Source organism: Astatotilapia calliptera, chromosome 7 (genome assembly GCF_964374335.1).
Source record: "Astatotilapia calliptera chromosome 7, fAstCal68.1, whole genome shotgun sequence".
Lineage (NCBI taxonomy): Eukaryota > Metazoa > Chordata > Actinopteri > Cichliformes > Cichlidae > Astatotilapia > Astatotilapia calliptera.
The window spans coordinates 16,118,595-16,406,952 of record NC_137428.1 but is presented as its reverse complement, the minus strand read 5'-3'; the positions used below and the strand labels follow the sequence as shown (position 1 = coordinate 16,406,952).

Below are 288,358 nucleotides of genomic sequence, written 5' to 3'. Positions count from 1 at the left end.
CAGCAATGAATAAAAGCATGTTTTAATTTACATATTTAAAGTGGATAGTAATAAAAACTAGTTTTCCCCAGATTTGTTAGAACACTAGACACATCAAAAGGCAAGAGGATCATATCTGGTAACCATTAGTACTGGAACAGAAAAGGTTACTAAAGTGAATTGGATCTGCTATCACTTTATAAAGAATTATATACCAGTGCTGTTCTGGAAGTGGTCAGTCGTGGCAAGCCCACAAAGTCATAAAGAATGCAATGGTGAGGCAGAGGCTTTGCATTTGTAATAAAACACAGGGATGCATGGTACATCTCTATGAATCAAGACACCATAAAACTGAGGAGGTGGTGTACATATACAGCATATCACCATAATCAATCACAGGCTGACGGTTAGAAAAAAAAGGCCACACAGGCCTCGTTCTTTTATACACAGGTATTATGATAAGTGTAGCTGTTTCTAAGCTGTTGGGCATGTGAAAAGCTTTTTATGCCACTGAAAAATGAAAAATTCCTTCCAAGGATTTTCACAAACTCAGGAAAATGGAAGTCTTGTCTTATAACTTAAAAAAGCCTCTTTTTTTTTTCCCAGACCGTGCATGGTATTTTTGTATGTGTGCTTCTGTTAGGCCATTTTTTCTGTATGGTTAAAATTATAACGTTACCTATTACTTTGCTCTGCTTTTGACAGCCCCTGACCTTGTTTTATTGTTTTTTCATGTGGACCGAGATATTTCTCAAAAAAGAAAGTAGATAATCACTTTGTTGCGATCTTTAATAGCTGTTTTCTGTAGTGTGACTGACTGGTAACAGTCCATACTCACAGTCATCATTTACTGGATAGAAAATCCACTCTGTCTTATTGGAGGCAGACTAATAAAGTTATAAGAGGAGAAAAAAGAGGCCGTACCAACCTTTAAAATGCACCAATGAGGAAGAGAGCTTGTATAGCCTGCCAAAAAGTACATTTTTGTAATATCCTCTTCCACTGTACAAGAGTACTAAAACTTAATTTTTGTGTGCAAATAACTGGCATCTTAACAAAAAAGTACTGATGTATCTGATGGATCATAGGATTCTGTTACTTCAAACAGTTCTACTCTGTAAACCTGAAATCTGTGTGTAACAGCTGTTGTGTTAGAAGAAGAACACAGTACGCTTATTTATTTCATTCAGTGATAATGAAGTCACAACTGTTGTGCCATGTGGCTAGATGTGCATGTTATTGTTACTTAAAAGGAACATGTATTGGCTTTGCTGCACTGTGACAGGACATTACTGAGTTTAACTGTAAAATCCTGGTCGTATCTGGCCTTGTCAAGTGGCCTGATCTTTTTGATATGTTAAAATCAAGCAAACATATATCAAACCCACAAACAAACATGCTTTACACCCTATAAAATGACTAATGAATTATGCTATATTATAGCTGTAGCATGAGGTTTATGCTTCTAATTACAACAAAAAAACAGACACTCTCTTTAACACACTACACTTTATTAAATGAGATACCTGTGTACAATTTACAAATACAAACCATTTTGTAACATGTTGGCATATGGACCTAAGAGTGTAAACTGAAAGTGAAAAATAATCTCTGGGTGTTCATGTTCCTTAAGAGTGGAGAAAATGTTTCATTTAATTAAAGCCTTGACTGTACCCAGCAATGACATGACAGAGGTCTTGATGTTAGTCATTCTTAGATCTAAAAATAATAGTTTAAACAAAATACAGCTGCATTTTAAAAAATCAGTGAATGAGAACTTGCATTCCCAATTGATTCTAGAGTTTTTATATAATGTGCTCACTGTGTGATGAGAAAGGGTAAATGTCACTTATTTTGAATCCAGGTTTTAAGAACATTAACATTATATATTATCATAATGTTAATATGATTATTATTAACATCAGAAAGACTCTAATAAGATGAATCATCATCCGTCTTCTGGATTTTTATACCCCTGCATTGTCTTAGTTGTTGAACCCTGGGTTTGAGCATGAATGGTTAATGCATGCTATGCTGTGATGGTGGTCCATAGGTACTAGCGGAGCTTTGCAGATCAATACTTTCATGATGTAGCTATGTGCTTTCACCAGGGGGGAACCACACAACCACACAATCACTCCTTCAGTTTAGCCCCTACCGTGGAGAAGACAGAAGTCATAACATACATCCTGGATTATCCATCATATCTGTACTCTGTGTTAGCCCTATAATGGATGGGTCAAGAGTTTTACTGCCTCTTGCCCACTGTCACCTGGAATAGGCTTTACCCTGGCTGGATACACATTTAAGAAAATAAATAGATGGATGGATGATGTCTGTTTCTTAATTCCAGATACTTGGTAAAGTATCTTTGTTTCAGACTTATTGTAAATTTAGATGGCATGTCTATTTCATGAATACCAACAACATATGCAAAGCTCTGAAATAATTATTGTATTTGTATTAATTGTATTAATATGGTTATACTTTTTAGTATTAAATTCAGTTAGTACAATAGCTAGTAACTGTTCAGCCTACCCTGGAATCTGGAACAATATACCCCTGACAAAATACAAGTTGAGCCACAAGCCAAATTTTATTGGGACTCCATGTCACACTACAAAAGTGACAGAGTTCCAGGGAAAAGAAACTGCAGCAAAAAAGGGTGTGTAAAAACGCTTGATTTGAAGGTTTCTTCCACCTTAGATGGAAATAAACAAGGGACTTTTCAAGTATTGCTTCATGTCAGACTGCCTTTTGCTTCTGGTTTTTATTTTTTTCCAGTGAGCTGATACATTTGCTTTGTCACACACAGCATGAAGGAAATAGTTTTGTGCTTCAAGCAGAAATGAAAGACCTATGTGCAGTCAAATGAATAAGAAAAACAATGGCTATAATTTTGCGAGAAACAATATATGTGACAAGATGACACTGGGGTAAATACTGTCATGGACACTGATCAAAGGCTTAAATTTTAACAACAACAAAAAAATGTGGTTAGTTATGGTGATACATAAAAGGCCAAGGGCAGAGCAAAATTTCCACAGCGACATAACTATAGAACGAAATTCACACGGGCATCTTTATTGGTTATGCTATTAGAAACTTTGAACTTTCTTTCTCTTCCCTCTGCTCCTCTTGCACTTCTCTTTGTAGATAGTATTCAATTATTAGCTGGCATATCAGCTCACCCACCACTACACCCAAGAAAAGGTCACACATGGGCACGAAGAAACTGGATGGATGGCATTCTAATATATTACACACATTAAGCTTTAACATATATGTTTAAAGCAGCACTTTGCCGATTTGACTCAACATTTATGTCTGTGCATAATACTGTATCTACTTATAGCAGACAGAGTTTCTGAAATGTGATTGGCTTATTAGATACATTAGATTACATTAGATTAAATCTTTTTCACGCACACACAAATTCTTTTTACACATACAAATCCTGATTTACAAGTACAAAATATTTATGACCACATTTTGAGCCCATATAAATAATTCAAGTAGAGCTCGAGTAAGTTGTTTGATGGGGTGTTTCCTTCACGTGGCATGATAGCATAACATGGTCTTCACTTGACGACAGTCAGGTTCATAGTATACTGAATGTGGACAGTTGATGTGGTGGAGATTACGTTACGTTCATTTGGATCACTGATTCATTTCTTTGAGCATCACCTAAATGCTATAGCTTTATTTAGTTACACTGGTGATGATTTGTGTTAATAGATTTATATAATAGAAAAAGTAAGCATAGCTTTAAAGTAAATGATAAAAGGTACAAAACATAATATTCATGTACAAAATAACAAAATTATATGATTATATTTCAGGTTTCTGGGGCAGTGCCACCCCTTGCTCCTCCTCTGGGTACATCCCTGCTCAGAGACAATAAAATGGAGGAGAATGAAAATAGAGAAGTGGATCTGTGTTCATTAAAAAAAAATGAATTTCTTGAAGTTTCCTTATCTGTCTATCTTTTATGGCTTGTACCTTTCTTGCACTTCCTTTACACCAACCACCTGCAGGTTTGTTTTGATGTTCAGACCCTGCTTGCTCTGACTTCATTTGGTTTACTTGCGGCACTGCCTTGTTTCTTTCAATTACCCTTTGTTGGTACTACATAAGACCCCGAAGGGTGTAATCTGACTAATAATGTTAGTCACCATTCTGAACAGTGTTAGGAGATTAATGAGGTTCCTTCTCTCTAATTCTAAATATTGCATATTTAGCGTGCAAATATGAAAGCTTATAGAGCAGTGTCTGACACCAAATCATGGGACTCCACCTATTTAATAACAGGCCTGAAAGGGCATATGTGTTTCTGTTTAAATCAAGGATTTTTTACCCTTTGAAAAGGGGGGAAAAAAAAAAAACAACAACCATGGGGCTCCCACACAAACGCAAAGCAAGAGATGAAGCATAGCTGAATATGTTTCCAAACCAACCTCATTCTAAGCCAAAGACTAGAAAATATGGTGAAGCATATCTTCCCTTTGGTTTCACCTGCACAAGTGCCAAGGTAGGTCTCCCCTGCAGAATTGGTTTTCCCTTTGTCGGGAGCAGCGCTGGGCTGTTCAAATCATGGACAAACAGCATTACACATTCTTGATTTTTAGTTCACAAACACTTGTTGTAATGACTAACTACTGACATTTTGGAGATGTTAGCTCTTTATACAGTAAAGTTACAGCGGGATACAAATTATATCAGGCTGATCCTGCCACGATTTGTTCCCCCTGTCTAAATCACGGACAAACAGTATCCCACAGTTGTTTATGTTTTTAAACCCATTTTGCACAGAGAGGCTTTTTTTTTTTTTAAATGTATTGACAGCAATGTTGAATATTATTACACAGGAAAAAAAACAACTACACGTAAAATAATTACACTGTGACGCCTCTGCCTTTCTAAATGGAGGGACAGTAACTGCGTGTGTATATGTAAGCGTGTAAAACCTGAAGATAGAGACAAAATACTGTTAATCTGACTATCTGCCATTCTGCAATTCCTCTCATGTGAGCAATAACGTGGCGCACAGCTGACGTGAAAAAGGGCACATACCTTTGAGTTGCAAGACGAACTCTGTATTCCTCGTCCACACGTAAACGCAAAAAATGAGTTTTAAAAAATCTCAGTTTTCGGTGATTCGAAACGCCGTTTACGTGTGTACAAAACAGCTGCGTTTTCAAAAATACCTGTGTAGGTGCGGACGTAGCGTAAAAGAGTTAGTAGTTTATTTTCTTACTACCTGCAGATTACTTGTATTTGCTTAATTGTTTACTAAATGTTTGAGGTGTGAAATAAACCGCAATTGAGCAAAATATGGGTGTGTGTGGTTGGAGGATGTGTTAGTGCGTGCGTGTGTGTGTGTGTGTGTGTGTGTGTGTGTGTGTGTGTGTGTGTGTGTGTGTGTGTGTGTGTGTGTGCGCGCGCGAAGGGGGGGGGGGGGGCGAACATTTTTCTGTAAAACAAAGGGGGGCCCAGCGAAAATAGTTTGGGAACCACTGCTGTAGGGTATGCTTAGGAGAACTTGAAAGTTAAAGGTTACTTCCCAAAACAAAAGAGCTTGGAATTTCTGTTTTCTTTTACAATCTCCTCTTGGTTATAGCAGCAGTCAGCTGTTATTGCACACACTTAAGCATTTATACATATCTTATCTGCTTAAGCACAGTCAATAACAACATGATTAAAAGGTAAAACGACAGCACATGTTAACACATACATAACTTGGCAGTCATGTTCCTGGGTGGCTCTGTCAGTCGGCCTGACAGTCCAGTACTGAAATACTTTAACAACCACAGGAAAGAATATAACACATCTCTGACACGTAATAACTTTGCTAATGCCTTAATTCCAGGCAAAAATTAAACTTGTCACATATTTATAACAGCAGAAAAAATAAAGACATTCCTAGCAACGTGGCTGTAAGATGTAAGATAGGATGTTTGCTAACATGGTTGTAGATTTGGTTTGTCCCTCTATGGTCTAAAATCTGGTTCTTTGGATTTTTTTCTCAGACTAACTAAAAGGCTATCCACTACTATAAAAGTATGAACAGGAGCCAGAGCCTAGCACAGGACAAGAGGCGGGTTACACCCTGGACAGGTTGTCTTTGGATAAAGACATTCACACATTCCAAACCGTTTGTTTTTTTATGCTGGCGCTTGTTTTGTTATGTTATCATTCTATGACTGATAGTGTTCCATTGCGTGTTTTCCGAGCCAGATGCACTTTAACCGCATTGGCAATGTTTGGAATCAGCAAATGCCCAAAGAAAAACTTTTAAATACCACCAGAAAGCCCAGAAAGATAGTGCTCAGCAGTGTTGGTCAAGTTACTTGAAAAAAGTAATCAGATTACAGTAACACGTCACAAATAACGCGTTACTGCCCATCTCTGGTGCTCAGACCACTTTAAAATTACAAGAAGCTCTGGCTCCTTAGACATAGTAAATGGCCTGTATTTATATAGCGCTTTACTAGTCCCTAAGGACCCCAAAGCGCTTTACATATCCAGTCATCCACCCATTCACACACACATTCACACACTGGTGATGGCAAGCTACATTGTAACCACAGCCACCCTGGGGCGCACTGACAGAGGCGAGGCTGCCGGACACTGGCGCCACCGGGCCCTCTGACCACCACCAGTAGGCAACAGGTGAAGTGTCTTGCCCAAGGACACAACGACCGAGACTGTCCGAGCCGGGGCTCGAACCGGCAACCTTCCGATTACAAGGCAAACTCCTAACTCTTGAGCCACGATCGCCTACACTAGATAATATTGTACTATCTACTGTAAACTAAAAGAAATCAAAGTCTTAAACCTATTTTGGGTTTATCTAAGTTTTTTCTTCTCCCAGAACCTGAATTGTTGTGTTAGGTAATCATCTGGGTCCCTAAGTATTATATAGTATTATATAGTATATGTCCTGTAAGTATTTAGAGTTCATGTATTACCATTATGCTTAAAGCAATATCATATTTCTTCTTCTTTTTCAATTACCAAATACATGCCAAATACAATTACACAAGAGTCAAGAAGAAGAAAAAAAAGAGCCCTAAGGCTACGTTCACACTGCAGGCGAAAGCGCATCAAATCCGATTTTTTTGACCCTATGCGACCCATATCCGATCATGGTATGACAGTGTGAACGGCACAAATCCGATATTTTCAAATCCGATCTGGGTCACTTTCGTATGTGGTACTGAATCCGATACATATCCGATGTTTTAGAAAGCGACTGCTGTTTGAACGGTCAGATCGCATTAAATCCGTCTTTTACGTCACTGACACAAGACAGACGCCAATTATCAGTGCCAGAGAAGCGCCAGAGAAGACATCGCGAACGCTTCTCTGGCCATCCCGTGTAGATATCAGTGAAACTGTTGGGAGGACAATGTTGGAGAAACGTGAACATTTTATTTGTACTGTATAATCTGCAGATTCTGACAGAAATCTGCAACTATCCTTTGAAGCACCGCTCCTCTCTAAAACAGCAATAAGGATCATTATTAGGTTATTTACATTATTATGTAAATAACAAAATAACTTAAAGCAAAAATTGGGAAATGTAAAGTCCGAACTCTTTATATTAAGGGCCATCTATCAAACAATACTGTTTGCTCTGGGTCTAAACAGAGCGCGTTGTGTGTGAAGTCTTCTTTTGCGCATGCGGGCCGCTTTGAGCGTTCACACTAGAGCGCGTTTGCTGTCGCATTTTATTTGTAGCGTGAACGAGCAGACAAAAAAATCGGATTTGATCAAAAAATCGGAATTGAGCATTAAGACCTGCAGTGTGAACATAGCCTAAGTTACTCAAAGGCTCTTTTCTTTTAAACTCAGTCATTGTGAACTACAGTGCTGGGTCCTGATTACTACCTTAAGATGATGCAAAATAAAGGAATTTGGTATACAGCATCTATACAGGTATCTGCAATCAGATCAGGCTATTCACTTCAAGAACTGCACCCTTGCAGTTTAAAGCACAGCATTCCTTTTACAAGCGAGACTAAAGTGTACTGAGCGTTCAGTACTTGCAGTTTCAGTAGTCCTTTTAGGATGAAGGGTCTCTGTGACACAAATTAAATAGACTACTTGCACTAGGGCATGTGACGTATTTCCGTTTCCAAATAGTACCGCTTGTGCGTTTCCGGTACGTTTGCTTATCTATCGGTAGCTATGCTAATGTCGCTTCAGAATGAGTATAAAAAGGAAAGTATTTAAAACAGAACATTTTCAAAAACAGGAGAAGAAATACTCCGAGCATTGCTGTGTCCCACTTTGTTCAGCTTCAGCCAAATTTAATGGCATACTAAGTTTTCATGCCTTTCCGACCCATTCCGACTTGAGAAGACAATGGCCGGTAAACATACGCCGGGATCATTTCACGATCACCTCTCACACCAGGGTCTGCTGCAGACACTTTGCCAGTGATCAACTCATAGAGCCAACAACCCTCGATGGTCGAAGGAGGCTTATTAAAGGTGCTGTACCAACACTTTTTGAGTGGAATGGCTATAAAGTAGTGTTTGGGAGAGAACGGAGCGACGCCCTGAACTAGTTCCTCCTGACGATCAAGAAGAGCAAAGTCTTACAAGAGAGCATGACTACTGCTCAGTCCCTAAGCCGTCTGCATTGGACATATCTGCATCAGCTGCAGAAGACCTGTCCAAAGACGTGGAGACTCTGAGGAAGGAAATACAGGAGTTACGTGTCCAGCGAGAATTTGGGTTACAGCGTTTTGCTGGCTCCGACACTGACATCCGATTCTATACCAGGTACACCTAAGTTCTATTCAAGCTAACTGTTTAAAATATACCAAGGTCACCATCAGTTAAATTTCGAAAGTTTTTCCAGTCTTAATGAAAACAAAATAGATATTTACTTTTCATCTCTAATCTGTATGCTGGTTCGGTTAGTGACAAGGAACTATTCAAACAATCAGGCATTGCTGAGAAGTTGACTGAAGACATGGCAGTGATGGTAGATAAGGGCTTCCTAATCACTGATTGTTGTAAATGCAAAGTGTACTGCCCACCTTTTCTATCTAAGCAGAAGCAGATGCCAGCATACCAGGTTAAGGAGACGCAGGCCATAGCCAGACTCAGGGTACATGTGGAGCGAGTCATTAGGAGGATCAAACAGAACAAACTTTTTGATAGCATCATTACCATGTCACATGTTTATAATATCAACCAACTGTTTGCAGTGGCATGTATGCTGTCAAATTACCAGAACACAGCATTAGTTAAAAAATGGGTTAAGTGAGACAAGATGGATTTTTCCCAAGACACCAGTGCCAGTAACTTATGGAAAATGACCTGCAGCTGAGGCCACTACAGTTGCATTTCTTCCTTCTCGCTGACAATACTTGATTACAGAACTGGTACTTGAGTGCTGATAGTTGAGTTTCAGTTATTGATAATTCAAATTCATTGCAAATGTTTAATGTTAATAATACTGTTTAATTATATTACTATATTACTATTCAGATTCAACAAAACTGTTTATCAAAATTATAAAGTAAATCACTAAATCGTTTTAAAATCATAAGTGACATTGAGCTTTTGGAACATCAAAAATACCATTTGTCATTTTCTACAGTTCAGTTGTGTTATTGTCTAAATGTATATCAGTATGCTAGGCATGGAGTTTTAAATACTTACCATGTAAATAAGTTCTGCACAAATTCAATGTTTTAATGTGTGTTTTTAAAAATTAAATTGATGCCATTGCTTAAATAACAGTTTATTGATGTCACATAAAGGTAACATGTAACAACAAAAGAATTCATGAAATATATTGAAAATAAAACATCAGTTATTTTGTTCCAGCCAGCCTGAAGGATCTGTTTTTCTTTTTGCTATGTTTTCACTGTTCATTTTTTCAAACAAAGGTATCTTGGCATATATATGTAAAAAAAGAAATAGTCTGCCTTTTCTCTGATTGCATTGTGCACATCTGTATCCATGTATATTCTTTGCACTAGGTAGTCCTCTTGTGCCCACACAACAAAGTCACACCACTGCATCCCACTGATGAGCAGTTGTCCTTGCACTTGCCAGTAATATGCGTGGCTCTTTTTTAGTTTAGGGGTACCACATTCCATCTGCACATATTTGCAGTCAATAAAGTTTTGTACATTGGGACATTTGAATTCGACGAAGCCAAACTGGGGGTATTCATTGGGGTCAAAAACAACACCATCAGGAGATGCAGCAAGCAATGGGGTGAATGACCAGACCACAGGGTGAGTAGTTAACATTCATTAGCCTACTATACTCTGCTGCTATTGCAGGCTCCATCTCAGTTCCTCTCCTCGTGTCTGCTGTCTGCCTTGTTCCCTTCAATATACGCTCTGCTAGTGACTCGGCCGAGCTCTGGCCTCTGACGTGACACACCTCCCGAAACCTAGAGGCAGTCACTCTGGGCCTGCGGAGCTGATGCCACTCAGACGAAGAGCTTTGCTCACGTGTAGCTTCCTCTATTTTGTGAGCCATTTCCAGAGTTACAGACAAGCTTTTCAGATGCAGAAGCTCTTCTTCTGAGCACACAAACACACAATCTGATGGCAAGATGTCATACCCCTCCAGAGGCAAGTGCGGTGTTGGTGGTGCATCGCGGTGTAGTGTGATGTACCGGGTTGTCAAAACCGGCTGCTGATATGACAGAACACTGCCCTCCTGCACCAGCCCAAAGGCACTTTCCACAAGGGGCTTGTCAGGTCTCATGTTCATTGTGGTCACAAGTGGCCTGTCCTCAATATTAAATTTTGCATATGCCTCTGAACAAGCAGGGATCTGGTAACGGACCCACCATGCCTCTGTAGAAGCCACTCCTAAAGAAAACATCAATGACAATAATGTAAGGAAGAAGGTTGTTATACTGAACAACAACTAAACTAAAAACTAAAAGGTGTAAAACAGTGGTGCATAAGTTAGAGACTGGGATGTATATGTACATGACTGAGTTAGCCGTCTTCAGAAAGTGTAATGTTGTATGTAAATTAATACCTATTCTGACACATGTATGTATGAAAAAAATAGCAACATACATTTGTAACACGTGAAACCAAATTTTACAAATGTAATTACCGTACTCCAGTCTGGGCCATCCTATTTGGTACCGGCTTAGTGAAGATCATGGAGTTGATGGGTCCTGGCTTCACACCCTAACAGAAGACACATTTACTATGGATGGTGTTGCTGTTCATATGTAAACATGGACTAATTCAAAAACTTTAACCTCATTTAAATTACCACTGTCCGTGGCTTGTGCCATTGCTGTTCAGATTCCGTGCAGCTATGCACAGGGGGGACAACCGGCACTCTGAGTTGTGAGTAGTGTGCTGTTTGGAAGAGCAGTGCCACTGTGTGATTGCACATAACAGCGCCTGCCACACAGGAGCACTGGCTATGTGTCAGTATCACCGGCGATGAATCCAGAAGCTTAATCTAAGAAGAAAGAACGAAAATTAAAAATGTAACATCTTCATGGAAGAGCCGAACAGGAACATAGTTCAGTGTTATGGTTACGCACCCTCCTGAATGCTTAGTGTTTCCTTCTCTCCCTATTAAAACAACTTAACCATGCTTGATAACTGTAATAACTTAGATTGTGTATATTTGCAGTATTAACTTGTTGTCAAATGTTTCTGATCACCCAAACACACGTTGATTTAACTATCTGACTAGTCAAATTAGGAGTGATAAAGCAGGGAGACAAGGAAAACATTCAAGTTGATGGGCCTTTAGGAATGAACTTAACTAATGCTTAAATGAACTGAACCCCACTGAACGGGGATTAACAACTTTACACAGCTTCCTGCCTACACTTAGTCTGTGTGGTGCCTCACTCTTCCTCATTGACCTGTAGCACAGGGCTCTCACACCGACCTCCCCTGACAACCTGTCTTTATTGGACACTGAATAAAGATACAAGTACCATTAGCATTATTTCTGTATTACTCATTTCAGCATGTCTTAAACATATATATTTTACACTTAGCAAGAGTAGAATTAGGTAGTTAACTACCTCCATAGTTAGCCAACTACCTAACGCCATTATAACAGTGTCTAACTACAAAAGTGACATTAGTTAAGAAAACCTCAACTATAGTTTAGGACGACATAAAACACCGTTTAAGAAAACATGTAATGTAGAGAACTGACATCAAATGAAGGACATAGCGGAGTAACGTAGTGTTTGCATTTGACGTTAGCTAGCGTTTCTTTGTCGGTTAATTTACGTTTTCTTACCTTCGTAGTTGTGTATATATGATGCAGCATATAACTTAAATCCTTTATCTAATTTGCTGGCGGGGGTAGTCGTCACTCTGCAAATCCGATGAACATCGGTGATGTTCAATTTTGGGAGCTCTTGTAGGCAGCGAGTGTAGAACGTCGCCATGGTTTAACCGCACCGGAAGCACTGGGGCAGGACTACATAGAACGCGGAAGTGTTAGTGCAAGTAGTCCATTGGAGGGTTTAAAAAAAGATTTAGAAAAGCAACTTTTTTTTTCTACCTTGGAGGGGGTAAGAACTTCTGTGATGGCGCGCTTATGTGGGTGCATTCACACCTTAATCGTATGAGGGTTGGCGATATCTAATTATAAGAGCTTTGTTTTCACAGCTCCAATGTGTATTAGAGTAGGACAGCCTCGTTATAAAGGCACTGAAGAAGTGAGCATGAGTGAACTGTGGGAGCCTTTGTAATGTGGCTTCTTTTGACAGAAGATACTGGGATTGAGAGCTGATTTGCTCACTATCCTTTCAATTACAGACCACATAGTTTCGAGTTAAGGGGTAAGTGTCCTCTCCTTCTGTGCGCATCTCTTTTAAACTTTCCATTCTTCCGTCCACTGCTTTCTGTGGGGCTTCCAGTGCTGCCTCTAATTATCATTCATCTCACAAACACATCATTGTAGTAAATACTGCACTTCAGATAACTGCCAGTTTACCTTTTGCTGATATTTAGTGCCTGTCAAGCCATCAATAATAATGACTGCCTGTTATGCTGATGGAAGTTAAAAGAAGGCTTAGTCTTGTGGAAATATTCATTGAATGACCGGTATTTCATGACAAGGATGCAAATTAAATCTGTCTTGAATAAGCGAGATTTTTATTAACGATAATAAAGTTTTCCTTCTTTTCCTATAACTTCTTCTCGTTTCTTGTGAATATATAAATATACAACAGCTGCAAAATCAACAATGTTACTTTACATATCTTTTCTTCTAACCATTTTAAACACTTAATCGGAAGCTTAAGAAACATTTTTTCACCTTACAGACCACCAGGGGAAAATTAGCCAGTGACAGCTGCAACACCAAAAAACAAACATAACATATGTTGCTTGGGACAATACAATACTGTAGGTGTCCTTATCCTTATGCAGAGTGAAACTTTTAAAGCTCCAGTACAATGACCTTTTTTCCTACTAATTAGGTGAAAAAGTAAAGACTAATCTAATAATGAGTCTGAACGCAGTGAAGTTATCAAACTTGTTCTGAAAAATCCTTAGTCATAAACTGAAGCAGCTGATATAAAGAAAAAAAAATTCCTGCATCCAGTTCCATGATTGTTGCACTAGGTAGCCTCTTAAGAAATGCACCAGGAGGCTTGGAAAACTTTTGGGTAATGGATCAGTTTCTATTACTGGAAATACCGGTTTTTGATTTGGTCACAGACTGTCTGAATAAGTTCAGATGCGTAGTTGAAGCCAGTTGCCAGTTGCAAGGGAAGCAACTGATTGGGGAAACAGACAAGAGTCAAATAGGGCTCAAAAACTTTAAACTATACGAGTGGTCTTTTTGTAGAGATGTTTAGAGAGAACCGAGTTCCCCTGAAGCGAACCTTATGACAACAATTAAAGCCACTGAATGAAAACGAAGAGGAGTTATCGTTGTGGGAGTGATAGTAGAACAAAGAAAAGATGATTAAATATAACACTTAATAGTTAAATGCTGAAAATAGTGCCTTAAGTATTGAAGAGATACACTTGAATAACTAGTGTGTCCAGGTCGGCTAGCCATAGCTGGGAGTCCGAATCAAGACACCAGTTGATTTGTTAGTCGCTAGCAGGCTAAAAGAAGTCAGCTAGGTCTAACTAGGTATTGTTACCAAAGTAAAGATGGTCTCTGAAGTTTCTGGAGTAATGTTTTAGCTATTGTTTTATAGCACATGAATAGGGAAGGGATTTCAGGGAAATCAGCTAACAGAACACTATGGGTTTGTTTTTTTTCAAGTTGACTAATGAAAGCTGTTTCCAAACAAGCTAACTAAATGCTAACACAATGGTGAAAGTAGTAAGGGAGGCACAACAGGCTATAGAATCACCAATGCTTAGTTCAGTGGTTCCCAAACTTTTTTTTGCTGGGGCCCCCTTTGTTTTACATGAAAAATGCTGCACCCCCCCCCCCCCCCCCCCCCACACACACACACACACAAAACCAAAGGGAAGATATGCTTCACCATATTTTCTAGTCTTTGGCTTAGAATGAGTTTGGTTTGGAAACATATTCAGCTATGCTTCATCTCCTGCTTTGCGTTTGTGTGGGCGCCCAGTGCCAGCAGTGTACAAGCGTTTTGTTTTTTTCCTTTTCATACCGCGCCCCCCCTGCCACACTTTGGGAAGATCTGGCTTAGTTATACCTTTGCTTAATGGCAAACCCCTTGGAAGTATCTGAGTGAGAACTGGTTGGGCTAGTTGTGCAGTTTTATTAACTGTCAGATGTCTCAAATAAAAATGCAGTAAAGGAAACCTACAGCTTTAAGCTCTAACAAGCACAAAGAAGACTAAAAGGAAATTAAATTCACTTTAATATCATGTTTATACAGAAAGCATGTTAAAACTCTGTGTATCAAGTTGATCAATCAATGTTAAGTATGCTATGTCAGCTCTTTAAGAGGGTTTGGGTTGTTTTGGATTGTAAACAGATTTGTTCGGCTTGAAATACAATACTCAACTGAGACTTGACTACTTAAAAATAAGGAATGTGCCACGGGTGCAACATCTGTGTAACAGAGGAAGTGCCTTAATCTAATTTTTAGCTACAACCAGAAGATGCAGTGAAGTAATAATAATAATAAAAAAAAGCAGTCCTGAAATTAAGTTATTTTTCTAGACAGCCAGTCGTAGAAAGACTTCAAAAAGAATATTAAAGCTCCACGGAGGCTTGACCTTGAGTCAGCTGTCTAGCTGAGCCTTCCATTTCGTCTCATCCAGGGTGTGTCTCTCTGACCTCAGAGGCCATGTATGGGTGGGCTTTGTGTGGGACTATTGATGCTGACAACAATCTGACTCCACCTGCAGAGCAACCCCACAAAGAAGGCCAACACTGCCCACCAAGGAGGCCTGATTGCAAGCAGAGTGAAAGGTCTCGTGGAATTAAAAGACCCGTCACAGCCAGAGAGCAGAATAATAAATGGCCTGGCGTTTCACCGAAGGTGCTGTTTCCTGATATTTTCACTGTCAGTGGGTTGCAGTGAGAAAGGGAGTAAAACATGTTTTTGGCTTCCAAGTGTACTGAAATAGATATCAGTGGGACTTCCCTGTATCATTAGTAGAGAATGTAGATGTGAAGTAATGAGGGTTTATGTGTTTAATCTAAAAGAGGAAATAGGAAATAACTGTCACTGTAACTGTAAACATAGGCAATAACTGTCAGACGCTGAGGTGTTTCAACCCTAAAGTTCTTATAAATGTTTTTTCTTCACTGGATAGCAATTTAAGAGATCAGTAGTTAGACTTTCTTTACCTTTTACCACTTCCTTCAAAGTTGTCTTTGAACATCAAATCAACCTTACATAACAGACCCAGAAGATATTCAAAAGATGGAATCAGTATATACTAACTATTTTGCCATTAAACAAGCAAACTTCTGTATTGTGTGATAGATCTTTACCACTACCTCAGCATAAACATGTTGAAAAAGGATACTGAATCCCTTAGGCATTACAAAACAAAACAAAACAACGAGTGGTCATGTTTAACTCCAAATCTTGAAGACTAAAAAGCGAATTTTTCAGCTTTTTGTCATTTCACAGGTGTTGTATTAGAATCTATAGTGTGACAAGGCTCCTTGTTGCCAGCACTGAATGTAAAAAAATTAACTGATGCTAATAAGAAGACCCCTGATTGACTACATAAAATGTAACTTTCTCTGATCTGAACCTCTACTCTGAATGAGACAGTGTTAAATAAGCAGCTAATGGCAGTGTTCCCTCCCCAACCTCCACCCTGAGGCCTAATCACTAAGGTTCTCACTGCCTTAATTGAAGTCATATGTGTGCCCAGCTGTAGTGCTTGAATGTATGAGTTCATAAAGTCTCAAAACGGCATGAAAAGGAGGAATACGACAAACCTAGAAACAAAGCTTTGCAATTAGAGCGAAAAAGCTTTTTATTTGTTGATCACTCTCTGTTTGTAGCATTAAAATTTTCAAAGCTTTTTCAAATGTATTTATTTCTTTTTATCAAACTAGCAAAAGCAAGAGAAGCCATGAACATAAGTGAAGCCCATGTGATTTGAATGAAAATTACACGAACAATGTGGGGTGAGCAACCAGATGCTGCTGTTAGTAACAGAAAAACTCTCTACCATCAGTGCTTGGTGTGGTGTACATTTTGTGGAGACTAGAACAATTAATACATTCCATCACTAGTTTAAACATGAATTCTAGCTAAGTCCTTTCAGAAATTCTGCAGATATTTAGAATCACAGCATGTATAATTGTATGCATCTACATCAGAGCCCATGCACTTAACCTTTAGACATGTTGACACCTTCAAATCTTCGCTCACTTAGAGGGAATGTGCCCCAAAGTCTTTGACACACAAGTGTGGAGAACGGGATTGGATCAGTAAAACTTTTTCCTAAAGCACACTCTATAATTTAAATATAAACTATAATATACAGGTAGTGTTTAACTGTACCACTATCCATTATTGGGTACACCTGATCATACTTGTTAATACAAGTATCTAATTGGTTATTGACACGGCACCAACTAAATGCATCAAGGCATGTAGACGTACCTGCTGAAGTTTAACATATCAGAATGGGGAAGAAAAGTGATTTAAGTGACACTTATTGTGGTATAGTTGTTGGTGCCCAACAGGTTGGTCTGAGTTTTTAAGAAACTGCTGATCTACGGGGATTTTCCCACACAACAATCTCTAGAGTTTACAGAGAATTGTGTGGGAAAATCCTGAAATATCCAGTAGAGCAGTTTTCTGGGTAAAAGTTCCTTATTGATGGAAAAGATCTGAGAGAGCCCACAATGCTTCAAGCTGATAAGGAGGCAACAATACCTGAAATAACCACTTGTTACAACAAAGGGATGCAGAAGAGTGTCTCTGAATGCACAACACACCAAACCGCGATAGGCTACAACGGCACAAGGGCTGCAGAAAGCCTACCTGAATGCTCTTGCTTGTTCTTCAGCATGTTCTTCACTTTATAACCAGTTTACTATCTTTTGATGGCTGCTTCCAGCAGGATAACATGCCATGTCACAAAGATTAAACCATCTCCAACTGTTTTGCCTGAAAATGACAATGTGCTTACTTTTTGCAAACACACACCAGATTTCATTCCAATAGAGCACCCTTCAGATGTGGTGGAGCAGGAGATTTGCATCATGAATGCACCGCTGACTGCAGCAACTACATAATGCTGTCATGTGACATGGACAAAAATCTCTGGTTCTAACACCTTGTTGAATCTATGCCATGAGGAATTGAGGCAGCTCTTAAAACAAAGGGGGTCCACTAAGGTACAAGATACGAAGCCTATACAGTCAGTACACTCACTTAAAACAACAGCAAAATATAAGGGTGCAAACACTGTGTGACCTGCAATAATTATGGTTCCTTTCCTGAATTTTGAACATAGCTATCTGCAGTGAGCTACCTGCATGCTCTTCACTAACATTTTCACTTTGTTGTCCATGTACTGGAGCTGGCAGGAGTACATTACTAGACATCTAAGGACTGAGCTGATGTGTTGGGGGTAGAAGACAACAGTTCCTGAAGATCACAAAAATGGCTTAAAGTTACATTTTTCTAATGTTCAGAAAGAGGGGGACTCCTGTAGTTGAAAAAATGGATTCATATTATTGAATGAGCGAGGCTAAACTAGTGACCAGCAGCATCAGGTCCACCCCTCAATCAGATCAGCTTAGGCTTCCTGCTGGCACTCAGTGAATAATGCAGTGGTGGCTACATCCATCTTTTGCATACAGTTTGTGCCCCACTTTAACCTGCCCACAAAGAATACCTAGAAACAAAAATGCCTTTTAAAAAGAGAACTAAGTCTACAGCAAAAAAACCAAACAAAAAACCCAGAAAACAAAACACACACACACAAAGGCAAGAGTGGGGTCCATTTCTGTTGTCTGCTGCATAAACTGAGAACCCCTGGGGATCAGTGGACCTTGTTTCTGCAGTGCAAAAGACATAAATATGATGTCAATAGAATAGAATAGAATAGAATAGAATAGCCTTTATTGTCATTGTACAGAGTACAACGAAATTGGAGTGCCACTCCCTTGGTGCAAGTTTCAATAATAAATATAAATGTAAAATATAAAAAGTACAAAAAAACAATCGCAAGTACTCAAACAATAGTAAGTAAGATATATACAGGATAGCAGCATTAATATAATGACAGTATGAATAGCAGCATAATATAATGACAGTGACGGTATGGGATAGGTTCAATTGTTTTTGTGCTTATTTACTACGGTGATAGCTCTGGGAAAGAAGCTATCCCTGAATCTGTTTGTCCTGGTTTTATGTGACCTGTACCGTCGGCCTGACGGTAATAGTTCAAACAGTTGGTTGCTGGGGTGAGAGTGGTCCTTGATGATATTGCCAGCTCTGCTGAGGTACCGAGAGTTTGCAGTGACCTCCAGGCTGGGCAGAGAGCAGCCAGTGATCTTCTGGGCTGTGTTGATGACCCTCTGCAGTACTTTCCTGTCCGCAGCTGAGCACCCTGCATACCATGTTGTTATGCCGTACGTTAGGATGCTCTCTATGGTGGCTCTGTAAAATGTCACCAGCAGCCTCTCCTCCAGGTTGTTCCTCCTGAGCACTCTCAGAAAGTGGAGACGCTGCTGGGCCTTTTTAACCACCGCTGTAGTATTTGCAGTCCAGGAGAGGTCATCAAATATCTGCACGCCCAGAAACCTCATGGAGTGTACCCTCTCCACACAGCTCCCGTGAATGTAAAGTGGGGCCGGGTCTGCTCTGCCCTTCCTGAAGTCCAAGATAAGTTCTTTAGTTTTCGTGGTGTTCAGTTGGAGGTTGTTAACTGAACACCACTCAGTCAGTCTGTTGACCTCATCTCTGTAGTCCGACTCATCCCCCCTTGAGATGAGTCCAACCACTGTGGTGTCATCCGCGAACTTTATGATGGTGTTTGAGAGATGGGTAGGGGAGCAGTCGGATGTGTAGAGCGTAAACAGGAGGGGACTCAAAACACATCCTTGTGGAGACCCGGTGCTGAGTGTGATGGTGCTGGACCGGTGGGGGCCGAGTCTGACAGACTGTGGTCTATTTGTCAGGAAGTCCTTGATCCAGAGGCAGATGGGGGTGGAGAGTCCCAGGTGAGACAGTTTCTGGACCAGGATCTCCGGGATGATATGATTGAATGCTGAGCTGAAGTCCAGAAAGAGCATTCTCACATAGCTTCCTCGGTGCTCCAGGTGACTCAGCGCAGTGTGGAGCGCTATGGTGATAGCGTCCTCGGTGGAACGATTTGTCCTGTAGGCAAATTGGTGGGGGTCCAGAGTGGGAGGCAGACCGGCCCTGATGTGCTGACAGACCAGTCTCTCAAAGCACTTCATCACTACAGGCGTAAGTGCAACAGGCCTGTAGTCATTTGGGCTGGCCACAGCTGTCTTCTTGGCGATGGGGATGATGGTGGAGGTTTTGAGGCAGGGCGGGACGGTGTTTGATGACAAGGAAAGGTTGAAGATTTTAGTGAAGACTCCGGTCAGTTCGTCAGCACATGCTCTGAGAACCTTTCCATGTATTCCATCGGGATCTTCCGCCTTCCTGGGATTCACTGACCTTAGAACACACCTCACTTGGTGCTCCCTAAGTGTTAGTGTGCCAGTTCTGGGGGCGGGTGGAAGTGGTGTGGCAGCTGAGGGCTTGGTCGTCTCAAAGCGGGCGAAGAAACGGTTTAGATCCTCAGCCAGTGAGGCATCAGTCCTAGATGTTGCCTGGTTATTGCTTCTGTAGTTGGTAATGTGATTGATCCCCTGCCACATTTTTCTGGGGTCGTTGTCAGCAAAGTGATCTTCAATCCTTCTCCTATAGGCAGCCTTAGCTTTCCTGATGCCTCTACTCAGGTCTGCCCTGGCCGCCCTATACGCAGCCCTGTCCCCTGACTTGAAGGCAGTGTTGCGGCTTTTTAGGAGGGATTGCACTTCGCTATTCATCCAGGGTTTTTGATTTGGAAACACCCTGACCCTTTTGTTGACGGTGACATTGTCAACACAGTTCCTGATGTACGAGAGTACAGTGTCCGTGTACTCCTGGAGGTTGTGGCTGGAGAATAAATCCCATACAGTTGTTGAGAAGCAGTCCTGCAGTTGAGAAAGGGCTCCTTCAGGCCAGGTTTTTATTGTCTTTGTCTGGGGCTTTGTTTTTCTCAGCAGGGGGGTGTAGGTGGGGGTGAGGGACATGCAGAGGTGGTCAGATCCAGCCAATCTGACGCAGTTACACACACAGACACAAATAACCTTTATTGAAAATGTTTAACTAATTTAAAGTGCATGTTTAGTCAGTTTAGTGTAAATGGAGAGAACCATGGTCCCAGGTCAGCTGCCATGTTTCATTGATAGTAGTCAATTATCCGGTTGTTCAGTGATGACGCGACGAATCCTACTTCTAGGCCTAAAGTAGTCTGCGTTTAATGTGGCTTTTGTGTTGTTAACATGTTTAATGTTATGTATTTTCTTCTATTTGATCTCAAAAAGCTCCTAAAACAGTCAGTGATCACTGTTGACCTCCCTCGGCTTTTATTACCACTAATCATTTATTTAAGCTCAGTTTTTAAAACCTTAGGATGTAACTACAGCCCAGCCCATGCAGCAGTATATGAACAACTAACCTCGTATTGTGGATGGATTATCTCAGTTGTTCTCCTGGCTGAAGTTTGGTTCTTTTACAGCATCTCGCCATGCAATTACATTTGTTCCTGACCACCGAGAACACTCACGTTAACTTTTATCGAGTGGAAAAAAGTTAGCTTGTTTATATTATGCTAACCAAATTCCTGGGCGTACACCTGGAGAAGGACCTCGGCTGGTCCCTCAACACCAGCTCCCTGCACAAGAAAGCCCAACAGCGTCTCTTCTTTCTGAGAAGACTGAGAAAGGCCCGGCTTCCACCACCGATCCTGACCACCTTCTATAGAGGAACTATTGAGAGCATCCTGAGCGGCTGCATCACTGTCTGGTTTGGGAGCTGTGCCATATCAGACCGCAAGACCCTACAGCGGATAGTGGGAACAGCAGAGAAGATCATCGGGGTCTCTCTACCCTCTATTGAGGACATCTACACCACACGCTGCATTCGCAAAGCCACCAGCATTGTGGCTGATCGGACACACCCCTCTCACACACTCTTTACACTCCTGCCATCTGGAAAAAGGTACCGAAGCATTCGGGCACGCACATCCAGACTGTGCAACAGCTTTTTTCCACAAGCCATCCGTCTCCTCAGCAAAAAGGGACTGACTGATAAACACGCACACACACACATACACTAACATTATCACTCAGCTTAACTCAAATACCTCAAAACATTGAGACTGGACTGACTAACCAACACAAAGCGCAAACACACTGACCTACACCACCAAACCATCGCACACACCAACCTGTAAATGCTCTTTTGCACAATATTATTACTAGATATATTATATATTATTATTTTTTTTGCACTAACTTGTCTTGTAGCACCTTGGTTCCTGGAGGAACGTTGTTTCGCCTCACTGTGTATTTTTAAACTGTATATGGTTGAAGTGACAATAAAGTTGAACTTGAACTTGAACTTGAACTTGAACATAGCTGTGTCGCTAGCGGTCACGTAGCACATCATTATATACCAGCTAGCCAAACTTCAGTAACCCTACAAACGTCACTGCTGTTTAGTTTTCTGTCTTCATTTATGCTGGAAGTGATAACAGAGCTGTACGTTTTAATTTGTTTCCAAAACCACGCAGTCAGGACATGCTATATTGTATTTAGATAGGAGCTAGCGAGCTAACTCCCTGCTAACTTCTAACTCCGTTAAATGTCATAAATTCCGTTTTCATGGATGCCTGGATGTTAAACTCAATTGTTACACCTGGTAGTGCAGAAGGCTGATCATTTTATTAAAGATTAAAGACTTTAGACAGTTTTTCAACTCTCAGTAATGCCATAGTGATCGTTTGATATATGGACCTGCAGCGGAGTTTAGGTCCAGACACGGCTAGTGACGTCAGACTGAACAACCGGATTACCTTTAACATTTAAATACTGGCCACCAAATACTGGATTACTTTTTAATCAAGTCAGTGTGATAGGGTGCCCAATGGAGAATGAGAAAATAAAATTGTAAATTATTCTAGCACATTTGCTTTTTACTCCCCTCCTCCAAAAAAATAATAGCAACACACATGTGGAAAATTATAAAGCTATTGTAGAGTTTAATTTGCATTATATTATCATTTTTTATAGTCCCTTGTACGCTTCCACAGAGTTTACATGAAAAGTCAACATTTAATTACCGAATTTCTAGTTTCCTAAATACTGCAACAGTACACATTCTGATTAAAACCCCTCAATTGAAAATGAGCAGATGATAATCTGCCTTCAGTTTGAATTGAGATAGGCGCTTTATACTGAGTTTAATTAAATTGCAGGGGTGATGGAAAAGAACTTGTTTCGCAATACTAAAGCTCGTGCTGAATGTAACAGATCCTTACCGGTTTCTGGAAAAAAAATCATGTTGCCTTCTCATCTAGCAATTAATGTGTCTGAGCATCAGCTTTAAGGGTGTCCTAAAGATCTTTCTCTTAGTACAAGAAATAAACCATAACAATCCCACGCACAGTTTTTTAGACCATCTCCTCCTCAAAGTTTTGGACTGTGCTCACTTTTATTCAGCTAGTGTCACCCAAAATGTCAAAATAAAGTCAGGTAACATAACATTTCTTATGTTATGTAAGAAACGGTGGTTGCTTCTCAAGATACCTTGCCCTAGTTGCAAATAATCTCCAACTATAATTAAAACGTAAGTCCATCTATACATAATTGCCAACATTTATCAAGGAAAGCAGTGCATCCTGAGGGATATAAGATGTGAGAGGCTATTTCCTAAATGGCTCTTTTTTCACTAGCCCGTTACAAGTCATACTCACAGCTGTTAACGGCACTGAGACTTTAGGGGACGTGTATAAATAAACACATGAATCAGTCTCTAACATAAGCAGGAAATAATCAGTCACCATGTATACACAAAAGGTGTTTACGCTAAGGTATGTTTTAACCTTGCTTTAACATTCAGGCGTAATAAGTGGGTGCGTTTGCATTTGTGCATCCCTGCTCAAGGAGGCTAATGCAAGCATTATCTCAGGTTGCACAGTAATTAAGACATTTAGATCAGTTGCTTGGTTCAGCATATTAGTGCAATGGAAATGGCCAGAGGAGAGAACTTTGAAGGTTTATCTTGGAGGTTAGTTAAAATCCCACTGACTTGCTGTTTTTGCACAAAGCAGAAAGCACTCCAAAGATAACCCCAATTAGCATTTTTATTTACTGATCTACTTAGCCAACATTTATTTATCCTGACAACAATTTAACGGAAAAAAAAAATCATAAAGCTGCTTCATTTATTTTTCCTTTTTGTAGTTATTATGTTGTAGAATTACTTTGCTGAAAACGAGAAAAAGCTACAGCATCAAACATAAAATTATATCCTCACAACACTAAATACTTGCATTGTCATTCATTATAAGAAAGACGATTGGTTGAATAAAAACCCATGCGTAATAAGTAAATTCAAACCTTGTCTTGTTTTCATAGCAGAGCACCCTTCGTTGTTGAAATCAGATTTACTACCAGATCAAGACACTTTCACAGAGACACACATGCAGTCGTCCATAAGGACATGCAAGTAGCAACATGTCCCAGCCAGCAGGCCACCACTTTTATTAAAACGCTGGGTTTGTTTAGCTGATGCCTCATGCGTGCATGATAAATTGATTTTTAAAATAAAAATCACAGTGATGCTCACTCAGGCTACCTCGGGGAGGCTTCTGTCATGCTGATTAGAGTTGTTTGTCTCTATGATATTGACATACCACCACCAAAACTGTGAAGGCAGGGTTAATCCTGCATTTTCACTTTAAAAATTAAACACACAAGCTGATGATTTATGTTTCATAGGCCTGAGCTTGTTTCATAATCCATCTTGTTTTGTGTTCTGGGTACAGAATACAGAGGTCATATATCGTTTTTGGTTAAACATCATGTTATGTCCTGCAGGGGAATCCTGCATCTTTATGTGGAGCAGTTATGAGAGACAAACGTAAGAGACAAAGATGAATAGGTGTAATTTTCACAGCTATGATTATACCTGGTATCCTCCATCACTTCCTCTGAATAAAATGGCTCTCCATTATCACAGATCACATGAAACTGGCGGCTAATGGTAGAAACTGCTCCATGTGATTGGGCACAGGAGAGTGGCGCTGCATTAGCATAACATCAATGTCAAGCTTAAAACCCTGGATTGAGCTAATCAGTATTCCCACTGTCACATTAGTGTGGTACTCAGAATCCAAAATATACAAGTGTTGTAATATCGCCATTCAACCATGTCTACATTACATTTCCCACAGTCTTCCTCTAATGGTGTTAAAGAACCTATGAAAATGCACTGTCCACAAGGTAAATGACAAACAAGCATTGGCTGTGTAAGTTGTGTGCTCTAACAAGTATGCCCTTTCTCATTGCTATTTTGAGTAGGATGATGATAATGTATTTTACAGTATGGCATCTTAAAAGCTGCAGGTAGGTACTGTTGGTGTAACGGCACATTTGTAGGCGGCTGAACATTCATACAGTTTTTACTTTTAAACTAATCGTTAGGGAACTCATTTTGTTACTTTATATGTTTTATTTTTTATTTTTTTAAAAAGCCTTGGTAAACCAACAAAGAGAGACTTCTGTGAACTCTTTTTAATTTATACAAGATTAAGCAAAATTCTCTAACTACTCTGATTTACTTTTCTTTATATTTTGCTTTCATGCAGTTAGACGTTCTTGTATATTTTAAAGCTGTTTTGAGCAATAGTTCTCTGGGCTTTCTGAAGGTTTTTCAAAGTTTATCAGGTACAAGCCTCATCCTTGTATCTGACCTTTTTAAAGCGTAAAAAGGCATGCATACACATAAGAGACAACTTAGCAAAGAACCAATTTTATCTTCAGGTACTTTGCTGCTAGCAGCCTGTTACAAGAACACATCATTTGTTCCCATTTCTTTAGTCGAATCTATAAAAAATGCCAAAGATAAGACAGTTTGACAGGCAAAAACTAGTATTTATACACTAACAGGGTAATTCTCAAAGAGCTAAAAACTTGGCGTGCTGTGTATCCTTAAACTTTCAAGTGAACAAAAGAAGAAGTGGCAGGTCTAACAAACCATCTACAGCAGGTGAACAGTATAGGAACATCATGTATTTTGGAAATAGGAAAGAAATCCAAAAAAGACCTGGCACAGGACCTGAGAAGATGCATCTAAAGCTTCAGTTGATCCATTGACTGTTCACTGAAGCCTCATCAGAAATGCTTTCAGTGGAAGGGTGGCTGTCAAGCAGCCAGTCTTAAGAAAGGGAAACAATGAGAAAAGGCTAAGGTTTGCCACATTACACAAGAAACTGAATCAAAATCAGTGCCAACAGTTTTGATCCAAAGATGACATTTTTTGATCAAATCATTGTCAGTAGGCAGTGCCATCTGGGAAGTCATAATGATTTCTGATTGGCAGAGGCTTCACATTTCAGCATGTTAATGATCCCAAACAATACATTAAAAATGTACTGGGATAGAAAAGCACACAATGGTACATAATCAGTCGTGGATTGGCCTCCCCAGAGCCCAGACCTCAATATTATTGAAGCAGACAGAGAATTCAAACAAGAGCTTTGACTATCCTTCAAGAAAACTGGAGAACTCTTTCTAAAGACTACATGAGGAAATTACAAGAACGTTTTTATAAGATTTCTGACTGTGTTTAAGAATATAGAATAAAGGGGAATTTTAACAACATTTTCAAGGCTGGTTATAACTATAATCTTTTTTCTTATATACTCTAGTTACATTTATTTTTGCAATGTTTCAGTAAATGTTCGCACCTTTTCCCCACCTCTCTAGCAAAGTCCAAACAAATGAGGGTTGGCTCTTATCAAACATAGACGTACTTTTTCTTATACTGTGACTTGTTAAACCTTTGAAGACACATGGTTTTAAATTGATGTGAGAAAAAAAATGTGAGGGAAGAACATCAGCAACTAGACAAATAGCAGCTCTGTATGTTTGCTATATGAGATGGCTTCGGTGCCATTTTGTGATTAACGTTTTTTCCACCTCCCTTGACTTTTTTTTATTTAAAAGTTGAATAAATAAGCAGCACTTTCACACATTTCTCATAATTATTTCTGCGAGTTGAATGTATGAATGCATTTCATGAAATTTAAGAGCTAAGCGCAATGGCATGAGTTAAAAAAAAAGAAAGCTAGATGAATGTGGAAGAATGTGAGAGTCTGCATGCATGTGGGTGTAGAATTACATGGTTGAAAACACTGAAAATAATGGAAACTACATTTTCTGTCTCCTCCTTTGATGGAACTATGTGTTCAGCTATCTGGTCTTTTTGTGAGCCCTATCTTTAAAGCTATTCCCTCTAGTCAACATCATACCACTGCAAGGCTGCACATTTCTGATAAAAATACTAATTATGATGTTATTTTTCTGCAAAACTGTCAACATCTGTAGTGAATTACATTATCTTGTTCCGAGTGTCCCAGCATATTGATTTGTTGTCATGAAAGCATCTAAAGTTTCCTTTAACCTGCCCTGAATGATATATTGGGCCTATCAATCACTACATTTGGTGGTGTCACTAAGAAACTTTCTTTAGTGACACTGAAAGGGTTATGGGATTAAGTTATTTAATTTCTAACTAACATAATCAGATAACATACAAATGAATGAATTGCCTAAAAATTGTATTTTGTGTTATGACCAGCAGGACTGAGAATAAATCTAATTGCAAGATTTAACCAGTGCATCCCTGCCAGCAGTGAACAAGCAGTTTAGCTTTATTTTTGTTTTTTATTTTATGATTTTTGCGCGCTGCCAAAATCACCCCCCTGCTGAGCAGCTGGGATTGGTACATTTTCTGACAGATACCCTGGATTGGATACACACACACACACACACACACACACACACACACACACACACACACGCACACACACACGTCAAGAAGATGGAACATATGCATCTGTAAGTCACAGCATGTCATAGATAATAAAATCTGCAATCTTGGAAATAATAATAAAAAATCCTGAGCTCCCTGTCAGTCTGTAAACATATTTAAACAAAACTTTAGAAATGTTACTCTTCTTCAGTTCATTACATTTTGTGTGGATTCATTTATGCACAGCTCTCTTAAGGTCCCACCACTACACCATTTTAGCTTTGGACTTTATGCCATTGCAGCACCTTGATTTTTATCTTTTCAGCCTTTCTATTGTAGATTCGCTGCCAGGTTTATCTTGTCACATGACCCGATTTCATCTGAGGTTCTGATTTTCCCAGGTCCTGTGGCTGCAAAACAAGCCCACATCGTCACCCGTCCACCACTGTGCCTGACAGTCGATATTGTGTGTTCAGGTTTTTGCCAAATGTGGTGCTGTGCATTATGGCAAACATCTCCACTTTGGTCTCGTCTCATCATCTTTTTAATATGTAAATTAAAAGGAGTATGTTTACTTTTATGGTAAAACAGCCAATCAATTTGACTCTTTAGTAGCATTTTAACAGTTTGCTCTACAAATCATACTAGTGGTCATATTATTAAATACCTGTATGCCTGTATGTCACTCTTGCAGTCATACAGACACCTGTGTAAAAGCAAACAGCAGCCTGAATACGATGACATTTGCAGGTAGCAAAACACTCTGGGACAGTACATTGAGCAGCAAAATGACATTCACAGCCACTTAGCTGCCTAAAACAATCAAAAGTCTTGTTTGACTGGTACTGTATCGCAGCTTTCCCTTCTGGCTGGGAATGCTTACTGCTTAGGGTTGTTTAAGCTGTCTAGAAGCTACTGTGTCTAGTAATAGTTGGCCACTTTCAAGGCTCAACATTATCCTCGTGCTTAGCCAAATGTCTCACCATATTGTTTTGCTGCTTGGCAGGCATCTTGAATTAGCCACAGAATTTCCTCTAGTCTGCCTTGAAGCTATATATTAGGAAAGTCATTTACTCCATGGGAGATTTTGCATTGGCTGATGAGCAGAGTGCTGTGTGATACTTCACATGGACATTTTCATTGCCTGGAATACATAACAACGCAACAGTATATCCATATTGTGCAATTTGATATGTGTCGGTATCAAAATTATTTCACACATTTCTAGAATCTGACTATTTAAGTCCAGAGAGATAGTGTGCCATTATCAACTGACTACTGAGAATATTCATTTGTTTTCATTTTAACCATATGCTGCTGTTTTTGCTATTAGTCTTTATGTCAATCTGAGCTAATCAATTCTGTTTTCCCCAACGTTTTCACAGATGTTAGAAAATAATATTAATCTTCTCTGTTTTAATGGTGCTTCAAATCAACAGCAAAGTTTCTCTTTGATTTGCTGGTAGGAATGTATATTTTAAACATATTCATATTCATAATGTGCCATTGCAGAGAGAATCTAAACTCATAATGTATACTTTTCAGGCTACTTTCCTTTCCTGGAGACAAAGAAACACGATCATTTAACTGATTTTTCTACCACTCCTCAAATGTTAATCCTTACCTGCACGCTGTAGTATGGTCCATTATTTTTTGATAACTGCACAGCTTGTTATCCTTTAAATTGTAAAAGCTTCCTCGCTGTAAACTACATGTGTGCCCACCGCATACAGTTCTATTTCCTTTTATTTTTATTCATGTGGAGCATTCTCCCAGCACTTTTTCATAGGAGAAAAGTTCTGGAGGTAAAATAAATGTGCGATTCTCTTTGAACATCTGGTCGACTGACTGTCAGTCGGTGACACGGGGCCTGAGAATGACCTCATTCTGAACTGCACCCAACTAATTTTATTAAGCTAATTTTCAGATCTCTGTCTGCCTTCTAATGATGAAACATGGTTTGAATATGTCCCTGCACTAACTGAAGTCGATTAGAGGTTTGATGCTTTCTAACCTGTGGAGTTGACTGTGAGGCAGAAAGACTGAGCTCTGGATAAATGCTCCACTGCAGAGCAAAGCAAGTGTCTGACAGCCAGTGTTTAATCTGTCCATGTCAATCCGTCACTGTCAGCCATCACTGTCGCATGCGCGCGCTGAGGGGAGGATAATAGAAAACAATAGCACAGAAACAAAAATGTGTTGGAAGCAGCACGGCACAAATTTAGCTCAGATCAGAACTGCAGCACTCTGTAACGCATTTCTTGGAAAAAAATAAAAAATAATTGTGCCCACGTACTATTGGCCTTTGCAAATGATCCTCTTTTTCACTTCTTAAAATTAATTAAAACTGTTATATTATATTTCTTACTTTTTCTAAGAAGTATAACAGTTTTAATTGCATTTTTTAAAATAACTAAGCTGTAAAACTGCTTTTCAAGATGTCTAAAAGGGTCATGTCAAGAGGTTTTTTTGTTTTTCAATTAATAAAACTCTTCATTAATGAGTGGATCTAGAGATGGGAGAAGTTGATAGCTTGGGAGAAATGATTATCTAAAGCATAATTTAAAGATTTAGCAAGGTGTGCATACCATTGATGGCGGAATCGGTTTAAAAAATCAGAAACAGTCCATTACAAATATAGTATGACTATGAGATAAAACAACTTCTTGGTGTTGCCTTTAATTAATTTTGGGCACCACTGCTACAGTACGTTCACAATGATTTCCATTTAAATTTAAAAAGGAAAATAAAAAGAGAAATGTCCAAACAAATGCATTTAAATTTGTGACTGTATCAGTGGCGGCTGGCCCATAGGGGGCGCTCGGGCTCCGCCCCCCCAAATGTGGAGGAGTAAAAATATATATTTTTAAAAAATTCATCAATGATAGTTTTACTATGTGTGTGCCCATATACAGCCAGGCGTATTTTAACATTTTCACCAGCTGACTCATTAAAGTTCAACCAACAAACGGTGTTTTTCTTCTTCTGGGGCGCTCGTCAAAGCGCCCTTGATATGCAGCGAAATAGCCTATCATTAAATGGTTGCCAGGGGAAAATAATAAATATTTGACCTATCAGCGTCGCTGAATTAAATGGTTTGGGGGCGCTTAAAATTGCGCCCCTGCAGAAAACGCGCGAAGATTTGCTGTTCTAGAATTTTACCTCAGTCAGTAGCCTAAGTGAGCTATAAGGTCAGAGAGAGACGATGGCAGCGGTATTGTTAACGGTTGAGGCACAGCCTCCCCCAAATTCGGTTAGATCGCTTCTAACCTACCCTTTTGCCAGAAGGACAATGGCAGAAAAACTGCAAGTTAAAGAGTTGGGACCTGACAAGCCCGAAATTCAACTAACCCAGGCAACGAAGGAGAAGTCAAAAGCATACAACAGGACTTTTTGTCGGAGTTGGTTCCAGCGCAAGTCGTGGCTGACAGGCTGTGGAACAGCTAATGCACTTTTTTGTTTCCCGTGCATACTGTTCAAAAGTGACAAGTGTGATTTGACGTGGACACAATCTGGACAAACCGACTTAAAGCACCTCTCCGAACGAATCAAGAAACATGAAAGCTCACGAGTTCATATGGACAACAGTGTAAAGCTAGCTGTGCTAGGGAAAACTAGCATAGCGGCGCAGCTAGATGATGGACATCGGATTGCTTTAAGAAGGCACAACAAAGAGGTAGATAAAAACCGTCATATTTTATCTAAAATCATCGATTGTATTAAGTTTTGTGGTGCTTTTGAGCTAGCAATGCGGGGACGCATTTAGCCCACCCCCCCAATCAGTTTACAGTTGTTGTTTTCAATAGTTATTTTTCATTCATTCAAAAAAAAAAAAAAAATCTGTTCATGTTCATTTTTACAAATCTATACAAATGGCCAGAATATGGTTGTTCATTTTTACAAATCTATACAAATGGCCAGAATATGGTTGTTCATTTTAAATTTAAATTAAAATTGTGTTGTTTGATGTACTCATTAAATGGGTCATTTTAGTCGATATCATAAAAATTGCCCCCCCTGAGATTTTTTTCAGGAGCCGCCACTGGACTGTATCCACAGTATGACAGCTCTCAGCACACTGACAAAAAATTCCTTAATTCCTATGGTTCTAGGTGGCCTGTATTTTAACGTAGAGAAAAGCTATAAATAGCCTTTCGTACCAAAAGAAAGCATTTGAAATGAAGAGACTGACCCAAAGTCATTGTCTGTGCATTGAAAACTATTCAAGGTGGCCTCATTATGTGGAGTACTGAAGCTATTAATGAAAGCAAACAGAGCAAATGAAAAACTCTATTTTGTTAAACTGACCTCAGTGAATATGAGGACACATTATAAGCTTTTATAATGTGAGAAATCACATTATAAGGTCCAACGGGGTAGAGCACTCAGCTCTCACACACTTTGAGATTCGATTTTTTTTATTTTTTGCACTGAACCGAGAAGGTGAAGATAGTTGTGTCTTCAGCTATAGCACAGAAACATTCTGTGTCTGTCCGTTAGTCGAACCTCAGATACAGGAGGAACAATGTGGTTCTCGTCCTGGTCGTGAAACACTGGATCAGCTCTTTATCCTCTCAAGGATACTTGAGGGTGCATGGGAGTTTGCCTAACCAGTCTACATGTATTTTGTGGACTTGGAGAAGGCATTCGACCGTGTCCCTCGGGGTGTCCTGTGGGGGGTGCTCTGGGAGTATGGGGTGAATGGCCCATACGAACCATTCAGTCCTTATACAACCATTGCAAGAGCTTTGTCTGCATAGCCAGCAATGAGTCGGACTCATTCCTGGTGGGTGATGGGCTCCGCCAGGGCTGCCCTTTGTCACCGATTCTGTTCGTAATTTTTATGGACAGGATTTCTAGGCGCAGTCAGTGGCAGAAGGCTTTCACCTGGGTGGTCTCAGAATCTCATCTCTGCTTTTCACGGATGATGTGTTTCTGTTGGCTTCATCGGGTGATGGCTTCCAGCTCGCTTTGGAATGGTTTGCAGCCAAGCGTGAAGCAGTGGGAATGAGAATCAGCACCTCCAAATCTGAGGCCATGGTTCTCAGCCGGAAAAGGGTGTAGTGCCCACTCCGGTTCAGGGACGAGTTCCTGCCTCAAGTAGATCGCAGTGATTCTGCGATCTATGTCCCTACCCTCACCTATGGTCACGAGCTGTGGGTAGGGGCCGAAAGAACAAGATCGTGGATACAAGCTGCGGAACTGGGCTTCTTCCGAAGGGTGGCTGGCCTCTCCCTTAGGGTGAGAAGTTCGGCTATTCAGGAGGGGCTGAGAGTAGAGCCGCTGCTGCTCCTTCACATTGAAAGGAGCCAGTTGAGGTGGTTTGGGCATCTGACAAGGATGCCTCCTGGGCGCCTCCTGGGTGAGGCGTTTCTGGTATGTCCCACCGGGAGGAGGCCCCGGGGCAGACCCAGGACACGTTGGGGAGATTATATCTCTTGACTGGCCTGGGAACGCCTGGGTGTTCCCCCAGACAAGCTAGAGGAGGTGGCTGGGGAGGGGGAGGTCTGGGCTTCTCTGCTTGGGCTGCTGCCCCCGTGACCCAGCCCTGGATGACCGGAAGAAGATGGATGGATGGATGAATTGTCTTGAGCAAAATTTATACCTCCAATTCCAACTAATGATTAGAAACCCATATTTTATTCACAATAGAACATAAAAATATATTAAATGTTTAAACCTATAAAAAAAAAGAGGTAATTCTAAATTTCATGACTGCAATATGACTCAAAATAAAGAAAAAAAGGGACAAGGCCATGTTTACCATTGTGTAGCATCTGTTCTAGTATGTAATTTAGCATTGTCTTGTTAAAATATGCTAGGCCTCCCCTGAATAACATTGATTGGATTCAACCTGTTTACCTTTCAGCAATGACAGCATCTTTCCAGATGTGCAAGCTGCCAATGCAATAGGCAGTAATGCATCCCCATACCATCAGACATGCTGTTTTTTTAAGTGATCACTGATAACATGTTGGATGGTTCTTCTCTTTAGCTCAGAGGATCCATATGTTCAAAAAATAATTTCAAATTTTTGTTCCTTTGGCCAAAAAATAAGTCAGCCTATTTTAAATGATCTTGGCTCAGAGAAGAAAGTAGTCTTTCTGGATTTTGTCCACATGTGGTTTCTCTGCATGAAAGTTTAAACCTGCATGTGTGAATAGCACAGCAAACTGTATTCACAGATAGTTTCCATGACAAAATAATGCAGCCCTGCTTGAGTGCTCAAAGATCACAGGTATATTGATTTGCAGCCTAGTGCTTTGTACACAGAGATTTCCCCAGAATCTTTTGATTTCTTTTTAATACGTAATCATGTTGCTGATGTGTTGCCAGGTAACTCGATTACAACATTTCCAAAATGCTCCTCTGGCTGTATCTTTGTTGCGTCAAGTATGTTTCCAGCCTTTTTGTTTCCCCATCAAATTTACAACAGGATTTGGGCGACTAAAGGACAGGTGGTTTCTCAGGTGATGGCTAACTGCAATAGTGGTGTCCAGAGAGGCTCTGTTTAGAGGGGAAGAGGTAGTGGAATGCAGTTCCTCAGTGTGAAGCTTCGAGATCTTACCTGTCAAAACTGAATATTGAACCTTGAGAAGTGTAGTTGGCAGGCAAGCAGGAGTTTGGAAAAGAAGAGTGTGCTTCAGTGGAGAGTGGGCAGGCAGGTGAGCTTCAGGTAAGTCCATGTTTGCAAAGAGAATCACAAAACCTGAATGCTGCTGCTGTACTAGTCAAGCTTTGGGGCTTAGACTCCACATGAGATAGCAGGTAGGTTTATCAGATTGTGAGGCAAGAAATCCAGGAAGGAAACTAGGAAGCAGACAGGACACAAGGGTCAGTAAGTAAAACTTGCAAACGTCAAATAATCACAGCCATTTTGCCACCACAGTGAAGACAACAGTCCAATCCGTGACAGCTGTCCTTGAAGACACACAGCACTGATGAATAAACGAGTTACACATGTGCGAGACCAAACCTGGAATAAGGGCAGCTCCACTCACTCCACTCCACTTTGTGGAGGCCCTGATAATCCACTCACCTACCCATCTGAGAGAAAACAGAGAAAAAGAGAAACTAAGAGCGAGAAAGAATTCCCAGCCTGCCTCAGATCCTGATATTATTATATCTACAAATCATTGCTTTCGATTTTTATTTATTATTTTACACAGAATCAAAAATGTTTCAGAATTGCATATTTATGTAATAATACAATGTGACCAGGAGAAATACCATGTTTATATGGACTATGGGACTGAGAATAGCCATAGAGTTCCAAATGTCCTCGAGAACTACAACTACTCATCAGTTATCTTATGAATTCAATAGAGTTCATATCAGTACTGGATAGCGAATACTCCTGAAAGAGATGCTGAACAAGCTATGATGAACTGCAATTGACACTGTGACCCTGCCACACTGTTCAGCCAGCCTCAGAGTCTCTGTCTGTCTCTGTTTAGACATTCTAAAGTATAGATATGTTATGTAGTGAAGGAAGACATGCAGAGGGGCAGTGTGAGGACAGATTATATAACAGATTATAAATCATATGATAGCTTAGGGTTTTTGTGCTCCACAGGGACAGTTTATAGTCATGCAGTGAAAGCCAGCTCAAATATGATTAGTCAATAAAACTCAGCTAACAGTGCCACTGGACATTTTTATGTCCTGTGTTTCGACCCTGCGTTTTCAGTTTGACATTTTAGTTTTGTTTATTTATTTTAGTTCTGTTGTGTTTGCTTCCTGTTTAGCTTGTTCTTTGTTCTGCTCATTTTGAGTTCTGCATTTTAGCATATTACTCATGTTTTCTTTACCATGATTTTATTCTCAGTTTTAGTTCTGTCTCCTTTTATAATTCATAATTATTGTTATTGTTTACAATTAATTCCCAGACTCCTGTGTTCTGTGTTGTTAATTCTCACTTTCTGTGTTAGGCGTTTCCTCGTTTTGTCACTTCCTGTTTTATTTTGGTAGTTTTCATCTTTTGTTACTTGTTCCCAGTTTTGCTTCCCCTGTCTTTTCTTTGATCTGTTTTAGCTTTATCTTGTACCATCTCCTTTAATAACTCTGTGTTTTTAAACCCTCAGTTTGCATTAGTTCTTTGTTGTTTCAGAAGTCTGCATCTTGGTCCAGATTTTCCTATAATATGACATTTTCAGGTCATGGTGGTGACTGATAGGAGTTGGGTAGTGGAATTACTTAAAGACTCAAAGGAAGAAAAGTCTGAGCCTGACAGAACATTGTCCTCGTAATATAAACCTTGAATAATAAATTACCAAATAAGAAGCACAATGGCAGTAAATGCTAGACACTGGGCATATGCCACTATACTAAAAATCTGCAGGTTAAATTAAATTAAAGAATCTGTAGTATAAAGATGAAACAACTTCCCTCTAAAGCTGCCTCACTATTATGTCTGCTTCAGGGGCGTGAACCTAACTCCTCAACTAAGATGTGCCTCGGAGGCTTTGTAGACAAATGCCAGAACCTCCTCAGCTACTCCTGCTACTCTACTCTGAGCCCCTCCCAAATGACTGAGTTCCTCAACTTACCTCTATCACTTGGGTGAGCTTCCTCACCAAAAAAGCTTCCTCAAAAAAAAAAAACCTTCAGAAAAAGCTCATGAAATGCGTTTGTATCCCAAGTTACTTGAACTCCCCCACTTGAAGAATCCCACTCATTTCTGGTTAGAAACAACAGCTTCAAACTGGATGCTAACTTTTCTGATTAAAATTCATCTGCAAAGTGCTAAAAGAAGAGCAAGCTACAGGACACGAATCAATGACGCCAGTAGGACCACATCACAATTCAATACTGTGGTAATCCATGTTATTTGTCTACTGTGCATGATCATGTTTTTATTTTCTATTTTCCCCAACTGTATTTGTCTCATAATGGTGAACACTTCCTGCCTACTGCTTGTGTTATTCGTGCAGTTAATCACACAGCTTTAGCTGCACTCACTTTACCATATATCAGTTTAAACACAGGTGTAACTAATAAAACTAACAGTAGCTCTGTTCACCCTCTAAGTGTCCCTGTATATTTTAACTGTGATTCAGCTTCCAAATGAGTTCTGTTCACTCAATGGGCGCTTCACTATGTACACCTGTTCAGCTGCTCATTGACACAAATATAGAGTCAAATGAATGCATTTAGGGTTATATACATGTTCAAGATGACTGCTGAAGTTCAAGCCAAGCATCTAAATGAGGATAAAAATGTGATTTCAGTGACTTTGAACAGGTAGGCTGGTTTGAATATCATCATCAGTTCAATGTATTCAAATGGCCTACACACTCACCAGGTTTCAGTGAAACACAGCACCTTTCAGATGTGACGGAACTGGAGATTTGCATCATGGATCTGTAGCTGGCAAGAAAGCAAAGCACATGTCCAAGAAAGTACTAGCAAGGTGCATTTACTAAAGTGGAAATGCAAGTCATATTTTTAATTCTGAATTACTTAAAGTACAGATTGGAATAAATAAGTTCAGAGAATTGATTTGTGTTGCATTTTCTAGAGCCCACCTGACACACATTTGTCTTCTGAGCTTCTCAGTGTATGTTCAAGCGCTGGAAAGAGTAATCTTCCTTTTTGCCAGTGTGTTATTTGTCCTCTCTCGTGGAATTCACTGTTTAATATTAGCTTAGCAGGCTGTAGGCAAGACAATGATGCTTGCATCATTGCATCATTTGAAGAAGTTTTTAGTTTTCTTAACTAAAAATCTCTTCAAAGACTGTTTGCCCTATACCACCCTGCTGTGTTGGGCATAAGCTATGTGAATTCATGAGCCGGTCACACTCTTTGCTTATGAACTGACAAAAGAAAATACATTCACTTTCTATCAAAGGTTCCAGAAGTAATTGTTTCCCACCCCAAAATTCAATATCACTTATTGACTGCTTTTGTGAGATACGCTTGGTGTGTCTGTGTGTTGCACATGCATCTTGATCAGCATCATGGCACGGCTTCAAAAATGTACAACTACATTAAATTATTTAGAAAGTGTTTCTCATTTCTAGCATATTGTACATCTTCATTTAAACATCAGTGGCATGTCTTACAGAAAATAAAGTAAAACCGGGACACATCACAGATTAGTGCTTTTTCTCATTTCTCTACTCTCACAAAATAATGATGCAATCGTAAGTCTGTCATCCTTTTGCTTATGCAAGTCTCAGTTTACTGTTATGGAGGCCTCAGTTATCAAAGTCTGTCACAAATCGTGCTGTTGTTTACAATAAAAATGTCACACAAAACATCCGGACAGTTAAAGTTATGGAAGATTGACAAATAATTCACACAAAAATAGAAAAAACAAAGAAAACAACATAAAATCGTACATATATTTTATTACTGGCATTTTTGGCGTCTGACTAAAATATTGCACCAATAGACTAAGAATGATACATGTGCGATCATGGGTAAAAGGATTAGCATGAGAAATGTTTGTACAAAACAGCTTTGCGTGTATAATTGTCAGCTAAACAAAAAGCCCAAACAGCAGATGTTCCATTCCCGAGATGGAAAGCCTCATGGCAATGATAATGAAGGTAAACCTCATTAAAAACAAAAATACAAAAACGGATACACAAAGATGGTCAAAAAAGAATCTATTCTGGATGCGTTAGCGTCTTCTAGTTGTTGAGGAGGGGTTATAGATGGAGTTGAGTGCTTGCAAAATTACCATAACAAGCAGCGGTCCATCAGGAGTTCTGTTTTTGCAACCTGTCAAGAGCAAGATTTTCAGACAGTAACCATGATCAACAGTCACCACAGTCGTGTACATAGCTGCTGCAGTGTTGATGTTTGAAGACTTTGATGAAAGTCAGTGTGCCTGGTTGAGTTACATTCCTAGCATCATGTGGTATCAGAGTGCTGCACATCATTAGTGCCTTACACACACGTATGCTCGTGACGGAAAACTTTAAGTAGTGCACTGAGTGAAAAAAATCAGAAACTCGCAATGTTAGATTGCATCTTTCTTTTTTTTTTTTTATTCTATCTGTCCCAACCTAAAGTACAACATTCCTATCCTACGCTATTATTTCATTTTAAATATTCCATGTAGTATATGAGACCAGGAGAGTTAGAAGACATGCACCTGTCAATGCAGTGAAGAGAGGGAAAGTCACAAGTTCATATAGTGCCTGGCATAGCTGGACTGGCCTTTTGCCCAGTGGGCCGATGGTGATTTTTCGTTTTTATGGGCCGATGGTTTTTTTTTTGTTTGTTTGTTTTTGTAACGGCATAAACAATGAGAGGTGGTGGATTGGTCAGATGCTGGTCGATGTGTAAAAATAACTCAGTGGTTTGGTGGTGGCTATGGCGGAGCTTCCACAGAGGCAACAGGTGGATGAGGGAAGGGGAGCCAGGAGGAGGAGAGACCCGAGGCGGCCGCCGGTCCGAGTGTCAGGTGAACTGAACTTCCGGTAAGAAGTTATGACCTGCAGTCTATCCGGGTCAGATAGAAACCAAGTTTAGGTGGAGTTTATCTTCGTTGTGCTGACTTTTTACAGTCAGTTACAATAACTCGTACAGTTTCTATACAGCTGGGTGGGTGCTATGATGTTACTGATAGTGAACCTTATTTTATTCATAAGGTTAGTTAGTAGAGTTGCCAACCATCCCGTAAAAAACGGAATCGTCTAGCATTCAGAGAAAATATTACGCGTTTTGTTTGAGACGAAAAGGAACACAGTTTGTCCCGGACTTCAGCTAGAATAGAAAAAGACACAAAGCTGGAGTTATTCTGTGTTTACGCCGCACAGCTGCTGCTTCTTCTCTAATTTTCTCCCCATGCCTCTCCTGTTGCTACTTCAATCATGAAACTGATCAATGATCAGCTGATCAACTTTTCTCTCTTGTTTGTTTATCGCCCACTTTGCGCCAGAAAGAGGAAACCAGCAGATGTCGCGCTAAACAACAGCAGCACGTTTAAGCTTGATCAGCTGTTGTTAGAATTTATTTAATATCAATTTCTAGTATCAGCTGATGTTTGCTGGAGCCACAGCTGTAAAAGCTGCTGGTCCTGATATCGGTTTGGTTATCTGGTGAGAGGGAAACATGAAGATGAAACCAGGAGATGTCCTTACTGAATCATCAGAGCTGAACAGGTGATGGAGAAACAGGTTTACCTTTTAGGTTACATGAATGAGTTGAAGGGAAGTTATGAACTGTTTCTGAGAGACAAATAACACCAGGATCCTTTTCTAAGCAGCTGACAGCTTGTAACTGTGCAGGGGTGAATCTAGCAAAGTCTTGCCAGGGGGCCAGGTAGGGCATTAACAGGGAAAGGGGGGCACAAAGAAATACTTTTCTTTCTTATTCTAATTTAAAATGTCTCGCTGTTATTAAATAATTATCTGAATCTTACAACCAAAGTTTTTATCTGATGTAAAATGTATAGAAATCATACATATACCAACAAGACAGCGTGCATCACTGTCACAACAGCCTTTGTTTTCATTCAAAGGCTTTATGGCTTTAATACCTGGGGGGCCGGTCTCTAGTCAAAATGCCTGAGCCGATTTTTTGTCCCAGTCCAGCCCTGGTGCCTGGGTATGTTTAGTTCAGTTCCTTTGTCTGAGACCAGGCTGCCATTTATGTACTTTGTTTGAAATGATTTGGCCTCTGTTTAGATGACTTAAGTTTATATCCTTTGAGTAATGTCTATAGAGAGCTAGTTTTGGCTGTGCTGTGTATACAGTGTGTGGTTTGTCTTACTTTCTAACTGATCTTGATATATGGTTTTAAAGCTGTTTGTTAAACCAGCATCTGAGTAGTTCATGATTGTGTGAAAACAATAATCTCACTGGAGCCACTTACAGTAGGATCTGTATCTGTTTGTCCAATTTAGAGTGGCATTGGCTAGTGCCACCTGCTATACTCTGATGCGGGATGGGTGCACCGAGACACAGAACCTCACAGACATAGGGGTGGCAGGGCACCTACTCATTAGAAGGTTGGTGGTTCAATCCCTGTCTGCTCCAGTCTTCAAGTCAATTATCCTTGGGCAGGATACTAACCCCAAGTTGCTCTCCAACTCATCTCTGTATGCGAATATTAAATATGGTTACATTTAGATAATAAGGATGCCACTGTGGGAGAAATTTTACAGAAATACATCTGAACCCAGAACCTTGTTGAAATTTAACAATGCCTTCCACTGCAGCGGCCTAATCTCAGACTTTCTAATAAATATCGCCACCTAGTGGTGGAGTTTTATTTTGTGGTAATTTAGCAAAACTGCATTACACTTATTTGCTTTAAAATAACAGTAAGTACAGCTGCAATAAATGGTACAGAGGGACAATCAGGTCTCCTTCACCGTGCTGATTGTTAAAGGAAGCTAAACATTTCTATTTAAGGTTCTATATATGTACTTGCTAGCTGCCAGCTGGCAGTTAGTTTTGCAATATATAAAAGCCAAGGACATGAAAGCACTGACAATTCAGACTAAATATGCGTGCATATCATTATTTCCTGCTGACAGAACATACCAGTGTATGTAAACCCTTTATGGATCAAACTTGGCATAATGAAAATTCCCTGGTTATCTAACCTATCCTCCGCCCCCCCAGTGCCAGAGTTACTCAGAGTCAAGCTGTGCGCAACACAACACAAGTTCTTCTTTAATAGAAGCCACACATTTGTGGACAGACTCCTTTTTAAATGCCTTAAAGACAAGGAATGAGCAATTTTCTTACAGTCTGCTTTAGTCCTTGCCAGGCAGGTTTCCACCTCAACACTCTAAGCTAAATAAATCTCAAGCACATCAGTGCTCGATCAAGGTTACGCTGGAGAACCAAAGACTTCTGTTACAACATTTGGAATATGAGTCAAATGGGAAGACTTAAGCTTAAGTGAAATCTGCAGCATTTGTGACAGTGATGAAAACGCAAAAAGACGTTTGCTCTGAGGCAAAAGCTTAAAGTGCCACTGGCAGAATAAAAGGATGCAATTCTCCCTTGCCTTACGTAAGCACTCATGGAACACAATTCTCATCGTAGTTCTCTACAGTAGCCTTCTGAAGCCACTCTTATTCTGCATGGCTTGATTTATGTGCACATCAGCCATCAAATTAATCTCAACCTTTTGAATTTAAAATCTGCTTCAAATTGAAGTGAAGGGTTCAAGAAGCCCAATATTAAATAATTCTGACCATTTACACCTCATTCAGTATCATTCAGTAAGTAGCTCAGCGAAACCAACCTGATGAGTGGGGTGGGGGGCTGCAGGAAAGTGGGGAAGAAAGAACAGAATGTGTGAAATGAACAGTAATTAATGCTGAACAAGGAAGGCTAGAAGAAAAGGCCAGCACACGCTTCTCCCATTCAGTCTGCCACTAATGGGAATATGATTGCATTCTGTCTTTTTTCTCCTCATGAGGGTTCTTTGTCTAATTCAATCAATACTTCAGGGCATTCAATGCACTCTGAGTGGATGCTCTGAATGAGGTGAATCAAAGCAAACCAATTCAGACAGCAAATGCAGCCAGTTTGACCTATGGTCCAATTTAGTGAAAAGGCAGAAAATGCTGCAATGCTTTGTTCTAAAGAGCCATGCCAAATGGTTCATACGACAACAAAATTTCCAGGAAAAAAAAGAATCTATATCAGAAAAGAGGAAGCACTCAGAGAATGCAAACCTACCCCAAAGCAGCTAACTCTCTGGGCAGTATTTACTTTAAAGGGAATAATATTGTATTTTGTATATAAAAATTATATACAAAGGTAATGGATAATAGGTATTGATTTGTAAATAACTGGACAGAAATAACTTGAGCTTATTATATCTTAAACTGCATTGTATTTCTAACTAACTAGGCAGCTCATTCCCTTTCTCTAGGCAATACATCATACATTTTGGGGTCAACTGGAAAGAAAGGCAGATGTGAAATATAAAAGTGAAATCAGAGATCAGGTGTGACATGATATTTGGATGGAAACTATAATGTGCTAGTTTGAATCCCCATATGCCAGTATCATTCCCTAAATGTTAATAATAATAGACATTTTATGAACATTTGACCTTATATGACTTTGAAAAAAAGGTCAGAGGTCCAAACTAACATGATATGTCACTCCCTATATGCTTATATGTTGTCAGTACAAATAATGGAAGTGAGAAACATAGTTTTAAATAACTCTCCATGCATTATTATCACTTTGACCTTCAGATCAATCTATTGACCTTGATGAGAAGTCAGGGGTCAAATGTGTACACTGTACTTTCTATATGCTGACAGCACACTTGTAACAATTGTAGTTTATAAGGCTTTTTGTCAGTTTTCTCCCATCAAATCACTGAAGACCATAAAGACATTGGTGGATGTAAGCCAAATTTTAATGGATTGTTAAGTAACGACACCTTACACCCCTGCAAAGTTTTATCGGAATTAATTCAAAACTTTTCCAGCTATCTCCTTTACAGACAGAATGACACACATGCATTGAAGTGCTACCAAAAACAAAACGTCCTTCCGGAGATTACAGGCGGTAAAAAGAAAAATAACCCGCTGCCAAGAACAGCAGAAACTTTGAGATTTAGATCAGAAACTCACACTTACTTACTTATTACAACGAAATGAAAAGCTGACTTTCATGTGTGATGGAAGAGAATGCCCCATGTCCTTCACTGAGAAGGCTGAGGATTAAGGTCCACTAAGGGTCAGCTGCTACAATGTTTTCTAGCAACCTTTTGAACCCTCCCCAACTCCAATTAATTTCCCAAGTCATGTAACACAAATAGTTGACAGGGATGAATGACAGCTGCCCAAAGGTTCAAACTAAGACCATCTAAAAGATCACATCTTTAATATGATCTTTAATGGTATATATTCTAAAACAGCAAATCTAATATTCATGTAGTTATTATGAATGAAATATAAATCCAAAGCCTCTCCACATCCTGAAATAAACAATCTAACAAGCATAGGATAACTGGGCTACACAAAAATGAGCAGAAACGGGTCGGATTTTGTAAGATGCAGATGCAATAAAGGATTCATTTATAGACATGTAGTGATATCTGGCACTAGTGTATCCCCCACCACCCTGTTGCAGATTCATGGTTTGAAGCTCAGTATCATTCCAAGCAAGGACTCATTACCTCTGACCAGGGGCTTCCGAGTCACTAAAGGCCTAACGTCATTTAGCATGATCGTGCACCTAAAGTAGACCTGGCAATTATAATAACAGAGCAAAATGCCAGCAACTCTCAGTTGTTGCTGTGAAAGGGGCGTTTGATTTATTTTCCGTGTTGGTAATCATTCCTGTGTGTTTTGACCTCAACCTCAATCAGTGCACATGGGGCAAAACATCCACAGTCGTGCACATCACTCAGCTGTTCTCCAGCTCTCCTCCCCCCACTTAAACCATAAAATTGCTTCTGTTTCCTCTCCCCTGCTTTTCCTCTTTCACTGCCCCACATATTTTATCAAAGTCAAGTGATTTCTCTGGTGCAACTTTTCCAGAGAGGCACAATGCTCTGCAAAAAGGCACAAGGCAGAAAACTACTTTAAATTGAAGGGGTGTTTCTTTCTCTAATTTTTTTCTGTTTGTTTTATGTTTTTTTTAAGGAAATAATGGATTGTGGTGCGCCATGGTGGTTAGCACGGTCACATCACAGTAAGAAGGTCCGGGGTTTGACTCTAAGCCAGGGATCTTTCTGTGTGGAATTTGAACGATCTCTCTGTAAACTCTGGCTTCCTCCAAAAGACATGGATGGGGTTAGGTTAACTGGTGATTCTTAAGCTGTATACACAATGGTAGTGATTCATTTGTTACACGTTGCTTTGAAGCTGAACAGCTGGTCACTGGATGTTCCTGGTTGCCACTCGAATGTATTTCCTATCAGGTCACATGTCAGTCATCAGTATTCTACAATTACCTTCTTCTTCTATTGTTTTGCTCATAACTGCTTGAAGTAATCAAATATTATTTACTTTTTATGGTCTAGGATTGCCATATTGCTGCACAACATGACAGTCAGAATGTGATCCACTGCACTTAGGTAAATAGCATGTTTGTACGAATGACTGTAATAGACTTACATATTAGAAAAAAAACCTTTTATGAGTCATGTTGATGCTTTTATGGCTAACTGCTGCTGCAGCTGTATCAGAATCAGAATCAGAATCAGAATCGTGTTTATTGGCCAAGTATATGTGCAGACACATACAGGGAATTTGGTTCCGGTAGATGGTGGCTCTCAAGCACAGCAATGTAAATCTCACACACACAAGTGTCTATATATACACACATTACACATACATACACAAAGCTATGTAAACCAACTATAAATAACGAATCTAAACTTATATACATAAAATACAGAAATGAATGAGGTGGAATGAATACTACAAAATGTACATAAGGTGCAGTTGCAGTCTGGCAGTGGGAGCAGTGTGACAGGTCAACTGTTAAGAAGGGAGATGGCGAGGGGAAAGAAACTGTTCCTGTTTCGGGTGGTCCTGGTCTGCAGGCTTCTGTACCGTCTGCCAGAGGGCAGCAGATCAAAAAGTCTGTGTGCAGGGTGTGAGGGGTCTGTGATGATTTTCCCTGCCCGTTTCCTGGTTCTTGAGAGAACCATTAGGACTCGTCAGACTAACACAGCATCCACCCAAAGACTTTGAAGTAGAAAATGCCATTTATTGGGTTTCCATAGGCAAAATGCAAAGGTGCCAAAAAAAGGAAGCCCCGCATTTGTCTTTGATCTCTGCTGTGCCACAGTTTTCAGTAATTAATTAAAATGAATACCCAAATGATGAGAAAGTTCATTCTTTTGTATATTCACATTCTTCTGATGGAATAACTGGTTTGGTTTAGTTTGTAGTTCAGTTTTCTCCTTTCCTTCAACTTCTTATATAGCTTGTGTGTATGTTTGAAAGGTCTATAAAGTAACAAAGTCCATTCTAAAGCAAGTTATACTCTCTTACAGAAAACACTGCAGCTGAACTGACTTAAACACATTGTGTGTAGTCTAGGCTTTTCTTCCATTACTTATGTCACTGTGTGAAATATTTGCATAATGCCTGCCTTGCAGCTAGTTTGGAATGCCCTCAAACAAGGAATGAGCAACTTTCTCTGTTTTTGTTTTGTTTTTAATTTCTTGGCTGAGGCACACTGTGAACTTTAAGGCCCAGTTCCAATATAACCCCAGCATCCTCTTCATATACACTCCCACTCTGATTGCAGCTTAACGTCAAGGGTTAAGTGCAGCTTCAAATCAGTGACCCTTAAGTGGGAGTGGGTTATAAAACCATTCAAAGTCAAGTCTGCATCAGTGCAGACTTACTAAACACACTCACCAAAGACAGTACTAGCAGTGTAACTCTAACTTGTTGTGAACTAATCAGATTACTGTCTTTGTTTCACAAATAATGTAACTCTTATATTTAAAGGTTAGCTTGTTGCTTTCTCTAATAAGCGAGTCATTACTGGCAAATATTTCCCTGTTCCTATTGTTCTGACTAAACAAGCAAAACATTAATAATAGTAATAAAGAGTCGGCATACAGCTGCTTACTACTTGAATACTCAGTTCAGTTGTATCAGTCAGGTCAGCTAGCAGAATTTCAAAGAGCACGTTATTGAAGATTTCACATGACTCTGTGTCAGACTGATAAGTGTTGAAGCTGTTATGGTGCTCTGAGTTCCACTTCATATTTCACAGAAGCAAGCTAAGCACACCTCCACAACCCTAGTCGTAAGGCTAACTGAAGAAGAGAATGACACCACTGCTACTCCTGTGAAAATCTAATGGTTAGTGTTTTGCTAAAGCTGTCACTTGGAGGGAAATAAACAATGTTGTTGCAGCTCACAGAGTGAAAAAGGTCCATATTAACACACTATAACACTATAACAATGATGCACTATCACTGCATTAAGAGACAGGTGTAGAACAGGCTCCACACACTGTGGAAAATCCCCAATAAACCTATCAAAACCTAAATTTATAAATGGATCTTTTGTTTTGCTTTTTTGCATTGCAAAAGTCGCTTTTCTTCATAAGTAATGCTAATCCCTTACTTGATTATGCGTCAATGGCAGAAAAGTTAGAATATAAACAATTACCTTTAAAGTAGACATGAACCCTTACATATATAAAGGCAGTTAGCCAAACAACAATCTGCTTAAGAGAAAGACAGTGAAAGGATAAACAGATAGTACAACCTTTGTTTCTCACAGAAAAATCATTGCTGCAGCCAGGTGCAGTACAAAACGGATCCCCAAAACTGTTCCAGTGAGTTAATGGTTTTGTCACTAGTTAGCTAACATAATCTAATCTAATTAGCCAAAATCAACCAACCAAACACATGATGTCACATTCTGTTCTGGCAGAAAAGGGCACTGAACATGTTCTATAAACTTAAACTTTAAACACTTGTTTCTTACATCCAGCCTTACAGACAGTTTTAAATCTATGAGCGTTCATAAGAGCAGGGCTCCACAGTTTACATTAGTCTTTAGTGGAGTGTATCATGTCCACTTTAAACGTTACACAGATGTTGCAACTGATTTGAGTCTGACATGGACAACACTCTACACACTTCAAACAATGAGTTACAATTTTTTTTTTTACAAGGGCTGCTTACAAAAAATTCATACAATATATTGGTTAAACAAAGCTCCAAACAGAAACCCTTCTGATAAATAATAAATGCAGGAGCATTACTGATTAATTTTTTCAGTGCACTTTAGAAGATTAGATCATGGGCTGGGATTGCCAAATGAGATGCCATGTGAGAGCTGACAGAATTCCACAGAATTCCAGAGGATACCACTCAACTGAACACCAAGACGAATGTAAAAGCTGTTCAGAGTCGATACCACCTGAAGGAGAATTGTTGTGACAAAGGTGCCGGAAACGGACTACTCCTGGGGGGAAAGCTCAGCATCTGGCAAGGAACGAGGTTAAATGGAAGGCACTTTTTGTGGTCATATGTCTCACTATGGGATGAAGAGGATATAAGCATGAAGAGAAAGGTGAAAGGTGTTCCAGAGTTTGCCACTGTATTTTTAGCCTCTCCCTAAGTTAAGTGACTCTTGTGCAGATGCAAACTTTACTTGGGGTCACTCTCGTCATGGTGTGGGAGGATTTAGGGACCAGATTGGAATTTGGCCTCGTCTTACCCATGAGTAAAGTAGGCCAAATGTTCTGTTGGCTGGAAAGGTGAGTCTTCATGCACTCCCAGAATTTAAGGAACTGAAGACCCAGCAGATAACACTATTTAGGCTACAATGGCAATGTTTCCCCATAAAAACAGACAAAGTGTATAGCATATCATTAGCTATGATTATACACCCACAGGCAATTACAAAATTATAATGGTGAGGTACAATTAGAAATTGCATAAAGTTTAACAAAAGAGTGGGTGTGGTCTGTGTTTTCCGGTGCATTCCATGACAGTAAAAACACAATTCCATGAATAGGCTGTATTGCACAATCCAATAGCTGCACTTGTCTTTTTTTTTTTTTCATGTTCAGATTGTGGTCCAAACTTTCACAGGTGAGCTAAGTGCTGTTGGCTTTTCTATACTCATAGAATTGGACCAGCAGATATTTAACCCAAGTTACCTAATTTTTTACCCATAGACATTATAAATGATGGAAATAACCACATAGGTTGGTGAGACCCTGTTATAAAACTAGATGCGACAACGAAGGGGTGAATTTGACTCAGAGAGTGCATGATCATTGGCCAACAACTTATGAATCACAAATGAGCAAATCCTGTGTGGATCAAGATTTACAAAACAGATTTGCTTTTTAGTTAATATAGTGCAAAATGAGTAACCAAGATCATAAAGTCATCCAGAAAAGCATTTATGGAGGTCAGGGTTGAACCTTTCCCATATACCTCTACAGGACAAGGCGTCTTGCTATCAGAGGGATCATACCCCAGTGGCCTTTAAAAAAAAAAAACTATACAGGTTTAAAGTATTTCCAGATTGGCTTCATTTTTCAGAAGCTACATCGATCTTGAAGAAATCCATCCTTCATACACATTAGAAATCCCATCACCAGCTGTGAGAGGTAACCAAGAACACCAGGAAAGGTATAATTTTTAAGTTATATTACAGTAAAGTGTTAACGCTGGCAATAAAAAACATTTATACACGAAAAGAGTTGTGTAATATTTCTGTTATTATGATTCCTTCAGCCACATATGTGTTTGCAGATGCACAGACACACATAAACATATATAGATATGCATACTCCAGTACTGAATCAGATAAGAGGACTCTTCAACTACAGCAAAGAACAACAGGTATGCCTGTTCAGCTCTTGTCAGGAAGGATGTGCACCTTATGGGTGGTAAAACCAGAAACGCATGCAGGTCACACACAGGCACGCATGCACTCGCACACTGACACACACACAGGAAAAACCTGTCTGTGAATAAGAGCCTCTATTGAAATTCCTGGCCATAGTCTAGGCTCTAAATAAGCACAGAGGTGTGAGGAGAAAATCACCATCTCCATTTAAAGGGAGCAAAAACTTCACACTTCCAAACGTCATTATGCTTATCCAAGCCCTTATCGCAGCTCAGGAATTACTCAGTCCGGCTGCAGTCAGATCACAGGAGGCCGCCAGATATAACCTTCCAAGAAAGGAATAAAATAAAATAAAAAAATACGCTGAAATAAAATGCCCACAGCTACTTTACAACCACCCTATCAGTGCTAAGCTCCCGCTTTCACTCAGCCATGCCGAGGGTGTTTTGCGCTGATAAATTTACCTAGTGTACATCTGAGTGCTGCAGAGGGAAAGAGTTCGTTGCCAGCCCGAGAGATCGGGAGACCCTACACGGGACTAACACACCACAACTGCCAATACTACCCCTATCTGCCACGGGCTGCACGATGGTGACATTAATCATTAAGTGCAATGAATGTGAAAAAATACATACAGGGGGACAATGAAGGCAATCGCAAGAAGGACATTCAGAGCGGCAATTTTAACTGATCGCAAAATATGCAAACATGAGCTCTGTCTTGATTAGGGAAGTAGCTTAGTTCACTTCTTCTGGTGCAAATACTATCATTAATATCATAGTAAAAGAGTAATTTGAAGAAAAGCAACCTGTAAAGACAGTAACACAGGTTGATTCTATTTGCAGTCTACATCGTCTGTGAGGTAGGAGGTGTGAGGTGCAGAATACTAATATAGAAAAATGCTTTTAAGCTTCAGGGGTCATAACCTGAGACATTTTAGCCAAGTCTCCAATCAATTCCAATTTTTTCACCACAGCATCTTGTGTCATATTTGCAAGCACAAAATGGGAGCAAATTGTTGTATCTGAGTAGGGACAAAGAGGATGTTCCAGGTCATCCCAGACACATTTGCATCCCATCAGTTGTGGAGCTAAGCATTCTGGGTATTATCCATAATTCTATTTTCTCAGTGGTGAGCATTTCAGGAGCAGTTCAGTGCTGTAGTACTTCATATAATGTGTAAAGAACAATATCATTCGATTTTTTTTATTTAAATTTGAGCCCCATGCAATATTTTAAATGCACTTTTGACTTCAAGATACTTTATATCATATTTTAAAAACCTACTGAGCAGAATTACACTGTGACGTTATCTTTTCCACTTGAACTCGTTGTTCATGGCTCCACAAAAGCCAGAAATACTGCAAGGGATACACAGAAAATCAAATGCATTACACGTACATTTTCACAGGTGAAATCATTCGCAGGCCGAATTCTTGTTCATAAATTTCTACACAAACATCAGCGATAAAATGCACAAAAACACCTTTTCATTCGTACACACAGGCCTCCACAAACAAACCCTCACTGCAACAGCACAGCATTGTGCGGATTAAGGGTCCTCGGTGGTTGTTTGCCTTTTTAATGGTGTCCTAATTATCATTTAACCCTAATTAACCTGCATGGATAGGAGCCGGGCCTGATTAATCCCGCACATTGTTGGCCCGCTGTGGGGCGGAAATCAGCTTCCTCATTCACTCTTTAATCAGCTTTCTTCCGAAGCATTGCATAAAATGATGTGTGTTCAGTACATGCGCACACCCACACACAAAAAACCTTTTCAGCATCATCATTGTTGTTGTAAACATGACTCCACAAGGACAGGCAGGGTGTTCCAAGGCTTTAAAGTTTCCTTAAAAAGTTTTGCTAGTTTTGTCATTAAAAAAAAAAAAATCCTCCTCATTTACCCATAACCATTTTTCAAATATAATGCTTTTCGATGTCATGTGAAAATTCATGTTGTTTCTACTGCTACCTCAAAGTCTCCCTTTCGAGTTTTAGATTTCAATTTGATGCTTTCATGAACTGCTGGTTTTAATTTTTGGAGTTTAAGGCATCAGTGATTCTCACTCTGCAGAGCTGTTTATGAGAAAAGGGAAATAAATAAACAATTCCAGTCGGACCACCCGAGTAACACCTGTGTTGCTGCAAGACACAGAATTCCCTAAAAGTCAGCCAGGTTGGCCAGAATGAAGAGCGACTTAATACCTAATAGACATTTTTAATTTTGGTGTCATGAACTTTCTTGAAAAGCTGTTAACATATTTGCATTGTTCTTATATTACACTAAAGAATAAAGTCTTAAAATGATCTTTGTTGGCTACAGGGTAAATGACACTTTTATATGTTTATACTGGTTTTGAATGAGCAGTCTGACTTTTTTCTTTTGTTTTCTTTTTTTTTTTTTTTTTAGAAAAATGTGTATTCTTCCAGTAAATCTAGAGGTACAGTGAACGTGATACAACCAACAGCATAGCATCAATACTGCAAATAGGGGCAAAGCAAAAACTTCAGCTGTAGCATCTAGCAACTGTACAGTTTATGGGGCTGTGTGTGTCACCGTTTGCATAGCTTTTCTGATACACAGACAACATGACTATGGGAATTAAACCATAGCTGGGACTGCAGAGATGCACGCGCTGCAACACTTGCTAAAAGAAAAAGAAAAAACCGTATGCAGAACCCTAACCATCATTGTAATAGACAAATCCAGTCAGGTAGGAGGCAAAAACCCAAAAATAGACAAGATGTCATCAAAAAGGGAACCAAGGGGGCGGGGGACACATGTAAGAATTCAAACAAAATACCAGCAACACTGTGGGAACACAAGGGACTAGTGGAAAAGCTGGATAACACAGTACAAAGACAATCTGGGAAGTGATGGAGAGAAACAGGGGAGTATATTCTGGGGAGAGTGATTAGGCCATTGGGAACAGGTGGTGCAGAAAGTTGTCGAGAAACCAACAAAGGGACAAAGGGAGGCAGTTAAACTAACGACAATGTACAGAGGCTGGCGATGGGTACTGTGAAGTAGGTTTAACAAAGTGTCCAAGAAATCATTTTCTTACCCGTTTACACAACATCAGCAACCCTGCGAAGCTGTCACAGAAGGTTTGGTTATTAACTTGATACGCCAGCCTTGGGTTTCCAAATTTAGCTATGAGCACATACACATGAGAGAGGTGGTGCTGGCAGCATTTAAACAAAGAAGTCACAAGTCGATCACAAACAGGGACAGGTTACAAGCTGCAGAGCAACATATTTTAGAGAGGAAGGGCAAACTATCATTTTTTATTTATTTTTTTTAAATGCAAAAAGATTAAAAACAAGCTGTTGAGTCAAAGCAGCAGTGTGTGAGTGTGTGATAGGAAAAGTGCTCTACAGAGTGGAAGGTCTATCCTAATGTTAAGAGCTCTAGCAGTACTTATAACAGTAAAACTGCTTTGAATGTGGTCACTGCCACAAGACAAAAAGACTTTCAAAGGATCTATACTTTTCATGGATGCTTGTCAGGGAAAGAAAAAGACTTCGCTGAATGGACTGATAACATGCAAAGTAGGCGAGATGCCCTTTCTATCTCCCCACAGAGATGAGAGCCCTTCCAAGAATGGTAACACTATTTTACAGAGAACTGATTTGTTTAAGACAAGACTGTAGGCAGTGGGTTCCTACATGCTGATCTTCTCTATCAACCCCAACCAGTTCCAGAGCAGCTTAGGTATGCAGCAATGCAATAAGTTAGCAATTAGAAGTGTATCACCTTTGTAAAACTGAAAACATTGCTAGACCTGAAGGTTTTTCATCAAGCACCGAATGCTGATTTGTGGTACAATTACAAACATTAAAACTTTAAATGACTTGAAGCTAAGCTTAGCCCCAATCCAGAGCCATAATGTTTGTGTGCAGTCATCAGCACACTGGCAGACAGCCAGTTGTTTCAAAACTTGTTTTAAGCAGAAAAGGTAACTACAGCAGAGTGTTTAGAAATATCCAAGATTTAAAAAAAAAAAATAGATGATAAGAAATATGGTTCTTAATATGGTATATCATGTATATCATGAGCAGCATTAGGAACGCTAAAGAACCAACATAAACACAAGTACTGGTAGATTCCCATATTTCTGAAAAATGTGGGCTAGCAAAGCTCTACATACTGCTAACCATAGCAGGACCATACTCTGTTTCACTCCTTGTCGTTAAACCTATTTTCAAAAATAGTGAATATTGCCTTAACATTTTGGTGTTTACTTAACTTTTGCACTGACAGGATAACTTTCTCAACATGCACAATTTTTATTTGCCCTCAAGACATCTATCTATACGTATCCCACTGTTCTGATGATAATGCTTGAAAACTGCAGCATGCTGGAGTAAGATGGAAAAATAATTTGAGTCGGTGGTTTCACTCTTTTACTGTTTTACTGCATAACAACACACTACTTAAATTGTATGCAATACTTTTGCATTATTTCAGTGAAACCATGTCTTCACATCAAATGGCTATCATTTCCAGAAAGGCAACAGGTGATATTTCATGGAAAAACTGAAATTCATTAGAAAGCAATTACTTTCCAGTCACAGCCTGACATTATCAAGCTGCTACATACTATACCTCTGAAGGCAATATTCCAGCAATGACTCTGTATCTTTTCCCTTTTACGCTTTTTTTCTTTGTCTTATCTATCTTTCATTTGTTCAACCATTTGTACCCAAATGCATCAGCCATGAGACATTGTGGTCCAATGTCTCATGGCTGATAAGCTAAACCTGGCCAGCATTACTTATTTTCTGTGTAACAGTTCCTGTTTTCCATCCATCCTTCAGTTTCCCACTGATTAGCTGGGTCTGTCTCGTGGTAGCAGCATGCTAGGACCACACATCCTTCTCCCCAGCTATGCCATCCAGCTTCTTTAGGCTCAGTAAGGATACGTATTCCTTTCAGTTTTTTGTTTCTGCCTGACGTCGCTTCTCTATGAAGCCTGTCTGAAAAACTTTTAAAAGAGAAGGCAACAGGACCTTCGTAAGCAACTCCTCGGGCCAAAATGGAAAAAGAACAAAAAATCCTTAAAGATACAGAAATATATATACTTTTAAAATAAAGGGATTTTATAAGGTGGCATTTTATTTTATTCTTTTTCTTTTTACCATTCATTATTACTATAACAAACAGATAATGTACTGGCAGAAAGTTATCGAGACATTTTGTGTCTTTTCTACTGATTCAATTTTTCCTTTGCTTTTCTTTTTAACAGAGCACAGATGATATGATCATATGATGATCTTTTAACATTAATGAATTATATTTTAAAACATAAAGATGTATACTGATTCACTATCTTAAAAAGTGGTAGAATGTGACAATATGCTTTTTTAATATTTAAAAAAATGCATAAAGTTATGGTAAAATAAATGATTTAACCTTCTTCTGTGCTCCTCCCTGTCTGTGCCTTGCTCACCTGTCTCTGTCGCCTCGTCTTGCTGTCACAATACTTCTAGAACCTAAATTAGACATATTAACATATTAGCCCCTTCCAACACATCAACACAAAGAGCTGATGGTTGACTAGCTCCCTACTATATCTCACACCCTGTTCACTTCGTTTTGTCATCTGTTTTTAATATTGTAACTTACTCTTGTATAGTACATAGAAAAATAATTGAAAGTATTAATTAATACACATGATGAAATGCACTCACGATGACAAACTGTGAAAAAAGTCATTCGTAAGGTGTTTTACAACCCCCAACTTTATAGCTAACAGGTGGATTTTCCTGTTTTGGTGGAGCTAGCAAACACACCACTTACTCCTTATCTATCTATCTATCTATCTATCTATCTATCTATCTATCTATCTATCTATCTATCTATCTATCTATCTATCTATCTATCTATCTATCTAGAGATAGATAGATATGACAAAAAATTATGGAGATAGTGTTGCTTGTCCTGCTTACTTGTTGACAATTAAAACTAAACCATGCTGTTCTAATAGGAAGAGCTGATGCTGTGAAATCACTTTACTGCTCATTAAATTGAGTCTCGGCTCAGCTGTATCGTGGACACCCTACGGGATGTTTGTAAGAAAGAAAAATCAACCACTGGTCAGTGAAATCGAAATGTAGCAAGGTCTGCTACATTTCAGCAGGAGTGTGTTTTATAGCTTTATAAAAATGGAAAGGAGTTATTGTTAGCTTAGCCAGATTATGTGTGTTACTCATTATTCCTCACTTTTTTAGAATTATAAGAATTGCCCTTTGTCCATTCCTCAGACTACATTGGGAAAACACTTTAAGGGGGTCAGTAAGTTTAAATTGTACTAAACATTTGGCTCATCAAAGAGTAATTTGCAATAAACTCACAAGTCAACTAGATTTAATAAAGGTGAGGGATTTAGACTGAGCAAAACTAAAACATATTTAATTTATATTTCTGGATTAAGAATTCCCGAGTTGAATGTACAATTTCCCGTCTGTAGTCAGTGATGGAGTTTATGTAAGTCAACAATAAAATATGTCACAAGTCAATATTTATTTAGGATTATTTAAAACATTTTCTGAATGGGACCCCAGTTAAATCAGTCGAACCATCAGTCGAACCATCGATCCATACGAGACATAAAATTGCTGCTACAGTATATCCTTCTCCAAAAACTCTTTCCTTGCTTGCCTTCTTTTTTCTTCCATTCCTTCTTTTCATTCTTGCTCTGTCTCTCTCAGCAGGCAATTTTACCCATTCACTTTTTTTCTCCTCCTCATGACTCAAGTCACGAGTCATTAGAAAAGCCTGACCTTCTGGGAAAGGTCTTGGGTGAGCAGTGATAAAGTGGGGTTGGCCCATTGAAGAAAGCTATGCTGTAGCACTAAAATAGGTGCAGCTATAGTCCAAAGAGCAGACTAATGGTCCTTAACCTCCATGTGTCATTAGCCTGGAATAAAGACTGGAGGGAGGAATACAGACTAGAGGAAAGTAAAAAGTCATACCCCCCTTTCTCTACCCTGTCTGACATGGATACGTGGATGACGTGAACATTAAATGTCCTTTATGTGCCTCTGTATAGACATTTTGCAATAACTGACAAAGTATTCGTTTAGTTATGCACTACTCAAAAAACAATAAGGGGAGAAAATCTTTATTGATATGCACTGTGTCATTTGCTGAGAACAAAAGGACAAAAACAATGGTTAAGTTTTGAGGCCTGGATTCAAAAGTCATACCAAAAATTCAAAGGAAATTGAAATTACAGGCTGGTCTAGCTTATGTCATAGTGTGGTTCACTGATGTCTTGATGCATCCAGGTAAGGAAATGCTACAACGTTAATCTGAATGTCATGACCATTTAGAAAGAACCATTCACAGAGAGCAGGGGAAAGGCTTCAATCACATTAGCGATCATGATAATTTGCATACTGCAACTGTACTGTTCATAAGGCCAAGGAAACCAGCAGTCAGCTGAGACTGAAGAAGTCACTTGGTTTAGTGATAAAACAACACTCAGTAAAATATATGTCTCCAACATGCTTATATGAACTCTTGACAATGTCTGCTGATGAGAGACAAGATGTGTCCTGCAGGATCTCCTCACAGAGACATCAGATGTTCTCAGAGTCAGGTCTGGGGCGAGTGAGGGTCAGTCAGTGACATGAATACCTTTGCTATGCAGGAACTTCCAACACACTATCTTGCACCAGCGGGAATCCAAAGTGTTGCAAAGGTTCTTCAGTTATTTGAAACAGAATCAGAATACTTTAATAATCGTTAAGGTAATTATGTAATTACGCCAGGTGAATAAGCATTGGCTACAATCAGCTGATTTGATTTTGCTTTTTTAGAGGGAAAATACAAACTTTTTATTTTTTATTGAAACAAAAGGACAAGAGTGCAATGGTGAAATGTGTAACTCCTGCTAAGGAGTTACACATTAAGTTTTATATTGCTAATGGGTAATTATGTGACAGTGCAATTCAGGTCATTTTATGGAGTAACACAAAAGTAATGTAATGAGTAATGTACAGCAATTAACTAACATACTTTTAAGAAAGGTATCGTGTATTGTGCCCCTCCTCTATGACCCTGATGAGCGCTCCTTCCATATTGGCTCATCTTCTAGTATCTGTTCCGCATTCTTGAGACTGTTCTGAGACACAAGGTGAACCTTTTTTACAATATCACATAGTGATGTGCCAAACTGGATTGGATTTCCTGTGCAAGCAGAATGGGAGTAATTACTGTTTCATGCTTTCAGCAGTGACAAGGACATTAACAAAAAGAAAAACTAGACAGTAGTCAAAACAAATAACGTGAAAGTAATGTTCTGTGGCTACCACGCCCAAAACAATTACCTTTTTGGAGATATTTCTTTTGTGGCTTTCCAGTGCACCTGTTGCCACTTTCATTTGCCACAAAAGCTGGTGGAATTTATTCCCCCCTTGCTAAACATATTGATACCCCTGAAGTTTAAAATACTTGGAGTTATACTGTGATCGTCAAATGTTACCTGAACCTTTTTTGAGCACTCCATATTGAATGCTTATGATCACATTCTTATGGTTCAACGAGATTGTGCTGGGTTTTGCTTACTTTTCGCCTTTTATATTTTTTTAATTTCTGTCATCACTCTCAGGTGTAGTTGCTGGGCTGGCTTGGCATTCCCCGCTCCACCCATGTTTGGTATGAAGCAATCAGGTGATATGTGTCAGGGCAGGGTTGTGCCACAGTTCTTTGCCAGATCGTCATTGTCACTAAGGTAACCTCTGCGGTTTTTGCTTAATCTCGGAGTCATTCGTCTGTTTGCTCAATTTCTGTCCTCCTCACTGTGCAGTCTGCATGGAGCCTTACCTCGAAACTTGTTCTTGAAACTTGTTTGTTCAGGTCGCTACTTACTTCTGGTCTGCGTATACCACCACCACTGCTCCATTGAGTTCGAATACTGCAAAAGAAGGAACTCACCTGCTTGCAACCTGCCTGCCTGCACTTTACTTGTGTTGCCTTGAAACTTCTGTTCCCCCCTGCACCCACCCCACCCTAGTAATGCTCCTGAGATCTCATTCGCTTATGCAAAAAGCAAGACAATGAATATCCAAAAGACTCTGTGCCAACTTCAAACCACCAATCAGCGTCAACACTCACTCTCTTCTCCAACAGCGCTCTCTTGCGCTCCCCTGAAATGTAGCCAGATATTAACTCCTTGAACAGAAATGTTGTCATAGTTTTTAACAGGGTTTTGATATCCTAAAATATTTTGTTTTGAACTGCAATTAGTTATTTTCATGACATTGTTTTTACTAACATGTGTCCTAATACACACACACACACACACACACACACACACACACACACACACACACACACACACACACACACAGAGTCCAGGAGAGGAAGGGTAAGGAGAGTAGAGAGAGCAAAACACACTTAAATATAGTCAAGTGCACATAAATAACATGAACTTCAGGCCATATTGCGACTGTAAAACATAATTTTCATTAGATGAGGGACTTTTAAAACATAGAAACTTGGTTTTAAACTCTAACTATTTATTTATAAGATCGATCAGCTATTTAGCACTAAATAAATAGCATCATCTTTGAAAAGATTTTATGATATGGAGAGTTTAACGCTAACAGTTTTATCAAGACTCCGGCTGCATTTTTATCAGATCTTTTGTGAAGGCAATTGAGAAAAATACGTTTTCCGCACCGAGTAAAACTGAAAATATATACACTGTCACTGGTGAGAAAAATGCTTATTATGGACACATTGTATGCATAAATCATGAATTTACATTTTTTGACTTGAGTGTTTTTAAGGCTGAGATAAACACATTTATCTTGACTAAAGCCACCAGTTTTGACATTATTTCAAAAAATTTTTTACTGTGGCAATGCCTTTGCTGATATAGTGATAAGTGCTATATATCTCCCCCACCCTGCTGCCCCAATCTTCTAAAGCAACAGCACAGGCAGTCTGTTTAGCATATCATGACCAATCGATTCATGGGTGTGTTAAGGAGTTGAAGTCGAAGTTAAAACAAGCAGACCGGAGTTGTGTATGTATGGTTGAGGTCTGCTCCTGTTATACTATTGACTGTATGAAGGTCAGCTATATCTTGCAGGTACATAATTTGTAAATATACTGCTTATGGTGGGAGAAAGTTTTTCCTGCTGCGGGCCAACACATGCTTATTCTAAGGTTGATTATTGAATAGCTGTCCATCACTTCGTTACTGTAGTAGACAGATATCCTGCTCAGAGAATTGGCACAGGCAGGAAACAGATGGTGCCATTTTTTATTAATGACTAACATCAACATCACGCAGTGTACACATCAAAACAAGATGCACATATCACATATTACACCAGTGACTTAATATATGCAGCGAAGCCTCTGAGCATAAACTATACATACATCATCTTGTGAAATGCATCAGGCTAGGACCACCACTCTGATGTTTGCAGTTTCTTGTGTGAAATAGCTGTACTACTAAGAATGCAGCAATTAACCCAGAAAGGTTTGTCCATGTATGTTTAAATTGCTGGGATATGTACTCACGTAAAACATGCATGCATGCAATGCCATCATCCACATTGTCTTTCACTTGGCACATAGCATCACATATTAGAGAAATAACAGCTCAAGGCAAGTAGTTTAGGTGAGTCTCTATTAACAAGTATGGTCAACAGTAGTCGGCTCTATAAGGGTTTTGCATTGTTCAGATCAGCAAAAATCCCCAGAGATGCTGTAAATTGTGAATCTATTCAATATGAAGTATCATACTGCTATGCTGCTATTTGTGTCTACAATAAGATAAAGGCTAATCACAATGATTGGATATTCTATTTTCTTTTGAATTTCCTCTCTTCCACAGAAGTGCATACGAGTTCAGCTACTGACCACAGTAATAAAATCAAATAATAAAACATTACGTCAATAATATCTTAATAATATTTTATTGTAACTTTCTTTCAAATATTACATTTTCAGTAAAACAATATGAATCCCTGCTTATTTTTGTTATCCTCTTCTTATACACTCAAGACTTATAAAGTCAGTAAGAAAAAAAAAATACTGACAGGTGAATTGGATCTCTCATTAAAATGCAATGTGTAGCCTTGGCATTGTTGCAGACCAAGCAACAATGTGCCTCACACACTACAAAAACTGTTCAGGAACAGCTTGAAGGATACAACAAAGAGCCCAAGGTGTTGACCAGCCACAAACCATTTGCAACTCCCAGATCCCAAAGGATACACTCCTCATGTTCTGAAGCCCTACACAGCAGGGCGCCACAATATGTGATGTATAAGTAATACTGAGAAACAGAAAGACAGAATCCTTTGTGTGAAGTTTTTCCGCAGTAACAACTTGTATCAAGTGGGCAAAAATATGATAACTGGTAAATTTTACAGCTGCCATGTAATATGCAGTGACAGCTAGTAAAATTCCCTGTAGAAAAAAATCGAATTTAACCCTTTACAGAGCTTACTCCAAGAACAACTACTGTTCATTTTTGATCCTATTTGCCAGGAGTTTTTGAATATAGTGTAAAGATTGCTAACGTCCACACCCACACATGAATAACTAAAAAGATGAGCATCAAAACCGTCTTTCTTTGCATGAAGCTAAGCTGCTAGTTATTGTTAATACAAAGTTACCATTAGCATATTTAGGACCCAGTTAGGAAAAAACTCAAATTAGTTGAAAGTAAATTACAAATTGCTGCATATCATAACATAATAATGTAATGCTTTAAATATAAATAAAATAAAACAGACATTCCCAAAGTCACGACTGCTGTTGCCCACTTAAAAACGGGAACATTTCATGAGGCCAAATCTCAAGTGTTCATTCTAATCAAAATACAACAGAAAGTGTATTTTCTTAAAATTCTTATTCAAAAATCATAAACCACACAAATTAATGGCTGTAAACTGCTTATGCTACCCATTCATATGCAAAGTGTTAAAGCATATATATCAGTCAATTTAGGTCAGAGTCATGAATAATATCACAAACTAACTACCTTCGATTACCAGTTTTAATTGAATCTTTATAAAAATAAATAAAGTTATATAAATATGTCTCTTAACATACTTGTAAATAATTTCAAAGCTAGTTTCTCTTATCACTGCACTGCACTGTAAGTATCCTTTTTGGCCCACCAGGGGGGCCAGTAAAGCAAAGACTACAGCTTAGCTACAAAATGTTATAGGTCAAGCCCTGAACATTTTGGTTCTCATATATAGTCTTGCACATAAAATGTCAAGCTATAGGTACCCTATATGACACTAGGACCAAATTCCAACATATTATACTGGAGATTTAAGAATGAGTTAGAAATGCAAGAAAAAATAAACCCTTGAATCTGAAAACTGCAGCATGTGTCATGTTGTGGGAAGCATTTTGCTGCCTTGATTTGTCATGCAAAATCAATGCAATGTTTGTTCATTATAAATGAAAACAGGAAACATTTCTCCCCAGAGTAGGGAGTAATCTCTTTCAAAATGACAGCACAGTATGTATGATGTGACTCATATGTACATTTTTACGGTCAATAAAATTTTAAATGAACACCCATGTCAGATTTTGGAAAGATTTGTTAGGCAGTGCTATCCAACCACCAAGGGAGGGAATATCTGTTAATCAATGCTGAGGTGCAGTAAAGTTGTAGTGATGGGATTTCCGGCTCTGTTTTGGAGAACCGGCTCTTTTGGCTCCGAACCGGCTCTTCAGGTTGTTTTGTTGCTTTAATTAATCTATTATTCACAACAATATAAAATTATGCACAAAAGGAAAAAAGTGGCTTTATTTATATATGTTTATATATAAATATATGCGGTGGCCCCTAGAGACAAAACACATACAAACGCCAAAACACATTTCTAGCATGAACTGAACTTCCAAAACAGAGCTACTAGATCACTTAAATTGCGCAATTGAAAGCATGAAAGCATATGTGTATTGTTTGTGTATTTATACACAAACATTCATATATATTCAAATAATTTAAAAAAAAAAGTTCATTTACCTGTTACTGTTATTTACGTTGGTACTTGCTGGCTTGTGTAGCCACTAGGTAACAAAAGCTCAACACTGCGCCTAGCATCCTGGAGCACTTCTGTTGTGTTTTGTACGTGCTTCGGAGTTTGTACGTGTTTTGGAGTTTGTACGTGCTTTGTCTGTAGGGGCCACTGTAAATATACTTTTATTTATTCACTCTACATAAAATGTAATAAATAAATCATATAATACAAAAACCAACTATTTACATTTCAACTTTTAACTATTTACATTTTCAGCTTTTTCCTTTTACAAATTTAAAGTGAAACAACACAAAACACTGCAAACCACAACAGAATTGTGGGGGGTGGGGGGGGGGGGGGGGCAGCAAAGACTGGGCACAGACTGGGCACAGTGAGAGGTGCATTTGGTCTTTTGAGGTAACAATCCAGCCATGAGTAAGGCCACAAGCCAGTGCTCTGGCTAAATGTGGAGAGTTGAGTATGGAATACCATCTGGCATAAACTCTTTGCCAAATCAAACATGCTCATGAAGATCATCAAGAATAAGATTTCAGATGAGAATAAAAATGGATTGGTTGGCTATACCAGTCTGGCTGTCCAGATTAACAATGACACCTACTGTCATTGTTAATCTGGCCATTATTAACCTGTTCCCCAACTGATCCACAATGGAAACTGTGCTACTGCTGGCCTAAGACAAGGGAAGAGAAGAAGTGGAAGGGATGTTTGGGAGCAGTGAAAGAGAACAAAAGGCAGGAGTGCAGAGGTGAGAGTAGGGACTTTAAATGTAGCGACTAATAATGTGAGAGACGTCACTCATATGACGGAGAGCCGGAAAGAAGATGTATTGTGCGTGTGAGAGATCAAGTTAAAAAGAAGTAAGGCCAGGGGGTGGATACAAGACTGTTTGATCCCAGTGTAGAGAAGAAGCCAAATGGAATAGTGGTAAACTTGAAGAAACAACATGTCAGTAGTGTTGTAGAGGTGAAAAGGGAGTGTGAGATAGAATCATGAGTTGACGCTGGAAAAACGGGGGTGTGATGTTAAATGCTGTCAGTGCATATGCCCCAAAAGAGATGACAGTTAGAAGACAAAGAAGAATTCTAGAGTAAGTTTGATTAAGTAGTAGAAAGTATCCCTAAGGGGTAAGGAGTGGTGCTTGGAAAGGACTTCAAGGATGATGTAGGTAAAGGGAACAGAGGTGATAAGGAGGCGCTTGGTATGGTGGTAAGGAGAGGGACACAGAAAGGGAGGTGATAGTGGATCTTGCAGAAAGAATTGAAATGACTTTAGTGAATACATACTTCAATAACTGAGGAACATAGGGTCACAGGCTGAAAGAGATAGGAGACTACAAGGTAGGGGAAAATAGAGCTAGTAAGCATCAGATTGTAGTGTGTCAGATGACTTTGGAAATAAAGAAGGATTAAATGATGGAAGCTGAAGATGGAAGAACATTATGCAGTATTCATGAGGAGTTGAGACTGACTCTAGGTGGTAGGGAGTGGTCACCAGATGATTGTGAAAGTACAGCTGAAGTTGTGAGGAAGAGAAGAAGATATTTGATGTATCCTCTGGACAGAGGAAAGAAGACAATGAGATCTGAGGGTGCAAAAAGGAGTCACAGGAAAGTAGTCAAAGGAAGAGGTTAGCAAAGAAAAAGTGAGATAGCTAGGGGAGCTTAAGAAAGTAGACAGGAGTATTGGGAGGCTTGGTGTATAGTGAGATTTAAAACTCAAAGGAGAATGTTTACAGTGATTTGTATGTGAGGCTGGGCAATAAAGAAGTAGAAATGAACTTCTATACTATCGATGGGCTAGACAGAGAGATCACGCTAGAAAGGATGTGCAGCAGATTAAGGAGAGTCTGTTTAGAAGATGAATGGGTTGTTCAAGACATGCACACTACTGGTAATCTATCCAAGAACAACTGAAACTCTGTATTTACGCAAATACTAATTGCCTGCCCATTATTACTTACTCACATTACTTAACATGCCATATGTTTACATTCCAGATGAGATCAAAGCCACAAGAGGCAAGATTTCAGTTATTGTCATTAGTTCAAGTTGACCAACATGGCAGACAGGAAAGGTCAAGGGAGAACTAAAGTTACAGTAAGCTTATCCAGTCTGGCCTGAAGTCGTTTGAGTATAGTAAAAATGATTCATATTTTACTGACTGAAAGGTGTTCACAATAACCTTTCCCTCAAGACTCGTCCTGTTAATATAATCTATTACATTAAAAAGGAAGCAAACATGGGTTAGTGGCAAGACTAATAACAGACCCTATACCGTTCTCAGGGTATCAACAGTCTTCATAAGAAAACGAAAAAAGAACATATGTGGTCTTAATGAAAATTGCACATCAAAGACAGGAAGTAGATTAATTAGAGCAAACATCAAAGGCTGGATCTTACAGGAAAGCTTCATATGATCACATGGGTGATTCATGGTGGTTCTTAGCACATATCATATATCAACGACAATGTTGTTTTTTTTCTACAGACACCCCTTTCACCACCGATCACGAAAGCCTTACTGTTTGTCACAGCAGAAAACCAGTATGTCCTATTCGCTACTGCCTGGATTTGATGGAATTTCAAAAATGCCAGCAGCAGCTTTCTGTTTACATTACAGGGTGACATATACAGGCCAATATATAGCTTTGATGAACAGAAGTGCTTTCTTGCATCAAAGATCAATCAGATGAAATTCAATTTTCCTTATATTGCTTTGGTTGCCGCAAAATGTTATGTAAGCTAGCAAAACTATAACCGTGTGTGGCCTCACTAGGTGTCAGCTCAGCAGCAATTTGCTTTTTTTTTCTTTCTTTCTTTACTTCAGAATGCGGAGGGATAAAACTGAAGTGATGAAGGAGATGCATGCAAGACTACACAGCTTTAAGTCAAGCTTTGGTTTCAATAAAAAATGCATATATATGTTCCTCCCTGCTGTTTTGAAATAATATATGCACTCCCTTGTGCTGCGGTCATTTATTATACTGTAGCTTCCACAGTGCTTATGAACAATTTCATTAATGTATCCAATATTCCGCTAGCAGTCATCAATATAAAAAGGCTGAATTAATCTTACTGTGTCTCTCACATTGACTGATTGCCTTGTCGTCTATACACTAAGTGAATTAATTATGTAGTCTCATGTCAGCTTATGAGCACCTGAGATGAGAAAAGGAATGAGGAAAGCTGATGAAAAGATGTGTAGTACAGTTCATTAGAGACAAATCATCCAATGATTCAGACTTTATGATTAATATGCATGCTGATGAACATAGCAATATTAAAGAATGTAAAATTCAATTTCAGGACCTCTGGTGTGTGCTGCTTGAATACCAATGACGATCAAACATTTAGTTAGCAGGATCAGGCTAGTGCAGGTTTTCAGCATATGTGTACACGTATCCCTTCGCTCTTTGAAATTCATGACGGTGTTAAAGCTCCTGGATTTAATTAAACCAATTCAGGCGCAGTGGCAAACTGCATTGGTTAATGCAGTGCTGTGGAACAAGCAAAGGCAAACTGGGAGGTCACAACAGCAGGGACTGCATTGCTACGAAAACAATAATAAAAACATTGTTGGAGCAGTGGCGAAATGACAAGATATTTTGTGCGTATATCTGTCTCTCCCAGTGAAACATTCAATTGTCTGTCACACTAACCATACACAGTTGATAAGGCGACTAATTACTAAAGCTAGCACCAAGCAGGAATGTAACTATTTTGATAACGCAGTCAACAAATTAAGCAATTTACTGGATTACTGTTAGATTAGCTTACAAAAAATCTTTAAAACTGAAAAGAAGTAAGTCAGAAGAATTTGACTTCAAGCACGATTTCTTAAAAATTGGAAGCATTTTCCCCCCTGGTGAACAAGCTTCATGCTGCACCAGGTCAGGCTGCTTAGAGCTATGTGCAGTGGTATGACTGGTTGATGAGTAGCGGTGCAAATTCACATAAGGGAACCAATCCAACAACATTAATACCAGCACTACGGTATTATTAGTTGCAGAGAGACAATTTTCTTCTTTTATTTTTACTTTTTAGATTTCTTTTTGGGACATTGCACTGCACAACACAGGGCAGAATCAAACCCAGGCCCCCGTGGTAGCCTTTTGGCACATGGGTCACCTGCTCAACCTGGTGAGCTATAACAGTTGTCCTCTTTTATAAAGCGAATAAATCAATGCAAGATGTCAGGAGGGGTCATGCTGATGATTTTATCCTTTGGAAGATTTGCTGTTGGTGTCCTTTTTTTGATTCCTTAAATTTTAACACACAGATTTGTCTCATTTTCAAACTTCATTCATTCTTCATTCTTCAAGTTTCGTACAGTGGCCCTGAGAGGTCAAACAAACTGAAACTTGACAAATAGAAAATTGCTGCAAAAGCACACAAAACACAACAGAAGTTGAGTAAAGTAAAAGTTCAACATACAAAATCACTAATGTGACGGGAGAGCTGCGTAAATGACAGGAACCGAAAGATGCAAAGGATTGCACTTAAGAGCTGTGCAGGATTCGCTTGTGTCGTGTTTTTAGAAAAAGATGCAAGGTAACGTGTGCTGTAATCACATGAATCATATAATACTGTAGATACATGTTTGATTTAGTTGTTGTGATGTTTTTCTATTTGCTGCTCTTTTCTGACGTTGCAGTGTGTTTGACCACTCAGGGCCACTGTAATTTGGGGCCTAAAAACCACTGGTTTGGATTAAGGAAAAGATTGTGCTGTCAATAGCTCAAGCTGACTAGAAATCCACCCACACTTATTATTGGGATTGCAGTTATACTTTTAGAAAGCTAACTGCTACCCAGAAACTAAAGCCAGGTAATGGTCTCAGTTCATCCAGAAATGTGTCTCCTCCATGAAATTCTATGGCATTAGCCATCAGCAGCCAATCATGCCATTTCTTGCTGTTCATGTTCATCGGAGCCTCTAAGCACTGTAGCAGTCAAGTGCTGTAGCTTATATAAGCCACTGCACAGTAGCGTACTGATGCAATTTGCTATAATTGCCAATGACATGATCTGACACAAAGTATAGCTCCAAACCATCTCAACAGATGTTTCACTAGTGCACCTTTTGGTCGTTTGAGCAAAGCATTCCTCACTTACCACTGAGACCTGCCAAGTTTATCTGATGACAGAAAGTAATGGCAGGGCGAACAGGGAGTCATTAGAGAAGGTAAAGGCAGTGCACTGTGGAGTGTTTTTGGGGTTAAATAAAAATGTCTAAAACTTGTAACAATCCCCAAAGGCTTTAAGCCTAACGTGCACTTGCTGCATGAAAGTCTGAGTAAAGTACAGTTTTTTTTACCCTCAGGTTGCCACTTGACTTTTAAAAAGTTGTCCTCATTTATGAACACGCAGGAAAGAAGATTCTCTTTCACTCGCTCCCACTATCTTGAGTGGAAAAATTCAACTCACCCACATATCTTACCTTGGGAAGCAGGCAATCTTCCATGTGTCTACAATTATCTTTCAAGCCTGTGGCATTCCTGTCTGCATACCATTATGATTCAATTTTGAATAGGCTCTAGCTTGTTTACTGTTCTCATTATGTACTTATTTAGGCTATAGCTTATGTGATTTTGAAGTATTTTACTTCTTTATTCATTTAAACTCTGTCTAATGTCTACAAGATTACACATATATTATAATAAGTCTAGAGTTTTGTGTACATCTGAGATCACTGAGTTGCAGCTGGGTGTTTTTTTACACACATAATTTTACTCTTATTGAGATATGTAATCCACAGTCCTGCTTTTTAAAAAAATAATCTGCCACAGAGAAGGCGTTCGTTTTTAATTTTAAACATACAAGCTTTTCATGTGCATTTTTTGTGGCCTATAAAGCTATTGGGTCAATTAAAAGCATGACATACAAAAATAAAAGCTGTAAGATTATGTTTTTATTAGATGCCAAATCCTTCGAATACATTAAAATAACTGCTTCAAAATCATTTTGATAGTACACTGACTCTTACATTCCCATTCCAGCTTCTGCTCTGGCAGTATATAAGCTGGGTGAGCGGGTACAATCTCCTGGGAAAGGTGCATTGCCAAGGACGCTGAGAGTGGAGCTTGGCAAGATACAAGGCCAAGCAGCAGGGGACTGGCTGAATGACCTCTGAATGCATAGAGTCAAGAGGGAGCAATATGCAAGGAAGCAGGAAAGAACAAGCCAGCATACTATTACAGTGGCATGCAAACGATTGTACACTTGGGGCAAAATTTCTGAGAATAGCTGAGAGAGTAAAAGATGAGGAGTAATCTTAAAGGGGACATATTTCTTTTGAAATATATTTTAAACAATCTTACTTGGGCATTTGCACACTTTATAGCCTCATAATAACAGAAAAGCAGAGGTTTGGGCATCCTACATCCCCTTTTTCAAGTACAATTTGTGAATGCTCTTTAAAGCCTCTGAGAAAATTCAGTTGTCTTTTAAGGGATTTTCACCAATTCTCTCTGCAAAAAGCTTTTTTGCTCCTGTGAGATTCTCCGGCTGTCCTGCATGCACTGTTCTTTTGAAGAGCATCCACAGATTTTCAGTTTAGGTCAGGGGACTGTAAGGGCCAACTCAAACATTTCCACTTGTGCCTCTTATGGTAGTACACTGTGGAACTAATGTGTTTTTTCATCAAAAATGAACGTGTTTGCTTTCAGAATTTGCCGTAATTTAATTGACTCTATTTTTCTCTCTAACACTGAAATACTCTGTATGCCACTGAAATACAAACACAAAGTATACGGCAAGTGATCCACCCCCGTGCTTGACAGTTGGAGAGGGTCTTACTTTTCATCCCTCTAAACATGGCTTTGCACATTGCGGGTAAAGTTTCACTGCATAAGGACCAGTACTCTGCTAATTCTCCCTCCGCCTTTTAAATGTACCATTCTAGTAATCCCAGTGTTGTCTTTAAAAGTTTTGATGATCTTAAATTAACCTCCACTGTTTCTGTGAAGTGCCACTGATGGTCTACATTCATAAAATAGTCTGCTTCTATTTCATGGACATCAGGTGCTTTCATTTTCAGAGTGATGGGTATCCTCATAAAAGAGGATGGCTGTCTCATGGCTGTTGGTTGTTAGGACAAGCTTTGAGAAATCAGTGGATTTATACATTGTCTACTTTTATACTAACACAAGTCTTTACTTTTAACACAAGTGTTGAGTAACATTTGCAGTAATGTAAAAGTACTTCTACTTCAATTACATGAAGTTTGGGATCTCTGTTTTTGCCAAAAGGCTTGTTGTGAAAGGTTGCTACATTCTTCAAAACTATGCAATTGGTGCCTGAATGACTTAGTGCGCATGGCTTGAACTCACTAAACCGGTTTGACGCTGCAGGTTTTAAAACTAGTTCTTTTTAATATAGCCACCCATTAATATAGATTGGCTGACAGCATAAGTATTAGATGCTATTTCATGCATTAATTTATGCACTTACTGTAGGTATTACAATTTTGCAGCATTATTGTTTTTTAAACTATATACATGTAGTAATGTGGCCCTCACTGGACCTGGTAGCAGCACTGGTTTCCAGTGTCATGTATTGATTTAAAGCGAGCACCAATTCAATTTTTCCATTACAGCTGGTGCCCAACAAAGACTGATGAAAGTTAGATCTGCTGAGGCAACAGGGAGCGGTCTCTGTGCTGACTGATCATTATCTTTTGTCCTTAGCCTGAGCTTCAGCTCTGTGGGTCACTTACTGTACAGCTCCTACTAGCAGCTGGCTTATCATACATCTTGGACTCAGCTACTTTTCTAATAGCATTACAAGCAAGCAGCGATAATGTCATATGTTGCTGCAGCACTGCAAGCGATGACGAAATGGTGTTGTTACCTGAATTGATAAATCGACATATTTTGGATTTAAATGATAGAAAAAGTGGAAGTTTTAATTTGAGATTGAGTGCTTACAGTAGCTGGTAAAGCAGATGCTCCACTGCTCACAGGACAGCTGGTTCCTTTCCTAGCTCCTTCATAAAGTACATCAGGAGAGAAAGTTTACCACTTAACCCCATCAGTTAAGTGTTAAGTAACATGGAGACCAATGCAGCATTTGATGCAGCCAACTTTATAGAGCCCACGGGACATGTGGAAGAACCTTAGCAGAAAATTTGCTATCTTAATTTGTTTAATATAATACTAAAGTGTAAGTATTTCTTAATTAGCCTGAGGAGGCGCCACACATCACTGATACTACTGAGCCATTTAAGCCTTTTAATCTGCAGTGTATAGTGCTGGACAGAGAAAGGCTTTTTTGAAGAAATTTATTTTGTTTTATTTGATTTTATTTTTGGTTAGCAATAGAATTTCTAAGCTGATCACATTTATGTTCCAGTAGGCAGATCAAGCATACAGTAATAGACTAACCTTTGCAAATTATGCCATCTCCACAGCCAGGTGGCATGTTTCCATTTTGTGACATTAAATGAGATGCTGTAAAATGCTTAAAAAAATAAAATAAAATAAAATAAAAATACACTATTTACATTTTGCACTGCTTTTTCATAGATTCCAGTTCTCATTTAAATAACATGTATGTATTTTCCCAGTGTGCTGAACTAAAGTTCAAAAATGCCACGATCATTAGCACTTGTGAAACAACAAGCCTGAGTATATGTGGTATATTTGGTGGCTTTTCCTTCTTACATTTGTTGATTTCATTGTGCTTCATTGTGTTTCTAAGTTATCTTCCCTTCTGTGTCATCATGTTTAGTGTCAGTCTTAACGTTAGTTACTTCCCTCTGATTACTTTCTGTTTTACTCCCTAGTTAGTTTTCTAAAACTTCCTGCTTTCTCTCCTTTGTGATTGTCTGCCTTGCCTACTTGTTTTCACGTCGATCTTATTTCCACCTGTACCTAATCCCCAATCACCCCTGTGTGTTTTGAAATATCCCTGGGTTTCCCCTAGTTATAAATTTATTCTCACGTTATTCTTTGTGCATATATTTTTACTTCATATTCTGTTTTACTTTCCCTATTCACATTTTGTGTACCTTTGATTCTTTTTGCTTGCATGGGCATTGATGGCTCACCTTTTGATCATTAAATATGCCTCTCAGTCCTGCCTGTGAGTCCTCTCTCCAACATTCATGTAATTTAGAAATTACTCAAAATTTGCAAAATCTAGCTCTGGTTAGTCTATTTGGTGATGGGAAAGTGCTGCATGCAGTCTAAACTCTAATTTCATTTCATTTCATTTCAATTAATGCAGTCTCAATTCAGTTGCCATACAATGGCTCATACTTGCAAAGTAAAAAAAAAACCTGAAGCATAATATTAATTCAGATCCTTTAGTTGGTCCTTGGTTGAAGCACCTTGGCAGCAATCCCAGATTTGCCTGTCCTTGCCTTGACAGGATGAGGTTTGCACACATGAACAACTACTTATCTTCTGTTAAATTAGATGAGGACAATCATTGAAAAGCCATTTCAGGGTCTCTCCAGAGATGTTTGCTTCCAGTAAGGGCCCTGGATGGGCCACTCATGGACACTCTCAGAGTTGTTTCTTTGCCATTGTCTAGGCTATATTCTTAGAAAATTACTGTTTCTCAAAGTATAAGTCTCCTCTAGGTCCGTTTAATTTTCCCAGCCAATTGCAAACCTATTTTCATGGGTTATATGAGTTTCATGGGAGGAGATTCCATACTGTATGAGTGTTGATTTCTGCAGCGATGTTCTAGTGAAAGTGTCTTGTGTCTCCACATAGGATCTTTGGTTCTTAAGCTGGGCAGACACTGTGCGATTTTTTCAGTCGCGCGATTCAGCTCCTGCTCAAACTGTACGATTGACTCGCAGGGGTTAGAAGTTCATAGGGTCTCACACTATACGACCCGATGCTCTGATGCGACCCGAGTGCTCACACTGTGCATCCATAAAATGAAGGTTATAACAGAAATTCTGTCGCTCGCTCTCCCTCTCTGTCTTTCACTCACACAGACACACCACCATCATCAACTTTGCTAAATTGCTAATGAAAAACATTGACCAGGCAGCTGTGATTGAGCAGCAATGTAGATCCAACTATTTTTGCGGTTGTTGTGGTCGTGATAATTTTGTGAGGCCACATCGAAAAGGCTCGGATGAGCTTGCCATAGTTCTACAAGTTGTACCTCCATCGCTTGTGTCCAGATCACTGCGCAGTCTTTTTCGCTGACATTTGTGTTTGCGCGTGCGCAGTGTGAGAAACTGCGGTGACACCCTCATGACGGTCGCGAGGATTTCAAACCGGTTTGAAATCCTCACGACCAAGCGATTGATGATCGGGAGCTGGTTGTGAGGTGTCAATCGCTTCTCGTTACCCCACGTATACTACACGATGCACGATGAAGGCCAAAATCGGGCCGATCACCAAATCGGTCACACGACTAAAAAATCGTCTCAAAATGGGCCAAAAATCGCACAGTGTTTGCCCAGCTTTAGTTACATCTTTTAACAAGATCCCTGATGATCAGATAGGCAGGTAGCTGTTAAGAGTCCGGATTTGTTTTGTATTTTTAAACTCCTTCTTCTGTCTTAGTGTTCCTGGGATCCTTTAGTGCAGCAGAAGATTTCTATGTAGTTTTCAAAGTTAGTCACTGCAGAGCATCTTGTGGAAAAACCCTAAACTTGCTTTATTTCAATGGCCTGCAGGGGGGAAATGTTCAGTTGAAAAAAGTAAGTCCGGCTTTATAATTCAATTCAATTCAATATTATTTATATAGCGCCAAATCACAACAACAGTTGCCTCAAGGCGCTTTATATTGTGAGGTATACTCGACAATAATACAAGTCTTTATAAAAGCCTGTGTGAAGATCCAACTTCTAACTTCAGTAATGGCTTCAGTGTATGGAGTGTGTGGTCTCTAATGCTAACCTCACCCAAATCCAATGCTAAATGTGAGGCTTCAAAATACTAATACCAAAGGTTGTTGTGGCTATGCAAGCCTTTTTGTACAGCCTGCACTTCAACTTCATTGCTGGGTTTAGCCTTATATCCACTCTCAGGTGTCAGATTTCATATAAATAAGTAACAGCTTTACCAAATGTTCCTGGATTTTATTCTTAAAGTGGTCATTGCATACACAAATCAGTGTTCAAAAAAGATATCTGACTTCCAATGCAGAGGTTGGGACCTATAAAAACCAAACTTGGTGGGAAAACGTGTGGACCTAAATTGAAACCCTAAGAAATGTGCATGAACCTTTTGGAGACAAATGAAATCGCAAAAGAAAATGGTGAGGTAGTGAACTGAATCAAGACTCGCTGAGGAATCTACATAAAACAGTCCCTCAACTCATCTATTAAATTTCACTTTATATTATTTTGTTTTATTTAAAGATTATTTTTATCAAGATTTCAACCAGCGGTGGTATTTGGGCATCTGCTAGTACCCAAAAACTACTCTTAGAGTGTCTTTCAATTGTAAAACATCACAAATCTCATCGCTGTCTCATCATCCCATTTCACACTCTCAGCAGGCTACATTGGTAGCTTCTATTCAGTTTTTGTTAGTGAAATAGCAGCAGTGAATACTAGTGTGCTGTCAGGCAAAACAAAATTACATTTTGGTTTTGCTTTGTCATTATGTGGGATTCAGTGCTGATTGACATGGAGAAAACACATTTAAACCATTAAACCATACAAGGCTTTAATGTCACAAAGTGTGGGCAGAAAAGCCTACGACTCCATGGCAAGTAGATTCACACCCTGTACAGACTCAGTATACTAGAGTTACATGTCAGTCCAAGTTAAATCCTTGGTACTTCTTCTGATACTTCACTACAGTGCATAGATTAAAGTCAGTGACAGGTGATAGCTGCTGATTATTTTCTCATGCAGGGCTACAGACAGGAAATACAATGATGGATTTTCAGGGCTGGTGTGTAGTAAGCAATCAAAACACTCCTATACTGCAGCGACAAAGGGAAAGCGCTCATGCTTAAAGTGTAAACCCAGTGCATTTGCTGACACACAAACACACTCCCTCTGTCAAGCTTAAATCAAGTCTTCAAGGAGGTTGCAGACCTGAAATAAATAGAATTCACCAGAAGCGCTTTGCTCCAATTCTCATACAAGTCCCTTTTGGTACTTTACCTTTTTAAATACTTCTTAGCTACCCCGTGTAAAGGGTATTGACTTCCATGACTTACTGTAAGTTGTTACTGTGGCTCATAAGGGCAGCACCAACATTAATATTGAGACTTCTGTTGGATCTGTTTATCAGCTTTGTGAATAGAAGTTAACTTAATAATCTGGCATCACCTTTGAATGGAGGAAAACAATAAAACAATCAACTAAGAGTTAGAATCAGCAAAATCCATGGGAAATCTAGACAAGTTCATAGTTCAATAAGTTTCATAAAATACCCTAGACTGTTGATTTGGAACTAATAATTAAGTAACTGCAATCAAAGGTACATCTCAGTAGTCAGTGATGTTGAAGGATTTGAAAGTTCTGGATAGCACAGGTTGGCAGGATTCACACCTAAGCACCAATAATTACACCATGGTATATATATATGATAATTTATTTACAAAACTCATGAGGAAAAATTCAATTCAATTCAATTTTATTTATATAGCACCAAATCACAACAACAGCCTTCTCAAGGCGCTTTATATTGTAAGGTAGACCCTACAATGATACATACAGAGAAAAACCCAACAATCATATGACCCCCTATGAGCAAGCACTTTGGCGACAGTGGGAAGGAAAAACCGGAAGAAACCTTCGGCAGAACTAGGCTCAGGGAGAGACGGCACTCTGCTGTGACCGGTTGGTGAGATGGGAGGAAGACAGGATAAATATGCCTGAAAAGTAAAGGCTCTCCCTCCCATTCTACTTTTAAGCACACTAGGAACAACAAGTAAGCCTGCAGTGCGAGAGCAAAGTGCTCTAATAGGGTGATATGATACTACAAGGTCATTAAGATAAGATGGGGCCTGATTATTTAAGACCTTGTATGTGAGGAGCAGGATTTTGAATTCAATTCTGGATTTAGCAGGATGCCGATGAAGGGAAGCCAACACAGGGGAAATATGCTCTCTCTTTCTAGTCCCTGTCTCTTGCTGCAGCATTTTGGATTAGCTGAAGGCTTTTCAGAGAGTTTTAAGGACATCCTGATAATAATGAATTACAGTAGTCCAGCCTAGAAGTAATAAATGCATGAACTAGAAAAATACACAAAGATCCAATTAAGACTATTTAGCTAACAAAGAGAAGACTATATGTGTGAAGGAGACGGAGTGTCTGCCATAGGAATGTGTGTGCCTCTTTGTTCTTCTACATGTAGTTGGCTGGAAACAAAGAACTTTAAATTTCCTTACAATGTCCAGTGATGTTTAAGTAAAGTAAAAGTAAGTAAAAGGTATGATCTAACAACACTTCAAGTCAATTTTCCAGTTGTTGATCAGAGTAGAATGGTTTAGTCCAAACAGGGAAGTTTGGTGGTCAAATTCATTTGCTGTCTTTTGACTTCCACACAAAGGGAAAAGTGTGGTTTCCTCAGTCCTATGTTAACCAAGTTAGCATTCTGTGCTAAACATCTCACAGCTAACATGATGATGTTAGCTGCCATTGCTAACGTAATCCTTTAACTTGGTTCAAGTAAGAGGAACATAAGGTGGCTGTGGCTCAGGTGGTAGAGGTCTATGAATTGGAAGGTCAGTGGCTCAATCGCCTGACTCCTCCTGTCCATGTGAATGTTAGATTAAAAGTGGTTAGCTGCTGTATAGATAACTATCAATGTGTGATTGGGGGAATGAAGCTTAGTAGAACGTAGAAAACATTTTGGATGCTCAAATGGAGTAGGTCCCTTTTTTTGGTTAGTGGTGGGTACCAGCTAACCAGGAAATCTTCCACAGAATGTCACATCACTATAGTTAGAAGGTTTCTTTTGTACGTACTGTATGTTTTTATGAAGTTGGATCAGTCTGATGGTCCGTTCAATTTGAGGCCAGAAATCAGGATTTACAAATTCCAAGTTTACAATATTCAACTGGAATGCCAGATCAACTCGAAAGTCAGAGCATCCCCACCAACTGACTGAACAATCCAACATGTAAACACTGCACTGTCAGTACTGTGTATTTGTGATTCACTAGATAACCCATATGCAGCGCACTGACCAAGCTCTCTCTATGATTATGCTGCAGCAGTAGTTTTAAGCTAAAAACACCCAAAACAAAACAAGCCTTGTGCTGTAGTGCTCTACTTTTGTTGTACACTGCTTAGGTGCAAAAAAAATTATATATACACACCGTCTTAAGCCAATGAGGTGGGGCATTTGTAATGTCACTGGTCCTTGTGTGTTGAAAAAGATGGAAAGAAGGTTTTGGCACTGATCAGAATACCTCCTCTGTGCATTCTTTTGACGTTTACTGAACACAACCAGCTGGGAGAACACCTTGGGGCAGATCCAGAAACAGCTATACATCTGGAAGCTTCTCAGGATCCTCCAGAGAAAAACACACTATTGTGACTAAATGGAAAAGGATGGATGGATGAATGCACTTAGCTGTTGAATAACATTGACACATACCAAAAAAAACTGAATGCTACAGTATATTACAGAAGCTGGTAAATATCCATACACTGAAATGTCTGAATGAGTAAATTCAGCTTGTAAATAGAGTTGTTCACAAACAGTACTGCAAATGACGTGCACTTAATCCAACCTGCCAAAAGTTTCTCACTTCAAGGAAATACTAACAGGATCTGGCAAAAAGTCATGTAGTCTCTGTCAACAAGTCAAAGAAACATAATGATAAGGAGTGATTAGGGATTTGCTTCCACTGCTGTATGAACAGTATGTCAGCATTGTTTTGATCATACCTTTTCTTGTTCTGACTAAGTAGAAAAGTGACTGATAGAGGCACACACTTTGAAAACTACACATGCTGCTTTCTCTCCTTTTTCCATCTGTCTCCCACACACACACAGTGCAATGTTCACTCCGGAGTATATGCAAGCCACAGGAGCAAGCCCCATTTTTAAGGTGGAATGCCAGTCGATGTGAGCAGATCCATCAGTGTTCGTCTCCCACTGAGATACGGAGATGATGGATGGATCTAATGGATTGATTTAAGACTCAGCTCCCCGTACTGGCTCACTGTATAACTGAGTGAATGCGAGAGCAAATAACTTCAGCTGGTGGGGAATGCATTTATACCGTGCACTTCCTCAACAGCTCATCTGGCTCAGTTCATCCATCACTCTGGCTGATTGTCATGTTAGGCTTTCTCAAGGTTATTCTGTATGCATTATTATTTCTTAATAAGGAGGTGGTTTGACACCAGCATTACTAGATCACTTTGTTTATGTTTACTTTAATACCAAAAAGATTATTTTTTACCCTGGGCCTTCTTGGAGTGACTGATTAGGAAGCTATACATTATGTCAGTTGGGATTATATTACAGATTGGATTCTTACATACTGTAATTACCAGTTACCTGACAATAAAATTATATTCAAATTAAGGAGCATATTAAAAAAACATTTATTTATTTTTAGGTAAAACAAATATCTATTAGTCATTAGTTTCATAAATCATACAGCAGATAATCCCATACAGTTTGCTGTAGTAAAAAGTAGCAGTGCTTTGTTCACCAAACTAAAGAATCTATAATATATTCATTTTTGCTAGCATTTTAATACAATTTTGTTTATTCATGTATGAGCACTTCTTCACACTTTGCAGAGAGCGAGTTTAATAATGAATATTTCTGTAGCTGACGTTTCATTTATATGTGTGTTCATGCTGTGAATTATTCCATTTACGATTTTCTGTCTACCTTTGCCTGCCTGGTTTTTATTTCTTTCTATTAAAGGGAAAATGACACATAGAAATCAAAAACAACGTGTCACCTGCATCATTCAGCTGCTAATTTGTGGATCTGGTGGTTTAGACTCTGATAAAGCTTTCATAAATCCAGACAGCCTTGCTTTTGTTCTGCATATTTCCAGTCTGCTGAGAAAATGTGGGATCATTGTCTTTGTATAACCAACTGCAGTCGAAAAAATAAAAGACTTCTGAGACATCTAGAAGACTCAATGAATTAAACATACAGGTGCTCAGCTGGAAGCATGTGGATCAAGCCAAGTGTGTTTATGAGCAGAAATTTATGTTAATTACTCCTTAGACATGTGACAATTTGGCGAGAAAATTAAAGGAGCTTCATTATCACAGTACAGTATGTCAAGTAAAAGATAATAGACGTCTTGGTTTTATTCTCTTTACTCCTTAATTCCTTTTTTTCCTGTTTTTCAACAAGCACACACAGAAGACTACTGTGCTGCTCATCATCACAGAAAGGAAGTGAATCATTATGATTCAGTGTTATTTGCACACAGAGCCACATGTCCCATGGCCATCGAGAGTCAAAGAGATTAACACTGGTTGGGAAAATCTGGAAATGTGCAAACAAACAACTGTGAGCCCTAGATCCACAAGATATGTTGCATCTGGGCCCACTCCCAATGTCCACACGCGTAGCTTCAAGGACTTTGATGAGCATTCCTGCTGAGACACTGTGATGGCTTAATCTTGTCCTTATGTCAAATTGTGAAGTGCACAGCTTGCTGACAGACTTTTTGAGGCACGCTTTGCATGTGCATTTCTGTAGACTTTGCCTGAGGAAATTACCCACATTGGAGAGCAGTGTTAAACAAAGGGTTACAAGCATGCGACCAACAGCATTTACAACTTCTTTTTGTTGTTTTAAACCTACTCAAATAAGCATGGAGGGCGCAACCAGCCCTGAGGTAACAGAAAAAAAGATATTTGCAAGAAATAGAAAAGGCTTTATTAAACACATCTTATCCTTGAACGTATAGACTGAGAGACTCAACTAGCACAAAGCCTGTTTTGATGCCATCAACATTCTTTGCCATTCATAGTCATACCATTTCAGGCCATAGCACAGTAAATGCCCCTTGTAGGTGACGTCTGTTAAGCCTGTGGACGTTTAGTCATTAGGGCTAAAGGTGCCTACAGAGTGACTCATTATAGAAGCAGGAGGACACATCATAAAAAGAAGGCCTCTGCTTACACAACTCAGCTAGATATTTCCTTTTTGATGGAATCTCAAACACACTGACCTCTATGGGACATTGGACCATGATCAAAGGTATCTCCACTATCACAGTCACAACCCGCCATGATAACACTGGTCTATTGCCCGCTGTTATACAGTGTATCTGCCTCTAAGGTGGGTACTGGTTTGGGGCCCTCATACTAGTCTAGATATTTTCCTCAATTCTCATTTGCTTTCGAGCAGACCACAGGACTGCATGTGATTCTAATTTTCTGAAAACGAAACTTTTGTTTCATAAACCTATCAGGGAATTGCTGATCATCATCTGAAGAGTAATTTGTACTTTCAACCAAGAAGGTGTGTTTCATATCCATCCAGGTAGTCGCTATGTTGCAATTACAGCTGTGCAAACCTTAATCACATGCATACAGTTGGAGAATACTTATGCGTTTTTGCTCCTAGATAAAACTACTTACACTCAGTTGAAAAAAAATCAGCTAAAGTAATTAAAGTGGCAAACCTGTTTCAGCTAATTAAGTGTCTTTGAAATGTAATACATTTAAGAGTGCTAAAGCCTAGCTTTTATTCTGCAATTTGTTTTTGGCCTTTCTTTACCCAGCTATGGATGTTGATAATTTGCATTACTATATTGTTGAAAGAAATAGAAATACAATATGAATGATCTCTGTGCAGGCAAGGGTAAGAAAGTCTCTACTGTGGTCTAATACATAAGTGACTCTAAAGGACATGAGCGATTAGATTAAATAGAAAAAATAATAATTTCTAGGCTGTAAAATCAAGACAAAAGAGTTAAAGGCAAAACGAAAAATTTGTGGCTTTAAATTTGCACGTGTTATTGGTGATTTTTATTATACAGGTGAAAAAAAAACCCTGTAGGTTATGTGTAATAACCACCAGTCTTATTACCATTGGCTTTATATTCATATTAATAGTAAAAGCTGCTGCATCACTGTGGCTGTGACATGTGGTTTTAAAAGAGTACAGACCAGACTTGAACATCACTGCTGTGCTGATATATTCTTGTTCAGTCTTAAATTGCCACCTTCATCTCTGCATTACTGAATACTTCTTTGTAAAACCTATCACCCACTGTCATTGTTGGCCAACATAACCATAACTTCAAATCTCAACTTGTGCTCAAAACAAATGGCCCTCCATTTATCTCTCCAGGGATAGTGCGTCTAACAAGGGCAGAGGCTTTTTGTTACTCTCTGGTATTTTCACCCAGATCAGCTTCTCTTGTCATACACTGACACCTGTGTTTTACCGCAGCATGTTTTCAAGCAGCATTTTGCCCTTCTTTTAAGTGAGAACGGCTGACTGATTGAGTAGGACAGATGACTATTCAAGTTTAGGCTAGAGCCAATCCCAATCCTTCCTCTGGTTTTCCACTCAAGGTCGATGGTGGAACAAGGGTAAAGGGTGTCATTCGGCCTCCCAGAGGTACAATTCACAGTGGCAGACAAGCAAAACACCTGAGCTGTCAAGCACCAATTTAAGACCTTGCAATATACTTGCCTTACTTTTTCACAACTTTTCACAACTCAGGAATGATTGTTACAAACTGCCGGTTGGAAAGCCATTTTTTAAATTATGACTCGTTGACATCAACAAAAAATGGCAAAGACAAGAAGTATGCATACTTCAGTGATTCACTCAGTGATTTTGAAGAGTCAGAGGCTCTTTGTGAATAGCACGTTCTTTGTTGTGAGTGCCGATGGTAGAAATGTTAAGTCAACAAGCTACACAGTCACATGTTCATCTGACTTTAAGGGAGTGAAGCATACCATGATGAATATTTTGTTCTTTGATAATTTACTGCCACCATTTATAGGTTTTCCATTTCAAAAACTGAATCTTACATGCTGACACACATATTAAATCATAACCGCACACAATTTATTGTGCTTGTTTTGAAATGAGAGGAAATTTAAAGCTTTGTGGTTAAGAAGGAGAAACAGATAATTGGTCTCAGAGGATGTGATACATAATCTGAACTTTGTTCTGAGTATCATTATGCTGTTTCAACATGTACACTGCCAGTAGCACAGTTGGCAGTTTTCCCAGATTTTTTAAACTACTTTAATAGCACTTCAGCTAACAAAGTTAAACTTAAAACTACCCAAATCTAACAATGTGCATCAAAGTACATCAGTGTTCAAAGTACATCAATGTACAAAGAGCATCATAAAAATATTAAAAAATAGCAGTTTTAGATGCAAGTTTTGCCATATACATGCACATGTGTACTTCCATTATTACATTATTATCTTAAACAAACTAAAGTCGTTTAAAATAGCCTTTCATTGCTGAGATGTATTTGAACTCAGTGAGCACAGGTATATACAAGTATTTAATTAAGGTCCCAACTTTAATACCACTTGAAAGAAAACACATGTATTGCACAATATTAAATATAAATATATAAAGTACTATGTTTCACTTACTGCATTATAGCCTTACATTAACCTGTATTATCACTATCCAGCCACAGGGTGGGACACAAGTGTACTCCTAGCACTATTCCCAAGTCCAGATAAATCGGAAGGGTTTCGCCAGGAAAGACATTCTTCAAAAAGTCTGTGCAAATCACATACGAGGATCATCAAGAATGAGATTTCCATATCAGTTCAGTGGAGCCCCTGGGTTAACAATGACTGGGCCAGTGCTGTTAACCAGCAGGGTGCTGGTGGAAACTATGCTGATGTTGGGTAGAGACAAATGAGTTAACATTCTTGTATGTAGTGAAGGACGACATGCAAAAGAGGACAGGAACAGTGTGAGATGGAGGCAGATGATTCACTGTAGCGACTCCTCAAAGAAATGGTCAAACAGACCTGCATTAATAACCACACATTTTTTAATATTTGTACTTATATGGATAGACTATATTGATATATTTTGTAAGACTGCTCCTAAGGACAGAAAATCATTGATTATAAGATTTGGACATGATTCACGTTCTGGTTTAAACCTCTTCTATTTACTCTTCTCTTGCTTCCTGTGAACCTTGACAGACACTTGACAGAGAGAAAAAAATCTGGCTCTGGAGCCTACCTATATTTCAAGCATGCTGATTGGCTGTAGCTCTAAACCCTGGGGCAATATTGCACCAATCACCAAAGACAGTTTGTCTTCACCTTTGCATGAATGTCAGAAGCTTCAGGGCAAGATTACTGGAGGGGCTTTGCGGGAATTCAGTTAGTCAATTTGATTTCCATAAAACATAAGAAGCAACATATCTCTGCACATCTGACTTGAATAGATTTTTTTTCCCAATCACATCCTAGTGTGAGAAGCATTACTCTGTTGAGAGAACATGGTTTTTCTCTCACAGTGGGCTTGATATACTGTGCACTTTGAATTTTCTGAATGCCGACTTTTAAGGCAAATAGAAATTAAGCTATATTCGTCTTATTTAGAGGTGATCTTACAGTGATACAAACTAAGAGATTATGTACATTTTTCAGGCATCGTAGCTTTTGGAATTTCAACATGTTTGTGGCTGAATTGCATATTCATGACTAATTTCAATCTTTATTAATTCAGAATTTTTTATAGGATATCTGCATCAAAATGATAGGGTGCTTTGATCTATAAGGTAATTTGCACGATTAATGAAAATAGACTTAGCTGTTTTTCATGACTAGTATTCAAATAATTTTTTTCAAAAGTCACATCTAATTCAATAATATATTAATAATAATAATAATAATACAATATGATATAAAATCAAGATTAAATATCCCCAGTTTATTCTGACAAATTCGTCTACAAAACGGTCAAATTACATTTCAGCAGTACTAAATGTGTCAAAATCAGGGTTTGGTTCATGTAAACCAGCGCTACCAGGGTCATTACTTTGTTATGAAATCATATGGGAGTGCGGTGGTCTACATATTGATAAATATTAAATATGATATCCAGCATGTACTTGATTACCCTTGTTGCATTTCTTTCTTTTCTTTCTATTAGACCTACATTCATAAAATCCTAAGCCTCATTCCAGAAGCAGTTTATGGCAATATATTAGCATATATATACTCTATAATGATGTACTGCTTCACTCGACACTCAAATATAGTTGAAAAGCAAGGAAGAGAAAGACCTTGAAATCGACTATATCACTGTGCCCTTCTGTGTCAAGAATCTCTAAGTATCAACAGTAGAAATTGTTGCTTGAGAGCACGGTGCAATCCCAATCTCCACCCTAAGGTCTAATCGCTGAACCCTTACAGACTTAATGGAAGTCACAGCTGTGTGACTTCACAAAAGCCCCAAAATTGTATAACAAAGGGAGGAATGGGAAATAATATTGTCATATCACAATACACATTACTTGGAAACGGCGAATTACCATTAGGAAAAGAAAGAAAGAAAAAAAATAGCTATAGAGACACAACACCAGAATGTTTTAGAGTCGCTGCCAAAACTATCATGTCAGGAGAGAAATAAACATTTGCAAGAATGCTAAGCTAATGGTTAAACTCGCCATAAATAACCACATATTATAAATAACCACGTCAGCAAATAGCCACATACTGTCATGTACAGATGCATTTCTCAACAGTTTTATTCCCTAACCTATTCTTGTGCATACATTATACATTATGGGTCAGTATAGAAGGCTAGTAATTTTATTATGAACAAGTCCCTAAGGATGAGAATGTCTGCAGATATGCAGACCTAGAAATTGAGTGAAAAAAAAAGTTTGGAAAGACCAATTTAAAGCCCTTGTGCCTTTTTATGCCCTTGTGCCCTCAGCCCTGACATGTTTAGCTGGAACACGCCCCTCAAAGTCCATGTCTCAGGAGCCTGGGTCTTTTTGTATAGTTGTGCAATTTCTGAGCACAAACACTGAATAAAGACAATTTCTAGATTTTTTTTTTTAGTACTGTCTTTCCTGGACATAGCAGGCACTTACAGTTGTGCACGTTCTGTAAGTATTTGACATAGGTTTGTAATTTTGCATTTGTACATCACAACAGTGTATCCTAAATTAAGTATTCAAGAAGTGATTGGAGAGAAGCTTTTCAACTTCAATTCAAGGTTTAACAAAAGGAGTGCATTAAGTGTTTTAGTATTATGGCTATTTTTATACATAGTCCCCCATTTTCAATTGACTGAAAATCAGTTTCATGGTTGAGTGAGACCTGTATCCTCATTATTCTGTGAAAAATTAAGCAGATAAAAGATCTGGAATTGATTCCAAGTGGCGAATTTGCATTTGGCAGCTTTTCACTACAATATCTTAAAAAAGAGGGTTAAAGAGATGTTAATGTAACTAAAGGAGGTCACCAAAGACTGAAACACTGAAATAAATCATCACTTTAGATGATTCTTGAAAAGAAACCCTATGCAATGCCCAGATCAACAACACCAGAAAGCCCAGAAAACCGTGGAAGACAGTGAAGTAGATAATTGCTCTTAGGGAGGTGGGGATATCATTGTTAAAATCTACAATCAAATCAATGCCTTTGTGTTTACAACAAGAAGCAAACCTTTATACTAAAAAAACAGGAAGACTAAGACAAACTACTAGAAATGATCTAAAAGAGTCTGCACAATTTCGGAAAAAGTATCTTGAAACTAAGGTCAACTTGTACCAGAATTAAGTGATGACAGCTCATGATATGAACCATAGCATATCAACATATCATCTGTCAGATATGGTGGAGGTAATCTTATGGCATATCCATGTCTTCAGCAGTAAGTATACAGGGCTAAACGCTCTGCTCAGATTCAGCCAAATGCTGCTTTACTGTTTCATACTGCAAAAGGATAGTCACTAAAAGCAAACTGGAAAAGCAACTCAGTAGCTTCTCAAGGCAAAGAAATGGGATATTCTCCAATCTTTAAGTCAGTCACCTGATCTCAAACCAACAGAGCATGTTTTTTATTTACTGAAGACAAAACCGGCAGAGAACCCCAGAATCACTGAAGGAGACTGCACTAAAGGCCTAGTAGACCATCTCAAAGGAGGAAACATAGTACTTGGTGATGTCCATGGGTTCTAGACTTCAGGCAGCCATTGGCTGCAAAGGATTTTCATCCCGTTATTAGCCATGTACAAAAAAAGCTGGGAAATCTTGCAATACTTTTGTTAACCCCATTATGTCATCATTCAAAAACGTAGGCGCCTAACTGTGTCTGGATTTCATACAGTTGCATTTTGCATTTGATAACGCACTGAATTCACAGAAGTTACTGGCAATAAAAATCCAGTTTTAGTCATATTCTCACAAACACCAATTAATTAATTCAGCCCTGTCCTGGACCTAAGATCCAGCCAAAGGCGAATGATTAGCAGGGGGAGGAAGAGACCTTCAGTCATATCCCTCTTTGTCCTTTTGCACAGAGAATCTCCAAGTATCAACAACAAAAAATTGTTGCCTGAGAGTTTGTCCCAGGGGTCTGATTAGCTCCATGGGCCCCTGGTACTGCCACTGGAATGGCTCTCTAAAGTTTGAGCCCACAGCTTGAGGGCAGTGACTCTTTGTTGTCTCTGGTGTGTCCTGCTTCATTTACCACACACAACCACAACCACAAACACAGACACTCATGCACACAGAAGACTCGAGTCTGCTCCTTGTGCACATGAATCCTGCCTCTTAGTAAGTGGCATGTACCTACTTGTTTATGCTTAAAAGGAGAACAAAGGTTTGTACCTCTAAACTCAGTGGAAGAACACAATCTTTGTTTTTATTTAACTCATTTTCTAAACAAGACCTGAATTCCACATATACTGTCTATCCCATAATACCTACAGGACTGATTCCTAAACTACCATCCTACCATTTACAGGAAATAGGTTCAGGGAGACATCAGCATCAAAAAGAGTGTGAAAGTGAAATAACATTGTCATAAACTCATAAGCCAAATGCGTTTTTGTTTTTTTCCTTCTGATTACTGCAAGTCCTCTTGATGTTCAATGCATTGAAGTGAATGTTTTTTGTCTTGCCAAAAAAAAACAAAAAACCAGGCAGCTCTGAGGAGAGTTTATTTTACATACAAATATTTCCACGTTTGTATATAATATTGTGTATGAGAAGGAAGAGCTACACAGTGATGAGGAAAAACGTGCACATATCCATCTTCAGGAAGCTGATTAAGCCCTTGTCAAAGTGTGCTGTTTGCTGTTGAGGAAGAAAAATCCTTGACATCTTAATGACCTTTGTGAAGTTACACTACATCCAATTAAGTATGGCACATGCATACTGTATGAAATCCCAATATATCTAAACAGACCACCAGAAGTCTTCATGATTTAAATTAGAGTTTAAAAAGAAATGTGCGCAACTGTAACTGCAGCAATTGTTACTTCACTTCCTCTATTGCCATGGTGATAATTGCTATAGCCATGAAAGGACCGCTGCAACAATTAACATTAACCAGTCTGGCACATGGCCTGCACAGTGACCTAAATAATAAACATAAAATAGAGTTATTCTCTTTATCACACCAAGTGCCTTATAGCAAATGGGTTTAAATATATATATTCACTTTTGAAAAAGTAACTTTTGTTATGTATTTTCATAATACTGTTGGTATTTTACAAAGTGCAGACCAGCTGCTTCATATATGTATATTTATAGTATGCCAGCCTCTTCAGTTAACAGTAGCTCTCTGTTTGTCCTTGATAGCTTGCCACGCAGCTGGTAGACTATGTTGCATCTTATTGTGAAGGGTTTTGACTAGATGTTCTAGCAGTTTAGCATCATCCAGCACTTCGGTCACATTTAGCTATGGGCAGAGGCAAAAAAAAGTTTGAGTTTTTGTTCTTCCAATGAACAATGTTTGACTTTTGTCTTTGTCTCAACTGTGACGTAGGGGTAGGCAACACACACAAACACACACATACACACACACTCATTTTCACATGTTAGTGAAGACATTAAATTGACATAATACTTCGTAGCCCCTTACCCTGACTTAAACCATTACCCTAAACCTAACCATAAGCTAATTGTAACCCTAACCTGAAAACCACATTTTGAGCCTCAAAAATGGCTTCAGATTTGTGAGGACTGGCATTTGGTCCCTACAAGTATAGTGGCATGCCAATTATTTGGTCCTCACAAAGATGTTTAAACAACACACACACACGGTCCCAAGCGTACATCCTCACTTGATGCCCAAATGATTCTATATGTTGTTTTTGTTATTGTCATTCTCTAAATCCCTGTATAGCTCTGGTTCACCTTTAATTTGTGCTCTCACTTGGTTAACCTAAATATAGATCAGTGCTAATTGCATGACTTGTTTTTGAAAAAAAAAAGAAGTAGAAGGTTGTTACCTGTGTTAAATCCATTGATTCCATATGGTTGTGGTTTACACATTCAGCTAACATGCAAAAGATCCCTTTTTCAGTTCTGGGTGGAGGCTCAAAGCCCTTGGGGGTTGCATCAGGAAGGGCATCCATGGTAAAATCTGCCAAATCAAACATGTGGACCTGCTGTGAATAAGGTGGCAGCTGAAAAGAGCTTTTTTAACTGTGTTACATCCATCCTGCCTCCTCCTTGCCATTAATTTCAAAGCTTTGCTTTTTGGTTGCCAAGGTGATGAGTTTCAAGTGCTGCTGAAACAAAAGTTCCTATTGAAATATATTATCTGCAAACTGGTCATAAAATAATGTGAATTCTTCTCGCAGTAGACGTGAACAAACATATTGCTTTTATCACAACATTTCACATTTCTCTGCAGGCGCTCCTACATGTGCTGCATATGGACTGGGACAAATTTGTTGTCGGTGTTTGTTTGTTTTACTTTTGTCGAGTTGTGCTTAGTTTTGGATAATATATTAAAAAGCCACCTTAGAGAGAAGTGATGCCAGTATCTTGACAGGGATTTGATTCAGCAACCAGCAGCTTACCAGCGAGGTTAAAGCCAGCCTCACCAAGGAACTTTTATTCCATCCAAGCTTTAAATTAGTCTCAAGAATATTGCAAAGAGAAAGATAACCACTTTTAATCATCATGCTTCTGTCATTTACATTTATATAGCATGGGTGTAAAGAGCCTTACTATCTAACCCAAAATGGCAATAGTTTCCTCAAACTTGGGGACCCTTTTTTAATAAAATAACAGTTGACATAGCTGATGTAAATATTTGTCACTAATAAAATAACACAGACATTTCTTTTTTGTCCTGAAGGGTGAGAATAGGGATAGAAATTTGTTTTGATGAGACAGCAAACGCCAAATGCGCAGCAGGTTAATGTGACCACCGTGTCTTTCGAAACACAAAGTGATTACGAAGAAGACATGATAGAAACATTTAACCAATACGTCCTTGCTTCTTTTTGCAGCACTGGCCTTCAGGCAAAAGAAACTTGAAAAATAAAACAAACTACACAAAGTCGCTGAGTGGGAGGATTAACGTTAAGAAAGTTTTGTTCTCTAAGCTGTAGGTGCAAAGAGGGTCGGCTATGCAACACTAATGCAGACTTTAAAAGTTATATTTTTCAAAACTTAATGTGGATAGAACAGAACAGAACTGTTTACCAGACTGATAAAAATAATATAAATTATAATAGTTTTTATTGTTCTCTGCGTTCATATATTCGGACACTCACTGAGCACTTTATTAGCAACATATGTGAAATATAATGTAAAGAACGAAGCTTGTGTTTTTTTTAATATACAAATAAAATAATGTTGTGATTGCTACTTTGGGCTAAACACTTTATGTTGACCACTAAATTTTTATATCTGCCTTTTTGAGACGTGAGATACTTTAATATTTCTTCATTATGTTAAGAAGAAACAAGCATCAGCTAGATTATTTTATTCGTAGTATACTACTTGTTGTTGTTTTTTTTTATTTTTGTGGTTTTTTTTAATAAATAAACATGCTGGCCATGTTAGATCTTCTACATTTTACACTCAGTGGCACATAGGACAGAAAAAGAAGGGTCATTTTAGCCTTGCTGTGCCACAGAAGATGAAACGTACTGAGTTCTGCAGGAAATTTACATCATAGCTTATAAAGTAACTAAAACCTTCGACATGCACCTCCCGAGAAAATTACTTGTCAGGTTAATGCAATGAAAGTTAAAGTGTAGGGTCAAGAGGGGTTACGGTTACGTTAGGACATACAAGTCTAAATCAGGCTTTAGCAATGATATCTTAGGTGTTAGAAACCTTATTAAGCCTAATCTTTCTCTAGTTTCAAGAAGACTAATTATGACGCCGTAATCCTCTAATGCAAATGGCATCTACACACTTTTGCTGTGTGTGACTGTGTTGTCAACTCATTAGTCAAGTCAGGAAAAATCAACATGGTATAATAATAAAGATGAATGATAACCCTGAATTTCTCTTAGCCTAGCTTTCTGAAAAGGCTTCATAGTTTTTAAACTGGCTTCTTGAGCATAATGATGATTTAATTAATCGACACAAACATTAGTCTACAGATTTGGCACTAGGCTGTAATCTATGAGCCTATGAACTGATCCATAGCTTAAAAAGTGGAAAAACCTTAAACTGCAAATTTGTCATAACAAACGTAACGTATCAGTTATTTTGTGAACAAAAAAACATACTTGTAGTGAAAGAAATTCACACATCACTGCCACATATCAAGGGTACTTTGATTATGCAAAAATGTCTTCTTGATTCCTTCACTTGCGTCTCTTCCTTTTTTTTTTTGCATCTCTTCCAATCAATAACATCATGTAGACGTTCAAACTAACAGACCTTTTTTCTATACGCTTATTGTTGGGATTTTTACCATCATTTAACATTTCTTGTGAATTTTCTAATTTATATAAGGATTAATGTTATGTGTCATGATTTTCAAGGTTCAAGGTTCTTTATTTGTCACATGCATAGTTATACAAGTATAAAACACAGTGAAATGTAGCCTGACACGCTCCTCGACATGTGCAAAAATTGGGGGGGGGGGTGTAGAGGAAGAACATTATATATATATATATATATACATATAGTATATACACTGGGTGAATGTGCAGTAGTAGCAGCAAGCAGGTGAATTCTGTACATTAATATGAATAGACATCTGACTATTTTACAGGATAGACAATATAAACATATTTAAAATTAAAGGAATTGAAATGTACATTGTGCCTTGGTTTAGAGTGTCTGGAAGAGAGTCCTGTCTCAGTCAATTATAGATGATGTGAGAGGGCGGGTGTGTGTGTTTAGGGCACGGATGGCTTGGGGATAGAAGCCTTCCGGGCAAGGACAGTCTCTCTGTCCTTGCCCGGAAGATGCGGAACCTTCTACCAGATTGCAGAAGTTGGAACAGTTTGTTGCCTGGATGGGACGGGTCCTTCAGTATCTGCGCTGCTCTAGTCCGGCATCTCCTGGTGTAGGTGTCCTGAAGCGGGGGGAGAGCAATCCTGCAGCAGCGTTCTGCTGTACGGATCACTCTCTGGAGAGCTTTTTAGTCCTTCACACAGCTGTTCCCAAACCACGATGTCATGTTCTGTGTGAGGATGCTCTCCACAGCGCCTGTATAGAAAATCCTGAGGATCTTTGGAGAGACCCTGAACTTCCTCAGTTGTCGTAGGTGATACAGGCGCTGCTTAGCCTTTTTGGTCTGGACCTGAATGTGGGCAGCCCATTCAGGTCCAGACCATAGTGCCCAGGTCTGAGCACTATGTGCTCAGACCTGGGCACTATGTGGCACTTTTCTGGGCACATAGTAAACCACCACATAGTTCTGAAAAAAATGGGAACTAACACTGACTTGACTTAATAAGCTACTGCAGAGGGCTCCTCTCTTCTTGCTCCGGGTCTCCTCAAAGTGTAATTAGGGAACTGGAAAATCCTACATAGCACAGAGGGAACAATTTCCGGGTCGCAGGAGGAGAGAAGACGAGAGGAAGCATCGGTTAGACTAATGAAAAGCACCCAGAGTCTTTCAGTTAGTCGAGTGATTAAAGTGGTAGGTTCAATTTTAAATGCCCTAAAAAATGTTAATGCAGCCTCAGTTATATGGCACTCCAACATGTTTGGAGTAACATACATTTTGGGAATATATTCGCATTGAAGAACATGATTTATCCACCATAAGGTCATCTCAATTCTTTTTTCCATACCATCATGTCCTGTTGAAAATCATACTGTTGTTATGAGGGGAGGCCAGATTTTCTTGGTCATCTTCCTGCAACATATATAGCAGTAATGTATACCTTTTTACACAACTTCACTGAGTGTGTTCATCCCGTGCATCTGCTCACAAAATTAATAACAGCTTCTTTACGCTGCCCAAACAGGGCTTTATGAGCATGCACTTGTTCCTGAGACTGTATCCGGATATAAGGCGATCTGTTACCTGTCTAATCTTCTGATATTGTACATGTCTGCTTCTCTCTCACGAATGAGGGGAAACCATAAGAAAATCCCTTAAAAAAAAAAAACTGAGTTGTTTTGGCTTTACATTAGATTTGCATTATTTAGCATCTATATTTGCAATATGCTGCTGATATATATTGTTCAGTATATGGATAAGTAATTCACCTTAACATGCAACTTGCTTTTTCCACTCAAATGAAATATTCAATAATTCTGTCTTTGATTGAGCAAAATGCTGTATAAACATTTAGCACTAAACGAAAAAGGACAAAATGTATTTAGTGTCACCATTCACCATATGAGTGATTTGTTCAATAAATAATGCTATGCTTTTATCTCGGCTTTTCCATTATAGACCGCAGTGACTGATTTATGAATACTAAGCACTTTTCTGTTGAATTGGATAGAAAAACAGACCAAATACTTTGGTTTTCTCCCTTTGCTTTTGTAACATTATTGAACCTTTTAGCCATCCACGTCCTTATAGCCTCTAAATAACAAAAGGCAGTGGTGAATTGAAAAGTCAAGGCTATTATTTCAGTATTGGCTCACACATTGTACAGCGTGGTTCAAGCAGAGCTGTTGAGCTTCAGGAATGTCGGACATGTACGGTTATGACTGAAGGTTGAAAGCATTTCTCTACAGACACTCCTGCTCAAAGACTGAACAAAGCATCTTCAACCATCTCTTACAGTGGTATACCTCATTCTTATAACCCTAATCTTTGACCTATGACCTTTAAGCAATACATACTAAAATGCTGTATTTTTTTGTCTTTACCCAAATGACTGGAGCAGAACTGGCAGAAATCTTTGGTTTCTATAAGTTGTAAAAACTTGAGATTTTAAATATATTCATGCAGTGTGTGATTTTGCTAAATTGTGTGGTATCACTGTGATGCCATAGGGTGTTGCATTGGGAAAAAAAGAGTATGTTCTACAGCTCTCTCCATACTCTTTCATTTGATATATTACTCATTATGGTTTCTTAAAAAAATTTTCAAGTAAAGCGCTATACAAATGCAGGCCATTTACCATTTTACCATTCAAAATTGACCTTGGACCCACAAGGCCTGACCCAGTATTGTTGTGTAGTTTGAACCAATCCATAAAAAAATTGGGGCAGTATAGTTTTTACTGATTTACACATTTGCCATGGACCTTGACCCTCACCCACTTTTCACCAAAAATAAATCAGCTCGAGCTGTTATTGGTATCAGACAAAATTTTAAAATTATATCTTGAAAACTGTGGATGCTGTGTAACAAACAGACAGACATACTGTCTACCCTCAGGGGGAGGATAATATTTACTTGATTTATAGTAAGCTCTTGTAATTATGTAATAATTACTAATTGTAACAATAATGTTGCATAATTGGGTCATTTTCACATGAACAGAGGCATTTTATATGACTTTACAAGTTAACAATATAAGTAAAGCATATGTCTTATTTTCCTTTTTCTGTCAGAACAAAACTGGAATGTTTTGGTAAAAAATTATGCACTTTATTTTATTTTTGTAACACACTTTGAAGCAGGGTAACAGATTCCTTAATTGCAAAGTGCAAATCAAACAGTGCCAAATTGTAACTAACCCGAGGACAACTGTTTGAATCTGCCCGATTTGTACACTGAATTTTTTTTTTTTTAAGAAAGTTAAAACAGCATCTTTTCATCGTGGAAGACAGTTTGATTATTTATTGAGTTTTTAAATTACTTTGTTATGAGCTATTAACTGTTTTTGATAGTGGGACACGTATCTGTACTACACAGAAACTGTCCATGTCTATAGCTTCTGGATATCTCTTAGTTCGCAATAGACAAACGCTGTCGTTTTAGTGGTCACAAAATGCCACCCAAAATAATATTACCCACAAAGAGCATTGAGCATTCTTTATTTCCTATGAACACTTTAGGGACAATATAGCACAGTTCAAAGCCTGATAGAGCTGTCAAGGGACATCCAGTTATGTTATTATTTTATTGTCAATCACCAACAAGCTTCTCAGGATTTTAGCACTTCTGTCATCTCTCAATGAGTAATTACAACAACATATTATATGGAAGCGTTACAGTGCAGCAAGTCAGTGTGTCATTTTACAACAGCTGTTTTCAAAACTGTAAACCAGACATATCCATTCAGTTAGAGCATTTCTATTGTCTATGTTTTCTTTTTTCTGTTTCTTTTTTTTTTCTTGGGCTTTCTGATTACTCAGTACTCTTAAAGCCACATCAAATATTTAATGCACAGTTTATAGCTCTTTATATTATCAAGTAGTTAACCTTGCTTGACTGGCTGACCTCTGGCTATGACTTGGGGAAATTAGCCACTACATTTAGGTTCAATAGGGTAACAGCCGAGGTCAACCTGTGGTGATTTAAATAAAAACAGATACACAGTTTGAATGAGAGATCCCAGTATTTGCTCCAAATTGAAACTGATATTGCGAAACAGAATATTTCAGACTTTTTTTAAGTGATTAGAAGGCTGCCATCATCTCGTGACATTTCAAATGCAGTGACAATAGACAGGCTCATCACCATATTCTCACAGTATTCTCAGTAAACGCCAGCAGTAGTTTGTGAATGTGGGTTTTTATATAATCCTGTATTTAGACACAAATTTAAGGCAACTTAATAAATGAATATTAACTTTTGATTACTTTATACTTCTACTTCAGTACTTTTCTTATGGATTTATTGCACTTTAGTATACTCTTATGCCATTAAATTCATCTTACATACAACTTCAAGACATACTTCTCAGTTAAATATTCTTTGAAGATGTATCAAATCATTATGGACTGATATCAGTTAAACTACCCAACTGCATATAATGTAGAGTGATGAAAAGTAGCTATGCATATTAGAGAATTGTAATTGAGAAGTTCTGAGGCACTTTACTGTTTTAATTTCATGCTACTTTATACTTCTGCAGAACCATTTCAATGAGAAATTGCCTACATTGTTCTCCACTACATTTATCTGACAGCTATAATGACTTACTTTACAAATTCAAATTTCAAAAACCTTTAATGAGAATATCTATCCAATAGCAAGAATTATTTTCACCTCGGCCAACTATACCATTAAAATCCTATTTAAATGCTAATGTTTCTGTAATTGTATAACACAAAAATAATACAACTCTGACAAAAGCCAATTAGTCGGTACTTCTATATTTATTGTAGAATTTGCTGATGATATGCACTTTCACTTAAGTAGTGTTTAATTCAAGATCCACAGTTGGAGTATTTTCTTAGAGAACAGCACTACTTTTGCTTACAAATGGATCAGAGTATTTCCATTACAACCATATCCCAGCTGAATGGCTACTTACAGTACGGATGAAGGCTTCAGTAATAGTGCAATATCAAAAGCAATGCTTTGCAAGTGTTCTCTGAAAATTAGAGCGGGTATATTATTTACATTACTTAAATATTTCGCGCCCCATTCCACATCTCATTTTGAAAAGTGAGAACTATCGCTCCAATAGAACTTGGGTGGAATGAGAGTAAAGTGAGAAAACGCCCACTTAATTGACACCAATTGTAAGCCATATGGTCATATGTTAACGGCAGTAATTAGAAAATCGTAATTTTCCAGACAATGCCATTGGCAAGAGATGCAACACACCGGTGTCGATTTTAATGACCACACTGTCGTCCAGAACTACAGGTTCGAATGCCTCTGGAAACGTCAGAAACAGGACAGAGGTAATTGGTCATTACATCTGATCAATACAGGCGCGAGCACAAACAACTGTCTGTGTGCACGTGCACACACGCACACGTTTTGTCAAGCCCTAACAGGTCCACCGGGGTTTCAACAAGACCTCGTACTCACTTTTTTTTTAATCTCCCTCTCTCTCTCTCTCTCGCCCTCTCTCGCGCTCTGAAACAGCGAAAGCTGTTGGCTCGCGCGCGCTCAGTCTAATTATTCCACTCTCGCGCAGCTGAGTGGCGAGTGCTGAAAGCTCCGCACCGCTTTCCATCTCTTCCTTCCGCACTGCGATTCCGTTAGGAGACGGTCCTCTTTGGCGGACACGTACTAGCCCACCTGGACAGAGGTTTTCATCAGGACACGGAAACGTGTTAAAAGGAGGCTCGTGCAAACGACAAATGCACGCGACCCGAGGCCGGTGCCCCCAGACCCGACGGGGAGGGAGACAAGCAGAGCAGTGATGGGACAGTTCTCGGGAGGATGCTACCTGAGTTTTTTCATCTTTGTGCTTCTTGGTTCGCAGGCGCCGACCACATTAGCGAGAGGTAAGCTCAACACCGAGACACTTTTTGAAGAGCTCAGTGCTTTTGGGGGCGTCTCAGTCCTCCCGAATAAACTCAATAAAAAGGTGTATGCCCCGACAGACTGTGTTTCTGATGCTGACTCTACTTGTTTAGGATTTTTTTAAAGTAATCTTTTTTCATGTCCAGGTAGTGTTAGCAATTTATGTTTGCTTGACAAACAAACAAACAATAAAGCTTCAGACACCTTTATAAATCACATAAATTCAAATTAAATTAGGACGAGTTTTTTCTTCTTTTTTTGTCGTGCGCAACAGACTGGCTAAGATTTGTTTATAAATGCTGCTTTAATAGGTTTAACGTCAGTTTCTTCTAGTGCAACAAAATGCTTATTACTAATCTAAATTTGCTTCCTTAAGGATATTCTCTCTGGAGTACAGTTAAAATGACTAGGTTCTGGTTGACTTTGATTTCACTCAAGAAATGTTTGAGAGTCTCCTCGTGTTTTTTGTTTATTTTATTTATAAGATAACATAACCTTTATTAGTTCCACGCGTGGGAAATTTGTTATATTTTCAATGTTAAACCCATCTCAGTTAGACAAAGTCAGTATTGTGATGGACCAGTTATAAGTGGTTTAATAGCAATTAATAACAATGTCTTAATTCAATGGCAGTGACTTTTACCTCAAGAACACCGACTCATATCCTTTAGCACGGCATAGTCCTGTCCTGTCACTCATTTTCTTACTGCTCTCATCTTACTTTTCTTCTTCTGAGGCTTCTCAAAAAAGCTTACCATTCATTCATTCTTTCTGTTGCTCATGATGACACTCACTGTGAATGAAAGCAGACTGTAATAAAACTGCTCACACTTTAAATACTGATTATATCGTCTATAATATACAAACGTGCTGTTTAGTGACTAAATTATGCACAAGGTATGGTATAAATGACACATTATTCACATTTCAAGTGGGCTTTCTAGCAATTATATGCTTTTGAATATATTAACATTGGTGCCCATGTGCATCATTGTTGGTTGCTGGGTGATTGTATGGTAATGGAGCAAACTAGTGAAACATGCTTTGAATGTAGTTTTCCACTCCTATGCTTTGTCGTACTGAAATTGAGAGCCAGGACAATGTTTAACATTATTTGTTAAATCATGGCATTTTGTTTAATTATGATTGCTGGTGAGGTGGGGGGGGGGGGGGGGGGGGGTTATGTTTCGCAGTGTGCAAATTGTGATGCTATGTTGATAGCATACTGGTAAAACTAGAGAAGCTGATAGCTTGGTGGCCTTCCTCATTTTTCTTGCTTTACTTTAAACAATAAAATACCTCCCCCCCTTCGCCAAATATGCACGCACATGCATATCTTCTGACAGTAGCTGCTTTTTGTTCGAATGTTGACAGGCTTGCAAAAAAAAAAAAAAAAAAGGCTAAAAGGCTCATTATTTGTGCGCATACAATGTAACTGGGAAAAAGTACTGTACTTCAAAAACCCAATTTGGGGCTTGCTCTAGCCATTTTTATGTCCACTCCTCTGCAACTGGATGATCAGAGGGTTGGGTTTTTTTTTTTAACCTTATGAGGTTGCAAGTAGACTCCTGCAAAAAGCTGTAAACAACAGATGCAGCTTCAGCTCCTTTGAACATTTTGTCAAATCTAGATTACATGTGTTTTTGGTGTTTCCCCTACATAAGACAGGCCCGTCTTTTATGACATTATATCACATGAAAGTAAACATCTGAATTTATCAGTTATGTGTCACTACCAGATTCAGAATGTCTGATCATCAGTAAGCTGGTTACTCATGATGTGACGTGTTCTATTTAGCCAGCAGATTTGAATGTTCATTGACTTAATGATAATACAGAAAACTGTTTTACTTAACTGACAACACTAATGAAACCTGTGGTTATGCACATGTTATATGCTGTCTTTTGTCAGAGAATAGATAATCAGAGAATCTTTTTTGCTTCCGCCAAATCCATCCTGACCTATTGACATCCATTTATCTCATATGGTAGCGTAACAAAGGTGCATTTGCAAGTCAATTAGTTAACTAGCCCCAAGGTTTTTATTTTTGCATCCCAAGTTTTGAAATCAGCTTCAACTTGGAAATTTACATAGCATAAATATTATATTAAGCCAAAGTATCTTAAGGGCAACTTTGCATGTAAGGATCAGGGGGTTTTACCGATCTTTTAAAGAAAAGTAGGTTTAAACTAAGGCAGAAATGTGTTTGAGATAACCTTTCAAGACTGACTGTAAATTGTATTTATAGAACCAGCTACCATGGCTACATTTCCATGTGAAGTGTTACATGATTTTTTCAAAGGCTTGACCTAATATGCTTGGATAGAAAAACAATAATAATGTTAGTGCATGAAAGGAAAATGTGCTTGTCTGCCCTACACATTTTTTAAAGGCTGCATGGACGTATTTTGTAATATATCTTTCGGATTTGAAATGGCTTTCACTTGGGCTTTAAAAATATTTATAACATACAATAATACTGATGTCTGCAGTTAAATACTTTATTCAGACATGAAATTAAGTGCTATGGAAAGGTAGTCTCCACACACACACACACACACACACACACACACACACACACACACACACACACACACACACACACACACACACACACACACACACACACAACTGGTTAAATAATGTAAAAGCAAGATTACTTTGCACATGATAAAATATAAATGGCACGTTACTCACACGTGTTGACACTAAATTTCACTTCCATAGCCACATACATGTAGAGAGTCCCCTATAAGTAAATATTATTTATCAGTTAGATGCCAAGTTAAAACACGGTCATCCAAATGCATTCAATGATGGGATAAATCACTTGTGTTCAACAAGCAATTTTATTCTTAATGTGCCGAGAACACCAAGTGACAACAAAAAAAAGACCTTAACCCAAAAGAGGAACCTTGCAGTCAGTGCCTGCAGGGGGATTCAGCGAGGAAATGCTGCTGATAAAATGTTGAGCAGCACCAGTGAACATTACAGACGTGTTCAGTGTTTCTCCTAGGTTGACTGCTTTGGGGGACAGGTAGGCTGTGGGAGTGATAACCCCCACAAAGCTTCTTTAACCTTATCAAGTCTAATTGAGGAAAACACTTCTGACAGCTAGTAAGGAAGACAAAGGGTGAGCTGAGCAGGGTCGCACAAAGATACTATCAAAAACAATTCCAGCAGTGCCAAACAACACCACTTGAACAAGAGGTTCAGTGGTCAAGTGCCAAGGAAGGCTGGTTCTGTGGCTTGATATCCACCTCCACTGATGATCAGATGGATTTCAGGTGTGGATGATTCAGGCGCTCAGAGAGGGGCGTAGCAGACAGGCGTGAAATATAATAAGAGAGAGATCTCTTTTAAAAAGAGGCCAGAAGAAAGTTAGTGGCCATAACAAGCTTATTCCCCTGTGAATAAGAGCTCTATTGTTGTCTAAGAAGAATTAATATCATATCTGTGCGACATGGCTGCAGTGGGTTGGAGTGGGTTCTTCATTATGATGAACATGGGCACTCTAGATATATATTTCTGTACTCTAGATGCATCGAATATATTTGCGGCTGAAAATTGCTCCCCAACAAAAACAGCATCAATTTGTTAAAGAAAAATCACGTAAATATGACAGATTTACAGAGCACAAAGTGGACAACATACAATAGCATATACATGCATACAAATAGTATAACAATGACACATACTATGGCATATAAAAGCATTAAATAAAGCATAGAAAACCACCTGAACACAGCCAATTAGCAAACCATTGGTATTGCAATTACTTTAGGCTATAGCATAATGCACTTTATGTATAGCTATTAATAATGAAGTAGCCTAGTTTTAAATAACGGGTTCACGATTGTCAAATCTTTATGCATAACATCTGAATTAGTGGTTTTGGAATTTTTTTTACTGTCACACCAGTGGGCGAGTCAAAATTTCAAGGTGTATTTATTGCACATGATGTTCCACCAGTTCCTCCATAATAATCCATAGTCATGACTTTTCAGTCATAGCATTTATTTTTGTCTGTGTTTTTAGCTGTTTTCTTATGCATAGAATAACATCAGCAGGCTAATAAAATATTAAGTTGCACTAGCTAGGTTAATGATTTTAGCTTTTGTATTTAAAACCTGGCTTACAGTACACTGGTGAAAAAGGCCAGTCCTACTTCTGCTTTAGCTTGCTGCCCACTATATTAGCAGTGGTCAACTTCTCCTGACAGGTGATTTACTCAGGTGCAACTGAAGTCATAAGACAGGTAGCTTTAACAGCACTGTCTACTGACAGCCTTTCCCCTCCTTTTTTCTGTGGTCAGTCATGTGGTGTGATGGGTATGTATGATTTTCTATACAAATGAAACTGATCCATTTCCTCCCTTGTTAACCTCTTTGCTGTCAATCAAATTGCTTTAATCTGTAATGCTCTACAAATACACTGGTTTTCTCTGTTACAGAAGTTCTTTAAATTATTATTTTAGGGCACCCATACATACAGTAAAACAGTCTATTCATAGCTTTTTGTGTAGGTGTATAGCTTACAGTTTGCAATAAAAACGTATCCCTGCCTGTCCTTGCCTCACAGCCCATCAGTAGGTACACCGTTTGGCAACAACTAATTTCAGTTTTTCAGAAGAAAAGTTTCTGTTAGTCTTAATTTTGAGTCAAAATTCCCATGTTACTGTAAACGTATTATTTAGGCTAACATTCAAATATTAAGTCAATAGTTGGTAATGGCACCTCTAATTTTTTACTAATACTGCTAGTATTGTGATTTTGGCTTCTCAAAATTAAACGAACATGATTGAAAGATATTGAAAATGCATTTTCTGCCAGTAGAACACAAAGCAATCAAGTGCTCCCTAAAATCATTGCATAATAACCATGTCTACATGTGCCAATCACAGCTGTTCCCTGCACCACTCAGCGAGAACTTTCCTGAGTGCACTTGACCGCACTGATATACTACAGACCATCAAAACAAAAATCAGCTGTCTGTCACTGGGGAAGGCAAAGAGCTTGTCTCTTGAAGCAGATCATCATCAGTTCTTTAGAGAGACTTCAAATTTAGGGAAGTGATGTTCACCAAGAACAACTCATATGCAAAGAATGCTGTAGAGCTGTGTGCACTGTAAACCATCACAACAAACTTATTCAGCTATCTGAAAATACACCACAACTTGCAATATGATGATTGCATGAAAGCAAAGAAGAACAATACAGTGGTTGCTAACATAAATTGTATAACTGAGAATGAGCCTGTAAAGCGGGTGAGTGTATTCATCCAGCTCACAAAGACACACTGAAATCACCACAGGAATCACATTCAATTTGGCTAAATATATTTGTTCAAATAACATACTGGACAAAAGATGTGCTATGCCCTCGCGGATATTTTTTTCCACTGTGGCAAAACCTGTGCTTTATGCAAAAAGCAGGGAAAGTAGAGAGGGATCTCACAGCTGTTGGGACTCTGCAATAAAATGTTGATGTCACCAAAATCAATTATGTATCAGTGACAAATGATTGTGATCTCAGTAATTGTGATAGCCCTTTTGGGCATATTCATGCACCCCTAACCCCTGTGTATTATTTTTAAAATTCAGTCAGTATTTTTATTTCAGGAATATTATTTAGTTTGTCATTTAACATCTGTTTTCAGTGAAGTATTAATTTTATATATTGAAATTGCCGCCAAAAACAGCAACAATAAATAGCAATTACTGCATCTCTGGAAAATAAATATCATTTTATGTAACTTCTACTAAATGTTTTTCTTAAAAAAAGACTACATAAACAATTGTTGATAACACTGATGATGATAAGTATTGTATCAAAGCTGTAAAACACCACTATCTTGATGCCACTATTAGTTCAATCAGTTTGTATTTGCATTTAAAGTCTTTCAATTCTCTTAGTCTCTTAACAAAGCAGAAGAACAGAGAGAGATACCAGCCTAGCTGAGCTTTTGAATTCATATCACTGCATACAGTGAGAGAAGACCATCATTTGCATGGCAGTACTGTCCATAGATTTTTGCTGAAGGGCTGTGAAAAGTGGCTACATCTAGTAACAGAGTCGTTTAGTTGGCAACAGTGATGGGATCTGAAGCGTGATGATGGATTCTGTGGGGGAGAGGGATGTTAGGTGTACAAGCTGGCACAGTCTGCATTGAAAAAAAAGATTGAATTCTAAAAGTGAAAAATGAATATCTACCTAACAAATGAAAACTGGAATAGTTGACAATTGTGTTACAAGCCTATTTTGTCTAGGCTAACATGTAGACAAAATTTAAGTAATCAAAGAACCTGATAATTCCAGAAGGTTCACAAACCTTTTCTTGTAACTGTGTGACAAGGTAAGACATTAAAACAAAAACAAACAGCAGAAAGGCAGGTTTCTGTGAAAGGCATGACCTAAGGATGTGAATGAATTGGACAAGATTCAGCAGCTTCTTTTAAAACATCTCTCAACATCTCAGGTCCAAATGGGCTATATTAGGTAGGGTCGTAAATGTGCATTGGACCGTAAATTGTCAACCCAAAGCAAGACTAATCAGGTTGGTTGGATAACTACAGTGCTGTTATAACCTTTGTGCAACAAAAAGCTTATGCTATATGTATAATATTAGGACCATGTTTGTTGTCTTTCATAAATTCATTGATCAAGCTTCTGTGAGTTGACCATGCAACTCCTTGTGCTACTAAAAATGCATCTGGGCTTGAGCATGGAGTAAGTGAAAAAACTTAAGAGAGAAACAGAGATACAGAGAGGGAGGGGAATTGAAATGGGGAGGTGGATAAAAGGCAATGGAGTCATCTCTGCCATGTTTAATTTATCACAAAAATGACTGCCAGAATCTTGCTCAAGCTCTGGCTTTCACGTAACTGACATTACACATGATATGAATTCACGAGCCCAGCTGGGCTAGTATCCACTGTTGTTTTTATTCTGCTGGAGATCGCATGGTGGTCATATTCCCAGTTTCACTACTGCATTATTTAAGGGGAACCCATTTCTCTCCCCAACCTATCAACCCCATCTTCTGTCATTTATTCTCCACATTCCGAAGGAGCTGAGCTCATGCAGTCAAAGAGCCAAAAGAAATATTCTCTACAGGGAATATAGAAAGCTGCAAAATCAAATATGTGGAAATATTGACCGTGTTTTGGCTGCTTGGACAAAGCCCTAACTGTAAGATAGCTATTCTTTTTTTATGGGATCCTGGGATTTTGAAAACTTTTAGATATAATATTTCCTGCAGATCTTTGATTGGAACAGAGTCCTTTTTGTTGGCTAAAAAAAGCCAAAAATAAATAAATAAATAAAAAACCAATAAAAAAACCACTATATTATAAACTGGTTGCTGGAACATTATATATCTATTCAATTCAAGCATGGTTGTGTAGAGCTCTTCCTTACTACAGTTACTACAGTAGAGTACAAAGACCACTAATTGTCTCAGCAAAGATTTCAATTTATTGTTTGGGATTTTATTTTTAAACACACAAAACATGAACAGATTTCCCTGATATTTATTATGTGTAGTTGTGCATTTACTCATTTAGTTTATGCTCTGCCCTATTTCAGTCATCTGCTAGTTGTGTTTATGGTGCTCCAAATGCAACAGGAAAGTTGCAGAATGCTCTCTGCTGGACAGACTGGACAGATTACAAATGCGGCTACAGAGGGATTGCTTTACAGTTAATGTCAGATGATAATATTTGCTTGGCTATATACTGGTTGAGGTCTACTTAAGTGTCTAGTCGGCTTATGTGAGCTTATATATTTTTATAATCATTATTTATTAAACAGTATTGTTACTTATGTTATCCAGTGACCAGAGAGGTTTAGGAATAAAGAACTGTGGACAAAAACACCAATAGCCACAGAGATCCCGAGAAGAACAAATGAATCCCTATTAATTTTAATCTAGAGTGACACCCCAAATTTTTCTGGAATAGTTGCCATATTTTTTCTTTATACTGTTTTAACATATTAAGGTTTATAAATTTGACAGCATGAAAAGCATTTTTGTATATTTTTATTTACATTTTGTACGGCTTCTCAGTTTTTGTGGTGTAATAGTAAAAAGAGAGGACAGACTAGGGCTGCTCGATTATGGCAAAAATGATAATCACGATTATTTTCACTGAAATTGAGATCACGATTATTTGACGATATTTATTTAACCCTTTAAGACCTACTATAGAACCAAGTCCACCAGAGCTTATATTATTTTTTTACATGCTGTAGTGCCATTTGTGGGAGCATTTCAAGTTGCTATACATCAATACAACTGTTATAGCCCATATTTTAATAATATGTATGCATTAAGTCCATAGTAATTACATAAATTGAAAAAAAGTGCAATAATCTACAAAAAAAATTGAAAATCGCTTTTGTTTTGTTTACATATATTTCTACTTGGAGAAATTTAAGAGGTTTATCCCTCAAAACTTTAAATACAATAAAGTTGCAAAAAATAGTTTCCCACCACAGGAAATTTATTTTGAGTGTCTTCATAGTTTTATTTTGGAGATACAGCAATTTTTATATACTGCAGGAAAAACAAAAAACAATCCTATGATGCAAATTTGCAAAGAAAACAGCATGTGCATCATTTCACTGTGGGAAGTGTTACGAACAGCTGATAGGAACGGCAAAACATGTTTCTGGAATATTATGTTTTTGTTCCTGCAAGCGCTTTTTATGCAATTTTTGCAAAGCTATATGTGGAACGAAACCGTGACCGAGGACAAGCTGATGGCATAAGATGTAAGTACAACTCCTCCGGTTTCATATGCAAAACAAATTATTGCGCTAGCTTACACGGTTCAGGTTCTACAGGGATTTAACAATAGTTACGCAAAACGGAGCGTGCTGCTCTGACCGGCTTTAAAGGGTTAACAATGACTTTAAAAAAATAATATAAAATAGTGTGCAACACCACTGAAGTTTTTTTTTTTAAACTCTCTTTTCAACCAACGGCAGTCACTCTCCAAATAACTTCTGCTTAGCTTTCCGAGCTTCCCTCGGGTCCTCTTAATCAGCGGTCTCCAACCTTTTTTGCGCCACGGACCGGTTTATGCCCGACAATATTTTCACGGACCGGCCTTTAAGGTGTCGCGGATAAATGAGGGAGGGGCTAATAATCGGCTCAGTCATTTTTAATGATCGTTGAAAGCCCAGATCGTAATCGTGATTAAAATTCGATTAATTGAGCAGCCCTAGGACAGACTAAAAAATAGATTTGTAAAAGTCAGCCAAACCACTATTTATCCATTAACCTAGATAAACCCAGTACTGACAGGTACTGATAGGTGTTGAATCCTCAAGCATAGCTTATACAGCTTGTGTTTTCCCATAAACCCACTGCATTATGCCCATATGTAAGTTCTATGTGCTCACAGGTGGGAAGAATAACATGGTGCCAAATATTGCTATTTCACTTCCCTCCTGCAGGTTTGCCCTCAGCCTTGTATCCACAACCTTTTCACTTACTCTTCGATAAAAGCGCGTATTGCTTCCTTGTGTTTTGAAATAATACTGAAAAGGAGGCCTTGGAGATAACTGCCCATCCACAATGCACCATTGAATGTCTCACTGTTTAACTCAAGGGCACTGGCACAAATGTTAGATTCATAGCATACACCATTCACTTCAATGCCAAACACTCTCTCTTAACCTCTCTTTCTCTTTCTCTCCCTTGTAGCTCACAGTTTATACCTATGGGTAGCACTGTTGTTTCCTCTAAAGTGCTTGTGTTTTTGTAAATGCCCAGACCCTTCATCGTTTTCTTGTTGTCCACACCTCCCTTGCAATTCCTTTCGGTGTAATTTAGTTTCAGTTGTTTATAGCTGTGACAAATGTTTTGGTTCTGCTATCATTTCTCAACTCACCTGACTGAAGGAGGAAGGAGCCAGGACTGCAGAGGTAATGTAAGAGAGCAGGGCATGTAAGATGAAAAAAGCAGAGGGAGAGAGAAACACAGACGCGAGGTTTACAGTGCAGAATATCTGAGTATCTCATGTTATCAGTAACTGCCACATCAGTTTGTCAGTAACACCGAGCGCCTATCTCTGCTCTCCATGATAAATTAATTTCAAGCATAATCAGAAGCAAATACATATTTAATGACTGGGTAGTAAAGTACTGGTATAGTGTGTGTTTACAGAATGTCTGCTTGGTATGTGTACATTTTTTTTACATGCAGAAGTCATTATGATTTTAACCATCACATCAGCAGTTTTTGAAAGGCACCCCAGTCTAAAAAGGACCCTCACCATAGTCTATCATATTATGAAGGACATAACTGATTGATGTGAAACATACTGGAAACGTATCCAAAAAAAAGGAAATTGTAGGAATTCCATAGAGATAAACTTGCGGATCACAACCAATTAAGGCTCCTTTGTTCCTCACAAAAGATATCTTGCCCCCCATTATATTAAATGGTTGTGCTTTAGACCAGTATGTTTGTCTTTTTTTGTTGGTGGTGGTTTGTTGGTGGTGGTGTGTGGGGGAGGTTGCGTAATGCACAACTGAACCACAGTTATGCACTTGCGTAGACAAAAATCAAAGTTTGCGAGATGAAAGAGTTCTTAAATGCCATGCTTTTTCCAAATTGATGGCATTCAAGATGAACTATGTTTAAATGTTCTGGATCTTGTTTTTTGTTTTGTCTTTGTCCCTTCTCTTTTATGAACACAGTACTTTTTGAAAAGTTGGTTGACTGTTGCGAGACAGGCTGGTTCATCCACATTTCTTATGTCTAGTATTGCCTTTTTGAATTCATATGCATCCTCAAGGGCCATTTGGTGCTTTTATGAGTGTCACAGAAACAGGATGGGGTTTAAGAGTCCCTCTGAGCATATGAAGCTGACATAATACCTCTCTGAAGTCATGTGTGACTGTATGTTTTAAAACCAACAAAGCTCTGTCATTGATAAAATAAAACGCAAAGCTGGATGACAACTGCCTTTGTGCCTTTATGTTTTTCATTTCTGGAGACAAAAGAGAAGATTATCAAACACTCTTTGACAATTGCTAATCTAAAATGTATGAAACCGAAAATTATAGTGAACTGTGCAAACAGACTGTCTCATCGGTCAAAAAAAACAAACAATGAATAGCAACTACAACTCAAAATCGCAGCTTATTGCTATGATAACCTATAATTGGTAACTTCTGTTCCCAAAATAGTAAGAGATAATTATTTCTTAAGCAAAGTAAGCTTTTAAACAACTCTAACTCTGTTTCCCAAAGCAATAATAACAACATTAATGTAGTAGCGAGACTTAAGAAACATGTGTATGCATGTGTCAGTTGTTTGTAAAAATTTAACATCAAACAAACATAAAACAAAATAAATGAAGCTTCTGATTAATTTGATGGCTCTGGATCCTCAAATAGATGCCTGTGTTTTTGATGGAGAACCCAGAGCTCCTGGAGAACATCTCTCTACAGAAAAAAGCCCTTTCTTGGTTCAAACTTGCCCCTAACATTAGTCACTTGAGACTGTTCCTATACATTTGTTCTTTCCATTTTTTTTATTCATTTTTGAACATATTGTGTTCCATCCATCCATATGTTCAAGACAGATCCACTGCTGCTATCTTATCTTGAATATCGATTTCAATGTGTTGAAGTGCAGTTGGTCTGCAGTTCATCTTTGGACATGCATTGGGTCAGAAGGTTTTATTGGTTCAGACAGGAGGCACGCAAACTGCTATTCAATTCAATTCAATTTTATTTATATAGTGCCAAATCACAACAGCAGTTGCCTCAAGCCACTTTAGATTGTAAGGTAAAGACCCTACAATAATACAGAGAAACCCTAAGCGGAGGATGTAGAGGAGATATTTAAAACCACACTGTGCCTCATTACATCTGCTTTTTATTTAACTGTTTATCTTGGCTTACTGTTTTGTTTTTATTTATTTATAGCAATGAAAAGCAGGTTTATCCACAGCTTCAGTAATTATAAGTTCAGAGTTCACCAAACCTTCTGTGACGTTGATGTCTCTCTCTCTCCTCTTAGACTCTTACAGCTGTGCTAGCTGTGAGATAAGCAACATAATTGATGTTGGCAGTTATCTAGGGCAGAACATTTTGGGTGTATGTTTTTGGATAATATTACAGTAACAGCATTACCGTTTTAAAAAATAACAAAAAAGTAAATAAAGACACAAAACCAGTTTCATTCACAAGCATGATTTGAACCATGTAACCAATAGGTTGAGGTAATTAGTCAAAAAAAGTGATGAATTACATATTACTTGCTAGTTTTCTTAAAAGTAACACTCTACGTTACTTAATTACTCACTGGAAAATGTAATTTTGTTACACAACTGCATCACTCTGTAACTCTGTAAAATGACCTGAAATGTAATGCCACATAATTACTTTTTAACAATATAAGCCTAATAATTTAAAAGCAAAAATAAAATAATAAAAAAGAACCAGTATAAACCTGAGACGACAGGCCCACACACTGATATTTCCCTATCCTAAAAAGGACATGCATAAGATCTTGTTTATGAACACAAAACCAACAACACAAAGCAGTTGAAAATCAGTCCATGGAGACTTCAAAGCGATGTAAGAAGAAATAAATACAGATGAAGCTAGCAATACCATACCATAGCAATCCTGTCCTTGCAATACAAATAAAGGTAATGTCCATCTCCAGTTCGCACCACCATTTTCCTCTTCCATGCAGACATACTGAAATCAGCATATTGTAGCAAAAAGCTCAAGAAGAAAAATGCATTGTTTATCTTTTTTTTTTATTCTATCTGCCTGACGTGCAGGTAGCATAGTATTATCTGCACGTCAGGCAGATAATCTGATGTTATTACTTTTGTAATCTTTGTAACACAAGTAATAACATATTGTAACTGTAATATGATTACTGAGTTTAGTACAGTAATGTGTTGCATTACAATACTACAATACAGAGAAATGTAATGCGAATACAGTATACCTGGAATGGATTATACCCAACAGTGAGCACACACATTATCAGCACTACTCAAGCAAACTTCAGACCAAGTAAGGGGACTCCTCATAGCCTTTTTGTTATGAAAAAAAACTAGCTTTCTTTGCAGTCATTGCAAGATTCATGCTCTGTGCGTTTAAGTTACCACAATGTGCTGTTGAGATGACTGTGACTCTTTATTAAATGTGGCTTAAAAGGGTTACCTTGAAGATCCATGTGACCATCACTAACGTAAAGGTATTTAGGAAATTCATTGATCATTCATAACTGAATAACTAAACATAAAACAGGATAATGCATAACTGCATTTGCTCTTGTGTTTCATAGATATAAAGCAGATGGCATGCAAACATGAGCTGCTAGGTAAAAATGTAAATCTATATCAACCGGTGAGGAACCCAGTGAAAGGAAAAATGGAAGTAAATGCTAATAGTTTAATCAGAATAGTCACACATGTAAAAGGGGAAGCATGTGTAAGGGGAAGCATCAGCCAAACGATATATGACTATACAGGGAGTGCAGAATTATTAGGCAAATGAGTATTTTGTCCACATCATCCTCTTCATGCATGTTGTCTTACTCCAAGCTGTATAGGCTCGAAAGCCTACTACCAATTAAGCATATTAGGTGATGTGCATCTCTGTAATGAGAAGGGGTGTGGTCTAATGACATCAACACCCTATATCAGGTGTGCATAATTATTAGGCAACTTCCTTTCCTTTGGCAAAATGGGTCAAAAGAAGGACTTGACAGGCTCAGAAAAGTCAAAAATAGTGAGATATCTTGCAGAGGGATGCAGCAGTCTCAAAATTGCAAAGCTTCTGTAGCGTGATCATCGAACAATCAAGCGTCTTATTCAAAATAGTCAACAGAGTCGCAAGAAGCGTGTGGAAAAACCAAGGCGCCAAATAACTGCCCATGAACTGAGGAAAGTCAAGCGTGCAGCTGCCAAGATGCCACTTGCCACCAGTTTGGCCATATTTCAGAGCTGCAACATCACGGGAGTGCCCAAAAGCACAAGGTGTGCAATACTCAGAGACATGGCCAAGGTAAGAAAGGCTGAAAGACGACCACCACTGAACAAGACACACAAGCTGATTTTCATGCAGGACAATGCTCCATCACACGCGTCCAAGTACTCCACAGCGTGGCTGGCAAGAAAGGGTATAAAAGAAGAAAAACTAATGACATGGCCTCCTTGTTCACCTGATCTGAACCCCATTGAGAACCTGTGGTCCATCATCAAATGTGAGATTTACAAGGAAGGAAAACAGTACACCTCTCTGAACAGTGTCTGGGAGGCTGTGGTTGCTGCTGCACGCAATGTTGATGGTGAACAGATCAAAACACTGACAGAATCCATGGATGGCAGGCTTTTGAGTGTCCTTGCAAAGAAAGGTGGCTATATTGGTCGCTGATTTGTTTTTGTTTTGTTTTTGAATGTCAGAAATGTATATTTGTGAATGTGGAGATGTTATATTGGTTTCACCGGTAAAAATAAATAATTGAAATGGGTATATATTTGTTTTTTGTTAAGTTGCACATAATTATGCACAGTAATAGTCACCTGCACACACAGATATCCCTCTAAAATAGCTAAAACTAAAAACAAACTAAAAACTACTTCCAAAAACATTTAGCTTTGATATGAGTTTTTTGGGTTCATTGAGAACATGGTTGTTGTTCAATAATAAAATTATTCCTCAAAAATACAACTTATCTAATAATTCTGCACTCACTGTATACGGATCTTGAAATTAGTCCTACTCTTACCATGGACTCTAAAATCATTTAGACTAGCACTGTCTTAGAAGAATAGAATAGAATAGAATAGAATAGAATAGAATAGAATAGAATAGGCCTTTATTGTCATTGTACATGTACAATGAAATTATGGAATAAACACAAAATAATAGTCAGCTGTTCATGACTTCCATGGCAGACACTGTCCGTTCTTGCTCCTTTTTATCCTCATCTGTTCTGAGGTAAAATGGCACTCTTTATGCTCTTTATCCACTTCTCTTTCAACCATCAGCATTCAAAGTAGCACTTGTGTTGGTGTTGTTCTGTGAACAAGAGTCTTGCTCTTATTTTCTTGATAATAATTGTTTTCACAACATACCATGGACAAATAGCATTACAGTAACATAGTCTTCGTAGTGAATTCAAAGCCACATGACCTCCTGCGGTCATATTGAATATGTTATATTTATAATTAATTTAAATGTGAAGCTTGTGCTGTTTGATTATTATTTAAATTGAAAGTCATTAAGAATTTTGAAACAAAATATGAGTTCTTTACATTGGTGAATGACTTGAACCACTTAAATGTTCATTCATACATGAAGGGTGTGTGTTTTCCTCTGCGCCGTCAATGTGGTTGCAAGGTTATGCATGTGTAACTTTGATGAGGTTCCCCTTCAGCCAAGGACTCCCCTTTGTCATTAAGACAGATAACGTCTATTCTGTGCATCGATGTGGTTACATTCGTTTAAAAGCTACTTTTGTTTCAGCTCACAGACAGCAGAATCAATAAATCGTGTTACCAGTTTCTGCTTCATTTCACCTTAGCCGGTTTAGACCAACTTAGCCCCAAAGCTGAAGACAAAACAGAACATATAGTATAAAGCCACAGTGCCTTTATATAGCATTTAGCATAAAGCATCTCAGATTAAATAATTATTATTAATTTAAGACCAAGTCACAGCATTTCCCTGAAGACACCAAGAACATCTTATTGTATGCCTTCACCTATAAAACCCCACATTCCTCCCCAAAGTATTAAAAAATAACCTTATTATCCTACAATTCCTTAGAATAATGGATGCTGTTGTTTCCTGATATTTTCCACAGTATAGCTTGGTGATGGACACACATCATCCTGCGGCACTCACTTCCACATTTAAACTGTTTTGCATCATCTGAGAGGGATAAAGGTCCAACAGAGGTTTGCTTAAATACAGATTTTTCAATAACCTATTGGAAAACATAAAAAAAATATGTCACCACATTTATTGTGTTGTCCACATTAAATGTGGTGATTCAGGTGTTTTGTAAAGTGGCTGCATATTCAATAACGCCTCTTTGTGTTTGTGTATATTACTTTTTGACAACTTTGTTGTCAAAAGTCACATTCGAAATAGATGTGGAACCCTCCGTCTTAGAAGGTGAGATATCTACAGTGTTTCTGCTGAATGACTCTTGGAATTGTCAGCCTGTCATGGTCTTCAGCCTGTGCATACACATGTACTGACAACAGCCATATTCAAAGCACTGAATTGTAGAAGCATTCGAAATTGAAATGTCAGGTTGAAACCGACATGCCGCGAATTAGAATGAGGGAAATGGAAAAGATGAGCTATTGTGCAGTAGCATCTTCTCTTGATATTTTTTCTGTGCATAGTGTTTACTGACTGTAGCCAATACTTAGAGACCACAGTGGATAAAAACTGCATTTTTCAACAGAAAACAGTCGAGCTTGTCCTCTGTGAAGTACTATAATGAGAGTCCAGCAATGGCCACATTCTCCCACTTGTTATCTTGAGATTTGCTAATGTCTAGGTATACTTCTCTTTTCCTGTGTATGTGTGTGTTGTATACTTGTAATCCAAAACAAGGCCTGATAAAATGAAGAGATAAAACCCAATTACCAAGTAAGCAGTCCTGAGTCATCTCCCATTTGTTCCAACCATTGTCTTCTCTACTACTCTTTATCTCGATTTGTATGGTTTACTCAAAGACCAGACCAGCTGATTGTAATCTTAGGTGAAAAGAAACGAGATAAAAAAGAAATTCTGAAAAAACAGAAGTGCGAATGAGCTAATCGATGCCAAGCAGCTTGCACACAGGGAATCTCTTTTTCTTTAGTGTAATCTTCCAGCGTGATTGTGAAGTTTGTGTGCGCCAAGCTTCTGAGGGGACCAATTAAGGAACGACGGAGCAGGAGTCTGAACTGGTGGCTCTCCTAATAGCCTACAGGCTGGAGTGGTCCTGATCCATAGTCAGTCGATAACACGAGCCTCCCTAGTCTCAACCAATGAATGCCAACAATCAGATTCAATACAGCAAAGAAAAATAAAAGCCAGAATGTGAATGTGACAAAACGTCCTTTTCCCCCCCTTTTGGCACCACAAGATGTAAGATGTTTTGCACAGTAAACCCAGGTCATGGCTGAAAATAAATTGAGCCGAAAAGATATTTGAACCCCCAAGCAAGTGTGAGACAAACCACAGAATGATTTTGACCTTTAGAAAAGATCCTACAATCTAAGATCTTTTTAAGCTTTAAGCTCATCATCTGAGTGCAAGTGTATGTGTATTCTTTTAGGTTGGATTTGGTCTGTTTCTTCACTGCCAGCTGAGTACTGTGTTTGTTGTATCCCGTACATAGTGGAGTGATATGCTCCTGACATTCAGCTCTCTCTGCTGACCTACAAGGTATATGATAACCTACAGGAACAGTGGGTTTGTTTTCAAGGCTAATGGAGAACACTCCCAAGACAGAACAGAAGTGGGTGATGTTATAGCCCATCTCAAAGGGATTTTGTTCACTCTTTGCAATTTCACCTAGATGGTATACAGCCCATAATCTAATGTGACTGCTTTAATCTAATCGATAACCATAGCTATCGTTTACCACATTATAGTAACAAAGTATACTTTGAATTACTGCACTAAGTGGGTTCCTTTGTGTTGAGCTGCATGATATGTGCAGACTTGGGTAACCCAATTGCATTGTGATAAATATAATGCATTTAATAATACATTTAAACTCCTTGGACGATCGGGGCAAGCATTTCGCCTGTATACTGGTATAGAGATATCTGAAAAGTTCTCACTACAAATGAAATCATAACCAATATACTGGTACGTCTGGTATATGGCCCAGCACTCAATATAATGTAATATAGTATATTATAGACACACACAGAGAGATATTACTTGGTTGGGCTGCCCAGGTACAGCCACCCATATATACAGCAACTCATCTGTGCAACCATCTGTGATTGATTTGTTAGTGGACAATCCCTTTGCTTTATTGTTTTTCTTGGAAAGTTGACCAGCTAGCTCCAACCATCTTGGTCTTATGTATTCCCTGTTGGCTGACTCAGTAACTCCGGCCTCTGTTGTGGTTTAATTCAGTTGCTTCTCCAAAAAGATCTTGTTCCAAGGTTGGGCATACTCCAAATCAGCTCTTGGACTGCATAATATAATATAATATAATATAATATAATATAATATAATATAATATAATATAATATAATATAATATACACTTAGAAGTGTAAGTTTCATTATGCTGGTGAAAAACCTGCTTTGACATCCTGTCATTTCATATTATTTCCACTCTTCTCTTTTCAACCTGACAGATAAAGGCATTTTTGCATGTCCATTGTTCTTTCTATTGTGTTGTTTCATTAATGCCGCCCATTAACTGCTTCTGGGAAATATCTGAAAGTGGGATGGACAGAAATGCATATTTTACAAGACAGCCTTGTTGTTGGCGTTAAAGCTGTGCAAGTACTGTAATGCCCAGGAATCCTTCTCTTTGTGCTTAATATGCTTTATTCTAATTCTTCATTGAAGTGAGATAAATTGCTAAATGCTGTGAGTAATTGAATATATTTTGTACTCATCCTCACATCTGTATTTGCTATAACCTAATACTGCATGTCCATTGCCATATAAAATTAACATTAATCTAAAATGAATATATTTACATAGGAATAAGGTATTGATTGTATTTTGTGGTTCTTCTAGTGAAGGAAGCCAAGAGACAGGTGAAGTTTGCAGACCTAATGTGGCTATAGGTGCCACTGATTTCAAAAGCATTTGCACCTCATTCCTTCAATTCAAAGGTGAAGTCAGTTTTGCTTGAGAAGATAGCTAAGCAAAATAAGAGTGAAGTGATATTAGTGATATTAAGAGCTGTTCAATTTTTATAACAAATAGTAAGGAAAAGTGTTTCACTGCTTTATTAACTCTTTAAGCATACAGCACACTGGACCATCCTTTATGGCAGATATTTCTGTCCTGCAGTTCATTGTGACACACTATCATACTGTTCATGAAAGCAAATGATGACAAATGAACATAACTGTTAAGTGGTGCAGATAATGTAAATACTAATATTAAGTTTTGAGTTTCATGGGTTAACTTGATATTATGCACTCAGCCTTCAATAATAACCAAGGTAAACCCACAGGTGAACAATGAACATGTCACGGTCCTGGGTCGGTGACCCAGTGCTTTGAGTTTCTTGTGTCTCTGAGTTTTTGTATTATGATCTTAGTTCTCTTTGTTGCCCCAGTTTATTCTATAGTCTAGCGTCTTAGTTTGGCTTTCTTGTATTCTGTTTAGTTTTCTGAGTATTTAGTAGCTGCCCTCTGTGTCTCTTTGTTGTTTGTTTCTGTGTTTCTTAGTTTCTCTGTCTCCACTAGTCAAGTCTGCATCTGTGCTACTTCCTGTTTTACTTTGAAGGTCTGTGTCTCATGTGAGTGTATCGTACTTTGCTTCCTTGTCTCGTCAGTTCTGATTTCCCCCAGCTGTGCTCTTCTTCTGTGCCTCATTCCCCTCGTTTTTTCTCAATCTCTATATAATATGTATGTTAAATTTTATATTTGGGGTGAAATATCAAGTCTTTTCAAGTAAACCGGTTCAAGTCCAATTCAAGTCCCAAGTCATTGGTGTAAAAGTCCAAGTCAAGTCACAAGTCTTAGAACATTTTTTCAAGTCAAGTCTAAAGTCATAAAATTTTTTCTCCAGTGTCAGGCTACGTCCACACGTACCCGGGTATTTTTGAAAACGCAGATTTTTCTATGCGTTTGCGCCTTTTGTCCACACGTAAACTGCGTTTTTGGTCAGTGAAAACTGAGATTTTTAAAAGCTCCTGCCAGGGTGGATATTTTTGAAAACTCAGTTTTTGCGTTTACGTGTGGACGAAAAAACGGAGAAAACGCAGCGTCAAAAGTGTGCGCATTTTTTGACGTCATACTGTGTGCCAGGTTATTGTTTCGGTCAAATGAATTTCTACAATGGCGGACTTACACAAAATACCATACTGTTTATTTTACTCTCTGCAATGCTTACATATACACACACAGTTACTGCCCCTCCACACATAGGACTCAGTTCTACTTCTATGCGCCATCTTTGTTTACTCTTTCCCACCCAGGCTGACTTCTATTTGGCCAACATTTCTACACGGATAGGAATATAGCACCACCTGCTGCTTTGGCATGTTCCTAGCAGCGTTTTCCTTCGTTTTTGACTTTTACGTGTGGACGGGATTTTTAAAAAAAACGAAAACGGAAAATCTCCGTCACAGAAACCTTAAAAAAAGGCAAGAATTACAGTGGCTCAGCTCTTTGCCAGGAAGCAAATATAAGAGTGAACAGCGGGAGCAAGTAGTCTCAGTGTGGCAAAGATTTCATTTCACAAGCTAATACATTAATTTTGTCTTTTAAAAAAAACTAGCTGTGGTTGAAAAGTTATTATTTTCACAGTTTAGAGAACATTGTAGTTTCACCACAGCAGACCCAAGTCAACAACATCCCCTGTCACATTATTAGCTGTATCCAGATCTGTGGCACTTAGATTCTGTGAGCACTGAAGTTCACTCTTCTTTATGAGCACTCACCTCATGACATTTTCCATCGAGGTCAAGGACCAATGAAGAGGAAAAGAAGTAGAGGCCATTCTTTGGACTGAAAAGTTTTGTAATACTTTTTAGTCACATGTTTGCTCCTAGATATGCTTCTACAGCAGGTCTACTTTTAATCTCGAATGTGTGGAAACGTTAATGTTTCAATGGTGATCACTTAGCGCTATGGAGTTGTGGATTAATTTGAGGATTTTTGATAATAAAGTTATTCAAGTTACTCGATGAGTCAACTAACAGTCTTTACCTGGAAAAAGTGATGTTAATATTTAAGCTGTTAGGATTTAGCAATTGCCAAATACTAACTATATTAAAATGGGACATCTAAGTAAGTTGCTATTTTTTTTCTTTTTTGTAGTCTGTCCTGTCAGGCAGCTTTTGCAATTAGAATTATGATCTGAATACACTGTTGTGCCAAACACATTTTGCTTTTCCAAGGTCGGCTCTATAAATTCTCTATAGGCTCCTCTTGTTCAGGGTTTATCTGTTTATTTCTTCATTTCTGTTTGTGTTATTTAAAGTTATTACATTATATGTGTTAAACAGTATAACAATGTATAAGGCAGGACAGGTGGGAGAGAGAAAAAGGGGGGGGGGCATGTAATAAAAGGACAGAGTACAAATAGAAATGCATAATGTATCGCCAACTACTCCACCTGTAAGAAAAACATACAATACCTGGAACACAAAAATTTGAATCTAGCACCACACTAGAGCAGGGCAATATGGCCAAAAATATTTATCACGATATATACCGTATTTTCACGACCATAAGGCGCACTTAAAAGTCTTAGATTTTCTTCACAAAGTACGGTGCGCCCTATAGCGCAGTGCGCCCTGTGTGTTGTAAGGAGGACGTAGTAGAGAACACCATGAGAACGCTAAAGGGTGAAGTGTGGGCGTTGATCGTATATACTGGACAATCGCACATACCTGTATAAAAGGACAGGTTTGTGCGATTATGTGGAACATCGTTGTTTTAAAACAACCCTGAAAATGGCAAAGAGACACGCTTATGAAGCACAGTTTAAACTGAAGGCCATCAGCTATGCGGAGGAACATGGAAATCGAGCAGCGGCGAGAGAATTTAAGATTAACGAATCGATGGTTCGCAAATGGAGGAAGCTAGAAAACAAGCTCCGGCAGGTCAAGAAAACGCAGCTGAGTTTCCGCGGACATAAGGCGAGGTGGCCCGAGTTGGAGGAAAGACTCGAGCGGTGGATCATCGAGCAAAGAACGAGCGGGAGAAGCGTTTCGACGGTCACCATTCGGCTAAAAGCAGTTTCACTAGCTGAAGAGATGAACATTGAACATTTCCAAGGAGGTCCGTCTTGGTGCTTTCGTTTCATGAAACGGTGCCATTTTTCCATCCGGACCAGGACTACGGTAGCGCAGCAACTTCCAGCGGATTATAAGGAAAAGCTGGCCATCTTCCGCTCCTACTGCAGCAAACACATCGGTGACAAACACATCCAGCCCAGCCACATCACAAACATGGACGAGGTCCCGCTCACTTTTGACATCCCGGTGAGTCACACTGTGGAGAAGAAGGGGACCAGCACGGTAGCGATACGCACAACGGGGTATGAAAAGTCTTCTTTTACTGTTGTGCTTGGCTGCCATGCTAATGGACAGAAACTGCCGCCTATGGTGATTTTTAAGCGAAAGACTTTGCCTAAAGAGAAGTTTCCAGCAGGAATCATCATTAAGGCAAATGAAAAGGGCTGGATGGATGAGGAAATGATGAAAGAGTGGCTGAGGGAGGTGTATGTAAGGAGACCAGGTGGTTTTTTCCACGCATCACCATTGCTCTTAATCTGTGACTCTATGCGTGCCCATCTCACAGCCGATGTGAAAAAACTAGTGAAACAAATGAACTGTGAGCTTGCTGTCATTCCGGGAGGCCTGACAAAGGAGCTCCAACCGCTGGGCATCGGTGTGAACTGCCCGTTCAAAGTAAGGCTGCGAACGGCCTGGGAGCGATGGATGACCGGTGGAGACCACAGTTTCACCAAGAGTGGAAGGCAGCGCCGGGCGAGTTACGCCACAATTTGCCAATGGATTGTAGATGCTTGGGCTAACATGTCTGCTGGCACTGTTGTTCGAGCTTTCACAAAAGCCGGCATCATTTCCGAGGAGCCGCACGGCACGGAAAGTGACTCTGACAGTGAAGAAAGTGAACTTGGCATGTTTGATGGAGATTTAGCGCAGCTGTTCAATTCAGACACAGAGGATGAGGACTCCGATGGGTTTGATTGATGATAAAAATGTGAGTACCAAACTATGTTTTGCTCCTGCTTTATTTTTATATACGCACACTTGTATGCTTGTGTGTTGTTGTTGATGACGATTACTGGTAATAAAAATGTGAGTACCAAACTCAGTTTTGCTCCTGCTTTATTTTTAAATATGCACACTTGTATGCTTGTGTGTTGTTGATGATGACACAATAGAAATGTGAGTAAGGTACCGAACTCAGGTTTGCTCCCGCTTTATTTTTAAATACGCATACAGTACTTGTATGCGCCCTATAATCCGGTGCGCCTTATGTGTGTGTTAAATACAGTAATAGCACACATAACTGAGACTGCGCCTTTTAGTACAGTGCGTCTTATGGTCGTGAAAATACGGCATTTGAAAATTTGCGATAACGATATAATTGACGATATAATTGATGCGAGACAAAATACCAGAGGTGTGGACTCGAGTCACATGACTTGGACTCGAGTCAGACTCGAGTCATTAATTTTATGACTTTAGACTTGACTTGAAAAAATGTTCTAAGACTTGTGACTTGACTTGGACTTTTACACCAATGACTTGGGACTTGAATTGGACTTGAACCGGTTTACTTGAAAAGACTTGATATTTTACCCCAAATATAAAATTTAACATGCATATTATATAGAGATTGAAAATGTGACGTCATTCACGGGTAGAACCGCAAAGGATTCTGGGAACTCGTGGCAAGAGGTACTAGCGCACGCAGGCTTTCAATTGAAATCAGTCACACAGCGATAAAAAGAAACACAAAAAATGGCAAGAAGCTGTTGTATTATTAACTGCAATAGCCGGTCGCATGACAGCCACGGGAAGCCGACGGGTAAAGAGATCGGTTGTTATCGGATTACGTCGTTGAAGAGAAATTGTTCGAGCCATGTTTCCGAAGTAACAAAGAGGCAACGGGTGGCCTGGATTGCAGCCATTCAAAGACAAAATATAACGTCCCAGAACCCTCCAGCTCACAGGTTAGTCTGCTCCAAGCATTTACACAAAGGTCAGTCTGCTGTTGTAGTTAATACGTCATTTTCATAACATAATTGATGATATAGGTTACAAGCAAGTCTGGCGCTGAACAGAAATTGTCGCGCTATGCTCCTTTATTTATTGTGCATAAATAGTGAATTGTCCTGACACAATATTGCGTTTCGCTTCTGTTATTATGGTACATTGACAAAAACATATACTTTTATTCACAGGATAAAACAGGTTTTTTGTATCACTAATTGCCCAGTACGATTACAGCATACAGTATTATTGTCACTGCTACATTTCTGTAACGCGTACCAGAAATTATTTCCACTACTAATTAATTACCGTTGAGCTCAAAGGTCCTATTAATAAACGGTTAACGAATGTGTATTTATGAAGACGATTTGTGAGACTGGTAAACTTATGATACGTACGATGGTCTTTACTTTCTACACGGTGCATTTCAAGGGTCTGCACCCGTCCGTCGGTAAACTGTACCTGGGCTTGTTGCAGTGACCTGAAGTTACTAAACTTCATGAGTGTATGCACTCACTCCAAGAACCATATAATTATAAATATGCATATAAATATGCTACAATGAGATAGCTGAATTCATCTAACTAGCAAATGTTGTCCAGGCTACGTTGGTGATGCAGTTTTTTTTTATATGTATGATATTTTTGTCATGCGATTTTAAAGCCGGTCCTACAACCGCATCCAAGAATAACATGCGGCTTATCTCAGAACTGTCGGTGAAAATTATTCTTGGAGCTAGGTTTAATTGAGCTGCATTTTAAAGAGGTGCAATTTCACAATTTGTGTATATTTTCTAAGTTCACTATTTTGTCATGTGTTGAGAAAAACACAGATTTTAAAATTACATGGTCTAATATTTACATTTAGCATAACTGCAACATGCTTTTTTTTTTTTTTAAAGACTCGAAAGGACTTGAAATTCAAAATTTCAGACTTGTGACTTGACTCTGACTTTTACACCAGTGACTTGAGACTCGACTCTGACTTGCCTGACATTACTTGAGACTTGACTTGAGACTTGAGGATAAAGACTTGAGACTTACTTGAGACTTGCAAAACAATGACTTGGTCCCACCTCTGCAAAATACAACTTCAACTTTACTAGCGCACAAAAACCATCCATTTATTTTCACTTAAACAAGCAGCTGTTTTTTTATGTGCATTAAAGCTATATAAAAATTTAACAGTGCAAATGCAACTTCCTTGCTGAAAGTTTAACCAAAAAACATTTCCAGTAGAAATGGGCTGACATATCCTGAGCATAACCATGTATAATATCCACTGAAGTTAAAAAGAGGTGCTTTGCAACATTAAACTGCAGTGTGCCAAATAAAAAAGTCAAATATGTATTTTTCGGACCACAAGGTGCACGGGATTATAAGGCACATGAAGCAAAACAAAGCAGTCAGATAAATCAAGCTTTATTCAACTCATTCTTCTTTCTTCCTCCACTTCTGTACCATTGATTCATTAATGCTGTATTCTGTCACAGCTGCTCTATTCCCATGTTGTTGCAGTATATTAATGACTAACCTTCTATTGTGGATGGATTATCTCAGTTGTTCTCCTGACTGAAGTTTTGTCTGTTTACAGCATCCTGCCATGCGATTGCATTTGTCTCTAACCATCAGGAACCCTCACGTTAACTTCATCAAGTGGAAAAGTGTTAGCGTTCATCCTGTAGCTTCACTGTTTATGTTATGCTAACATAGCTGTGTCGCAAGCAGGGACTGTAATCCGATTACTTTTTTCAAGTAACGAGTAAAGTAAGGGATTACTATTGCAAAAACGGTAATTAGATTACCGTTACTTTCCCGTAGGAACGCTGCGTTACTGCGTTACTAAAACTGTGATTTTTTTTGCGAGAATGTCTCATGACAGTGACATAAGCAAGTGCGACGTTCGTGACAACAGCTGTGTGCAGATCAACAATGGATAATATAACGAGTGCGGGAGAGAGTATGAGCGTGCAGCGTTTAAAGCGTGGAAGTACTGACCTTACTTTAAGTTTGATTCCATAAAAAGTGACAAAAACATTAGCATCCATTGTGCGTGGGAAGAAAACTCCTTTTTTCAGCGAAAAAAACCCCTAAACTTCCAAGCAAGCACCGAGTGCGCTACGAGGTAATGGGAAATTCACAGAGAAACTCACGGATTCTTCAACTGACCGCTGCGGCACACCTGCACCAGGGTAAACCTCCGCCTACCCAACTCCTGCTTTACAGGTGAAAATAGAGCCAAAGGACCGCTAGTCTTTGACTTTATTTATTTTCTGCTGTTATTTACTTGCATCTATTTGAAAGACTGAGTGTAAACACAAAAAATAATTTATTTTATGTTCTGGAATGTGCAGAAAATAGGTTGAAATATTAAACAAATTTCTTCCAGTTAGAGAATGTTGCATATAATTCAATTTTTGCTTGATGCATAAAGTTAAAAGATTAAAACTAATAAAACTAGTTTTAAAAAGGGACTTTTCCATTTGATTACATTTTGTATGATAGCTTATGCAGAAAAAGTAGAATTGGGCTGAAAGATCTATCGCTTTATCACCTATTCAGGTTGTAAATCATGTTTTTAAAAAGTAACTAAGTAACTAAGTAATTAATTACTTTTGAAAACAAGTAATCAGTAAAGTAACGGGATTACTTTTTTGGGGAAGTAATCAATAATTAGTTACTGATTACTTTTTTCAAGTAACTTGCCCAACACTGGTCGCAAGCGATCACGTAGCACATCATTATATACCAGCTAGCCCAACTTCAGTAACCCTACAAACGTCACTGCTGTTTAGTTTTCTGTCTTCATTTATGTTGAAGTGATAGCAGAGCTGTACGTTAAAATTTTGTCAGAAATCTCTCAGTTAGAACATGCTATATCATGCTTAGGTAACTAGCGAAACTAGCGAGCTAACTTCCTGCTAACTCTGTTAAATGTAATAAATTCTGTTTTCATGGATGCCTGGATGTTAAACTTAATTGTCACACCTGGTAAAGCAGCAATGCTGATTGTTTTATTAAAGATGAAAGAATTTAGACAGTTTTTAACTCTCAGTGATGCCGCAGTGTTCGTTTGACTTTGGGACCTGAAGGGGACGGAGTTTTGGACCCAGATTACTCCCATTTTACGAGCACCTTAGTCCAACAAATACGGCAATAACTACGGCCCGCTTGCATGTTCTACTAAAAAAAATGTGCTTTGGTGGGTATCTAACAGATAAATATGTGCGTATGAAAACAAAGTCACTGCACATGCGCGTTTTACCCATATTCTATCGCGATATTTTATTTTCTTATCGTTGCCTAACATTGTACCGGTATTACCGTGAACGGTATAATATGGCCCAGCCCTACACCACACACATTACAGTCTTCTTGTGGTGTGTGTGTGTTTGCGTGAGTATGAGTGTGAGAAAAAGAAAGAGAGAGTGTGTCAAGTGTGTGTCTTTGTCACGAAATGTACTGTAAAAATGAGGGTGGCAAACCGCAATGATGCCCCCAGGAGCCAGAGGCAGACAGAGATGGACCTAGGAGAACCGGACCATTCACAGGCCCCCAAGAGTACTGGAGACCTAAGGCCACACATCTCAGCAATATCTGCACAAACCATCCCAACAGGAGAAGGAAATAGGCCCTAGATGGGGTGCCTACAGTCAAGAGGTGGGAGTCCCAGATGACCAGCGCCAATGGGCAGCCGACCCCACTAGAGGTCAACCACCCTGGTTCGAGCCAAGATCAGGGTCCCAGGACTTCCGACACCCAAGACCCGACACACACACATTCACCATTCGCTCAATCAATCACACAAACCTAGCCAATCAGTAATGACACACAGAGACACGTAAGTTAGAAAGATCCTTTCTAACTCACCATTACAGTGGTCACTTTGCACTTTCAGGCATAAATTATGAACCAGTTCCATTCAAATTCCCTACATGGGTGTTCACCAAAATATGCTTTTCTGACCCACTGCTCCTGTCATACAAGAATGACTAAATTGAAGCAAATAAACATTGTGTTACATATACCTTTTCTACTGGGAGAGCACTGTCATTTTTTTTAAAAAGGCCTGTCATATAGAAATAATAGTATTCGAACAAATCACCGGTGCTTCGATTTTTCTAGTTACCACAGTCTTCTTGGAATAATAATGTTGCAGACACAAATTGTCACCCAAGACCCAAGACAAGACATCTTTGTGTTGGGTCCTTTTACGGTCCTTTATTTTCAGTGCTTTTTCTTTCTACTTAAAATCCTATTGCAGATAATTTAATTTAATTTGTTTGCCTGTTTTTGTTAGAGAGAACAGTTTAAAATACAGTTCTGCTAAAAATGTAGCATTACTTTAAAGCAGATTAATAAGACACCAGCAATGCTGTGTAGTGAATGCTAGCATAAATAAAATGAACTGAAACAATCATCATTATGTTTTCCAGAAAAAAAAACCCTTTGTCATCATCGTCATTTATTCCCTAGACGATAAACTGGCACTTGCGAATTGAAACTTTTTGATATAAAGTCAACATGCCTGCAACTGCCGTCTTTTCCCTGTCTGCCTTCAGATCTCTGCAAGCAGTTGTTGCATAACGCAAGGTGTTCAACATCAAATTTGTCATTTTTCTTCAGACATAGCTAAGGCTGCTGTATTGGTGGGGTTATCCTCCAGCTTTGAACTACAGTACAGTGTAGCTGGTGATTATCAACCCAGATGGGAAATCAGTCTGTTTCTGAACTAACTGACTCTCTCCTCATTGTACTTCCTTAATGGAGGCTTTACTGTTGAATTATGGGAGAACCATTGATATTAAGCAACAAAGGACAGAGCCAAGGCAGTCATTAGACATTCTTCTTCATCACTGACCACACATTGCATTGTTTGTTCCTTGACAGTTTTATTACCTATAAAACTTGATGTCCTTTTTCAAAGATAATTAACAAATTTTGCCAGACTTCAGTATTTTAGTGCCCATATCCACTGAGTGCACTAAGGATTAGTCATTAAATATATTTGGAAAACCTTTGACATTGTTAATATCATGGCACTGAAGATGTAAATGTTGCTCAAGCAACCTCTGGATGACCAGTTTCAATCATAAGGTGATTACATAAGTTGATGGTATTCAACCTGTCTCCAAGTAATTGTGGCCCAGCTCAGACTGACAGGAAGCACTCACAGGACAGTTGGCGAATGTTTGGTGTTAAATTTATAAATGCAGTCAAGCTGCGCTGATGAGAGCAACTCGTGTGGAAAATGTCTCAAATGGTTGCCAGCTGGTTGTATTATAAATATATATTGTTATAAAACCAAGGTTACAACACGCCTTTCTCATTTTACAGTGAAATCTGTGTTCTGCAGAAAGTTTGTCAATATTTGTGAAGGAATTTCTGAATTTCTTTGAGGTTCTGGCAAAAAGAAATTCAGAAATTCCTATAATATTCCTAATTTAAAATAACTATTTAAGTTAGATAGTTAATGTTAAGAATAGAAAAGCATTTGTATGAATGTGTGAATGGTTGAATGAGGTTTCTGGTAAGAAAACGCCTTGAGTGCTCAAATAGAGTAGAAAAGTGCTATATCAGTACCAGTCCATTTAGCAAAGAGACTCAGCTTGAGGTTTCACGGTGAAACTATTAGCCAGTGGGTTAAATCATTGTAGCTATTTTCTCTTTTATTTACAGTCTGTGGTGGAAAGAAGGGCTCATACTGACACAGAAATGTTTTAATGGTAATTTAAAAGGAAACAACACACTGTTAAAGGTCTGCAGTCAGTGGTCTTGGCAGCCAGCATCCAAAGCTAATAGAAACCTGTTACGGATAAGAGGAACAGGTGTGAAGCAGGTGGCTGAATTTGATTTGACTGTCATGGTGGGAAAACAGAATAGGGGCAGTGAGAGGGCAGACATGAAAGTTGTGATCTCCCTGTTTTATTTTCTTCCCCCTCCCCCTCCTCTACAGGTAGCGGAGCATTAACCTTTAGCCAATGCTTCTAAAATGAGGGCTGGGGCGAAGGGAGTCTGGTACCCTAACAGTACGCTACCAATCTCCAAAATCTCTGCTTTTTACCCCTGTGACCCTTCCTTATTCATTCAAAAATGAGGGCTCAGCAAAGGTGGTAAGCTTTGATCAAGTTAGCCCTCTCTCCATATAGCTTACACAAGACAAAAAAAACCTGTGTGAGCACATCAGAGAATGTGTAACCTGAAAGCTGAGTTAAAGAAACGTGATCAGGGGCATCAAATGAAGTCCAGCTGTTTTTATACAGTGTTCTCTGACTGTTTGACTTCTCAAAGTTTAATTTCTTTTAAAATTATGAATTGCTAAGTAAAATAAATGCTTACAGTCTTGTGATAAGTTTTTTCCCTTTGCATTCCAGATGGTTTAATTAAGCAAGACAAACTGTGTTTTCTGAACAGTTTTTTCTGAATCTCAGCTGTAGACTTCTAACTACTGTAGCTTGGGATAGGGAAAGTGTCGTGCCTTTATGATTTTAACCCTGAGGCATCCTTTGTCGTTGTTGAAACTGATATATGTAATAGGCTGTTTTATCTAGCTATGCTTTACAGTTCCATCTCCTTCTATGATTTTACGCCTAAAGGATGCGCTGATCCAGCCTTTTTTTTCTCTAGACACCAATTCCAGCTAATCTCAATAAAAACTTGGGAGGCTTTAAATAGAAACATAACTTATAGTATTAACTATAAGTGGAGTTTTCTACACATTTTAATTTCATTGGAAACTGAGGTTCTGAAAGCAGTCAAATGCATTCCAGTTGCTAAAACCATTTTTCCTCTGATTTAAAGTCATTTACACTTTATCTTTTTGTTCTGTTGGAGATGTGGAACTGGTGCTGTAGAAAAAAGAAAGGTAATTTTGTGTAAATGTATGTTTTTGTCTATTAGGCTTTTAGGCAGTTGTTATTTCAAGTTGTGGAATCACTTCATCTGTGTATCATTAATATTAGGGCTGGACCATATCATACCGTTCATTCATTGTATGTATAATGTTGGGCAACGATAAGAAAATGATATATTGCGATAGAATATGGGTAAAAGGCGCATGTGCAGTGCCTTTGTTTTCATACACACATGGCAGAAAAAGCATGGCGGCGATGGAGAATGAGGAGGGCGAAAGCGGATGGTTAAAAGAAACGGATGAACTAGAATTGGTTTGTAAAAATGCGAAGACTTCAGTGGTGTGGAACTGGTTTGGCTTTCGTCCGTCAGATACACAACAAAGCACTATTTTTGGTAGAGCATGCTAGCGGGCCATCCTTATTACCGTGTTGTTTGGAAAATACGGCACACTTAAAATCAATCCTTTGATTTTTCTGAAAATCAACAGTGCCCCTTATAATCCCGTGTGCCTTATGTATGAATTCTGGTTGTGTTTACTGACCTCGAAACAATTTTATGTCGTACACGGCGCTCGAAAATCTATCAAATGTTTCAGTACAACTTTGATAAGCTACGAACCCGCACAGTTTGATGGATTGTCAGAGCATTACGGCTATCGTAGGCAGGAGCCTCGCGGAGTGATACGTACTGTGCTTCAATATAATATTACAGTACTGTGTGTGTATAACCTCTTTTTAAGTTTTGTGGATATTATACATGGTTATGCTGAGGATATGTCGGCCAATTTCCACTGGAAATGCCCTTTTTTTTCCTACCTGTTTGTCTCTCTACAGATACATAGAATCTCCAAACTATCAGGTTGTAGTGTGCCACTGTACTGTGATACTGGAGTTCAGTTGTATGGTATTTTACTTGCCAAAAGGCGCCATATGCTATTTAATGACAGGTAGCTCTGTTCAGTTTTAGGACTGGTGTCCCATTGCGAGGTAATTGTCACTGTAACCCAGATGAACCACCACAGTATTAAATGTCGCAAAAGTCTGGTTTGGAATAGAAGTGAAAAAACTGGGATTGCAGCTATATCATGGGGAGATAATGATAAGTCAATATTTTTTCTGACATACAAAGAGTGTAATGAAATTATTGCTTAAGCTCATGACCCAACTGCATTTTTTGATACATTTACTTTCTTTGTGGGCCTATTTTTGACACAAATTGAAATCTGATTGCCAGTGAGTATGACAGCTCAGTCTAACCTTTGGAGAAAGGCTAAGAATAAACACTTCAATAAACTGTTTTTGATGGCTGGTAGCTGTTGTTACCTGGACATTCAGACACTGTACTGTTTTGGAAAGGTCACCTGTCCCAAACATATGGATAATTGGGCCTAAAATACCACCTGGCATGTTTTCTTCTCACAAGGCGTCCTGTATTCTTTCAACCTTTACAGACATCCTATTATACCTTGTACCATATGGAAAGGCATTCATGTTCTGTCAATCCACATAAGACATAGTTCAATTCATGTATGTCAAGTTTAGTGGATCATTTCCTAGAAATTCTCAGGGTAAAGTATTTGATGCTAGATTAAAGCCATTTCCGTCATGTCTTTTTATGGACTATAATTGTTGGTGATGAGCAAGATGTGGTTTTGATCCAAGTTTCAGTTAATAACGTGCTTCTTCAGAAGCCAGCAACACTTCATGCCTCCAGCCCACATTTTTTTTTATCAGTGATTAACATAAAAAAAATATCAGATATTTAATTTAAGTAAAAGGTCTTTTATATATATATATATATATATATATATATATATATATATATATATATATATATATATATATATATACATATATATTCTCTATGAAAATCATATTAATTCACATTCATTTAATAATAATAATGGATTGCATTTATATAGCGCTTTTCAGGGCCCTCAAAGCGCTGTACAATTCCACTATTCATTCACACACTGGTGGAGGCAAGCTACAGTTGTAGCCACAGCTGCCCTGGGGCAGACTGACAGAAGCGAGGCTGCCATATCCCGCCATCGGCCCCTCTGGCCATCACCAGTAGGCGGTAGGTGAAGTGTCTTGCCCAAGGACACAACGACCGAGACTATCCGAGCCGGGGCTCAAACCGGCAACCTTCCGGTTACAAGACGAACTGCCAACTCTTTGAGCCACGATCGCCCCGATTTCACTCTCAACCCACAGTAACTCTGTGTCCCATGACTTGAATGTATTGAATGTATGTAGGTTTGAATGTTTTATTGTAGGGCCTACCTTACAATCTAAAGTGCACTTACTTTATATATTTTATATCACTGTTGTTGTGATTTGGCAGTCTATAAATAAAATTGAATTGAATTGCTGCACTATAATTTTACAAAGGCTGTGTTACATGGTTAAGTTACTTTTTTGGGTTATGATGTTACACTTTTACTTAAAAGTTAAAGAAAAAACTACCCAGACTACATTTGTTCTTACATCTAAGTTGTTATGCCATGTCACTGTGATTGCACTGTAATGCTGCTGTTGCTGGCAGCATGTGGAAATAGATTCACACTTTGAATTAGGTAGTCTGTCATCAATGACAGTAGCTCAGTGTTTGAATTGCTTTCTGCAAGCTGCAGTCATCAATAAAACATTCGGTATTGTCTTTTCTATCATGATAGCAAATTTCTTTGAAATATTAAGATAAAATTTTGAGGCAATATTTTCTACACCTACTTCGGATTGCTGCTTAGTTTCAGACAGTTTAACAAAAAATCTTAGCCCTGTATGATGACTGTGAGAGCAGATATTTCTATTATGATAATCACATTGCTTTAGTTGTGACTACAACCCCATCTACTCCATCAAATATTAGGTGTAATTTAATTTTAATGCAGACTATAGAGGTGGCTTGGAAACTGTAAGATGAATAAATTGGTCCACCATAAATTTTTGTGAAAATTTTTTTTTTCAAAACTCACAAGGGTTTAATTTCAGATGACACAGGATACAAAAGAATGTCATCGAGTAGAGAAGAACTTTAAGTTGTAATAGAATAATTATACAATGACTGAATGTGTCTGACAGATGGCATCGCATGCTGTGTTTTGGGGTTTTTTCTGAGTCAGTTCTGAGAAAACTTCCTTTTAGTTCAAAGTCGGGACATTAGTGGGGGCTTCTTCTGTTTGTAAAGTGAATGATTTCCTGTTGTCAAATGAGAAGGCCATCGTATTTGAGTCATAGTGGTCTCTAAACATAGCAACAGATGTGGCCTTGGAATCAGAGATTGAACAGAAGGTTATATTTGTTAAGTTAGTTATGTTTGAACGTTATATACTTCTTCCCTATGTTCAGTGTGTGTGTGTGTGTGTGTGTGTGTGTGTGTGTGTGTGTATTTGATTAATAGTTGATTACAAACTTATGATGTCTTTGATACTTTGTACCAAGCCACAATACAGGACTGTTTGTTACTTGCTCAAAAACAAATTTTTGTAGCCTTGTTCAACCACAAGCACACAACTGTACACTGCAGTGACAATATTGTCCTCCTGGGCAAATACATGTGTGTGACATGATAGCGTCGTGAAGTTAGAAATGAGGAAAATATGTGATGTGTTTGTCTGATTTTCTCTCAGCAGGCAAATTCACAAATTGCAGTTCATTTACTTCTTTGTTGTTGTTGTTTTTTTCCTTTTTTATTATTATTATTGTCTGCTCATCCACATTTACAACAAAGCTTTTGAGTTCTACCACTTTTGATGTTATTCACTTGTGTGGAGGTGGGAAATTGCTATTCACTCAGAAATGCCATCACCAAGGGGAGTTGTCAAGCTCTGATCTGCAGCAAGGGCATACATCGATCTGACCTGTGCATGATGGTCCCCCTGGACTAACCACATGCAACCCCACTTCCCACTGCTAGCTGATGGGTGTGGGAGACCACGAGGTGCCCTCTTCCGCTCATCTTGCCGTTCTTCGGTTTTCCAACTCGTATGCTTTTTGTCTTAGTGTTGCAAGGATGAGTAAGGGCTCTGTCCTGGAGGCATCTTACTCGCAGCCCTCTCTGCTTCTCTGCTTGTTCTTCCTGCCTGCTTCTCTGGAGCTGTTCTTTTTTTAAAAACTCAAGTGTCAAAGTTCTCATCTTTCCTCTATAGGCAGGTTTGCACTTTGTCTTAATTTGGGCAGTGTTGTTTTCATCCTACCCTTTTAGGAAGTGCAGAAAGCAAAGAGCAGCTTTGTAGATTTCTGTGCCCCACACCTACACTACAGAACTACTAATTCTTGTTGTTTGAAGTCTGGTCTGTTGGTTATAGCTGTTAGATGATCTTGTGGATAAAGACTGAGAATGAAGTTTGTACAAAGTTTTCTATCAGCAGACTGGAATTAAAGCGATTAAAGTAGTTGGTCACTGTTCTTAGATAGTAGATGCTCACATTTCATTAATATCCTGGCACTGTCAGTGGTTCTGTGGCATTTAAAACATGCTGATTGAGAGTTTAATTATGTTCTCATCATAAAGTTGGCATAGGAAAAGGCCTGTAAAACAAAGTCTCGGTGAACTTAAGCAATAGAGGACTGTAGTGAGAGAAATCATGGTGAGTAACTGCACTATAGCATCTTGAAATATAGGGAAATAAAAGTCATGCGGTGTAAGAGTCAGAAAATGCTTTGTGGTTTTGCTGCAGCACTGGGTTGCTTTCTGTTCAAGGAGATGTTGTTACAGGTGATTGCTGTTTTGTGTGTGCTATGTGTATGTTATCTGTATTTGTGTGCAGGGGATGTAGGGCTGTCAAGGACTGGTATTGAATAGTTGATAAGTACCGCACAGCTGGCTGAAACTGTCAAAATCCCTACTGTGCTGTTGTCCACACTAAAAGTTGAGTCCTGTCATCCTGCTGGTCCCTTCTGACTACAAATCTGAAGGGGTTTACCCACTCACAATTTAACCATTTAACTTAAATTCTTTTCTAAATCCACTTGTAACATTTTATCTTCGATTCTACCTTTCTTAAGTATATGTTTTAATTATAAGTTTTCTGTCAGCATAAAATAAAGCCACAATTTTTCCTCCTACTTTTGAAGACCGTTACTACTGCTACCTAACCTTTTACAAAGACGATCTTATAATAATCACATCTGTTTCGAGTTTGCTATTTAACCTGTGTGTGAGAGCCAAGTTACACAAGCCTAGAGACCAGCTGGTGACCTCTTGGCAATTACCAGTCGCTAGAGAAAAATTAGCTGGTTGTGACTAGTTTCTATAGCAAAGGCAACTTTGCAATTGATTGCTAAACCCCAGTCAAACACTCACTAACTAACCAGTGAGCTGCAGTGAAACTTGGCAAAAGTGGGATGCAAAACCTAGTGACAAGAGGAATCACAAGGAGGTTTTTGGTTCGGCATCTTTTTTGCAACTGATTTCACCCAGCAACAGCCAGCAGCCTCCGGCAGTTTTTTTTTTTTGCCTAATGACCAGAGGTTGACTCTACTGAAACCACAAATATTGCTTGATATTAACATAAAAAAACCACCGCAAACAATTTTAAGAATCTGCCAAATTTCCATATATATAGATTACCTTTAAATGGAGAATTGGAAGGAGTCAAATCAAAGACATTGTTACGGTTCGGCGTTGGTAGTGTATTGTTTTAGGCGTTTTTGGTTTGGCGTGACTGTTATGTGTTTCCTGTTTTACTTTGAAAGTCTGTGTTATCTTAGTGTGTTCAGTTTACGTTTCCTTGTCTCGTCAGGTCTAATTTGCCCCAGCTGTGTTTCCCTCCTGTGATCCATTCCCTAATTGCTCCTTCTATGTATTTAAGCCCTGTGTTTCTGTATGTCATGGTCGCGATCTTCCCCCCCGTTGTAAATAGTTTGGCGCCTTGTGTTGTGATGTAAATAAATATCATATTTTGCTTTAAAGAAAATAGTGGTCGATACTTTCGTTTTGGGATTATTTTTGTGGAAGCCCGTATTAGTTTTTTTTTATGAGTTCGCCCTCCTTAAGAGCAGTGAGCTTGGGGGCCCTTTTTTCCCTTTTTTTAAATTTTTCCTGAGTTGCACGCCGGTTGCCTAGGCCGGGGTGTAACAACATTCATTTAATGAGTACAAAGAAATCAAATATCATTCATTATTAATTATGATAATTAAGGGATTAATCGATACCAAAGCTGTGGTACATTTAGCCTTAAATGGTACAATTCCAATCCTTATCTCTTAGTGTTGCCACTGTTCTTTGTTGCTTTTACGGTAGATGAATGAGAATATGTTGTAATTACAGTTAATCAGAATAGGGGAAATGCCAAGTCTTAAAATGGAATGAAAATTCAATAACCCCTTTGTGTAACCATTAGTTCTGCTCCAGAAAATCTCTAAGAGTTCATTTAAGTGATTAATTATGACAACAAGAAAATGTTCAGCCTTGGAAAACACTGGCTTGCAGTAATTATTTTGCACAAGCTCAAGAAAAACTCAGTCGGTCAAAAACTCATTTGGTTAAATCTGCTTATCTTTACTAGTTACACAGTTGATGATTGGTTAAAACCTTTTCTTACGTGGCTTCTTATTAAGCCTACATAGAACTTCTTTCATGTTTAAACTCTCACAAAATGCTGATTACAGCAGACGCACTTTATGAGCAGGAAATGTTGCTTTCGTTTCATTTTTCACTAATCTTGTTCATGAGTCTTGAGTGCTCCCAATAAAATGCATGCCAAGGTGAACGAATTTCTCCAGAAATGCTTTGCAAAATGCAAGCAAGAGCATGCCAAGTCCCCTGATCTTCAGCTCATTGAATTTAATATCATTTAACATGTCACAGTGTTTTAGGGTATGCTTTATGTTTTCTTATTGGAATGTGCTTGTATTAAACAGTTTTTTCATGCTTTTAATTACTTTATTCTCAGATGTGTTCCTCTGTGTGTTTTTGTGCATTATACAAAAAATATTCTCTCCACAGTATTTACAACCACAGCTGTCAGAACCATGAAAACTTAACAGTTTATAGTTTAACAGTGCTGCAAGTATTAAAATTTGGCCTTCACTATCAAGGAAATTATCCTCTGTTGTTGCATATCACATTAACCTTCCTTGGCCTTTACCCTTGTTGTTCAACCACCCCTTAAACAGAGAAAACATCATAAACTAGATGGGATAAACTCCTAATGGTTTTTTGTTCTTGCTGTGCCTAAGGGGGTGTCGTGGCCTTTCATCTGCATCACCACAAACTCCACCATCTATGAGTTGGACTCTCATATTTGTCAACTTGAAATGCATATTTTTTAATAAATTCATTCGCCCACATTGGTCATACCTTTGAACCAGTGGAGATCTTATGCTGATACCAGCTGCACTTATGCATGCTGGAAAGTTTTAGAAATAGATTTTTTATTTTTTTTAACTTTAAGTCAACGTGAGTTTAAGTCAAGGACTACTGAAACCTCCTATACTTAGTAACTTTCTTGGATCTGGTGCTAGGCATGCTAGCAGCTGGTAGCGGGTTTAATTAGGCTTTTAAGTAACCTTAGCACGCTAATTTAAAACTAACTTATTGGATAGATTAAACTTTTTAATGTGTGCTGGTGCTAGAACTAAAATCTATAGTAGAGTACAGAGGGGGAAGATGAATGTCTGTCAAAGATGTTGCAATCCTTTCCATAGTTGCTGGAATATTCCAGTTGAGCTGTTTGGCGAATGAGCAAATTGTTAAAGAAACCGCCATTCCTAGTGTGCCAGTGAGGTAGTTATGTGTATTTAAAAGAAAAATAAATAACTAAACTAACTAAAAACTAATGCATGAGGATGAAATTCAGAATACCAACTAAATTGTGTAAAAAAGGTGGGACCAAAGGAAGTGATCCAATCAGAAGTAATCTTCTTGTGGCATAAGGTTGATCTGCCCCCGACAAACAGGATGAGAAAGAAGCTCCCATGTTCCCTGTTTCTCATGAAAACCTGTCAGTGCTTTAGAGGAAGAGAAGAATAGACAAATGGACACATTTCACATTTGATATCAAGGAAAGTATGAGGCTTTGTAAACTTTTACACTGAATCAGCTTTAGATTTAGTCTAAAATATTTAGCCTCAAATCTAAAATTTAGATCCTAACTCACATTAATTTTAAACGGACTCTCTCAAATGCTTTGTTTTTACATTCATTAAATATTATCCTTAAAAAGTCTGCAAACAAAAAGCAAAGAAATCACTGGAATTAAACAGCAATAAATATTATCATATCTTAAATTTGATTTAAAAAAAAAAAACTTGAAAAGCTTGAAGGCAGCAGATCTATGGCAATGAGAGTAATAGCGTTGGTGTTTGGGGTACTGTAAATTCTAATCTCGTAAGTTTAAAATGTGATATTAAGCAATTCTTAGCAATGTGAACCTTGTTGTTGTGTTATTAAAGATGAAACACAGTTCATAATGAACTCACATAGAACTAACAGGCTTAATAAGCAGCCCATTCAACCTGAACCATGAATTGCCCACAATTGCCCAGCACAAAAAAAGTTTAAATCTTTGCTATAAAGCATTGGAGATATATTTCACCACAGTTTTTAGAGAAAGATAAATTTTAAAACAAATGACAGAAAGATAAATATTTCTGCAGACAACAAACATGTCTTTAGTACTTTGTGAGTGGATATTTCTTTCTGGCTTCATATCTAGTGCTAAAGTGCAGCAGATGTGCCACTTTTGTGAAGCTAAAGTGGAATGAAGTTATTGCATTAATGGAGTTTCAGTTATATTTTAAGTTGAAGAAAAATGTTAGATGTCAAAGTGTTTGGAGGTAAAATCAGTTCCGTAGGAATAAGTGCTCAGGTGTTTGAGATTTTTTATACAAACTTCCTTGATAATTGGCGTGTCAGTACAGAAAGAAAAACACATGAAACACACATTTGAGTCTGTTTCTCTACCATCCATCAGTGAGAAGAGGGAAGCAAAGCTTCAAAAGGTAATTACATTTTGATATCAAAGAACAGAAAGCACTTAAAGCTTAAAGCCCCAAAACATCTAGTCCGACCTATTCCTCCTTTTTTTTCAGAGGACGGGGGTGTAATGGTTCTTTTTCATTTCTTGTGCGTGCTTGTCTCTCTGTACGTATTCATGTGTTCACTGCGGGTCAGGAAACAGCACTGTTTATTTGTGTTTGCATATTGTTTGTTGACAGGAGTCTTTACGCTTCACAGAACAAAGGCAATGTTTTCAATTATAGCGAATTTCATTTGGGTGATGCATTGTCATGGCTACCGACTTAGACAGGTGCTGTTAGTTATAAAACGTATGCGTCTCTTTTTGGGTCTGAGATTGCAGCAGTAGGGAGGAAGCGGGGCTTCTTAGAGGGTTTCAATGGCCTCGGGGACAACTGTAGCACTCAGTGTATTTTATTCATTACACATTAGAAAAACCATCAGTAGTGTGTCCTCCAGAGAGTGTTTTGTTCAGGGCTGCTATGGCCTTCACTGTATGTCTAGCACTTCCATCTGAATAGCAAAGTAGTGAGAGTAAATAATCATTGTTAGAGTAATTGTGATTTACCAATTCACAGAAGAAAAATAATCTAAAATGAAAACTAACATTCAGGGCTTGGGATAATGCTAATGATGTTGGGAATGTAGACTGTGCAGTATTGAAGATTGACAGTAATGATAATGATTAAAGGCATTGATGACACCGATGCTAATGGTGATGTTCCACGGGCTATGATGGGGCTGATGGGACAGGTGCTTGAGGTCAGAGGGGCTCATTCACATTTCCAGCCTGACCATATATGTATATAATTATTTACATGTCCATCATTTCAGAGGTAAGACGAAGACTTCAAAATTAGATCATAATTGTGTCCTATATTCGACCACAGGGCCCCAGTGCCCTTCGCTGGTAGGAGCGCAGTTTGAGTGGTGTCAGGGGTAATCAAGCATTCTATTTTCCCACTCTCATCACTTACTGAAAGTGGGACGCCATCTCCCTAACTGGACCTAGCAGACACACTGCAGCCTGTACAATTATCGAGCCATTGCATGAGGTCACTTACGCGATCAGCGGCAGTTGAAGACAGTTCTTATGTAAGGGTCTACATGCAGAATGTAGCAACTGACAAGAGGTTAATGTGAAGCTGTTGCTGGCATGTTAATGTGCATGTTGTGTGCTTAACTAATTATTCATTTTTTAGCATGTTATCGAATCAATAAAGCATGAGAGACAATTTCGATGGTTGCTTTAACTTCTGAACAAAATCAGTAGCTTTGTATGGAATATGAAATGACACATACGGGGTAAAATGGGGTTTCATTCAGTGTTGCGTGTTCAATACCTTACAGACACCGTGTCTGGGTTTGGATAAGGACTCAGAGCTGAATAAGACAGTGAAATTGGTTCATCACAGCACCAGAAGAGCAGAGTCAAGAATTTTCTAGACGTGTCATTTTAGCTTCAGCTGCCCTCTCTCTTTCATTGGGTTCTGTTCTCTTGCTTTCTTTTATTGTCCTCAACAAAGCTTAAAACTGCTCCATAAATTCCTCGAGGTTCTGCATGCCTTTCTTGTTAAAGGGAACAGGCTCAATAATGAAATGAATAAAAGCAGGCTTAATGTATTATGAATGTAGATGTGCAAACGGATTCTTGCTGTAAGGCCTTGTTAAAATGTGAGCATGCTTGCTTACTTATCAGGTGAGCTGATTAGTGTAGCTGTATAATATGCAGTTGTGTGTTGCTTTTTGCATTACTTTTCTTTGCTACATCTTGTGTTGTCCGTGAGCTTGTGCTGTGCGTCAGTCCAAGTTTCCAGGCTTTGTGCTGCATGTTTTCTCTTCATGACACTGTTTTTTTCCCCCTGTGTTCCCTGCCTTGTGATATTATGTTTTCATCCAGCTGCTATACCCTTACAGTATATTGAGTCATCCACGATTCTCCAGAAGCGCAGAAGTGTGTTGTGTGCCAACTGTGCATCGTGACCTTGCTAAGGTGCAAAGAATCTCAACTCAATCAATGCTATTAATTAATCACACATCCTTGTAGTCTGTGATAGAAATTCTGGAGAAAGGTAGTGGGTAAATACAAGCACCCTTGTATACTACTGTACCTGATGGGTAGGCAATAGGCTGAGGTTTTAAGGTGGAAATATATTAATATATTCTTTGGCCCCTCAACCAACCTAGTGCTTAATGTCTGCCGCTGCGCTTTAATCACATTTTTGTCGGTTTGCCATTTTTTTCTGATGAGGAAATATTGAGTGGAGAACCACAAACCCCAGGGTTGTTTCTCAGCAGCTTGCCGATGTGCTTGAACTGTGAAAAGGAGAGAGGGGGAGGAAGGAGAACAGAAGCAGGGGTGATGATGGTGTTGTGGTAAAGGTGGGAGAGGGGGCATAGAGTTCTCTTGCAGGTGGAATTGTTTTCTATCTGCTGAACTGGAAAACATTTCAGAGAAAATATGTGGGAGGTTTTGTAGAGGAGTGCCAAACTGCTGTGGTGAATAGTAAAGCTTGAAAATACAGCTCTTAAATGAAACATACTTTACCTTTTTACTTTTACCGTTTATTGTGATCGCAATGAGGAAAGTGAGCGTACAGTACAGTAGTGACGCTGTTTTCATGACATATTCACATAGTACAGATTTTTTTTCTCTACTTGCAAAAACATTTGAATGAAAAGTAAAAAAGGGTGATTTTGTTGATCCAAGTCTCAAGAAAATCTGTTGCCATGTTTAACTGTGATCATCTAAATGTCCTCCCTTAGGGAAAAACCCTGCGAACTACATGCCTCCTAGGAATTTTTCTTTTCTTTCCATTTACATTGCCAATGTTAGCATTTCTTAACATCAGCTCCAACACTTTAGAGATTGCCTTGATTTGATCATGACAAAGAGGTGGAAAGGCAGGGTAACAGACAGAAAACCTTATTAAGCCATACATAAATGAATGTGGAAAAGGGATTTGCTATGTTTTGTTTAGTGCCGACCATTGAGTGTAACACTGTCATACTATTTTGCTGTTACACCAGACAACTTTTCACATATGGTCATGTGATTCTGTATCACATTGTTTTCTCCATTACATAAACACAGCTAATGTTCACACATATATTTTTTTAACATGCTGGATTGCCAGACTGCAGTAATATATTCCTGTATTTAGATCCATCTCTGTATACGTAGAAGACTGAAATCTTTTTCTTTTTTTTTAATATTTTTATATTTTTTATTGAGCGTCAAGAATGTAATACAAAGATATACATGTAACGAAGTCACAATGCTCCTTTTTATATGTGTACCCCACCCCAAGAACATATTGGACACCAATCCAGAGAGAAAGAAAAAGAAAAAATTAATTAATCAATGAATTTAAATGAGGCACATCAAAATTCACCATATTTAAAGATGTGCACTTAAAAGGCAATAGTTTGCACAAAATTAATCGCCATCACAACAGTAAGGGTATACAGTAGCTGCCAAGCGAGTATCAGATGGGTATGGTTTGAATTTTCTCTAAATGTTTTAGCAATGTATCCCAAACTGCAAAGAATCTCTCCTTCGACCCCTTGACAGTATACTTTATTTTGCCACTTTGGGTGGCTTTTTTGACTTCCAGTGCAATAATATCCTTCTGCGTGCAAGCAGTGTAGTGAAAGCAGTTATGTTTTTGTAGCTTTTCCTTAATGTTCTATGTCCTCTGTCTGTAGCACCAAATATACCCATAACTACATTGGGTTGAAGTTCAACATTGAATGCTTCAGACAGTGTTTTGAAAATTGTTGACCGGTAGGCTTTTAAAGTTGGACATGACCAAAACATATGTGTTAAATCTGCAGAAGAATTTCTACATCTCCCACAGCTTGCATCTATGTTTGGAAATATTTTGGCCAGTCTCGTCTTAGAGTAATGAATGCGGTGAAGAATCTTGAACTGTATGATGTTTAATTTGGCACAAGAAGTGCTGTTGTTTACTGTTAAAAGAGCACTCTCCCAGGTCTCCTCCTCTAAGTCCACCCCCAGCTCATTCTCCCAGTCCGCTCTGATCTTTGCCATTGTTATATTCTTAAAGGAGGCTATACAATTGCTAATTCTTGAGATAAGACCTTTAGGCTTAGATGTGAGTTTCAACAGATCATCAACACCAGCAAATGGTGTTATATTTGGAAAGTTGGGGTTATAATGCTGAAGGAAGTGGCGAACTTGAAAGTATCTGAATAAGCTGGACCGAGGGAGGTCCAATTTTTGTGACAAATCCTGAAAACTTGCCAAGACACCGTCTATGTTCATGTCAGAAAAATTGTGGATGCCTCGTCTCTGCCAAAGAGCAAATTCAGAGTCTAGTCGGGCGGGAGGGACAAGGTGATTATTATGAATAGAGCTCAAACGGAAAAGATTTTTAAACCCAAAGTTCTTTCGAAATTGAGCCCATATTTTAAGAAATATGGAAGGCTGGAGGTGACCAAGGCTCTAAGGGAGGTGGAATGCAAGATGCCACTTCAATTTGGCACCAATCTTCATCTGGGGTGTGGAGCCAATAAATGATTTTTTGAACATTTGAGGCCCAGTAGTAATGGCCAAAATTTGGAAGGGCTAAGCCACCGAGGTTTTTAGGCCTCTGTAACAAATCCAGCCGTATTCTAGGATTTTTCCCATCCCATATAAATGAGACCAAAGCTTTATCAATAGATTTAAAAAATGATTTTGGAAGGTAAAGTGGGATACCTCTCCCCCCCCCCCCCCCCCCCCCCCTCTGCTAACCCCACAGCTGCATGTGACACTATCCACTCTGCCATAGCTTGGCTACAGACTCAGCACCCGAGTGCCTTTATTGTGATCTCGGGTGACTTCAACCATGTATCACTGGACAATACACTACCAACATTCAAACAATATGTGGACTGTCCCACCAGGGGAGAGAAAACTTTAGACTTACTGTATGCTAACGTCAAGGATGCATACAGCTCCTCCTCCCTCCCCCCACTTGGTAGGTCAGATCATAACCTGATTCACCTCACCCCCCGCTATGTGCCAATTGTGAGGAGGGAACCTGTGACCACCAGGACTGTTAGGAGGTGGTCAGAGGAGGCAATAGCGGAACTACAGGGCTGTTTCGAGGTGACCGACTGGGAAACACTCTGTGAGCCTCACGCCGAGGACATCAATGGGCTTACTGAGTGTATCACAGACTACATAACTTTCTGCACCGACTCCATTGTTCCAGCTCAGACTGTTCATTGTTACCCAAATAACAAGCCGTGGGTGACTAAGGACATCAAAGCCCTCCTCAACAAGAAGAAGAGGGCTTTCAGAGGGGGCAACAAAGAGGAGGTGAGGAAGGTCCAGGTGTTACTAAAGGACAAGATCAGAGAGGCTAAGGACAATTACAGGAGGAAGCTGGAGTGGAAACTCCAGCAGAACAGCATGAGAGAGGTGTGGAGGGGCATGAAGACCATCACTGGATTCAGGCCAACCAACAGCAGGGGAGCTGAGGGAGGTGAGAATAGAGCCGACGAGTTGAATCTGTTTTTCAATAGATTCGACACCACAGTGTCTGCTCCCACCCCCACAACCTCACCTGCAGTCAGCCTGGAATCCAGAGCCACACCACTGTGCCAGCCTCTCTCTTCACATGTTGCCTCCTGTGAGATTCCTGACACCCCTCCCCCACCCATCACCTTCACTCAATACCAGGTTGAGATGCAAATGAGGAGACTTCACTCAGGCAAGTCTGCTGGACCAGACGGAGTGAGTCCCCTTGTCCTCAAGGCCTGTGCCCCCCAGCTGTGTGGAGTCTTTCATAAACTGTTTATGCTGAGTCTGAGTCTGCAGAGGGTCCCGGTGATGTGGAAGACATCATGCCTCGTCCCTGTACCAAAGACGCCACGTCCCAGTGGCCCCCAGGATTACAGGCCCGTGGCACTGACCTCCCACATCATGAAGACCCTGGAAAGGCTCATCCTGGACCAGCTGCGACCCATAGTAAGACCACATCTGGATCCCCTTCAGTTCGCTTATCAGCCTCGTCTCGGAACAGAGGACGCCATCATCTACCTGCTCAATCGTGTCTACACCCATCTGGACCAGCCGGCGAGCACTGTGAGGGTCATGTTTTTTGACTTTTCCAGTGCTTTCAACACCATCAGGCCGACCCTCCTGGGTGATAAGTTAGCAGCGATGCAGGTGGATGCTTCTCTGGTGTCCTGGATTGTTGATTACCTGACAGGAAGACCACAATATGTACGTCTCCCACAGTGTGTGTCTGACAAGGTGATTAGCAACACAGGGGCACCACAGGGGACTGTCCTCTCCCCCTTCCTCTTCACCCTCTACACCACAGACTTCAGCCACTGCACAGAGACCTGCCATCTTCAGAAGTTTTCTGATGACTCTGCGGTGGTTGGATGCATCAGCAGGGATGATGAGACAGAGTACCGGGCTGTGGTCGACTCCTTTGTCACGTGGTGTGAGCAGAATCATCTGCAGCTCAACGTGGCAAAGACCAAGGAACTGATCGTGGACTTCAGGAAGACCAGGAAACACTTGACCCCTGTTTCAATCCAGGGGGTCAGTGTTGACATTGTGGAGGACTATAAATACCTTGGAGTACACATTGACAATAAACTGGACTGGGCTAAAAACACCACAGCACTTTACAGGAAGGGCCAGAGTCGTCTCTATTTTTTGAGGCGACTGAGGTCCTTCAACATCTGCCAGAAAATGCTGAGGATTTTCTATGAGTCTGTTGTGGCCAGTGCGATCCTCTATGCTGTTGCATGCTGGGGGAGCAGGCTGAGGGTCGCAGATGCCAACAGACTTAATAAACTGATCCGTAAGGCCAGCAATGTTGTGGGGATGGAGCTGGACTCCCTCAAGGTGGTGTCGGAGAGGCGGATGCTGTCCAAGATAAAGACAATGTTGGATAACACCTCCCACCCACTCCATGACATGTTGGTCAGTCACAGGAGCTCGTTCAGTGAGAGACTGAGATTACCGAAAAGCACCACTGAACGACACAGGAAATCATTCCTGCCTGTGGCCATCTCCCTGTACAACGCATCCACTTAACACACTGTTTGCTGCTACAACTACACATGTTTCTTTTCCAAATATTTATTTATAAGTGACTTATGTATGTATGTATGTATATATATGTATATATTGTACTATTCTTAGTTAGTGTATTGTCTGTCTTGTCTTAATGTTGGTTTAAAATGGAGCACTGTAACAAAAAATAATTTCCCCCAGGGATCAATAAAGTATTCTGATTCTGATTCTGATTCTGATACACTGAAATAGATAAAGAAACTTGGGGAGTACATTCATTTTTATACAATTTACCTTCCTTGCCAACGATAGATGAAGTGGCTTCCATTTGGCTTCCGATTTGACCTTTTCAAGTAGCGGGCAGAAATTTTCTTCATAAAGATTGTGCAAATCTCTTGTTATATTTATGCCTAAATACTTAAAGCCGTTTTTGGCTGTTTTGAAAGGTATAGCACTGCTCTGTATTTGAAGAGCCAGGTCATTAACAGGATAGCATTTGCTTTTACTGAAGTTCAGTTTATACCCAGAGAAGGAGCCAAAGCTGCTTAGGGTGTGGATGATATGGGGGACACTTGAGACGGGATCAGATACATACATTAACAGATCATCTGCATAGAGAGACACTCTATGCTCTTCATCCACCCTATGAATACCTGCAATTGATGGCAAGGTTTTGAGTGTAATAGAGAGGGGCTCCATGGCCAGTGCAAATAACAATGGGCTGATTGGACAGCCCTGACGGGTACCTCTTGTCAACTTAAAATATCATGAACGCTTACCATTAATGATTATAGAAGCTTTGGGTGATGAATATAAAAGTCTTATCCATGAGATAAAATTAGGGCCATAGCCAAATTTCTTTAAACAAGCAAATAGATAGCCCCCATTCCACCCTATCAAATGCTTTCTCTGCATCCAGCGTGATAACCACCTCAGGCACCACGCCGGACACAGGAGGGTGGATAGCACTTAGGAGCCGACGGCCATTCGTAAATGAGTGACGTCCTGGAATAAAACCGGTTTGGTCAGCAGATATTACGTCGTGGATTGTAGTTTCTAGATGTAGGGCAAGAGCCTTAGCCAAGATTTTTACATCACAGTTTAGGAGTGAGATGGGACGGTATGAACCAGGCTCTGTGCTGTCTTTACCTGATTTCAGCAGGAGGAAAGTAGATGCTTCAGTCATTGTCTATGGAAGTGACCCACAAGACAAAGAATCATTAAACACATTAAGTAAGATTGTCGTTAGTTGGTCAGAGAATTTTTTAAAGAACTCAATAGGATCAGGGCCCGGTGCCTTGCCATTTTGCATCTCCCTTAGTGCAGTAGTCACTTCTGCATGCTTGAGAGGAAGTTCAGCTTCATTCCTATGGGCCGCTGTTACAAGAGGAACCTGAAGATCACCAAAGAAATGCTCCATATCAGAGCAGTCATTTGTAATCTCAGATGTATAAAGATTTGAATAAAACACAGTGAAAGTTTCTTTAATTTCTTCGGGGTCAATCGTTAACTCACCATCATCTTTTCGCATTTGTGGGATTTGTTGTGCGGCTGAGCAGCTAATGTGCTAATAAACGTCCGGCTTTGTCGCCATGCTCATATACATAACCTCGTGACTTTAACAGACGTTCAGTTTTTTTGGTTGATAGCAAATTATATTGTATTTGGAGGCCTAGCTTCCTTTTATAAAGCTCAGGAGAGGGAGAGACAGAGCATCTACCATAGAAATGGTTTTAATTAGTTCCTCTTGCCTAATTCGATTAATTTTGTTTTTTCTAAACGAATATGAGATGATTTCTCCCCTGATTACAGCCTTTAGTGTCTCCCATAAGAGAGAAGGTGAAACATTATCTTTCTGGTTAAAAATTAGAAAGTCATCTATTTTGTTTATATCATTTCACAGAAACCCTCCTCTGCCAGGAGAGTCCTGTCTAATTTCCAGGGCGGGCGTTCTGATTGGTAGAGAGGAAAGGCGAGTCTAAAAGTACAGGGCATGATCTGACTCTACAATGGTTAAATATTCACTATTCTTGACTAAGGGGAGAAGATTCTGATCAATGAAGAAATAGTCTATTCTACTATATGAATGATGTACATTAGAGAAAAAAGAAAATGACTTACTTTGTGGAAATAAAAACCGCCAGGGGTCAACACATCCTATTTGGGCCATAAAATGAAATCTTTTTCTTGTGTCATTGAGTACTTACCTTTGAGCTAAAGAAAAAGGAGGTTTCTGAAACTTCAAGGGTCTCTCATTTCTGTAGTGCAAATATAAAAAGAAGGAAGGTCTGCCTCTGAGAATCCGAGAAGAACTTTGGTTCCTGCAATTCACAGTCCATCAGTGTAGAACATGATAGCTAAGTAGCTGGAATTGTGATAGCATCAATAGATATTATGATTAGTCAGATGGTTTCAAGAGAGAAGAAAATGAGACTGATTAAAATAATGTAAACTCCACAAGAATTAAGAAAAGAAAACCTCCAACATTTAATGCCCCAAAAATGAAAACTGAACACTGAAGTTCCAAGTGGCTGTTTGGCACTTCAGTGTTCTCAGGTGAGCTATATAGCACTTCTATTCAAAACCCCACAGTCGCTCTTACACTGAAGAGCAGCTTTGATAATGCAGATAAAATAAAGCTTATAGTAACGTGTGTAAAGTCTTTGGTTTGTTTACTTGTCCTTTTTCTTTTTGTTCTGTCACCATCGCTTTCACCTCACAGTTTTAAATGCTGTCTCTCCTCACCCTGCCCTTCTCTGTTTGTTTTATGTTTTTTTCTCATGTTGGAAGTATTTCTCTTTTATGCTCTGTTTGTCTCTTCAAATGTTTTAATGCGACATATTTGTGGTAATTATAGCACTGTTTGAACAGCAAGAAATAAGGTGCCTTTATTCAAGGAAAGGATGAGATGAAGTTGTGACATTGGGCTGCTGAAACTGTAGATTCTCTTAGCACATGACGGAGTATTTTTTGCTTTGTTTCTGATGTTTTGTAATGAATATAAGTGATGTGTTAGACTGAAATGTTGACATTCCAGAAGTAATTAGCCTCCATCACTGATAGCTCTGACGTGTGACATAATGCAAAGAGAGTATCAAAGAGTAAAGGTCAATAAGTGTTTAACTGACTTGTAATTTTCTCAGTCGCCTTGTACTACCTTGATAAATTGTTTAGGTGGCACCTTAAAAGTCCTGTAATTCTGCCGGGTTTATGTGTAAACAATTACTGCATTCAATTATTGAGTCGGTGTATGTAATAACCTCTGTCGTCAGCCCGCTTGTACCAGCTTGTAATTCTTCAAGCTTTATGTGGTTAATAGAAGAGTATCCACAGTACCGAACGTAAACGGCCTACCAGAAGGCTGCCACGGTAAACTCGTGTTGCTGCCCTTGGACAGAGTCACCTCCAGCAATGCGACTGGTGTGCTGTGCTTCCCTACGTTATTTGTATAAACAGCTATTGATCCTATAGGAGGGACTGGCACAAGTCAGCAACTTCATCAGGAGCTAAAAAGAAATGAAATTACATTTTTGATGGATGCTCCTGTCATAGAGAAAGAAAAACAAATGCCTGCAGCATCATAGGTCCTGCTATCCTTTCCAAGCAAGGACTGTGCAGGTAAACCAAACTATACTGTAAGTTAATGTAAAAGCCCTTAGATCTGTCATAGTTATTATTATTCATGTCTATGACTAGCGTGTCTCTGACACTCTTAGAGGTTGCTAATTTGTTTCTTTTTGGTGGTTGCACCTTCGCATTCCTTTAATGTTGCCTTGTTAACTCTCGACTCAGTGATCGAAATGTAATTCCCCAGAGCAGCGCTGGCTTGAGCAGTAGCTCTTGGAATGAGAGTGCTAATGAGAGCCCAGCAAGCTCTTTCATAATGAAACATCTTTGAGGCCAATTGTCCATCACTAATAATCATATGGTAATAACCACCGCAATAACCTGCACTGGGGAGTTACAGTCGTTTACTCTTTAAAGTGCACTCTCCTCTTCAGTAAGAAAAAAAAGAGCGAGAAAGGCGGTGATAAAAGTTAAAACGGCAGAAAAAGACAGTAATGAAGAGTGCAGGAGTTTTATAAGAAGGAAAATATGTAGGTGGAATGCAATTAGTCAAGAGCTGGGAAGGAAAGTGCAAGAAAGAAAAAAGCAACAGAGCAAGAGGTGACTGTTTCTAACATATGACATACGAAGCATGAATAACTGATCAGTTGCCATCTTACGGACAGCGTTTAGGTGTTAACAAATGCGCCGTTCATCACAATTTTCTTCCTCTGATGCAGGGTATGAGGACTGCATTAGCGCCACCACAGGGACTGGCAAACGGGAGAACATAGTGGAATCTAAATTTATTCCATCCAAAATCACAAGTATGCAAGCAGTAATTTGAGAATCAGAAACGGGCACAGAGACATTTTGAATGCCACTTTAGGTTTGTCCATGCTTTGTTCAAGTTTCTTTCTCTTTTCTTCGTCTTTTTAAGTGTTAGAGATTTGTAGTGCAGGTTTATTAGTATGTTTTCTTGCCTGTCTTTAAACACTCAAGAGCAAATTATGTCTTCAAATACTAATCAAAGCCACAGAGACATTGCATTACTAGAGCCACTCTAAAAGAATGAATATACAGCCACGGAGTGAATATCATTAATTTTTGGAAAATTAAAAATATCAAGGGCAAGGACATCCGAGGCGTTTTATAACTCCATCTCCATGGTTACAAGGACAAGCTGTGTGACTGGTTTTGAACAGAATACACATCACTCTGATATCTGCTATGACATATTTTCCCATTACTTTTCAGCAGGGTAAAATTACACAGGGGAATAAATGGGGAAATTATATAAGCTTTTTATTTTCCACAGTAACTTTTCTGCTGGTCAAAACACAATACAGCTGAAACAGTATAAATGAATACCTTAGAGAAAAGTGGTGGAAGTTGGCACATTAATGGTATAATTGCAGCTCAGTGGAGAAGCCTAACGCTGTGGGTTTCCAGAAAAGCTATTATTTGTGTGATGCCATGGAGTGAGGGAAGGTCTGCAGTGATGGGTCAATAAGAGAAAGAAGAGATGAGCCAAGATAAACAATAATGCCACAGCTCTGTCTGTGCCGGCATCGGTCACACTGGCCTTACATGTGCAGCCCAACACAAATATACACACATACTTGCAGACAAATAAACATACGAATGCTAACCCAGTGGACCGTGAGAGACTGCTGCTGAGGCTAAGCACAGTAAATAGAAATGGCTCAATGCCCAGTGAACCCAAGCCTTACAACGAAACACAAAATGTTACACAACAGGGGCATGCAGGGTTTTTTTCTAAGGAAGGTCGTTCATTTTATTTAGGTTCTGTTAATCTATGATTAATTACCAATTATGTTTGGGCTTCCGTGCTCCCTGTTTCTCATTAAAAGATGAGAAAATGTCAGCACTTAGGAGAAAGAGACATATTGACACATCAAGGAATATAAGACACTTTGTAAACAGTGTTAAGCAACTCTCATCGGGAAAAACACAGCAAACTGATATTTAGTCGATCAAAACCACATGAAAACTAACGTAATTTAACATGGATGTTGAACAACTGAATGATATTTTAGTCAAAAGACTGACTAAATGCTTCATGATGCATTTGGAAGTACTACAGGTAAAAAGGCATATTTACAGTAGAATGACAAAGGGACCTTTAATGACCAGTATGATATTACAGTACATTTCTAACTCATGGAGAAACAATTATCTCTAGGAGATATTTTAAACCTACTGCAGACCAACCCTCAATTAGCAGCTTGTCAAGTTAAATCAAATTGTGATGAACCAAAAGAGTGCTATTTAACTTTTAACCTTGAGTTAAAAATAATGAACGCATTATGTAGGTCCAAACTGAGAAAGATAGTAGAAGTGATTTGTACTTCTGCAGGTTACATTACATACTATCTTACTTCTAAATGTTCCTGCCTCTCAGGAATTACTTCCTAATGTAAATGTTCTTGACCAGAATTATCTAGAAACGATGCTGAAAAGCTACTTTCTACCTGTATTTGTTGTGCCAGCTTTTCTGACCATAGCTGCACTGATCTGCTAAGCGTGTCCATAAAGCTCCATTTTCAACCATTTTCTTTTTTGCTTGTTTTTTATGCCAAACAGAGCTAAAGTCAGATTCTTTTTCTTCTGCCATATATTGAGCCCAGACATATTTTTCCTGGATTGATGGATTCAGTTACTTCTGAAAAAAAGTGAACAATAAGACTTTTGATTGTCGGACATTTTGCTTTGGCCACAAATAACAGGGGAAGTGGTTATAAGAACAAATTACAAAAGCGAAAATAAATGTATTGAAGTGAATGAATTGGATTGATAGAGTGTATTAAGAAAATTGAGGACTATGTCAACACATAATTGGATCCCCTTTTTGTGTGAACACACATTCCCTGAATGCAGACAGAAATGTGGGGTGCATAAATAATGTTGACAAGGTGTATAGCTTGAGTCATTAGCATTCTCATATATCAAAGCTGGATTTTAATAAAATCCTTAATGGAAAACTAAGTGAATCATTTGTTCAGATGTGTTTGTGGCTTTGCTTTTATTTCTAAAGCTGTAACTCTACATCCTCTATTAAAACTGAATTTTGAATAACTGGTAGCAGCCACTACCAAATCGCGTTTTGAAAATGGTCCCACAAACTAACAGTGAATCTTGACCAGCAAAACATTAACCACTGGGTCAGTGAAACTCTTAAACTAGTCATTAAGCGAGGAGTAAACATCACTGTAGCACCTGGAAACAACGCTGCCTGACCTTGAAATATGAGTGTTTTCAGCTCATCATCTCTGGGCAAAGGCATCCACCACATCATTAAAATCCAGTGCTTAGACAAAATCTGATTCAATAGTCACCACTGGTGAGGAGCGAGGGGCCCCCTAGGGTCATTTTCCTCATTTTCCTCTTACTTTCTCACCTGTTGTCCTGGTATGTGACCCTTTTAACACATACACACTGGATAAGCCGTTCAGTTTTCCAATAAATTTCATTCACAGTATGTCTGAAAATGATGTAAATTCAAATGGTTTGTTATGTGAAGGATGCCGGCGTAGTGCCAAATTGGTGGAGAAAAAACGCCTCATGCTACACAGCTTTTTATGTCTTATGCTCATTGTTCTGGATTTACAGCTGGCACATTTACTACAGTTCACTCATTCTCATCAACTCAAATGTTTTTAGAGGAAAACCCTCTGATAAACCCGCTCCATGCCTGACACAAACCATGGATAAGGAAGTTAAAAATGCTTTTTTCCAAGAATTGTTGGACAGACAGATAAACAGAAACAACAAAGATACCACCAGCTAAAAGCGTGAGTGTTGAACAGAAATCCCAATCTCAATTCATTCGAATGTACACTGGTTTGTGTTAAAAATCTAAGGAAATCATTTATTTTGTCAGCATCAGGCAGTTTCACCTTGAAACATGATAATATTTGTTGTAGTCAGTTTGTTTGCTGGCAGCTTTTAGTCTTGAGTTGATGGGATTTTAAAAATGAGAAATTTGTCCGTCCTTGGGGAGTTTACCTGTGTGTGCGTGTTGGCTCAATTTCAGCGCATCTGGGCCGATGAGCTTAAGCCATGGCAAGGCCTCTTTCCTCCATCTATATGTCCGTCCACAGTTCACAAGAATCCCTACTGCTCCTAGAGCATTGGTCAGATTTTATTGAAACGTGCGCGCAATGATCACCTTATAGCTCTTTACCCAGACGGTGCTCAAGGTCAGGGTCACATTTGTTGTTTTACTGGCAATAACTTGTGAATTGTGATGGATTGTGAGCAAGATGAGCTACTACATCACTGGTGTCATTTTTTATGATTGTAAAGGTAAATGCATTTTCAGTTTTACTAAAAAGTAGTGAGGAAAAAGAAAAGGAAACAGTCTTGTCTCTTTTTATAATCAGACCACATTCTTTTAGGCGAAACAACAGAAAAGTCTGGTGATGTAGTTAGCATGATTTCCGTACCAGTGCAGTATAATTTGTAACCTCTGACATATATATTGTAAACACATTTAAGGATAACATTTTGGACAACACAAACAAGAATATTGGCAGCCTCTATACACGTTTGGGATTTAACCCTCTCGAGGCAGGCGTTGCCAGTTTGCAACAGTTAAAAACGAATAACCTGATTTTTACTCAGAAGTACCACTGCAGGACTTGGTTGTGCATTAGCAACAAAAAGTTTAACTTTAGCCTAAGAGGGTTAACCACTTCATTCATTCGTTTACCTGTAAGTTAGAAACTTATTCACTTATTCACATGTTACCAGCTTTTTCGTTGACTTCAATGACTTTGAAGGTTGGAATTTGCTTATCTGTATTTTGTTTAACATTCCATAATTTGCATAGATCCCTATCACACTTGTGCATCTCATTGAAGGATGTTTATTTTGTCCCTTGAATATCATTAAAGTTCCCTGTGCAGTTCTCTAAGACCAGTAAGTCATTTCCATATTAAAGAACATGATGCAGTGAGTATATTTCAAGGTAAAAAATAGACAAGGTTAAAAACACAAGGCAACAAAATGGCCAAATTAACTCCAAGTACATGTACATGGATATTGATGATTTTCCTCTATACATTCAATTATTTTGATTAACTAATGTTTGTTTGGCTAGATTAACAGAATCCAAGATGATAACACAACAAAGAACGATTTGTACTCCTTAAAAATGGTTTAGGGTGAAGCTTACTGCAGTGCATCTAACACTGCAGGCAGAACAGCCAATAATAAACATTAGTAGTGAATAAACTGCTTTTAACTGTTATTCATGGTAAGGCCATCTTAATTACAAACACTAGCTAAATTGGTGAATTAGAGGAATTAGATCCCCTGGGATATGCAGTGTAGTGGCAAATAGCACCAGTTATCAATGCAGGGTTATTTAAAGGCCCTCTGGCATGCTTTTATCACAGATGTCTTTGTAGAAAATCTTCATCTGCAACCGTCTCTGGAAACGTACACTCCCACTTCTGCTACGTTACGTATTTCTGCATGCAAATAAACACACTTCACAATGCAGCAGTTTATTACTTCACTCCTATCTGCAGCCTGGTTTTGTATAACTGAGTTTCTAAGTGTGAAAAACCGCACATACAGCACACACAAACACACGTATACACATCCTTAGTACAAAGGGGTCATAGCCACGTTGGCTGCGCACCCTAAATGAATGTAACAAGCATTTTAGTTGACCAGCTCATTATGACGTGATAATTGGCTCCGGACCATCAGACTGTGAGATGATGGGCTCCAATCTTGTTAGTTTGGTGCATGTGTGCAAGTGTAATATAGAGTGAATTGTAGTGTGCTTCTGTTTACAACAAAGCCTCTGCCTGTTCCCCTGGGTAAACTAACCAGCCTCACAGAACATAACAATAATGGTTCAATTATGTCTTGTAAGTTGTTGTGGTAATATATTTAATGGACATTAAAGGCTTCCCAAAGACTTTCAAATCTTGGTTTCACATCATGATGTCCATCTGATTTCAACTTTGAAAGAAGTCCTTGTTTTTTTAACTTACAGGACGTTATTGTACTTGACCGGAAAATTGCATGCGTATTCAACTGGTTTTCTCTATCCTACTAGATCACTTTACCAGCAGTTATTGATGCCTTCCTCTCGACAATTCTGAGCTAATATCAGTTGTGCCTTGATGAGAAAAACCAGTCTAAGCAAAATGCTTGAGACATATTAAAATATTGATGACACCAATATGGATGTGATAAAGTTTGTTTGATTATCGCATTAATTTTGAGTGGTGCATCCTTAACCTGAACTGATTACACACAAGTGTGCATCAGTCTTTCCTGTAATTATCCCTCTCAGCAATAAATGATGCATTAAATGAATCTTTTTTTTTAACAAAAGTGTCAGTTATCAAAACTTTGTGCAAAATTTTAAAAATAATTTCTTCATTAACACTCAATTAAAGTGCGAATAAACATTTCCATTCACAATGATTTTAGAATAACAAACTACATCTGAGTATAATTATCGGCAGAACATGCCATCTATTTTAAGTCTGCCCCCCATAGCTAATTACACATTTATTTAATTCTGTCTAGCAAAATATCTGAATGAAAAGCATCTTTATGGTCTTCCAGCTGGTGTCGTTTTCTTATTAAACTCTGTTTGTTGAGTTGGACTATTTAATACTGATGGGATGATATTAGTAATTTTACGGGACAAAGGAGAAAAAGATGAACTAAGAATTAAAGTCAGAACAAGATGGAAAAGGAGAGGCACGAGGTTAAAGAGTAGGGGGAAGGAGGTAGTTTCAGAGAAATGAATCAGGGGTCTTGACGGTGACAGGGGCCCTAAGGCTGCGTGACACCTGGCATCTTTCATCTCTAGCCATGTCACGTCTCCCTGCCACAGTCCTCAAGCTAAGGATGCTGCAGCTACGCAATGGTATAGAAATGACAATGTGCAGCAAAGAAAGAAATTAAACAAAACCTCAGCATGGGCTGCATGTGGGGAGAAACTAGAAAGCAGACGTTTTGCCTCAGATCTATCCATATCACTGATGCAAAGACGACCCCCAAATCCATTACAAGCCAATTATATGTGCTGGGCCAGGGCTGGGGCTGGGCACTCACTCGTGAACTGCAGTGCTTAATCCACAAAGAGGAACTAATAGGAAATTTGAAAATAGAATCCACACTTGAGTAACTTTGGAGGGATTTGGTTGGATTAATGAACTGTCAGACTCACTGTCAACATGCTGGGGAGTGCAATCCTTTACCAGCCTTTGCTAGTCCGTTTCTAGTCTCAGTCTTTCTAGTTTCTCTCTGCTCTCTCTAACACAGCAAGTGTTTAAACTGACATGTTCTCTTCCTCATGAGCAGGATGCCAGAAGAAATAAAAATGGCTCTTGTACCACCTGTGCTTAATCTGTCTGTGCTAATGTCTCTGTGCTTTTAACTGTAGATCTCATCTGTTATATCCACACACACACACACAAATAGGGCAGAATACTGTTCCCTCATGAGTGAAGAGCCTAAATGAGTTTCCCCTCCTGGAGCAAAGGCAGCATCTGCTTTAGTCCGAGGGGACACATACTACAATCACCAGAGCTACCAGTCACCACTTAAAGATAGCACAAGAGGAGAGGAAACGAGGGCTGAAACCAAGAGGAAGAGAGGTTAAAGCGACAAAGAGTGGCTCACAAACAGAAGGGAAAAACACTTAAAGGAAAAGAGTGAAGGAGAGCTGTACAATTGAGCCTGTATGAGATCAATGGTAAGGATGCTCAGCGAAAAGCCTGAGACAGGAATACATATTCAATGAAATCCTATCCATGTTGTGGCTGTCCCATTGTTTTCAAGACACTTGACAGGAAAGATAGATACACCATTTGTGGTATCTAGCAGTTCATGTCATTGTAGAAAATTAAAGGATAGATCCATCAGTGCATGATCTGGCCACAAACACAAGCACAATAACAAAGAAAATTGCTTTTTGATGAGCCTGTTTATAACAGATCAAACAGGAAGCACAGCAGCACAGTGAGTCATTTGGTTACCCTGAGGCAAGAATGTCTGAACATGTTGTAGACCTTTGCCTGTGGGACTATTTGTTGAAGCAGACATTTTTAGATACACAAAAAAAGAGTCGTGCCACTAAACTGGATACATAGACAAAAATGGTGAGCGGGAAAGTCCAGAGCATGTCATGTTCAAAGGCACTAATGAAATCCTTGTCTATTTTAATTCTGCTTATTTCAGCTACTGCTTTTGACACCACTATGTCGCCCCCCTGATAATTGAAGTTGGTTGATGTTTTTCGTCACACTCTAAAGGGTCCATACTTGGAATTTTTGAGCAGCAATTGCAATCTATTTGTAGCTGATTATTTTCATATTTTTAATTTGAGTGAATTTAAGTGTCAGAAATCATACTGATGTTACATTTATGTGAGAGCTGGGCTTGTCTGGCAGGTGAACTATATGGCTCCTTGTATTGAGATTTGTTTCAGCACAGAAAGCTGGGACAATAAGTAGCATAGCTGCAAGTGGTTGCAACAAAACAACAGCAGTAGATGAATGTTGCCTGGTTTGTTTTAGTATTGGAGCTGTCCAGCTGACTGAGAAGAACAGAGTGGAACTCGTAGAGAAAACACCTCTTAAAGAAACAGAAAATACATTAGCCGTGATGGTAGTCCTTGCCCTTGGGAGTAAACCACGGTAATTCTGCAGACAAAAGCCCATTCACTTTATAGCTTTCTTGCCAACACTATTCACTGTGATATGTCACATACACCAGATAAAATGAAAGGAACAGCCAATGACAACCACAACAAGCGCAGCATCACTTTACTGCTTGGTATGGTAGTGCTGTTTCGTAACACATTTTTAATATTAGCAGAAAAAATATATTTTTCAGTCAAGCTGTCATTACCACTACCATTTCAGGGTTTTCACTTCATGGCTATTTTTTCTTTAGTCTTAAATGAAAGTAAAACTCTGCCAAATCAAACATGCAGAGCAAACTGCTGTGGTGACCCCTTGTGGCAAGAGAACAGCTAAAAAGTTTCTTCTTCTCCTGGCATCTGTCACTCCTCTCATTTACAGTTTCTCTCTTCTCCAACATTGAAACTCCCACTCAGACTCCGTAGTAACTTTTCCATCCTACTCCTGTTCTTCATCTTCTACCACTTCTGTTTTTCTTCAGGTCAGTTTGGTGCGTGAGTGGGTGTGGAGATAGCACTTTTGCTCTCTACTCAGTGTTGTACTTGATTACCTTGCATCATCTGTCTGTACTATAGGGAATAGGCTTCTATCCAGTTTGACTGGCAGTTTATCTGTAAGTAGAGAAAAGGGCCACGGCAGAAGCAATGAGTTTTGGTGTGTGTGTGTGTGTTGTGTATTTTACACATGTTGGATCACTGCTCTATTAAAGCAATAAGATATTTGTAGTGATAATCTGCCAAGAGAGACAAGACACAAAGCCCACTACTTGCACACTTGGTCCTACATCCTTGTCTTTAATATTGATTTTTCGTAGACATGATACATGTTTTTCCATTTACTTGTCAAATTTTATGTTCACAGACCCAATGCTGATCTAATAAAAGACAGTCTGAGATCCATTCTTGCTATTCGCCACCAGCGAACAGAAATGTATTGGCCTATTCCTGTTGGAACTATAGAGCAGTACGGCAGTCTAAAACACAGCAGCCTTGGGCATTTTGTTTGCATTTGTATGTGCGGGTAGGAGAGATGTTATGGCACTGGAGGTGATGTGTGTGTTTTGTGTGGGTGAGAGCTTGTGACAGCACTGAGTGACTCCTTTTTCACCTGTTAACAAAGACAAGTTGCTAAAGTTTCACATCAAAATAAAGTTAAATATGAAAGAGCACCACCTTTCAAATGCAGCAGACAAATGAAACTGTACTTAAGTCAATAACATAGCCTTTACAAGCCTGCCTCTGTGCCCCGGGGAGCTTTGTATGTGTTGGCACTTACAACCTAAATGTATATACTCTGCCGGGATCACATGAGGAGGAAATGAGGCCGGTGTTGACAATGAGTTGACATTGGAAAAGCTAACAAGCCATTTGTTGTTGGTATTAGTCCAATACACAGTAAAGTCATGGACTGCAAATAAAAGATGGACATGGCTGTCCACTGTGACGTGAATCATTGATTGCAAGAGAATTCCAACCAAATATGTCCCAGAATGCTTTTTCCTTCCACTTACAGGTTTACAATAATCAAGTCAAAGCAACACTCAAGAAAAAAACATTATAATCCAGAAACCCAGCGCTTACAAGTCAAGAGTATTTGTCATCACATTCTCAGCATGAACTTCACATGCAGGCCTGTAAACAGTTCTGGTAGATTTAGAACTTTGACTGCATTATTGGAACTCTTTTGGGTTTATCTTGATGCACATGTTGTCTTTTTGCAAACTGTGAAATAAATAAGCATTTTATTTTTTACTTCTGGTACAGTTTATAAAAAGGATTGTATATAGTTATGACATTTATATCTAGATAAATATGTGTAAAACTATAGACACTAATGTTATCACATTTTATAGTAGTTTATTTCATTACTGTGGACTTACTGTGTTAAGCTGGATTTTTAAACATGACAGTCTTTGAGTTTTACCTGCTTGTGCAACCAGCCTCAAGTGGCCTCTCAAGGAACTGCATTTTTGACGCTAACAATTATATTTCAGCCCGGGAGATTGCTGCTTGGATGAAACGTGTTTGATAAAGTCGTTTCTGTTCTCGTGCAGATGCCTGGCATTTGAACATATTTAAACTCAATATATAAATACAGTTTAACAAGAAAAAGAAATGATGAATTAATAGCTGTCACGAGTGGAATGCGACCCATGTGACTGAATTTTTAACAAAACATTCATTTTCTGTTTGTAAATATGAAAAAATAATAAAATTCATAATAACAATAATTTAAATGAGTAACTAAGAAGCAGTTTGAGAAGTATTCGTCACTTGGATTCAGTCGTATTCAAAGGAGGATGCAGTGTCCCACTCTCACTGAAGATTCCTGACGTTGCTCCAAAAAGAGATAAATATGAAATATGAGAGCTTTCAGTACTGCTTATGCCTGCAAAATAAGTCAATTAGTCACGGCAGGCAGCAGTCAAATGGAGATTCTGCATGATGGTCTTAACGAGGGCCGCATAGGACAAGCGTCCGACAGCTCGTTAAATTAATCCTTTGGGTCTGCTGCAAGTGGAATGAGGCATGTGTCTGTGTGACCTGCTTATGTCCTCCACATTACATTACACAAAAACGTACACACACAGGCACACACTCACACAACAGAGTCTGAGCTCCAAATGGACTGGAGAAAATATTTCTGATCAAAGTTTCTTTCTGGCCCCATGGTTGCTCAGATTACATGAAAAACCCTGCCAGCGGGGAACTCGGGAGTCTCTCGCTCGCTCGCTTACTCACTCTGTCGCTTTTCCTCAGTCAGTTTTTTTCTGTGTTGTTCTATTTTTCCTTTTCTCTGACTCATTACATCTTATAAACATAGCCCCCTGCAACACAAGCGGTCTCAGTATGTGGGATCTAATGACTATGTTATGTGACAGCTTGATTCAGGAAGTCTGGGTTTTCCTGCGTGGTTTATGTATGATTCACAAACTAGACTAGCAAAGTTTGACTTTTTGCACCATGTTTAAGTAAATATGTACGCGTGTGCCTTATACATGTATATGACAGAAACAGATAAACTTGGAGTATTTTCCTTTGTTCATTCCCTCTATGGCCTCTTTATTCCCAGAATTCTCTCTTAACCAAATATTTTCCAGCTCCACACCGCACCTCCATCATATATGAAAGATCTCACCCGATTCCCTTCCCATTCCACTTCATGAATAGCAAATCCACTGATACACTCTGTATTGCAGAATGGACATTCAGCTACCCTGGTCAGCAAATGGCTTTGTCCTATCCATCTCAATCTATTCAGCATTGCAGCCTCTGGTCACCCAACTGAAACATAACCAAAACAGGCTCTGGCTTATGTTTGTCATTCTGTGTATGAGCAGAATGTGAGACTCTTTCTTATCCTTGGGTGCATCAGCTAGCAATTTACTCCCCACTTCTTATTTCCCAACCTCAACAGAGTCCAATAAATTGCCCTGGGGAACTATTCTTGACCTCTTGTGTTTTCTGCTTTTCAAGGTACGTCTGCCTAAATCACTGTCTCACCCTCTCTGACACCTGTGTCTATGCGGCACAATTCAGATACGCCTCATAAAGTTATCACAAAACAGCTTTGATAACCCCCATACAAGCCCACACACACAGACACACAAATATCCACACAATATATACTTCACCATGCAGATAATAATGGTATAGACATTACTGGAGTGATTTAAAGTCAGGAATTGCACTAAAATATGTTATTAGAGAATGTTATTGGCAAATTGTGAAAGGATGCTATAATGCAGAGTAGAGTGAGAGCGAGAATAGCTTCACAGTAAATGTAGAGGATGAAGATGTGAGACAGGCTATTGAGGCTAGCTCGCAACCATCATTTGTTTTTCCCGGGTCCAAAGATTATCTGGTTGAGTGATAGAGGTGGCCTTGATCAGCTCTCTCCCCACGCACAGCCATATATCAGATGTCACACTGCTGCAAAACCATCAACCCTTTACTGGCCTGGGATGCACATATTTACCATGGTAAATGGCACGCCTTCTCAGTAAACACTCCTCTTTTTCACCAACCATCAGCATGCAGGAATTGATGGTGCATCGCTCGCTGTACATTCTCTGTAATTGCTCACTTCCACATATGCAGGGCGAAAAATGATCTGGACTAGTTTCTTGAGTGAAACTTTCTAAAGGCAAAGAAGGCTCTTGGTGCTTCCTCCCCCTTTTCTTTGTGCTTTTGATTATAGCACACACTCATTAGGCTGCCAGCATTTGAATTGTACGAATCTATCAAGTCGATCAGAATTAGCTGCAGGTCCTTTTTGTAAAAAGAAGTACAGGCTTGTCATGATAGAGAGGATGAATGAGTTCACTGAGCAGAGAATGGACCTAGAAAGCTGATTGCAAGGACTGAACGGAGAGGGGGAAATATGTTCACCCATTAATTAATCTAATAGTTTTCATGGGACAAAGACAGCATATCTCTGCTGACTGCATAACGAGAGTCTGGAACAAAGTCATTCACTGCATCTCATTTAAAATTATGTTAGTGTGGGCTAAAGACCAGGAGACGAGGCAGCTCATGAAAAAGAAAGCCTTTACCATACATATTTCTCTTGCTGTTTATTTAATAGAATATTCATTAAATCCTTTACTGCTAAATCCAAAAGAATATATATATATATATATATATATATATATATATATATATATATACACACACATACACACACATGTATATGCTCTTTTGGCTGTAGAAATGAAAGATGTTCTTTTCTCTGAGAAAGATTTTATTCTGCAGGGTTCAAAACATTAATCAGTTATGAGCGTGTCACATTGGAAATCAACAAATTAATTTTTAGCTGTTTTGATTGGTTGATGCAGCAGTGTGAAAGTGGTACCGGGATTTGATTGGAGAATTGAGGTGATATCACAGCTCAGTGGTGCAAAACATTCTGGGAAACAGCCTAGATCTTATTGAATTTTAATTCAATGGATCTATGGTCCGTATGATACAAGGGGAATGGGAGCAGGAGGCCTTCTGGGCATCGTAATTTACCTTACCCATTTTTTCCAGAGATTTCATATGATATCAATTTAATCTTCAACATTTTATTTCACACATAGTGTACACAGCCACACATAGGCGAAGGATTTTATTTAAGGTGTTGTTTTGCTTGTCTATAGACCATTTCTATAACCGTTGTATGAAGTTGAATTGTATGCATTTAACACTAAAATGGAAAGGACGGCACTTCAAATAATGCTCGACAGGCTAAAGGTCTTGAGGGATTTTTGATCATTATAACTTATTCAGCTTTTCTGCACATTCACAAATGCTAGCTTTAGGTAGGCTGTTGGACCAAGGTAATTATCTCACCCACAGATCATGTGGTATTTTATAATATTTATTTACCAACGTTGGTGGTGAGAAGTATTTAATTAATTAATTAATTAAGCAATTAAATGTGTTGACTTTTGCCATCAGAAGTCAGAATTTGTGTTTCAGAATGTATGGTGAAGGCCATTAGTGGTACTGCACTGTATAAGGCATGTGGATTGGTTAAAAAAGAAGTTCATTATACTAACAAGTACTAACAAGAAGGTCACTGAGATTGCAGTCCTCCACCAAGGCTAATGCCCTATCTCGTAGTTTATTTAATGGAACGAGATCCAGATCTGCACTAAATTTACTGGGAACAGCAAACCAGCAAGTGGTGCTGAATACACACCTCTGTCAACTATAATTTATTAATCTAAAAAAGGGGAAGACATTCTAAAATGGGAACAGATTAAAATATGACATGACAAAAATAAGAGAGAAAATTTAACAAACAAAACGAAAAAACACATGAACAAAATAATGACAGCTTTCTGACCTGAATATGGGACCTAGGAGAGAAAACTTGCTCTCTCTCAGTCATTATGTTCCCTGAGCTGCAGCATCGCTTTCATGAACCAGCACACACCTTATCATCCCATGAGAAGACATGAAAGATGTCGTTTAGGGATTAGAGGTAGAGTCATTTTGTCTACTAATAAAATCAGAATCTAGAGTCATTACCTTAGATTTCTGAGCATTTAACTATAAGAAATAATAACAATTTTGAAGTTTGTTTTTAAAGTAAGCAAGTCAGCATTCTGCCATTTACATCAACCACAAGAAATTATTATTAGCTAAATACAATACATTATATTTACATCACGGTGACCAATGTCAGAACTGAAAATACTCCACAGGAGCAGTACACAAGTGGAAAAGTAAAGTCTATTATAAGATTCTTTCACTACAATAATGGACAAACCCATGAGAGAAAATGAAGCTGCTAACAGGTAAATTATTACTTATGCAAAAAGCAATTATAAATATAAGTAGTTGTGTTAAACAGGTTAGCCGAATGCAGTTATTGACACTTTGAAATTTAGGAAATGGGTAAAAGAACACATACAAAAAAGGAGTTTCGGTGTTTGTCTTGGCAAATATTTGCAAATAATCACTAACTTATAAATGTAGACATGTTGACAGAATGTAGCAATCAACCAAAGTCTGCAATGCTGGTTGCCAACTGGTTTTATTCTGATTATATTCATGGTTTGTTCGTAAACATTCATCATGTATTTGAATGTCATGGTAATTTGGGCTTTTTTATTTTTTTACTTGAACTGCTCTTTGGGGTGGCATGATTCCACAACATATATCTTCAATGACTAAAACAAGAATTTGAATTTATTTTATATTTCTTATATTTCAAGTATACATACAGACTCGCATATATCTTATAATCTTATAAAGTGCTGAAGGTTCTACAATATCTTTTAACTCGACGAGGCTGAGGGTTGTTAATTTTTTATTTATCAACGACAACTGTTAAAATTTTCCAGCATAAAAAGGATTTTTTTGACAGAACTAATTAGAATTAGAATTATGCTAAAAGCTTGTTGATGGGTACCAAAAGCCCTTGGATGAGGTGCAACTTGCTAAGGGACTTATTGGAGGGGTTCTGTGTGAGTATTGGATAAAATAGTAAATATATAGTGGGGGGGTTTCCCACTTGAGCACTCAAGTGCTCTATACAACATCACCCATTCAAGTCCATTCATAGACAGCACTTTTTTCTACACCCAAGTGATTTCTATCTAACATTCACACACATTCAAACACATTGGAGAGCAGCTTAGGATACTGCTTTCCAATGCATTAGGATACTGTGGGATGCAGACTGGAGCAACCAGTGTTTGACCCACAACGTTCTGACTTTTGAACCCAATTCTTGTTTTGGAAAGTCATTAAAGATGTGTGATATGCAATTATTCCACAATGTGAAAAGAAAAGTGCAAATAATTCATTAAAAGTCCAAGATTCTGTCCTATATTAACTCTGTAACTATTTATGGAAGAATTTCTGAATTCCTGTGAGGTTCTGGCTGGATTGTGAATGGAAATAGTAAATGGGAATTTCTGTGTATGTAGATGGAAGCAGATTTGCAATAAACAGCAACATTTTCATAGATTTATTACAATTAATCACAATATTATCCCAAACTGAGCAATTGCCAACTTGACTCCATTCAGTTGCAAACAGATAGCAGACTGACTCCAACTTATTGCTGTTTTATCTGGACATATCAAAGTCACTTTGAAGTGAACTGGCTGTGAGTGGTTGCAGACCTTTTTCCTGTGTTTGAAGCAACCATTGTAGCAGCTAGTTTATTGCACATGGGAGAAATAATTTAGGTTGTACTGCAGTCTCCAGCCAATGTTTTCCCTTGTGTAACTGACTGTAACATGAAAGTTTGTTGTTTTGGTGCAGTTTATGGCTTTGAGATTTGCCCCCCTTTTCTTTTTATCAAGAAAAAAAATATTTTCCAGGGCTCAGAGAAAATGTGAAAATGCCCTCAGTTATGTTTCTGCTTACAGGTTGTCTCTTGACCAGATTACCCGAATTACACTAAGTATTCTATGAAATGCACTTAAAACTTGAAAGTATATTGAAAAGATTAATAAGAGCAATATTATTACAAAAATTGTTAAATTATGTTCGATTTCATTTCTGCGGTTGCTTTAATCTAGATTTTCTAAGAAAGTGCCAACAGGGGCAGGTGGCAAACTCTCATTAGTGGTGTGGTTTAAACTTTTGATTTGCATTAAATTCCTTTTAATGTGCTTTGCTTGTAATTATTTTTGCCAAGACATGGCATTCTGACTGAAAACTTAATCACACTGAAACAGATTTGCAGCTTTATAACGCTGATCAGCTTGGTTTCCCACAAGTGTGGGAAACGATCACATTGTACTCAATAGTATGTGCTCAAGAGCAATCAGTCTTTAATGAAAAAGAGAAAACAGCGTGACTTGAAATAATCAGCGAGTGAGTTGCTGGAACTCTGGAGGGCCATTACTCGCAGTGTTCATATTATTTTATTTTTATTTAATTAATAAGAAATGAGTTACAAACTTCATTGAAATTAGATAAAAAGACAGGCAACAGCACACACTGCAGAGCATTTCATAAAAAATGAAGATATTTCCATAGTACACAAAATGCTACCTTTTCCCAAACAAATTATTATATCAAATGAGCTTATCCCATTCTTTCAGCTTGTGATGGTTGAAAAGCTGCTTCAGCCAACCAAACTGTTCTTGCCCACCAAGAAGCCATAAGGAAATCCTGTAGCCCAGCTGAAAACGGTGAAACTAGACAGTTACATTTATCTCGACTCCGATTGTGCCTCTGTCTGTTTAGTGGTAGCTTTATATGGACACCTGACACGGGCGCTCTTACTGCTCTGGACAGTGCTCAGAGGGACTTGGGCCCCAAAGCTTTTCTGAAGAGGAATGACAAACCTAAGGTGGCGAGTTGAAAGTCAATCCATCAGTCTGAATGAATCTCTAGTAGCACAGCTGTGGACAGGGAAGATAAAATAGAAAAAAACATTATTGTAACATTGGATTGAGGGCAGTTCAGGGAGAGCTCCACTTCCAAGCATTTAACTTCGACTAGGCAAGGTTCCTTGGCAACAGGGATTAGTCACAATGCTCTGTTTAGGTGAAGATATGAAATGATGTTTTATGGATAAATTGTCATTGCAAAGGAGAAGATTACAAAACCTTTAACATAAGAAAAAAAATCTTCTGTAAAATCCATTAATACCCGTGAAATTACGGTTTTTAGTGAGTTACTTTGTAGGTTGTTGAATCAGTTTGTGAGAAGTTAACTCTGGGGGACAGAGCCATGGATTCACACCTGTGACAAGTTGTCTTGACAGCAATGACCTTTGAGGAAATGTATTACGGAAGCTGATACCTTATGGACAGGGTTGATTATTAGTCTTTATGTAGATTTTATAATTGTAAGATGTTTCTGAACCCTTAAAGAGTCATAAACCCTCCACTATAGCATGTCTGGCTAAAAAACAAAACCCCCAAAATCTGAGACTGTGCTTCTCATGTTGCCTCTGCAATATTTGCCTTTCTTTGTATTCATTGTTGCAGTCTTTGGTCAACTGTTGAGTGGTGTGCTCTGCCCCATAATGCTCCACTTTGTTCACTACAGCTAAAAGCAACACACTGGAGAAGGAGACAGAGAGAGACAACACTGAGCAAAAACGATTCACTACAAAGCTTTATAAAGACGGATGTGGGGGGCTGCATAATTTAACTGATAATTCTTTTTTAAGTTCATCAACATAAGCACAGTGTAATATTCTTTTATAACATAATTTTATGCATCATTGGTATAAAATATTTATTATTGATGGCTTTAATTTCAGAAGCAAGTAAATGCCATGAAATTAAGAGGAGCTGTGTTGTTGTCTGCGCACTTTTCTCCTATGACCTTGCCATGACTCTTGTGAAAAAAGAAACAACTAAAGGCCACAATAGTTCAACATTTTGTGTGTGTGTGTGTGTCTTGAGGAATATCTTAGCTGTGAGGTGAGATTTACTGTTTAGGTTGTATTTTGTTTGCTCATCCATCGACTTTCTATTCATACTTATCCTTTTAAGGCTTGTGCGGAGTTCGGGTTGGAAACTAAAACCGCATCCACAAGTCAATAGTCAGGAAATACCCTGAACCCTGAGAACAGAGCTGCACTCTGTGCCTTAGAGAGAAAAGTAAAGTCTTTTGTTCACCTATCAGCTGAATCAGTGATCACTAAAAAATGTTTTCCCTTATCTTCTGAAAGGAATTGTAATGAAATGTCTTCAAATCTGAACCTGTTTGAGGTAATATTAATAGTATATGTAATTACATTTTGTTCTCCATCTGTGTATTCCCAGTTATTTATTTTTGCCATTGCGGCATTGAGACCCCTCTGAATATTCTAACACAGCAATCACTTGATAATCTAGACAGGTGTGGGCTGATCCTTTAGTAAACCAGGAGGTAATTACACTATTTGCCGTATCGACAGACTAACCAACAGTGATTTTACTCACACAGTCTTGGAAAAAGAAACAGAGAAAGCCACATTATATCCCAGTCTAACCATGGGAGTCTCCAAGGAGGGGGGTGGATTTCAGCAGAGAAGGAAAGAGTGAACACAGTATAAAGGGAGCTGCTGAAAAGACCAAGAAAGGAAGTTGGAGTGTTGCATAGTGAGCCAGTGGAAAATGGAAGCGTGTGGGAGAAAGAGAGGGAGTGAGTGAGAGGTAATGAATAGCAAATCAGCTCCTTTATAAAACTCCTGCTTTCACTGTTCAATCAGAGTAGCCCGGATTGGCAATTTTCCTCCGGCACAATAGAGCAGGCCCAAGAGGGCCCTGGCCTCAGTTCAGAGAGGGAGAGAGGGAGAGAGGGAGAGACAGAAGTAAGACCTTGCCAGTACCCGGCCCTACCAGCCACACTTCTGTCAAGTTTAGCAAAAACAGCACAGACAACAGGAGGTACTCAGTAGCGACTTGCCCTTTGACTCGTCTTTTCTCATATACATTTCTTATGTTCACTGATGTATGAGGGTCGTGAAAGTGAACCTGTGAAGGTGCGGCAAGCTCCTCTTCCTCGCTACAGTTCATTTGCATAGAGGAACTCCCCGTTTCCTCCTGTGATGCAAAATAGCCTCGGGGGTAGAGAGAAAAGGGGGAAAGATGCGAAGTGACTGACAGTAGTTCACATTGTGCACACTGCTGGGTCAATGCTCCTTTTGCATTTTTTCCACTGCTTGGAGCTTTCTGTTTATGTGCACACACTTTTCCCGTCCTTAATCATTCTGTTGGATGAGACGTGCTTTAGTTCAGGAGCAGCAGCTCACCTTTCATATGAACATTCTGAATGCAGGATTATAAGTTAGTATGTGTTTCATTTGTTTTTCACACCCAAGCAGTAATTCAGTTAAAAGACAGTTCGTCCCCAAACTAGAGTTAGGCATCTTTTTTTTCTGGCCTGCAGTACTATTCATCCATCTAGATTGTTTGGGGTGAATTGTCTGGTTTTGGAGATATTGGCTCTTGTCTCTTTAAATAAAGTGGAACCAGATGGCAATCCTTTTATATTGCTCAAATTGCTACAGAAATTACATTTGGAAAAGTAAGCATTAGTGTCTGTTACCAGAAATTATGGCCCAGTTATTGGGCAGTTTCATTTTACTATTTGCCTTCCCCAGCCAAAAGAAGTGGGCAGCTAGCTAACATTACAGCTGAGCTAATGGGGCGGATGCTATTAGTGTTTACATCCAGTCACAATGTTACTAGTGTGACTGTTGTGATGGATGGAGATAGGTATGAATACATCCATGGCTCTGGAGAATGATATGGTTGGAAGGTGTAGTTTGGCAAAAAGAAAATAGTTCCTTCCTGAAATTGCTCACAACAAGTTTGGTGGATATTTTTTATTTTATTTTATTTTTTTGAGTAACTTGGTTACAATTTCTGGAAGCAGACATTTCTACTGAAATATCTTTTTGGGGGGGCGATTAGACTGCAACTAAGGAGTAGCCATTTAGTTCCATTATATTCAAGAGAAGGCAGACGTCTCTACAGTGGTTATCCAAATAATAATAATAATAATAATAATAATAATAATTGAGACAGATAAATAATGCTGAAGGCCAGAGGAAATTTTCTGAAGTTCTGATGATCCTGAGACATTGGTAGTATATTTCTACACTGAGCAATTTATGGAGTGAAGCAGCTGTCTTAGTTTAAGACAATTGTTATTGTATGACATGCCAACTGAAATTAGAAAAGAACTGCTCATTAAAAGTGAACTGAGCTTGAAAGAAAAAAAGCCACACACAACTAATTTAGTCCAGCATAATAAGACACTTGATCATACCGTTTGAGCATTTACTCTATTAATTTAGCTTTGACTCCTTTAAACTGTGGCGGTTACATAAAAGAGCAGAAAACAAAAACATCCTAATTGCCTCCATAAAGTAATATGAAGTGCTCCACAGCAGGCTAAGCAGTTGAATGGTTTTGCGAAGTCAGCACAAACTGAAATCAACGACAAACGCGTACATTTATACACGCGCAAGCGCTGACTAGCTGACATTATGTACATTCTCTCACCTGCATGAAAATATGGTCGCGCACACTTCATGGCTTACAGCATGCTTTGTATGACAAGCTGGGTGGACGGCATTAGTTGCTACTCGCAGGAGGAATAATTACTCTGGACAGTGGTAGGAGTGAATCCAGATTTACTTGGCAGAGGCATGTGGAAATCTGCTGCCAGTGTACACAACTAATACCTGCCCTGTGTCACTCTAGGCCACCAGGCCCCTGAAACAGCAACATCTCCTCCCCCTGCATTAAGTCCCTTACAGCTGGCAAGCAATGTAGACACAAGGCTTAGCACAGAAATCTAATACTGGCATAGGCACAGCATCGGAAAGGCAGAATTACTAGAAGAGCAAGTTGGAATAAATAAAGGAGTTCAATATTCTGAAGTTTGCAGACAAGACTGTCATTGACTGTCTCTTCTAAGCATTCTCTTCATCGCCTTATAGTAGACCACCACAAAGTGCAACACAGTTTTTCAACACCAAGAAGTTTTATGTCTGTTTTGTTGAATCTATTCATACATTATCTTTTGTCAGCTGGTATGGGTCACTGAAAAAAAAATACAAGTATAGTCACAGTGTGCAGCAAAATGATAGGTGTTACACTGAATGACGTTTCTCACGTTTAAGGTCAGGACTAAAAATCTCCGACTGTTCTGGCTGATCCTCGCCACCCTTTGTCAAAGGATTTGAAGTTTTTTCTGTCTGGATGCAGGTACTGTATGCACGAGAAATAGACTCAAAAACTCATTTGTTCCAGATCTCATTGGTCTTTTGAATAACTTACTATAATTTTAATGTTGCTTTTTTTTTAATTTATTGGCTATTTATTAAATTTTCCTTAATGGGTGTGTGATTTGTGCTGACTATACAACAGATTGCCTCTTGGGGATAATAAAGATATGCTTGATCTTCAATCCTTGATCAGCAGGGGTAACAAAACATAGTAGATACTGTTGTGGTTTAACTGTGAGGTCAATATTTATCAGTTTCTTCATTTTTACGCCTCAGCACCGACGTAACCGGAAAAGTTGTATTTCGTGTTTATTAAATATAGCCAGGTGATTCAAGAATTTTATCTGCTTTAACTTGTTTCAAGGTTTTCTCTTACAAAAAAATTGGCCTGGCTCTGCATGTCGTATTTTATGTTGTACACCATCTAAGGCAAGGCTTTTATTCTATTACTGAACACTCAGAGAAGGAGTGCTTCTGACATCTGTTTTTCCTTGTTGGTTATTTAGCTATGGTTATTTTTTCGGCTCTGAGGTACTGACCTAGGGCCTGAGGAAGCGCTTGTTTTCTAATACAGCTGATACAGACAGGAAAAGATTATTAAAGATAGGTTAGAGAAATTGTTTGCCATCATCAGTGCATTAGTCTCATTTCCCTGAAGTGTTCACATTTTTTTTATTGACTCCAGCATCATGATTTCTGCAGTTGTTTGTCACATAGGGGAATTTCAGAAAGCCAGTGAGGCAGCTGTATTTTTATATCTACCTGTTGCTCCTGACTTTTATATTCTAAATATACTTACCTGTATGTAATGTAGGATTTTGTTGGGCTCATATTTGTAGCAAGTAGCAAAAATCCTATATTAATTCTTTAACTAAATAACTGGTACAAAAAACATCCAGTTGAAATTTTTTAAGAATATTTTTAAAACAAAATACAGGTTTTTTTAAAAAAAGAAAAAAAGCCCTTTTTCTCTGGAGTACCTATGAGTACCTACTTGGATAAACTCACCATGGTTCAACAACGTTCAAAAGCAAATGTGACATTGTGAGACTGCATGCCATTGATTGGCTGGTTGGTGGCATTGTGCGATGAGTCATGAGAGCATCTCCTTCACAAAAATCAAAACTACCATTTTGGAAACCTGGCAACAAAAGACATGGCGACAAAAAACAACGCAGTGGTCCCTGAGTCTGACAAAAAGCTACAGACCGAGCAGCTGGTATATTCTTGCCATCCACCTTTGTTGTAGCATTCATGTCGCATAATAGTTATGTCATGGGATGCTTGGCCACGTTGCTATGACAACGGCCACGTAAATTAGATGGTGGTCAATTGTAATGAAAAAACAGTCAATCTGAGTCGAGTTGTGGTGAGCCATGGCGAGTGCGAGTAGATACTAATGAAAAGGGCTATACAGTTAAGGCAACAGGGACCATCCATTGTGATGATGTTTAATTTTTGTTTAGTCACTTCCTGCTTAGAAAGCAAAGGTTACTGTTTCAGTTCTAGCCAGAGGCACAAATCCACTTTGAGGGTTGCATCAGGCAGGGCATCACCTTGCTTTATTCTTGTCATATTTTTAAATTGCTCTCTTTGGTTTTATTGTTTCAGTTCTTGGTCCTTTATTTTCCTTCTTTTATTTATGCTTTCTGGCCATTTTCTGTTTCCCTTGTCCTGATATCTAAGCCAGTATATATACAGCCGTGCTTCTTCTTGCTTCCTGTCAGCTTGTCTTGTACTCTCAATTAATCAAGCATCCCAGCATTCATAGTGTGTCATGTGTTTTATTTTTATTTTTTTCCTTATGTTGACTTTTGAGCTTCTTGTGTATAATCTTATGGAGTGTGTTTGGATTTTGCTTTTGATTCCTGCCTGCTTTTACATTTATAACTGCCGAATGATTTTGGATTAAATATTTGGATTATTGAACTTTCATTCGGTTGTGCATGTCTCCTGTGTTTGGGTCCTCCACCTGTGGAACCCTCACATCAATTATATGATTGCAAAATTAATTGCAAATAGTAATAATGATATTAAAATGTGGAACTAGGCTTGCACCTTGAGATGACTTGTTGTAATTTGGCACTATGTAAATAAAATTAAATTGAGTTTAATTGAAATGAATTGATGCTGCTTACAGGGAAAATAGTAGTTGGACCCAGTGGTGATCTCAAACCACTTGTCAGGAATGTTAAAAGCCCACCAGAGTCAGCCAACTGATAACTGCTGTTCAGTTTAATCATTATAGGGATCCCAAATAAATGGTGCATATGATGGAAATTATGCTCCCATGAGAGGATGCTGATGGGGAATTTTCAGAGGGTCTATTGTTTATATGCAAACATAACAATTACAGTTGATCAGTTTTTGTGACTGGTATTCTGGATATTGTGTATGTATACTGTCTTAAAACCCCTTATTTAGGTAGACGTGTCGACCAAAAAGCAAAAGGTAAGACAAGAAGTTGTAGATTTCTATTGACGTGAGATGTTTGGAGTAAATCTTTGTATCTGAGGTGACGCTGAGAGGTCAAACACAACTTCCATTGTGTTTTGTGTGCTTTTGCAGCATTTTTCTTTTTGCTAGTGTTTTCTTAAATTGCAGTGTGTTTGACCTCTCAGGACCATCGTATATATCCTTAATAGAAATACATTGTCAGGCTTTATATAATAATTGTTAAGTTAATTGGTAGGGATCTGCATTTTAAACTAAGCACAAATTTATATACTTATATGAGTTGTTTTTTAAATATTGATTAATCATTAGGTTTGATGTCTGTGTTTTCTTGTAATACCAACAGTTAAAAATGCACAGAGTATTTTTGTTACGCCAAGAACAAGTCTAACACTTGAGAACTTAAATTTGCATGATAATCACCTTAAATGATTAAGCTATATATTTTTTTTATTTCACTCCCCTGACAAATCTGCAGCAATAGTTTATATTCGTTTATATGTTATTATATTCGTTGTCACTTGTTTTATGTTTGTAACAATACCCGTTCTAAACATCCTGTAGCATTATTATGTCCTCTGTCTTGTCTTCATCTGTTCATGTTGCATACTTCTTAATTCAAAGTGGTGGGACTTTATTCATTGGTTTCTTTTATGTGCAGAGCATCCTCATTGATTTATTGACCACATGTTTGGCCACATGTAGTTGTCCTCTTTCTGCTATCAGCGGGTCCCATATGGATCCCTTCAGGATGGACACACAGATGGACACAGTGGGGCTCCAGAGCCAGCCTGGCTGACACACCAGCCTCCTGTTTCCTAATGTCCCTCACAGAATGGCAGCACATCACAGAGTCACATCAGGAAGACTTTTGATTTATCCGTTAGCAATGAAATTATTAAAATGCAAATTTTCCTTAGCCTCATATATTTGCTCTGGTTGTATATTTTTCAGATTAATTAGTGCCCAGTGCTAGTTTATTCAGCTAGCATTCATCCATAGAAAGTAGTGCTTTCTATATGATGATGTTACACAACAACCATTTGAAAAGATACACATTACAGTTCAGTATGATTATCATCCACATACATGCACAGCTGTATAAGACACAACACTATAAGAAACGTTCCTCGTACTTCCAGTTATTTAACATACATGTATTCAATAAAATGAGTCCACAACAAGATTTGTTGCCCTCCAGTGAGGTTGGTAAAGGGAATTATCAAGCCCTCGTGATTTTGTATTGCATGGTGGCACTGAAAAATTAAAAAGATAAAAGATTAGAAAAGTAGAAAATATATTAAACTTTCAGCTCTTGTGTGGTGATAATAACCAAGGGGATCCAATTCCATCTCAGACAGACTGTTTGAAGATCAAAGCATTGACTTTATCTCCCAAATAGTTGAAAGCGACCAGAAAGAGGGCAGGGAAGGCCAGTGCTCTCCCTACATTCTTTTCCAGGCCTTATGTACAACATACAGTAGCTTATGCTGTTATGCTGGACAGTAATTATATGATTGATTCAGATGTGAATGTATAGAATATCATTCTCCAGTACAAATTTTAGATTTTGAAGAAGAAAAAAAAACTCTTAAAGAAACAATTTAGCTGAGCCTGGATCTTCTTTGCCTACATAAATGATCTACAGTAGATAATATTCTTTCATTAGTTTAAGAGAAATGTAGCTTTCAAGTAGCTCCAGCTTATATTACAATTAAATCAATTTTTACATGTAATCACAAATCATGTTGTAAGCCATGTCTTCAGGACATACTCGTGAGCAGCAGTAAATTATAAAAGATCCCAAACCTATGAAGTTCTGAATATTAAATTAATTTCTACCTAATCTCCAGAACTCAGAAAATGGTACTTTGGGCTGCTCTATAGTCATCGTTCTAATTCTGGGCTGGTATGATTGAAAGCGTGAGTATGTTATATGTAGATAGAGTATGTAGATATTAATAAACACTATAGCTCAGAATAACAGCTTTAATTACAGTGGCAATATTTGCCGTGAAAACAACAGTTACACACCTTTCTATTTTTAAAGTGTAATGTATTATCAAAATTCTATGTCAGTGCCATATTGAATATAGTAGACTGGTTTGACTGTATGTATGTTCACATTTGTTCATTATGCAGCACACCTTTCCTGTGCTTTAGTAGGAGTCAAATTTATTGTTTGTTTGGGGTGCAAAAGCACCGGAGATTAATTTTGCAAAGGGTCGCGCAACCTTAATCATTTATTTATTTTCATTGCCTGAGGCTCATAATATTCATCAGCATTTTGATGTATAGGTGGATTCATTTACTTCCATTTTAACTGTGGGGAGGCCAGACATTTATGAATATTTTCTGTGCAATTAACATGCCTTACAGTGTCGATGAAACATTTCACTAAATTACAGGGGTGAGATCATGTTTTAATTATCTCCCAGTGTATTCGAACAATGCTGTGAAAAAGTGTGTTCAGAGTTATGGCCATATTCAGTTCATTATTCAAAACATTAAAGTAAACGAGCCCAGAATATTGTATTTGTCCTCCTCTCACTCTGTAAACATCTGGGCTCTGAGGACAACTATCAAATTCACTTTCCAAATCAACAGCTATCTTGATCGCCGGTCTTACTGGTGTGAAGAAGCAATAACTCGATCTAAAAAATTATGACCTCTAGTTAGAGACATTGTCCCTGGTGAATACTATAACAAGGCCAACATTTGGCACTGGAACCGAGCATTTACCCAGTGGGAAGGCGAGCGGGATCAGACCTCTGGATGTCAGGATAATTGGCAAAGGCACCTGGATCATACAGCAGGAATGACAGACTGACATTCATTACCTTTAATAGTATTTCCTCCTTCACTCTGTCACATCTCCCTTTCTCCTTTTCTCACCATCACACACATTCACTCTTTTTTTTCCACTCTGTTTGTGTCTTTGCCCTCGTCAGCCCTCCCACCGTCATCCCGTGGGTCACCATGCAATGCCTCTTTGCCATTGTTATCCTTGGCACCTGAGAGATAAAGTCACTCCTGATGACTGATGACCACAGGTCCATGCAGAAATGAGCAGCAGTTTGTAATGATACAGATACCCTCAAGGCTGTATCTGTACAGCCATGTCAGGTCACAGGCTGGATCAGCAGCAGCGTTATGAAGTACATCGTAAAAGTCCTTGTAAATAAAGCAAGTGTTCTTTCAAGCAGCACTCACAGAGCAGAAGTTGAAAGAGACAAGTTCTTAATATGAATAAATGGGAGTTTCATCAACCTTTAACCTGAACACAGCAGAGGACTACCTAACTGATATTTGAGGGGCTTTTTTATGATTCTGCAGTGACTGGAGCAGATAATGACCAGCTGTGGGCATCACTCTCTCAGCTACTAAGGGACCTCATTGGCACACTAAACAACCTCATTATGACACTTTACAGATGCCATCTTGGCCACTTGTGAGGCTTTTATGTTGGCTTCTCACAATCCCCTGGTCCTGACAGTGCAGCCACGGTTCGGCTTTAGTTGGGGACCTCCGGGCTTCTGGGCCGGGGAGACATGAGGTCGACAGCCAAGCTTAGACAGTAAGCAAGCTGCAGCTCATTGTGCATTAATTATTCTACATCTCTCTTTTAACTTTCCACTCCCTCAGGTTGTTTACAGAGTAAAGTGAGATGTGAAATCCTGCCATAAATTGACTTGAAAATAACAGATTATCCAAAGAATTATGTATATAAAGTACACCCTCACACTTGTAAAAGAATTGCAAAAGCAGTTCCCCTGTCTTGTGAACAAGACGCAGAGTAAACAGTGGTTCTTAGCCAAAGGCACTGCTGCGATCATTTGTACAGCAAGATGTTTAAAGCATTGGTGTACAGTAGGATATTGATTTGACCATTCAAACCATCTTTCTGCAGGGTTTAAGATGTACTGTGTCTAGAGGTTAGTCAAGTGTAAGTGCAACTACATATGTCAAACCACACAGCTCAACTTCTAACACCACTCAGAGGAAGGAAAATCACCCAAAGGGCAAGTTATGCAGTACAAGTGAACTCATCTCTGCTTTGCATGGAACTATATAGACGTACAGGAAGCACCTAAGCATTTAAAAGTATAACAAAAGACTGGGAAAAACACATTCCTGAATGCAGAAGCAAATCAAAGATGAACAGCACTAACAAATGTATTTTAAAAGAAAGATATATACTGGGCTTTTGGGAATGACCGAAAAACTCAATTTAGGGAGTAAAACAATTCTATTATCGACTTATTAGCCTGTATTGTTTACAAAAGTACATACATATATAAAATGCCGAAATTGTACTGAAAAGGAAAGTGATGTAGCCATTGTTTCTTAATATTGCAGTAATGTTTTTCGTAAACTACTTTGCATGAAAACACTGGCAGACGCTCTAATGCAGTTTTGCCAGATGCTGCCTGCATTGTACCATTACTCACAAGGTATCCTTTGGCGGTGGTCCTTGACACACTGGCCACAGCATTGTTGGCCACTGAGAGATAATAGTCCCATTAGAGACTTGCAAACTCTGCGTTAGGAGGTTGTGGTGATTTGTTCAGGTTCATTCTCTGTTCTATTTCACTTTAACTCACTTTTTACCTTGCAAAATAATTAGTAGTTAGGATTAGGGACTAAAACTACTTTAATAGGTTTGGGAAAAGATCACGGAACCCTGCAAACGGAAGACATTACATGCTGGGAGTAACAGGCCCTTTCACAAACCACCTTCAAAGGACATTTTTGTGCATTAGTGTGGCACCCAGCTTTGACAAAACAGCATTATCTGACACCCTGGAGTTGTACCTGCACTGATGGACAAACTATGCTAGGACACCATATTGTAATAACCTCTAGCATCTTTATATTCCCTAAAAGTACCAGTGCATATTGGATAGCACTAATATTGACTACTTTATTTGAAGGTACGGATTTCGCTATCAGGTTTTCTTCAATTTTAAGTCTAATTAGCTGGAGATAAAAGAAAAGTCTTAAGGGAACCTATAGCATCTGCTGTGAAGAGCTATACTAGACATGTAAAGATCTTGTCTTTTAATGCTCTTATATTATAAGCTGAACATATCTTTTCGGTGCTGACATCAAAAAGGTAATTTAAGGCATGAGTCGACCTTTGTTACATGATAGACAGATAGAAAGTTAATGAATGTTAAAGAAACCTGGCATGTGCAGGACTGGATTGTAATAATAATTATTATTAGCTGAACATAAACTGATTTCAGTTGAATTTTCAGACTGGTGATTGCCAAGTGGAGGTGACATTGCTTCTGTAGCTCCAGTATTACCACTTAACTGCATCAGCATTCATTGCCCTCTATGCATTTAGTACTTTCCAGATTCTTAGTTAGATCCTATGTGTTGCAAATTGCCAAAGATAACATATACATGCCCTCCTCCTAATTTGTAGTATTCACAGGGAACACCCTAAAATATTTCCATGGAGATCGGCTAGTAGCACACAGCCTGAGTTTTAGTTCACAGCAGAAATTCCTTTTTCTGTAGATTAGCAAATGATGTTTCTGCTGCTAGTCTTTTTTCTTCTAGTAACAGCCTTAGACTTTTTGCAAATGATAGCTTGTTGAAGTGACAAAGAAGTTTTTAAGGCACAAGCAGCAAAATGTTCAATATTCAAAACATAAACACCAGCATTAAGCGAGGTCAAAGCAAAACTATAATTACTGCCACTTGACAAATAACTAGAACGCACTGCTTCTGTTCTGTGTGTGATTGCTTCTTCTTTACTTTGGGCTATTCAGTTTCAACCTTGGTATTAACGTGATATTGGAAAGCTCCTCTACAATTTAAAGTATTTTCCTGCAACTTCATTAGTCACAGCAGACAGATGCATTAATCCTGGCAGTTAATGAACTGCCTCGTTCTGTTACTCAGACTTGATTACATATAAAAAATGTGCTAGCTTTCAATAGCGCCGATGCTTGCAGATGTTATTCATTTCAGATTTGTTACTTGGTCAGAACACAAAATTCAGATTCAATTTAAAGAGTATAATTTTTCTTTATAATTTTTCCAATAATAAGATCCTTGCTATGTCTGCATTATGCACTGTACCACTAAGATCAGATCAGCATCACACTGCAAAGTAATTATGCAATCACAGTGAAAATACTTGAAGGTTCAGGTTGTAACCTTGCGATCTGCAGAGATATTTTTAGGAGCTGGGACACACACAAAACAATTTTCTCTGACATTTTCAAGCAATCAAACTGTTACTCATCTTCTTGACAAACCATATCGACACATCAGGAATTCACTTTGGTGATACAATTAGAAATTATGCATACATTTGCATAAATGTTTCCATAAAATCCTTTTGTTTTGTGCTTTCCCTCCAGTGAATGATGGCCTATATTCCTCTACTGATTGCAATCTAAACCTACTGCAACAGCAAGAATATTAATGGATAAGCTGTAATTCAGTTAGGTCGTGATTTGTAAGTACTCGATGTGGTTGAACTCTAATAGCGGCGTTAACTGACAAAGTTATTGACAGCATTATTCAAATGTCAATATGTTTTGAAAACTGTATCAGTGTGGCCATTAACCACCTTTCTGTTTCTCTTCCTAATGCTGTCAGACAGTGTTAGGAAGAGAAATCTTTCTGCTATTATCCTTCTTGAATTCACAGTTTGTGTGTGTTAATCTGAGTTTTATGCATTTGTAGCTTCATCTCAGTAGGTATGCAGTGATGTTGATGTTGTACCTTGCTGTTTTTCTGCAACATGCAACCTGTGATGATCAAAAGCTTCATCAAAACAGCTCGCTGTTGCAGATCAGCTGCATCACGCTCAGAATGTGCATTACAGAGTCTACATTGTGAAACTCTAAACCGTTCAGATAATTGGATTCCTCACAGTTTATCTCTAAATACACTATACTGTTCAAAGAAACACTCTTCAGGTAGAACCATTAAACTAAAATTATAGCAATTCTTATGGAGTCAGAAACATACAAGTGGAGCATGACAGCTGTCTTTGATTAGCTTTGACTCTACTGTTACTCGGTGGCCATCCTTATCTATTGTGATACATATTTGCAACTCTCAAAGTCTTCGTGTTTCGGCTGCTGCGATATCTGTCTCCATCTCAGCCTATTCAAGCATCTTCTTCTGTCACACCAATCCTCTGGATGTCCTCCTCCATCACCTCTCCCTGTGGTCTTACACTTTTCGTCCTGTCTGTCAGCTCCATATTTGCCATCTGTTGTTCAGTATCTCCACTATCCCTCCTCTGCACATGTTCTAACCATCACAGCCTTAGCTTTGTCTCGAACACCCTCAACGTGAGCTGTCCCTCTGATGTACTCATTTCTAATTCTGTCTGTGCTGGTCACTACTTCTCATGCACACAAGTATTGTGTCTTACTTCTAATGACTTTCATTCCTCTTCTCTCCAGTGCATACCTCTACCTCTCTAGGTTCTCTTCTACCTGCTCCTTACTCACACTACAGATCGCAGTGTCTTTTGCAAACATCATACCACATGCATACACCTACACAACGTCATCTCTCAACCTGTCCATCAAAAGTACAAACAAGAAGGGGATCAGAGCAGCCCCCCGTTTTAATCACACCCCCACCTTAATTCCTTCTCTGCCATTACTTCGTCATGCAGTACCGCAGTCCCTCTCTTGGCATCCTATCCCATGCTTTTTTTGAAACTCTCAAAATACTTGAATAAATTTTTAGACAGCTTTGATGGCACAATACAATCAAGCTGTGCCACAAACTGCAGTTTTGAAATATCCACTTGGTCCAATAAAATCCTCACAGGGCCCCGTGTTAAATTGGCAAACTGAATTAAGGTTTGTGACTCTATAGCTAATTTCCAACTGCATCAAAATTGCACGGTGTGGGGGTGGGGGTTTAATAACTTAACCATTTAACTTTTACAGAGACTTAAAGTTATGCAAGATTAAGGATTTGGCTGCTTTGAATGAAAACTGGATACAGACACAGGCAGTTACAGCTACTAGCTAACTGCTGGACATCACGCCCATTAATTCCAGTCACTGAACTGTAGCAAACAACTCTGCTCGTGCTATTGTTGGTACTTTTTGAATGTATATTATTATTATTATTTTTTTTATTGTTGTCATCTGGCAAATACTATTGATTGATTGATTGATAATACTTTATTCATCCCGAGGGAAAATGGGTTAAGGCTAACGGCTGTGCCAGCGCCATCTTACCCTTCCGACCATACATACATTACACAAACATCACATGGGGAAGACAGGTCAGAGAGGTATAACAATGGAAAATGCACAACATGAGGAAAGACGAGGAGAAAAAAGAACTCCCCCCAGACTGAGCTCCAACAGGGAGATCAGTCTATGCTATGTCTATACTTTGCTCTGTGTATAATTTCGCTAACATATCATCCAGAAAGTCTGTGCTCTAGTTTTGTTGTGTGAATTGTTATGTGAATAAGGTTAAGGTGGCAACAACTATCATTAATATACAATCTGCAGTTACAAAAGTTCTTTCAACGTTAATGTAACTCTCTATGTTATTTTATTATGTTTGGAAATTTCTGTAAGATTTAGCGCTGCTTACTGATCATGTCACCCTAGTTAATAGTCAGGAATTGGAGGAGGGGGTGGAGCTTTTGTGACAACATTGTCTCAATTAAGCCAGCCAGCCAGCTAAAACATGCTTTGTATATTAAAGATGTGCCATTATGAATAGATTTTGATGGACAAAGCACTGGCACCGTCATTAAAGAAGTCCAGTGACACGCGTGACCTGGGGTGTGGAAAAACAACGAGGCTCCCAGAGGAGAACATCAGGCCAGGGTAACAGTGTCAGAGGAGAATTATGATGAAGGGATACTGATGCACTTGAAGTGTTTTTGTTCTAGAGGCTTGTAATTACAGCCAAGAGAGCCAGGGAATAATTATGTAAGCTCTATCAGTGAATGAGGGGTAGGTGGAGAAAATGAAAATCAGAGATATCATCAACCTCTCAAAGAGGAGGGACGAAAGAAAAGTGGAACATTACTACATTTTCTTCCTGTGTTCAAAATAAAAAAGAAAGAGAGCAAAGACTATTCTTTCTTCTCTCTCTCTCTTCTTGAGCTGTTCTGATATTTTCCTCTCCTTTTGTCTCCTTCTCTGGCATTTTTTTCCCCCCTCGACTCTTTGACTTTTCTATCATTTGCACTCTCCACACTGGTCTGTCCGCCTTTCCCTCCCTCCTTCCTCTCTGAGAGTGTTCCAGACTACTCAGGGCAATTACAATTTAAAATGACAAAATGGAGATCATCATCATGTCACAAGATCAAGTGAAATGAAATGGCCCATGGAAAAAGCCGACGTATGCTAGTGTGCAGCCCTGTGTGTGTGTGTGCGCGCGCTCAAATGTGTGTATGACGCAGTGTACTGTGCTTATTTGCTCTGCTGTACTTCTAACAGTGTATGACATCTGCCCAGTACAGTGCATTTGTATCAGAGTTTCTGAGTGAATCGCCCTCAGATGCAGTCAGAGCTAATGTAGTGGAACAGAAGGAGGGTCGTCCTGGTCTGCTCATTTTCCCATCACCATTACTCCCAACTATTCACTTGCACTCTTGATTGGAGCTGCATTCCTCTCGCGGTGAAGTCAGCATTTTTTGTAAGCCAGTAAAATACATATAAATCCTGCATGCACTGCTCCTTGATAGTCGTGATCCCTAAGCGGGATTTTATTCTGCGTCTCACCACACTTTGACTCTCTTCACAGGCTTTTGAGGAGGGAAGAGAATTGGAGCTAGTCATAAAAACACACACTCCAGTGGGTTCTGTGTATTCTGTGGGTTGCTGAATTAGTTTTTCCTTTCTCTGCTTCCTGTAACAGATGGTCTTATAAACTTTAACACGACTTATGGAGAGAAGAAGATACACTAGAAGGACTTTAAATTCAGTTCTGCTGTTATTCAAAAACACACTTTTACATCCTAATGCTCTTCCAATATTGGGTGTGTGTTTTAAAACATGTTTCCCCCGCTTGGCACTAAATGTGGCATTAAAACCTGAGGCTTGTGCATTGAGCACTCAAACTTCCAGGTTGACCATACTGAGCTATAGCATTTCCTCACACATATTTCTCCAAGCGGGGTAACCTGTATTCAGTGCTACATATCTTTTTCCTCAGCTTTAATTACACTATAGTCAGACAAGTCATAGCAGCAGCCTCCCCCTCCAGTTGCTGTGCTGATCAATAAGTGGCCTGAATCCAAAGCCATTGCTTCGTGTAAGGTATACTAGCAGGAAAGTGGTTAAAAAAAAAAAGCAGAGAAAAAAGCAGAAATATGAGAAAATTATCTCATTGCCTTGCTGCTGTGCACACATGCAAACTATTCAACTGATCATCTTTTCATAAGTGATTTAATTTTATCGTTTCAAAAGCTAATTTAATTCTTTACGCTCATTTTAAACTTCTGGTTAAAGAGGTACATTTTTTTGCTTTTTGTTTGCAGCAAATCAGCACAAAAAGAGTGTTTCCCCCCTTGTTTTCCTCTTGAGCAGTCACAGGGCGTATTGTTTGGTAAATGTACATGCTGTTTGTCTAAATGCAAAGCTCAGGCAGACAGGATGAATACAGCCTTGCTCATCTTTAAAAGTGCCTCTTTTTTCCTTTTCCTTTTTTTTTGTTGTATATCTTTTCAAAAGAAATGTATTTCTGATATTCAGATATAAACAGAGCCACTCTGGGGATGATGCTGAAATGAACACGGTGGCAGAGTGCACCATTACTGTACCAAGTGCTAAGATAGAAAAAGAGGGAGAGAAGCAGGGGGTAAAGTGGGAGAGGGAGGGATATGAAGTGAGGGACACAGTGCTTGGATGGGTAGAGTGGAAGATTTGTGTAGACAGAGAGCAATATGGAAGAAGATGATTGAGAAAGATGGACAGGGAAAGATGAGAGAGAGAATAAGAGGGTGGATGATTTAGAGACAGCAGGAGAGCGCAAGAAAGAAATAGGGCCAAAAAGCAGTGAAAGGAATGGAGACAAGCTAAGGAGCCGGTGACAGGAATAGTATAGAGGAGGTGTCATCGTCAAGGGTGTCCAAGTAAGATGCCATAAAACACTCCCTTATTCTGCGTACTGTCACAGCATACCGGCTGAAACCCACAAATAGAGGTGTGAGACACGCACACCAAGACTCAGACACTAAAGGCGCACTAATGCATTAACATCTCGCTTGGGTTTATTTGCCAACATTTTTTCTTTGGGTTTGTCGCGTATTACAGGGACACTGGTTCCCCTTCATATTTTCTTTTGGAGCAGGAGCGGCAGAAACAGAATAACCATTGAAGAAATTTATGTGAACAGGTGTTTTCTTTCGTGGGTAATTTTTCAGCCAATAAGAAGTGAGCGTATGAAAAAATGTATCTGACTGAAAAGTGTATTCCCCATCAGTTGCAACTTGTTGCCGGCAGTCACTGTCAAATCAGTTGAAGTCCCTTTTATGCTAGCTTAGCAAATCTCTGTGATTTCCTTGTAAATACTGGTTGCTGGGGGGAAATGTGCATCCACAACTGGTTGGCAAGTGTTTGCTTGCAGATGCTAGCATTACATTTTTCACACAGTCAAACTTCTCCCTGTGATTGCTCTGGTCACTAGCAAACATTTGCAAACTACTCAGAAAGTGTTAGTGAAACTGTGAGAGGTGTGATGTGAAACAGGGAACGTTAGCATTTGGTGTTAAAGTCGTGCCTTTTGAAATGTGTATTGCAGCAGCAAAGCTGCTTTTACTCTTTGCGGTTGGTGTCATACTTTCTCAAGTTTCACTGCAGCCTGAGAGTTAATGGTAAGTCTTTGCAAAAAAGTCAGCATCTTCCATGCAAACTATGGCCAAACGTGGCAACAGCTTTGGTGGACTGCACTCTTTGCAAACAGTTTCAGCTGGCAACAGTCAGTAACTAAACCCCATGCGGTCGGGGAATTCACATTTTTGCCTAGACGTGACGGTTTGTGTGCAATTTTATGCACAGTGCAAGTGGTACACAGCAACAATTAAAACAGTACACAGTTATTAAAGAATGTTATTAAAGGTTTAAAAAAAACCCGAAATATACTTAAAACACTTTAAACCTGTCTGTTATTGTGCACAGGTCTGACTGTTGTGTGAGTGTTTTCTTAGTTTTAGAATAGGCAGTTAGTCTCCTGTTTAATCAAACAGGAACATCCCTATTAAATTGTCTCTAGGTACATCTTAGCTTTTCTTTGCTGCTACCTACATAATATAGTAGTCATTTATGCTAAGTGAAGTCATTTAAATCCTCTAATGACATATTTCAAATTTGTGGCAGATGCTGCTTGTGCTCTGTTGCTTTTCCAATATTTTTTCATAAATTAGGGCCACTAATTGGATAATTATGCTGTATTTTCTTTACCGACAATCAAGACTAATATTTTTCACTATCATCTTTTTCAACACTAACTCTTCTTTGAAACCACAGAAGACAATAAGTAAACATAAAAGAATGAGTGAAGTACCCCCAAACACTTTAATGTAATATGCATAATACATACAGAATGGCAGATGCCTGTACTTTCTTATTAGTGAGTCAGTTTCACACTAACTCCTGCCTTTTGGCCAGAAGTTATAATCAAATATACATAACTTCTTTCTTTGTTCAGACTTTTTTCCCTACATAACTAGGGACTCTCTGATCCCTGGAAGACTTAGTGCCTGCCTCCTGTCTTTCTGGCCACTGAAAGATAGGAGGAAGGCAGATACGCTGTGGTTCAGGAGCTGTTACAATTAAAGCTAAACAGTGCTGACTAGATCATGCCTATGTGTCTACAAAACCAGAAATGCTTTAGACAACTCATGCCATGCAAATCGACCTCTTGCAGATTAATTATATCTAAACTGCCACTGCATGTAACAGATGACACCATCTGCACATCAGTACAGTGCAGGCTCAGACACACCTACCATCATTGGTAAGGCTACACTAATGAAGCTATTGCAGAGGAGTGTGAGCAGGTGGTGAACGGGAGCCAAAGAAGGGTCAGTAAGGCAGCTGAAGTGACACTCAGCTCAGAGTTTCTAATTGCTGTATTGGGGGAAACATGGGGATATGACATGTTCCTACTCTGTTTGTTGCAGTATGGTGTGTGTGTGTGTGTGTGTGTGTGTGTGTGTGTGTGTGTGTGTGTGTGTGTGTGTGTGTGTGTGTGTGTGTGTGTGTGTGTGTGTGTGTGCTGCTGTCATTGCCAGATGTTGTTATTTGTTAATAAGAACTGTAGAAAATCTGTTTTGCGGGTAGCATTCACTGAATGTGCTGATGGATATTTTCTTATTATTGTACAGTGACCCACACATAACACTCTTGTGATAAATGACACCTTAGTGCCTCAGTATAAACTGAGATTGGCTGTCATTATAGTGTAATTGGTTGTGAGGGTAATGTCCACACAAGGGGTGAGAGAAATATTTATGCTGATGATGTCGTACTTGGCATGCAGGAGGCAGCACACACTGCAGCCAATTTTTGTGTGTATTTCTGTGTATGCACCTAAATGTTAGTTCGTGTGACACTGCAATGTGACATCAGACAGATGTTGAACTAGGGAGTTAAAGAGTTAAAGACCGGATAATGTCCAGTTTTGGTCTTGCATGCTTCTCTAAAGGGTAAATTGTAAACGTTCAGGGCTGTTGTGCATCTGTGAAAACACAAATAGTTTCCTGAAGTGTCTCCAACATGTGTTTACTGATACTACTGTGAATTTGAAAAGCTGCTACAGGTCTCTAAGACTTTTTCAAATAATTTCAGTACTCTTTTAAACAGTCAGCATTCCTCACTTGCTGATATCAGGATTTCAGGAACAACCCATTAAGCAGCTGTTCAATTGATTCCCATTAGAAAGAAATGGCCAACAGCAAAAACAAGAGCAATTTTCACCAACATTGAAACCTCAGCTTTGGCAATTACTCTGCTACTGCAACAGGGGTGCTGTGTTCACTGACAAGGAAGGTACATGACTCTTAGATCTTTTCAAAGAAGCTGCGATTCATCTTTTGGACATTAATAAACTGAGAATCCTTGTTAGGAGGATGAGACTTGCTGACACTTGTAGGCTTTCAACAGCAGACAGACCAGAGAGAATATAAAAGTACATGTAGGTGAGCTAAGAAACCAATCAGTCATCAAGAGTTCTCTTTTAAACAGTATGGTTAATATTCCCCCAGAAGTGCATGCATCTTTCTCTGCTACATGCTTAAATTTCATGCAAAGTACAAGAGCAGAAAATTAAGCAGGATAGCTGCTTAATTTTAAAAGAACACACACCATGCATGAAAACTCTCTGTTATTGCTACAGAAGTCTCATTCATGTCCCATCAGTAGCTAAACTAATATAATGTTCTCAGCCATAAAACACATCCAACTTTCACAACAATGTGAACAAAAGTTTAAGTGACCGCAGCCTGTGGTCAATCTTTGTTCCAATTTTTGCCCGTTGATGGCCCGTGATGTTTTCTACATCATAAACCAACACAAAGAAAACAGCTTTTAATCACAATGCATCACCTCAGGGACATTTTGCATGCTATGTTAATACATTTTAAGTTGTTTTGTTTTTGTTAATCTCATTTCTTTTCACGCTTTTTACTTTGAAAAAATCAAGGTAAATCAGTTACAGTTACACTGTGTCTGCATAGACACATGCACACACAGACACACACTAGTGTGACACTTGCAACATGACACCTGCTCTCTCCCTAACAAGGTTTCGATCAAACTACTTTAGGAGATATTAAAATTTTCACCAAAAAAAAAGAGCAAAACCAGTTTCGTGCAGTGAAACTAATTTTGATCATCTCACCCCATCTCGTTGGGGTCTTCCTTTCACTGCTGCACATTTTGAACTTCTGAAGATCTGCCATGTGTCCTGTCTGTTTCAACTCCAGAACAATTTAGTCACTAAACTGGCAGTCCAGCAAGCAGAAGGTGGAGTTGGTAAGTGGATTGCTGGAGCCCTAAAGCTGATTTTGCTGATAGATGTTTGGACCTGACCTGAAGGCCTGACCTCTGGGGCAAACTGTAAATTAGATTTTTTTTTTTTTCATCCAGCACAGACTGTGGTGCTGTGTCGCCTGTTTGTCATCTCTCTACCACCATCAGCAAAGGAATCATTTGATATACAGATATTATGAACTCTATGACAGTGAGTGTGCTGCATCTCCTGGGACCAGTTGAAGTTGTGGATGGCGTGACAGCATTAAGGCAGAGAGGAGAATGGAGACAAAAGAGGAGGCCTGTTTGGGATGTGAGTGATAGATGGCATGGCCAGGGAAATGGTCTGGAAGAGAATGCTGCGTCAAGCAGTCAACTGGCCAGGCATCGATTTAATCTTGTGCACTCTCCTGATTTGACCGCGTTACAGAGAGATTGAAAAGCCTAAGTGGATGTGGGCCTCTGTTCACTCACCTGAGCACACAGCACTGATAAGAGCACAATGAAGCTAGAAGCAGGCTGAAACACTGGCCGAAAAACAATGGGGGTAGAACATCACAAGACACAGGGTAAGACAGTTGTTTCAGGCCTGCTAACAAGCAGCTAAATCCACTAGAGGGGCCGCTCTATCGATTTATACCGGGGTTGGAGAAGTCACAAAGCTTATGCAATTGGATCTTGCGTATCCAATGGATTTTGACTCAGATATCTACAGAGATCCCTCTGGCTCTAAAACTATTGATTGGGCTTAAAAGAGGTTATCTAATGAATATTCTAAATGGTGTGCTAACCGTGAAGCATGTGTGTTTTGAATAAGTTTGATGGATTCTAATAAAGCATGAGGACTATCCTGTGGTCTGTTTATGTATAGCAGAGGGAAATTGATATTGATCCCACAACCATCCATGGTTTCTGTGCTACATGGCACTGCTTCTTTGATTTTTGCTGACCCTCTGCAGCCTCCAGTATAGGCGTTCAAATGTCACAAAGTAATCTTTCATTTAAAGAGAAGTTGTTCACGAATAGCATTAAATGTAAATGATCACATTTTGACATTTAGTCTGCTCACATTGCATTGTGGGATCGGTCGATGTTCAGGATTAGTTGTAATCCTGGGTATTTGGTGAACACATTCATTAATGGAGAAATGTGTCAACTGTGGACACTTTTGCTGACTTATGTAGTTTTGGAAAATACTTGAACATGCGCACATGCGTTCTGCCCCAGTCACTCCGCTCAATAAACCAGGCATCGGTTCTTCTTCACCTCTCCTCTCTGCCTGCACATTATGCACTGGTGCACATGCAAGTAGGCGTGCAGACACACACTTGACAAGCTGCATAAGCAGGAACCTCACAGGTCGACACACCGTGGACCTCTCGCATGTTTTTAAGATTAAGTGGCAGCCTCACCTTGACCCCCCGTGACCTCACTGTTGTTATGAATGCCATCGCTGCACTCTGGGATCCCATTAAATGAATTGTCTGGGACAATCAAAACAATATTAATTTTAGTGCTATGGTCATAACAGGCTTCTATTTTCATGTAGATAATGACTGCCACATTTAATCATGATTGCTTATTGATCTGCTCAGTATCCTCAGAGCATTTCTCATCAAACTTGTAAGCAAACAAAACCATTCCTCAGTAGTCAGATAGTGTAGAGTTATATAACTGCAACATTAGATGCATGACCAAAACCAGCATTTCCCGGCATCTATAAGAAATCCCTGTTTGCAAGTTATTTGTTTCTCAATTCTAAATTGGGTGTTGCCTGCGATCAGCAAAGATTTGCATGCTTATATGGCATTATTTAAGCATTGCTTACACATGATTTATAAGGGGAACGGTACACAGTTGCACCTTCAGCAAAACTGCTTGTATTCATATAGCTACAAACACATGAGGGAGCTGACCAGTAGATTCAACCCCAGTTTTTTTCCTGCTGTCCACTGACCAGAATACCAGAGCAACTGGGAGCCTTTTGCCTTTTGTTTTGCCCAAAGGCAACACAGCTGACAGCACAGTATCAAGCCGAAGTGTGTAACACACATGTCACCAAGTTTCCTCCAAGAAATCAAAGAGAAATCCAAAGTGGTTTTTCTTGGAGTGCTTTTTTCTGACACTGACTTTGAGTCAGGTGAAAAATGATTAACAGGCAACAGAAAACTGCTTTGTCACCAGTTTTAGGCAAACAATGACCAAAACTCCAAACTTTAGCCTGTAGCTGCATCCACAATGAGCTGTTCTAAATTGCCAGTAGTTCATACAGGGTGCTCAGAGCTCCGTAGACATTACTGTCATCATCGTCTCAGTTTGAACATGCACAGTAAAAACACTGCAATTAATGAAAGAAAAGAGAAAAATAGAATCGAGGCATCTTTTTTTCATTTTGTTTTTTTGTTTGGTTATCTCGACAACATTGGTAAATAGAGACAGTACCCTTTAAAAGTAATGGGTTAATAACCATTCAATAGTTATTTCTCTACTGCATGCTTTGGCGAGATACTAGGTTGTAACAGATTCCTTAATGAGGCCTTTATGTGTGTGTGATAAAGAAACCAAGATGCAGTGATTTTGACTGAAGGCTAAAAGCTACTAGTTATCAATGTATCAGAACCTTACTGCCTCTGACGGTTGGTTGTTGCAGTGGGTTTATAGTTGCCATAACCTGTTAATTAAAGTCTAAATAAGAGATACCCTTCTGCCTAAGGTAGTGGTAGATGTTATTTTCACAATATTCATCTGGACAGCTGATGGCGCAGCAACCTCCTTATGGCCGCTTTAGAATTTCAGCTGGCTTTACTCAGCATTCCCTTTTGTGAATCTCACACATTGTTATGCTGAGATAGCAAGCCCAGTGTATAGTTCGTGCTCAGCGAGGTAGCCTGCAATACCTGAGACACTGAGCAATGAATGTGCGTTCTTATTTTTTGTTTGTCATGCGTATTTGTATGGTGTGCACAGATAATCAGGTTGCATAAGGTGGAATCTGGGACACTATGTGCAGAGGATATGCCACAAGGTGCTGAGCGTGCCCTGCTCCCTTGCTCACTTGCTCATTTGGTTGGTTATTCGAAGTGAAGCATCATTTGTGTGAAAACAGCAAAGAGATTATGTTGACATACTTTTGCCATGTCCAGCTAAGCTTGACAAATTTGGGTATTCAGCCTTAAAAGATTTCAGTTCTTGTTGGGGTTTTTTCAACTTTTTCTCTGTTTCTTTAAAAATTCATTAGGAGTCTTTGGCATATTACACTGAGGTCCTTATGTTACTTGGAAGCAAAGCAGGAAATAGTCCATTTGGCATGTGTTACACAATGAAGCAGGCCTTTTCAGCTGCTTTGGTTTTCAAAAATGAAATAAATCCTGGTTTATGATATTTTTTGTGCATCTGAATGTGACTTGTCGTATTAAAAAAATCAGTAGATAACATGCCTGACAGCTGTCTGTATACTATATGATTTGAAAACATCCCTTGTTGAATTTCCCTTGTTTATTATTCATGTTACCTTGATCACATGAATGCCATTTACTGAAGAGCTTTTTGGCTGAATCACATATTTGCCATCCACACAGACTGCATTACTGGGGTAGTTAAAAGTAATGTTTGAAGGCCTCCACTGGGACATAAAATGCAGGCCAGAATGGACTCCAATGCAGTGCTTTGAACCACTGGTCTATGCTCACAAAAGAAAATCAGAGAGAAGGTGAGAGAACAACGCTTGGTAAGAGAAGGGTTGCAGGATAACATTACTTCCTTTCTTAAATTTTTAAGGGGCCATCAGAGATCTTTCCTTTTGATATAAGCAAAGACTCTGGCTGACATGGAAAAGCACTGTACAGATGTTTGATTGTTATAAATTTTAAATATGAAGAAATCAGACTACTTTGGGTTTCTTGGGTCAGCTCTCTACTGTTGTCATAGATTCTTTTACCTTTTATTTGTCTATATTGCCATATATTTGGGATTAACACCAAAAGTAAGCAGTTATGGGCTGTGGGTATGACTCAATTCTCCAGCAGGAAAAGTAAAAAGAAGTAAATTTCACTGAATGATCAAGGCTGATAATCAAAATGACAGGAAGACTGTTTTTCCTGAGATACATCTTGAAGTAATATATTACAGTACTAAAGGATCCCATTTTGGTATTGTTTTGACTTAAAAAATTCTACTGTAAGTCTTTTAGTTGCAAACCAGGCACCAGTACCAGTATTTCACTGACAGACTGTAGCTTCAAATGATAAAATCTAACAATAAAATGAAAAAAATACTATTACCAATCCAATAGAAGTGTTTTAATTTAAGATATTGATTATGTGTAACGATTTGTAAGTCCTGTCACATAGTGGAGAGCAATATGGTGCAGTTTGGTGCAGTTTTTCATGTTTCTGTCAGGATGAACTGTAATGATTTATTACTTAATTAATGCTAAATGAAGTCAGAATTTTATGCCCCAAATCTTTAAAACTAATTTAGAGTCCAAAACATTAATTTTTGTTAAGTAGCAACTGACAAATGTAAGCAGGCTGACAAAGTAAATAAATGTTAGGTTATAATCGTCATTACTTTAATACAATGACATTTGAAATGAGCCTATTTAGAACCACACAGAAAGAAGAAGAAAAGCTTTTAAAAAGCTGCGGTCCATTAACCACCTTGTACTTTATGACAGGCTAATCAATGATAATAAGAAATAAGTGCAGCAAATAACTTTTAAAAAAATCTGAGTGTAATTTTTCCAGTCTCAAACATTTAAAATGGAAGAAAACAATTCTTAGCCTTGGCTCACATGTGGCCACATGGCAATAATTTATTGATAAATTTGTTCAATATTGAAGTACCACCACTCTCATTTGTGGTCAGCATTAAAGCTCTCAGGAAGACATGAACAAAAAAATGTGTGAAAAAGAGCACGAGCGGGTCAGTAGCTGGGGTTTGACTTATTTATCGCGCCCTCTTACGAAGTACACTCACAATAGAGTGAGCTGTCAGGTTGCTGGTATGAATGCAGACGAGATTGTATATGCCACACAATGCCTTTAATTATGTCGCCGTCTCTTCCCTGTCAGAAAACACAAAATGGATCAGAGGCCATAAGGGAAAAAGTAAGTAAGCAATTATCTTCTCTTGTCTGCTATTGCTGTCAGTCAGTGGAGGCTTGGATTCTAAACGACACCAATGCAAAAGTGGAACCTGAGCTCTGATAGATGATGTAATAATAGTGCTGCACACAACATTTTAATAAAGACACTCCATATCTCCATTTGTCATTTCTCAAAAGTGACTTGATTTGTCTTGTGAAACTAAGACATCCAAGTCATCAAGTAATCTGGAGGCCTTCATATATTTCCTCCAGAGGTGCAGTTAATTAAATCAGGTGTGCGGCTGTAGAAGAATAGGCATTACAAAAGCTCATGCTATGAGCAAAGGCTTGCTGATCTCCCACACAGTGCAAGTAATTTTCCACACAACAGAGAACAGTTGGTCATCTTGGCTTTGCAGCTTGTTGATTGCAACTCTTCATGTAACACCTCACTTTAGTTTCTCTCCCTTCCTCCTACTGTAGGTAGAAAATGGGAATACTGCATGAGAATTTATTTGCTGAATAAAAATGCATTAGTAGCTTGCTACTGCTGAGCAAGAATTGTATCAAAGCAATTACTCGTTCATCAGCAACTCTTACATCGAATAATCTATTCCATACAATGGAAATAAATGGGATGTATAATTTACCTCTTGTGCTCATTTCCATGTGTATGATTCATAATTTTTAAAAAATTAAATAAAATAAAGATCCATTTTTACCTGATGCTGGCTTCTAAGCTCAGCCCATCAGTTCATCCTCCATCCAGAAAAGGAAAACGAAAGTTCCTGTATCTGGAAGGATCCCCATGTTAAAAGACTTGTCACAGGCTGGGTCTCCGACCCAGCACTCTGAGTTTTCTTTGTATTTTTTGATATGTTATTAGTTTTTGTGTTATTTCCTATTTTGCCTTTAGTTTAGGCAGTTATTGGTTATTGTTCCTGGGTTTTCTATGTTTTGGGGTTTGGTATTTATTCATCACGTATTAGGTCTGTTAAGTTGTGTTGTCATGTTTAGTTTTAGTATTTCCTGTTTTATTCTGACAATGTCATGTGTTCTCTGTTAATTGTATTTAGCTTTTCTCTCCTGGTCCTGTCATTAGGTTTATGGCTGTCAGCTGTTTCCCCATATGTTTCCACTTCCCCTGATCACCTCATGTCTGTATTTAAGCCTTTTGTTTTCTTCATGCCATTGTCGGGTCGTCTGTTTATTCTGCCCTAGTTCTAGCCTGGTTCTGTTTATTTTGACCTCGGTCTTAGTTATGGTTTTCATCTGTTATTCATCATTAGTCTTAGTCATAGTATTTGCTGGTTATTTTCCATCACAGGCATAGTTTAGGTTTTGGTCTCAGTACCGTTTAGTGTTTTGTTTCTTAGTGTTTTGTCAGTTTACTTTGGTTTCCTGGTTTACTCCTGCCGTCATCTAATAAAGGATCACTTTTCTGCTCAAACTTTCAACTACTCGTCATCATCTGCTTTTGGGTCCTGTTTCCACACACATCGGCGCACCCCGCCGTGACAAGACTTCTGATTGGCTGCCTCTCATCTGGTTCCCAAGAGAACAGTGTCCATATGTGTGCGTGATATTAGTTGGACATGATGCCAGTGATTATGTCACAGTTTCTAGGACAGAGGTTTGTTTGTTGTTTGGTGAGCAAATTTAAAGTGAAATACTTGAGTCCAACAAAATATTAAATTAAAATGCTCACATATCAAGACACCATAATGAGTAAATTGGAACTGTCCATCACTGAGACCTGGTCATTAGAAGTTTTAAAAAGTCAAGTCACAACTCTGACTCGATTTTCTAGGATTATCCCTGCACTCTGTGCAGATACAAGTCTGGAGCTTATTTGTTATATTTTTAGTTTACACTTCTCATTTCTTTGGTGGAATAAAAAGCCTTCTAGTGGGATCCTTGATGAAAGGCATATGAGAATGTGTGTGGCATTTATTTGGATAGGTTTGTCCCCCCTTCCTATATTAATCTGTATAAAAGCAAAATCTTATACAGAAATTGTTGATGGGATGGAGATTGGAGACTTTTTCTGTCAGTTTGACATCCAGGTAACCCACTTTTGCTTCAGCCTGTTTACTCTTTGATTATCGGGAGAGCTGAGGGAAGCACTATCTCCCACCTGCCAAAATCAGCCTGGCAAGCTGTCACAATAGCAATGAAGACACATATACCACCTGGGTGTTTGTAGGTGACACACATTCATGCAAAACTGCAACTGTACGCACACATGCACTGCTTTGTTATGTTGAAGTGCACATAGTTTTGTTTTGACAACAAACTATTCCTGTGGTGCTTTAGAAAAACATTATATGTCTGAAGGTATTAAGAAATCATAACAGCAAAAAGCAGGCCACAGTTTCTACACAAATGTACCAAATTTCCTGAAGCTGCTTTGAAATGCCTCCCATCTAGATATTAATATTCTGGCAAACTTTATTAACTTTCATAAATTTAAAAAACAATAATTGTGTGCACAGGTGTGAATTTATTTTAGATTTTCTCTAAACCAAACACACTCAAAAGTGTCATGGGTTTGCAGGAGGAGGACCCAAATGCAGACTCTTAAGGCAGGAGAATAAACTGAAAGTGCATCTTTATTTAAGCTGGTAGAAAAGTCCAAACTCCAAATAACAAGGTCCTTGCAGTGATCTTATAGTTCAGGCAAGGAAGACACAAGCAGCAAAAACAGGATGCTGTGAGAACGACTGGGGGGAATACACAACTATATATACACAAGAGGGGAATTAGAGGAAGTGAACACAGCTACAGGACGTGAACAGAATCTAGGTAACGAGTCAAGCAGGAAATAAAACTAAATACAAAGCACAAGAGGCGAAGGAGTGCCAAAATAAAGTGAGAACATAGACGGGGGAAATAGACATAGACACCATCTAGCTGTTGATTTGAGGTGAATACAAAGAATTTGGAAGCAGTCCTCCATCCTCATAATTCAGTCCACTTTGTGCAGTGTGCTAGGACCACTGGCAGCAAAACAGGTCCAGAGCATGATGCCACCAACACCATGCTTGACATCTTGTACAGTGTTTTGTGTTCGTTAATACTCCTAACATACACTGTAAAAAAATGTAATATAAAAGTATTTTACTGTGTATTTTACAGTTTTGTACTGTTCTTGTAGAATATCATTAAATTCACATAAATAGACTGATTATACATTTCAAATGTAAATTAACGTAAAATCACTGTAAATGTAATAAAACATAATTCTTTTGTTTGTTGTTTGTTTTGTCTGTACATATGCATATTTAGATTGTTAAAATACATTCACAAATGTATCATAATTTCACAAATATCTGTCCGTTATTTGAAAGATTGAACTGTTAAATTCAAATGTAATGCTATGGAAAAAATATATAAAATGATTCTTATAAACTTTTACATCAAATAATAATTATTATTATTGTCATTTAGGGCGATCGTGGCTCAAGAGTTGGCAGTTCGCCTTGTAATCAGAAGGTTGCCGTTTCGAGCTCGGACAGTCTCAGTCGTTGTGTCCTTGGGCAAGACACTTCACCTACCACCGACTGGTGATGTCCAGAGGGGAATTATAAAGTGGATTATTATTATTATTCCTATTACCGCAGTCATTGACCTTGTTTATAGGTAATTTCATTGTTTAATCACATTAAAATGTTCCTAATTTAATGTTTAAAAGCACTTGAAAAAGGCACAATCCCATGTAAAATTAGGGCAACAAACTATATTGTCATTACTAACCGTATTTTCATGAGAAAGTTATTTTCTGGTATTATTTTGGCGCCCGGCTGCCAGAATATTAGTGTTTTTTTAGGATTTTTACGGTGTACCTCTTATCACTGGGACCAGTTAGCCTAGTTTTTGTCTCGTCTGACCATAAAACCATAAAACTTTTCTCTAGAAAGCGTTTAGCTTTTTGATGTGGGCAGCTGCAAGTTTCAGTCAACTTTGAAGGTGTTGATTTTGGAGCAAGGACTTCTTTATTGCCCAATAAGATTTGACGTGTCAAGTTAAAAGACACTGTAGCACCTTCAGCACTATCATATTTGAGCCTGTCAGGATAGAAAGTAAATTCTAACTTGTGAGCTTGTTGTTTAAAGTCATTAAACTCAAGTGCACCAGTGCTAACACCTGACCAGTCACTCACTAACATATGTGGGAAAAATCTTCATTGGGATGAGTAGTGCTTTCTCCCTCCTTTATTTTTCACCATCCAGGCGTCCAACCCCCTACTGCTACAGTTGGGCTGTTGTCCAAAAGATAAGAGTTTGGTCATACTGAGCAGCTCCCATGTGAAGCAGGGTATTGCTGATAAAGAGGAACAAGCACATTTTCTCTTGCTTTGTTCATGTAAATGTGAATTGAATGAGCTCAGGAATACTAGCACCTAAAAGAAGTAAAAAGAAGTGGTCTTCAGAGGCTAAAGTAGTCAATAACAGTAAAGAGTCAACATTTGTCTGTTGTTGTTTTGATTGGACAACATCTGGCATGCGTGTCTTTGTCAGTGCTTCAGTTGCACAGAGCACATTATCTGAGTGCGTGTATGTGTGAGAGCGTTGTGTCCTAAGATGACAGATGAGAGGTTTGCATCAATATTTGAACAAAGCGCTCTGGCATCTCTTTCGGCTGAGGCCATGCTGGTTTTAAGACTCTGAGAGGCAGAGCAGAAACATATTGCTTGTGTGACTCACAGTGCAAAGAAATTACAAGTTGGAGAGTAGATCTAGCGCTCCGGGCATTACTGCAGTCTGACTGAAGTCACTGTGAGACTTGCCTGGGGATAGGGAGGAGAAAAACTGTAGGGAGGAAACAGAAGTGTGACTTAAAATAATGGTATAAAATCCATCTATTATCTGTGGACCAGCGTTGTTAATCAAACTTTAGTTTGGCAAGTTATTGCCAAAGCTATCAATGGGTTGTGCATAGTGGAGTCTGTTTTGGGGCATAGTATTTGTGTGCATCCTGCTGGTGCGCATAACACATTGAGTTTAACAGTTCATTACCTGTCATCTTGTCAGCAGGACACCTCTTGCTAGAGGCTGATGGGTTTTGATGTGGTTGAATCACAGATACTAAACATAATCAAAATTTCACATGTTCTGCGCCTCATTTGCCATTGTACCAGGAGATCAAGAAATCCTATTGTTCCATATCTATCTTTCTCCTGTGGCATACTTGTCATTCAAAAATCTTGAGTGGGAGTGGGGGGGGGGGGTTTGGGGGGGGGGGGGGGGGTGTCAATAACAGTAAAGAGTCATAACTGCAAAGGTTGCAATTATGCAGTCAGCTATAGTTGGCTGAGGAGCATAAAACTAGCGCATTTTAGTTCAGACTCATGGCTTATGTGCATTTCCTGAAAATGCTAAACATTTTTTTTTTTGTCTTCCTCCTGTACACTCGGTGATCTCAGCAGATGCTCCCCCAGTGCTTCTCACGATCTTCAACACCCACCTATCATCTGCTTCACCAATCTCCTTCCACCCCCATCTCCTCTGCTAGCTTCACCTCTGATCCTCAAACTAGACCATCCATCTGCTGCACCGATTTGCGTCAATAGTGCCTATGAAGACACCTCACACTGGGCATATATAATTAATGCAGCGTTGACCATTGCCAAGCTGTATTTATTCATGTATTTACAAAGACACATTAGCCTGAAAGTCAGTGTTTACACAAAGGCAAATAGCAGCAAATCCACAAATGTGTCTCTGGTTCACCAAGAAACTTTGCACCTTCTTTTTTCAAACTGTGACTGAAATGGCAGCACGGTGAAATAATTAACAAATAATTATGCCACTGACCCTTAATCAACAAATTTAGAATTAATTAGTATGTTTTTTTGTTAACCCGTGTACATACAGCTGCTTCTACTTATTTTTATCCTGAAACCTCTCGTGTGAGTTAATACCATTTCCTGTGTTTCTCTCCAGTTTGTTGTGTCATTTATTTGGTTTCCCAGGCTAATTAAAAGAGAACTGGAGATGCAAGATATGTTTTAGTTGTAATTATGTTACCAATGCTCCATCTACAGAACATTAAATGAGGTCCAGTTACTCATATGTAAGAATAATACAAAACATGAGACGTGCTGTAAAATGTTTCAGGCTTCGAATATTGGACAACACATTAAGGGAATGTTGCATTTTATTAAAGCCATACATTCTCCTCCTTTCTTTGTTTTTCTCCCTTTGTTTCCTGCAAACGCCCACACAGTCAAACACATTTTTCTCGTCTTTGCACTGTTGTCGTGCTTATAATCTCTGTACTGAATGGTATACGCTGGAGAATTGTTTTTGGTGCCTTACACCTGTTGGAAGTTTGAAATCAGAGGTCACACATGTGCCTCTGTGACAGAAAGCAATCTAATTCAATTCGCTACAGTGAACATTATGCATGAGACAAGAGACCCAGGAGCCACAAAAGGGACACAAGTGAGTAAATGTGCATTTAAAAAAAAGCTTCAAAGTGTAGAGAGTGGTGATGTGGTGACAGAAACCGCAAATGTAAGTTCTTTTTCATCCATTATGACTCTTTCAAACTGAAGTAAGCATGCTTTGTGTGAATGAAGGAACAGAAATTATCAAACCCGTCTATGTGGCACTTCATGCCTTGCTGTATATTCAGTTCCTCTCACTACAGCAGGAATAAAAAGTGCTTGTTGCAGCAAGCAGCTTTTCAGGGTGACCAAAATTAACGGGCTATATTAGCTATTGGTATCAGTATTTACAACAGCCAATAAATAAAAAGTAAAGTAAAGAAGAGGTATGGAATACTCCCCTCAACCATGTTATGAGTGCTGATGCTGCACTTTGCAATTTCCCTGTTGGCAACATGCATGTTTGTTACACCACAGACTTAACAACCAGCTGATCCAAGCAGACACGAGTATAAACAAGTAACTAAACAAGTAGACATTAATGTTTTGTGTGTCTGAAAAACAAAACAATAATTAAATGACCAACATATAAGAATGTCAGATTTTTAAAATCATCACAATTGTTGATATCAGTCTTTAAATTCTTATATCAGTGGTGCCCAAAACCATACTGCAAAGACAGCAATGATCAGTTAACCCAGAAGAAAATATTTACTGCAGATTGTCAAGTTTGAATGTTTGATCATTTACAATAAAATTAAGAATCTCTAACTTTTATTGTAGTTTTATTTTGATGCAGAGAGAAAAAACAAAAAATGCATTACATAAAAATTATAAGCCCATCTGACTTAACAAATAACACTCAAACTTTTTCTTTTTTGAAAAAAACTGAGCAATCACACACAGCACATCCTGGAAAACAGTACATTATAAAGCCACCTATACAGCAAGAAGCTTCAGCTCAATAATGAGGAGAAATTTTGTGCCATTCCTCCTAATTGTGTCATAGACTTGCGTTAAGATCAAGACTTTAAAAAAAAACAAATTTTTTGTGTTGGGTCTGTGTGTTCATAAAGTGTTACAACCACTTCCTGTTAAGAGCAGGGCTTTAGGTTCTGAAGGCAATTGGCTCCTTAACAAAGAGGATCCTTCTGCAATCAGTTCTGCCAGGAAATGGAATATACATGCCATTTGTGAGCCATTCACAGGCTTTGTGTGGAATGTGGGTTGTGTGATTTTGTGTGACATTGGGGAAAATATCTATAAAGGCAATGTGGATCATGGTAAGCCTTTTTGCACTAGATGCTGGGTGAGAAGAGGTCTTGTTGTTAACTTTTCGTTTCCATATTGATAGCTCGCTATGAAAGCTGTGACCAAAAACAGTATAGTTTCTCCTCTTTCGTGATATTTTGATATAGAGACATGGGTTATTGCATCAGTGAATCCCCGGGAGCCAAAACAGAAGACTAAGTAAGTAAAGGTCAAAAAGGCTCTGCTTAAATCGGCCAATGTCAGTAGCATGCAGGTAGAAGCAGACAACACAGACAAAGACCAGACAAACAAATATCAGATTCAGGCAAAGGTCACAATAAAGCGGGCACAAACTAGCCTAGCTCTGTGGGATGCTATAAGCCTACTGAAGACTATCTGGGAAAAAAACTGATATATTTAAACTGATGATAAAGGAATGAGCACCAGATGTGAAGGGAGGCTGGAAGGTCAAGTGATGCAGGTGGTGGGGATATCAAGGTAACTGTAGGGCGAGGAGAAGTTTAAAGGTTTGGCATAGAGACACAAGAGGCTACTGGCAGGGAAAACAGCAGAAGAAGTGCACACGTAACATCTGGGTCATGATCTGTAGTCTGAACTCTAAGGTTGGGGTGGAAGTCCATATAATGTCTGAATTTGATAAATTTCCATCCATCCATTTTCATCAATTTATCGAAGTCAGGTCACCGTGGCAGCAGGCTATGGAAGGTATTTCAGATGTCCTTTTTCCCAGCAACATGTTACAGCTCCTCCTGTGGGATCCCAAGGCATTGACAGGCCAGACAAGATACAAAAGCTCTCCAGTGAGCTCTTGGGTCTTTCCCAGTTTGGCTCACCCAGAAAACCTTTCAAAGGGAGCTGTCCTAGAGGCATCTTGATCAGGTGCCAAGAATTTGATAGGCATAAAACAAGAAACAGCAGGAAGAGGACATGTTGTTGGAGCCCTGTGTTTGTGCTGGCACAGTCAGAGTACCTACATGATCTTCAGCAGTTTGTGTGTCAAGATGTCAGTTTTCCATAGCTTCAGCTGATGTTTGACATGGATACAGGAGAGCGATGGGACATTTGAGTGTGCTGAATGTAGAGTAGAATTTGGCAAACACCAGCTTGTCTTTCTGAATCACAGCTGTCATCTTTCTCTTTGGGAAACAGTCTACCACCCAAAAGATTTACCGAATTAGTCCAGTCAGCGAGCGGCTTCTCCCCCTCATTTTCTTTAGATAGCAAAAGCGAGGAATATATTGAACTGACAAAAGAGACCACACATTGCTTGTAATTTTGCATATGAGGAGATGGCGTGTTAAATTGAAACATTAACAGGTGTCCTTTAAAGATGCCTTAGAGCTAATGTTATATTAGCAGACTGTTTGTGTTTATGGTACAAAAGTTTGTTTGCTTGTGATGCTGATAGAGAGGCAGGGAGAGGAAAAGAAAAAGAGGGTGTTTAATAGAGCCATCACTCAGCCCTTTGGCAGTGATATCTTGTTTTCCTCTCAGAGTGGGCTAGATGTGTTGGTGCCCCTTATGTGTTATTGCCAGGCGAAGGCATTGGTTGTAGATCACTGTGAAAACCGTGAAAGCACAAGGTGCAACGGTTCCCTGAATGACAGCGGCGAGAAATATTGATAGGAGAAGATTCAGCCTGTCCTGTGAACATGCAGATGAACCAGTATAAAATCTGGCCACAAACTGAAAGAGTGCATGTTGCTAGAATGTTAAAAAGTATAACGTAATTTGAGCCAAATTGCAGAATACTTGCAGGAAGTAATGTGTGCATACCTCAAGCCAAGCCTGATTTTATGTATGTGTGTGTGGACTGGACTAAAGGTTACTTCACCTTGCTTTGATTTTACAACCACTACCAGTTCAGTACTGAATGATGTAAGGTGTGTAGTAGGCTTGTGTTGCTCAGACCTATCAAAAATATATTTAGGGCCAGCTCCATGTAAAGAAATGCTACAAGACTTTAAATCCTATAGCTTACTGGCAGTGAGTGTAAAGATTTAGGAGCGGGGGTGATGTAGGTTTTTCTAAAACTTAGTTTTCAAGTTTCTTTGGCTGTGTTTATAAGATGAAACAATGCTGATTTTATTATCACTTTTGCACGACAGTAAGGTTTAAGACACCCAGGATTTTAAAAATCTTTAGAAATTTTGAGAGATGTATTGTTAATGTGGTCATTGCATTTGGATGACACATTTTAAACATAAGGGAACCGAGGACTGCTCCCTGAGGAACACCTACATTTTAAAGACTGTACCAGGATCTAGAAGCACTTCAACCCATCTTCTCTAAAACAGCGTTAACAAGCAAAGAAGCATCCTACAGTATAGGCTTTGCTTGATGTTTGTGATATATGATCAGTACTTTCAAGAGCAAATAACATAATCTTGCTGCCTAAACACTTAAGTCCTTGTGTTTCCAGTTATACACCGAAATTACCCAGCATTTTAAATCAGAGCAGGTTCTTTTCCTGTATCTGTCTTATTATGTTCCAAACAGCTGAATAAAAACTGAAAACCTGAACAGACTACTTAGTGAAATAAACCTGTAATACTTTACTAATGCAGATGTTGATGGTACAGGTATTAATAGCAGAGGCATTAAACTGCCATGTTGGTAAGCATTAGTATAATACCTGATCTATTACCAGAAGAGTCATTACTCTGAGTGCTGTTGCTTTATTTGACAGCGATTTGTTTGCGTATTCTTGCTCCCATCTATCATTTTCTGGATGCGCTCTCACGTCTATGTTTTGCATCTATCCAAACACAAACATGCCATGTCAATGTGCCGTTCGCAAAACAAATTGGAGCACTCTGTACAAGAAAAGCTTGCCTGCGGCTAGTCATTTTGAAATTAAAAGCATGTCTCTTTGTTCAGCTTCAATTCCAGGAATGAGGGAGAGAATGTGAATGTGAATGTGTCGCACGGTGGGGAGAACACCAGGCAAGTGCTGTGATTTTCACAGCCAAGGAATCACACAGACACTTTTTATCTATTTCCCTCGATCAGGAGACATCCGGCAGGAAAGGTAGGAGGATTAGATTAGCTAGAGAGAGGAAGAGAAAAGGGGAGAGTGGGTTCTCTAATCCTGATGGGATTTTTCAGAGGTACACACATCACTATGGAGTGCAGTGTGCAGTGGGGAGTTGGTATCAGGAGGGGAGGTGTGCGGGACGGTTTGCCTCACTAAACCCTTCACACTTGCATGAAAGAGGTTCCAGCAAACTAGGGGATTAGTCAGAGTGTAATTACACTTGTGGGCCTCAGAAGAAGCAAAACGTGTGCCGACTGGAACACATCTCAGACGGGCAAAGGAAGAAGGGAGTAATGCCTGTTAATGTGTTGCCAGTGTCTGTTCAGTGAATTCTTAAACTGAATTAGCTGTCTTTAGTGAACACCAACAACTGACTCCAAAGCTGCTTTTATAGGACTATCATTGATCTTCCTGATCAACATTAGGATGTCTGTATCTTGATCAATTTCAGTGAGATATTTATTGGAGTAATTACACTTAAACTTTTTTATAATAGCTATTTTTACTTTGTGGGAGTGCTGTCCATAAATTCAGTTTGTTCATTGAAAATTGTGTCTCATCACTCAAATTCTACCTGGTTGTGAAGTAGTGTTTATATTTCATGTTTAGCACTATAGCAGGTTTACCTCATATCTCAGTTATCCCGAGAAATTCCCGTAAAATTGGCATTCTTCACTTTCTAGCAAAGCTGTTTCGCTGCTGTTTTTTGTTACCTTTTTTTTTTTTTTAAACTTAAGAAAATAATATATATGTTGAGTCAACTATTGATGCTAACTGAAGCTCAGGTGTTGACACTCTCTTGTTGTTTTTGCACAACTGTGCACCAACTTAATGTAACTGAGGTAGTAAAGACCACAAGCTGGGCTGGTTGCAGAAATCCAGAGGAAGAGGATGAAATGAGGGAATGCAGAGAGACAGCTAAGTTAGCTTTATATGATATATGGATTTATATAGCACCTTTCTAATCACTTTTGAGCACTCAGAGCACTTTGTACTACATTCACCCAAACACAGTCACTTTTTCTACACCCAAGCACTATTATCTAAAATTCACATTGTAGATCCTGGGGTTCAGTGTCTGGCCCAACGATACTTCAAACACTGACTATTGAAACTGGGAATCAAGACCCTGACCTTATGATCATTATTATTATTATTATTATTATTATTATACAACACACTCTACCACCTGAGTAATAGCCAATATTATGGAAATACTGCATACTCTAATTAATAATGATAGATTATTGTTTAGTAGGTGATGTGGCCAAGCAAGTAGCCAAAGTAGAGTTTTCCCTGGACATTTTAAGGAAAAGTAACATAACTGATTAGCATTTTACTTTAACTTTTACTTTAAATTTCTGTAGTCTATTGATACTAGATAGTGGAAAAGGGGTGGGATTAAATAAGCTTATGCTTCTTCCTGCTCCTTTTTGAACATGGACGTTATTTGGAGTTGTGGTTGCTCGTTTTCCTTTTGTTTGCTTTGTTCATTTGTCTCTTTTAATTCTATTTTTTTATACTTTTTCAACATGTTCAAAATAAAGATTCAATCAATCAATCAATCAACAGTAACTCAAGTAAATTAGTTCAGACTACAAGTAAACCTTGTGCCTGCACAACATTATTGCGTAGTTAACAGAAAAATGTTTTCTAACTGGGATATTGCATTTAGGGTCAAGTAATTTGTTTACATTTGGGTGGCACATCACCAGCTGCTAGTATCTCCAGGTTTGCAGACGGTTGTAGTCGACGGTGTGTCTTTGCCTGTGGTGAAGCAAGTTTGTTTTGACCTTTAGTGAGAAAAGTTTTATTGTGTTTGTTGCACAGCACTGTGCTTTGTTAAAATTATTGAAGTAGCTCTTTTTATATGTACTACAATGTCACTGGATGCTCACACTTGTGTGTCAGCTCTTGCTGCAAAATCTGCCTGAATTAGTCTTGTTATACGTGCACTAGGGAGCGCAGGAGCTCGGGGTTGCTATGACAATGATAAGGTATGATCAGACATGAGCTTGCATTATTGTTTCATCAGTCTGAATTTCGTTCTCATTTAATCCTTTAGGTCAACGAGGTGAAGCCCTCCAACATGGACAATCTGGGACCCTGCCTCACTTCCTGGAGGAGCCTGTCGATGCCTACATTGTCAAAAGTAATCCCATCAAGCTCCGGTGTCAAGCTCGGCCTGCGCTCCAGATCTTCTTCAAGTGCAATGGTGAATGGGTCCACCAGAGCCAGCACATGTCTCAAGAGCACACTGACCTCACAACAGGTACAGAAAGTTGTTTTTTTTAACATACATAACATGTGTAGGATGTGTGTATAGCGATAGTGTATGGTGTATTAAAAGAGTTGTATACACACATGATGTGTAAATGTACACATAATACTCAATTCCATCCTCCCTGTCAAACCGTATCTGGCATTTTACATTATGTGAATATCACTCATATCGCAGACAGCAAGCACTGAAAGTCTCAAGCAGGAACTTTGCTAATGGGGCTTTGTGACAATGCCTACGGCTACATCCAACCCTGTAAATGTATTTGCCTCACTTCTACAGACTACACTCTGTGTCACATTTGATCTGAGCAGAAATGACAACTGTTAGAGCATGAAACGCATCAACTTGTTCAATTTTGGGATTAGACTTTGAACTCTGAATGGTGTCTTTTACTGATGCAACTTACTGAAATCCAGTTGTTGTTTTAACTTCAAAATAAATCCATTCAGACCACAGAGGCATTTTTCCCTCTTTTCTAATACTCTTGTCAGTTTTTGTTGCATCACCTCACGATGGGTATAAATATCTCATGATTGCACTTGTGTTTATACAGCGAATTTAGCTGTAAAACAAAAATAATTATACTTCCCTTTTTCCTCATAATGTGCTTGTATTGTAATTAACTTTTTACAAGCATATCTTGCAAGCAGCTCCTGTTTTTATTTCAAAAAACGTTCGTTTTATTTGTGGTCTTGTATCCATTTGTTCACAATACACATAATCACCCGTACTCAAAAATTAAAACTGTAAAAAAAAATGTATTAGTTGAATGATGGTTGGTGCTTCACTTAACACACAGTAGCATGCATTAATTCCTCTCACTGCTAACAACGGACCTCTAAATTTTTACTGCCTCTAGTCTGGATTCATAGCTCTGCTCCCATCTGGCTTTTTATCACCACTCATATCCGTCTCCAGTAGGACGGTCATAAGGAAAGGGATGTACAGAAGGCAAAGGGTTTCCAGAGACAGAATAGTATCTCCTCAAGTAAAATAGTTTTTTCTGACCTGGACTGTGTCAGGATGTTCTAAACGCTGGCTGCTGGAAGATGTATCGTAATAGTTTATTCTGAACTTTTGAGGAACTTTTGCAAAACAGAGGCAGAACACAGAAAAACTTAAGTTTTCCATGTACATCTGTATTTAGATGAATTGTTAAACTCACTCAGATTTTTAATGCTATTCTGAGGACTGTTTTCTGTCCTCCAACTGTTGTTATAGCACCAAAGATGTGGTGACCTTAAAGATAAGAAGCTCTTGCAAAGTAATTTAATAAAATATTTGATCAAACATATACACATATGTACCTATATATAGAGAAACTGGTAGAAACCACCCCCATAAAGTGACAGCTTGATCCTCCTACAAGTAGGATTTATATTTTGTTTATTACAGTTATACTGCAGACTCTTTGGAACAGTTCTGTTAAGCATAATGCATTTTTTACTTGAACTTAATAAATTAAGTTTAAGTTTATTAAAGCAGTAGGATCAGATGAATGTTATTAAAGGAGCCAAAACCCAGAGGTGTGGACTCGAGTCACATGACTTGGACTCGAGTCAGACTCGAGTCATTAATTTTATGACTTTAGACTTGACTTGAAAAAATGTTCTAAGACTTGTGACTTGACTTGGACTTTTACACCAATGACTTGGGACTTGAATTGGACTTGAACCGGTTTACTTGAAAAGACTTGATATTTTACCCCAAATATAAAATTTAACATGCATATTATATAGAGATTGAAAATGTGACGTCATTCACGGGTAGAACCGCAAAGGATTCTGGGAACTCGTGGCAAGCGGTAGTAGCGCACGCAGGCTTTCAATTGAAATCAGTTATACAGCGATAAAAAGAAACACAAAAATGTCAAGAAGCTGTTGTATTATTAACTGCAATAGCCGGTCGCATGACAGCCACGGGAAGCCGACGGGTAAAGAGATCGGTTGTTATCGGATTACGTCGTTGAAGAGAAATTGTTCGAGCCATGTTTCCGAAGTAAGACGCGACGGATGGCCTGGTTTGCAGCCATTCAAAGATCAAATATAACGTCCCAGAACCCTCCAGCTCACAGGTTAGTCTGCTCCAAGCATTTACACGAAGGTCAGTGTCTTTTAGTAGTTAATACGTCATTTTCATAACATAATTAGTGATATAGGTTACAAGCAAGTCTGGCGCTGAACAGAAATTGTCGCGCTATGCTCCTTTGTTTATTGTGCATAAATAGTGAATTGTCCTGACAGAATATTGCGTTTCGCTTCTGTTATTATGGTACATTGACAAAAACATATACTTTTATTCACAGGATAAAACAGGTTTTTTGTATCACTAATTGCCCAGTACGATTACAGCATACAGTATTATTGTCACTGCTACATTTCTGTAACTCGTACCAGAAATTATTTCCACTACTAATTAATTACCGTTGAGCTCAAAGGTCCTATTAATAAACAGTTAATGAATGTGTATTTATGACGACAATTTGTGAGACTGGTAAACTTATGATACGTACGATGGTCTTTCGTTCTACACGGTGCATTTCAAGGTCCTGCACCCATCCGTCGGTAAACTGTACCTGGGCTTGTTGCAGTGACCTGAAGTTACTAAACTTCATGAGTGTATGCACTCACTCCAAGAACCGTATGATTATAAATATGCATATAAATATGCTACAATGAGATAGCTGACTTCATCTAACTAGCAAATGTTTTCCAGGCTACGTTGGTGATACAGTTTTTTTTTATGTGTATGATATTTTTGTCATGCGATTTTAAAGCTGGTCCTACAACCGCATCCAAGAATAACATGCAGCTTATCTCAGAACTGTCGGTGAAAATTATTCTTGGAGCTAGGTTTAATTGAGCTGCATTTTAAAGAGGTGCAATTTCACAATTTGTGTATATTTTCTAAGTTCACTATTTTGTCATGTGTTGAGAAAAACACAGATTTAAAAATTACATGGTCTAATATTTACATTTAGCATAACTGCAACATTATTTTTTCGTTGTTTTTTTTTTAAAGACTCGAAAGGACTTGAAATTCAAAGTTTCAGACTTGTGACTTGACTCGGACTTTTACACCAGTGACTTGAGACTCGACTCTGACTTGCCTGACATTACTTGAGACTTGACTTGAGACTTGAGGATAAAGACTTGAGACTTACTTGAGACTTGCAAAACAATGACTTGGTCCCACCTCTGCCAAAACCCTATGCCACTCTGCTGTCTTTCTCAGCTCTGATGAGGTTCATTTTATTATTATTATTATACTACACACAGCATGATCAAGAAACTGACCTGACAGCCCATTGTTGATCAGCGGTGCTAGTTTCAGTCATTGTGCAAAAGTACTGTTTATAAGGTTGGGAAAATCTGCAGTCAGCTGAGAAGTCACTTGGATGAGTGACGAAAACATTTCTCCCACTGAAAACTGTCTTAAATTTTTGAGCTTAAGTTTCTGTCTCCGTGTTTGAGTCTACATTTGGGTCCTCCATTCCTGCCTACACACAGCCGGACCATGCATGAAAACATACTACACACTGGCTTTTGAGTCTGGTCTTATTGTTACACTACTACTCTACACTGCTATTTTAAAGCCAGCTTTTGTTTGTTTGTTTATGTTTTGCTTTTTTCCTAAAAACCAAATTATATTTCCCTTTTCCTGATAAAGTGCTTAAACTATGTTGCAACAAGAGTTTCGAAATGGGTTAATTATACTTGAAAAGCACAGAAGGTGGAAAATATGGATCTAGCCACAGTGATGTCATCGACTGCTGTGTGAAGTCTGTTTTATTTTCATTGTCACCATCTTGGTAAAAGGGGTAGCCATTGTTGTTAGCCAACTATTATAACTTTTATAAGTATTTGAGAACTGGGAGAGAAGACAGCATTGCAGCTAGAACTGTTGCCTGTGATGGTCGCGGGATAGCGTTTACACAGTTTCTCTGTCAGTTTAGGCACCTGGCTGCGTATTGGTTCATTTCAGCTTAGAAAACCATTTTTGGAGATGTCATATTTGGGAGCTACAAGGGGTCCATCATCATCCTCATTTCAGGGTCTGCTTACAAGTGAGGACACAGGAGATTGACAGATGGATTGGTGCAGTGTTTGCAGTAATGTAATAGGTGTAGTGGTCTGTTAGGATGAAGAGAGAACTGAACGTGAAAGTGAAGTCAACATCCTCACCCGCCACTAGCTATGGGTAGTGTCCAAAGAATGAAACTGTGGATTCACGCAGGACAAATGATCTCCCTCTGAAGAGTGGGAGTGGGAGGGTGAGGTGCTCAGTATTTGGTGAGGGGCTCGTGTCAAATGGACCCAGTTTTTGTGGCTCAGGCGTCAACCATAGAATGGATAGATGGCATTAAATAGCCTTAATGATTCAGTGGGGTATTTCCATATTTTATACAGTCTGTGTTTGGAAGCCAGATTCAAGTGGGCATTTCTGGAAGTGCTGTTTTTGGTACTTCTGTGTGACATATTTTTAGACCCAGAGCTTGCTGGTTGACCTGAACACTGAAGGACATAAGGGCAAAGTCAGTGACAAGCTGATGAACGTAGAGGAGTTTATAGTGACTAGAAGGCCTCAGAGTCACTAAACACACGCATGTGGCACATATTCAGGAAGACAAAACAGTCACTAAAAAATATTTGCTCGCTTCTTGAGGTTAAGAAAAACACAGCGAGTCTGTACTGCTAGTTACTGATATTCCCTCCTCTTATGTGTGTAAGCAAACACACATGTGCAAGCAAACACACGTGTGCAAACAAACACACGTGTGCAAACAAACACATGTTACAGATCCCGACTGATAGATAGACATCTGACCTCTGCTGCATATTTCAACATCTAACCCATGCCAGAGTTGTTTCATTACTCGTGTATTGTATATGTCACGGTTCTGGGTCCGTTCGACCCAGCATTTTGAGTTCCTTATGTTTTGGTTTATTCTGCATCTTGGAGTGCTTTGGGGTTGTCTGGTGTTTCTTGATTATTTGTGATTTGTTAGTTACTATTTGAATTCTATGTTCTGTTTATTCAGGTTTAAGGAATTGTTGCCTATTGTTTGAGTTGCGTATTATTAGAGCTCCATGTTTCTGTTTACTTGTGATTTGCGTTCTCATGTTTTGTGTGGGTTTAGTTCCGTGTGTCATTTTCTGTCAGTGTCTCAATGTCGAGTCTGCGTCTTTGTGTAGTGAGGTCTTGTTTCCTGTTTTATTGTGAAGGTCTGCGTCTCTTGTGAATGTGTTCAGTTTTACCTCTTGTCTCGTCTCGTTAATTGCTCCCAGCTGTGTCCACCACCTGTGTGTAATCTCCCTGTGTTTCTCTGTGTGTATTTAAGTCGTGTCTTCTGTTATTGTAGTTGCTGGTCCGTCTGTGTATCTACCATGTTCTGTTCGTGTGTTCTCCCTGCTGTCACGGTCATATCTTCCTTCACGTTCAGGTTCGTGTTCTTGTTCAGGCTCAGTAGTTTAGTTGTCCCAGTATAGTTTAGTTCTCCATTTACCGTTTGTCCATCTATATTTTTGTGTTTAATAAACCACCCTCACACCTTTATAAGTGCCTGCGTTTGGATCCTATGCATGTTCAGAAACAATAAATACTAGCCTATTAAGTTCTTCATTCAGGCACATTAGTCCATGCTGAAGTAGTATTAAACTCTGAGGTAGATACACCAGTGAAAACAGTAAAAGTAATTAGAGAGCAGAAATCATTTGAGTTTAATGTATTCATTATAAGTGTCTGTTATTGATACTTTCTTTGGTCAATGCACCCTAATGGTAAATTGTACATTTTCATGATTATAAAATAATCTGCTTACCTTACTGTAATGACTGTAGTGTATATATGTCTGTATGTGTTATATCTCAGCAACACTTTGCACAAACATTATCAGATATACAGCGATTATTAATACTACATGGTTTGAAAAAACATTTATTATAAATTCTTTTGATTGAGAAAATGCAATGCTACATTCTACATTTGCATGTTTCACATTCAACATATGTCATTCATGCCCAACCTATTATATATTCATAACATAGTGCAGTGTGTTTTATCATGGACAATTGCAGTGGTTCATGTAAAATGTATGGTAAATTAAAAAGTTTGCATGAGGGTAAATGGATTGTTTTATGTAAGTAATCTTAAAGTTTTTTAAAAAGTTTATATTTTCTATTTTGAAACAAGGGATCAGCATTTCTGTGTTGAAAAATAGCTCACTGTAAAATGATCTGCCATAGCTACCAGATTGATTGAGTTTAAAATAATTCAGCTCTGCACTTCATGTTTAAATCCAATTATTCAATGTGTGGCCCTTAATTTATCTTAGCCAGTGTGGCCCTCTGGGGGAAAAAGAAAAGAAAAGTTTCCCGCTCGCACACTAGCAACTGAATACTGGATTTACTGGATGGGCAGAAACACAACACTAAATATATCCTACTTGTCAGAATGTCTCAAAAGGATTTTGTATTCGTTAAGAGGACATTTGTCTCATTATTGACCATCTCAGTGCACAACCATGTTACCCGACACTGCAGAGAGAAACTGAAAATAAATGGAGCAGTTTGGTGTGGAGCTGGGGAGAACAAGCATGAAGCTGTGACCCTCTGGCGTTACGTTAAGTGTCTACAAACTCATAAAGCTACTTGATTGGATGATGGCTGAAATAGTACAGAACAAAATGTTTCGACATTAATGCCAGTATCATTAGATTTTAAAAAACACTGGACCTGGACATTTGTGACAGCCCACACTTGGATGTGACTGCATACTCTGACAGTCTCCCTTTGAAGGCAGTAAATCGCTTCAAATCTTGAAATTATCATTTCTTAACACATCAGTTGTGCACTGTGGAGTTGTTCTTTCGAGCGCAGCATAATTTTTTCTCCTATACCATTTTTTTCAGATATCACCCCATTCCATATTTATTTGTTTTGTTCAGTTAAATTGTAATGAGCTTTTGCAACTAAAATGGAAAAAATAATAGCCAGCAGCATTATTACCCATCACTTTGTGGCTCTCTAATACCCTACAGTACTTTTAAGTGAATTTCTCCTTTTTTTTGTACTGAGGAAAAATAATATGCCTTTTCCACTTGCATTCTTTGATCTTTTTTATATAAAAGCACAATTTGCAAGCAAAATAGAAAAACTATTCGTTATTGCTACGGGGTGAGAGAAAATAAGACTGCATCTTAATCATTTAGTTTAGCAACTCAATACCAGGTTTACTTTTCAGAAGTAACCCTTTCTTTCAATGACAAAGAAAGGATAAAAAACATTACATTTTGTGTCTGAGTTTATGTCTAAAAGATATTCTATTCACGTATTATGATTTTCTGACATTCTGATGATGATGATTATGTACGTATTATGTATGACTCATTAAAAGCAGAAACCAGTATCTCAAATTATTAGCTCATTTCCTAAACTCAATCAAAGAATGATTCACAATAAACGCTTAAAAAAATGAACTGTGCTCAAAATGCTGACTTAAATCATTTGAATACATGTAAATTCTATGTAAGTACCATGTGAAATTTACTGTTAGTAACAAGCACTTTTTTCTTTAATGATTAATTATTTGGATTAATAAACCTTTAATTTTAAATACCTCAGCTGAATTTTACTCAGAATCATGTTTATAACGATGAAAAGCATGTTTTTGAATCCAGAAATGCTCAACTTTTTTATACATTACATACTTGCTTCAGGCTCCTTTGTCACAAATTACTGCCTGAGAGTGGACTGGCATGGAGATGATCAGCTTGCGGCACTGCTGAGGTGTTATTGAAGCCCAGCTTGCTTTGATGGAGGACTTTGGTTCTTCTCTATTTTTGGGTCGGGTGTTTTTCATTTTTCTTCCTATATATTGAACATTACCTGTCAATTACTGACCCGTCCTCTTTGTTTATATGAGAATCTACCTTAAAGCTATTGCTCACAGAGCCCTTAGCATGGCTAAGACAGTCAGACTGCACATCACACTGACTCTCAGGGGGGTGAAATGACAGCTTCTCTTTCACAGACACTTTTTCACTCACATATGCTGCATGCTTGGAAAGTAATGTGTGTTTTCTTCTTCTCGGGTCTCAGCAGATGGTCACTCTTACTGAGCCTGGTTCTGTCTGAGGTTTCTTCCTATTTAAAATTGTGTTTTTCCTTCCCACTGCGAAACAGTTGAGTACTATAAGGTCTTGGCCTTACTATGTATGTCATCATTGCTGTGTAAATATAATAGAATTGATCTGATTTATATTTTTTCCCTTTCTCTCACATTAATGTATTTTGATGACTTCTGCTCTTTTTCTCACTTTTTTGTCTTACCTAGTTACTAAACCTAAGCTCTAATGCATGCATGTAATAAGACAGTATGACCTGTTGAAACCCCAAGCTGTTTGGTTACCATAGTGATATGTGGCTTTGCTTCTTGGCCATGCTTTAGTACTGAGACTTCATAAACACAGAGGATTTCTTTCAACCTGACCAAAGATTTCGTGGGCCTTTTCGAACAGTATCCGTTACCAGCCATATCTATGTTACACACAGACAGAGCTGAGCCAACGAAGCCCATGTTGAGAAAATGAGCATCTTGCCTTAGACACTGGCTCCCCATCAAGCTTCATCTGTAGGAGGCAGTTGAACAGCTATATCTCTGGACAACCTATTATAGTCTGACTCAGGTGGTAGAATGGCCACTGGGTTCAGGAGAGAGCAGGGTGCTGTAGCTATTAAAGCAGTAAGCTGTGAATTAAATGCAGACAGACTCAGCAACACATGCCATAACACTGTCTGCCCAGGGGGTTTAAGGCACAGGATGGACTGTATCTTTCCAGAGGCAGGTAACTCAGCAAGGCAGATATACATTTACCATTGTGTTGTTCTGTTTTCCTCAGATTTAGCCTTATATATGTCCCTCCCAGGAGGCAACGCTGTAAAAAAGGAAAAGAAATGTAGATGTGTAAAGTGGTGGCTTTGGCTCAGGAACTAGAGGAGCTTGAGTAGAGATAAGATACTGAACCTCAAATTGCGGTATGTGAGTGAGTGATAGATAAAACCACCGTATGCCTATGGGTGTGTAAATTTGACTTACAGTGTGAAAGTACCTTGAATGGACAGTAAGATTAGAAGAGCGCTGTACAAATGTGAGTCCATCAACAGATTAAGTGCAATAAGCAGAGCATTGATGAATCATGAGTTTCACAACTTTTAAGATGTGTAGCACAGTAAAATATTTTTAACAGCATGTAATGGCTAAATATGTGTTTTATACCTCTAATTCATGTCCTCTGGGAGCTAATCGTGACTCAGCTTAAACTTTAACACAAAAAATACTGAGGTTTTTTTTTAAATTTTTGTGCAGATCATATCTATTTATTCCAGGATGCTGCTGTGTATGTAACTGAACTCTTACCACTTCTCTGAGACAGCACTGAGCAACAGGGTCACTGTCTTTCTTCACTTGAGGTTATGTATTTTCTTCTTGACAAAGTGTGTCTACAGAAAGATAGAAGTGCCTTTTCATTGGCATTTAGTTACTAAGTGGTAAACAGCCAAAGTGCTGAAAGAGTCAAAGGTATAATTTCTTGTTTTCTGAAGAATCAAACCATGTCACTGAGATATATAGTGTAGGTTGTAGAACCTCTAATGAATGTCCATTTGTTATCATTATCCATGAATAATAACGTTGTTGTGCTATTCAAACCATTAAGTGGGCAATGGTGCGCTGTCACCCTGAAATATATTTCCTCTATCAATACAGAAATGTTTGCTGAGATAAATGATGACACTGAATGCTGAATTTCCAAGCATTGTGGAAACCATTTGAGTTTTATAGGTTTTCTTGCATTTGAGTGAGGTGATTTTTGATTGTATAGGTTAAACTTTGGGAATGAGTGCTTTGCAACTGACCACGTTTTATTCACTTTACTGTGCAAACGTCTCGAGCCACCAGTAGTTTATTTCTGAAAGTTTTTAGAGTTTTTCTTTGGACATTCTTTGCTTTTTCACTCAGACTTTGTATATTACTTGCTTCAAAGTAACTGTTACTTATTTGGTAAGCTCCGTAACATTGACCTAGGAATCATTCAAGCACACTGAATCCTCTCAATTTGAAAAAATGGACAACTTGAGGACAAAATATAAAGGTTCAGGCCTGAAAAACTATCTACAGCAGATCAAAAGTATCTGAAATAATGCTCTTAAGAAAATAATCCAGCAAAGACCAAACACAGGACCTTCAGTTTATCTATCTACTGTTCACCGAAGTTTCATCAGAAATGGTGGCTGCCATTCCTAACAAAAAGAAAATAGGGTGAAAAGGCTGAAGTCTGCCAATTACACAGGAACTGAATTGAAGTGTCATCGGGTCTTATGGAGTGATGAATCCAAATCTGAGATTTCTGGTTCAAATATGTGTCAATATGTAGAGAGGAGGTCAGGAGAGAGGCATAAACAGTGAGTGCCAACAGCCATCTGTAAAACTTGGTGAAGGCTTTATCATGGTTGCCTTTCAGACACTGGTGTTGGGGATTCTTTAAAAGTGTCATCAGTATGTTGACCCACTATGTAATACCATCTGGAATGCACCTAACTGGAAATTGCTACATTTTTTTTAGCATAGCAACAATTCCAAACACACTGCCAATGTAGTAGAAGCCTGGATAGATACCTGGATAGAAAAATACACACAATGAAGACTATCGGTCATGAACTGGTTTTCCTCAACACTATTGAAGCAGTGTGGGATCACCTTGACAGAGAACAGAGCAAAAGGCAGCCAACATCCAAAGAAGTCCTTCAAGAAGCCCGAAGAACTAAGATGTTTGCAAATATAAAACAAAATGAGGCAGCTATATATATATATGGGGGGCGTATATATATAGCTGCTGTGCACCTGCAGTTTAGAGGTGCTGGAAGATGGCCTTTTGTTACAGAGTCAGGCTAGCTGTTCATCCCATGAGACATGAGATCAGCATCAGTCTTATTTTTTTGCTCTCATCACAAAGGTGAATTACTCCTAACCCCCAAATTCCAAGCTCTCCCATTTAGATACAGTTTTTTGAGCTGTTACAAAAAGCAAAGTTTCTTGCGTGACGCCAGGCATTGTTGGATGAAGGGGAGACGCTTTGGATGGGCTAATCAAAATCATGAATCAGTGAGGGAAGAGCTAAAGCAGACAACAAGATGGAGGGCTGTGGGGACAAACATTAAACTTCTCCGACAGTCTCATTACTGCTCTCATACCTTTTGAACAGATCTGGCAATCAGAGTGGCGTTTTGAAAACAACTCACTAAAAAAAGAGTTTCTCCAAGCATGTTGTCTGAATAATGCAGAGTTTGACGTGAATGTAATAAGGCAAAACAATCCGCAGCTGAAAACAGATGCTGTGGCATTCAATAACAAATAGTGGAGATGTGTGATATAGCCCAGTTAGATTTTCTAGTGATCTGCTGTACTTAAACTAATGTTTGGGCTGTACATTAACTATAGAAATCAAAAAACACAATAGGAATAATTTATTAATGCCATTACTACATTTGGCATTTTTGTATTTTTATCACATAAAAGCTAAAATGCTTTTCAAAAATTGAAAGTAAAACACCACTTTGCCAGACAAAAAAGGAGGCCATGACACATGGGAATATTGCCTGCTGGTAATCTGGTGTTTTCAGATAGGAGGGGGGGTGAGAAGAGAACTAATGGTCATGAGAGCAGTGTGAACTTTTAATCATGTCTGATTTCTTTTTTCTTTTTTAACCCTAAACTGCTTGTGTCCGTTGCAGCCACGGGATGTCACATACACTGGCACAACAACAAAGATCTAATTGAGCAGTCTGATGTGTGCAGAAGTCTGTGTGGTTATTCTGCAGCAGCCTACTTCTGTTTGCACATGATTTAATCAATGTAAACACAGTGAATCACTGCACACAATGGCTCTGCCCAGTGCTCTACTTTTCAAATTAGAGGCTGCAGATTTATCACCAAGCTGTCCTGCTTCCTTTAGACAGGCATGTTTAATTAAAGTAACTAAAGGAAAAGGTTGTCGTATTTCTTTTAGTATAAAGCACCTGTGTGTGCTTAGTATCACCTATTAATTTCCAACTCGTTGAATTATCTTTTCTGAACTTTCGTCTCCTCATTTGTAAATGCTAACTCAAATGTATTATTTTAATTTTTAGCATTATTCCTGGAGTTGTGGCTCAGTGAGAACTGACAGAACCTGGTTCTTTTCTGCGTGTATTCCCAGCATGCTTATGATCCAGCTTTCACCAAAATACCAACACTTTGCTTTTGTGCAACCTCATTTGAATGAAACTACAACTACTCTCTGTGCCTCTTCTCACACATTTGTGCCAAACACACTATGCAATAAATGAAAATACCAAAGAGAAAAACACCAACATTTAAAAGTGCTACTTGTGGCCTGTCATAAAAAGTAAGCTGTTGGTGAGGTATCCAAAGGGAGGATGCTTTACTTTATAACAAACACAAAGCAGAAAATGACCACTCGGTTGACTCATAATTGGCAAGACAGTAAAAATAATGTGTCACTTACTTGGCATCTGCATCCAGTCAAAGGCATGAGAGTGAAATATGTAATTGCAGTCACAGAGTCCAAGTCAGCAGCCCACAAGGAATAAGAGACGACCAAAATCTCCTTCTTGAGGCTAAACTGCAGTATTATTTTTTTCTCTCCCTATCAGAGAAAAGAATTTTCTAGATTTTTATTTGCCTTCTAGGCGGGTTCTTGTTCAGTTATTGTAAAAATTACATTAATGATATCACAAGTGGTTAAAAAAGCGCATAATTTTTACTTGACTGACTTATTCCTAGAGGGCAAAACGTTCCAACATACTGAACAGCCAGAGCTACAGCCCAGACGTGTTCATTTTCTGTCTTCGGCCACAAATATTTAGATCGCCTCTCAGAAGTGGCAAGTTTTGGGCAATGCATGCAATCCATTCTGCTCCTGCTGTTTCTGTATTTCAATGAGTAAAAAGAGTCCCTGACATTCATATATATTTCATCTGGATGAGCCAGAAATTCTGTCTGGGAACAAGATACTCTGATTATTCAAGATATTCTGTTGTCAATTAAAAGGTTGGAGCTAATTAATTAATGCTAATAAGCTACCTAAGATCAATTATGAGTAAGTAGTTTAATCTTTTAGGCATTTTGAAGGGCTTAAGAAACAAAACACATTGGTCAGAGGTACAAAAGTAATTGGACAAAGTAACATCATTCATGTAAATCGTTTGCAGGCTATGACTCCCTGAAGTCAACAACCCATGGACATCACCAGATGCTTTTTGCTCCCTTGAGATGAGAATTTACAGTTGACACTTTCAGTTGCTGCATGTTTGTGGTTCTCTCTACCTTTATTTTTGTCTTCTGTTCCTGAAAGGCATGTTCTTTATAGGTGAGATCAGGTGACTTACTTTGCAGTATGGTGTGAATCTTTATCCATTTGGGATCCTGGCAGTTTTGCAGCATTTGGTTGAATATGAGCAGAGCCTGTTTGTTTTTGATTCACAGGACAAACTCATACTGCTACTTCGGTCACAGTTTTATCAATAAACATTTGTGTCCCAGTTCCATTGGTAACCATACATCCACCATGTTTTACATATATGGAAAGCACAGTTGTAGATCCAGGCAATGATACATTGGCAATGATACACTAACAAAAGTTTTTGACTTGTCTGCATTTTGTGAAGTTTCTTTTCTGAACCATGAAAATAGTTCATTCATGTGCTTTAGTTGTTTTCTGTGGTCTTTCAGGCCTTTTTGTTTTGCCGAGTTGGTCCAGATTGGTGACTCGGCAACTCCTGAAGTTTTTACTGTCTTTCCTATAGGTTCATTTTGGTTTTTCAGCTGAAAGACCACCTCCATCATTTGCACTAAAATGTCTTTTTAGCTTTCACATTTAAAATGATATTATTAGAAAGTTAGAAAGCATAGATGTAACACTAATAATAAACTTCAGATATTAAGTCTACTTCATTTGTCCTGAAATAAGAAGGGAATGGACCCCACCTGTCCATGTAACTTCTTGTCAGTCAGTTATCCAGTTAATTTTGAGCCTTTGAGAATGGGGGACCCTCTATTCTTTCTTTCTTTCGTTTTTTTGTGCAAAATCCCTTGAATTAAAGCTGAAAGTATCCACTTCAAACATTGGCTGTTTGATTTAAACTCAACACTATGGTGGTGTAGAGAGGCAAAACTTCAAAAATTGTGCCTTTGTCCAACAAATTATGGACCTAACAGTATCTGGCAGACTGCAGAGGGAAACCGTGTTTCACCATCCAGGTTGGAGAGATATGAATGGGCAAATTGATATTGAAACTACTAATATAGAGAACATGACCCTGTCAGATTAACACTTGTAATCATTTCATTTATTTAAAATCCTAGAAAATACATTGAGGGAGAACCCTCATTTTCAATAGCACTGGAGTGAATAATAATACATAAATGTAGCAATGAACGTGCTCTTTATTGTGTGTGCACTCTGTGCTTTTGATCTTCACAATCAGCCAATTTTTATGTGCCACAAAGGGTCTGTGATCAAACCATATTTTATTCTGGGATCAATATGGTGTCCCTGTATTTTAGGGAAAGGCAAAATTTGACTTTTTTAGAAAACAAAATGTAAGTAATTATTGCTGTGTGTCAGTTATAATGATTATGCTCCCTCCTGATTGCAAAGAGCTCGGAGAATAATTTAACAAAAACAAAAATTAGACATCAGAGGGTTAAGGCTACACAGGACTGTAATCACTAGGGATGGGTATTGTTTAGGTTTTATCCAATACCAGTACCAAACCAGTACTTTTGACACGGTGCCGGTGCTTAAACGGTGCTTAAAGAATGGAGAACACAAAATTGCCTACTACGCTTGCAAAGGTAAAATAATTGGCTAGAATCCAAAGTGTATGACATTTCAGGAAAAAAAAGAACTGTGGTGTGTCTGTGCGCAGTTTTTAGAAGTGAGGGGTGTGTCTGTAGGCAGGTTTTAGAAGTGAGGGGTGTGTCTGTGCGCAGTTTTTAGAAGTGAGGGGTGTGTCTGTGCGCAGTTTTTAGAAGTGAGGGGTGTGTCTGTGCGCAGTTTTTAGAAGTGAGGGGTGTGTCTGTGCGCAGTTTTTAGAAGTGAGGGGTGTGTCTGTGCGCAGTTTTTAGAAGTGAGGGGTGTGTCTGTGCGCAGTTTTTAGAAGTGAGGGGTGTGTCTGTGCGCAGTTTTTAGAAGTGAGGGGTGTGTCTGTGCGCAGTTTTTAGAAGTGAGGGGTGTGTCTGTACGCAGGTTTTAGAAATGAGGGCACTTCTAATGGCACCGGATACTGGTACCCATCCCTAGTAATCACCAAGCATGCATGTCTTGCATCCTTATAAAAAGTAAGACTTAAAGGGCAGAAATTCTTATCCTCACAATCAACAAAACACATTATAAACCAGCAAATGTTTGAAAAAATAGACAGGGGTATTGGCAGGCTGTTTATTAACGATTAAAGATGAAATTTTCAAACGAATTATTAATTATTTGTAATTTGTTTCACTTTAACCATTAAAGTGCAGTAAAAACAACTATTTAATAATTTAATAACTAAAAAACAATTTTGAAAAATCAACACTCACACACACACAGATGTTTCAACAAATGCTTCATCAGTCCATCCAAGCACTCAAATGCTACTCTTTAGTGTCTTGATAGAGACTGGAAACAATGAGTTTGGTAGAGGTTTAGTTTATATTTTCAGTTGATGTCGGAAGAGAGAGTGAGTTAGATCACTTGATATATTGTTGCTAAGCACACACTGCTTTAAAAACTACATTGAATTGTATCCCTTTCTTCCAATAATCCTAACACAACCTGTCCAACATGACAGAGCAGCAAATCCTTTCCTTAGCTGCTTATCTGACTATGGTAACACCTTTGCATATAGTTTGTGCTGTATCACACCATGGTATATATGATGTCACACATGATTCTTTTTTTTGACACATTTAATATGAGATGATAAACATAACACCCTTAGATGATGTGTTTTGACAAGACTGCAAATGACTAAAGTTCAGTTCATTCACCACCCAGTGAAAGGGTTTATCATTAGAGTTCTTAGAGTTATCAATGAGATAGTTAACTTTTAGTGTAGTACAGGTTTTCAGTAGTTTGGTCAGCACACTGTTAATTAATGCAGGAAAGCAATAACAGAAGTCAAAAAGCAAGGGTGGAAGGAACCATAATGTAAGTCTTGGCGAGGAATAGGTGGCGTAGCCTGACTGAATTTACAGCATCTTACCAAAATCTAAATGCATGTTGTATTTGTATATTTATGCAATAAGTCAATTTCCCTGTGGGTATCTATGACTGTTTGAGAAGTGTAACTGCATACTGTGTTTGACGCATCAAAAATGGGTGGTTGGTATTAACCAAATAGACCGACTTTGCTAAATGGGCCATTAATGTATGCATGCCTTAGCTTTAGCACTAAAGGCAACTTTGAAACATGAGAATGATCGGCACTGACAGTAATGGGAGTCTGACATAAACACAAACAGAGAGCTTTCTGTAGGGAACATATTCATATCCATATTCATACATTGTTATGCAGTTCCTGAAACTCTGAGGGGTTGTCTTGTCTAATGGATGAAACATTAGACAAGATACGGAGAAAGTGAAATTTACTGTGGGAGAAAAGAAAAGAAGAGACAAACTAAATTATGGCATAGAAAGTTTAGCACCCCGAAGGCTTAAATGATTTTTAAATTGCTGGAAATTTGATCGGAAGGCATCTTCATATTCACTCTGAGTACAAACCTATAGTTTGGATTTTGTAAGAAAAACAAAGGCATCACTGACCGGCATATAGGAAAGCACAATTACTGCTGAACGGTACAACAACGTAATCTATTTACTTATCCCTTTGTGATTGCTCATTTTTCTAAACCTGAGGCAGACAGAGCTACGCTGGATATTCCATGTAATCATCACTACCCACATTCTAGCCTCCCTTCAGGAAAACAACACACACAGATAAACTATGTTTTTAGGGAGTAGCATCAAATCTGTGTGCGCGTTAAATCTATGAGTTTCTGCTTTTTGGTTGGAAATGGGCTTGGCTTAAGATTCTAAAGACAAGACAGCGCACCACATGCTCTGACCCGAGTACGATGACTTTATTTCTGTCTCTTCTGAAGTGCTGTAAGAGAGCTTGAGAGATGGAAATGAGTGATAGAACTCAAAAGATAATTGAAGGACAGAGTGAAAGAAGAGGAGATAGGAAGGTGGAACAGAGGGGATATCTGTGCCAATAGACTTCAGCTGAAAGCATGATACTCTGATTGAGAGATAAGAGAAAGAGGGGATAATAGGAGAAAGAGGACATTGGAAATAGAGAGGATGATTTTGGAGCGAATGAGAGGCTGAAAATGGATACTACATTGGTTGTCTCGAGAAGGAGAGGATAGCAGCTCATGCAGATCTAGTGATGAACTGATTAAAGGAGAGTGTGTGAGTACCCACTGCACACAGGAAGTATGGATATCCATTCCTGTTGATGTCCTGTCAGCAGACTGACCCCACTGCTGTGCATTGTGATCCTAGAAGTCGGCGTGATACCATCAGCCATGCATAAAGTCACAACAAAGAAAGGAAGGTGCGGACTGGTGAGAGGAAAGCGAGGTGCCTTCGAGTCTCTAAGTGTCGCAAACTATTAGTTAAAGAAATGTAAGTGAAACAAATGAAGTGGCCCACAGAGTGAAAACTACTTATGTATGCAGAAGTGGTTCCTAATAAGCATCCATGCGGTTTTTGGATAAACATAAACAAGGCAACTGGGGGAATGACACAAATAAGGACTCGCAGCATTTTAATGGCTGAATTATCATGATTTTTTTATGCATGAAGTAATGCGTCCCTTTGGTTCCAGGATTAAGTATGACACACACAGCTGGGACCAGACTGAAGATGTTGCTGGGAGCATGTTCCGCTTGTCTAGCAGGGTTCGTCTGTGTCTGGCCTTCAGCCAACCCTCATAGCCCCCACATGCTGAGATGCATGCCGCAATGTCACATCACACAAACATTTCCCCAAAGCTGGGTTCACATCAGACAGACGCTTTCCTAAAGCTATATCCATCCACCTCAACCCTCAGCCCACGCCGTGTCACCCACTAACTATGTACACAGCTGCCTCAGAAGGATCCCTCCGACAAACAGAATGCTGAAAATCCCCTTTTGCTGTGGCGTTAAGTACGACAGAGACATCCTGTGGACTGAGCTGAGCCGGACTAGTCAGGCCCTGTCGGATCAAGCCACTTGTAGTTGGCGCTGCCTGGCTCTCCTAGGGCCTCTTCATCAACTCAGCCAAGGCGAAACAATAGACTAAAGCTAGTAGGAAGACACCACAGGCCTCATGCCAAATGCACTAAAAGAGAGACAGTGAAGGAAAGAGAGAATGAGAGCAACCCAGAACGGTACGTGAGCATCAGGATTGGTATGTCTCTTGTGAAGGCTAGATTAGAGATATATTAGTGTACATGATTAAAGAGGCAAGAGAAGCTTACTCTTCATTGAGGTCTGTTGTCAGGGCTTTGTGGTGCACTGTCAAAAGCTATTGGCATGAGCCTGAAGGGAAAGCAGAATGAGCACAGGAGGGAAAAAGTGGTAAAACAGAAATAAACGGGCACCTAGGGACAGGCGCGTGCAAGGAAGTGAATGGATGTTAGTATTCCTGAATGCACCATCAGGACCAGCATGACTGAGCAGTTATTGGATAATTTCTCTAACATGGTGTCACTTAGTGGCATTTCAGGACACTTGAAAAAAGGGAATAGACCCTTTGATCTCTGCCTAATGTGGTGGAAGCTTGTACTCGGAATAACTTTCAAAAGAACAGCCAGAGAGACAATACCCACCCTTCCAATTTGGGCTTTTATTACCAGTTTCTCAAGGATTTGTACACATTTGTGAGGGAAAGACATATAAGAATACTGAGATTATTTTTTGTAAGTTTGCTTTTGCATAATTATAAACAGCTTGACAGGGAAGACGTCACTTTTATTTTCTTCCTTTTAATTTTTGTTTAATGGTGACTGTGTGCCAGAGAAAGGTGTTTTTGCACTAAGTCTGCAGAGCTGTAGCTCCCTTCACCTCAGAATAAATTTCGCCTGCTTTCAGCTTAAAATTTGGCATCAGGGACAGCAAACTGGTGGTTTTTTGTTGTTTTTTTTCTGCTTCCCTCATCATTAATAATGATGAGAAGCTCTGCATTTGGAGCTCACATCCTCCACCGAGAGAAGTGACCTATTATAATCCCGATCTGCCCCAAAATTTAATGAATTCTTTCCTTCCCCATGTTCCACCTTCCCATCAAGTTTCATTAAATTCACCATTGTGATTTGGTTATCCAACAGATAAAGAAACTGATCATCATCATGTTGCCTCAATAAAGAGGCAATATGACCACCCCATTAACTAGTCTCCTTACCTTTAAATTATTTTCATACTCATAAGCCCAGTGGATCAACTGGACCAGTTTTCTATTGTCCATGCACTGTAGTGTACTTTAAAAACTACTACTATTTTAGCAGCTCGTATTTTCTCTGTATTGACAATTGCATATCTTACTCTTAGGTTCAGGGTGTACAGTCATTTGGCGAGGCGTATGTTTTATGGCGCCGCAGACCTGGCAACCAGCCTGATAAAAAAAAGTCCATGTAAACATCAGCTGTGTAAACAACATTTAGCTCTAAAAATAGACGAATATGCTGAGAAGTGGACCGCTGGTGAAGTCCAGGCTTTATTAATGCTGTATGCGAATGAGAAAATACTGACTTGCCCGATTCTTAACCTGCTACTGGGACGTTTACACAGGAATGTAATGCTGAGAGAAAAGGATGAAACTGGATTACAGGGAGTGCAGAATTATTAGGCAAATGAGTATTTTGTCCACATCATCCTCTTCATGCATGTTGTCTTACTCCAAGCTGTATAGAAATATCTCAAGACTGATTCTTCTAAGGTTTTATGGACTGATGAAATGAGAGTGAGTCTTGATGGGCCAGATGGATGGGCCCGTGGCTGGATTGGTAAAGGGCAGAGAGCTCCAGTCCGACTCAGACGCCAGCAAGGTGGAGGTGGAGTACTGGTTTGGGCTGGTATCATCAAAGATGAGCTTGTGGGGCCTTTTCGGGTTGAGGATGGAGTCAAGCTCAACTCCCAGTCCTACTGCCAGTTTCTGGAAGACACCTTCTTCAAGCAGTGGTACAGGAAGAAGTCTGCATCCTTCAAGAAAAACATGATTTTCATGCAGGACAATGCTCCATCACACGCGTCCAAGTACTCCACAGCGTGGCTGGCAAGAAGGGGTATAAAAGAAGAAAAACTAATGACATGGCCACCTTGTTCACCTGATCTGAACCCCATTGAGAACCTGTGGTCCATCATCAAATGTGAGATTTACAAGGAGGGAAAACAGTACACCTCTCTGAACAGTGTCTGGGAGGCTGTGGTTGCTGCTGCACGCAATGTTGATGGTGAACAGATCAAACACTGACAGAATCCATGGATGGCAGGCTTTTGAGTGTCCTTGCAAAGAAAGGTGGCTATATTGGTCGCTGATTTGTTTTTGTTTTGTTTTTGAATGTCAGAAATGTATATTTGTGAATGTGGAGATGTTATATTGGTTTCACTGGTAAAAATAAATAATTGAAATGGGTATATATTTGTTTTTTGTTAAGTTGCACATAATTATGCACAGTAATAGTCACCTGCACACACAGATATCCCCCTAAAATAGCTAAAACTAAAAACAAACTACAAACTACTTCCAAAAACATTTAGCTTTGATATGAGTTTTTTGGGTTCATTGAGAACATGGTTGTTGTTCAATAATAAAATTATTCCTCAAAAATACAACTTGCCTAATAATTCTGCACTCCCTGTATAAAGAAGTAAAAAACAACACTGACTGCATGTGTGACGAGCTCTGCTGTGCCATCTGTGCCACATGCAGCATTTTAGTGTTTTTGTGCTACAGTGTTATAGCACTAAATATTAAATTGAACCCATCCCCCCTTTCAGCCTGGTTGCAGCCGCTGGGATCAACAACTTTTTCTGTCTGTCTTTTCAACTTTGTTATAATCATGAACCCACAAAACACAGAGCTGAGATGACATCCTTCATCTTGTTTTTGGAGTTTTTGCTGCTCTGCCAACTGCCAACATCACATTACTGTTACATCTGGCTGCTGTAAATGCTAATAGAAAATAAAACCCTTAAAGGTATGTGGTGAGCAGTCCTTCTCAGAGATTCCCCAGAACGAATGCATTTAATAATTAGTTTTTATTCATCTCTGGCTCTCTTCCACAGTGTGCCTTTTGCCCTGCCTCCCTCAACTTAACCCCAACCCATCAAAGCAGATGGCTGCTGGAAGTTTCTTCCTGTTAAAATTGAGTTTTTCCTTCCTACTGTCGCCAAGTGCTTCCTTGAGGAAGGTTTTCTGATTGTTGGGTTTTTTTCTGTATTATTGAAGGATCTTTACCTCACAGTATAAAGAGCCTTCAGGCAGGTGTTGTTGTGATTTTGCGCTATATAAATAACAGTGAAAAATTTAACAGAACTGTGTGGTGTTAAAGTGCCTGCTGTAAAGGCCGTGTAAAAGTAATAGTAGTAGTGTATGAATGGTGTATGTGTGTTTCCTGAGTTCTCAGTGTCAAAAGAAAATGAGAGGGTCAAAGGGAAACAAATCCACCTGTCCATATTAAAATAGCTGAATTTCAGTGGCACACCACCCCTGCAAATTTCTCATGATTTGATTTGACAAAATTGTCCCTCTCAAGGGTGCAATCATGTGTTTTTTTATTTTCCTGCAGTTAAATGTTCTTCACTCTCACTTAATCAGGACTCTTGATTACGTCTCTAATTTGTTACAGTGGAAGGGAGGAGTGCACTGAGTGTGGGGGCTTATTGTACATAATATCAGCCAGTCATTGCAGAGGATTACAGTGTCTTCAGAGAACATTTCTGTTTAACATTACTTCATTAGGCTCCCTTTGATAACCTTTCATTTCCCATTATTAGTTTTCATTTAATCCCAGCCCATGTCTAAGCTGCCGTCTATGGACGGAATGATGGCAAACGCCTGTGGAGAGACGACTCCTCTACAAGTGTAGGTCTGTGTAATTAAGCAATAAGCCACATGAGGCCAAGCTTTATGGTGATTTTTGAACAGCTGTTATGAGATATGCTGTTAAGTAAGATTTGGTAGCTGTCCCATAAATCAAAGACGATCTGGCTTTAGGACGTTTTTTAAAAAGTTTTACTTATATGGAAATCAAACCATTGTTGATTGAGTGTATACATCAGTAATTACATTTCTATAGAGAAAATATTCTTGTATGTGGGGAAGTCACCCATCCCCATGCTGGATTCTGCATGCCTACAGATAAGTAATTGAAAACAATGCATCCATACATCCCAGTGTTATTGCTGTCAGTGTAATGTCATTGATAACAGCCTCACAGTTTGCAATTATCTCTCCGAGAGTCATATCAGAGTTGTATTAAAATACTACTAAATGGAGACCCAATTATTTTTCTAGCAAAACACCAGAAGCCAGAGGAAACAGAGTATTAATGCGGCACTGAGCATCCAACTTTTGGCAATTTTTACAGCTGTCTTTTGCAGTTTTTATCATTCTAAGACATAATAGACCGAGAAGAACCAGCTCCAGATGGAGGTTTGTCAGCGAAAAAACTGCCTATGGTGGAAAAAGTCCAATTAGTCCATTGTTAGTTTGTTGGCTTCATTTGACAACAGAATTCACTCCTTTGGTGTACTTCTATCCAAGCAGCCACTGGGCAAGAGACAGTGCAGTTGTGTCAGGTTGCCGTTCATCACAAGGTTACCACAGAGAGACAGACAACCAGCCATGCTGGTATTCATACTACCAGATGTAGAGCACCCAGAAAAAAACAAACAGAAAGGTCTCAGCTGACCAGAAAATTTTAAGCCTGTGCTCCAGCACATTGTTCATTTTAACACTACTATTAGAAGTCAAACTCAAGAAATGATGACATGAGTGCATATAGTTACTGCACTTCATTTACATTTCTGTTGTAGGTCATTGCTGCTCCAGGCTCTAATACTAGTTTCTTTCCAGGGGTGGGTCTTTGTTATTATCTTATTCCACAGTGTTCAGGTTTAATTGCATGCTGCTGGGAATGACAACTTTGGTCACTAGAAACTGAACATTAGCTCCCCGTTACTCTGCGTACACATATTAATAAGTCTGTTCAACCTGGATGGCTGAAATTGAGCTTTCTGCAAGGCTAGACAGACATCACACGTGTTGGGTGAAAGCTACAATTTCCTTGATACCCGATGAAGCTACCCTATTATGCATTAATGGTCCAAGCTTGTCATCTTGCGTGCATGGTCTGGCATACTTGATATACAGCACTTTTATATTCTCATCTGTAGTCTCAGAAACTTATCTCATTATGGGTGCATCACAGACAATACACATCCATAAAGAATGACCAGAAATGGACCTTTAAATGTTTTTAAAGAAAAAAAAAACATTATCATGCTGTTCTTCACAACAATAAGAAGCTCATGTGTTCCCCCTCTCTCAGTTAATGCTTCCGCTGGAAAGCATTTAGTGTCACTTCATTATAAATGGATTATGGTTTGCAGGCTGTGTGAGAGAGGATATGAAGGCTCAAAACCAAATATATCTACCACAACAAGAACTTTGCACTGCTGCCCATCTGTTTGCCGGGCTAAAACTTGAACAAGGCTTTGTTAAAGTGCTGCTGGTGGCATATATATATTTGTGTCAATAATGAAATGGTCTGCTCTGTGACTTAGCCAGATGAAAGCATAACATCCGGCTACACTTTCATCCGGACAACATTTTAAATTGTTGTCTAAACAAAAATCCCTGAAATTGATTTGATTTGACAAGCAGACTGTCCTCCATCTCCTCCTGGCAAATGGCAGATCTGTTTACTGCTGATAATCTTATCAGATTCAAATTTCACTCATCATCTTGTCCCTGCAAATCTTCATCTCTTTGATTGATCATTCCTGCAATATAATGAAAGCTAATCTAAACAATCATGCGTTTCGCCTGCAGGGTTGAAGATCCGTGAAGTGATGATCAACGTGTCGCGTCAGCAGGTGGAGGACTTTCATGGCCCAGAGGACTACTGGTGTTTGTGTGTCGCCTGGAGTCACCTGGGAACTTCCAAGAGCCGCAAGGCAACAGTCCGGATTGCCTGTAAGCGAAACCATGTCACTTTGATACCAGCCTGACCTTACTGTGTCTGCGAAGGTTATTTGACTTTAAACCAGTGAGGGGATTATATAGAAAGCATTCATTGTACATACATAAACAGAGAAGGTCACACATGAAACAATTGTGCATATATGTTTGTTTGCTCCTTCGTGCTATTCTTCTATAAAGCAGGGCTGTTTATTCTCTTGCCTAGACCTGCGGAAGAACTTTGAGCAGGACCCCCAAGGCACCGAGGTGCCTCTGAATGGCATGATTGTGTTGCACTGTCGTCCCCCAGAGGGAGTGCCTGTGGCTGAGGTGAGGGCTTTCTTGCACTTCAAACAAGTAACGTTTTCTCCTGTGTTGCTTGGAGAGAAGCCGTCATCCATCTGCTTTACTCACAGTATAGCTCTGTTTACGTGACATGTTGTTTTGTTTCTCTCCAGCCACAGCAAATCCAGGACACATCTGTAATTTTTTCTCTTCATTTCAGTGTAAACAAGACTAATACTTGATGAGCTGACACAATTAATGTATTCCTTTCACTTTTGCTATCTTTGTCTGTTTTCTGAGGGTGAGTATTTCTGTATGAGCATGTCTGATAGAGAGTACCCGTCACTGCTATTTTAATTTTTACTATGAATATAAAATGAGGCTCTTGTGGACAGTCCTGCTGAGTGGTGCTTCTGTGCTGTGATGCTGCGCGCCTTCGTGTGGAAACTCAGTAGGGTGATGTGTCGATAGATATCAAAGCCTGCGTAACCAAGCATCTGAAGCTTTGCATTTACTTAAAGGGGCAGTCTGTGATCTATGTAAACAAGATGACAGCAAATTTCTAAGCACAGGACTCGAACCCTACCATTACTCCCAAACTGATTGACGTGCCTTTGCATAAACCGACCGATACGTTTTCTGATGCTAATGGATAAAGCTTTGTGGAGGTCAGTAATGTTTGCAAACACACTGACTTGTTTTTTAATCATAACTTCCGTTTGCATGTCTTCCAGCTCTTTTATATGAAACAACAGAACAGTTAAGAGTTGACATTTTATTTACAGTATGCATCTATACTGGCAGGGTCACTGGTATGTATATTCCCAGGATTATATAGTATATATAACTATTTGTTTAGTTTTTGTCTTTTCTGAGCCACAGCTGTCTAATTCTCAGTTTTAGTATAGTGTAGTGTAAATAGCACTGAGATTTTGTACATACTAAAAAGAAAAGAAAATATTTCATCATGTGTGATTTTGGACACAAAATTCCTCATCCCAGCAAAAAAAACAAAAAACAAAACAGAAAATAGAGCAAATACAATTCCTGTCAAAATATCCAGACTTGGCTGTTTGAACAGAGCTGTTCTTAATCTGTTTGTCCTTCTCACTCATTGTTAGTCTTGTTAAACTTAGGAGTTATCTGTCTCCATTACAGGGAGCAGCACCTTTCAGAAACAGATCCACTTAATATTAATTATTCACTAAATTATTCACTCATTCCTCTTTACAGGATTTAACTTGAGAAAATATGCTACATAGCAGGATAACATTAAGTTTTATATCAGATAGTATTTGTTTATTTCATAGTTATATATGTTCTCATTAAGTCATATTTAATTGTAGAGCTTATTCATTGCTTCTGGTAGCTCTGTAAAATATATAACATTAACATTACAACCAAATCACCTTTTATATTTCCACTCATAGTAATGAGTCATTAATTAATTGCTTAGAAGAACTGGTAAAAGTTCACATCAATGTCCATAACATCTGCAGTTACCACAGACCATGGGGTGTCAATTAAATGTGGAAAGGCAAAGTGAGCCCCTCTCCAATGTATTCTTTTTCCACTTTGAGGGACCCAATTAAAATGAATATCAATGGAAGTGAGAAACACTGCTGATAGGGGTTAATAAATACCAGTAGGGTCCAACCATCAGCTACAGTACTATTTAATAAGGATAGGGTCTCACTGGGATTAGAAAAATCATTTTTTACAAGTGTCCTAAGTCCAAAAAAGTAATAAGTAAAGATGACACCATGTTTTCTGATGTCTGTAGGCTTGAGGCAGTGTTTTGGTTTATAGTAAAGCAAAATGTCGTCACTGATGTTATATCAGTGATTTCTGGAATGCCAAAGCAGCAACATAGTATACGATGATGTAACGGGGGTATTTTCAATTATTATATTTTAAATCTTTCAAAGTTATTATTTATTAATATATTTTGTATTTATTTTTTAATCAACAGACTTTTTATTTGTATTATTTTTATTTCGTCAGTTTTATCAAAGCAACTGACCACATGTATGAATTAATAAAGTTCAGTGAAATGAAATGAAAAGAACAGGGGTTAAGCACTATCTGCCGTACTGAATATTGTTTACGGATATTTGAGAATTTGTATTGCTCAAACATTTTCTTTGGTGTGCTTCATTGTTATGTCTGTCATGTTGTGATCTGTCATATTAACAAACTGTTCTAAAGCCATTTGTTTTTTCAGAATCCAAATCGATGCTTTAGAATTCCTTAAAGGTGAAAATGGACTCCAGTTCAAATTGTGTGTGTGTGCCCGTGTGTGTGTGTGTGTGTGTGTGTGTGTGTGTGTGTGTGTGTGATGAATGATTCAGCTCACACAAATGGAGCATCGGTGTACCACGAGTCTCCCCGATGCATTGTGGTCATCAAACTCCTCATGCATTCATTAATGTGACTCCGGCTAACAAAGAGAATGGTTATAGTAAATAATGCAGTGACAAATCCAGCTCCCTCTAGTATGACTTGCACTGAGGGAAGAAAAAAAACTACTGACATCCAGAGTTGGAGATGTGGCAGTAATTTTTTTTTTCTTTTTATGACTTTAGACATTGCTGAGAGCCTTTTTTGTATCCAGCACTGTGAAGGAGAGAAGCTCAAGCTCAGCTAAAGTTTGAGTTTTAAGGAATTGAGGTCATGCAGCATGATCTGTTAAACCCTGTTTGTATTCTGAGGGATATTTATTTTGGCCATGACATTTATCTGAACGTCCATACTCCCACATTCAGCTGGAAATTAATACTTGTGATGTTGAAGAAATGTGAACAGTTAATTTTTTGGAGCTGATATTAAATGCACAGTTGACGAAATGCGGATTTAATACGCTCCAACTTTCTAGGCTGTTTTAATACATTAATGCTTTACATCTGACTGTAAAGCTTGAAATCCCTTTATGTCACTGCTCTGTTCATGATCTCAGAGGCAATGCCATCAGTGAGGGAGAGGGGACTTTATCTGCATCTTGCTGTAACTAAGCCACCCGGGAGTTTACTGGGCTGCTGTGTAGGATGTTAATGAAAACCAGAGAACGCCATATTATCTGTCCCAGCAGTGACAGAGGCAATAATCTGTGCACAATGCAAGTCAGACCACAGAGAATGGATCATAGTAAAACAGCTTAAGTCTGCTTCAGTTTATTGGTGACAAGAGTTTTAACTGGCTCTGCTTTTTAGAGACAGAACAGTTACCAGTACATATTATACTCAACTGTGTCCTTACATAATATTTTTGTAATTAAATGTCACTTTTTCTCAATAAAAACAATCTTGTTTTGAATTAGTAGTTATTTAGTTAAACTATTAATAGCGCTTTACAGCTCAGTGATAACATGCTAAATGTGGGGTAATCTCAGAGAAAAGTCAACACTTAAGTAACAATGCAATAGTTTATTTTGTTTTTGATAGCAGTATGGTAACCTGCTTACAAGACAGCTGGTATTTTTCAGTGCAATATTTGGATTTAAGAAATTATCTGTCAGACGCATTTGGAGTTTTTTTCATTTTGAGTCTTTTATTGTCCTTTCTGTTGTTTAGCTGTGTTACAATTTCTACGTCTGGCCTTGTTTCCTGCTTTATTTTGAAAGTCTTGTGTTGCTATGTTCAATGCGTTTAGTTTTGCTCTTCCTCTTTGACATCGTTATGTTGATTTGTGTCAGCTGTTTCCCCATGTGTTTCCACTTCCTCTGATCACCTCCAGTGTGTATTTAGTCTGGGTGTTTTCTTTCAGTCTTTGTGAGGTTGTTTGGGTCACAGTCATAGAGTGAGCTGGAGGACCCAATAGCAGACATGGAAGGAGACAGGACTAAGGTTAAACAAAAAGCGAGCCGTTTATTATGGCTGGTAAACATGAATACAAAAATCAAGCAAAAGTGAACAGGAGCGACACTAAACTGAAACCTAAACTGGGAAAACTAAACTGTGGTAACTATGAAAACAGACATGAACACTGTTCTACCAAGGAACATGTGAGCAACTGTGATGGGGAAAAACAAGAACAAGAAACATAAACACGACCTGAGCAGAATCATGGAATACATGGAACAGATGACAAAGACTGAAAGAAAACACACAGAATAAACACACATTGGAGGTGATCAGAGGAAGTGGAAACACGTGGGGAAACAGCTGACACAAATCAACATAATGACATACAGGACAAGAGCAAAACTAAGCACACTGAACATAGCAAACAAGACTTTCAAAATAAAACAGGAAACAAGGAGAGATGTAGACATGACAACTAATAATAGCAACAGAAGAACTTAACATATCTCCAAATACAATATAAGAAATCAAAAATACAAACATAAACTCCAAATGCTGGGTCATAGACATTATCCTAAAGGAATAAAAACTGGATTCTTTCACTTTACAAGCTGATATCAACCTAAAACCTTCAATATCACATTAAAATTCTCTAGTAAGGTTATACTATATAACAGGTCTAAAAATATTGTGACGTCTCAGATATACTTGTCCTTTTCATCTCTGTTTAAAACTATGAACTTAACCATGTCTTTAAAATATAAACCTCCCTTTTTCTGTTTCATTTCATGATAACATTGCCTAAAATTGGAAATACAAAGCTAAATAGTCACTTTCAGTGTAATATTCATGAGTTAAGCATGAATACTGTGGCAGTTTTAAAGTACAGTGGCACCACTGGGATCTGGGATTTTAATAAAATTAAGGATGCCACATATTAAAGTAAACATCTAATACATATAATCTAATATATATGTGATGCCTGAAGGTTGTTTACATTTATTGATGAGTAAATATATGATGCCGTTGCTGCTGGGAACACACTGCGAACACAACTGAAGAGCTTTGCAGGGGAACAAAAATTAAAGACTAACATCTTTAAACAACCTGACCACATGGCAAAATAACCACTTGTTCAGCAAAGCATTAACTTACTTAATTTGTGCACTGTTCACATTATAAACTTTAGATACTGGAAAAACACATAGACTGAACTGCTTTTATAACTTAGCCATTTGTTCAGCTTTACAGAAGTCAGCTAGATCTAAAACATGTTGTCATTTAAAATACAGCAAATCTATAAAAAGTGTCACGCAAATCCCAACCAGCTTTGTTCCCATGTAAGTTAGATTCTCAATTGTACCATTTTTCTGCATTTCTACTTTTTTCACAATGTTGTCAATCCCTGAAGGTTCAACTCAGTGTTTTACAAAGGGATTGTTCGTATCACTCATAGACAACACTTTTTCTACCTGTTAAAAGTAGAGAGACAACAAAGATTTCCAAAATCTTCTCTGTGAAATCTTTAAACTCTTAAAATGTCAAGAAAATATACAAAAATTTTCAACATTGCTATACCCAGTGTTCCGATTTATAGATTTATGAAAGAGTTTCCAATTTCAGAAAAAAAGGGCAAGTGAGTAATTATGTAATCAGGGCCTGTATCGTACATGTTTGACATGCAGAGAATGAACAGCAGAAATCATGCTGGAGAGATTAAAAGGTTAGCAGCTAACTAAAGGAATAAATGCTTTCAATTATTACCCACCCAAGTATTCCCAAGCATTCCAATCATCAAGCCACTCACCCCGAGACATTTAGATTGCTTGAAATATAATTATTAAGTGATAAGCATAACGTTTCCAGAGATGGTGAAGAGATAATCCAAGAACGCCCTGAAAGTTTAGCCACTCCTGCCTCCAGAACCGGCGTGCGTCAGATTTGGTGGATTAATTTGTTTAATGTGATTTCATGAAAGCTGTTGTTGCACTGAGAAAAGGCCAAACATGACTGAGGGGAGGCTGAGAGGGTGCAGGCATGAGTGAAGGGAAGGAGGGGAGGGGGCGGTTAATGAAGCGCAATCTTAATTGAATCAGATGGTACAAAACTTACTGCAATGCTTTGTAATTGTCTTCATGTCGCTTTCACTTCCCATTTAAATGATTGTAAATGTAGGTCATTACATCTGCTTTCAGAATAATCAAGTGTTTAGGCCAGATGCTGAGGGGAATTGAAATGACTTCTCTGTTAAGTTTAAGATGATACCTTTCTGCAAATAAACACGGCTCTCCAGACTTGCCGGCTCTCTCACCTCAACAGCTTTACACAGCTTGAATTTATCAGAAAATGAAGCCCTGCTGCATGCTTCATAGACACTCTGCTGATGATGTGATGCTGCTTTCCTGGCTTTATTTTATTTGCTTTCTCAACCAAGAGTGAAAAAGAGCAAAATATACTGGTACGTATGAGTGACATGTAGAGGTCAGTACGGTGGCCTTGACACCATGCCAATAGACTGCCAGCGCTGCTAGGTCAGGTGTTCTGTAGTGCAACACTAGTTGCTGCTATCGAAGTGGGACACATTTGCCAATTAAGCAAATATGTTTCCTGTCGTCCCCGGGCGCTGGCTTATCAGGCTCATTTGATCATCCCTGCCATCTCATCAGCATGTGCATCTCTCCATAGTTTTTGACTCTAGGACCAACAGAGAGTGTCTCGCACTCCAGGATTATACTCTTCTCTGGAAGTGAGGGAGGGTCAGAATGACACAGATTAATCAAAGCAAAATCACAAGAGGAAAAACCAACCAGAGAACAAAGAGATTATTTTAATTTACTTCACTGTAAGAATTTCCTGAGATAAAGGTCCCAAAAAATGAAAAGTCACCACCAAAGAGGATTTGTCTGATCACAGAGAGGATAAAGAGATAATTATTGGTCAGTTTTATTGAATAGTACAACAGCTGCTGTTTAATGGTTTAATTAAGTTTCATCTTTCTCTTCTTATTATGTACTTTCACAAATCCTTTTTTTAAATCTCAGATGGCCTTTACCACGATGTGAATGAGAATCAAACACCATCACAGTTTAGAAATTAGGATAATGTTAGCATGAAAAAAAAAAATCATTACATTAATCTCTCAGTCTGCTTCTTTTCTGTTTTGGTTGCCTGTTAAATTCTATCCACAAACACAAACACCCACACTACTTCTAAAAGTGTACACGTGCATCTTTTTTAAATCACATATAACTTTAAAAAATCTTAAGTGTAAGAAACTAACATATATAATACAACACACTGATTCAAAAGGAAAGCACATGCCTTACAGCAAAACAGTACGAAACTTGGAATCATTTTCTGAGACAAACAGCGACCTAACTAATTCAACGGCATTGCAGAAAGGATGAGAGAGATCTATACACCAGCAATCCATACTTTACCACTCAAACTTGGCTTACTTTCTATCAATACCACCTAAAAAGAGTTGATTAGAACATGTAAAATTCATGTAATAACAGCCTTAGTTCAGTGAACATAAAATGAGCCGTCTAATGAATCTCCACATACTTGACAACTTCTGTCTTCCGGAGTCAGTGCTTATTGTTTGTATAACACATTCTGGAGTGTACAACTGAAATGTTTAATCTCTAGTTACTGTGGAGTGGCACAATGGGTTTGCATGTGTGCCAGTTTCTCTGACGTTTGCTGTCTTAGTTGGCAAGCAGTGCCTTCTCAGTTTCAACTGGTGATGTAAATTTAACAGTTTTAAAATTGTCCTTCTTTGTGTGTGAGAGAAGTAAAGCTAGAACAGAAAAGCATCAAATGCAACTCTGTTTTTAACATGTACTGGTACCATTGCATGACTAATGCGTAATAAATAGTAAATAAATAGTTTCTTTGCCAATGTCATTATGAGAATACATTTTGGCTTCTTTTTTCAGCTACTGAATATTTGGTTCCTCTGCATTTCCTGGTTTTAAATTGATCTCTAAAGGACTGATTAGCTAGGATTTGTCTTAGGACAGGATTTTTTTACGACCAATTTCAACACACCAAGTTTGGGAAAGCCTAAATGCTAACCTCAAAGCTTTATAGCAGATGAACTGTTAATGTCACAGTGACTTTTACCTACAGTCTATGTCACAGAACACCTCAACCAGCTAACTAGCCATCTATATCTACAAATACATACCTACAGTGTGTCCTGGAAACCCTAATAAGTAATTAAGTTTTCATTGTCAAGTTGAACAAATTAGGTTAAATGAAACGCTGCTGAGTAAAAAGCCCCAAGAGTCGATTTGAAATGTTCTCCAGGACGACTCTGGCATCAAAGTGCTTCTTTACTGGCAAGGGGCTAATCCCATCGGACCTACATTTTCAATAATTCCCGATTTCCCAGTGGTTAGAGTAGAAGAAATAAAAAGTCATGAATGTTTGATAGCTCACTCTACTTAGGAAAGATAGCATCATTTCAATTACCCTGATCTTAAACAGCAAATCTTCTGGCATTTCATGGATATCTTTCATAGATTTTTTGTTTTAACTGTAATGTATAATTTATCATCTGCATAGGTAGAGAGCTACAATAAACACAGGGAAAGGTGGGGAAGGGTAACATATAGTATCATATAATACAGTGTCATTTCTGTGCCAAAAAATGCAAATTTTGGAGCTTTTAATGTTGAGTTGCGTTTTTATTTCAGATTTTGGATCTTACATTTGAGTTGAACGCAAGAGGAATGTGGTTCTGTTTTAAATGTATCATGTTGTCATATAGTCCTGTCATTTAGTCCAGTTATAGCACCGCAGTGATTTACCTTTGTATTGTTTTTTTTACTTAAATGTGGTGTAAATGGGAAAAATGCTTTCCTCCATCGTTTTGATATCTAATTTATGAAAAATTTCTACCTGCATGTGGAAGAAATTAGGTTTGTCATTGTGTTATGTAAAAGATGCAGATGTGAGTTCTTATTTTAAACAATGCAATTTGTTTTGCTCGGTGTTTCCTGTGGTGACATATTATCCACTTAATATTGAAATATATTTAATTTACACAGTGTAATAGTTACATCTTGGTACCTGTCAAACTCAGTTTCAACACTTTGCTCTAAATATTCATCCCATCTGAATATGAGAACAAAGCACTGGAGGTTAAGCTTCGATATAGTCATATATTCCACACTATATGACTATAATATACATTAAGTGAGTAATATAATGTAGACCGTTTTTAGTTCAGCTATTTTCTGAAATAAGGGGTGAGATAAGTGCATATCTTATAAACCTAATGTCTCATGGTGACATACAGTATTGGTCTTTGAGATGGGATCTCATTACAGTTTAACAAGCAACAAGTCATTTAGTTAGTTAGGCATCAACACTACAAACATGGTCGAGTCTTCCATTTCAGTTTGAATTAGCTGATGTGAAGCTTAGCAGCTATCTAAGTACCTGTCTTTCATTTACTGTAGGCTTGCAGACTAATTGAAAGATGGGTGCAAGCCAGTGTCAAGTGACCATTTGAAGAACTGCCGTTTTTGCAACTCCACGGTGGCTTTGTTTTTTAACCCCAGCAAAAACAACAAAGCTCACCAATCAATCACTTCAACTCATTTATTACTGTTTGAGAAGTAAGGGTCACTATTTGCTGTCAATCCTTGCATAAAGCAGACTACAAGAAAATACTGTGATTACATGAATAAGCTTGTAAAATGGGCTCATTTTGTATGAAATTATTCAATTATATTTGCTCCATTTTGTAGAAGGTCAAAACTGACTGCTTTCATAACTGACAAGACTGACCAGCCATGACAAACACTGGGGTTGATTAGACACTGGCTGTGAAAGAGTGAATTATAAAGAAAGAACTGATGAAGGCGCAATGTTGCACACTAGTATGAGCACTTGGTACTGTATGTCTTGAAAGCAGCGGAGCCAATTCATGAAAAAAAGCTACATGATGAAAGACTTCTTGGGCCATCAAAAGGAGCAAAAAACGCTTGTGACAACATGACTCCAGATTTATTGATTTCCTAGCTCTTTTTTTTTTTCATCTAGAGTGCTTTGACAGAGCAAAGCAATCTTTGAGTTTGTTGGCTGTAGTTACATTCCCTTGGCAAATGGACACTATCCACAAACACACATGCTACTCACACACTGGAGTACAACCCCATGCACAAACACATGGCTCTCCCAGTGGGGCGGAGTTTTTAATCCTCAAATACACTGCCATAAATCAAAACGCAATCCAAGTGCCCTAGCTCGTCTCTCTGAATGAAAAGCTCAAGCTACTGGCACATTAATAGCAATTTACAGGGCCAGTCATGCGAGGAGAGGAGCATCAACTGAGCGTCTTTTATTTTGTAATTCCTTATTGGTTTCGCTCACTACATGGCCACTGAATTGGTAACGCTGGAGGATGTGACCTACCTACTACATCACTTTACTCTGAGCTGTTGTCAGATGTGTTGTGCTTCCCAACCCCCTAATCTTGCAATCAAAATGTGTCCCCTTACATATCTTCATAAATGTAGTGAGGGACGTGTTTCAATTTTTGTCCTCTCCTTTTTTGCCAAGAAGAGAGAACAGAGACTTCTTTACATGATGAAATGCAAAATGCACGCTTCAATCAGCACGACTGTGAAGCATTTGTTAGCAAATACTGAACTGTACGCAATCCTCAAAGGAACAATTGTAGCAAAATTTTTCTACTGTTATACTACAGTGACCTGCACATAACTAACTGGATTTTGAACCAGTTACCAGGCATGTGAGTGTGGGGAAATATATTCAGTTTTAATTAAATTACCGGTACTAAATGGGAATAATATAACTTTTAAAGGTAATGAATTGTTGTCTTAAATTTTCTCCCTCAAATATTAGGGACTCTTAAAAATGTTCTTGTAATGTTTAATTAAACAGGTAGATAGAAAAACGCTTCATGTATCACATCATTTACTATTGATGGTGCCTTCAAAGGCTCTCTTACTAATGCCATATGCCATTTGTGCATATCACAAATACTGGCTTTTTATAGTACAGTCGTTAACAAACCCGACGATCTCTCTTTTGCCCACGGGACAAAGTGTCCATGATTTCTAAAGACTAATTTTCATTGGTGAGCAACAAGACCGTTGACTGACAGCACTTAGAAATAAAATAATTTTAATGCACTTCCACCTGATGCCCTCAAGAATACGGCCATTACTAGTTTTTACCCTGCCTCTCCTGCACTGAGTACAGTCTCTTTAACGCTTTGTGTACCATAGATGATGAAAGAGAGCCTTTGCCGTTATATTCAGTTCAAATTGTTGAACTTTTCTCATGTAACTTTGGGTGAAGTTCACTTTATCTCTGAAAGCCTTTTGTGATACTCTATCAAACTACTGACCTTTTTTAAATTACTCTGATATGTTTTGAAACATTCCACCAGATGTTGTTAAGTGTATTTGCTTTTTTATCACTCACACCTGTCCGGTTGTCAGATGTTTGTCTGCCTGAATGAAATTGACATACTTTTGTTTTCAGGTGGATTGGCTGAAAAATGAGGAAAACCTGAGCTTTGATGATGGTAATATCATGGAGAAAAAAGGTGACCACAACCTCATCATCTCAGAGGCCCGGCTGTCTGACTCTGGAAACTACACCTGTGTTGCCAGCAACATTGTGGCCAAGCGACGCAGTGCCACTGCTACTGTTATAGTCTATGGTAAGATTACAGTTCTTTTAATTTTGCAATTTTATCTCTGACAAAAAATCATGAGAGTAGATTTGCCTGGTAACTTATTACAGTAGTGTTGAAGAATAGTCTTGCCTACATCAGAATATCAGTTTTCACTAGTATGGTATTCAGTTAGCGGCTAACTAAGCTTTACTCCCACCGAGGTTGATTATCTTGTTAGTAGTGTTAGATCCTCAGTGCATAAGACCCTGGAAATTGTGGCTCGTTAGATAGTAAAATCTGCCTTAAAGCAGATAACATGCAAGTCAGAAAGGAAATAGTGCTGCATTCTTTTGGGCTGGAAAAATGGTTTGTTACTTCATTTTGTAAGTCCTCCTTAAAGCTAGGACACCTCACTGTTTGTCACTGATTGAGAAAAATGGGAACAACCACACACTTCTTTTCAGCGCTGTAGCCAAGCTGACAAATAGTCAGAGCTCATTCTTTTAACCTTAACTAGAAATGACTTTCTTCAGAGACAAGATTTTAAAAATTAGAGAGAAAAAAATAGATTCACAGCTGTCCCGCAGTTATGCCACAGCAACTTAACACTTAACTGCTAATATTTACCTCTTATTTATTTCTCCCCAATAAACCTTGTTGAGTTAAGGTCACAGTAATTTATCCTTCTGAACCATCAATGTGCCTTTTATACCCTATTCCTTCAAAACTGCTCAAAAAAGTCTAAGTATAGTTTAATTAGGTTTCTTCCTGTTAAAAGGGAGTTTTTCTTCCCTACTGTCACCAAGTGCTTGCTCATAGGAGGTCATGTGATTGTTGTTGTTTCTTGGTAGTGTTGTAGGGTCCTTACTTTACAATATAAAGTGCCTTGAGGTGACTTTTGTTGTGAATTGCACTAAATATCAGGGCTGTAGAGAGTGAAATAGTGTCATACTAGTAAAAACTCCTTTTAGACTGAAGGGCAGCCTTAAATGAAGTGTCTCATTGTTCATTTTGCTGACCTTTCATCCTGTTATTTTTATTCTTTTAAAGAAGGCATTTAACTGCTGCAGGAATACATCTCATTCTTTCTGACATCCCATTGCTCCGGTCCATCAATCATTAATTTCCATAATGCTAATGAAGTCCCTGACAAGCTTACTATTCCCGATAGCCTCCAACAGATGTACAATAATGGAACAGTAGTATTTCTTCCTTTCCTATGACAGCAAATGAGCTCATTAGTCAATCATCCTACATTACTTTAGGAGACATATCCGAGGAATAAGTGTACATTGACAGAAGGGAAGACACTATTGATCTTTTTTTTCTGATGTTCATTACCGTCTTTGAGTGAATCCTCTGACTGTGATGCAGGCCAGAATTCCTTTAGTGGTTCTTCATACCCTCCTCTTCTGACACGTGCAGTGAATGGCGGCTGGTCATCCTGGACGGACTGGTCTCCCTGTAACGTGCGCTGCGGTCGAGGTGTGCAAAAACGCTCTCGCACTTGCACAAATCCGGCGCCTCTCAATGGTGGAGCCTTCTGTGAGGGCATGTCAGTACAGAAGAGTACTTGCAACACAGTGTGTCCAGGTAAGAGCAATAGCATGTTCTTTTCACTCTTAGTGATAAAGAGCATGTTTTAGTGTTACTAATTTTGACCTTTTGAAGCTTCCCTTGCATCTTACAGCTATGGGTTAAATAAAAGATTTACAGTTGCCAGATAAGATGTGCAAATTTTAGATTTATGACAGTTGAAATTCTGTATTGTTCAAGTAGTTTTTTCTGCAGAAATCACTTCTTATTGTGAAAATGCACTTATTTGCATTCATGAGAATATTTGCATAAGATCAATACAATACAGCACCTGTGTCTTTGCAACAAAATCTAGATTTCTGTAGATGGTTAGCTTTACTTTACGTTGCACAAAGAATAGAAACTGGAATAATTGCTGGACTGACAGCTAGCAAAACAAGAAGCTAACAAAACTCTTCATCTGTCATTGTACAAAATGTATTTATATTTACGTACTATTTGTATAACATCCTTGTGAATATAATATACCTAAGTAATATGTAAATATCATTAGCACAAATACACAAGATTGCATATAATAGCATAAATAGTTTAGTAATACTGTCTTTATTTCACTTCTTTTTCATTATTTGGTCTAAATGTAAAAAATAGTTGGCTTACTTTTTCAGTCTCTGTTTGGAGAAAACTGAAACTTTGTGTTTTGTAATAAATAAATAAAAATTATAACCAAAAACTCAGTGATGAACCATAAACATTGTTTAATTGGTCCAGAAAGCTCAGTCTAAATACTATTATTTGTGTTTTTGCAGGAGCTACACAGTTGAATAATTTTTGTGCAGCACAAGACCCACTATTTAACCACAAATTGTTGCTGCTATCCTTCAATCTTTCTACAGAAATTAGATATAACATATGCCATGACACTTGTCTTAAAAGCTTTGGGTAGGTTTTATAGTTAGCACTAGTCTTCTTTCAACCTCAGAGATTTTACTGTGAAAGCATCTGCAATGCACTGGTGACAGTGGGTTGCTATCTGAAATCAAATGCAGTGCACCTGTGAAACAACTAATGAAGGGGAAATGTCTGGCAAGAGGAGAAAGATGCACAAATGGAGAGGGGTGAAGATAACATGAGAGAGAAGCTAAGAGTAGAATCTCAGGTTGTAAGAGGAAGTAGGAGTTATCAAAATTGTGCCTCTACCCGTGTGTTTTTTTTCTTTTATAGACAAGCCCAAATTTATGATTTCAACCACAGTGGAGTATAAAGAAAAACGCTCATCAGGTTTAAGTTTAAAAAAAAATTATCAGTCGAGTACAGTGCACTCCTCCAAACATTATCTCCTCTTTGCCAAATGTCTCCTTCTGACGGATTCTTTCTCTGCATCTGGGTTTGAGCATAAACAGGATGCCTTTGCTTTCAGATTAGCAGGAAGAGGGGATCTTTTAGACCATATGGAGGGGGAAAGGCGAATTGATGGAGTCTCTTTATGCTCCAGATCAGAAACACCAGCTTTGTACATGTTTTTGACACTTTAAGTGGGACATTATTTTTAGTTGCGCAACTGTTACCTTGAAAGTGTTTTGCTGTAAAGTTCCACAGCGCTATTAAAAAAATACACTTAAACCTGGAGTATGAGTAGCATGCATTTTTTAGTTCCTGTTGTGTTTCATTGCATTTCTTTATACAGTAACATGTGCATGTATTCACATTCAATGGCTCTATCTTTGTGTTTGCCCCTGCAGTGGATGGCGGCTGGGGAGAGTGGAGTGAGTGGTCAGCGTGTAGTTCGGACTGCGAGAGGCAGCGCAGCAGAGAGTGTACGGCTCCGGAGCCCAAGCATGGGGGGCGACTGTGTGACGGGGTGGCAGTGGCTACAGAAAACTGCACAGGCGGCCTCTGTACACAGAGTGGGTAACATCAGCTCCACACTTCACTGGTTAAAAAGGAGAAAAAGATATAGTGGTTTAGCACCATTACTGTCAGTCCCATTGTGTTCATTGACTGTGTCATCATAGACTTACTGTTCATAATTTTTGGCAGTGTGGGCTAGATCATGATCGTCATGATAATCATGCTCATTAGCAACGCCCTCATCCGTCTTCATTATTCAAACACTTTGTTTCACATACATCACACACAGTGTGCACCAGCGTGGATTTGCACGCAGGCAGTGATTGAATCAGCTAACGCTTAAATGATATTGTGTGTTTCTGCAGATCGGAAGTTGCTGCATGATGCCAAGCCACAAGGTGAGCTTCTGTTTAGTTTCATTTCTTGCTGATGTTTTATTTAAAAGATATCACTCTCTCCAGCCGTGACCTGGACGATTGCAAGATTAGGGATTGGGATTAGAAAAAGGTGTGACCAAAAGTTTTTTTCACACATTTTGCAACTCTGAACTTTTGTAAACAAAACCCAACAGAGGAGTATATAACAACTCAAACTAGGCATTTTTAAACACCCTTTAACCTGAACCTCCCTGACACAAAGTCCACATATACTACAATAATAAGAATTGCTGAATTTACATTAGCAAGTCCAACATCCTAATTATCTGTCTGCTCTACCCAGACAGCATCCTCACTTTAACCAAAAAGTTTTGAAGCCGTGTAAAATGTAAATGAACACACAATACAATGGTTTTCAAATTTTATATGCACATATCAAATGTTTAAATTGAGGCTAACAAAAGGCTGGAAAAGTGAGCTGAACAACGAAGAGACAAATTTTCAACTAATTAGGTTAATTGGCAAAATGTAAATATGATTGGGTAGTACAGAGGAAAACTGAAAGCAAGAGCTTGAAGGATAGATGGGTAGAGCTTCACGAGGTAGCAAAAAAATCTACACTCCCAATTATTTTGTTTTAAATAAAAGTGGAAGTTTAGAAAAAATGGAAAGATTTATTTAAAAAAAGAAAAACAACCACATCTTTATTTTACACCAACACATATATGATTACCAGTAAGCAAAGTGGTTGTTTGTTTACATATTGGTTAAGAGTTTGTTTCTAAAAACATTTTCCGACTATAATATGCAGTGTACCTTTAAATATCATTTGAATGTCTATTATAAGGTTAAAACTGATGTTTCACTCAGTTTTCAGTTTTGTTTTAACTGTTTGTTTAGGTTATAGCACCAATACTAATGTGTTAGGTAGAAGGCAAATTATAGTTTAGATTAAAATACAGTGAGTTATGGGTAAGACCTGACACATTATTATGTGCCATTCATGCAGGAAACATTGTGAGTATCTCTGAGACGCCAATTGTTCATACAATAGCATGGATGAATATCAATTATAACACTGCTGATTATGGAACATTATTAATATCATTACCATTGCATTGCTATTACAGTAAGTATTCAATATGTTTACTCAGTTTTACATGTAATTTTAATGTACTGATGTACTGATTACATGTACTGATGGTATTACGAAGCCCAATATGTTTTCTAAAACTAAAGTATAATTTAGGCTTTTTTTGTTAAATGCAGGTATAATAAGTTATTTTCAGAGGGTAGTTCCATTCACACCTAGTTGAGTTTTGTCTTGTAAACACCTTCTGGGCTGATAGCAGCAAACTGGTGCGATGTCATTAATGGCATTTATAGGAAGAGACTGGCTCTGGCTGCATAATCCCACTGTTGGAGTGACAGAAATTCTCTAGCTGACAAGAATAGTTACAAGAAAACACCACGCTCATCAGCAGCCATTTGGTTCTGGCACTGGTTAAGCTTAACAAATTACTAATGTTGCCCTCAGAGAGGGAATTGCCCTGAAATAGGAACAATAAGCTGCCAAGTGGTAAATCACAGGTGTGGCCATAGAGAATAACGCTGTATGACTCACTGTGAATTAGCTTATTTAAATACATATGTTTTGACGAACAGACAGCACATCAAATGACACGTGAATGAATAATGATGATTAATATTAACAAATGGCAAATTAAATTCATTTCTAAAGGTTGTTTGGCTTAGCCGTTTGTTTCCCTAACCAAACATTTGTCATTGATGCTTCTTATCTCATTTCCTGAAATATTTAAATAAAGTGCATTGTGACTTTTGCTGTGTTCTTTACACTCTGCATCCGTTTCCACATGCTGTATGTTGTTTGACTTGGATTGTTACCAAGTCTCTGTAAAAATAACACAAGCTGTATCAAACGTCCCAGCTTTTATTGCCATTATTATCTCAGTTTCACTCCTACATTAATGATGCTGTACACTTCTACTTATTTTTGATTATATCTGGCATTGTGTTTCAGTTTGAGCTCTTTGCGGTTAACCACTGTAAATCCACTGCTTTATGCATTATTGCTGTGTAGGGAAATGCTACTGCGTAGCTTGCACAGAGAAAAATCAATTTGCCCATGTTTTCCTGACTTGTCCTTTCACATAGTTATGTCTTCTTGTTTGTCAGGAATGGGAAAAAGAATGCGACCAGGCTGCCAAAAACTTCCCAAGCCCTCAATTAACCTGCTACTGTAGCTGTTAATACCGCTTTGCATATTTTGTCAATTTCTCCTGATTTGAGCTTCAGGCTACTTAGAGGATTTCTCAGCATGTCCTGTTTTAGTGCAGATCTCATTATCTTTCAAGAACAAGCTAGCAGCTCCTTTATTTCCCCACTCATTCGTTTGCTTTGTGGAGTTGGACGCCGCAATACTGGTGGGACCAGATAGAGCATAATCGCTGCCGATGAGCTAATTTAATGAATTGGTTTTGTCACATTATCCCAGTGGAACACAGAGTGCCTCCAACACCAGAGCCAAGCAGTGTTTGAAATGACAGTCAGGTGCTGGGTTGATTATAATCGCCTTCCTTCCAAGGTTCCTCATTAGTAACTTTAACACTGAGGAATGGAACAATGAAGCTGTGCATCATGGAAAGAACAGAAAATAAAAAATGCACTAAAGTAGCATGAAACCAAGGTAGACTTCGATAAAAGCGCTACTAAGCAACACAGATTTCCAGTTTATTTTGGGAGAGAATGTCTCCAAGCATCCTAATTAACCACAGAGACTCCGAAAGCAAATATAAGAAGTCTTGATGCATGCTCAATCATCCAGATAAGGAAATCCCAAAAAGTTGATTGTGTTCATATGGACATTCAAAATCATGTTTGTTTGTTTTTTTCACTCATTCTGACATTTCAAGGTGTGGAGAACAGCAGTGATGTTGCCCTGTATTCAGGCCTGGCTGCAGGGGTGGTGACAGTTGTACTGCTCATCGTCGCTGTCACTCTTTACCGAAGGAGCCAGAGTGAGTACGGTGTGGATGTCATTGACTCCTCCGCCCTCACCGGAGGCTTTCAGTCCTTCAGCTTCAAGACCTCTCGTCAAGGTGAGTCATTAACTGTGGCTCTCAAATATCAGAGACAATTTGCCCTCGAAATTGTGTCATAAAACACTGAATCCAAATGAGAACTTTGTACAAAAATCTAAACGTGAAATTTTCAAAAGCAGCAAAGAATGGATGGATTTGGGGGTTTTCCTGCAAAAGGCAACTGAATTTGGTTTTAAATCCAAGTATGCATCCTTTATAAAGCTCCTTGTAAAAATTGAGGATTCATGTTGTGTTGGAAATCTTTTTTGGCGTTTTGACATTTCACTGTATGCACATTATGTGAACTAGCTTAACAGTGTGCAGAAGTTAATTTGTTGAAGTCTATTGCAGCTATGATTATTTAAAGAAGAATTTAAAGACTACACAAGATATGCACAGTCTTTAACTTGTCATTTAAAAGCACAGACAAATTGTACACAATGCAATTGGAAACTCAGAGAAACTCCAATATGTAAACACTGTTTATTTGCTCTTGAAGAGCCTTATCTCCATGTAAAGATATTTTTAAAAAATTGTTTGTTGGACTTTGCAGTAAGATCTTAAAAAGGCAGTTTATAACAACTGACAAAATCTCTGTGACACCTCTACACCCACCCTGCCACAGATGGAGCTAACATGCACAACAGTTAAATATGATGTGCAATTAAAAGTGCATCACATTATAAACCAGAGCGTCAAAATAGCTTGTTTTTATGTTTTTATTTTGCATGTGCTTTTATTGCTTTTAACTTTTATTTTTTATTTCAGTTTGGCTGTTTAAAAGACCACAAAGAAAGCCCTAAAAATTAAAGCTGCAATTGTTGCCTGCTAGTGCAGAGAGCTGGCATTGTCTTTGACATTAATAGCCATTCTAACACACACATAAAAGCAAAACACAGAAAAAGAATACGACATAGACATACAATCATGTAAAAAGGAAAGTACATCCTCTTTCATTTCTAACATTTTACATATTAGGACATAATACAGAGTCCTCTGTTCCTCACCAGGTTATAAATTTGTGTTGATAAAGCCTCTGATGAACAACACATGACATGTTACACCATGTCATTAACTTTAGTTGTTGGAGGTACTTGTATATACACAGCTTTCTCAAGGTCCTGTTGCAGCATTTCAGTTGGTTTGAGGTCTGGACCTTGACTGGGCCAGCCAGAATACTTTAGTTTGCAGAGGACTTCAAAGTTGACTCAAAAACTGCAAAGTTCCATGTGGCTGCAAAACAAGCCCAAATCATCCACCCTCCACCATCGTGCTTGACAGTTGGTGTGAGGTATTTGTGCTATTTTGCGGTGTTTGGTTTTATCAGATATAGCACTGTATATTCTGGTCAAATATCTCCAGTTAGAGAAGAAGATTTCTCCTCGCAACATTTCTAAACAAGCCAATTACAATGTCACGTATTTTAACATTTGATATGTTAACTGAGCCCCGTGGAGTCTTAGACATAGCTCTTGGGTTTTGTGTAGCTTCTATGAGCATTGCATGCTCTGGTCGTTGGGTGGTCTGTTTTCCACTTTTTTCACTGTTTATCTTTCTCCCAGATTCATGGGCAGCATTTAGGTGTATTAACACCTAAAAGCTGCAGAGCAGAAAACTTCCAAAACTGCTGCTTTTATGGAGATCACCCTTCCTGATTGTCAGTCAATTAAATGCTTTTCATTAGTAGCACTGGGTGGTTCCTTACCTTCGTAATTCCTATAGGAGCAGAAAAGGTGTTTAATTTTTGTTAATAATGACACTGTGTAATATGTCATGAGTTGTTGCTTATCTCAGGTTGTATTTACCTCATCTTTAGAGCTGCTTAGGACACAACTATTGATGATGACCCTTGATTTCCTTTTTTACTCTGCTGCTAACGTTTTAGCTGGCTATTATAACTGAACACACACCCCCAAAAGTTCAATGGTGATGAACTGGAATAGGAATTAGTTTATTATTTAATTATAAATAATAATGTAATAAATAAAAATAATGTAAAATGTTGTTTCTGGTACACCTTGTAAGAGAAATACTGCAAAGTGCTTTATGAAAAAATTCTAACAACAGAAAGGCAAAAAATTACATCTAAAGCAAGTAGAATAGTTATATAATGAGGTTCTATGTAAATAACACCAAAGATCTATGCAAGCCATACAGTTTTCTATGTATCTGTATTTATTCATCTTTATGAAATATGAATACATTTATTTGTACGATATATATGCATTAATTATTAACACGCTTTAGGGGCCAGAACTGAGTTTATCTGTTTGTTTGCTTTAGCCATCTCAAGCTTTTTTTCTGTCTGTGCTGTAGTGCAATAAATGTCCAATAATTTACAGCTTAACCTATAAAACATGCATTGCATTTATTACTTTATTGCAAACATCCATATTCAGCAAGCAATAAACTTATGGTAACAAGCAGATTGTGCACTCTAAACAAATGTATAATTTCACTCTTATCTATTATTACTCAGGCCTCCTCTTAAGTACCATAACTTGAAAAGTTAGTTGAAAGGAAGTTGAAAAGTTATCAGATAATATCTCAGTTTTTGGTATTGTATTTTATTACAAAACCACAATTAATAATTCACGTCTGCAAAATTAAAAATGTAATTTATTACCGCTATCTCTTTTTTTCGCTGAGCACCACAATGGAGCGTTTGCGGTCCCGTGTTACTAAACGAAGAAACATCAGAGCGCCGTAGCATGCTGTTTTACTCGGCAGATTGAGGCATATTTTTGCAAGGCTGGCATTATGGGTCGCCACAGCGGCAGCCCTCAGCAGGGCATAATAAAGTTCATTTTGATAACACAGCAGGAGGCAGGGAAAGCTTTAATCTTGGTCCCTGTTCACTGTGTTAGAGGCGCTAAAACAGCCAAGCCTCCATAACATTCTGCATGTCCTCCCCTCCTTGCACGTTGCGCCCTGCTGTATGCTGCTGCAGTTATCATTTCATCACGATCATTTCATTTCAATACTTTTTTGCAGTCACGTTTTTCATTATGAGTAACTGTAATAACAGCTCACCCATTAAAATTATTGGCCAATTTACAGTACTTTGCTCATCAGGAGATACACACACTGTGTACTCAGTGTCTTCAGGTCTTATTTAATGCTTGCTGGAAGCAGCTGTCAATGGGTGCTGTTCATTATGGCATTGTCTCTGCACGCCTTTCTTTACTTTCATCTCTTCTCCTCTTAGTTCCTCCCAGCGAGGATCTGAGAGAGAGAGAGATGCGAAGAGAAGATGTGAGAATGAAGGAGCCATAGCTGTCATATGAGAAATCCGTACTTTTAGAGTCAGTTTTAAGCAGCGTTAGTTACATCAGCAACATGCTGCACAGCTGGATCACTTGTCACACTGACTGATTCAAATGTCCACAGAAATTCTTCTCACACAGGCCTTTATTTAAACTCATTAACACAGCCGATAAATCGTATTATTGTTGTTGCTCGTGTATTGATCAAAAATGCTGCTTTGTTTGATGCAGCAGTTATTGCTATTAAAGTATCTAATATATTCTAATGTCTTATATAGACATAAGAAGAATAAGACATACTTCCTTTATCCCAAATACTGGGACATACAGGTATATTACACAGTACCATATAACTGTGATGTGTGTTAATCAGTCGGTTTATATACAGCACTGAAAAGTAACCAGTGTGAGAACATCTCTGTTATTTATTCTTTTTTTCAGTTAGATTGTAGAGTCAGATCAGTGTTGTCAGTTTAGTTTTAGCTTAGATTCCATCGGTTTCAGTTTTAGTCTAACTATTAGAATACGGTGGGTGTTTTTTAGGGGCAGATTTAAGAATTTCTGAATAAGTTATTTACTTGCTGCTTGTTTGTGGTCTCTGTGACTTCAGTTTTGTCTTCAGTAGCTTTAAAGCATGTGTATACGTGCCCATTTCATAATTGCATCCAGCTCTTGCTTTCTTTTCCAAACTTTACTAATCCCATCATTCTTGTGCAAGTTAATTTTGGCTTTATTTTGGCCTTCCTGTTCTTGAGTGAACCAGTGGTTTTAACTGGTTTAACTGGACAATGATGCCTGGTTTCTCTATAATATTCTTGATAATATTCTTGATTTGGTTCAATGTTTTTCTTAAACATAGAAAGAATTCTACGATCCGCATTAAATGTCTTCTGTGTTTTTGAGGCCTTTTGCTGTGTTTAATAATATTCCACAAAAAAATTTTATCCTTCTCTTTTATTGGTTTTTTTTTTCAACCTAATGACAACCTTAAATAACATCAAAGTCTTTTAGGGGCCTCATCTGGAAAGTTCCAAACATAATTTCAGCATTTGAAATCATCTTCTGCATAATTAAGATGATTATCTGCATAATTTGTCTTGGAAAAACTGAGGGGACATGTCTTACTTGACCTGGTTTGTCAGTCAGTTATCTAATTACTTTGGTCTAATTACTTTAGCCTTTCAAAATGGAGTATATGTATTTAAAAAAAAAAATCATTGTAATTACTTAACTAAACAGTTGATTCTTCAATTGAAGCTCACAGTCTGCACTTCAGTCACATCTTAATTGTTTGATTCAAAATTCACTGAGGTGTTGTCCACAAATCTATGGAGCTAGCTGTAAATTGGGTTATCAGTAGAAAATGAATAGAAAAAATCAATAACAGTGTCACTTCTAAGTGAGTCACACTAAGATATATGTCTTTTTTTCATTGTATTACAGCAACAGCCACGGACAGAGAAAACATATTTGTGATGACATACTCTTCAGGTTGTTTTGTTTTTTTATTGATGATGTGGGCTCTCATGTGTAATTGCAGACATTAATTTGCTTTTTCTCTGTGTGTGTTTCAGCAAATCCTCTGCTTATTAATTCATCCATGCAACCTGATCTGACAGTGTCACGTACCTACACCAGCCCCATGTGTTTTCAGGACTCCATTGACAAGGAGCTAATGGCTGAGCGCTCACTCCTTGACCCGTTGCCTGATCTTAAGGTTAAAGGTTAGAAAACAGAACTCTTATGAAAGTCCATGTCTGTGGTACTCAGTTACTTTTGAAAGGGCAAGTCTCACAGAGAAGTGAACGGCTCTGTGGATGCACTAGGGCAGATAATCTTACTTTGGATCTGTTTTTTCCTAAGGCAGTCTCTAGGAAAGTCAATTTTCAGTGCATCACGAACTAGACACTCAACACTTCATGTTGTTGTTTGTTAGTGCTGGTTGCTGCCTTTTATTCCCTTGGTGGCATGATTAGCATTCAAAATTAAGGTGATCTTTGAAATAATTGGTCCTTAACTTAGACAGTGTATAAAAAAGTAGATGCTTAGTCCAATACAGTCATTGTCAGAAATGTCGAAAAACAAGAGCCTTTTTATTGTACTTAGTGTGATTTTATAAAGAAAAATATTCTTATTAAAGTCATATCTCCATTTGGCTGCCTACATACTATCAGAATTTGCTAATGATGATCAGAAGACTATGCCAGCTTACATTACAGCAGATAGACACACAATTTAAACCCCATTGCTCTTGTCTTTATGGGTTTGTTCCAGATAAATGAAAGACTCCACCCCCCGAACTCATTTAAGTGCAGAGTGTTGCAATTACTACAGCCCCAGGCATACACTTTTTACCTTGAGGCAAAAAGCTTGACAGTGACAGGGTTCTTGAGACTTGTTAGTTGGGTTTTCACTAAGCTTTGGCTGGACAGTTACTGTTTAGAGCAGGGGTTTAGTAAACAGTTTCAGAGTGATTGGTTTTGCAGTCAAGAGCAAGCTTTTAAAAAGCTTTAAAGGGCTGTTTTCCTACTGTTGGATGTTTGACTGTTGGACCTGAAAAAATGTGTTAAAGCTACACAAATTCTAATGTCACAGAGCTTTCACTGTATCCTCAGGGGTGACGGAAAGGGCAGAGTACCACGTCATGTCCCACCCTCAGACATTTCCAAGGGGACTGGCTCCAGACTATAGAGGGGTTGCAGTGGGGACAACACTGGGCAGAAGAGGCAAAAACCTTTTCAGTCCACACGTCTCTCTGACTCCCCGCTTGCCTCTGCACAGAGCAACTGCAGTGTTTGGCCATGCTGGAGGCAGGCTCGTGGTACCCAACACAGGTGAGTGTACGATGAGGCAATTATCATTCAATATCTTCCTGCTGAAGAGCATGTGTCGACTTCAGTTCCTCCAAATTCAGCTAGCATTCACAGAGGATAGAAACTATAAAAACAAGTTGTTCTCATTTGCACTTTTTAAGTTGTTTAACCTTGTCAGAGTTGATCGGTAGCAAAAATGAGGAAAAAAGTCACATACTGAGTAGGCAACATGATTATGGAAATATTATTTACAAAATGATGAAGTTAAAAAGCACTAGCATTTTTAGCCAATCGGTTCCTACCCTGCAAAGTATGGAAAATGTTTTTGATCACAAAAAATACTAAACTTTTTCCTCAAATAAATTACTTTTTTTAAAGCATTTTAGGAACATTTTAAAGCACCTAATGCGTGCTGAAGAAATATAAACAAGTGTATTTAATGTGCTGCTCAGTCTATTGCATTATGCAGGCAGCTCTTTCTCGTGGCCTACATTCATCATTGTGTCCCCTGAGGGGCTTTATGTACTGCTAGATTGGCAGTAATTGTTTATGATACAGTAGAATGTTATGCATATGTCTTTGTGTTTAAGAGGAAAGGATGTCTGTGATGCCTGCTTCTGTGCATGCTTGTGAATAAGAGATCGCTGCCAGCATCGAATCACAAGGGGACTTGCTCTGGCGACCTTTTTCTGGGGCCCGTCACCCCTCTGGCTGTCACCTTCACTAAACAGACCTGACAGCTGAGCAGGTGTGTGTCATAAGTGTGCATGTCTGCTTGTTTGTTGATCAGCATGCCTCCTTCTCTGCAGGTATCAGCCTGCTGGTGCCTCACGGGGGGATTGCAGAAGACACTACCTGGGAGATGTACATGAGCATCAACCAGGAGGACAGCAGGTGAGGGACTCTCACTGAGGTGGTGCTGTATGCTTCCTAGTCTGTTCTCTTTTAATCCTTCAACAACACATTCCTCATCCCTCATCCTGCCACCTCGTCTCCTCCTCCTCCCTTTGCCGAATGAGCGCCACAAACACAAAACCTTTCTTATGAAGGCTACGCTGTGACATGTAGTGTACACATGCACATGCACATGTTCCCACACGGCATGCGGTCCTTGCTTATCTCACAGACACTACAGGGGAGGACATGGTGTGTCACAAAATACATTGGCAGCTGTAGACAGATTGTATTACTGCCTTAAGCAACTGTCATAGCAGAAGAAGATACGCTCCGTGACTCTAGTAGACCGTTTTGTGTTTGCATACGTAACTGTGACAATATCTCTCTCCATTTTGACTGGTTAGAGTGATGAACTTAGTGAAGTCATGATGATGGGTTATATTGATTAGGCAGACAGAGATAGAGCCATGGGCATGTGTCAGAATTTGGGTGACTATTACCTGCAAGCAGAAATCTATTTCTGTAACTTTCTTATTTCTCGCAAAGCTATCACTTGAGGAAAAAAAGGGCTTGATAGATAATAACTCGGTGCAAAAGGGCTGTAATACCTTTGGATTCCATGCAGCAGAGCTTTGGATGCTATCTGACAACCAGATGTCAGTGTTTGGACATGTTCTTGATTCACAGCAGACAGTATCAACATGTCAGTATGACTGCGTGAAGCCCTGCTAGCTAGCTGTCACCCCAACCACACCGCTAACCACCAGTGATTCTCGATGAAATTGGATTTCTACGTCCAAGGGGGAATCATAAGTGACATCTAAATATCAGCTGTCTTTTCACCTTACTTCCACCCACCCATTTAGTGCCTGGGGTCACGTGGGAGAGGGAGCATATCAAAGGTCACATATAGGTTGTGGCACAGAGCTCAGTTAGCAGACTGGTTGCACACTCCCCCGCCTTAAGTCTCCCCAATTCAGCCAGACTGTTGCCCTCCAAGCTCCTGCTTTGCTCTGATAAGCCCGATGCTGTTTACTTCTCTGGCTGCCGCTTAAGAAGCTGCAGGAGCCGTGCACCACTGAGCTGTCACTCAAAGCCTATCTTCTGACAGCCACAGAGTCCAGGGGAGAAATTGGATGCTTTCTCCCCATTCAAACCTTAGCCATCTACATAAGACGATGCTTTCCTCTGCAAAGAATAGGAATCGATCAGCTGGGGCTCAGTTTCATGTGTTCGCGAGAGCTGCCATCCATCCTCTGGGCTTCACGAGGTTGTTTTGTGTGTGATCTTCTTCAGCTCAGCAGGGGACAGTGAGTTGTCCAAGGACAAAATGCACCTGATACTCTGCATCTTGCAAAAGTTTCAAGCATATTTACGAGGCAGGCAGTTTTTGCTCTGGTGTCAGTTACATCAGACTACGCAAACTTTAAAATTGATTGGCACTTGTTTTTGGTTGAGTCGATCTACCAGTGCGTATCTACAACCTACAGCCCGACCTACAAAACTCACCCTCAGACCTCCCTAATGATCCTTCCCTCTTCCTTCTTTCCTAAAATCCACATTTCCATCATGCATTACTATTTTTAATGCATGATGGAAATGTGGATTTTAGGATTTTAACCTTTTTATTTTTCACACTGACTCTGACAATGAGTAATTATGGTAAAGCTGATGAAAACCGTTCTAATCAGAGTGGGAGTCAGAAAAATAAGTATTTTTTTAAGTTTTTACATTTTCTGGCATTAATACACTTACATTGCACAAAATATTAAAGGAGATTCACATTACCTTAAATCTTGAAGTCTTTGTCATGGCTTCCGTTGTTACCTTAATTTTACATCCTGATGAACTTGATGCCTTGGCAAGATGTCATTGTCCAAGTCTGGCTAACTTTCAAACCATGGTCACCTACAGGGTTTTTATCGAAGGCCTAAGATTGTGTGGAGGTCTGAGTCATATTTTGTCACGGTTCTGGGTCATTTTGACCCAGCATTTTCTGTTTCTTATATTGTGGTGTTTTTCTAGATTATGATTTATGTTCTAATTCTTGAGATGCGCTGTTTTGCTTATTTTTATTCTAGGTTTCAGTTGGGTTCTGGTCATGAGTTCAGTTTGATGTTAATTCTTCCTTAAGTCTCTGTCGTCTCTGGGTTCCATGTGTTGTATTCTTTCAGTCTGCCTCTCAGTGTCAAGTCTGCGTCTTTGTGATTTGTTTCCTGTTTGATTTTGATAGTCCCAGTCTGATGTCAGTGTGTTCAGTTTTACTTCTCCCCTGTCTCGTTAGTCTAATTTCTCCCTCCTGTTTCCCATTCCCTGATTACGCCCAGTGTATATAAGCCCTGTGTTTTCCTTTGCTGTCTGTTGTGTCATTAACGTCTGCGCACCCTCAGGTTGCTGTGTGTTCTGTTACCTGGTTTGCCTCCCCGTTAGTTTATGTTTCCCCCAGTATAGTTAGTCTTCTGTTTGGTCAGCAACCTGCAATAAAGCTGTTTATTTTTATTTTACTTTTCCACCTTTCCTGCCTACCTTCACACAGACATGACATATTTGTCATTTTTTTAGTGCAGTAACCTATGAACTGCGATGGATGATGAGCTGGATGAGCTACTACACACGGACATTCTGGTTGACTTTTCTCTGGTTTCTGAGTTTTTTCCTTTTTCCTTTCTTTCTCTGCTTCATCTTGTTTGTTAGCCTAAATTACATCCTTGTATTTAATTTTCATTTAATTTTTCATCATTAGGTTTATTATTTTCACATCCTCCCTTAGATCTCTTTCCGCCCTCATTAGTGCCTACTTGAGTTCACCTGTGCTTTGTTACCACTTTTCTCATGTTGTGCATTTTGTCTGTGTTTTTGTCACATCACTGTGTTACTTACCTTTGTTCCTGCTTCTTCTAATCTTCAACGTGGAGTTTCCTGCTTCCTTCCAGCAGTGCCTTTTGTTATATATTCTTCTATAAAACTTTAAGATCCTTTTCCTTATCCTGTGACTTTTCACTTGGTTTCCTACCTTTAACATCTGATGGTTTTATAGTGAGGAATATTATAGTAGATGTGGAAAAAAACATAAAAACCATTTTGTAAAACTGCACTAGCACTGCACACTAGGTATACATGCAGCCATTGCATAGCTTTAATTTTGGATTTTTACCACAAATACTTTTTCTGACTATAACAAAAATAATCTGCATGATCCGATAACAACTTGCTTGTATTTTCCACAGAGTGCCTCCTTTAGCTAAAATTCCAGCTAATGAGGACACTTCTGTTTCTGCAATTCCGTCAAACGGCATGCGGCTGTGACAGCTTGAAAGAAAGACTGTCAAACACTAACAAGGAATTGTGAAAATATGATTTGCAAGTGTGACCTGAGAAAAAAAAAAGATGCATTACACTGGATGTTGTTTTGTTTAAACCAAAAAAAAACAAAACAGGAAAAGAAGAGTGAGTATGAGACAAGGCTCCACTGTTAAAATACACACAACCATCATCATGGAATGATATTTCTTTGTTCGCATATAAACAATCAGAGTTGCTAAATAACCATCTTTAATCTTTGCTCGCAGGCAATCCAGATAATTAGTCTCAGCAGTAGGTAACCTTGGTTTCCTCATAGCTAAGGGCTGATTAGCACGAAAGTGCAGCTGCAGGCCAAGGTGCTACTGCGATGTGTGATTTTATTTTTAGACCCCAGATCATAACCTCTTTAATTTTTTTAGTGTTGATTGGTAACAGCATAACGGAGAGGGTTGAAAAAAGCTTCACACATCACACTGCACCAGAAACTGTTAATATAACAGGAGGTGAACAGTCTCAACCACACATCATACCCTGTCTGCATGCAGGCACATACACACACCGTCTTACACCATGCTCCACCTAAAATGGTTGATCTTACAGGTAATTTGCTGGACAGGCTGGAAAACTAAAAAAGAAACAAAAATTCAGGTGCTGTTTTTTGAATTAAATCTGTGAAAACTAAATTTACTTGTTGTTTCTGTGGCTTAAATTATGCTCATTATAACTTTACTTGCTAACAGTGCATACGCTTAACACTTAAAGATGAGAAGTCAGCTTAAACTGTGCAATGCCGCTGCCAGTTAAATGTTCCAAAAAAAAAAGTAATAGATGTTTTCTGAAGTGCCATTACATCATCATCTTCTGTGTCAGGCGCTACAATCAAGAGCACCCTTTGAAAATTAAAAGTGCATTTTGTGTTGAGAAAATCTGGTTACTGGGAAACAAGACTGACTGTATGATATCTAGTGAGGGGTTTTTTTTCTACGCTGCACTGACATTTACTGTGATTGTGTGAGCAAAACTATGAGCTGCATCCTAAAAGTCAGAGACACTGTGTGAGGGGGCCATGACGCTCAGAGGATCCTGAATTAATGTAGCAGATTTATACGACAGTAGAGATGGTAGTGGGAGTGGGAACAAAAAAGCCTCAGATATGATTCATGATCATTTACATGCTGTCTGGGGGGACAACTTATGTTAGTGTAGTCGTTGACAAATTTGCCTCTCAAGCAAAAAGTCACAGGTTTGATCCCAGGAGGAGATCCCTTGGGGTTGTGTCAGGAAGGCATCTGGTGTAAAAAAAACCCAAAAACAGCAAACATGCATGAAAGTAGATTTACACTTCAAATTTAGATAATAATAAATACCTCAAGAAGCCTGCCAAGTGCCCAGACCTGCTTCTAAAAAAGACTTTGCTCACAATCAGAATATAATTTGGGCGTAGCTTTTTGCTTAGTTATACACGAGTCGGTTGCTGCTAAGATCGAAAACTACATTACACACAATACACAAAACACAATAACAACAAAAGAATTGACAAAATTCAACAGCATTCAAAAACGAAATAATTTTTTACCCTTTGGCCAAAAAATTGTAGGTATTGTCGCCGGGCAGGCTGGTGGGCTGTGTGGACACCCAAGTCTGAGAATATCTCAAGAACAAGGCGACAAAAGACTTTCAAATTCATTCCATAGATGCAGCTACTAAAAATCCCAGATGACCTCAAGGTGAAGGTCAGAGGTTAGCTTTTCTGAGAATCACAAAGGCGTTTCAGCTGTATACCATACATGCATCTACTAAAAGACTGAGGGGTATACACTGACAGGCACCCATATTTTGTCACATGTACAGTGGGGCAAAAAAGTATTTAGTCAGCCACCGATTGTGCAAGTTCCCCCACTTAAAATGATGACAGAGGTCAGTAATTTGCACCAGAGGTACACTTCAACTGTGAGAGACAGAATGTGAAAAAAAAAAAAAATCCATGAATCCACATGGTAGGATTTGTAAAGAATTTATTCGTAAATCAGGGTGGAAAATAAGTATTTGGTCAATAACAAAAATACAACTCAATACTTTGTAACATAACCTTTGTTGGCAATAACAGAGGTCAAACGTTTACTATAGGTCTTTACCAGGTTTGCACACACAGTAGCTGGTATTTTGGCCCATTCCTCCATGCAGATCTTCTCGAGAGCAGTGATGTTTTGGGGCTGTCGCCGAGCAACACGGACTTTCAACTCCCGCCACAGATTTTCTATGGGGTTGAGGTCTGGAGACTGGCTAGGCCACTCCAGGACTTTCAAATGCTTCTTACGGAGCCACTCCTTTGTTGCCCGGGCGGTGTGTTTTGGATCATTGTCATGTTGGAAGACCCAGCCTCGTTTCATCTTCAAAGTTCTCACTGATGGAAGGAGGTTTTGGCTCAAAATCTCACCATACATGGCCCCATTCATTCTGTCCTTAACACGGATCAGTCGTCCTGTCCCCTTGGCAGAAAAACAGCCCCATAGCATGATGTTTCCACCCCCATGCTTCACAGTAGGTATGGTGTTCTTGGGATGCAACTCAGTATTCTTCTTCCTCCAAACACGACGAGTTGAGTTTATACCAAAAAGTTCTACTTTGGTTTCATCTGACCACATGACATTCTCCCAATCCTCTGCTGTACCATCCATGTGCTCTCTGGCAAACTTCAGATGGGCCTGGACATGCACTGGCTTCAGCAGCGGAACACGTCTGGCACTGCGGGATTTGATTCCCTGCCGTTGTAGTGTGTTACTGATGGTGACCTTTGTTACTTTGGTCCCAGCTCTCTGCAGGTCATTCACCAGGTCCCCCCGTGTGGTTCTGGGATCTTTGCTCACCGTTCTCATGATCATTTTGACCCCACGGGATGAGATCTTGCGTGGAGCCCCAGATCGAGGGAGATTATCAGTGGTCTTGTATGTCTTCCATTTTCTGATGATTGCTCCCACAGTTGATTTTTTCACACCAAGCTGCTTGCCTATTGTAGATTCACTCTTCCCAGTCTGGTGCAGGTCTACAGTACTTTTCCTGGTGTCCTTCGAAAGCTCTTTGGTCTTGGCCATGGCGGAGTTTGGAGTCTGACTGTTTGAGGCTGTGGACAGGTGTCTTTTATACAGATGATGAGTTCAAACAGGTGCCATTCATACAGGTAACGAGTGGGGGACAGAAAAGCTTCTTACAGAAGACGTTACAGGTCTGTGAGAGCCAGAGATTTTCCTTGTTTGAGGTGACCAAATACTTATTTTCCACCCTAATTTACGAATAAATTCTTTACAAATCCTACCATGTGGATTCATGGATTTTTTTTCCACATTCTGTCTCTCACAGTTGAAGTGTACCTCTGGTGCAAATTACTGACCTCTGTCATCATTTTAGGTGGGGGAACTTGCACAATCGGTGGCTGACTAAATACTTTTTTGCCCCACTGTATCTTGTGTTTTCTGTTCCATTGTTGTGTTTTTTGTTTTGTTTTTTTGACATAGTGTTTTGCACTCGAGGGCCATTGTAGCTCATGTGTTTACATGAGAGGCGCCGTCCATAGAAATTGTACTTTCAGTGTGTGTTGGTGTTTTCCATATTTGTACAGATGTGTGGTGCCCCATTCACGCCTTACACATTAGTAATGCATCTGTGTTGGCTTGTCATGGTCATTCCTCGCTGCAGCTGTATTAATGACCCTGAGAAATATCCACGCTGTGCCTGTGACAACAGCACCAATATCGTGTCCTGTGTATGTGAGGTGTCCACCCAGGGCAGCTGCATGACTGATGGTGGTCCCATTGATTACTCTCAGTCTTCGGGGCTTCCAGCCAAGATTGGGCTCCTGGCCAAGAGCAGCTTGGCCTGGCTCATCTGTCACTGGACTGGCCTGAGCAGGCTTCATAAGCTCCATCGACCCACAAAGCTTACACGCACTGTGCTAAAGCCTGTCCTCCCCAGCCTCACTGTCCATTAGTCTTGGTGCTTTAATCTCCTTCTATCTGTGTGTATGTGTGTCATCTAGTCAGCAATTGATTCATTATGAGTGTCCAAGGATTTGAGTTTACTTTGTTCATAGGCAAGGGTCACACTCTGAAAGCTTGTTGAAGCAGTGATTCATGTTTTTGTTAAAAAACTTGTAACGAACCCATCCAGCTTCATTAACACGATCACAGATCAAACATGAAGTTTACCATAAATGTTTTCTAATCATATGTTTCTCTACCTCTACAGTACTGCGTCCGACGATGGGTCAGAGATCTTTTTGAGCCCTGCAGTGACATACGGCCCACCAGGCCTTGACCTCTCCTATCCAATAGCCATGACCATAGCCCATTGTGCAGAAGTTGCTGCTGATAATTGGACCATCCGCCTAAAGAGACACATCCAAGACAACAAGTGGGAGGTGAGCAAATTCTGTTACCCTTCACCTGTAGTTAACATGTTTGAATTTCCTCCTGTGGCACAAGTGCAGAACGCTAACAAATACAAGCACACATCTCCCGCTAGTGCCCAGAATATCAATAGGATCAGATAAACTGCTTCGACCTACTTTGATGAAAATTTTCTTCCTGAACTGTAGTCATGCAGGCAAGGAGCTGATTTCAGGGTTGCCAGCTTAGATTTGTCATTCTGCATAAAATTTAGCCTTTCAAGCTCTACCTCATGCGTCATTTGCATTTGGTCTGACATTTCTTTTGGATGTAAGACAGATACCTCAACATGAGGTCAAAACCAGATAAAAACCAGCAAAGGTGCTTTTTAAAAGATTTAAGACGTTGCTGCTCTAAATGTGTTATTCTTGTGATAGCTACTTTTTGGATTTTTTTTCCCATTTATTTAGGTCTTTCAGTGTAATAACCCCTCTGAAAAGCCCTTCCACTCCACCCTATAGAGCTACTTCACAAACCCACAGAAGAACACTCAGACATCCACCTCCACTCCAAACACCCTCTATTCATTTTCTTGTGTTTTCTTGGCAGAGTACACACATCTGAGATCTTATCTAAGATCTTTTTAATGTTTAACTAACCTCATCAAAGACCTCTAAGAACCTCATTGAGGCAGAGCGACCCCCGGAGCCACCGAGTTTGCTTGACCTTGGGGGTCTGTCACTCTCTACCAGCCGGGTCCTTTCACTCTGCGTGACATTTACACAGATGTAATTTGTCAGCACACGCATTTCTCAAAAGGAAGCTATCAAAAGACCCATCACTGGTGGGAGCTATATGCCAGCAGAGAGGAGAGAAAACAAGAGTAAGGACTCAACAGACAGAAAGGGGGAGGTAGACTCTGGCAGAACGGCAGAGAGATTCTTTGAATGTAAAGCTGTGGACCATCTCTGTCACTGAGAAATAATGAGGCCTTTATCTCAGACAGGATGCTTACTCAAAATCTAATCTCTGGAATTAGTGATATAATGGGAGATGGAGGTTCCTCTTCCACTCTTTCTTTCTCTCTTTCCTTCTTCCACCTCCGCTTCTATTTCACTGTGTCTGCCTCTCAGTGCCATTCCCATTAAAGTCTGCACTTTGGTACACTAGATTTTGACTCTATCATTTTTCCCTGGCTGCCTGGCGGGGATGAGCTATGTCATGGAGATCCTTCATGTCTGCTCCAGCGCTAATGGGGCAGGTTTAGGAAGCTATGGGACACTAAATTACCCTACATTGCTTTATATGCCTCAGCCAGGCCATATGCAGAGGGAACCTGTGGGTCACAGTTATGTTCCAAAGGTGATTTAGGGAGAATTGAGCACAAGATGAGTAGCAATTGGCCGTTGGATACAACTGCGCCCCACTAATCCGTTTTGTCAGTGTTACTATATCCCCATCTGTTTAGTGAGATGTGTCATTATTCATTTGGCCGTCATTCAGCTTTGCACAGCTCCTGGTCCTGTTTAAGTCTATGTACGAGGGAGAGATTCCAAGTTACTGTCTGCAAAGTGTCTTAATAAAATGCCTAACAGCAATGCAAAAACGCTGATCAGTGGCTCCCGTGAATTGTTGGTTAACTGCATGACCATTCAAAGTCTTTATTTGTCTTTATTTTCTACAGGAAATGGTGGCCAATGAGATAATGTCCAAGCAGTCAGCTTACAAACTATTGCCTTAATCATGCCAATACAGGCTGGATGTGGTTAAGCTTTTAGTTTGTAAACTTAAAGCAGGTTTTTAATGCAGTTATGTGCATTACAGTCAGCACTACTAAAGAACATATAGCATGCATGATTGCAGCACAGCTGAGCACAGTGATGCAGAGTCAAGTGGTGTCTTCATATTAACAAGTGAAATGCATTACTGAAAAGCTGAGAGTAATTTAAGAGCACTATGCCCTGGAGCCACTAAGACCTTTGCTTGACCTTGGGGGTCTGTGACGCGCTACCAGCCGGGTCCTTTCAGGCCTTGTGACATTTATATAGATTTAATTTGTCAGCAGACACATTGTTCAAAATGAAGCTATCGAAAGATGCGTCGCTGAAGGCAGGTGCCTGCCAACAGAGAGAAAAAATAAAAAGCAGACTGTACTGGACAGACACATTAGAATTTTTTCAACCTCCTGAAACCCGTTTTCAACAACAGTATCACTCAGGATGCATCAAAAATCACGAGTATGACAGAATTCCAATATTACAGTGTTCTTATGATTAATTACTAAGCCACTGAAGTCGTTATACTTAACACCTCCATATTTTTATCCTTGGACTCTACTAGAGTTCCTGTGCATGACTGACAGCTTAAAATAAACTTATTTAACTTATACTGTGCCTCGTTGCAGCCCCTCAGTTAATCCTCTGTCTGAAACAAGCTGTTTTAGCTCCCTCCACTTTTCCTTTAAGCAAGCTTTTTTCCGACTGACTGCCCCTTGCAAACAGAGGGTTTGAGCAGCAGGTGGGTGAGGCTTCTACTCACAGCCAGAGCTATCTGCTCTCATTGACATCATACGGAGCCAAGAGTCAAAAAAAACCTGTCTGACTTGGAGTGTTCAAACATTCTGTAGCCAGAGCATTTGGCTCACAGGGCTTACTTGAAGATATACAAATATCAGTGTTTGAAACTCTGGCCGTGTTTAATGTGAGTATTCACCAATGCAGCGGATCATGTGTGCATATATGCATAATATAACCAAAGTAAGAAAAAGCATATTACATTTAATCCTGGACCTAAATTAGTCTCCTTTTATGTCCCTACCACCAAAGGAAGTGATGTCTGTAAACGAGGAGAGCACCTCCTGTTACTGTCTGCTGGAGGCCCAGAAGTGCCATGTGCTGTTGGAGCATCCAGGTCGCTACGCTCTGGTGGGGGAGCCGCTGAATCAGGAGGCAGGCAAGCGTCTGAGGCTGGCTGTGTTTGGTAGTCCGGATGCCAGCAACTCTCTGGGCTTCACCCTCAGGGTTTACTGTGTGGACGACACACCCCATGCATTTCAGGTAAGAGGGAAGAGAGAAATGATGAAGATCAGGAATATACCTGGTCATTATATGAATGTAGGTGTTTCCTACATTAATAATTTTATCAATAAACCTCAACTCGTACTAGCATACTCACATACTTACATTTGCCACTTGATTACTCAGTTGATTTTATCAGTGGAGCACCACTAACTATTGGCTGAGAGCGCCATTGGATGCTCCACAAAGACACACAGTATGCTCCATTTTTGTCTTCTTTGTCTATTTAAAGACTGTGAAAGTGACAGAAACAATCTAATAAGTCTGATGTAAACAGCCTGCTGCTGAGTTATTAAGCTCCTGTGCAGGTGCAGGCTAGTTTTGTTCTGAACTGAAAGTGACAGTTCCACCTAGTAAAGGGCTGAATGTGTTACTGATCTGAAGGCAGCCTAAACCACATCAAAAATGAACAGTGATGCCTTCACTTATTGCTAAAAAAAAAAAAAAAAAAAGCGAAAGTGCCTTTGAAGGTTGACTCATTTTCCTCCTGTTGTACGTACTGAAGTCGCTTTGACCTGTGACGTATTCACTTATTCATTGACATACTCATTGAACTGCATTCAAATGGTAAAAAGACTGCTTAACTTCACAAAAACAAAATAGATTCATGATTTTCCCTTCATGCAACATCAAGAGAAGCACACAAAAAAAAGAAAACACAAAGGAAGGACAAACTCTGTTTTGTTTGAAATGGCCAAACTTGTCTCAGTGGTACACATGAAGTCATATAAAGGCTGCTGAACATCACTGCAGCTGTGATTTAGCTTAAGGCTGATGTTATCATTGCAATATGCTAATATTTAGCTAAACAGAGCGTTGGAGAATCAAAAATTTTGACCAGATTAAAGGTGACCTGCAGAGTTATAACTAAAGTAACAAATTCAAAGTATTTCCCTTGTAAAGTTAGTGGTAGTACTACAGTTCAAGAGCAGAGAATTCACCTCTACACCTACATTCACAGAGTTATGCTGCTAGCCTGGTGACCAATATTATTTCCTTAGAATTATGATGTATAATGAAGTCTGAATAGATTATGTAAGATGTAAAATATGCTGCAAAGCTAATGCAGTAGCCTGGGTTCCACTTTGACCTGTTAGCCCTCGGTGGCTCCCTCTCTCTTTATTGCTTCCTCTTCAATGTACTATGTAATAACAGAAAAAGCCCAAAAGATGATTTTTAAAAAACCTCTAACTCTCACTGCCTTTTAAACAAATAAAATGCCTGAATCTTTATAGCATGATCACACATGACAGCATAGTACCCTTCATAAAAAAAAGAGTTAATGAGCCTAGCCTTCTGGTGTCCCACTAATAAAAATCTTCCCCCTTTGATGAAATTCAAATCTTCTAATGGTGCAGGATCAGGTCTGGAGATTAAATGTATTTTAATTGTAAGTTAAAAGAAGGTGCCATTTTTAAAGTTGGAAAGTTGCTGGTGGTTTTGTCTAGAAGATTTGCTGTCTGGAAGAGTTTTTTTGTGCTCCACTGAAGATATGTTCTGTAACATAGCCGCTGGGAGATGCCTGAAGAGACAAAGAGGGACTTTTAATTACAAAGACAACAGATGCTTCAAGGTTGCGTCTCTGCCCTTTCTTTAAGTAATTTAATTTGCTCTCTGTTAATTAAATGTGTTTCAGTATTGCATTCCATGTGACGAGTCTTAGAATCAGACACAGTCTGAGATGGTGCACAAGTTCACTGGTGTGCTCTTGAGTGATGAAAAGTTTGCCTTTCTCCTCGCAGCGAAAGCCAGACTCAAAAGTACAAATGTACCTCTTTGTTAAAAGATGCTGCAGTTTAAAACACGACTTTTTCAATGATTGTTTCTTTGCTGTTTTAATTAAATTATTCTGAAGTTGTGCTGAGAGCTGTCCCTTAGCCGCTCGGCCTGCTTGAATTTTTTGGCTCCACCCCAGAGGCAGAATTCCAAGTGAACAAAGAGAAATTGGATGTAGGTGCCAAGAGCCAATTTACTCCACCTCTCCATCAGTCAGACTTGGTTATTTGTTCATTTGTTCTTTTTTTTGCCTTTGTTTGTGCTCCATACGACAAATAATTTCCCCTGTGAGCTTGAAGCAGGAATCGATCAGGTTCAAGGCAGCCTGTGTCGTTTGCATTGTGCTCTTTTTCCCACCCTTCCCTGCAAATCCAAGATACAGAAGATGTAAACACAAACATGCAAGTCGAGCACACGCCAGCACATGCACGCATACAGAGCCCTTCAACAACAGAGTGAAATTTGATGCTTTTGCTGCTTTAGGCGAATAAATTTCCAGAGACTGGCTCTGAAAGCTCCTGAATATTTTAGTAATTTTATACAATTAGCCATTCTAATGTCTCTCTGTTCATATGTGCAAAAGTCAGCTGTGAGTCGCTGCCCCGGATGTTTCCAACTACATGCATCGTTAACACGTAAAAGGTGGCAGCAGCTGTGTACCCTTCATTTTACTCTGTCTTTTTATCTGTTAAGAATGCTGGGAGGCATACATCAATGTGAGCACCCAGAAAATGCTCCATGACTTTTAAAAAAATACACTATAACAAGAGAAAACAAAAAAAATGTTGAGGAGTACAGCAGATGCAATAGATCAATTGTGGAAAGGTCTTAAGACAAAAACGGAAAGGAAAGCTGTGGTGGACTTAATAAACAGGTTGCCCACAAAAACAGCGATTGCGGACGAAAACCTCGACACAGTGGTCAGTGGCACAATCATCATCATCACAATCTGCTCAGAGGAGACTGTGAAAGCAGCATCAAGGAGCCTCTTGCAAAAATCAATCAATCAATCAATAATTAACTGTTTCTAAAGTGATGGAAAGCCAAAGTATGGAGAAAGACAAACTATTTCACTGCATCAATATAACACGGATCATGTCAGAGCATGGCTGCCTCTGGAAGCGGCTCATTTGCCTTTATCGATGATGCAGCAGATGACGGCAGCAGCAGGAGGAAATCTGAAGATAAATTTTGTTTGGCTGCGTACAAAGGAGCTCTCCCAGTCTCACAAGACTGTGGCCACCGAACACACTGGCTGTGAAACCAAAGCTTTTATCAGTGACAACTCAGACCTCACCAGATTGAAACCCTTTTGGGCATTTTACCTGGAGAAAGAAGATTGAAGAGAGAGCAGCTGTAACAAACATCAGCTAAAGGCAGTTGCTTTGAAAGCTTAGAAAAGCATTTGTTATGTCAGCGGCTGTCATTGCGTCTCAGGGCTATGCACTAGACATTCCCACTGTTATTTCCCTCGACATTCATTTGTTAACTTACCTATCCACACCTAAATAAATGGGGAACCTACGCAGTCTTTCTCTCTTTTTTTTGTGGAGCACAGTAAGTTCCTGTCACTCTGCATATTAATATTGTTATTGTGAATTTTCTCTCTGCTTTGAGGGAGCTTTTAGTATTTTTAGTACCCACTCAGTCTGGGCACATTTTGAAAGCATAAAAATGATGTTTTTACATTCATGGTCACAGTTGCTCTAAAAGAGTGCAAGCCCGTCTGGCAGGGGGGGAAAAAAACAGAGTTTTTCTTCCATTTTTTTTTCCATTTGAAAAATAAATATAATGTTTGGTCACATTTTTCAGACTGGTTTTAGGGAAATAGCTTAAAAGTTCTAGTTCAAATCTGACTGTTAATGCTGGGTATTACTTTCATCAGACCATTGCTGTTTGGTCAATAATTGTCAGAAAATATTCACAAATTTCTTTAAATTGTTCATTTTCTCCAACCAACAGTTCAAAATCCACAGTGACTTAATTCAGTGTTAAAGACAAAGACTAAGGCTGATGTAGCTGATGATTAATTTCAATCAACTAATTGTTTGAGCTGTTCTCAGTTTCTTTCATTCTTCCCTTTTTCAACTTGAACTTTTGGCTCTGATTCATTGGTGCATGTTTTCAAATCTGTGCTCTTTTGTCTTTATGTCTTTTTCCTGACACACTGACACTTAACAACCTTTTTTTCCTGTACTTTGCTAACCCGTACCCCACCACTGGAAAAAAAACATGTCACACCTTTCCTTATCAGGAGGTGGCAGTGGGCGAGCGCAGCAGGGGCGGGCGGCTGCTGGAGGAGCCTAAAATGATGCTGTTTAAGGCGAACACTTTCAGCCTCCAGGTATCCATCCAGGATGTCCCACAGTTGCTCTGGAGCATCAAGCCTTTCACCACCTGCCAGGTAGGCACTTCCTGTGTTCTATCGTTTCGAGTCAAAAGCAGGACATGTGTTAACTGCGTGTGCATGTTCAGTGTTTGTCACGGTCATGCACAATGAAGGAAGCTGTGCACCTTCATCAGCTTCCCTGTTTTTTTATTTGGTCACATCAAAGCCAGAGGACAGCAGCAAGGGCACAGCAGGGGATCACTATGGCTGGCTATCTCGCCCACACACACACCCTTACGAACTTAATTATGACTTCCAGGCAAGGCATATACACACACACACACCCACTCTCATATCATGCTTATCTTCCTTGGGGTCTCCATGCTGCATGTTCTGCTCTCCCCCGTGATGTTTATCCCACCAGTGACATCCTATTAGCAGAATTAGCCTGTTATAATGCCCCAAGTATACTAACTAGGATTTCTCAGGGAAGAGCCGCTGTGAGAGGGTGCTGCAGGGAAGACGACGACAGGCTTTCATTCAGACACTACTCTTGTCTAAAGGAGGCTTTTATAAGAGTTTGTCCCGCTGTCTGATGGATCTGAAGAGAGGATGATTCATCTGTAGAACAGTGTTTTTGACCTGTTCTTACTGCACCACTGTCTGGGTTACACAGTAGTTAGTAATTGAAGGTGAAATGGACCTTTTAGACTGCATAGCTCTGTTACTTTTAGTTTTTTCAGTTATTTGGAGGAAATGTAGTGCGAGCTGCCCTAATACCATCAGCACAGCACAGCTCCTGATCCAACAGGTTGCAGTTACATGTATGGGTTTTGTATTAGGAGTATTAAAATGTGGAAAATTAAAAATAAGTTAATGAAGTGTTTGATGTCAGTAGTGTCGTTATGTTGACCATCTCTGGACTTTCAGGTAAGTTTGGTATTTAGTTGCTTTATTAAGAATGCTCGTGCATTTGTAACTTAACCATTTTTTTCTCAAGCAGTAGTTAAGTTTTTGCACTAATGATTGTAGCCTTTACACGTGGTTAGCAGAATGTATTTACATCCTGAGGGCTCTAACACCCACCGGTGCTCCTTCTGATGGGTAGACTTCTTGATTAGGCAACATCATCGATTGGCTAAAGAGGCCGCTCGTTCAGTCTTAATTAATCATGTAAACAGCAAAGCGGGTGGCAAAGCAGGATTCAAATAACAAATGTCTTTAGTGGGGATTTAATGAGTGTGTTGTCTCCACCAGCCTAATCCTTTCATCATTATGTTCATCCTGTCCGCCCTCCCGTCTCTCCTTGCTCCGCAGGAGTTCTCCTTTTCTCAGGTGTGGGCCAGTAACCAGCATCCCCTGCAGTGTGCCTTCACTTTGGAGCGATACAGCCACTCCTCGTCTCAGCTCTCCTGCAAGATCAGCATCCGACAGGTCACGGGCAAGGAGCAGATACTACAGGTCTACACGTCTGTAGTGGAGGTGAGTAGCACTCAGAGAAGGCGTGGTGTGTGGGCAGTCATGCGGCCTGTTAATAGGTTCTTTTACGGCGCTGAATAACTCTTGATTTGATTTAAGAGCTTGCTTAATGAGCCTCTCAGGGAGCTTTTCATCTATAGATTGCAAAGTCCTTGTCCTTGTCTTCACGTTGAGGAGGAGAAACTTTTTGCATCAAATCACCCTGACATCTCTTACTTTTTGTCTTGCTACTAGAATGAAAAGGGAGTGGTTCCCTTTTTCACGCAGTCGGACTGTACCATCACCTCCCAGACAGGGTCAAGGGCCTTTAAAATCCCCCTGTCCATCCGTCAGCGGATCAGCACCACCTTTGACACCGCAAATGCCAACGGGAAGGACTGGCAGCTCCTGGCTCAAAAGCTCCACATAGACAGGTCTGAGTTTTAACACTCTGAATGCTGCATTTCATTCTCGTGCCTCAGCTGCCATTTACATACTGCTGAGTCAAATAAAAGAGCAGGTATGTTTTCTTTAGGTCCGAGGAAGAAAATGGAAAATGTTCCATAATGTAAACACTGTTCCCACTGTGAAGACTTTTGTTTAAATCTGAAATTTAGACACCACGTCAGAAATTATCTTCTCCAGCCTTCAATAACATGCCACACCGCCAGTTTCATTATAGATCGTAAAACACATGCAGAGAAAGGGAGAAATGTTAGGCACAGCCAGAATACTGTAGAGAAGAGATGCAGTGTTTTGTAGAAATCTGAAGAAAGGTCTCTGACTGCTGACAGGCCAGCCTCTGGCAAGAAAATGTGTTCATGTTAGCACTTCTCATTAGCAGCATCTCTGCATGTGCTCCGTCCTCCAGCCTCTCGAGAGGTTGTGCCAGGTCAGTTATTTGCGTAGGCTGTGCAGGATTTCAGTTGTTTGTTGATGGGGTGATCTCTATTTGTGCTTCAAAGGAGAAGTCAATAATCAAGTGCTTATAGCCACGAAGACTTTAGATCTGTGCACCCAGCTCCATCAAGTACTTGAGGAAGAGAGTACTGACAGTGAGTACACTCTCCATCTTGCCAGTTGGAGACACATGAGAGGGAAAAAGTTCACTAAGAAGCTATGACGGGAAACTGTGTGATTATGGAATTTCGCTTCAGCTGAGTCTGAAAACAAACACCTGTGACTGAGAAATGGGGAAAAGGATTTCTGAGCTTTTTCTACCCAGCCAAACACACCAGGAAGCATCTAATGGGAATGTCTCTACCTAGTTAAGCTGATTTTTGTAATTATTTCTCTGAGTGTGTGGGAACATCAGCATACAGAGGTGGGAAGTAGATTGGCAAAGACAGGGAGAAGGCAACAAATGAAATCCCATTGTAATGAAACAGTGCACTCTCTTGGAGAGGTGCTGTAACAACATCAGAGGAAGAAAATAAGTGGAGATTGAATTTAAAACCTGTTTTCTCATGAACCACACAACAAAGTGTGGCTTAATTTTATTGTTCTACTGGTGTGTTGTATTATGTTTTTATTGATTGTTACCATTGTTTAAAAAATAAGAGTTATATTTATCCAAGGATGGTAAATATGGAGCTGCCAGGCTGGACTTGAAGAGGAAGATTCATGGAGTTGTTGAAGGAGACACGCAGAGGGTTTGTGTGGCAAAAGAGGATGCTAGAAATAGGATGAGATGGAGGCAGATGATCTGCTGTAGCGACCCCTAAAGGATCGTACAAACCCATGTGAATCAAAACAGAATGCAATGATTCTCTTAAGCCCGTGTTATTAAAAATGAAACATAGAAAACATATGAAATGTGCCATTTTAAGACAAATATTGACTCATTTTGACTCACTTTGACAAAAAAGTGTGGACAGGGCCATGTTTACCATTTTGTAGCATCCCCTCTTCTTTTAACAGTCTGTAAATATCTATCTAAATATCTGTTCTTGTCTGATAGAGGATTTATAATAGTTATCAAATCCAAATATTTTCAGTTGGTGAAAGGTCTGAAATGCAAGCAGGCTACAAAGTTGTGATGTATAGATGCAGTATGCACGACCTTTTCTGAAAAGGTTGTAACCTAGACGGGAGCATATTTTCCTCTAAAAGCTGTACATACCTTTTAGCACTGATGGTGCCTTTTCAGATGTGCCAGCCCCTGAATTGGATGGATGGATCAATGGATGGTAAAATGCACAGTTTGAACACTTGATATGTTTGATATGTTCAATTGTAAATAACACAAGCTTAAAGGAATTTGCCATTTCGAAGGCAAGAAGGGTCTATTGAAAGATTAGACTGAATATTCACAAATCCCTGTACCAATTTCAGGCACAAAGTTCAGGATATCCCAGCTCCTGCAGCTTTGACTCCTCTTTTTAGTCTCATCTTTTGTTCATCGTGCCTTTTTTAAAAAAATATGTACTTAGAACAAGCAAAATTACCTCAGTGATTTGCATTGGCATCTTTGGCATAATAACTGCAAAGTGATCGCCTCATTACTACTTCACTTGGTTGTTATCCATCGTCAATATTATAATGTTCGATTTTTCCTGTTCTGCAGGAACTTGTGCTACTTTGCATGTCAGGAGAGCCCGTCATCAGTGATTCTGACTCTATGGGAAGCCCAGCACCCGGATTCTGGGGACCTGGACTCTCTGGCCAGTGCCCTGGAAGAAATCAGCAAGGTTCATTCCCCTAAGGCGGTCTCTCTGAGCTGCAGCAAAGAGGAACGGGACTCTGAATTCACAAAACTGGCGTAGAGTGGCTGTACATCAGATGAAAATGATGAACCTTTACTGCATGAACATTTATGTTCAGGTGTAGTAGCTAACCTACAGTGAGGTGGAGGAGATGCACAGAGGCCAGCAGGGCAACTTAATTATTGACTGTTACTAAAGGAACACCTCTGTTAAACCAAATGAACCATAGAGGCAGAAGGAAATCAGGAAATGACCAAGAGATGTGTTATTAGGAGGCACCAAGAAACTTTGGAAAGGCATATCAAATTGACACACAAACACACACACATTCATCTTTCATTGAGAAATGTCAACTTCTGATACTTCTGAAGACCAATTTGATACCCTGTGTTGAAGGATTACAGAAGCCTGTGAAAAGAAGACAAAGTGTGTTTTAAGGAAGCTGCCAATCAGGTTGGTGCCGTGACCTCCCAGGATTGGATGTGCCGGTACTTGCCCTCAAACAGTCATCTGGGCTGTCAAAATGTTTAGTGTAATGCCATATTTTCTTTATGTCACTGACACCTCATGCTTTTTTTTTCTTTTCTGCACATATTTCTGCTGAAGCTTTTTAAAAACACAAAGAAAAAATGAATATTGGCTCTTTATTTTGTCAGAACATCTTATTCCACAGTGATCAGTATATAAAAGGACCTGGAGTCCACATCCTAAGGAGATGGAGATTTATGAGAAATTACTTTTTAAATGCCTTTGAGAGTCATTTTACACACTTTTTTCAGCTCAACAGACAGAGTCCACTGTCAAAGCACCGACAGCAGAGGAGGGTAACTCACCCACCACTGATCTGTGCCTCATATAGCAATGCAGCCAGAGGTCCATCCCTGAGTGTCTCTTTTCTTAATTTGGAGGAAAATTACGTTTTACTGTGAGTGACCTCATAGCAGGCAGACAGTGGGGACAGAAGTGTGTAAAACGAAAACAAAAAAGATTTCTGGAGCATGGAGATGATCAAATACCAGGAAATGGTTATTCAGAGACACTTTGCCATCTCTTACTCCCTCTACTCCTGTCTGATCTTCCCAAGCAGAGGCAGCATCCACTTGAAAAAGAAGATAAAAAAAAAGATATCCTGATCAGGAAGCTCCCACATTCGGTTGCTCCAGCTGCCCCCTCAACTTAATAAAGTGACTTTGTGTTGAACTCTGCGTTGGCACTCTCTTTTCATGTGCTTAATGAATTGAATTCTGAAAGGCCAGACAGCCCACATGCTGCACAGTGGTAGAAATCAGTCCATGTTCAAAAACTCAGATAAGAGATTAAGCAGAGTTTCAGAAAGGTGTAAAATATATACATATGCACTATTTGAGTTTGGACAGCAGATCATTGCCATGTTGGTGTTGCATCATGCAGCTGTTTGAACTCCATCTGAAGAGAAATATCTGACAGTCTCTTGGTTCTAACCCATCAAATTTGCCTAAATTAGTAACCCCCCTTGAAAGGCTCAAATATTTTTAAATGCCTAAAACTCTTGATGGATTTAAATTCTTAATGAAGACTTTCAGCAGAGTTCGTCTGCTCAGTAAGACCCTGTGCTCCACGGCACTCCACAAAGTTTGACATGGTTTAAACATTTTAAAAAGCAGCATGTTGAAAGAGCACTGCTTTCTTTCTTACTTTGATGCATACTTTGGCATTTTGAGAAATTCAGCCATCGCACATAGTTTGCCAAGAATGTTGAAAATTTGACACTACAGCCGGTAGTTGCTTAGCTTAGCATTACAGCTGAAAATGGAGAGAAATAGCAAGGCTTGCATAGGAGTAACAGCATGTGCCCAAAGGTACCTCTAAATCTCAAGTACCTACCTGTAAAATTTGATTATAAAAACATTAGATTACATGCAGGACTATATGCCATCGCTTCACCATGTATCTTTAAGCTAAAGGCTAAGTTTATTGCTAGCTGTAGCCAGCATCAACATTAGGTTCTGGGAGTCCAGGCTTACCTAGTAAAGTCGCTGTGTCCCCTCAGCTGAATTCCACAATTATACTTCAACTGCTCAACTAATTCATCCAATTTGGTAATGAAAAACGCATTTGTGGTAACCAGGATGACTAAGGAGGACACTGAACCCACAGGCCTATGGAGGTCAGGTCAGGTCAGGTCCCGAAACTAAATTGAGATCATTTCAGCTTGTGCAGCTAGTTTTAGCTAGCATGCGCCTAGTCAAATATTGCAAAAACACACGAAAACGTGTTGAGAATACTGTACGCTCACAGTCAGCTTTCCTACTGTGTGGTGATTTTACTTATCCACTTTGGCACCAAGAGAAAATGCCTACTACTATGCATATATCCTTCCAAATATGTATAGGGTGTTTGGGAAGTGATTTGAGCCGAAAGCCCCCTGCTGGGAGGGGGCAAAGTTGACAACCATCCAGTTGTCATGGTCTGCTATTGATCCACGTTGGCTGTATCCTTCCACAGACAAACTAGTGTGCAATCTAGTGAATTTCTCAACATGTGGAACAGTTCTTCTATTTAGCCTCCCAACTTTGTGGTCAAGCTGGCAGAAAAAGATGCAGATTGAAGTGCTCATGCTGGCTTCATACTAAAAAATGTATTTCTTATTGATTCGTGCCATCGTGGAAATAGCACAAAGACATGCAGTTCATTCAATAACTGCTGGGAATCTGTTTTCAGTTACCCACGACTGCTCACTGAAAATAATGCAAACCTGTACACAGTTAGCAAACATATCCAAACCTTGTTTTTCTATCTGTCTGCATCAAAGAACAGCACAGAATAAGTTGGACTGATTCTCCACTATTAGCTAAAAAGTTGCTGACCAAAGTTTGGAATGCAGTCATGACTGCAGGAAATTTATTGACAGACGCCCTCTTAGTAGTCGCATGCTGAGTCAGACCTCTTACGTTTAGTCAGGATCTAAACATAGCATTTAAAAACACAGCTCACAGTACAGTAAAGATATATATTTATATATCTATATTTTACTCTTGGATGTATCTTCTGAAGAGTGTAAAGTGTCCGTTCCTGTCTTTTCAGTTTTCCCATTCAGATTCCCCCATTCCCAGTTTATAAAAAGTGTGAAAAGCAAAATAACATTACGATCTGCCTTTAGTCAGCATGGTGCTGACTAAAGGCAGATCGTAATGTATTTTTCATGTCTTTGTAATGCTGTTGACATCTATTACCTGCATATCTGCTGAATGAGGACTAACAGCAGTGGAGTTCTTGATTCATCAGCTACAGCTCAACAGCTGAACTCCATTCACTCCAAAACAGGTTTTCTCAATTGTGAGAAAACTACATGGAGCAGATTTTTGTCAAACTTACGACGGAATATAAAGAGTTTCAAAATTAGAATCAGGTCCCAATAGTGAACAAGTAAAGTAATAGAAACTGATGTATGAACAGGAAAAGAAATTGGTCCGTGCAGTGCTGTTTTTCTACAGCAGCTGCATTATTCCCATACTTGCTTCTTCTGTTTGCCATCAGGAGATACTTTCCATTGCCACACGAACGGGGCCAACTTTTAGCATGCTCACATATGGGAGTGCAGGAATCATCTGGAAGAACAATCTTACCTATTCAGAGTTTGGTGCAGGGGATCTCCAGCAGAGCTGCACCGTTGGCCTGCGTTGCTAAACATTTTTCTGCAGTTGCTCACCAAAGAGCAAAAAAAATAATCTAACACATACCCCACTGATACATCATCATTCCCTGAGCTGACTCCTTGAAAATGACTTCTGATGAAAGGCTGGATCTGCCCTGCATCCTCTGCAAGCTGCTGTGTGGCAAATCATTTCTATTAGCTTTCAATTTTTATGATTTTTTTTTTTCTTTACCGTATTTACAGATGTATCTTAGCTCGGGTCTTTTTAGATCTCAAGAAATACACACCATTCCAGCCATCTACAGCCTTCTATAGGGCAAGTACTGGGAGAAAAACATCACATTGAGAAGAATGCATAAAGGGAAGGAGGGCATGCAAAAATATGTGTGCTTGAATTGATGAGAAATACAGCCAGAGATGAGCCTTTTTATAAAGAAAACAGTCAGTCGCTCTGGTACTGCTGCTCCACCCTACACATTATTATTATGGAAATATCAGAAAGTCTAGCAGTAATACAAACAGCCTGAAAAAGGCCATTTCTCCAAGCTGAGCATCTTGAGAATGCTGCAGTGGATGGGTGAAAGCTGATGGTCTACTGAGCAACCAAATTGTATTCAAAGAAAAGGACTGTGAGTCTTGATTGAAAGGTTGACCCACAAAGACGGGATATAGCCAGTATTTTCTGGCAGCACAGAAAACCACCGAGCACCTGCCAATGGGCAGTATCCATTTTTCTACATCAGAGTGGAAGATACTTTATTAAGTCATTTTGTCTCCATGTGGAATCAGCATTACTCTGCTCTCCCTAGTTTTCAGTGAGCTTTCTAGTCAGGGAAGGAACCACACGATGCTATGCAGCTCTCTAACAAACAGTGACAACTCTCTGATTTATGCCACCTCGCAAAGATTTTGTGGACACTGCTTGAATTAAAAATGACTTTGGACATTTGGATTTTGTTTCTGGAAATTAACAGAATTTCTTTTTTTCTTTTTTTCTTTTTGGCAGAAGGAGGAAACTTGTCAGACTTTTTTTGGCTCAAGATTTGGACAAGAAGGTGTTGCTTTGCCAAATGTTCCCCTTTTCCCAGATTGTCCACTCAGTGTCTCACATACCTTGAACTTTGGAGATTTTTCTTTAGTGAAAATGTTCAAATGCCAAATTTTTCCATCTTCTTTTACTACTTCAAGCCAGCTTCCCTCTCGCCCTACATATGCACACGTATACACATGCATACAGGAGTCACAACAAAACTGAGAAGCTTTACAGTTACCCGTGTTGTGCATCACAAAAATGAGTTTTCTAACTAATTGTGCCTCTTTGTGTGGGTTTGGTGTCATAGGAAAAATCTGTCCAGAATGTTTTATTATTGTTATTATTATTATTATTATTATTATAATACATCATATCAAAGGAACTAATTTGTTAGTTGCAATTTGTTATATGCAAGCTGTATTGTTTGATGCCATGCGCATACATCTTATATACACTGCAGAGGTGTTTCCAGAGAATACTGAAACATTCAAACCTGCTAGCTCCGATGCTAAGACGTGCAGTGGCGATAAGCTAGCTAGAGATTGAGGATGCGCTTTGTGCCCATCAGTGTCCTTTCCATAAACTCAATGACTCAGAGTGTACATGTGCGACAGTGTGAAAGAGAGTTATGTGTATACTTTAAAAAGCTGTATAACGTGTCCTTGGAGAATCCAGCCTATAGTAGTGCTACCATCTCAGTTTGTTCAGAGTGTGATGTAAAGTGTTTGGGTTTTTTTTTACTGCCTACTATCTTAAGATCGACACTTTGGGAGAAAAACAACAGATGCTAACTTAAGTAAAATGATCTGAGTTCATGAAACGTGGTGACAGTTTCAATCAAAACTTTCTCATTTTACTGTTTTTTCTTTCGGTTGTTTTTTTTACTTCTGCTGCTGCCTTTAAAAATTCGAGCATCCTACAAATCTATTTATTGTATCGAACAGCTGGGTATGTTCAGTATCTATTCAGAAGGTTCTGTATATAATTTATTGCATTTTCTGTATGTTTAGTTGGAAACATTTCAATGCATTTTCTGTGCTAAACAGTTGAGTTAAGTGCTATATGAATGTTAATGTTGAGAACAGTCACTGGTGATGTTCCTATGGGCCAATTCTTTGTCCTTTTTCCCATTTTTTTTCAAAGTTTTGCAAAAATTTTCAAACTGTATATACTGTATTGTGTTGAAATAAATATGCAGTGAAACGGTATTATTTGTTGTTGCTCTAGGATACAATCAGTTTCCTTTCAGATTAGCTAAACTGCCCTAAATCTGGCCAATTTATTAGGTACTTAATCAGCCAATCATGTAGCAGCAACTCTACTTCTGCTACTACTCCTCTGGGTATTTCAGAAGACGCTGATCTACTTCCACATAAACCTCTCTACAGTTTACAGAATGCTCTGAAAAAGAGGAAATATGTTCACTGGGTAAAAGATCCCCTGGTGATGCCACAGACTGACCAGGCAGATTTGTGATTTGGGTTAAATAGAAATTCAAATCACCACTTGTTAAAACCGATTTATGCAGAAGAGCATCTCTAAATACATAGCACATCAAATCTTGAAGCAGATTGGCTACAGAAGCAGAAAACCACACCGGGCACCATCAGGAAGCTGAGGCTATTGGACAACAGATGATTGGAGACTTTGCCTGGTCAGAATTTGGCATCTATAATATGAAAGCATGGATCCAGTCCACCTTGTAACAGCAGTCTTTGGCTCTTTAGCACCAACTATGTATCACAGCCTAGCCGAGTATTTCTGTTGGCCAAGGCCATCCCTTTATGACCAGTGTTGAGTATAACCATCTCCTGATGGCTGCTTGCAGCACAATTATTTGTCATGTCACAGAACTCCAGGCATGTCAAACTGGTTTCTGAGTTCACTGTACTCGAATAAGCAAAACTGAAACTCATCACTAGAATAATCACAAGTTAAAAACAGAAATGAAAGCTTCAAAGGTGTCACTGGAAATAAAGCTTGCGATCACCTGAAAAAAAAGAAATCCAAAAAGGAACCAAGAAATCCAACAAAATCAAAACTTCAGGCATAACAATAAAGCAATTCGCAAAGAATTAAAAACCGCCAAAACAACAAATAACCTGAGGACGATGACAGGAAGAGCTTACAGAGAAGGAGAAATTCGCTTTCTTTCACAATTAAACTTGTTTTGAAGGATTTTATAGTCAACATAGAAAAAAGTATGAGGCATTTGTAAACAAGCTTATTGATAGACACAGCAATGCTGCATGCTACATCCTAACGTCTGGATCCTCACATGCACAACAACAAGAGCAGCAAGAAAAAACTTTGCTGCAGTACTACTGAACAAATCAGAGGTGGGACCAAGTCATTGTTTTGCAAGTCTCAAGTAAGTCTCAAGTCTTTATCCTCAAGTCTCAAGTCAAGTCTCAAGTAATGTCAGGCAAGTCAGAGTCGAGTCTCAAGTCACTGGTGTAAAAGTCCAAGTAAAGTCACAAGTCTGAAACTTTGAATTTCAAGTCCTTTCGAGTCTTTAAAAAAAAAAAAACGAAAAAATAATGTTGCAGTTATGCTAAATGTAAATATTAGACCATGTAATTTTAAAATCTGTGTTTTTCTCAACACATGACAAAATAGTGAACTTAGAAAATATACACAAATTGTGAAATTGCACCTCTTTAAAATGCAGCTCAATTAAACCTAGCTCCAAGAATAATTTTCACCGACAGTTCTGAGATACGCTGCATGTTATTCTTGGATGCGGTTGTAGGACCAGCTTTAAAATCGCATGACAAAAATATCATACACATTAAAAAAAACTGCATCACCAACGTAGCCTGGACAACATTTGCTAGTTAGATGAATTCAGCTATCTCATTGTAGCATATTTATATGCATATTTATAATCATACGGTTCTTGGAGTGAGTGCACACACTCATGAAGTTTAGTAACTTCAGGTCACTGCAACAAGCCCAGGTACAGTTTACCGACGGATGGGTACAGGACCTTGAAATGCACCGTGTAGAAAGTAAAGACCATCGTACGTATCATAAGTTTACCAGTCTCACAAATTGTCGTCATAAATACACAATCGTTAACCGTTTATTAATAGGACCTTTGAGCTCAACGGTAATTAATTAGTAGTGGAAATAATTTCTGGTACCCATCACAGAAATGTAGCAGTGACAACAATATTGTATGCTGTAATCGTACTGGGCAATTAGTGATACAAAAAACCTGTTTTATCCTGTGAATAAAAGTATATGTTTTTGTCAATGTACCATAATAACAGAAGCGAAACACAATATTCTGTCAGGACAATTCACTATTTATGCACAATAAATAAAGGAGCATAGCGCGACAATTTCTGTTCAGCGCCAGACTTGCTTGTAACCTATATCACTAATTATGTTATGAAAATGACGTATTAACTACTAAAAAACACTGACCTTCGTGTAAATGCTTGGAGCAGACTAACCTGTGAGCTGGAGTGTTCTGGGACGTTATATTTTGTCTTTGAATGGCTGCAATCCAGGCCATCCGTCGCGTCTTTGTTACTTCGGAAACATGGCTCGAACAATTTCTCTTCAACGACGTAATCCGATAACAACCGATCTCTTTACCCGTCGGCTTCCCGTGGCTGTCATGCGACCGGCTATTGCAGTTAATAATACAACAGCTTCTTGCCATTTTTGTGTTTCTTTTTATCGCTGTATAACTGATTTTAATTGAAAGCCTGCGTGCGCTAGTACCGCTTGCCACGAGTTCCCAGAATCCTTTGCGGTTCTACCCGTGAATGACGTCACATTTTCAATCTCTATATAATATGCATGTTAAATTTTATATTTGGGGTAAAATATCAAGTCTTTTCAAGTAAACCGGTTCAAGTCCAATTCAAGTCCCAAGTCATTGGTGTAAAAGTCCAAGTCAAGTCACAAGTCTTAGAACATTTTTTCAAGTCAAGTCTGAAGTCATAAAATTAATGACTCGAGTCTGACTCGAGTCCAAGTCATGTGACTCGAGTCCACACCTCTGGAACAAATAGCCGCTAACTTTGCTTAGCTTCATAGCTTGGTAGCATTTGCTAATCACTATGAAATAAATGAACAGATGGATAAACCTTGACCGTATAATAGCACAAGATGGAAATTCAGGGGTAATTCCAGTAAATCATTTTCACTCAGTACTGCACTGTAACGGTTACATAAATATAAAGTGTTGAAATTGAGAGCTTCAGCAGACAACCATGAGTAACACTTGAGTATACTGAGTTGAGACTACTGATGCTAGTTTATAGCTCTAATACTGAAAATGGTAAATGAATGAGAACTCATGCTCCCATAACACTGAAATTAAAGTCTGAATTCATTTAAAACCTATATACCTCTGCTGTGAACATTAATATTAAACATTAAACACTGCTGTTTAATATAGAAGCCTAGTTATGTAAAGGATTTGCTGTGTTTTATGAAAAGCATCTTGGTGCTAATGATTTTCCCCTTACTCTAAAACACAGGTTTGTTCTAATAACTACTTGGTTCAAATAATGGCTGTTTGATGATTGAATACCCTGTTATAAGCCCACTAACTTTCACTTTATAAAAAAGTAGTTAGTGGCAAATTAATTTGCAGCAATGCGCAGCTCACTGTGCTGCAGGAAGCTCTAACGCCTCCGCCAAGCACCAGGTAGGATGAAACACGGGAAAGCTGAGAGCTGAGCTCAGTGTGATGCATTACTTTTAGTTCTGCATCTACATAATTGCAATAAACAATAACATAAATAAATAAAGGAACGCTGGACTAGAACTAAAATTTGTCTACTGCCATTGATGAATGAACTCTCTTCCTTTCAGGAAGTCTGTTCTTATTAAAAAGAAGTTCTTCCTCCCCATTTTTGCCAACAGCTGGATTATCAGATAATTGACATTCTCTGATATTTTAGGTTCTTTATAATATTACATATCACTGTTAAATTAAAAAACCAAAAAATGATCCATCTATATGAATTAAATCAATGCCAACAATGGCAACAATCAAACCTCAGTCCAATCAGCAGATGGCACTGTATGCTGTCTTCCTATTAAAGGTTATCTTGTCTAGACATGCCTCAACATTCTCTGTGTGCGCATGTGCACACAGAGACAACTGTAGCTTGTTTCCATGACATGAGGCAGCCTCACTTGTATGTGCCCCTTCACAGTGTAGGTAAGGTCTGCTCAGGCCTGGCAGTCAGCAGGCAGCTACACCCTGTCTGCCAACACCAGCAGTGGAACATTCACCCAAGAGGCTGCAGTAACTGCAAGACTCTGTGAAGCACAAGTGTCACTTTGTCCTTGCAAATCCTGCTTGATCTGCATTACTTTATACTTTCCCACAGCAGAGCTCGAATTCTAAGTTAATTTTTATCTATTCTAGTTGAGTATCGTCACTCAGCCATGCAAGCGATCTCCCGGCCGGATGTCATCTGTCCCACGAAGGCAAACAGGCAGGCTGCAGGCCTTCCCAGCAGGCCTCTCTTCCCCTCCAGACACTACACACACACACACACACACACACGCGCACATAAATCCCTGGCACAGCCATAGCCCTCTCACCCCTTCTATACCATGCCCCACCCACTCTGTGTCTCTGGACAACTGCTCTGACTCAAAGTCATTAAAGATGACTCTCTTCTCGCACTTTCTTTTTTTTTTTTTTTCAGCCCCTCTCTCCACTTCTCTTTTCTTTCCATGCTGGATGAAAGGCCTCCCAGACACCCACTCCATGCACATACCATTCAGGCCAGGACACACAGGAAGTCTATGTGCTGCGCTGAGAAGGGGCTAGGGAAGGGGAAGGGGAGGGCGAGGGGAGGGGGGGAGTGACAGAGGAAAGGGGATGGGAGGAGGGGGGTGAGCGTTCAGCACAGAGGGAGAAAGAAGGGAATGAAGAGAGGAGCGGGGGGGGGGGGGCTAAATGCAAGTCATGTGAAGCTCATGAGAACTAACCTACAAAAGTTGGAATCTTATTTTCCTTTTACCAACTCTTTTCACCCTCCGCAGGCTCTTAATCTCACATGTGTTTATTTGCTGCTAATATGCCAGCTCCATCTATACTTTAAAGAACATTTTTTTGAACTTTGAGCTTCAACTTGGTACAAAATGTTTCTCTCATCTCAAACAGCCTCAAACAGAAGCTTCAGTTAAGTTGTTGTCAAAGACTGATTTGGACATTGCTAAATGTAGTGCACAGCGATTATCACATATTAAGTTTATTGAACTGTCCTAAACTTTGGTTGATAGGAAGCCAGATGAATTCCTCGCAGTTGTTTGGAAGATCTGGGTTTTTCTTCTCTTTTTTTTGCAAAAGGCGCCATGCCTTTTAGTTATGAGATTAGCTTCAGCCAAAATTTGCTATGGAACTGTGAATAATTGCATCACGTGGAATGGAGCACTCAGTGCATTTGTTACTTTTACAGGGTGTACTGCTTCAGTGTGTGTGTGTGTGTGTGTGCATGAGTGGGTGGGTGACTGCAGCTCCAGCTAGCAGGGAACGGCGTCACGTCGCATGCTTTGAATTACTGTACATTTGCGGCTGGTAGACAGGCTGCTGCCAACTGTCTCTGAGTGGATCAGACAGCTAACATCAGCACTGTGGGCTCTGCCACGAGTCCCACTTTAATTCCCTCTCACTTTTTCCAGCGTGCTCTCCTTTTCTGTCTGCTGGAGTTCTCTCGACGCTCTGTCCCATTTTTGCGTGCTCTTCTCCATGCCTCTATTTTTAATCAACTTCACACTCTCTGCCATTTTTTTCCCCGTTTTTCTCTCAAATCGCAAAGTATATACAACAGACACACAGACCCTGACACCCACACACATTCCTATAACGCGGCTCAGACAAACACCCACATTTGTCGGAGGGTTTACACGGTTCACCACTCAGCTAATCTTCGTGGCCTTGCACACAGTGAAGTCTGCCTTCTGTCGAAATGCGATTATAAAAATGTAAAAACAAAAGCGGACTCAGGTGACTACTTGGGGCGCATTACAACAGCGTGATTGCTTTTGCTTTAAACTGGCCTCCTCCTGTGGATCCTGCCACAGGTGGTGCCAGGGAAAGTACTGATGACATCATGGGCAAAGGTTTCAACAAAGACGAGCATTCCTCACTCAGTCATAATCCGCGGCCTTCATATACGGCTCGTCTTTAACCAGACAAAACCGGTCCGGACGCTTTTCTCTCACACCTCCTTTTTGCTCTGTGACAGCTCCTTTATTTCGCCCCCTCCCTCTCCCTCATCGGCACCACTATTAACCCTTTTTTTCTCTAACTCAAGCAAAGTGTTAATTGGTTTGACACAAAGGCACTTGACACTGTATTTCCAGTGTATCTTGCCAGGAACTCCCACACGACGTGTCTTCTGTTTTTGTCAAATGACTTTAGGAATTTGGCATGAGTTGATTTTTTTTTTCCGGCACTACTAAGAGGACATTGATTCACAAAGGCAATTTTCACAAGACCCGTGTCCTTACTTATCCTCACTATTGCAGTCTAATCTTGTATCAAATATTACTAGCAATAGAATAAATTGTCCTTTTTATGTAAATCTACTTCATGGGACATACATTACATCCAGGAAGTGGTCATACATGCAAACCAATGCCAAGAGTTTCTTTGGTGTTAATACCAAAGAAGGTTTGGAGCTCTTCAGTTACTGAGTCAACAGACTGCAGGAGACATTTACGGACTGTGCACCTCAGTGCTTATAATACCACTTTACACCTGATCGTGGAATATCGGGGGGAAGAAAGTTCATGAATAGACTTGTTGCAATGATGGCTTCCTGTTACAGTGCCACACTCAAATTCACTGAGCACTTCAGCGTGATCCCTTATTTCACAAATGGCGCTGGGCAGCATGCATCTGAGGCAATGAGACTGAAAACACCCAAATTCAAAAATTAAAAGTGTGGCCCAGTACTTTTCGTCCATATGTTGTGTGATGTGCTATACTTCCTGCAAAGCTCACATTGTCAGTGTCAGTGTTGGAGTCAAGGCCTACACACATTTTGTCTGTAGTTTCTCAAGGTGAAACTTTTTCCTTACCCCTACTTTTTGAGCAACAACAAAAAACCTCACATTCAAGAATGCTTGTGCTGGACATTGAAATATGCCTAAATATCCATTGCCCAGCATTTATGTGTGGGGGAAAAACCTTGAGTCTTTTTAAAGCACACTGCTTTCATCTAAATTAAATTTGCGACAACTGATTTTTTTGGATGACTAATAAATCAGCTGATTTCTTGATACATAAACTGTTTATTTCTACCAGTTTTATCACCAGCCGAGCTTCTGCCTTAATCATGCAATCAGTAGGTTTTAATAATAATAATGGATACTTTATTGATCCCCATGGGGAAATTACTTGTTTTTCTCTGCATTTGACCCATTCACTCAGTGAAGCAGTGGGCAGCCCACTAAGCAGGCGCCCGGGGAGCAGTGTGTAGGGACGGTACCTTGCTCAGGGGTACCTCAGGGTAGCCGTTAAGTGGATTCGAACCGCCGACCTTCCGATCATGGGGCGACCACTTTACCTACTGAGCTATCCCTGCCCCTTTACCTGGTTTCCAGTCTGTGACTAGGGTTAGGTGAAAACTAGCAGGTCGATTGCCATTAAACTTGGTAGGTAGGCATCTAATTTACACCCCGATCTAGCTCTATTACTCCTAACTCGTCCGGTGTGACTCGAGCAAGGCTGAAGTGGCAAATAGTTTAGCCATCTTATCGCAAAATAATTGACTAACGGTAAGTCAAGTTCATTTGTTGAGTGTCTGAATTCACGAGGATGCCCAAACTAGATGTCGTGGTTTTGATGAGCTATGATCAATGAGCTACGATCCAGAACTGCAGTCAGATTGGTACTACGAAGCCACGCTGTTTAAAAAACGTGCATAATGTGTCCCTAAAATGCAATTAGACAGCACCATATGCTGCTTCAACACACTTTTGGTTGACTGTTCTTCCCCCACAACAACCCTTTTATATAAAAAGTAATCCTGGTATGTTTTCTTATGTGTAACATAGATTATAGCAGGTTCATTTCTTAACGTGTTTTGAATACATAACACCATTCGTGTGAATGCATTTCTTCTCCACTGCTGTGTCTGTAATGAGAAGGAGGACTGTAATAGATGAAGTTCATTTTCCAATCCTCCACACAGATGATGGGAACATAAACACAACATTCACAGTACAAACTTTCAGCTTTGATTGAACACAGTAACCACCCTCTGGCTGTTGCTGTTCATGCTGAAAGCTCTTAAAGAACACCACTGTATGTTTAGAGTGCAGTCCTTAATAATGCTAGCCTCTCTTACAAATATGAACGCTTTATTTGTCTTAATTCAATCTATATAACAGGCGTCAGGGGTTAAAGTCCACCATTAAATGATTAAACTAAGTTTGATGTTCTAATGTGCAGTATAACAAATAAGAAGTGATGCAAGGCCGCATGTCTCTGCTCTCCAAAGAATGTGGATCACATTTTTAGACAATTCTGTATCCAGAAGTCGCTGCTATGCATTTTTTTTCTTTTAAGTTTATAACAAAATCAAATCAGAAACAATTACAGGACACGGCAACAGTCATGCTGCAGTGACATAACAGCTCTTCTGTTGCTTTTCAAATAATCTGATCTCAGTCATCTTCACAAGGCTTACATCCTCTATTTCAGCTCCTTGTCACTTTTTTTTTTTTTGCTCATCCCTCATAAACAACAATTGAAACAATGCACAGCCGGCGTCACAAGATAAGTCACTGACGCTCAGGAAGGTTTCCCTTCCCTTTATTTATTTTTTTCGTTTTTTTCACCCGTAGGTCACTTCTCTTAAAAAGAAAAAAACAAACCTCATCTGTTGCATACGTACACCTACAGATATGCAATACAGTGCACAGGGCATTGCTCACTTCTTTATATTTTGCTTCTAAAAAGTTAGATTTTCTTTAATTTCTCATTTTAAAGTGATCCCTAGCTTTGAAGGTCTTACAAAGTTTTATTTTGGACACTGACTCACCGAGTCTTTGTACATGACCATTTTCAGAGCTGTTTTTTTTTGTTTTGTTTTTTTTGTTAAGCCACTTAACACTGACCTATGAGTCATTCAAGCATTTAAAAAGACACATAACTCAAGGGATGAATCAGTGTTGTATGTACACATAACAGACAACTGAGCAAAGAAACAACTGTAATTGTATTTTTAGGCACTTTGTTACAAAAGCACGTCACTTGCCTTGCAGTGCGTCCTCAAAAAATTTGAGGATGCACTTCACCTGATCCATCTACCAAAGCCTTATCAGAAAGGGTCTCAATGGAAAGGATGGCAGCCAAGAAGGTATTTTTAAGGAAGGGAAACAGGAAGAAAAATGTTGAAATTTTTGGTTGAAATCAATATGTACAGAGGAGATCAGGAGAGAGCAACAACAGTGGGTGTCTGCAGCCATCTGTTACATGGTGGAGGCTCTGTCATGGTTTGGACTGCTTTTCAGGATTTTGTTGAAATTGATGCAATTATGAACGCTGAAAATATTGTCAATTTTTAATCTACCATGTAATATCATCTGGAAAGCATCTGATTGGCTCCAACACACCTATTTCTGAAGACCAATTAAAGGCTGTGTTGAAAAATAAAGGTGGTCATACCAAATACTGACTTTTAAGCTCATTAGACTTGTACAAATGGTGTTTTTGCTTTATATCCTGTATGTTTATTTGTGTTTGCAGATGTTTTATCTGCTCCACCCATTTCCAATTTTCCTATAGCAAAATATAAAGAAATGAAGGGTAGCTCAAGACTTTTATGCGGTACTGTAAAAACAGAAGTGCTATATCACACTACTCCCACACAGGCTATGCAAATGATCCCTCAGCTGCACGTCTTTTTATCCAGCAAAGATCCCTTTCTGAAGAGGTCAGAGATTCTCCCTTAAATTCAAGATGACAAATTGGACAAGCTGTAAAGAAAAGAAAAGCTGTTTTTCCACAAGTTTGCTATGTGAACTAATCAACCCAGTAGCCATTAATACAGACTCGCTCAGGATAAGCTTGCAAATAACTCAATCACACACTTCCTGTTTTTCAGCACGTAGCCTGTGACCTCAGAAGGAGGAGCACAGGATGTGCTCCAAGTGGAAGATACAGATAGAGATTTCCTAGACAGTTTTAATTGAAACACATGTTGAACGTTGGGGGAGCAGATAAGTTGCATCTGTTGGACAACTGGATGAGTGTTATGCTGTTTGTTCCTGTTACTGTGATTGAGTTTCAAGTCCGATCAACTTCTAGAGAAAACTACACGGTTTATTTGATAGTTCGTGTTTATTTAATGTTTCTGTCTATACACAGTGAAATATGCTTCCATTTGGAGCTTTAAGTCTCACCACTTTTCAGCAGCTTCCTGTGAATAAACAACACAGCTGGGAGAGGACTGTGAATTCTGTATTTTTTTCTCAGATGGTCTGCCAGGCGTGAGAACTCATCTGTGACCAGATCGCTCAGTTTTTAATCAGCAGTTAATTTACCCAAGCGGTTTTTGTTTTTGTTTTTAAACCAAAAATCTCCTTT

At 39.0% G+C, this 288,358-nt stretch overlaps 2 protein-coding genes across 2 annotated transcripts; one reads left to right on the top strand and one right to left on the bottom strand.

Annotated features, from left to right (window-relative positions):
- Positions 1–9,725: 9,725 nt before the first annotated feature.
- LOC145419334 (uncharacterized) lies at positions 9,726–12,459 on the bottom strand. Its single transcript, XM_080304148.1, has 4 exons — positions 12,252–12,459; positions 11,253–11,447; positions 11,088–11,164; positions 9,726–10,831 (listed from the first exon to the last, which is right to left on the bottom strand). The coding sequence occupies exons 1-4, from the start codon at positions 12,279–12,281 to the stop codon at positions 10,759–10,761; spliced, it is 375 nt and encodes a 124-aa protein (XP_080160274.1). The 5' UTR covers positions 12,282–12,459; the 3' UTR covers positions 9,726–10,758.
- Positions 12,460–94,851: 82,392 nt separating this feature from the next.
- Positions 94,852–277,985, top strand: LOC113025470 (netrin receptor UNC5D-like). Its single transcript, XM_026173238.2, has 18 exons — positions 94,852–95,437; positions 202,999–203,205; positions 227,363–227,506; positions 227,718–227,821; positions 239,104–239,284; positions 240,665–240,832; positions 242,518–242,682; positions 242,992–243,024; positions 245,937–246,122; positions 250,945–251,094; positions 251,986–252,204; positions 252,993–253,077; positions 260,626–260,797; positions 263,591–263,821; positions 267,873–268,022; positions 269,265–269,429; positions 269,661–269,839; positions 271,972–277,985. The coding sequence occupies exons 1-18, from the start codon at positions 95,353–95,355 to the stop codon at positions 272,168–272,170; spliced, it is 2,823 nt and encodes a 940-aa protein (XP_026029023.1). The 5' UTR covers positions 94,852–95,352; the 3' UTR covers positions 272,171–277,985.
- The last annotated feature ends 10,373 nt before the right edge of the window (positions 277,986–288,358 follow it).

Bases quoted from the DNA above. Each gene is read 5' to 3' on its own strand.
- LOC113025470 (XM_026173238.2), top strand. From the start codon at position 95,353: ATGGGACAGTTCTCGGGAGGATGCTACCTGAGTTTTTTCATCTTTGTG. The intron at 227,507-227,717 runs GTAAGCGAAACC...TCTCTTGCCTAG, and splicing joins GGCAACAGTCCGGATTGCCT to ACCTGCGGAAGAACTTTGAG. The intron at 260,798-263,590 runs GTGAGCAAATTC...CTACCACCAAAG, and splicing joins TCCAAGACAACAAGTGGGAG to GAAGTGATGTCTGTAAACGA.
- LOC145419334 (XM_080304148.1), bottom strand. From the start codon at position 12,281: ATGCTGCATCATATATACACAACTACGAAG. The intron at 11,448-12,251 runs GTAAGAAAACGT...CTTTCTTCTTAG, and splicing joins ATATATACACAACTACGAAG to ATTAAGCTTCTGGATTCATC. The intron at 10,832-11,087 runs GTAATTACATTT...TGTTTTCTTTAG, and splicing joins ATGGCCCAGACTGGAGTACG to GAGTGGCTTCTACAGAGGCA.